This window comes from Anolis carolinensis, chromosome 1 (genome assembly GCF_035594765.1).
Source record: "Anolis carolinensis isolate JA03-04 chromosome 1, rAnoCar3.1.pri, whole genome shotgun sequence".
NCBI classification, from domain to species: Eukaryota; Metazoa; Chordata; class Lepidosauria; order Squamata; family Dactyloidae; genus Anolis; species Anolis carolinensis.
Genome location: NC_085841.1, coordinates 251,954,893 through 252,198,685, shown reverse-complemented (window position 1 = coordinate 252,198,685; position 243,793 = coordinate 251,954,893). Strand labels below are relative to the sequence as shown.

The 243,793-nt window shown below is 39.8% G+C and overlaps 4 protein-coding genes across 12 annotated transcripts in view; all 4 read left to right on the top strand.

Moving 5' to 3' along the window:
- Window positions 1-8,318: 8,318 nt before the first annotated feature.
- znf148 (zinc finger protein 148) lies at window positions 8,319-64,352 on the top strand. 5 transcript variants are annotated; one of them, XM_008109423.3, is made up of 7 exons: window positions 8,319-8,659; window positions 33,084-33,342; window positions 38,370-38,498; window positions 40,365-40,488; window positions 41,058-41,141; window positions 50,205-50,323; window positions 55,254-64,352. In XM_008109423.3, exons 2-7 carry the CDS (start codon window positions 33,100-33,102, stop codon window positions 56,850-56,852), a joined length of 2,298 nt encoding a protein of 765 aa, XP_008107630.1. In that variant the 5' UTR covers window positions 8,319-8,659; window positions 33,084-33,099; the 3' UTR covers window positions 56,853-64,352. The 5 variants fall into 5 exon arrangements, with proteins under 5 accessions (XP_008107630.1, XP_008107620.1, XP_003214916.1 ...); XM_008109413.3 differs by having other exon boundaries at window positions 33,084-33,417; XM_003214868.4 differs by having other exon boundaries at window positions 33,084-33,429; window positions 38,373-38,498.
- Window positions 64,353-76,373: 12,021 nt separating this feature from the next.
- Window positions 76,374-172,506, top strand: slc12a8 (solute carrier family 12 member 8). 2 transcript variants are annotated; one of them, XM_062973208.1, is made up of 14 exons: window positions 76,374-76,510; window positions 88,113-88,347; window positions 89,659-89,805; window positions 93,900-94,091; window positions 96,015-96,246; window positions 126,188-126,301; window positions 145,081-145,168; window positions 149,229-149,316; window positions 161,818-161,964; window positions 164,901-165,573; window positions 166,959-167,056; window positions 168,971-169,088; window positions 170,655-170,715; window positions 171,457-172,506. In XM_062973208.1, exons 2-14 carry the CDS (start codon window positions 88,228-88,230, stop codon window positions 171,611-171,613), a joined length of 2,235 nt encoding a protein of 744 aa, XP_062829278.1. In that variant the 5' UTR covers window positions 76,374-76,510; window positions 88,113-88,227; the 3' UTR covers window positions 171,614-172,506. The 2 variants fall into 2 exon arrangements, with proteins under 2 accessions (XP_062829278.1, XP_062829346.1); XM_062973276.1 differs by lacking the exon at window positions 168,971-169,088 and having other exon boundaries at window positions 171,457-171,586.
- A 10,201-nt stretch (window positions 172,507-182,707) lies between these two features.
- LOC103278702 (uncharacterized) lies at window positions 182,708-222,961 on the top strand. Its single transcript, XM_016993595.2, has 4 exons — window positions 182,708-183,135; window positions 219,606-219,959; window positions 220,999-221,313; window positions 222,927-222,961. Exons 1-4 carry the CDS (start codon window positions 182,961-182,963, stop codon window positions 222,959-222,961), a joined length of 879 nt encoding a protein of 292 aa, XP_016849084.2. The 5' UTR covers window positions 182,708-182,960.
- Window positions 222,962-226,257: 3,296 nt separating this feature from the next.
- heg1 (heart development protein with EGF like domains 1) overlaps window positions 226,258-243,793 on the top strand; it is a 56,028-nt gene continuing 38,492 nt past the window's right edge. For 2 of the 4 annotated variants that reach the window (XM_062973105.1, XM_062973038.1), the window contains exons 1-12: window positions 226,258-226,575; window positions 227,148-227,471; window positions 229,828-230,151; window positions 231,746-232,054; window positions 233,557-233,880; window positions 234,119-234,445; window positions 235,040-235,387; window positions 236,030-236,341; window positions 237,279-238,631; window positions 239,715-239,831; window positions 241,672-241,791; window positions 242,396-242,490. In XM_062973105.1, the coding sequence (XP_062829175.1) occupies window positions 226,263-226,575; window positions 227,148-227,471; window positions 229,828-230,151; window positions 231,746-232,054; window positions 233,557-233,880; window positions 234,119-234,445; window positions 235,040-235,387; window positions 236,030-236,341; window positions 237,279-238,631; window positions 239,715-239,831; window positions 241,672-241,791; window positions 242,396-242,490 (4,266 nt within the window). In that variant the 5' untranslated portion in view covers window positions 226,258-226,262. The remainder of the gene's footprint in view (window positions 226,576-227,147; window positions 227,472-229,827; window positions 230,152-231,745; window positions 232,055-233,556; window positions 233,881-234,118; window positions 234,446-235,039; window positions 235,388-236,029; window positions 236,342-237,278; window positions 238,632-239,714; window positions 239,832-241,671; window positions 241,792-242,395; window positions 242,491-243,793) is intronic. The other 2 variants (XM_016993828.2, XM_008109437.3) reach the window with 2 other exon arrangements.

Below are 243,793 nucleotides of genomic sequence, written 5' to 3'. Positions count from 1 at the left end.
TGCAGTTAACCTACACCCAGAACACACTATGAACCCAAACAATGATGGCTCTGGGCCAAACTTGCCACGCATACCTGATATGCCCAGATTTGAATACTGGTGGGTTTTGAGGGGAATTGGGGAAATTTGAGGGGAGTAGTAGGTACTGGGATTTATAGTTCACCTACAATGAATGAGCACTTTGACCCCCGCCGATGATGGACCAGGACCAAACTTGGCACACAGAGCCCCCATAATGAATAGAACATATTGGACAAGTTTGGGAAAAAGAGTTACAGTTCACCTGCATTCAGAGAAACTGGCCCACACAGACAATGGACCGGGACCAAACTTCGCACAGAGAAGCCGCATGACCAACTGAACATACTGCAGGAGTTTGTTGGAATGAGACTTGATTCTGGGAGTTGTGGTTCACCTGCATCCAAAGAGCACTGAACCCAGCCAACGACGGAACTGGACCCCACTTGGTATACAGACCCAAAATAGCCAACTTTGAATACTGGCAGGTTTGGGGAGGATGGACCCACGATTCTGGGAATTGTAGTTCCCACTCCAAACAGAATACATAACATTCAAAGACAAATCATGCCTTTTTCAAATGACCCAGGCACCGCTGGGTCCCCAAGCTAGTACTAAATATAACCAAGTATATCAACTGGTTTGTTGTTTCGTGGCCCATGTGTGGCTGCTCTGAATGTTGCTTGTATCATAAATTTGATAGGAAGCTACCTTGGGAGTCTGGTTCAGCCCGAAAGACAGCATATCGATAAACTAAACAGATAATCATTACAACACTTTTCCTTTGATCTATACTTTAGAATGTTTGTGGATATTTATGCAGTGTACCACATAAAATTAATTTCCTATTAATCTTTCACATTTTCATGTGAGGAAACAGAAGTGGCTCTTAGCAGCTAGTGACATAAAGTAATTTGTAGCCCACATATTTCTCACATTTCGGTTTTCCACTCATATATTAAAAAATGTGTGATCTGTGACCCCCACCTTGGAAGGTAAGTGTGACCTGTAGACCTGGCTCCAGGCACTTCAACTGGCCCTTACAGCACACGGAGGAAGCTTGTGTGGTTTTTTAGAAAATCCGGAAGTGATAATAATCTCAGCACAGGGGCATTAGCGGAACTGCACAGTTGAAGGGTAGGGAGAGAAAACTGGAAGAATCAAAACAGAAATGTAACAGCTCTGCTGACATTTTTGTCAGGACTTTAACCACAATTTCCCTACAATTTTACTAAGGCTGCCAAACCATATGGGAAAGGATTCCAGACAGTACAGCTCTGGAAAACAGAGTGGCTTTTGTGAAGCTAAAGTAAAGGTAAAGGTTTCCTCTTGACATTAAGTCTAGTTGAGTCCAACTCTGTGGGTGGTGCTCATCTTTATTTCTAATCCTAAGAGTTTGCGTTGTCCATAGACATGTGGTCAGCATGACTGCATGGAGCACTGCTTGTGAAGCTAGGGGATTTTAATTATTTCTTCTTATTTGGGGACCATGATGATGGCAGAACCTTACTATGCTTGCATTCTGGATGGTAAACCTGCACTTGCTTTAGTAACAGTCATTCTACTTGGAATGATGACTTATGCACCCACAATAGATTTTGCAGTAGATATCCCAGGACAGGCAAATAGTAAGATGCCATCTTTGTTTTACAATGAACCACTATTACTGGAGCAAAGAATGGCATACAAAACAGGTGTTTGTACACATGCTCATCCTCCAATTTTAATTTTACTTCTTTATCCCAGCAGTATTGTACAGTATTTTACGTAGGAAAGCAAGCCACAATTTTAAAAAGAAAACAAAGGCACCATAATCTGATATCAATAAAGGTTATAGTTCACCTACAATCAAGAGTATTTGGAACTCCACCAAGGATGGAATTGAACCAAACTTGGCACACAGAACTCCCATGACCAACAGGAAATATTGGAAGGGTTTGGTGGGCATTGACCTTGAGCCTGGGAGTTGTAGTTTACTTACATCCAAAGAGCACTGTGGACTTGAACAATTATGGTTCTGGACCAAACTTGGCACAAATACTCAAAATGCCCAAATGTGAACACTGATGGAGTCTGAAGAATGAAAACTAGATTTATCGTGTGCAATATTTGAACTGAATTGGACCTCCAGCAATGGACCTGACTAGACCTAAAAGGAACTATTACTCAATAGGGTGTATTTTTATCCTATTGAAGGTTTTAGCTGTGCTTTTTGTTTAGATAGTAACTATATTTGATGTGGATTTTTATAATTTTACTAGGAGTATGCTCGTAATGGAACTGTTTATTTTCATTGCACTTACTTAATTAGGCGATCCCTCATCCGAGTATGATGGCCCTCCAAGTGTAGTGTCTTGCCAGTGGATATGGAAACTTATTCTTGATCTGCATGTTCTTCCGCAGTGAGGACATTGCTTTCCAGTCGGAAGGCGGTGCCGGTCAGGATTGGCTCAATGTGCCTTCCTCTTGGCACATTTCTCCCTTTCGCCCTCCATTCGTGCCTCTTCAAATTCCCCACCACTGCTGGTCACAGCTTACATCCAGCTGGAGTGCTCAAGGGCCAGGGCTTCCCAGTTCTTAGTGTCTATGCCACAGTTTTTAAAGTTCGCTTTGAGCCCATTTTTAAATCTCTCTTCCTGACCACCAACATTGTGTTTTCCATTCTTGAGTTGGGAGTACAGTCAGGGCCATAGCCAGAAAAAAAATTCTGGGGGGAAGAGGGGCTGAAACCTTTTTTAGCAAATCATGAAGAGTAGTTCCATAACGCAAAATAATTTAGAAATCAGGCTCCATCGATAAACTTCAGTGGACACTCAAGACAGATAAACTTCAGTGGACACTAATGGGGATTCGATTAAGCAATTAAAATTAATGAGTAAACCAGGTTTTTTTTTAACCTGAAAAATTTGGGGGGAGGAGTTGAACCCCTAACCCCCCCTCCCCTTGGCTACAGCCCTGAGTACAGTAACTACTTTGGGAGACGGTGATTGGGCATTCAGGCAATGTGGCCAGTCCAGTGGAGATGATTGAATAGGATCATCGCTTCAATGCTGGTGGTCTTTGCACGATTTGCAAGGATTTTTTGGAGGCATTGCTGGTGGAATCGTTCCAGGACTTGAGTATGACGTCTGTAGACAGCACACATTTCGCAGGCTTATAACAGGATTGGGAGGGCAATATCTTTGTAAACAAGCACTTTGGTATCTCTACGGATGTCCCAATCCTCAAACGCTCTCTGCTTCATTCAGAAGAATGCTGCACTCGCAGAGCTCAGGTGGTGTTGTATTTCAGCATCAGTGTTGACTTTTGTGGAGAGGTGGCTGCCAAGGTAGCAGAAATGGTCAACATTTTCTAATGTTACACCATTAAGGAGCCCACAGTGGTGCAGTGGGTTAAACCCTTGTGCTGGCAGGACTGCTGACTTGAAGGTTGGGTTTGCTGACCTGAAAGTTGCCAGTTTGAATCCAACCCCGGGGAGAGCGTGGATGAGCTCCCTCTATCAGCTCCAGCTCCATGCGGGGACACAAGAGAAGCCTTCCACAAGGATGGTGTTGTTATTTATTCGTTCCAACTCTTCTTGACCTCATGGACCAGCCCATGCCAGAGCTCCCTGTTAGCTGTCACCACCACTAGCTCTTTCAAGGTCAAGACAGTCACTTCAAGGATACCATCCCTTGGTCGGCCCCTCTTCCTTTTTCCTTCAACTTTCTCCAGCATCATTCTCTTCTTCAAGCTTTCCTGTCTTCTCATTATGTGGCCAAAGTACTTCATCTTTGCCTCTAATATCCTTCCCTCCAGTGAGCAGTCAGGCTTTATTTCCTGGATTATGGACTGATTGGATCTTCTTGATTAAAGATGTAAAAACATTTAAACATCTGGGTGTCCCCTGGGCAATGTCCTTGTAGATGGCCAATTCTCTCACACCAGAAGTGACTTGCAGTTTCTCAAGTCGCTCCTGACACACACAAAAAAGCTGTATTCTTGGCATTGCAGAGGGATTGGCTGGAAGAGCACTTTGGTTTTCTCAATGTTCAACGAGAGGCCGAGCTTCTCGTATGCTTTTGCAAGGGTGTTTAGAGTGGCTTGGAGGTCTTTTTCTGAATGAGCAAAGACTACGGTATCATCAGCACATTGGAGTTCTATAACAGATAATGTGAAATTGGTTTTGGCTTTCAGTCTGCTGAGGTTAAATAGCTTGCCATCTGTCCGATAGATGATTTCTATTCCCACCAGAGTGGATATTCATTTTAGGTGAGTGATGTCTTTGCATTTTTAATGTTGTTTGCCGCTCTGAGTTCCCAATTCGGGAGAAGAGCGGGATAGGAATAAATAAATAACATTAGTCTTATTTATTTATCATGTCAGAAGCGAACCGAGGGTACAAGTTGTAATGTATTTGAAAACACAAAGTTTAAAAAACAACAACTTGGCATCATACTAAATGTCCTTTGACCAGTAGCTTGGAGTGCCTCTGGTGTTGCTGTAAGGTCCTCCGTTGTGCATGTAGCAGGGCTCAGACTGCATTGCAGTAGGTGGTCTGTGGTTTGCTCTTCTCCACACTCGCATGTTGTGGACTCCACATTGTGGCCCCCTTTCTTAAGGTTGGCCCTTCATCTCGTGCTGTCAGAGCAGAATTCAGCGCCTTCCAAGTTGCCCAGTCTTCTGTGTGCACAGGAGGGAGTCTCTCATCTGGCATCAGCCACTGATTGAGGTTTTGGGTTTCAGCCTGCCACTTTTGGGCTCTTGCTTGCTCAGGTGTTCCTGCAAGTATCTCTGTAAATCTTAGAAAAATTATTTATTGATTTAAGATGTTGGTGTGCTAGCTGATGTCCGAACAGGGAATGGGACAGAGATGTCAATGCCTTGGTCCTTTCATTGCTGACTGCTACTTCCCAGCGGATGTCAGATAGTGCAATTCCAGCTAAACAGAATAATTTCTCCAATAGTGTGGGGCATAGATATCCTGTATGTTGGGGATTGTGAATGATAGGTAGAAGCTCTTACGTGTGCCCATGAACCCAGAGTCACTCTGCAGAATGATGCACCACTCAGCTTTGCAGAACAAATAACGCAGGAACTTTTGGTTCCAGAACAATGGTATTTACAATAGTCCCTCTGATTGCTTACAGAAATCAGCAGTCATAAGCAGTCCTTTCTTAGTCCATAAATCTGCTTCAGTGGAAGAATCAGCAGCAAACAAGGCCTCAGAAATAGTCAGGCCTCTCTGAGTACAGAGCCATCTTCTTTTCAGCCAGTACTCAGTAGACTCACACACAGAAAGAAACCTGTTCAAACCAGTTCTCCAGCAGCAAGACAGCAACAGTAGCAAACCGATTCCCAGGTCCTTGCACTCAGCCAATCGGCTTCATGCATTTGATTTTCCAATTAACACACATATTGTATCTTTGCAAATTGTGACGATAGGGCAGGCCTCATTAAGAACCACATCCACTGTTTTAATGTGGTGAGATGCAGGGCAGTAGCCAGAAAAATTGGGGGGGGGGGGTGTTGAAAATTGGCCTGTCAATATTTGCTTGAGATAGTGTTTGTAGTTCTGGAGGGACTCTTAAATTTTTTTGCTTCTCATGGACTTAGCATGGGAAGTTGGTTAACCAGTTAAAATTCATGAGTAAACCATGTTTTTTTAACCTAAAAAATTTCGGTGGGGGGGGGGGGGGTTGAACCCCTAAAACCGCTCCCTGGCTACAGCCCTGGTGAGATGTATTCCACACTGGGCATCCCTATTCAGCAGCAGAGTAGCAAAGCAGAGTACTAGAGGCGACTTGCAACATGCAGCCAAATATTAGTAACTAGCTGTGCCCGGCCACGCGTTGCTGTGGCGAAGTATGGTGGTATGGGAAATAAAGTATTGAGGAACTGGTGGTAGTTAAGGTAAAGGGTAAACGTTTTCCCCTGACATTAAGTCCAGTCATGTCTGACTTTGGGGGTTGGTGCTCATCTCCATTTCTAAGCCGAAGAGCCAGCGTTGTCCATAGACTCCTCCAAGGTTTTTTTTTTTTTTTTTTCGTGTCAGGAGCAACCTGAGTTGCTTCCGGAGTGAGAGAATTGGCCGTCTGCAAGGACGTTGCCCAGGGGACGCCCGGATGTTTTGATGTTTTTACCATCCTTGTGGGAGGCTTCTCTCATGTCCCCGCATGGAGCTGGAGCTGATAGAGGGAGCTCATCCACACTCTCCCCAGGTGGGATTCGAACCTGGCAGCTTTCAGGTCAGCAACCCAACCTTCAAGTCACTTAGTCCACTACGCCATCTGGGGGCTCCTTCCTCCAAGGTCATGTGGAATGACTGAATGGAGTGGCATTACCTTCCCGCCGGAGCAGTACCTATTGATGCACTCACATTTGCATGTTTTTGAACTTCTGGGTTGGCAGAAGCTGGGGCTAACAGTGGGGGCTCTCTCCGCTCCCCCAATTTAAACCTGTGGCCTTTCGGTCCAGAAGTTCAGCAGCTCAGCGCTTTAACACGCTGCGCCATCAAGGGATATTATTTCCTAAAGGTTGTGAATATACAATATTTCTGATTGGGTTTTTTTTCTGTTGGAGGCAAGTATGAATGCTGCAATTAGGAAAAATGATTAGGATGCAATGGCCTTGCAGCTTTAAAGCCTGGCTGCTTCCTCCCTGAGTGAATTTTTTGTTGGGAGGTGTTAGCTGGCCCTGATTCTTTCCTGTCTGGAATTCCCTTGTTTTCAGAGTGGTGTTGTTTGCAATATTTTATGTGCTTCTACTGTCTGTGGCCCTGAGAAAACAGAGGATTTGCCAGACTTTGATGATGGGAATACTTTGTTGGGAGGTGTTAGCTGGCCCTGATTGTTTCCTGTGTGGAATTCCCCTGTTTATTTACTGTCCTGGTTTTAGAGATTATATTGTTCTGCATTATTCTATCCCAGTAATTATTTCATATTAAAGTAGAATCTCACTTATCCAACATTCACTTATATAATGTTCTGGATTATCCAACGCAGTCTGCCTTTTCATAATCAATGTTTTTGTAGTCAGTGTTTTAAATTCATTGTGATATTGTAGTGGTAAATTTGTAAATACAGTACAGTAGAGTCTCACTTATCCAACATAAAAGGGCTGGCAGAATACTGGATAAGCGAATATGTTGGATAATAAGGAGGCATTAAGGAAAAGCCTATTAAACATCAAATTAGATTATGATTTTACAAATGAAGCACCAAAATATGTTAGACAACAAATTTGGCAGAAAAAGTAGTTCAATACACAGTAATGCTATGTAGTAATTACTGTATTTATGAATTTAGCACCAAAATATCACAATATATTGAGACCATTGACTACAAAAATGCATTGGATAATCCAGAACATTGGATAAGCGAGTGTTGGATAAGTGAGACTCTACTGTAATTACTACATAGCATTACTGCACATGGAACTACTTTTTCTGTCAAATTTGTTGTATAACATGATGTTTTGGTGCTTAATTTGTATAATGATTACCTAATTTGATGTTTAATCGGCTTTTCCTGAATCCCTTCTTATTATCCAACATATTCACTTATCCTGCCGGCCTGTTTATGTTGGATAAGTGAGACTCTACTGTATATTGATAATCTTATATTATCTGCTTAAAAGTGGATTATATGAGGCCCCTTCTTCACAGCTGTATAAAATGCACACTGAAGTGGATTATATGGCAGTGTGGAGTCAAGATAATCCAGTGCAAAGCAGATAATGTAAGATTATAAATGGGTTATATAGCTGTGTGGAAGGGCCTTGAATCTACACTGCCATATAATCCAGTGCAAATTAGATAATCTGTGGAAGAAGCCTAAGTGAGGCCTAAATCTGCCTGTCCCCTAACTAAACCCTGGCTGTCCCTTGGCTGGTTGCTAGGCAACCAAGTGGGCAGAGATTAGCCCTCTAAACTGGCAGCAATTGGATAAAAAAAATTATTGCTCTCCCTCTAATTAGGACTTTATTTTTCTTTTCTTTTTGTTGTATCAACCTGGAGGCATGGATGATGGGTTGTGTTGTCAAATTTCGAGGTTGGGGGGCCTGTACTTTTGTTGTTTTGTGAGTCGCCGTGATGCCATCACTCTTTTATATATATAGATAGTAATAATAGTAATAATAATAATAATAATAATAATAATAATAATAATAATAATAATAATAATAATAATAATAATAATAATTGGCCCGGGCGTGATGACAGGCCCTTGACCTGTGGAGAAGAGCCTCGTGCCACCCAGGCCTCGCGCTCGCTTTGGAGACTCTCCTACGCTGCGCGCGCGCCTTGCGTCAGTCAGTCGGGGTAGGTAGGCGCGAGGCAGCGTCCTTCGGGTCCGGACGGAGCCCGAGGGGCGTCTTCCCAAGATGCACCGCGGCGGGCCGTCGCTGTCACCGCCAGCAGGAGGAGGCTGAGACGGAGGAAAGAGGAGGCGGCGGCGGCGGCTGCGCTTTCCTCACCGGCCTGCTTGCTTGGCTTCGTTTCGCCTTGCCTCGCTTTGCCTGCCTGGAGTGCCGCCGCCATCATGGTGCCCGGAGCCGCGGCCTGGGGCCTCTGAGCCCCTCACCGCCTCCTTTCCCCTCAGAAGAAGGAGGAGAAGGGAAAGCGGAGGCGGGCTCCTGCGTCCCCATCGGGCCTGGACCTGAGGTAAAAGGGCCTCCTGGGTTCAGTGTATTATATCGGCGGGCGGGGTGGAGAGGATGGGTTCCTTCTCCTTCCTTCTGCCCTCCCTTCCTGGCTCTCCCTTTCTTCCCTCCCTGGGCCTTGAACTGCTAGCAGCAGCGCCTAGGCCTCAATGGGTCCCCGCTCGAGCCCCGTTTTGTGGGCAAGAGGCGACCATGGGCCACACAAAGGAAATGGGGCTCCTCTCCTCCTCCTCCCTTCAGCAAATGTCGCCTCTTTTGATGAAGGAAAATATTTGGGGGGGGGGATACGCGAGGCTGACTGGCTGGCTGGCAGACAAACAAAGGGACTTGTACCTGAAGAAAATGCGCATTGGTCTGCTCTGCTTGATGTGGGGGAGAAAACGGTCAATATGAGCCAGTCTGCAGGGGCCCCATCTTCCTCTCTTTGACAGGAGAGACCGTCCAGTAAATAAAAAACAACATTCAGAAAAACAGACATGAAACAATCAGGGCCAGCAAACACCTCCCAACAAAGGATTCCCCCAAACAGGAAGCAGTCAAGCTTTGAAACTGAAAGGCTATTCAGTGCTAATCAAGGTTGCAGCATTCACACTTGCCTCCATCGGACAAGAGTTCTTTTTCCTACCCTGGACATTCCACATATATATAAACCCCACTTGCCTAGTTTCCAACAGACCTCACAACCTCTGAGGATGCTTGCCATAGATGTGGGTGAAACATCAGGAGATAATGCTTCTGGTACATAGCCATGCAGCCCAAAAAACTCACAGCAACCCAGAGACCATCCTTCTTTCAGAGACTGGCCTCCTAGGATTGGCCTGTTGAACTCCATGACCCTGGAGGTGACACCCTGACCCAGAAGTGCTTGGCCTCCACTTGTCCTTACAATTATTATTCATCTGGCATATTTATTCATACTTTGCTTTCTTCTCTGAAATGAGACTCTAAGCAGTTCACAACCTTTAAAAGCAATAGTGTTGTTGTTGCTGTTGTTGTTGTTATTATTTGTACCCTGTTTTCCTTTCTGAAATGAGACTCTAGGTAGCTCACAACCTTTAAAAGCAATACTATTATTATTAATATTAATATTTGTACCCTGCTTTCCTTTCTGAAATGAGACTCTAGGTAGCTCACAACTTTTAAAATCAGTACTATTATTATTATGATTATTATGATGATTATTAATATTCATACCCTGCTTTCTTCTCTGAAATGAGACTCTAAGCAGCTCACAACCTTTAAAAGCAATACTATTATTTATAATATTTATATTCGTACCCTGCTTTTCTCTTTGAAATGAGACTTGAAGCAGTTCACAACCTTTAAAAGCAATACTATTATTGTTATTAGTATTCGCACCCTTCTTTCCTTTCTGAAATTAGACTCTAAGCTGCTCACAACCTTTAAAAGCAATACTATTTTTATTCATGTTAATATTCATACCCTCCTTTCTTCTCTGAAATGAGACTCTAATCAGCTCACAACCTTTAAAAGCAATACTGTTGTTATTATTATTATTATTATTATTATTATTATTATTATTATTCACATCCTGCTTTCTTCTGTGGAATGAGACTCTAAGCAGCTCACAACCTTTAAAAGCAATACTATTATTATTAAAAATAATAATATTTGTACCCTCTTCTTGTCTGAAACAAGACTGAAAACAGTTCACAACCACACGAATTATGTGATTCAACAGCTAAAACATATAAATGTTAAATGACAATTGCTGAAAGCAAATACCGTAGTTGAAGCAGAAAGGTTCCCCACAATTTCTGGAGGCAGACATCAGGGACAAAGGGATTTGCAGTGGGGTCTGGAAATGATGTTGGATCTATCCATAAAGAGAAAAGAGTAGACAGTCTTCAGGACTTCTTCCTATTTTCAAAATTACTGCCATTTTAAAAAAAAACCTTGTGTGTGAAGACTTAGGGGGGGGGGGGTGGACAGAGAAATCTGGCTTCTTTTTCCTGTTTATCAAGGAACTCCAGTCAGAAACTGGATTTAGGTACACATACATGAAAGAAAAACCTATATAATTTAAGTAATTATTCATAGGATCAAACTGCAAAAAACTGAAAAGCATTCTCTTCCAGATCCTCCACAATTTAAACCCATTCTTCCCTACTGCTAAAATAAGCCAAATGCATTCCGTCTCCGAATAGAATTATGACCTGAGATTCAAGTTAAATATCTGCTTTTTAAACTTCATGTTAAGATTATATTTTTAAACGTAGAAATAATTATTCAAATGAGTGCCTTGCCAGCAAGAGAGAATGCTTATGCAGATCACAGTATTGTTCAAGCTCAATATGAATTGAAGGAGAGAAGCAGAGGTGTCCTAGATAGAAGTGCCTCAGTGCACTGTCACTCAGAGTTATGGTCCATTGACTAGTGTCTATCTTAGAGACATTGGTTGTCAGTTTCATGCAAGTTTCCAGGAAAGAAACAGTTGTCACCAATGGTCACAAATATGGTACCAGTCTCTGGAAAACCATCAGGAAGAAAATTACTGCTAGCCCCCATCTGATAATTGAAATTGAACCCTTAGGATGGTTACCTATTTTTAGGTTTAGAAATGATGGCATACTGTATGTTTACATTCATCTAACAATTAGGGCCTCATGTAGCATATTTGGAATTACAGTCAAAAGTTTTGATTTTTGCAGATTTCTTATTAATGGATTTGATGAAAAAAAATCATCTTTAGGAATCCCCAGGTCCTCCAGTGTGACTCTTGTGTTCAACTTCCTCCAGTCATGCTGGAGCACCTAGAGCAGTGGTTCTCAGTCTGCGGGTCCCCAGGTATTTTGGCCTACAACTCTCAGAAATCTCAGTCAGTTTACCAGCTGTTAGGATTTCTGGGAGTTGAAGGCCAAAACATCTGAGGACCCACAGGTTGAGTACCACTGACATAGAGCTTTCTAGAGAAGACACTTCTCTATGAATCTCTGGGTCCTCCAGTGTGATTCTTTGATCAGCTTCCATGTGCATTTGACCATAGTGTTGTACTGGAAGACCTAGAAATTCACAGAGAGGTTTTCTCACAAGTAAAACAAACGGCTTTTCTTTATTCGCTTTTATTCATTTTCATAGGGCCTTGTTCTAACTCCTAAGGGGCTGACTGTTTTTCATTGAAGAAACAGAAACTTAAAACTTATATTGGAATTGAGCATCCATATGAATTTTGCCTGCAGTACTTTGTCCATCTATCTGTTCACAGAATATGCCTAAAAATATGTGACTGAACAATTCCCATTTAGCTTATTACCATATATGTGCCCATGTAGAAATAATTTGAAAATCTTCACAAAATGATCTCTGTGGTGATGCTATAAGTTTACAACATCTGCCTTTATTTAGGAATTGTTGTGGATTGGACAGAAACATACAGAACAAATACTGTCATCTTCTACATACTGAATTTAAGATATTTGACTGTTACCAACCACCATTGAATCCATGTCCCAGTTTTAGTCTCGTTGTGCCCCTTATTTACAGCAAGTTGCAGTAAGGGTACTTTTCAGCCAGACATTGTCTAATTTTTGTTCCTTAATATATGTTTTCCAGTAAGAAAAAAGGGCCAAAGAAGTAGTAGGAAACTATAGGAGGAATACTAGTTGGTAGTGATGATGTCTGGATCCTCCATAAAATTCCATGAGTGAGGGAATTGCAGAATAAATACTGATCCGGAAGCATCCTAAATGTGTGTGGATTGTAAGACACAAAAGAGATCAAAGCTTTCCATGAACTAGCTGAGAAGTTTGTAAGAAGTTCCAGTTTTGAATTGGATTTTTCTGAAATGTATTTACTTTCAAGGTTTAGTAACACTTGTATCTGAAATATGTGAATGCAGAAGATAATGTTATTGTGCTCTGTTGTATTTATATTATTGGCATCCATTCTAAAGTGGGATACAAGTTGAGATTTGGCATTCTACTTGCTTTGCACAAATGTTCAAAAAAGAAAACAAGTTAGACACCTTTCAGATTGCCATTTCTATTGGTAGTTTAAGGACATTTTCTTTCTATGCTTTCACAGTCATTTTGGATTATAGTTTTACTGTAATTTGTTTCTTTTGAGATAGATTGATATTGAGGTAACAGCATTGATTTAGTAAACTTGCTTTCTTTTTAGGATGATGTTCCAAAAACATTAAATTTCTTGTAAATAAACTCTGGCTGTGATTATCTACTCAGTAATCCACAAATAGGCCTCTTTAACCTCAGTGGGACTTAGCTTTGTGTGGGGTTATGTTCTTGGTATTTATTTTCAACTTAATTTACTTGTAATTTAACACATTATATTTATTTCATGTAACTTGTTATGAATGGGGAGAAATTAGTGAGTAGGCATAAAAGCAATAGATTAGCTCATAAGATGTCCTTTCACAAATGGAGGGCTTTGTTCAGTATATGCAGGGAATGCTTGGATCCAGCACAGTTTTCCCCCTACCGAAGAATAAGGTGGTTTTGGCTAATAATGTATGGGCCTCCATCTCCAATGTTATCTCCTGGGTTATTCCTATTCCCCCAAAGCAGATTTGAGAGTGGGCACATAGTGGCACAGGCAGAATCAAATTCCCTTGGTTCAGCCATTGGGAATATACCACAGGTGAGTTCTGTTCATGAGTACTGGCAGTCCCCAAGTTACGAATAAGATAGGTTCGGTAGGTTTGTTCTTAAGTTGAATTTGTTTGTAAGTCAGAACAATGTGTGTAGTATGTATGTGTATATTTATGTGTGCATGTGCGTGCACACACGTTTTGGATGGCATACAGAAAGTTTAACACCCATGTGGTGTTATTTTGCTGTCTGTGTCCCTTACTTTCTGTCCCTGTGATAATTAGATTTTGAAAAATTTGGCTTGTTATGGAAACAAGGATTGGTGATAAAGCTTCAGTTGACACACCTTTTCTCCATAACAAGTCTTCTAGGAGTGAATTTCCCTCCCCAGATAGATTTCTCTCACTTCTTGTTGTCTCGCCCACATTCTTAACTAATATTTGTAAGTCAGACGTTTGTATGCAAAAGTAAAATGGGTGTATATGGCAGGTGTTTTGTGTTCTTTTTGGGGGTGAGATAGTATTACAGTGGTATACTTCTGAAATATGAAGTGACTTTATATGTTGAATTCAGAATTGAGCAGAGCAGAATTTTGTGAATTGTGTGATGCTGCGGGTAGAAAGGAGGCAAGTATTTCTGCTCTGCAGCATTGGGGATTTCCAAAAGAGTTAGACATCTTCCAGTGAAAGGAGGAGCTAATAAAAACCGATATCCTTGCTGGATCCCAATTACAGTAGCCAACGGAAAGAACCCTTCTGTTCATGGCGAGAGCAACCAGAACCTACCCCTATATATCCACTGAGAAATCCTAGGCATAATGATAAGTATGCCATAAGATATAAAATGAAAGGTGTTATAAAAGGTAGAAGAAAAACATGTTTAGAGTAGGATGCTTTCAGTTATTTTGGAAGGTACCAAAAACCATTGATATTTGTCAATATGGATACTGTGTGTGTTTTCAGTAAATTCTTAGATAAAATTCATGAATTTTTAGCCACTTCCATTTCATATGTTAAACGGTCTGCACCATTTCCTTTCAAATATGACTTCAGGGGGCCTCAATGTAAAAACATTTGGGGTATCTATTGTAGTGATCAAGGTTTTCATACAAGATTTTCAAAGAAAGTATGACATAATACCCAGGTAAAATAACCAACCCCCTCATTTAAAACAAATTATAACACATTGGATCTTGCTGTAACTATTCATTGCAGTCACTATAGGTATATATACCTACAATTCAATAAGATTTAGTAAGAGCTAGTGGGATTCCCCCCAAAAATCAAATCCTTATTGTAGATGCAACAAATATTAATCTTTGATTAACTTTATTTGAAATGTTCTTTTTCTTATATGTTTTTAAAAACCATTGGGTTGGTTTTACACTTACCCCTTATACGGTGGAGGAAACCAGGATATGGTGCAGATTGCCCACTGATATAATGTGGTTGTATAGTAACTTTGGCAGTTGCTCCATCTCCTTCCAGCACATGTTCCACAGTTTTCAGCTGGGGTTTTCAACGTTTTGTTTTTTTTGAGGTGAAAGAAAGATGCAAGGGGGGAAGAGTAAGTGAAAATCGTTGCCTTATTACTTTCTCCTAGTTCAAACAGGACTCTCTTGACTTCATCTCTGAAGTCATCGTACTATTCCCTTATAAATTACATGTATCATTTCCACAGTTAATCTGTAAAGATTATGGTTGCAATTAATGAAACTTCTAGAAGTGAATGTATTTCCAGGGGAGCTTTGGTAGTGAGTATTTTCACAATAACAGGATTGATGTGAGAAATTTTTTGTCCATCCAGTAATATTACATTAATATATTGCTCTCACTTGGTTTTGTTATACAATTATTATAGAATTTAAGTGCAGTTTTTGATTGGTTTTTCAGTTGTACTGATTGAATTTTGAAGAATTTTATTTAACTGTCCAGTTAGAATGACATATTAAGAATTTTTTTTCTGCCATTAAGCGTTGTATGAAGTTGTTATATCTTTACATTATATCTTTTAATAGATATTGGAAGCAGAAATAATACTGAAAGAATGGGAATAGTTTCCTACATCACAAAAAAAAGAAGAACTCTTAACATGTTTCAGCAAACTTTTTATTGAAATCAAACAACCAGGTCAGGTCAACCTTGCATAAAAAAGTATATTGACCCTTCTAAAGATAATTTAAAGACCTCCAAAATGCATCTAGGTTGATTTTTCCTCTCACCAGTTTCTACTTATGATTTAGATTTGTGGTTTTTTAACATGACCTCTGCTGTTTATTGTAGGCAAGAATACACAGCTCCAAAATGATTAGTAGTCATTCTTCTACGGCTTCAGCTTTATTGCTTTGTTGCACTTTTGTAGTTTGAAGTCTCTATTCTCCATCCCCCTACCCATCCCAAAGCTTCTAAAAAAACCTTGCTGTTAGACAGAAAATGAAGTGGAAAGGTGGGGGGCTCATCATGCATGGTTAACTGAAGTATGTCTGAAGTTTAATCTGGATTTCAGTTTGCTTATCTCTATCAATATCTATGCATCTAAATAGTGATGGAGCTGATTACTGCAGAAAATGAATGGGGTACTTCAGGATAAGATTTATTAAGATGTATAAGATGATTTTTGATCTAGTTGAGCAAATGTCCAAGAAGCATCCTGCCCCTTCTTCACAAAGCAGATACATTTCCGTTTTGGTGATCAGGCTTTGACTTTGGTAACTGCTCTGGTGATTGACTCTGCAGCTTTTTCTTCCACAGTTACTGTTGTTTTGTAGGCAGGACTGTCTCCATATATCACTTTCCAGCCAATCCTTCTCTTCAGCCTGTTCCAAACCGTCCAAGAACTCATTTTTGCACTGCCTTCTTTTTCTATCTGTTGTTGTAGGTATTGTTTATATATTTATTTATTTACATCACTTTTACCCCGCCTTCCTCACCCATAGGGACTCAGGATGGCTTACAACAGTCGGCAATTTACATTGCCTAGAACACATTCATAGAATCATAGAATAGTAGATTTGGAAGAGACCTCATGGGACATCCAGTCCAACCCCCTGCCAAGAAGCAGGAAATCGCATTCAAAGCACCCCCGACAGATGGCCATCCAGCCTCTGTTTAAAAGCCTCCAAAGAAGGAGTCTCCACCACAGTTTGGGGGAGAGAGTTCCACTGCCAAACAGCTCTCACAGTGAGGAAGTTCTTCCTGATGTTCAGGTGGAATCTCCTTTCCTGTAGTTTGAAGCCATTGTTCCGTGTCCTAGTCTGCAGGGCAGCAGAAAACAAGCTTGCTCCCTCCTCCCTATGACTTCCCCTCACATATTTGTACATGGCTATTATGTCTCCTCTCAGCCTTCTCTTCTTTAGGCAAAACATGTCCAGTTTTTTAAGCCGTTCCTCATAGGGCTTGTTCTCCAGACCCTTGATCATTTTAGTTGCCCTCCTCTGGACGCTTTCCAGCTTGTCAACATCTCTTTTCCATTGCGGTGCCCAGAATTGGACACAGTATTCCAGGTGTGGTCTGACCAAGGCAGAATAGAGGGGCAGCATGACTTCCCTGGCTCTAGATGCTTTACCCCTATTTCTGCAGGCCAGAATCCTGTTGGCTTTTTTAGCAGCTGCATCACATTGTTGGCTCATGTTTAACTTGTTGTCCACGAGGACTCCTTTTTCACATGTACTGCTGTTGAGCCAGGCGTCCCCCATTCTGTATCTTTGCATTCCGTTTTTTCTGCCAAAGTGAAGTATCTTGGATTTATCCCTGTTGAACTTCATTTTGTTAGTTTCAGCCCATCTCTCTAGTCTGTTAAGATCGTTTTGAATTCTGCTCCTGTCTTCTGGAGTGTTAGCTATCCCTCCCAGTTTGGTGTCATCTGCAAACTTGATGATCGTGTTTTATTGTTCAATAAAACAATAACAAAATCAATAAACATTACAACAGTACCACATCAATTAAAAACTCTATTAAACTCTATTAAAACATGAGTTATAAAATTTTAAAATGCATATGTAGTTAGATTTGTCCACTGACACCTTTCGCGTACGCCTTGATTCAAGCCATATCACCTCTGATATTGTGGCACTTTTGTTCCAAAGTACCCACAATGATAGACACAACAAGGTGTGGTCTTTGGGCACCAGGAGTCCCTTGGTTTGCTTTTTTGTGGGGTAGAGGAATGAGGCCCTAATTGTGCTCTCTGGTTTTAGGTACCTTTTCCAAAGTGTTTATCAGGCCATGTGTAAAAAGGCCTTATATTAGGATACATGGGTGAAAATAGGAGAAAATGGCCAATTATGCCTTTTAGAGTAATTGGTGAGCCAGTTGAAGTCTTAGGCTTATGCAAAATCTAGTGAATAGTAATTTTAGTAATTTAATTTTAAGGAGTTTGCCAGATATAAAAAGCAACGTGATGGGAAAATCCCTTTCGAGTTGCAAATGAAATTGCTAATGGTGACTTGGATTAGCAAATGACACCAGAAAGTCAAATTAGTCTTTTAGATATGTATATATCTAAATTGTTGGCCAGTCTTTTTAGAAACCACAAATAAAGGGGGTAAACTTCGTTAAGTTGCTGAAATACCAACTACATCGTTGTTGTTGTTATTGTTATTTTTGTTGTTATTATTATTATTATTATTATTATTATTATTATTATTTCTATCCCACATTTCTCCCAGAGCGGGACTCAAAGCGGTGTACAACATAACAAAAGTCAGATTACAAAACATAAAATACAGTAATATTCCCTAGCATATGTGAAATTAGCAATTTGTCACATTTTTAAAAAGTCTACATCCCTGGCCCCCATAAGATAAATAACATAAAAAGCATAATTTAACATTCTAGTTAAAAACCCCATATAAAAATGCAATTCCTTTTTTAAAAATAATTTTTATTGAATTTTAAAATTTTTCACACAATAATTACTTTTATCACATAGCAGATATATAATGTATCATACAATGCTTGCATAAATATTTTATATCTATTGTTGATTTATATCTACTACAATGTTAACATTTGTCCATCTATATTTCTTCACCACTGTGTATCCTCCCTCCCACCCCGAGCCACTTTTTATATATTGTCCAACCAAAATCTCATTTCTTCCTGAGGCGGTAGCCCTCATCCCTTTTTTGAAGTCCTTTCTCAATAAATTTTCCCCATACATCCTCAAAATCATATCCCATATCCCTCTTTTAACTTTTAATTTGCATGTTAGCTTATCATTTATTGCCAATTTCCATACTTCCTTATACCATTCTTCAATCTGAACATTTACCGTGTTTCCCCGAAAATAAGACCGTGTCTTATATTATTTTTTACTCCCAAAGATGCGCTAGGTCATATTTTTAGGGGATGTCTTATTTTTCCATGAAGAAGAATTCACATTTATTGTTGAACAAAAAAAATGAACATTTATTCTATACTGTACAGTAGTTGTCATCACAAACCAACATAACCAAACCAGACAAACTGTGACTTCTGTCAAGAATTTATTGTTACTACCATTATTTCCATATACAACTGGTATGTACATTTACCAATCCTGCATGCTCTGGTGTTTTGTTTGGTGGGCGCCGGACATGCTTCCAAACAAAAACTTTGCTAGGTCTTACTTTCGGGGGAGGCCTTACATTTAGCAATTCAGCAAAACCTCTACTAGGTCTTATTTTCTGGGGATGTCTTATTTTAGGGGAAACAGGGTATTACTTTTCTCCAGTTCCTTGCTATAAGCATTCTTGCTATTGTCAATAAATTTGTTATTGCTTCTTTTTATTTTTTATCCATCTTATTGTTATTATAAATTGATAATAATGCAATACCAGGGCTTCTTTCCAGTTTGATGTTCATTATATCCTCTATCTTTTTAAATATTTTATACCAAAATTTCCTTACATATTTACAATGCCACCACATATGTATATATGTTCCCACTTCCTGACAGCCTCTCCAGCAATTTTTTGGATGGTTTTTATTAATATTTGACATTTTTAATGGTGTTAAATACCATTTCCAAATTATCTTATAATAATTTTCTTTAACTCTTATTGATAAATTTTTCAAGTGCCTTTGTTTCCACAATTGTGACCATTCCATTTCATTTATTTTCACATCTAACTCCTCCTCCCATATTTCCTTAAGAGTGGTATTTTTTCTCTCTCCTTCTTTTATTCCACCCAATATTCTATAGATTCTACCCGTTACACCTTTCAATTTTTTATAATAATCTGTATCCCTTCAATTTTGTATTATTTGTTCAAATTGGTTAGGTTCCTTCTCCTCTTTATTATTTTTTACCCAATTCTTATACCATTGTTCTAGCTGAACTCCATGGAACATGTCAATTTTGTTTCCCCAAATTCCTCCTTTATCTTTTCCTTCTTCATTCCATTCTTAGTCCAGTCCCCTATTTTGTCTAGGTTTTTTCCCTTAATACTTTACCCATTATATTTTTTAAAATTTTAGGGAACTTCCTTTTCATTATAACTGTAATTATTTTTGAACCCTCCGGTATTAACTTTTTCTTATATTTAATCCATATGTCTAATACATTCTTTAACATTGGGTTTCCAATTTCCCTAATTTCCTTTCTTGTGAAATCCTTAAAAAATATATTCCGTATTTCTTCCTCTACTTTTTCAGAATCTGTTTTTAACCATTCTATATTGTCCTTGTTTATCATTCCTTCAATAACCAATCTTAATCTATTAGCTTCATAATATTGTTTTATATTTGGGAGTGCTAATCCTCCTTCCTTTTGTGGTCTATACCATAATTGTTTGTTTATCCTATTTCTCTTATTACCATTACAGTAATTGTTTATCATTTGCTGCCATTTATTCAAATTCTTTTTCCGTAATTTGGAGTGGTAGCATTCTGAATATAAAATTTATCCTTGGAAGTATTTTCATTTTTATTAATGCAGTTTTCCCAAACCATGATAAATTTAAATTTTCATATTCTAATAATTGCTTTTTAACCTTATCCCTTAACGCTATTATATTTTCCTCTTCCATTTCTTTTAAATCCTTGGTTATGATTGTAATTCCTATGAGCCATAAATACACCATTACTGAAGGTCTGCAGTATATGAATTGCACATTGCACATCAAAGGTAGATATTTGCCTACTTACCTTCTTCATGGAAGGCCTTCTTCCGAAAAGAAAGCAGCAAGGGGGCTGTTCTAACCTTTTTAGAAAGGGATTTAAAGAGCCTTGGGGCCAACACTGAAAAGGCCATCTCTTGTTTCCACCAGTTGCACATGTGACAATGGTGGGACCGAGACCAGGGCCTCTCCTGATGAACTCAGAGCTCATGTGGGCTTGTAGGAGAAGATGCAGTCCGGTAAGTAGGCTGGGCCTGAACTGTTTAGGGTTTTATAGGCTAAGGCCAGCACCTTGAATTGTTCCTGGAAACAAACTGGTAGGCAGTGAAGTTGTTTTAGGAGAAAGGTCGTTCTTTTCCTATACCTTTGAGCAATCTGGCAGCTGACTTTTGTACCAGTTGAAGTTTCCAAACGTTCTTCAGGGTCAGCCCTACATAGAGCTCATTATAATAGTCTAATCTGGATGTGACTAAGATGTGTACCACCATGGCCAGATCAGGCTTTTCAAGGCTTGTCATGGAGTAGGCCTTTAAATTTGCTGTATCTTGTGCTCGGCCAGATTGGCTGTGAGTCTGGCACCAACTTTGCTCTGGCCTCTGTCTCACCCTCTTTATTGCAACCAGCTCCTCATTGAACCAAGGTGCTGGTCTAGCTCTGCATAGTGAGTGGGGTGTTTGGGAGCGATTATGTCAACTGCCCTAGTCATTTTTCCATTCCAAAGGTCTGCCAGGGCTTCGACAGAATCACCTATCGCCATGGCAGGACAATCTCCAAGAGCCGTCAGGAACCTGTCGGGTTCCATACACCTCCTGGAGCAAACCATCTTAATTGGTCCCACTCCCCGCAGAGGATTGGGGCAGTGGTAACTCTAAACCTGATCAGGTAGTTATCGATCCATGACAATGGGACTATAGCCAAGTCCCGCACACCGTCACCTTCCCATCCCATAGAAAAAACTAGGTCCAGAGTGACCAGCTGCATGGGTGGTGCCATTTACTAGTTGAGATAGGCCCATAGTTGTCATGAAGTCCTGAGTTGAAGTCCCTCAACACAATGAGCCACTGGGACTCCAACACCAGGTTTGAGATCCCCCGGCAAGCTCAGGTAGGAAGATCTTACAGTGACTAGATGCCATCATCTAAGTAGCTGAACATTCTTTCTACTGACTTTTGTTCCCAAATTCTGTTACTCTAGCCCAGTGGTTCCCAACCTTTTTTAGATCAGGGCCCCCTTTGACCAGGGACCACTTTGACTAGTGACCACTTTGACTAGGGCCCACTCTCCAACATTAGTACCGAAAGGATTATGAATGAGTTTTTGGTCAACTTTAGATTTGGTTTGGTTATTTGGGATGCTGATTCAGAAAACTGCATTGGATAGACCACATCAGCTCTAGTTTCTGATACAGAACATATACCATCAAGTAGTTGTCACCTGCTAGTCCACAGAAAACTATATTTAGTAATCTAGAGATGATGTGGTCTATCCAATGCAATGGTCAACTCTGTGGAAAGGAGCGGTGTAATGAAGTATGAGTTTTGTATTCATGTTTGTTGTGTTTAACTATGTGCTTGTGTTTTGGTTGGGTAGGTGTGAGACGGCGGCAGCCATTTAGTGGCTCTCCTCTGAGGCAGTTGCCATGGAGATGTGGGCGGAGCCATCTGCCGAGGGGAGGAGAAGTGAAGAGGTTTTTAAAAGTGAAGCCTTAGTCTGTGCTCTGCTGAGGCACAGGGAAGATTGATTCCAGGTTGAGGGGATCAAGGAGACTCAATTGTTCATTTTGAGTCAGTTTTAAATAAGTTTGGTGACTTATTTAATGTAGTCTGTGTCCTGGAAAGGCACAGAGAATCTGTGATAGTATATCACAGGGGTGACTGTGGTTTGAAGTCACCGGATAGTCCAAATTTCAGACTTTGGGAACCAATCCCAGCTGGACTCACAGAGATCCATTGAAGTAACAGTTTAAAAGGAGAAGAGGAAGAGGTTTTAACTACTTTAAGTAAAAGAAGTGATACTTTAGAGCAGGCGTCCTCAAACTTTTAAAGCAGAGGGCCGGTCCACAATCCATTAGACTGTTGAGGGGCCGAATTATCATTTGAAAAAAATACGAACAAATTCCTATGCACACTGCATATGTCTTATTTGTAGTGCAAAACAACAACAGCAATGAAATAACAATACAATATTTTAAAATGAAAACAATTTTAACCAACATAAACCTATCAGGATTTCAATGGAAAGTGGGGGCCTGCTACTGGCCAATGAGATAGTCTAGTTAATTAGGATTGTTGTTGTTGTGTGCCTTCAAGTCATTTCAGACTTTGGGCGAGCTTGAGTCTAAAATTATTTATTTATTTATTTACTACATTTATTTACTACATTTATATCCCACGCTTCTCGCCCCGAAGGGGACTCAGAGCAGCTGTACTATGTACATACAATATATTATATTATTACCATAGCACAATATTAGTATTATATATTACTATATTGAACTATACCACTATACTGTGATATTATATGTAATATATAACATATAATTAATATTATCATATGGTATTATTATTAGTATTATATTGTATAACATTATAATATTTTATCAATATTATATGTATATACTATATATTATATTATTAAAACTGATATAAAAGTATTATATTATAAAACTGAAGGTGAGGCCAGGTAAAAGACTTTGGAGGGCCGCATCCGGCCCCCGGGCCTTAGTTTGGGGACCCCTGCTTTAGAGAGTTTGATTCATCTCATTCTAGTATTGTAATAAGAATACCTCTAAGTGAAACATCTTTTGTAACCACCAAGCTTGTGCCTGAATAAACTTGATATTGTTCTTTTTACATCAAAGCCTCTGTCATCTACAGATTCCCTCAGCACAATTGTGCTACCATTTTAACACCAAATAAAGTAAAAGGCTTCCTCTGAGCTATTGGGGGGTTGAGCACTTTTATAATCTAAAGGTGTCTCTCGACACAGTGGTGGCTGCATTTCCACTAATCGGTGGCTGTTATCTTTTATTATTTGAGACATCTATTCGTTATTAATTGGGTCTTCTAGGTTACCCTCCTTCACAAATTGGTGGCAGCGGTGGGATAAAAAGATTCCCCCCTGCCTGAAGGAGCCTTAGTCGTTATAAAATTAATAAAATAAATAAAGAGGAAGGGGGTTTGTGGACCGGAATTTCGTTCTCGGACGCAGCCCACTGCTGGGCTGTGGCCCACAGGTTGAGAACCACTGTTCTAGCCTGTTATATCATTTCCCTGTTTAGAGGTTTATAGTGTTTCTTTCAGGATTCCAAACCAAAATAAAAAATAATGTAAAAAAAGACTTCTAAACCATTTTGAAGACAACTCTCTTTCGAACTATATAAACCGTACTGATTATCATTGTTATCATAGTACCATCACTGTTCAAGAAAAAGAATGAGAAAAATATTTCCCTAGAATCATAGAATCATAGAATAGTAGAGTTGGAAGAGACCTCATGGGCCATCCAGTCCAACCCCCTGCCAAGAAGCAGGAAATCACATTCATAGCACCGTCGACAGATGGCCATCCAGCCTTTGTTTAAAAGCCTCCAAAGAAGGAGCCTCCACCACAGTCCGGGGAAGAGAGTTCCACTGCCGAACAGCCCTCACTGTGAGGAAGTTCTTCCTAATGTTCAGGTGGAATCTCCTTTCCTGTAGTTTGAAGCCATTGTTCCGTGTCCTAGTCTGCAGGGCAGCAGAAAACAAGCTTGCTCCCTCCTCCCTATGACTTCCCCTCACATATTTGTACATGGCTATCATGTCTCCTCTCAGCCTTCTCTTCTGCAGGCTAAACATGCCCAGTTCTTTAAGCCTCTCCTCATAGGGCTTGTTCTCCAGACCTTTGATCATTTTAGTCGCCTTCCTCTGGACGCTTTCCAGCTTGTCAACATCTCCCTTCAACTGTGGTGCCCAGAATTGGACACAGTATTCCAGGTGTGGTCTGACCAAGGCAGAATAGAGGGGGAGCATGACTTCCCTGGATCTAGACGCTATTCCCCTATTGATGCAGGCCAGAATCCCGTTGCCTTTCTTAGCAGCCGCATCACATTGCTGGCTCATGTTGAACTTGTTGTCCACAAGGACTCCAAGATCTTTTTCACATGTACTGCTGTCTAGCCAGGTGTCCCCCATTCTGTATCTTTGCATTCCATTTTTTCTGCCGAAGTGAAGTATCCTGCATTTGTCCCTGTTGAACTTCATTTTGTTAGTTTCGGCCCATCTCTCTAGTCTGTCAAGATCGTTTTGAATTCCGCTCCTTTCTTCTGGAGTGTTGGCTATCCCTCCCAGTTTGGTGTCGTCTGCAAACTTGATGATCGTGCCTTCTAACCCTTCGTCTAAGTCATTAATAAAGATGTTGAACAGAACCGGGCCTAGGACGGAGCCCTGCGGCACTCCACTCGTGACTTCTTTCCAAGATGAGGACGACGCATTTGTTGGGTTATCTAAGCAATCATGCATGCGTTTTTAATGTGGGATGGTTTATGTAGTTAGTTATGTCTGTTGCTTAGTAACCTGACAAGCTGCATTCCAGAGTTGATGACACCATTTAGGGGGTTTTGCATATGAAATGGGAAATGGGTGTATCCTTTTTAGGGACACACAGGAAGTGATGTACAGATGCCTCTTCCTGTCTCTTCCTCTTTGCTCCTGACCATGCCATGCTGATGTTCCTGTCTGTTAAGAGATATGTAGTTTCCTGAACTGTTTTTCTTTGGAACTAAGATGTTTTTGCCTGTATGACCATCATCATACAAGATTGTGAGTAAACATATTTTTGCTATTTTATTTGATGTCTCTGATGCTTATTTTATGCACATGACTTTTTAAAGGGAAAGGGAGGCTGGATATTTTGTCTTATTGTTTAATTTCTTTTTACCTCTGCTCACATAAACCCCTAGTCTTCTGCGTTTTTACTGCTTCACTAATATTTAACCATATTGGAATCATAATCTTAACAGGTTATGAAAATATATTCCTATTAGCATTGGTGAGCACCCTTTGGGTTCGTTCGCTTAGCCAATTACAGATCCACCTAACTGTAGTTTTGTCTAGCCCACATTTTACTAGTCTGTTTGCCAGAAGGTCGTGGGAGACTTTGTCGAAGGCCTTACTGAAATCCAGGTATGCTACATCCACGGCATTCCCTCTCCTGCTTACAGTCTAAACACACCATCCACAAGGAAGGGTATGGCAATGGAGCAAGGGATTTAGTCCAGCAGAAACTGCCTCTTCTCTCCCTCTGAGGCCTGGTCAATGATAACTAATAAAGCAATGCTCTTGGTATTGTTTCTCCCAAATCAAAACCATCCCGTGTCATCACAGAAATGATTTTGTACTATGAAGTGTTACTGCATTTTGGAAGACTTCTTAGGATTGTATGTTGTAGAGATGAAAAACACTCCTTAACATCAGTATAAAACTATTGAAAGAGATGGTAAATAAATTATATGGTCAAAGATATCAATTTATCAACCAGTCTGAATATCAGATAGTTAACTGACAGTGTGTTTTAATAGCAAAGTACTTTATTTGTAGAACTGCTAGTTCCAGATGACTCAGAAAGGAAGCCCAAGAGAGCTTAAAAATGAGACCCTTAGGATTCCAAGCAATATTATTAACATTATTTTTTTATTTCAGCAAGACAACCAGTCCTATAGATTGCTTACCTGTTTTAAAGGTGTTGTGCAGAGCCATTTTATAAAAGACCAAAAATGCAAATAGTAACTGTGTGGGAGAAACCCATTTGTCCTGAAAATAGAATTTGAGTCCACAGGGAAGAATATTATACCCTAGAGATGAACACATTTCTCAAAGCAACTATTCCATCTGTAGTCTTTTGGCTCTTATCCAACTGAGGAAATCTAACAAAATGTATAACTTTGCTGAAACCTTCCCTATATCAGCACCTTTAGCACTAATAGTTATTTGCCTTAATTGTTTCTTCAAATAGAAAAAACAACGGCCCCATCCTATGACAGTGCCATTTTGCAGTCCTGCAGAGAAATAATGAAGAATGAAGTATTTTTACATAAATTTAAAAAAGCAGAATATGAGATGGCGATTTTATTTGGATTTTTCTGACTGATCTAATGAGTTGCTGTGCATTCACAATAGTTTGTATGATGTGTTTCTGTGCAAAAAATATTCAGGTGATTATGTGGCTACATTAGTGTCCTACTTCTGGTATCATTGCACCTTTGCTTCTCTTCACCAAATTGTTTTCTGTTGATCCTCCTTACCCTGTTTCCCCGAAAATAAGACATCCCCAAAAAATAAGACCTATCAGAGGTTTTGCTGAATTGCTAAATATAAGGCCTCCCCTGAAAGTAAGACCTAGCAAAGTTTTTGTTTGGAAGCATGCCCGCTGAACAGAACACCAGAACTTGCAGGATCGGTAAATGTACATACCAGTTTTACATGGAAATAATGGTAATAATATATTAAAATGTTATATCTTCTATATATATAAAAGAGTGATGGCATCACGGTGACCCACAAAACAACAAAACTACAGGCCCCCAACCTCTAAATTTGACAACACAACCCATCATCCACGGCTCTAGGTTGATACGACGAAAAGAAAAGAAAAATAAAGTCCTAATTAGAGAGAGAGGAATAATTGCTTTTATCCAATTGCTGCCAGTTAGAAGGCTAAGCTCCTCCAACTTGGTCTCCTAGCAACCCAATAAAAAATAATAAAAAACACTAAAAAATAATTAAAAACACTAAAAATTAATACAATAAAATACTATAACAGAAAATAACTAAAAATAATGCAAGAAAATAATAAAATATAATAAAAAGATAACTTGCAATAAAATTTATATAAAATACAAATAACGTCAAATAAAAATTACACAATTTTTAACCAATACCACCACCACTTTGCCACAGCAACGTGTGGCTGGGCACAACTAGTTATTTATATTTATACAGTAGTAACAAGACATTCTTGACAGAAGTCATAGTTTGTCTGGTTTGGTTATGTTGGTTTGTGATGACAACGACTGTACAGTATATAATAAATGTTCATTTTTTTTGTTCAACAATAAATGTGAATTCTTCTTCATGGAAAAATAAGACATCCCCTAAAAAATAAGACCTAGCACATCTTTGGGAGCAAAAAATAATATAAGACACTGTCTTATTTTCGGGGAAACACGGTATTTGTGATTTTGATCTTTGTGGATCTGATTATGCATGAATGTAATTAATTTGTTATTTCTATGAATCTCTGGGCCCTCCAGCATGACTTTTTCGTCAGTTTCTGGCAGAAGTTAGCCATAGGATCACTCTAGGGATCTAAAGCAGTGGTTCTCAACCCGTGGGTCCCCAGGTGTTTTGGCCTATAACTTCCAGAAATCCCATCCAGTTTACCAACTGTTAGGACTTCTGGGAGTTGAAGGCTAAAACATCTGGGGACCAACACAGGTTGAGAACCACTGTTCTAAAAGATTAGTAGAGAAGTGTTCTTTCAGGTCAAAACTCCACTTTTTTATTTGCCGTTTTCACAATTTTATGGAGGTCCTTTGCCTCTAACCTTAGCAAATGTGGAAGGCCACTGTACTATGATTGTTATGTGAGGAAGGGAGGGAGATAGCTATGGTATAAAGGCTGTTGGATGAACCTGACTAAGCCTCCTTACAATTCTGATCAAGTGACAACTAATTTGATCATGATCAAATACAGTATACCACGAAACAAATAAAACCGACCTTGTGTGACTAGTAAGCATCCCTTTCTATTGTGATGTAGTGGCACTGGATAGCAAGAGCAGGGGCAAATATTCTAATGCCTCAGTTCTTCATGAGCAAGCCCATCCTTCCATTCTTTCTTACTTTTCCTCCACATTCTTGATATCCTTACTTTCTGCAACTTGCTTGCTTTCTGTATCAATAGGAAACCATAAAAGGGGGAATAAACAGTTTTACAATATCCAGAAGTGTGTTTCGGGGTATATTAGGAAACTTAATGATTCTTTATTCAACCAGCAGTCAGATTTCTATAATGTTGATTTGGATCTTGTTGTTTTAATATTTTTATTACACACATGGCTATAAAAACAATGTTGCACATTGCAACTTTTTCTAATGTGTTTCGGTAAAGTACATTAGAGTAGCACAGCTTGAAATTATGCAAAGACATGGGTCAGCTTGCAGGTAGCTTCTTTAGTACTTTTGCAAAGAGAGGAGGAAATTGCCTCTGCCCAATTTTCAGGGATTCAACTTTTCCACTTAAGCCTTCCTTTCTACATCCTATGCAATCTACAAGGTTGCTCAACCCACAGGAGAGGACTGTCAGGGTTTGAGGGAAAGGGGGAATATAGGTTGTAGAAAAGTATGCTTTTCTGTGGATCTAACTTGCAGATTTTGTAAATGTATTTTGCTGTTCAATATGTCTAATAGAGTAGCTGATAAAACAGAAATATTAAAATAAAAGAGAAAGATGATATGATGTGTCTATAAGATATGTATTCAAACCGATGTAGGATTTCTTGCTATTGTATTTTAATATATTAGTCATGTAAGTGTGTGTAATAAACAGATTCAATTAACATCTGTGTCCTAGAAGTGCTTGTCTGAAGTGCTGTTTAATGGTTCAAAAATCATCTTGCTGTTTGTTGTATGTATTTGTGAGACAGGCAGACACAATGTAAGAAATTTGGAAAAAAGGTATTGAATCAATATTTGTTTACAAAATGAAAGAAATTGTCATTATATGGTAAAGCGGTAGGATTACTCAAGCAAGTGGAATAATAGTTTTTGAAAACTAAGAAAAAAGATCGCTTTTAAAAGTTGGTTTTTTGTCCCAGAGAGCATATTAGCTTAGCAGAGCTAGTACATGGTGTATAATAGCAAGTATTCTGTCAAGGGTCAGCTTGTTTTGGAAATATTTTTCTTTGCAGATGCAGTGCAGTTTCTAGCTGATCTAAGACAGAGTTTTGTAATTGCTGCTGTTTCAGCAAACTATTTCTATAAATAAAACTTTATTCATATTTTGTATATGGCTTTGTTAGAAATTACTTAGATATTCTTTAACTTTCAATTTATATATAAATTTCTGACTCAAGAAGTTAAGGTTTGAATAGCTACCACCTATGAGATGTTGTGGACTACAGCATGGCGAGAAGTTGGGTATTATGGAAATTGTAGTCCAAAATATCTGGAGTGCATCAGATTGCCCATTCTTGCTATAAACAAATTCAGGGTTTTTTTTAAAAAAAATTAAAGGTTGTGATTTTGCCAATATATATATATTTCTAAACTTGAAGTATGCCTGACATTGCAAGAGGTTCATTAAAATACACTTAAACATAGTTACTGTTTCCTTGGCTTCTGCCATGTGATGAGTCATTTATTGTCACTTATTGTCATCTTGGACAGCCTGGTTAGGCATAGACAGTAGCTATACAAACAACTTTTAAATAATCACTTTCTAAACTTGAGCAAGTTTCTGACTAGGCTAATGAGAATTGAGTAATTGAGAGTTTAAATTTGCAGTGCATTTTGTTGATAGTACTCTGTGTGTGTATGCATGCGTGCTTTCAAGTTGTCCGTCAACTAACGTTAACCTGTTCTTTGGGTTTTGTTAGGCACATAATTAGATGCATTTTTGCAAGTTCCTTCCTCTGAAATATAGCCCATAGTACCTGTGACCCTGCTTAGTTTCCAAAATCAGACTGGATCTGGTTTCTGCCTGTGTCAAATTCTCTAACTTTTTAAAAATAGTACAGCTAAGACTTAAAGGGTTTTCTAATATACAATGTCTTCACCTGTGGATAAGCATAGTTCTCTTCTTTTTAAAATTTAAACCACCTGAATTTGTTCATGCTGTTACATTTTCTAGCCTTTGATGTAGGAAATCTTTTGGCAGTTCAGATGCCTCCTTTTTGTGTTAGGAAAAGTGAAACTTTAAGGAAACCTCTTTCCTTGCCCTGATATAATGAAGTAATTCTAGTCTGATTGTGATAGTAAGAATAGAAGTCATGAATGGAAATGCAAGTGAAAAAGAAAACAGAGCAGAGATGGAGAACTGAAGTTGAGGAGTAATGGAGAAAAGTACAAACTAGACTAAGAAAGAATCATTGTACTTTTCCATTATTTATTTATTTCTATCCCGCTTTTCTGTCATGATGGGACTCAAAGCGGCATATAGTATGAAAAATCAAAGCAGTCGCAAACAAAAAATACGAATATGAACCCCGATGAATAAGAAATTAACAATTTCAGACATTAAACATTATGAACTCCCGTTACCCATGACAACTAGTATAAAACTAGCATAGCAACATAAATTAAAAACATATCAGTAGTACCCATGTAGTGTCCTATTCCTTTATGCTGTGAAACAAATCAATTGCCAAAGGTCCGCTATATAGTTCACATATTGTACATCACAATGACTGTCAATCTACTGGCCTGCTTCCAAAGGAAGGTTTTTGCTTGCTTCCGAAATGGCAGCCTCTTTTGGGAGGAAGTTCCAGAACTCTTTCATGTTCCCACCAGCTGAGCTTCAGACGATGGTGGAACAGAAAGTAGGGCCTCTCTTGACAATCTCCCTATGTGGGCTCAGAGGAGGAGATGCAATCAAATAAGTAGGATGGGCCCAAACCATTTAGGGCTTTATAGGCTAAAGCTAGTACCTTGAATTGCACCCAGAAATGAACTGGCAGCCAGTGTAGTTGTTTTAGGAGATGAGTAGTTTTTCCCCTATACCCTTCTGCTGTGAGCAATCTGGCAGCTGACCTTTGCACCAGTTGAAGTTTCCGAACGCTCTTCTGGGACAGCCCCATGTAGAGCGCGTTACAGAAATCTAATCTGGATGTAACTAAGTCGTGTACCACCCTGGCTAGATCAGGCTTTTCAAGGTACGGGCGCAGCTGGCGCACAAGCTTTAGCTGAGCAAAGGCCCTCCTGACCACCGCCGACATCTGAGGCTCCAGGGTCAGCGCCGAGTCCAGGAGGACCCCAAGACTGTGGACCTATGCCTTCAGGGGGAGTTTGACCCCATCTAGCATAGGTTGCAATCCTATTGACCCTGCGACTGACCAGGAATACCTCTGTCTTGTCAGGATTCAGTTTCAGTTTGTTCATCCTCATCCAGGCCATCACAGCTGACCGGTTCAGGGTCATTAAAGCCTTACAGCAAGAGCTTTCTCGAGTTTGGGTCCAGGGCCCTCAAAGATACTCAAGCCCTACTATATACAGTGGCCTAATAACATTTATATATATATAATATAAAATTTCTTTATATGAAATGTCAAAATCAAAGTCTGCTTTTGGATTTTTTAAATATTTTCAAGCTGTGGATGATTGTATTGATGGATACAGTATCTGTGGCTGTGGAGGGTCTACGTATATGAAATGCATCTTCCAGTTCATGTTTCCTTTGTTCTAGAGACTCAGTATAGTACAGTGGTTTAAGCATTGAACTCTGTAGCCCAGGGTTTGAATCCCCACTTGGTTGTGGAAAATTACTGGGTGACCTTAGGCAAATCATACTCTCTCAGCCTAGAAGACAAACACAACCACCCCCTGAAAAAAATCTTGCCAGGAAAATCCTTTGATAGATTTATTTTAGAATGGTCATAAGTTGGAAATTACTTTGAAGGCACACAACAAAATAAGAAGTGCAGGGCATGGACAGTTCTCAGTAGCCTCCCATTCTGTTTGACTTCTTCAGCTGCTGCCTGCAAAACCCCATGTTTATCCTTTTTCTTCCTGTATAAAACACAACACTCCTATTTCTTTGGTTAGTTTTGCCCTTTAGTGAATGTCAGTTATTGAGTTCAAATATACATGTATGGGTATGAATATTAAGAAAAGCAGCTGAGAAACGAAATATTGCACAAATAGTTACTTGTACTTATGATTTCTGCTTCTCAAAGCAATGTTTAATTTTCCAGCTTTTTAAACAACAAAACATTTAGGATTATATTCAGTTTAAGTTAGCTGCAGTCATATTGTGTTGTCATGAGTTAACATTGATTTTAATGAGAACCAAATACAGATAATGGAGACTTTCATTTGTGTGTTCGTGACATCAAGGGGGTTGTTTTTAACTCTTTTCAACAGAAATTTATTTTAAAAGGGTGCAGTTAGAATTTACATCTCACTTAGAAGGATATTCCCTACTTATAAATTTAAGTTACACTGGATACATTCACATCCATGGTACTTTGGCTAGAAGTATCCCAAATCCCAGCCAAGGAGGCGGTATAATTATGATATCTGGGCATTTCCTTCTTGTCTGATTCAATTTATTTTGTGTTGGCGTGTTGGCCTCTGAGAGTCTAAGGTCAACTTCATGCTCACAGTTTGAGTTTTCATGTTCAGTAATATCCCATTTTGAAATATTCCTAGTAATCAGAATGTCTTGAGCAGTATGAGTACAGACTTTAGCTGTGTAGCTTTATCTTACTAGGATTCCCTTTAGTTAGAGACTTTCAAGTGTCTTGAATTGAGATTTCCTTGTTTTTCAAACTCCTAACAGCTGGTAAGCTGGCTGGAATTTCTGGGAACTGAAGTCCTAAACACTTGGAGGAGCAGAGTTTAAGAAACACCGCCTTAGAGAACTGTGTGTTACTTGTGCTTAATTAGGAAATATTCTGTTTGTTTGAATAGCTATATCAATGAGGAAGAAATAGGTTTCTCTGCCTCACAAGTAGTTTTTCGGTACTCTGCATAGCTTGCTAATTCTGGATTTCTTTTTCCCATAGGTTATTGCACTTAAGAATGAACATTGAAGATAAACTGGGCGGATTATTTCTTAAATGTGGTAGCATAGAGCAAATGCAATCATCTAGGGCTATGGTTGGAATGGGTGCTGCATCTGACCAATCATCAGTTTCTATGGAACGACAGGAAGCAGCCCTTCAAGGCCGGGCTATGGCACATCAAGAAATGCTTTCGCCAGATGAAGTACTACGAGCAAGTGAACTTCGACAACAAGAAATGATTTCACATGATGAACTCATGGTACATGAAGAGACGGTAAAAAATGATGATGAGATGGAGGGACATGACAGGCTTCCTCAAGGACTTCAGTATGCAGTTAGTGTTCCTGTAAGCATTTCTTTAGCACACTGTCCACTTACAATTGAGGAAATCTCATCTAATTTTAAAAACATGGCAGGAATAACCAAATGAAAACCAGAGTAACTTCTGTGGGAAATACAATTGGAGCCTTTACAACAAAAGCAAGCAGAGAAACTATACATTCCTTGCCTTGTTTTATTTATATTTCTTACATGGTTAAGGAGTTAATCAGAGACCAAATCAAATTGTAAGTTATGAGCAGTATGTGTGAAAAATTAGCAACTCATAACTACCTTATTTCATTTGTAAAAAAAGTGGGATGAATAAAAAAGAGAAGAAAAGATCAATGAGAAGTATAGTTTGTGGCAAGATTGACGTAGGGATTATTTGAAGACAAGACTTTTATTTGGGATAACAATCTTTGCTATTTTTCTTTACAGCCTCTGGCATTCTTGATGCTGGAAAGTAATAAAAATATGTACTTCTTCAAGAGTATATAGACACTGTTCATTTGATTTTGGATGCATCCACATAAATTATACAAATACTTTACATATTTTAAATATTGTACCTGCCGTATCAGTAGAAATCATTTATTGCTCAGGTTGTTTCTTCTGATTTAACATGTGAATTTAAAAGTAGTAATATTAATAGTTATAGTAATTCTGAGCAAGATAAGAATTCTCACATTGCAGTTGAGCTAAAACCTGTTTTCATCTTTAGAAGCGCAAGAATATTTCATTCTTTTGGGATTTATTCGATACATGGAGACAAGCTGGCTAATTTTAATTAATTAATTAAAAATTAATTAATTTTACCAGTAATTTATTTTAAAGATTTTTAAACCCACTTCTTTTAAAAAATACAAAACGGCAGCTAACTTGCATAAAATGTTTTATTTATTTTTAATAAATTTTTATTTTAAAATTGTAAAATACCCATAATACACATTACAAACATATACATATGCACATACATGGACAACCCGCCTAACAGCGGGTACAATTACCCCTCAGCCCACCCCCGATGCGACCTACCACTTTGGCTCCTGACACTGATCAATGCAGAGTTTATAAATAATTTTATTTAACCCTCTGTACTTATAGATCAATAAATTCCCCTTGTTTTTATTTCTTAAATTCTCCCATCAGATATGCTAAGGCCAGCTTCCAATTTTTTTCAAAAACTTCATTTTATTTGTTTCTTTTATGATTCTTTCCCAATAGACCTGCACAAGACCACCATACATGAAAAAGGTCCCTTTCTTTATTTTACACCTTAACATACAATATGTTAAAAAACCAAATACTTTAGTTACAGAGCATTAAATTAAACGTGGCTTGACAATAAACCAATATTCTGTGATACTGAAAAAATGGAAACATAAATACCCAAATAGCGTCTAAATTTTCGTTTCTTAAATGAGAAATAAGGGGGAAGATTCAAACATTACTCTTCTGCAGGTGGAACCCTTAAATTCAACAGAAGCAAAAGGAGTGACCCCAGTGTGCACCCTCAAAATCATCTCTGGAGGGTTAGAAATCACTCTGGAACAGAGTTCAGGGAATAATCTAAAGGAAAGGAGAAGAGAAAACTTTTATTGCAACTGCTAGTTACTGGATTTAGTTCTCAAAACATGTTTTGTTTTGTAATCAAAACAATACTGAAAGGTTTGCAACCAAAAATAGAAGTTGATCTTTCAGAATGGCGTAGGCAACTGTGCAATGGCCAGAGGCCCATTTCATCCCTGTATCTCTACAGGTTTCTCCAGCATTGCATTATTGAAGTAATGTTATTGGTATCAGTATCGTAAACATTTCTGTGGAAGTACTTCGTAAAATAAGATTCTATTATTTTACAGAAGTAGAATAATAGAATCATAAAGTTGGAAGAGATCTCATGGGTCATCCAGTTCAACCCCCTGCCAAGAAGCAGGAAATCGCATTCAAAGCACCCCCGACAGATGGTCATCCAGCCTCTGCTTAAAAGCCTCCAAAGAAGGAGCCTCCACCACAGAAGTATAATGCTATTGTTGATTTTAGGACCATAGCTAAAACATATCACTTAGTTTTAGACCAAATTGTACAAACATCACAGGACTGTTAACCCTTTACTATGCTATCGAATATATACACACGCACACACTTTCTCTCCATATATATATATATATATATATATACACACACACACACACACACACATACAGGCTGGAGTTACACTTAAAATGTACCTTTCCTGACTTGCATACAAATTCAATTTAAGAACAAACCTACAGAACCTATCTTATCCGTAACCTGGGGACTCTCTGGACTTTTAAAATAGTGACTATAGTATAGGACTGCATTCTTACTATAATTTAATAATTTGAGAATTTCAGAATTGTTTGCATCAATGAAGGGGGTTGGTGCAGTGCTGTATTAGAATTTTGTCATTGAAACTCTAATTTGAAAAATATCAGAGAAAGCAAATGTTACAGCAACTGTATATGTTTAAACATATAACTATTGCATCTGTGTGCAATAGAAACATGAGAGGGGCATGAAAACAGCAAAAGGGATATACCTTAGACTCACTTTCTGAACATTTCTCTGTCTGATAGCTTTTGTGCTAGGCTGAACCACATTGATTTTGGTTGCCAGAAAAGTGCTACAAGTAAAGTGTCCCATTCCTGTACACTTTAGTTTACACATTCCAAGTATTGCATGTATATATTCCATTTCTTGTTTTGCTATATCTAGCTTCCTTTGATTCATATTCCATGTTATTATAATATGTGTTGTGCAACTTCAGACTTTTCTCCCCCCACCCCCCAAGTATGTCAAGGGCTGAAAATCCTTTCAGCTTGAGTCTGTTCACCTCATTAGCCACAGCACTATTCATACCGTGTTTCCCCGAAAATAAGACAGTGTCTTATATTAATTTTTGCTCTCAAAGATGGTCTAGGTCTTATTTTCAGGGGATGTCTTATTTTTCCATGAAGAAGAATTCACATTTATTGTTGAACAAAAAAATGAACATTTATTATATACTGTACAGTAGTTGTCATCACAAACCAGCATAACTAGACAAACTGTGGATCCTATCAAGAATTTCTTGTTACTGCCATTATTTCCATGTACAACTGGTATGTACGTTTACCAATTCTGCATGCTCTGGTGTTCTGTTTGGCAGGCGCTGGGCATGCTTCCAAACAAAAACTCTGCTAGGTCTTACTTTCGGGGGAGGTCTTATATTTAGCAATTCAGCAAAATTTCTACTAGGTCTTATTTTTTGGGGATGTCTTATTTTCGGGGAAACAGGGTAGTTGTGCTCTGCTATACCCTAGTAGCTCTTTGGGTGCCATCTGACTTAGGACACTCATTTTCTGGTGCTGTCTGGCTTTGGATCATTCCATGATAGGGTTTTCATAGTGAAAGACTAACAGGGGGTTTATGGTCCCTCCATCTGTGCAATTCTGTTTTTAGCTATGGTATCACTGCTATTGTTTCTGTAAGATAGTTTGCCAGTGCCACTTTCCCATTATTGTTCCTGCCTAGTAGCTATCTGGCATATTTAACCTGGCCCCCCAGCAAAAGCATGTCTCACAGCAGCACTTTTACTGTCAGCATAGCCTCTTGTCTCATAGAAGTACTCGGTTCCACTGTCAAGAAAAAGATAGTGCCTTTGGTCAGAGGGTTATAGAGATGTAAACATTTCTTTCTATTTATCAGTGGACTCCTTTACTAACAGGAAATTAGCTAGACGACCATTCCAGTCCTTTCAACTATATGATTCACCTGACTTTGGCAATGGAAATTGGATCCCATACTAATTTTTTTACATGATAGTGCTACTTGCAGCCACCTCTAGACATTTTCTTGAAATGCATTTTAATTATTATGGTATTTTTACGGGGGCAGGGAAATTTTGGAATTGAAATACTGTATGTTTAAAATTATTTACTTTGGTGGCAAAGTAATTATATTATCAGTGTAGACTTATATAATGCAGTTTGACTGCATTGAACAGCATTATAGGCATTTACACTGACCATATAATGTAGTTTCAAATTGCATTAAATGGGGCCTCAGTTTCTTGGCATGTCTGTGCAAGCTAGGGCTGATGAAAGCTGTAAGCCAAAAAATACCTGAAGAGTCAGTTGTCCTTCCCTGATTTGGAGCATAAAAACACGGTTCAAGTGCCAGCATAAGTGCCATAAGCTTAATGTAGGTTGGCAGTCATGTGGCTCTGCAGATTTTATTTAATTTTAACTATCACAGAAGCACTAGCCATCATAGTTAATGAGTCTAAATGATGGGAGTTGTACTTTAACAACATCTGGAGGATCACACAATGCCCATCTCTATCTCAGTTGTGTGGAGAAGCAATTCATTTGTAAGCTCAGTTATCTTAGTAATATGGCTATAATAAGCACTGCTTAAAGTAAAGGTAAAAGTTTCCCCTGACGTTAAGTCCAGTCGTGATCGACTCTGCGGGTTGGTGCTCATCTCCATTTCTAAGCCGAAGAGCCGGCGTTGTCCATAGACACCTCCAGGTCATGTGGCCGGCATGACTGCATGGAGCGCTGTTACCTTCCCGCCGGAGCGGTACCTATTAATCTACTCACATTTGCATGTTTTTGAACTGCTAGGTTGGCAGGAGCTGGGGCTAACAGCGGGCGCTCATTCCGCTCCCGGGATTTGAACCTGGCACCTTTTGTTCCGCAAGTTCAGCAGCTCAGCGCTTTAACACACTGTGCTTATTGCCACAGATATGAATCAAAAATTAAAGATGTTTTATTTCGTAAAATACAATATTGATTAAAAATGTTTATTTATATCCAAGCAATAAGGGCATGTACGTTTGAAAGTAGTTGTTCCATTTTAAAAAAGAAAGGGTATACAATAGCTCTTGATGATATTGAGATATCTTAAGAGTTTGCAAAAGGTCTTGTACATTTAAATAACATGTTGTATTTGATATCTTAGCAGATCAGTGTGAAACAAGAAATTACCTTTACTGATGTATCAGAACAGCAGAAAAGGGACAAAAAGCTAATACGAGAGGGCTTAGATATGCAAAAAAAGAAGAAAAGGAAACAGCGTTCACCAGCAAAGGTAAGACTGTTAATTTGAACCTTGAAGGCAGTCTGGTGATTTAGAAAGTGGAAATAATAGTGTTTAGAAATAATAAATTCCGTGGTCTAACTATAATCTCAAAGCAGAGTCAAAAGATATTCATAACATGTTTTTTTAACTTCTTTTCACAGCATGAATATTTAGCATACTTTTACATCTGATCCCCAATCAGCTCTTTCTTCATTTTCTCTTAAATAATCTTAAATAATGTTGGAATTATTTAACTAGCATACTCATTTAAACAACTTTCATTTTAAGCAGACAGGACATTAGTGTTGAAGTGAGGTATTGAGTCCACCTGAAATTAAGTAATTACCTTAGAATATACTCAGGGCTTTACTTGGTGGATGGCATGTTTGTTTGCTGTGCAAGATAGGGGAAAATATGCACCATCTCTTTACCTAGAGTGCATCTGGAGGTTCTTATGTTACAGGGTTTGAATGAGTCTGGCCCAGTTGGACTCTTAGAAGGAAAGGTTCTGAGGTGTGAGCCTAAAAATACAAGTTCCTGTCTGAACCACTCCTGGAAATTAAATGTAAAACCTGAATATGTTGTTGACTACTGCCAATGATATTATTGTTGCATATATTCCAAACACAACAAGGTAGGTTTTATTTTTTAAAAGACTCAACATTCAGGCAGACATCTGCATCATTCTCAGCATGGCCTCCTGATCAATCACTTCCTATACCATAAAGGTTGTAGCAAATTATATCAATAAAAGCTGTGACCAGTTTAATTAAAATCATTTTTGTGTATGGTTACAGGTCCTCGCCTCACCCCAAGCCAACTTGTCTTGTAGGGATAAAAGGCTCATATTAGTAGACATCTAATTTGGAATGAATCATGGATTTGCTTTTTATTAGTGTTATATAGGAAAATGTCTGAACTGGACAAGAGGATGTGTCCTACAGAGACATAGTATAGTTTTTGAAGACTGTAATTCCACCTAGTTGTACTTTTGAAATGTTATACAATCCAGTTTGTGAAGCTTTTTGATATTTAAATATTAGCTATGTTAGAGTAAGAAAAAACTCTACATAGCTGAATTTCAAGTGAGAACAGATTTCTTTGAGTAGCAAATGTAAGTAATTATATAGTTGTGTTTCTACTGTACAAAGTTTATGATGGTACAAGCCACTTGTGGCAATTGCCCAAATGGTCCAGAACTTTTAGTATCTGTGTCAGAACATGTTCTCTGTGTTGCTATGTCTGATTATCCTTAATTAGCAATATGAAATTCAAACATCTTTTTCAGGGACAAACTCAAAAGGGTGTACCAGCACTTAGATCCTTATAAGAACTGGATTCATGTTTCATGAATCCAAGTTTAGGCTTGTATTTGTGAAGGGCAGCTTGTGACATGACAAACCACTTTTAAAACTGAGGAGACAAAAGCAAGCAGTCAGGTATTTCTGCAGTTGCTAAATTGTAAAGTGTATGTGCATTTAAAATAGCTATTTGATTACTGGTCTCAGTTCTAGATGCAGAATCATATAAAACAAAACACAGCATAATACAAAAACAATTTGAACATTGAATAGTAATCAACAGTGTCAGGTTTTATTGTATGTCACATATCATTAAAACTGAAACAGCTTAAGATCATCAAACATTGTACTGCTTGATCTGATCTGGTGTATTGCCTTTTCCTATATGTCTTAAACATTTAAAATATAAGATTCAGTTTTGTCGCCTGAGGAATACTTGAGGCGTATAATTTGTACAATCTCCTGCTGTTTTCCAGAGTGACTTTATATAAATGTTCTCTGTTGTTATTTGGTTGGATCTAATACCATTCTACAGAAATTAATGTGAGATTTAATTTTGCCCCTTTAAAAATAGATCCTTACAATAAATGAGGATGGATCACTTGGTCTGAAAACCACCAAATCTCACATTTGTGAGCATTGCAATGCTGCCTTTAGAACCAACTACCATTTACAAAGGCACGTCTTCATTCATACAGGTACTAGTGCAAATTAAATTGTCTTTTTTTGTTATCTAAAGAACCGCTGAACCCTAAGTAATTCACTGAATAATGGGAAATGATACATACTTTCCATTTTAAAATGAAGGAAATGTGGCATCTAAACTTGGGTATTCCATGCACCAAGGTGTCAAAAAATACCATAAAATGTATGTTCTTCTTTGAAGTGTACTCAGATGTATTTTCTAAACAAAGATAATACTGTATTCATAAATAATCCAAATTTTAGTTTTGTCTTGTTTAGAAAATAGGCTCTTGGTTCTTATTTGGGCAATGAAGGATCTCTGTTTGGATAACTGAAATAGGTGTTTAAATCCAGTTTAGTGTCCTACTTTTGTTGATGAGCTGCACCACTCTGTTAGCATTATAGATTCACAGAATTAATAGCCAATGTTTTTCACCCAGATAGTTCAGGCATATTTTATTTTGGAATTCACTCAGATTCTGAATTCCAACAGTTGAATATTTTAGATCTCAACATAATTTGTTAGACACAAATTATTTGTTTGTAGCTTTTAACTTACAGATGTGGAATTATATTGTTTAAGGTGAAAAACCATTTCAGTGCAGTCAGTGCGAGATGCGTTTCATACAGAAGTACCTGCTACAGAGACATGAGAAGATTCATACTGGTGAGTATAGTGCCTTGAGTATCTTTACTGGTGTGCTTAAAAATGTACTTCAAAGATGACTAAAAACTGGGTGATTATGCAGTCTCTGTTTTAGTAATATAGGTGTGTGATCAAGCTTTGCCGCTTTTCTTTACCTTCCTCCCCAATGCCACATAACTAATAGTGGATGTGAACAAAGCTTCAGAGGAAATGTGTTTATTTTTGTGTAACATAATAAACAAGCATTCTCCCAGAACTATTGCGGCCAAAATGCCTAACCCCTAGAGATTTGTACCTTGTTTTAAAAAAATACAGAAAATTATACAAGAGAGAAAGCGAGAGAGAGAACTTAAGCAAAACCTCAATATAAAAAACAGGTACACAGTTAAAGAAAAATAGTTATTTTCTATGTGTTTATTTTCACTTTTTTCTGTAAAACCACATTCTGTAAACAGGCTTGGCTTTAATGGGTTTTTGGCATTTTGGTGCATGGCCTTTCATTACCTCCATAAATATTTGGAGATACAGTTCTTTTTGACTTCTAGATGCCAATTTTCAGCTTCTTTTTCAGAAAAATTGAGCTCGCAAACCAGCTGAGTGTTGCTTGGTGAGAGGTATCATTTTGATTAAATTACTTCTGTATATGTGTGTCAACCTTTAAAAAAAACTCAGCTTATTGTTTTTGCAGGGGATTTATATGCACAAATGTCCTGTTACTCTTGGAACATTTGCATTAAATATTACTAATATTTGGGTTTGCACTTTGGTTTACATTTCTTCTAGGCCATTCTTTTCTCTCTCACTTCCCCACTTTCTGTAACTCCTGCTGATATTCTTTGGTATAGCTGCTTTCACTTTAATTAAACAATATGGTTTTGGGCATGTTCACAATAGAGCAAGAAATTGATTTTATTATTATTTTTAAAAAACCCAGTCCAGTTGATGTTTATACATTTTGCAATAACTGTACCTGCAGTGGAATGATAGATTATGTTGCACATTTTACTAGAATATATCATTTTAATGATGAAGAGAAGATTGGTATGTGACAGAGATGATGACAATGAAAATTGTGGAACACAAATATCTCAAGACTAATGATGTTTTTTTGTGACAAAACAAACATAATCAGCAGCCTGGAAGGAAAGCTAAGGAAGAGAATTTGGTTTAATAAAAAAGGAAACAGCAGTTCCATAACTGGTACTCAGAATTCCAGGTAAAATGGAGGCTGAAGGGATTGTCTTTTGGCTATAGCTGTATTTTAGGCATAGGTGTTATACCACTGGCAGTTATACCACAAGTGCAAAGCACTGGGGGCTTACCAGTTCATAAGGGCCTGGACACCTCGCATGGAGCAGTATTTTTCCAATGTGCAGAAAACTCAAAATGTTTTTCTTTTAGTGCCCTGTGTGGGCAGCCACCTAATTTTCTCCACTCGAGTGCACTCCTGGGCATGGGATCAAGCAGTCAATGCAAAGCAGGTATGCTAGATGTATAGAAAAAGAAAAGTCTTCTGGATTGGAAGCTTTCTCCCTTAGCTTTTTTGTCCCTTGCTACTAGTACTTTATGCTTTCTCCTGTAATTGGTGTGATGTCATTTGCTGTGACCTGTGAAATCAGGTAAAAAAAGACCTTGCGAATAAGAAGCAAGGAAAAATGAGAATAAACTATTAAAGAGCTGGTTTTAAAAAATGATTAAGAGGAGAAGATAATAATAATAATAATTTTATTTTTATACCCCACCCCATCTCCCCAAAGGGACTTGGGGTGGCTTACATGGGGCCAAGCCCAGGCCAAACAGGCCATACAAAACACAATAAAACAAATCAGTCAACAATAAAATAAATCATAAAACTAATGAGATCACATAAAATAGACATACTTTGATAAAATCCTGGGTTGGCTCCTAAAAGGAACTGGGCCAAAGAGAGTTTCAGCAGTGTCAGTGTGAGAACACAGTTTGGGGCATGTTGCTCCACACTGTTCATTTAAAAAAGGAAATGGCCTTGCTCCAGGAAGCGTAGGATGAACTTCTCAAACCCTTTGGATGAAGGAGTTGTCAGTAAAAAAAACATGCGGTGAGCACTTTTGTTGGTGAGGGAAGAAATGTGCCTGTGTGTCATACTTCATGTGGATAAATGTACCTTTTGTCACTAAACCCACTAATCTAGTAAACTGTACCCCTTCTCCCAGGTATTGAAATATTGAAAGGTTTTTTTTTTAAGTAAGGTTAATTTACCCCTCCTTAAAAAGAAGGAATAGCTCATTTTCTTCAGATGGTAATGGTGAGAACACATGTTTATATCACCACAAAATCCTGTAAGGTAGATTCAGCTGTGATTAGTTCAAGGTGACCACATAAGTTCATGTGGAAGTAGGGACCTGAATCCTCATATCCAATATGCATTGGGCAGCCAAGTGTAGAGTGGATACAGTGACATGTAATGTTTTTGATGGGGTTGGAAAAGGGGATATTGATTTTTTAGCATCTAAAATCTGTGGTTGTGTAATATAATTATAAAGTTAACCAAAAAAAGCAAGAATACCTGTAGTTAAATACTGGTGTATCTTTGAATTAAATTGGAAGTTTGTCTCCATTGTGTTTTGTGCAAGAACCCATAAGAAACATTTACCACTACTGACTTTAACCATAATTTTCTGAGGTGCAACTTATTATTTTTTAAAAACCTTATAATCAAGAATTGTATCAAAATGTCATCAGGTTCTTGATGTACTTCACCTCCAACGAGAAGAGCATTTGAAGAGTTCATCATCATTCTTTTAGCAAAATGCAATTACTCTTCTATTTCAGTGGTTTTAATTGGGAGGGGGCACAGTGAGGAGAAAAGGTCCATGTTGTTTTATTTATACTTCTTAAATTTCAGCTTTCAAATCACATGATAATAAAAGTAGAAAGGAATGGCATTACAAACCAACTAGGAAATTAAATTATTCAATTTTGTTTCTTTTCTTCCTAGTTTCCCCTGAACTTTGTTGGAGTTCTTTAATCATTGAAATGTTTGTGTGCATTTGTGAAAGCCTTGAGTCCCTATATCGGGGGAAAGGCAAGATAAAAAATCAGTAAATAAATGAAAAGTCCCAAAGTTGTCTAAATTAGTGCTTACTGATTCAGAAATCACTTCAGTTGTAGAAACTATATGAAAGTGAGTGTTTAATTGAAGGTGCACAATAGCAACAACTATCTTGAATAGCTCAGAGTTTAACAAGGGTTCTGTAAACATTTCCAGTCAGTTCAGTTCTCTGTTGTGTTCTCTGTGATCCACACACAATAGTTTTGGGTCTGGTGAGCCCTTGATTGGAATATTCTATAATTCAGAGGTCATCTATATTGCCCAAAAGTTTTGGGATTTGTTGAGTTGGGGGTTTTTTTTGGGGGGGGGGGGCGTTGTCTGATGTGAAGTGTAGCATGGGTGAGATTACTTCCCTTTTCTGGATATTTACTGAAGGAACAAAGATCATAGAAAAATCTTTGTAAGAAAGAGCACATCCTCATGCATTGTATCATTATAGGGGCCACTCAAACGCATGAAGAAGAAATTATACAAATAGGAAATACTAATCCCTGTTTGATTCAGAATCTCTCAACACTTCTTACCCTGGATTTAAAAATCAAAGCTGTTCCCGGGAATTAGGTACAATAGGCCAAAATTGGAGGCACATCATTTGTACATTTTTTAAAAACAAGTTCGTACAGGAAGTATGCCTTCAAACTCTTAAGACATTTGGCCTGTCTAGATGAATACTGAATAGAACTTTAAAAGAAGCCTTGCACCCATTAATCCCATTCAATGTCTAAGCATCTCCAGTGTCTCCTTCTTAAGTGTCTTCTCTGGTGTCTTTTTATATGCCAGGTCAATAATATTGGGACATTGTTCTCTTTGGACTGTGTACATCAGTGCACAATTAACTTTTTATTATGTTTGCTTTTTCTTTAATTGTCATCTTTCCTCTTCAGTCTTTGCATTACATTTCATTATCATTCTTTTTGGATTTAACTTTGTTTAGTCTTTGTTCATAGATTGAATTGAATTATTCAGAGTAAATAGAGCCTGTTGTTTGAGTGTGTTTGTATGACCTCTGAGGCTTTGTTCAGTTGACTTCTCAGATGAATACTCTTGAGTGCTTCTTTGTATTGACAAGAATAAGGATTATAGCCTTGTTTTAAAAATAAGCCTTTGGCTGTTAACTGGTGGTGGCAGAAGTGTTTTTAATGTGCTGATTAAAATTAAAATTTAGTATATTTTAAATGTATTCTAAATTGTTTGAAAATAATATTTAAAAAAATTGATTGTTTAATTGTTTTTAAATAGTTATTAGATGTTTAGCTGTATTTTATTGGAAGCCACTTTGCATCATATGTCAGGAGAAAACTAAGATATAAATTAAGTAAATAAATAGTAGAAGTTAAAGAAAATAATTTATTAGACTTCCAATATATATTCAGTTTCTTGGGATTTTCATATGTATTCTGGAGAGCTCAATTGGTACAGCAGCAAAAGTACAAGTACAAGAACTCACGGGCCATCCAGTCCAACCCCCTGCCAAGAAGCAGGAAAATCACATTTAAAGTACCCCTGACAGATGGCCATCCAGCCTCTGATTAAAACCTTCCAAAAAAGAACCCTCCACCACACTCCGGGGCAGAGAGTTCCACTGCCAAACAGCTCTCACAGTGAGGAAGTTCTTCCTAATGTTCAGGTGGAATCTCCTTTTCTGTAGTTTGAAGCCATTGTTCCGCGTCCTAGTCTGCAGGGCAGCAGAAAACAAGCTTGCTCCCTCCTCCCTATGACTTCCCCTTACATATTTATACATGCTATCATGTCTCCTCTCAGCCTTCTCTTCTGCAGGCTAAACATGCCCAGCTCTTTAAGCCGCTCCTCATAGGGCTTGTTCTCCAGACCCTTAATCATTTTAGTTGCCCTCCTCTGGACGCTTTCCAGCTTGTCAACATCTCCCTTCAATTGCGGTGCCTAGAATTGGACACAGTATTCCAGGCGTGGTCTGACCAAAGCAGAATAGAGGGGTAGCATGACTTTCCTGGATCTAGATACTATCCTCTTATTTATGTAGGACAAAATCCCATTGGTTTTTTTGCAGCTGCATCACATTGCTGGCTCATGTTTAACTTGTTGTCCACAAGGACTCCAAGATCTTTTTTACACGTACTGCTGTCAAGCCAAGCATCGTCCCCAATTCTGTATCTTTGCATTTCATTTTTTCTGCCTAAGTGGAGTATCTTTCATTTGTCCCTGATGAACTTCATTTTGTTAGTTTCAGCCCATCTCTCTAATCTGTTAAGATCGTTTTGAATTCTGCTCCTGTCTTCTGGAGTATTGGCTATCCAATGATAGGAGATGATAGAGCAAATCTAAGTGTGAAAACAGTGTGACCCAGCTTGAAACCCTGATGCTTTTTCAGTAGAATCTATAAATATAATGATTATTTAGTCAGTTAAGCTTTAGCTGTATTTGTCTCGTATAACAGGAGCACTTCTGCTGCATACTCAGGGAAGAAGTTTCTGTTCCAGGTTTATAGAATACCATGCATGACATTGACTATGGGAAAGTAGGATTTGCATAAAGCCTAGTTTGTTCTCAAACCAAAATCTGACTGTTTTCTACAATCCTGGCTTGCAAGTGAACTATGAGCAAATATAGGCAAACACCTTTTGCCACCTCTTAAGACTTTTTGTCATTTTAATGCTTGCTCTTTCTGTAGGAGTACGAATGTGGGGTTTATTTTCTGTCACATATTCTAGTCTGTAATAAAGATCGGGGAGCCATCAATTGGTAAAGCTTCCTGTACTTGATGCTGATTTCTTGTTAGTATTACTCATCTGTGTCAGGCAACTTTGAGGGGGAGGAGTATAATGTTCTATGATTAGAATGGCAAGGGATGCCTAATATTTTCCTCCATGGTTTCTGGATCATACAGTCAGATAATTTTCATGTGTTTTGAAATACTTAAATATGTGTGATTATGTTTACTTACCTTTTTGTACTTAGTGATTTTTGTGAGAGAGAAACTACTTAAAATGCTGAAGACATGGTTCATTCTTTTATTTTTTTTGAGTCACCTGAATATTGTATGGCAATATAATTAAATTTTAAAGTACACTTTCTGGAATGAGGTGCTGCAACATATGCAAACATGGCAAATCATACTGGATCAGATGACTAACCTATTGAGGTATTACTTATCCCTGCCTTTATGCCATGTGCTGTTTTGGAATATTTTCTAATAATCCCTTCCTCTCACCATCACTTTTTCATTAAAATTGCATACATTTCTTGAATGCATTAGATATGTCAAATTATGTAATACATGTGTTATATGCATGTTAATTGACTATAATCTGTTTCTTGGTTCACATGATTTCTCTGCCCTAGAAAACAGCCTTGTGTATATTCAACAAAGAGAGAGAGCACTTTCCCTGGGAGAAAACTGCAGTCTCGGGGCTAGTTACTTTTAAATCAGTGAGACCAAATTGCTTTTATTTTAAGGAATTGTAATCTATATCCATAATAAAAGTAAAAAACCATATGTATGTATGTGGCACGGGTGTTCGCTCACTCAGACAGCCTCCAGCCTCCACAAACAGGTTATAGTTCCCAGTGCTGAGGAGTCACCAAGTCACTCTTTTCCACTGAAATTGCAGTTACAGCGAGCTCCATGAACATGTAGCCCAACCCCTGCCAATGTCCTTCCCAAACACTATGAACTACTACCCAAGGAATGCTTTCATTCGGGGACCATTTCATCCTAGATTTTCCATTTTCTTCCACCACAGGCAGGCATCCCAGGGATCTCCATTGGTGTGAAATTTGCATGACCCTGCCTACTGCCCTTCCCTTTCAAATTTGTCTGCATAACAAACAGAGCAGAACTGAGCACCAACTAAATTTCCTGGAGGAGTTTGGGGGATTGACCCCACATGGTGGAAGTTGTTCACCCTGCATGAAGTCAGAGCATTGTGACTCCTACTGGGGAATTTAGAGGAGTTGTAGTTCACCTACACCCAGAACACACTATGAACCCAAAAAATGATGGGACTGGACCAAACTTGCCATGCATACCTGATATGCCCAGATTTGAATACTGGTGGGTTTTGGGGGGGAATTGGCCTGGAGTAGCAGGTACTGGGATTTATAGTTCACCTGTAATTGAACCCAAGCCATGATGGACCAGGGCCAAACTTGGCGCACACAGTCCCCATAACCAATAGAACATATTGGACAAGTTTGGGGGAAAGGGAGTTATAGTTCACCTGCATTCAGAGAAACAGTGACCCCCACCAGCAATGGACTTGGACCAAACTTCGCACAGAGAAGCCTCATGACCAACTGAACATACTGCAGGAGTTTGTGGGAATGGGCTTCGATTTTGGGAGTTGTAGTTCGCCTGTATCCAAAGACCACTGAACCCAGCCAACGACGGATCTGGACCAAACTTGGCACATAGACTCAACATAGCCTACTGTGGATACTGACAGATGTTTCGGGACAATTGCCCTAGGAATCTGGGAATTGTAGTAGTTCACCCTCATCCAGAGAGTACTGCAGCCAGGCGATGATCAGGCAACGACAGATCTGGACCACACTTGGTACACAGATCCAAAATGGCCAACTTTGAATACTGGCAGGGTTTGGGGAGGATTGACCCATGATTCTGGGAATTGTAGTTCACCCACTCCAAACAGAATACATAACATTCAAAGACAATTAATGCCTTTTTCAAATAACCCGGGCACCGCCGGGTCCCTAAGCTATTTATTTATTTATTTATTTATTTGCAGCATTTATATTCCGCCCCTCTCGCCCCGAAGGGGACTCAGGGCGGATCACATCACACATATAAGGCAAACATTCAATGCCCTAACATAGAACAAAGACAGAGACAAACACAGCTCCGAGCTGGCCTCGAACTCATGACCTCTTGGTCAGAGTGACCCATTGCAGCTGACTGCTTTATCAGCCTGCGCCACAGCCTAGTATTACAGTATATAAAATAGACAAGAAAAGGAAAGGAAAATTATTTTTAAAATCAAGGTTATTAAGTGTTACAGTTGAAAGTTAAGATAATTGATACTGACCTTAAAACAAAGCAAAGGGAAAAGATGTGGTACTGAAAAGAGTAAGGGTCACCCTAAGGGTCACCATAAGTCAGAAACGACTTGATGAGGCACAAGACTACATACTGAAAATATTGGTTTGAACCTTTACATAGAACGTGTTGTTGTTGAAATAGTTTGTCCAAAATGTAATCTTCACAATCTAAAGTTTAGTTACCATAGTTATTTTAGACTTAGTGAACAGGTACAAAATGGACCAGTATTACTAAACTTTAATACAAAATAAGTGACAGTGAAAATCATTAAAAAGGTTTATTCATACTTTTAATTCTTTAGTCATTGATATAACTAAATTAAATACAGGAATAGAAATCTTAAATTCTGCAAATTCAACAAGATATCTGATATAAATAAATTAGGCATGGCAACTCATATAAATTCCCTCCCTTGTCCAGATAAGCCCACAATTAGGACCACAATTCAGATTAACATTACTTAAATGAATGAATATATGTATTACATCCTATCAATCACTAACTTAGTAACTTTGAATTTTAGGTACTGTATTTTGCTTTTCACAAATAAGCAAAAAGTGAGATGAAATCATAAAACCAGTTCCTTTGTACCTGAAATTTGTGAGTTTGTGGTTTTTTCTGGAAACTAGAGAAGTTGTCACCACTGTATACAAAATTCATTGCCTTTCTAAACCAAAATTTAATTTGAACATTAAAGTAGGACAAAGTTTTATAGAGCTGAAAAAAATTTCTGCTACCTTTCTCAGTTTGCGGTTTCTGAACTATGTGTTGGCAACAAGACTGAAAATATACATTTATGCAATCTTGGGTTTTCCTAGCCACCTTCATTTGGAATGTTGTGTATGTATTTTTGATCAATGGTAAAGTTACTAAATAGCAACATTGTGGACATCTATGTGTCATTGCTCTTCTTTCTGTTTGATTAAGCTATATATTTTCTTGTCATTTTTGTTCTTAGGTGAAAAACCATTTCGATGTGATGAATGTGGCATGCGATTCATACAGAAATATCACATGGAAAGGCACAAGAGAACCCATAGTGGAGAGAAGCCTTACCAATGTGAATACTGCTTACAGGTAATTTGAAAGAGAAGACAGAACAAAATACTTTAGGAAAAATAGGTAAAATGTGAACAAATGTAATACAAAGTGATACCTTACACAAATGAAAACGTGATAAATCCATTCCACTATTATGATAATGGATGACTTTACATCTTGCAGTAAAGGAGCAATTTAGTTTGCATTGTGAATACCATATTCTTTGTAAATTTAATCAGAATTTTTGAAACATTTTGCGTTATTTGAGAGAGAGAGAGAGATTTTCTTTTGGTTTCTATGACTCACACAAATGGACCACACAACACTTATGCACTGCTTCATCCAGAAACCTCTAGAGCAGTGATACTCAACCTGTAGGTCCCCAGATGTTTCGGCCTTCAACTCCCAGAAACCCTAACAGCTGGTAAACTGGCTGGGATTTCTGGGAGTTGTAGGCCAAAACACCTGGGGACCTACAGGTTGAGAACCACTGCTTTAGAGTGTTTTGGCAGTAGCCTTACCTACTCTCCACATGCCATCCCAATGTGCTTCATGCTTAAACTGTCAGTTCCTCTTTGTCTGCCTCTGTAACAGCATCACAAGAAATCAGTAGAGCTTATAACTCTATTTATGACTTGACTTGAATTTTTCATATTCATCTGTGTTTTTCTACTTCTGTCTTTGTAGTTTCACTCAGACTTGTCTTATGATTTTGGATTACCTATTTGTTGATCCAGCCTCCTTTGGCTGTTCTTCTCCTGATTGCCCGTTTTATAGCCTCTCTTTTGAGAGGTGAACCAACTGTGGAAGAAAGATTCCTAAAATCGAGAGATACTCAAACTATCTCCTTTGTGTGGGAGAAGGTAACAAAGTTTGCTTACTTCTACACTTCCAAGACTTTACAACTGTAGTGCAGACAGAATCATGATTTGCACCTTAAGGCATTGTGGTATAAACATGCCTTGGCAGTTACTCAGGCTCAAGCTGCTCAAAATAGATCACTTTATACTGTGTTGTTGACGTCTTATCAACCTTCCATGCCGCACTTGACTTTAGGTTCTTCTATAAGGATTGCCCTCAAACGGTCCTAGTGGAAACCTCTTCACAGAAAAAAAAAAAGTTCCACCTCCAACTCAGCAATACTGGGTCGCTCTTTAAATCTCGAGACTGCTCTTTCCAGAGTCCAGTCGCCTAGCACAGAATTGGCTCTATCTCAGGACCCTCAAAGGCCTGTTCAAAAGAAGAAGTCTAAAGATATGGAGAAGGAGGTACACAAAGGGATATTTTTAGTGTCACAAAGTGGTTTTTAAGACTCCTAATTATGTTCCCTCTCTGATTTGTCAGGATAAGAACCTATCTCTCCCAATTTTGGTGCCGTCATTCCTAGGACAGGATGCAGGATTGATGGCCCCAATCTCAGAAGCATGTATCATGTTGGTGATTGCTGTTTTCTCAAATTGTGAGATTGTTGAATTTTCTCCCAAAGAAACTATGAGACCATCTTGAGTCCAAGACTGATCTTCCACATGACAAATCATCTTGTGCTGCCCAAACTTTACCACTGATCTTGGGATCCCCAGCACTTTGTTCTTGACATCGTCATAATTCTTTATCCTTCTCCTAGAAGCCATGGTGGCACAATGGGTTAAACCCTTTTGCCAGCTGAACTGCTGACCTGAAGGTTGGCAATTTGAATCCGTGAGACGGGGTGATCTCCCGTCTGTCAGCCCTAGCTTCATTCGGGACATGAGAGAAGCCCCCCACAGGATGGTAACACATCTGGGTGTCCCCTGGGCAATGTCTTTGAAGACGGCTGATTCTCTCATACCAGAAGTGATTTGCCTCAATTCGCTTGTGACATGATAAAAAAAATCCCACTCCTCATTGAATTCCAGTGCTACTTTGTCTCAGTCTCCAATACCTAAATATCTTCAGTCTACTCATGGATGCCGATGTCACCAGTGATATGATGAACTTCTGAAGTATGTTTTAGGTACTGAGTCAACTCACTCCTTTATTATTACTATAAAGACCTTCAGCATGATCACTATACCGATGTTCCTGCATTATAGACAATGTTATGGGAATTTTGCACAGAAACACTACAAACATAGTGAAGACCCTTCCTATTCTTGAGTCCTCTATCTAAACATAACTCCATTTCAGTAGTCTTTCAGTTGTCTGTCTCCACTTTAATAGCTTCCATCTCAACAATCTCCATTATGTTGTCAGTGTCCATCCCAACAGAGCCCAGTGGACATCTCTGCCACATCAGCAGTCTCCATCCTGTCAGCAGTCACTATCTCAATGACAGACACAGACTACCTGATACAGTTGAATTGCTCAGTGGAGGCTTGATCTCCATCTGTTACTGATACAGACTCATTCTCAATGTTTTAGTTGACCAGTTTGAATGAGACCTCATTCTCATCAGCTTTGTGTTCTCCTACCAAAGAATCATTGCCTATTTTGGTGGGCGATCATGCTTTTTCTTCTCAGTTGATGACATACAGCCCTTTACAGCCCAGATGTTGCACATGGCTAAATCACTTGACTTGGTAGTGAATGAAATACCCACAACAGTGGAAGATTTTCCATAGGGTATAGAGTTAAGCCCCCACATTGGCCTTTATTTCTGTTCTATCCTACTTAGTCCAAGTAGCTAGAAGTTCTTGATTGGTGCAGCCATCAGTTCTGTATACATTGAAAATGTTCTTGACTTCGATTCTGAGTGCTTGGTACATTACCCAAAACCTAACTCATTAATTATTGTCATATTCTTTCCTGAAACTCCATTCAGCACCATCAGACAAGGAGGAAAAGAAAGGTGATGGCATGGGCAGGAAATATCATTCCACTCTTTCCCCCCATATTGCCAACTATGCCGTATATAAACAGTTGCTTTGAGAAAAGATGACTCTTTACTTGGATAAACTGTCAGATGAGAACTACAAAATTACCTCTGTCTTGCAAGTGGTTGGACAACGAATCACCACTGCCCAACACAGATGATAATAATAATAATAATAATAATAATAATAATAATAATAATAATAATAACCTGTTTCTCCTTAAGCCTTGAGGAGAGCCACAACATAGGCTCAGCATATACTATCATGCTTGGGCCTTGATCATCTCAAACACATTTGTACCTCCATAGGCAACAGCAATATTGTTCAGAGACACTACCATGGATAGCCTAATTGAAATATCTTTCAGTCAGAGGTCATTTGACTTTTCAGGAGATCAATTTGCTCATCGGTGTGGTCAAGGTGTTGGTGATAGAAAAAAATCTTTGAGGCAAAATGGTTCAGATTGTTACTGACAAGGTCACCTTGAAGTACAACTTGAATAAACAGGGGGGACAAACTTCTGCACTTTACTTAACTTTTAATTTAGAATTTGTTAACTGGGCATTTTTAAATACTATTTAATAAATTTTATCCTGTTTTAATGTTCAGATCTTTGTATATTTTAAATGGCTTTTTATGTTGAGCCACTTTGAGTCCTCTTTGGGGGAGATAGAGCAGATAGTAGTAGTACTTCAGCTCACTCTTTGTCTATGGGACTGGTGTATCATCAAAGGCATCTTCATCTCTGAAATCCATCATCCAGGAGAGGAGTATTTCTTGGTGGATGGTCAGAAATGTATCACAAATAGAATCCTACATCCCAGCATGCTTTAAAAGATCTTTCTTAGTTTTAGCACTTTGGAAGGGGCTCTCTGTTCCATCAGAAAATCCCCTGTGCACGACATACTTTTTCAGGTCTTGGTGGGAGAAAAACAGAACTGTCATATCTGTTTTTTTCCATTCCCTCTCATCTCCAGAATAATCACCAAAATTAGCAAATACAATGCAAAGTGCATTCTGATCAAACCCTGGTGCCCTAAGTAGCCCTTGTTCATCCCACTTCTCCACTTGTCTCTGTGTCAAGCTTCCATACCATCTGTACACCTTGACAATCTACAACGGGAAGGTGAGACATCCAAATCTGAATACTCTGAAGCTGATGGCTTAGAAAATATTAACCTCTCTTTCTGAGTCCATAAAGAACATATTTGGTGTCGCATATAAGTCTTGCACTCAGCACGCAAGCATATAAATGGAAAAAATTCTTGGCCCTTTTGTCATCTCAGCGAGTTCCTCCAAATCAAGCACAAGTTGAACATATGTTGGAGTTACACCTCTCCCTTTTGAATAGAGGCCTCTCTCTTTCTTCCATTAAGTGCTAACTGATAGCAATGTCAGCTAATTTTATATTCATTGAGAGTGCCTCCTGTTTTCAGAACCTATTGCTCAAGAGGTTTCTCAAAGGCTAAAAATGTTGGGGCCACCATCTCAATGAAGACTTAATGAGTGTTGGGCCAACATTTCAATGAAGCTTGAAGTTAGTGTTGTCCCAAGTCTCTAGGAAACCTTTCGAGTCAATGGTATCTATTGATATGAGGTGTGGGTGGATCTGCCACCAAAACACTTATTTAAAAGCTTTAGAAGTTTTCAAATTATGCATTGCACAGGTGACCCATTTGTATGAGTTCAGAGACAACCACTCAGAACTGCAGTTAAAATAAATAATTTTTCTGTATAGTCAGGAACAGGATTTTAATTATCAACAAAATATTAGATTATGAGGACAGAGACTGAGGGAGATGAATGCTAGTACAACGGGACTCTTATTTGCTAATGGTTCCTACAGATGTTGATGTGGTGAGTTGTCAAAGTAGTCCTCATGCATTGCAGGATAGTTAATCAAGAGTTAAGGACCAAATTTCATAATAATGGAAATGGTTTCAATGTGCTTACTTTATGTTTTGACATGGCAGTTTTCACACAGACCATTAGTTCCATGCGGAAATGTTTACCATATCAGCAAATTCACTTACCTGGTGACTTTATAATGTCAAACTATGTGACTTGGTAGGTTGGCTTCTAGTTTTTCTCTAATTCAATACTATCCCCTGTAGTTCTTTTCAAGGACTGACCGTGTATTGAAACACAAACGCATGTGCCATGAGAACCGTGACAAGAAGCCGAACAGAAGTGCCACCAAAATTGGCCTTTTGGGTCCTGATGAAGATCAAGGCTTTCCCATGCCTTTGAAAGACAGCACTTTGCCAAAGAAGAAAAGGCAAAAAACTGAGAAATTGAAGTCTTCTGGGCTAGACAAAGAAAGTGATAAATCTGAACATAAAAAAGATAAGAATGATTTCTTGCCTTTGTATGCTGGTAGTACTAAGATAAAGGATGAATATATGGTGGCTGAATATGCAGTTGAGTTGCCACATCCATCTGTCAGTGGAGGGCACTTACATGAAGCACATTCTGGAGAAATACATCCACCTAAACTGGTGCTCAAAAAAGTTAATAGTAAGAGAAGCCTGAAACACTCTCTGGAACAAAGTCAGACCATTTCATCCTTAGCCTCTTATGAAGACAGTAAGGTTTCAAAGTTTGCCTTTGATCTGGTAGACAACAAAGTCCTGCTGGGCTCTGAAGGCAATGCAGACATTGACCAAGTTGATCCTTTACAGGAAGGTCCCAGTAAACCTGTACACAGCAGCACAAACTATGATGATGCAATGCAGTTTTTAAAGAAAAGACGGTATCTTCAAGCTGCTAATAGTAACAGCAGGGAATATGCCTTGAATGTAGGCACCATTGCCTCTCAGCCTTCAGTTACTCAGGCTGCTGTTGCAAGTGTGATAGATGAAGGTAGCACAGCATCAATATTGGATGCAGCAGGACTGAGTGTAGAGATTAAAGGTAACCATGACAAAAATGTCATTCCAGATGAGGTACTTCAAACTCTTTTAGACCATTATTCCCATAAAGCCAATGGCCAGCATGAAATAGCTTTTAATGTGGCTGATGCAGAAGTGACTTCCAGTATCGCAATCAATTCTTCTGAAGTATCAGAGGTCGCACAAAATGAGAATATTACAGCAGGTTCTCAAGGCTCTTCATCCGATAAAGCCAGTATGTTACAGGAATATTCCAAGTTTCTTCAGCAAGCTTTGGACAGAACTAGCCAAAATGATGCCTATTTGAACAACCCAAGCCTTAATTTTGTGAGTGACAACCAGACTCTTACAGGGCAACCAGCATTCTCTGGTATAGACAAACAGGTCTATGCATCTATCCCTGTCAACAATTTTCGATCAGGAATGAACTCTCCATTAAGAACAACTGCAGACAAATCTCATTTTGGACTTATTGTTGGTGATTCCCAGCATTCTTTTCCCTTTTCAGGTGATGAGCCAAATCATTCTTCCTCATCTTCCACACAGGACTTCTTAGATCAAGTGACTTCTCAGAAGAAAGCAGAGCCCCAGCCGGTCCATCAAGCATATCAAATGAATTCTTTTGAGCAGCCATTCAGGGCTCAGTACCATGGATCAAGAGCTGGAATGTCATCTCAGTTTAACACTGCTAATGGGCAGGTGAACCTGCGGGGGCCAGGGGCAAGTGCTGAATTCCCCGAATTCCCATTGGTGAATGTAAATGATGGGCGAGCTGGGATGAACTCTTCACCTGATGCCACAACAGGCCAGACATTTGGCTAAGAATTTTTTTTAAGTATCATTGGCACTTTAGCACAGGTCTGCTCAGCTGAGCGTGTTCTCTATAGGATGGAGTCGAGTCCTATGCAGATTTAAGACCTTGTGTTATAACAAAAAAGTAAGCTGGTACAGCATATTGGTAACTACTTTTTTTGTTAATTGCCATTCTTTGTGAATTGCCTTACATGTGGGTGTCCACTGACAAGGCAGATAGTTATTTGCTTATTAGAGATCAGGAACTTGCTATGTTGAGATTTAATACAAGATGAAACAAACCAAAAAACCCAGATAGGCTGTCTCTCCTATAATGATTTTGTAGTTTGGCAGTGTTGACTATTTTCAGGACAAGAATAATTATTAGGTTATTTCTATTAGAATTTCCTAATTAGTTAATCTGGCCATTGAACTTCAGCAGGGAGTATAAATAGTGTTAAAACAAAATAAACTCAAAAGTTTAAGTGATAGTCAGGAAATGATGGATAGACAGTATAGTATTTCTTGAGAAAATATTCTCTGGCTGGTGCAGAGGAGCAATCCATTAAACTGTGGGCCAAGAAGTAAAAAAAGAAATAGGTAATACACATAATACACATGTTTATTGATTTCTTTGCATTTTACTATACTTTGGGGAAGTTAATGTTTGTAAGACACACTATACTATTTAAATGCCCAAAGAATGGGAAGAACTTTAAAGCAAAATACACAATATTAATGCATTTCTTTCCTTCCTGAAAGATTGCATATTTCTTTGTATGCATCACTTTTGATGTTTCCCTCTCCAAATGACAGCTGTTGAGATGTTTGGATTCTAGTTAATTGCTTTGTAGACTGCATTCCAGTTTCATAATATTTATACAAATCAATTGTACTTCAGCCTCCAAATCTGCAATAATTAACATTAGAGCACTTAGATTATTTTCCAGATGTTTTCATTCCCCAGAATAAAACAATTTTCAACCCTTAGGGTGAATATGCCTACATCATTTTAAAAAAATTACAGATTTTTTTAAAATATGAAAATTTATGTGATTCCTTAACATCCACATAAACCGTATCTTGCCAACGAATTTAAAATAGGTAGAATAAATTGACCCAGAGAAATTGACCCAATTACATGTCACGGTGGTTTTGTCAACTAGAAATGGTGACTTAGGACAAGCAACAAAAAATTATTAATAAATTTTAACCGTTATTCTTCTCCTATGTAGATATTTTAATAGTAGCTTGTCTTGAGTTATATAGTGTGGTGCAATGATTAGTTCTATATACAATTTTAAAATGGTGTGGTTTGACTTAACATAAATATTGGGATAATTTAACTGTTTTAAAAACAGAAGTTTTATTTTCATTGTATGAGTGAGATGTTTTCTAGAAATCTTTAGCCAGTATTTTATCTAATGTCTGAATGACAAGTACCTAGGTAACTCCCTTCAGTCACTAATATAAATTTTCTAAACAATAAAGACTTATTTTAGAACATCATTGCTTACCATCGATTACAGAAAGTATGTATCCCAAATGATGTGTTGCTCACCAAGAATTTGGTTGAGAAAAACAACAGCAATTTCCAGAGAAATCCTCACTATTAAATTTAGCTTCTAATTCTGGTAGTCCCCCGTTCCATCTGTGCAGTTTCAAGCCCACCTTTGAATACATATGAAACTCATGAACAGTGTGATACCTCTCTCAAATAAGCCTGTGAGTCTTCATAGATCCATAGTCATTCCTGTGAGTCACAAACAGTTGCAATAAGATGTTGTTACATCCTGTTCCTTGCCATAAATTGCCTAAACTATATAGATACATAAAAAAAGTTTTTTAAAAGTCTAAATATATCGAGTCAAAATAGCTTTATTGGTGATGCATTCACACATGTGAAAATATTTTTAAAAATAATCTCCTATTTATCAAGTTTAATTTTTAGTTTGCCACCACACTAAGACAGTTAGCACATACTGTTAATTTTAACCAACCATCTCTATCTCTATCACAGTACCATATTTCACCAAATCTAAGATGCCATAGATTCCAAGATGCACCCCCTTTTTGGAGCTTCTATTTTAGAAAAAAAAAATCTTTAAAGAAACTATAGACTTCCGAATCTTATCTGCATTAGCGATTGAGGGGAAAAACAGCTGAGAAATTGCTGGGAGGAAGCTTGATGGCTCCTGCATATTTAGGATGCCCACAATTCTAAGATGTGTCCCCTTTTAAGCCTGGATTTTTGGGTGAGAGTGTTTATTAGAATCGGTGATATACAGTACTCCTGTTTCTGTATTTAACAGTAGATCATGAGCTTAAGTTTTCTGGAGGAAGTTACTAGGAAAGTTTCAGTGAACAAGTACACTGGGTAAGACAAAGTCAGAATGTAAAGAGCAAAGAATTACAGTCTGTGTAGAGGAAACACATGGATGCTCCTTTGAAAGTATCAAGTGTGAGAAACTGAAGAGAGAGATGATGGAATTCTGATGATCATGCAGTGAGTTTTATATTCCTTTGGCCATGCATTCCCATATATACCATAGCTTTTAGGACATATTCTTCTCAGAGTTTATCTTGCACTTGCAGTAAGAAGCTAATTTGTAGGGACTTATTGGGGATGGGAATCAGTGCCCAGAAATGTTTGTATAGTATTTCAGCCATGAACAAAAACTCAATTTGAGACTTTGATTCTGGCCACTCAAATCATGTTAGAATTTGCTCCTAAACTGCTTCTAAATGGAAAATACGAATCTTAATAATTATATACACATCTAATGATAATATTAATAGAAATATTCAATTTTGTGGGATAATGCTTTATTAAAGCATGTTTAGGATATACTTAGTTAGGGTTCTACAGCCCTACTAAATCCAAATATACCGTTTCAGTTTGAATAACGATAACTTTGAAATCAGGTTTTAATGCCTCTGATTAATCTTTAATAGCTAATATTTGGGAAGTATGTTCAACTTCCCTCTTTCAACATTAACACAATTTGTTGTCCCATTTATTATTCACATAATATAATACGGTATTATTTACATGTACATGATAATGAAGGAATTGGCTTTTGAGTTTATAACTGAAATTGCCACTTTACCTTCTATTTATCGTAATTATTCAGGGTATGCAATTGATCAAGAGTAATTTGAAGAGAAATATGGTGTTATGTACTGCAGTGCACCACACTTCTGAAAATCATAGGTTAGAAGGATTTGTTTTTCATTTCTGTTGGATTACCTCCTGCCTTTCCTGACATTAGTCCAAAAAAGAATTTTCAGAATGGAGATAGTTCAGCGAAAGTCTGGTGAATGGGAATAACAGATAATCCCCACACAAGATGGTTTCTCTTATTTCTCTTCAGTGGTATAAAGTCTTGTAGTTGAGGTCTCACAGATGCTATAACTGTAACTTTAACCAAGCCTATTGCAGAACATTTGTACAAACTTTGAATACTAAGCCACAATTGTACGAATGAATGAAATAACATTGAATTGTCATATGCCTGCTTTTGTTTGCTTATTTATTTTGTGATTTTTAAAATGGGGTTTCAGATCACTAATGTGAATTAATACAGCTATTGGCTTCCATTTCCATCTTAGCTTTCTGGTTTATCATTTGAAAAAAATTCCACCTGGGCATGTACAACGTATTCCATGTTCCTTTTTATGATGTGTGTATTATGTTTCTTAAATATCTGAAGAGGATCCAAAGTGGATTCAGGATCAGCCTGCTTTAATATTTCAGTATTAACTTGCTTTGTACTTGTAAACTTGCAATCTACAATTTTGTTGGTTAAGAGACCGGGCTCTTTTGCAAGTTTCGGGAGAATAGCTATTAGCATCTAGTTCAGAACTTTAGAAGACTGAAATGTGCTTGTGATCTGGGTATTTTGGTTGGTCAAAACTCATGTAATTTTTGCAATTGATATGATTATTAATAAAACAAATTATGTTTATGTTTTCTTAAACAGAAGCCTTGCAACTTTTGGAAATGTTTTCGTTTTATGTTAGTGCATGTTTGCTAGGTATGTAGCACATCTAACATACTCCTTTTGCAAATAATATGTCCTGAGAAAGTATTACATTGATGGGAAAGTATTGTTATGTTTTAAGAAAACTCATTATTTTTAAGCAACTTTGTTTCAGGGAAATTTTCTAGTTGCTTTTGCTATACATATATAAATCATTGTTTCCTCTTTTCAATAATAATTGAGCGAGAGAGAGAGAGAGCAATTGATCTTCTGGTAGTGAACACAGACGGAAGCAAGCCAACCTTTCTCAGAGTTGTTTCTTGCTTTCTTTATCCCAGTAGATGGAAAATAAAAAAGAAGTGTAAATGTTTATTTTATTTTTTTATGCTGTAAATATGAGTTATCAAATAAGGATGTACCTATGATTGAATCTTTGATTCTGCACAGTTAGAGTTTATATATAAAATATAAATGTGTCTTGACAATCAAGGACTTACTGTCAGTCTTCCTTTATGATGTTTTATTAATGTTATGCATTCCATTTGTTAGATTTGAGTACCAATGTGGGAATTTGTATTGTCTGTAAAGTATGTAATGTTTTTACAGCTTGTTTTTAAACAAAAAAAGGAAAAATAATCTTGTATATGAACAGATCACGTGACTGCTTTATATCAGAAGGCATATGATGTACTGTATGTAAGCAATAATGCCTAACTGTGCTAATTTGCAAATAGCATAAGGATAGTTCCAAAAACTGTTTGGAGAAGTTAATAGCTTTGTTTAAATTAATACTTTTAATCAATAAATTCCACTTTTTCGTTTGTAGTTTAACTTTGTTTACAGAGCACAATCTGAGTTACAGGGAGAGCAGTACGTAGATCTGTACTGCGCCTGCATATGCATTCATCGTGAAATGAATGGGTCAAGATAAGGAAGACTGCAGCATTAGCATTCATATCCCAGAAGAAAATATAGGGTGGTTCTTTCATGCTATTGCACCAAATTATTATTCTTGTAGTTTAATTTAATTTGAAATCATTAAATCCTAATAAGGACAAGTTCACTGATACAAGAAATGGTTTGGTTCATAACTCACATTGCAGTTGAGCATTGTCATTGTGTATTTTGACAGAAATACCTTTTGGCCATAGGAATTAATAGCTGTTAAGATGAGCTTTATTCAGTTTTGACAAAATACTCCCCACTCCCACCCCAACTTAGCTAAGTTTGAAGTCTTCTTTCAGGCTGTAAAGAGCGCCACAACCATTTGAGATTCTCATCACTGCTTTAAGTGGGGAAAGATCACCGATTTATAAATGTATGACATATTTTTTAGGACAAAATGTTTTAAAATGCTAGTCATTTATATAATGTGTGCTTTGAAGGATTTGCTAGTTCACCTCTGTCACTTTTACTACACTGGTATCTTTTATATGTAATAATGTATGCTTTTTATTATTGTAACCAAGCATTTCAGTAGAAGTACTTTTGCAACCATGTTTGGGTAAATTTTATTGATGGAAGCTAATTATATTGGATTCTGTCTCTGCAGTTTTGTCTTTATTTCTAATTATGTCAAGCAAAGGACTTTGGCCTTCAAAGAAATCCAACTCTCTACCTTTTAAAAAGGGTATACTATACTTAGTATACTGCACTGTGTGATCTGCAGTTGAATCCAAACATCTGATAACTTCAGAAGGAAGATAAAGGATTAATTGAACAAATTGAATGCTGGGGCAGGATAGAATAATGCTTTTGTACTGCATTTTCTGATTTGCTCTTCTTTTTCCTGGAGTCCATATGCCTTGTTTGTTTTTTAGTTGTCAGCATCCACTACAGTACTGGCAAAGGATAGCTATTTCAGTGGTGATGCAGTATTACTTTAGCTTATGATGACAGATCTGCCTGTTTTACTCTGAGTGATGATTTTTTAAAAGCCAATTAAGTTACCCATTTAAATTTTTAAATGTAAGTAATACAGATCCTTTTGTATAAACCTCAAGAAAGTATGAATTTGTGTGATTATTTTGTATTTGAAATAAATTAGATGATACAGAATTCCTAAGAAGTTAGGAATTTTGTCATGATGAAGTGTATTTGTGTAGTGGTTATGTATGGATTTACATTCAAAATCTGCATGTTTTTTTAGATGTTGAGAAATTGTTGCTGCTAAATCTGGTGCACCAGGTCTAGAGTTTAAATATATATATATATATTGTGTTCCTTTAATGGAAGCGCACAAACCTTCTTTCACTTAGCCAATGTTTCTAAATATCTGGAGGGACCAGAAAGTGCCAATGTCAATCTCGCATCTTTCAATTCATATATTGTGGCCATGGTTGACTCCTTGTTTGAGTTGACTAAAAATTGGATAAAATGCAACTTATTTGCTTCAGACCTGAAAAGAACATTGCAGATCATCATTGTTTTTATCTCTTTTCCATAAATGTGCATGATTCTAGACTTATACACCAAAGGGCAAGGTCTGCTCTCAGCGTCAAAGAAAGCTGTGGAAAGGAAACTGACCTAGACTAAAATAATCAAAAGATCACACAGCAAAATTAGGAGTGCTAAGTTGAAGTGTTGATGTTTAGCACAGCACTGATAATTTCCCATTTTCTCTGAAAATAAAAAGTGAAAATATTTTAAAACTGCACTAGCTAATGAATAAATAGCTTATTTGGAACTGAAGTGAAATAGTGGCCAAGAAGCAGATTGAGAAGGCTATGGCCTCCTCTTTGTGACCAGTAACGTAAAAAGTATCCAGATTCCTTTCCTGTATTGTCAAAAGAGCAGCAATAGTTTCATGGTATGTATTTTTCTAGGCAACTATACTAGTTGTATCCAATATACTGACTTTGTATACAATCAAAATTTTGAGGCTACTTGCGTCCTTTTGCGCTCTTGCACACTCGCTCTTATAACTGTATTCTTGTCACTAGAATAGTCTAAACTGCTTTCTAGTTGATAGAGTGGTTTAAACAAGATGGCACAACAATAAGCAATTGCAGGTTTTCAAATTGCTCAAATTAGTTCTTCCTCATTTTTCGAAGCCTTTTGCCCCTTCTGGACAAGTCTTGCAATGAAAACCTGTCATAGGGTTGCCTTAGATTCTGCATAACTCAGAAACAGCTTAAAGGCACACAACAACTACTACTCTACCAGTTGTAATGCTAGTAAAAATACTGGTACCCTAATTGTAAGTTGTATATATTTGCAGTCGTCAATCCAGTATTCTGATTGGATTCTCTGAAGTCAACAGCTTGGTGATAGATAAACTAAAGTGTGAATTAGCCTATATGTTCCAGGATAAAATGAAAAATGTACAAACCTGTAGAACTATACAATGACATAGACTCTGTTTAAGTGGCATAATGGGTTTCACTGCTCTTTGACATCTTTTCCTGATGATGAATTTGAGTTTACAATACCAATTAAAATGTATGCTCAGGTTTATTTTTTAAAAAACTGTCAAGTGAATGTATATTTGCAATGGTTGAAATTTCAGCGTGCTGGAAAATAAAAGTACAGAACCTGGCTTTATTAATGAAGGCTCACTAGACAGATTTTTCACAGGTGTTTAACATGTCTTCTTTGTATATTAGGTACATTCATGCTTTGGAGTTAAACATTTTAAAGGTTAATAAATGTTTTATTATAAATGTAGCAGTCCTGAACACACTAGAGAGAAAACTCCACACAATCCAGTGGGGCTTAGGGAAATCCCGTAGCTCAATCTATGCCAGCATGAAGAAAGATGGAACCCTGTTTAAAAACCCTGGCAAGTCTAATAGTTTTGCAATGAGTTTGCAGCCATATTTATTCAATAATCTTGTACTTTTTTCCGTAGCTGGGAATGGGGAATGTCCCTAATCACAGAAATCTTTATTGTGAAGAGTACCTCATCCCTCCTGCTTTTGTTGTTTAGATTTCATTGTAGGGTGGCTTTTACTTCACTGAATATTATTTTTTTCTATTAGATTATCCTCTTTAAATTTTGATGTTATATTTTGATGTTAAAATGTTTGCATTTTAACAAAATTTCACATAATATCAGCTTGATATTTAAGCACTGATCATCTTTACGCTTTTGTGGAAGGTCATTTGCAACGAATTTATAAACATGGTGGGGACTTAGATCCATTGGCTCATGCAGCGATTCAGCTTGATGGATATCCTTCCCAGCTCACTCCATTCAGTAAGGCACTTAAGTAGGATTGTTGATGTTGGCTGGGAAGGGCCCCTTCTCTTGAATGTTAATTAGGACTATTAGGAAATCAATGAGAAGGATTTCTACAGACAAAGCCAATATGCCATGTACTTACAAGTTGTATTAGCTAATGCACAGAGAATGTACACAATTTGATATTCACCTTAGAATTGTTCCTGAGGCGCCTACCTTCCCTCATGTCTGGCCTGCCAATGGTAAGGGTGATAGGAGTGAGAAAGTGTCATTTCTTCTATCCAAAGCAGAATGGTGCAGATCTGAGACACAAAAATGGGATTTCTATACTTTTGGCTAACAAGGAGCATACTGAATTTGGTTGGCTTCAAAAAATAAGAAAGGTTGGTGGCTTTGGGATAAAAAGGTTCACTTGGCTTATTCTTCTCTCCCCCCCCCCCCCCCCAGCCTCTCTTGCAACCTTCAAATAATGAATGTGCAGATACTGAACTTTTTTAAAAATGGCAACAAGATATGGATTCCTAGGTAATTCCACCCCAATCTCAATTTGGAGTATAGGTCACACATTGCAAAAAAAATTAAAAAAAACAACTGTTTTTTTCCAAGAAATGATGGCATTAAAAGTTTTTTGAAAAGCATTAAATTTTTTGGCATCTAAAATAAATGATTTCACTCCAAGTCTTAAGGCCCAGGATCTAAGTGCAGTCAAATTATTTTGAAGATGTTATTTTTATTTTTTTTCTCTTTGCTTATTTTTTCTTTTTTCGAGTTTTTTTCTTTATATTATTTAGTGTTTATACTGCTATTTTGCTATCTCTTTATTCTTTTTATTCCTACTGTTCTTAAAACACATATGTTCCCCCACTTTTATTGTAAAAAGAAAAACTTTTATATTCTACCATATCTTTATTCTCAATAAAAACGATTTATATATAAAAAATGTGGACTCAGCGCCACATGGTAGAAGGTTCTTCACACCTGGGGTTTGCAGAGCCCAGATTTTGTGTATTCCTTAAAAGATGCTATACTTTATCAGATCAAAACCACAGTATTATAGCAGCCCTAAGAGGATGGAAATAAATTGCTATCCTTGCCCTGCCTTTCTCCTCAAATATAACTGTTATTTCTATAGGCAACTAGAATTTGGTTGCTAGCGGAGAAAAAAAGTGCAACTAGAATTTGGTTGCTAGAGGAGGAAAAATGGTCCTGTCATTCTAATACAAAAACTAGGAAGACTTGAGTTGATATCATATATTGCTGTCTTAACTGCATAACTGCTCCCAAAGCAGTTACTGAAAAACTGAATGTCGATGTACAGCAAAAGAGACTAAAAGATGGGCTTAAACCTTTAAAAATGTGGTATAAACACTGAGAACTGGAAAACCCTGGGCCTCGAGTGTTGCAATGGAAGGTTAGCTGTTATCAATAGTGCTGTGGATTTTGAGAGGGCACGAATAGAGGCTGAAAGGTTGAATATGCAGAGAGGAAGGCGTATCAAGCAGACCCTTATCATGACTGCCTTCCATGTGGAAATCTATGTCCTCACTGCAAAAGACCCATGTGGATTGGACACAGGGATTTTAAAAAGCTGTTATAGGAAATGCTGACTTAGAACGCAATATATACTCCATTCAAAGTTTGTGTTCACTCATCAATGCTGTGATTCTCTTCATTATCTGTGGATACCTGGAAAAATTCTGCTATGAGCACATGAAACTTACAGAAATAGCTCCAATGGCTTTCAGTGAAGTGGCTCTTTTCCAGGGCTGTACACTTTGATTTTCCAATATTTTGCATGCCACTTCTGCTTTCAGTTTGGTGGGAGAATCTCTCCTTTACCTTCTGCTGAACTCGTATTTTCTGGCTCAGTCTGCTTGACCCTAGAATCCAGGTTGGTGATCTAAGGACTGCTTAGATCACCAACCTGATTCTGTTATCATGGTATATTTCCTACATTATCAAATTCCTGGCGAAACATTGAGAATTCTCAATGACTTCTTCCAAACCTCCCCATTCAAAGTATGTGTGTTGTTCATTATCTCAATGTCCCTTTTTGATTATTCTGATTGATTGTAGAGCTCTCTAAACCACCAAGTATGGTTACAGCATCTTTGGAGACTTGCTCATCAACCCCAAAAGGCCTGCAATTTAAGATCTCAGGTTGGATAATTTGCCCACAGCTCCTTCAAGTTTACAAAAATAAACACCCAAATGAAGTGACTCGATAATCAAGACAGTAGAAAGGATCTGCAAGGACAGAATATCTAGGAATATCAAAGTATGTTTGTCAGCTATTTCAGTATCACCAGGTGACTGAACCAGGTCTGTAGACAATTGTCACATTCCAGATGTTGGATTTCTAGTTTCTGCTAGCACCAGCCAACCTGGTTAATGGCAACAGATGACAGGAGTGATTTCATAACTTCTGGAGGATACAGTACAGGAGGACAAAGCCATAATTAAATAACTTCTCACCATAGTCAAGTCAGAGCAGGAAGCAATTGACAATTTCCAGTTCAAACAAACTTATTCTACATCCAATAGTCATGGTAAGTCATTTCAACAACCAATCTTATGTAGTGTTAAATCAGTCACAAATGTGAAGCTTCACAATTGCATAATAAAACAATATCTCTTCAGCTCTTATAATGTATTTTAGGCTTTAAAACATTTACAGGAATTTAATGTTTTACAGTACAATTAAAAAAACTGACAGATTTTTCTATGCCTCCTACTTAGACTATGTTCTTGTGGAAAGTTGTGAAAGTTTCTACTGTTCTGGCAGAACTTGATTGTTGCTGTGGCAATGTTTAGGCCTACAAATATTACATAGCTGAGCTGCAGAAATTCCTAGCCACAAAATACATTTATTAACATATTGGCACAGTTGAATTCACTAGAATTGTTCTGGAAAATGTCAGGGTTTGGAACAACATAAAATTGAACTGTAAAGTAGCTGAATTGACATTGCAAGTGATTGATAATGCTGTGCTGTATATCTACTGAAAAGCATGCCCTATTGAACTCAAACTAGGAGGAAGGTTGCAATGTTTGAGACTGAATGAGGAAGTCCTCATTTTGAAATCTTACTGCATGAATTAACTAGAATCCAGAGTTTGGAAATATCAACTTCTCAGACTACAACATCTAGAATTGCCATCCAAGCTGATCAAGACCAGTGTCATGAAGCTTTCCAGCCTCAGCTCCCTTTCTGCAAGAAATGGTTAATACTTAACTCCTTTACTGTGTTCCTATTATTTTATTTATTAAATTTATGTCTCACTTTCCACCTTACAGAACGCAAGCTGACAATACATTAAAAGAACAGATAAAATTATACACACACACACACACACGTGTATGTTTATGTGTGTGTGTGTGTGTGTGTGTGTGTATATATATATACTGTATATATATATACACACACCTCTCTCAAATCATTAAAAATAACTCAAATATTAATTTTGAACAGTGAAAATCAAAAGCTTTCACAATATTGTCATAGATAGGATTATTCCAATGTTCCATGTAAAACAAGTGGTGTATAAATGCAATAATTTTTTTAAAAATGGAAATAGAAAATCTAGTGATTATGTTTTAAATGTGCAAGAATGTAAGTATAACTCCCAATTTGAATATACAGTGGGGCCTTGGTAGCAGCCAGGGCCTAATTCCAGGATCTCTAGTTGATAACAAAATCAATGGATGCTCAGGTCCCATTATATAAAATGGTGTCCCTTATATAAAATGACAAAAATAAAGTTAGCTTTTTTGAATTAACAATATATTTTCAAGCTGTGGCTGGCTGAATCCAGAGATGCAGAATACAAGGATAAGGGAGCTTAACTGTAGTGTGGTGGGAATACTTCACTAGTTAATATAAATACTGCATAACATTTGTTAAATATAAGTATTGGAGCTCCTTCTGAAATGCAGCTTAGTGGAGAGAGGTGTATCAACTATATACATTTGAATTGACATTTTCTGGATTCAAACTCCTTTTTCAGAAAGTTCTCATTCTATGGCATCATACATGCACACAGAAAAAAATAATGAGGGGTAAGCAAGCTTTGGCACCCTTACTAATGCCCACAATAAAGCAGATACAGACCCATTGGATTTGTTAGTTTCATCAAGAAGTCTAAACTTTAACCTATTGGCTGCTGCCACCCTGTCAATGTATCAAATGCATCTAACAAACTTATTTTAAAACTGAATCGAAAAGGAGTTATATACAGTATGCTGGTGGGGATGTTGACACATCAGTTCAGAACATCTTCACTTCCATTTTCTATATGACCCTTTTTTTGAAACAGCAACCAGTTCCTCATATCTTTATCCTCAAAAACTTGTTCTTGCTATGTTTTCTAATGCAACATGAGCACTTAACCTTTCCACTCCACAGCTGGGAGGGAGCAGACCAGGAGAAGACAGTAATACAGATCTGCTGATGAGGTTTCGATTCGCTCCATCCCAAAGATATGGAGCTCAGGAAACAAAGGTGCAAGACTCAAGGAGCAAAGTTGCTGAAATCGGGTAATCAAGAGATTGGCTGTCAATAAAAGAGTTAACGAATGCAAATACTCTAAGCCTGTTTTTGCGAGGGAGCAGCAGCATACTCTCAGCCACAGGTGAATTGCAGAAACATCTTGGTCTTATATGGCTGACAAGAAGCCTCCCACAAGGATGGTAATACATCAAAAAACTTCCAGGTGTCCCTGCGCAATATCTTTGCAGATGGCTGATTCTCTCACACCAGAAGCGACTTGCAGTTTCTCAAGTCACTCCTGACAGAAAAAAAATCTGAACAGAGCCACAGAGAGATGAGTTTCTAGGTTACATTTGGATACATTTTTAAGATTTAGTTTATATACATTTCATATAAGAAACACCACAGTGTTCGAAAGATAAAAGTTACACAACAATCTTCAAATTGATACAATTTATTAAAGGGTTAGGCATATAGTTCATGGGGGTACAGCTGCTGCTGGGTTTATTCCCTATCTTCTAAAGCTTTTAACTTGCATAACTCCAAGCAAGGCTTTTTTTTTTAAAGGAAAAATCATACATGTATTTGTTGTCTCTTGGTAAACTATATATTCTTGAGAGGAGGAGGCAGGTACGTGGATTGATAAGAGATGGAAACAGACATAGGAAACTATTCCATCTGGTAATCAAGTTTTTCAAACATTCTGTCATTGGATGTTTAAAATTATGAAACTACCTTCTCGAAGCAGTGGATGGCCCATATCTGTGCCCTCTTTTATCTATCAGCTATTTAGATCAGCAAATGAATGTTCATTTAGCATTTCTTCATATCTTGCTTGTTTACTACTTGAAATCATGGATTTTTATTGCTTGCAGATGGAAATAATTTGCAGGACTCCAACATACACATAACCTGCTCTCCATGCCTTAGGGAAAAAAATCAACAGTGCCTCAGTGCCTAAGCAAAAAACAAACCAAAACATCAAATAACTACAAATTACTTTGAAAAAGAAGAAACTTAACTTGATTTTTGGTCGAAGGATGCATTCCAGAATGCTCTGTTGTATTTATTTTCTTCCCAGTCTTTCTACTGTCTTTAGCAAAAGCCTATTGTCAACTAAGCAAATACTAATACAATGAAGGGGTGGGGTATGTATATTTATATTACGAAGTGGATATACCAAGCAGGCCATCTCATTTAGCTGGAATGTTCTGTATGCCCTTGTGCATAATGTCATTGCAATAACTGGTATGTATTTTTAAGAACAAGTTTTTGGAATCCAGTTAGGTTTGCATTTCAGCTTTGCTTTAGTCTAGATCACTGGTTTTTAAACTGTGAGTCCTGACCGCAAATGGGGGTCCACTTAGCTCAATGTTGGGGTCAAGAAAAAAATAGCAACAGTAAAATGTTTCTGAACCATTTACACAAACCTGTTAGCAACAATGTGCAGTGCTTTTAATGGACTCTGCAGAAAATGCTTCTGCTATTCTCCACAAGAAAAAAAATCAGCCTGTTTAGCGAGCCTTACAAATGCTAGTTTATTATCAGTAAATGTTTGACTTTATATATATATATATATATTATATACCTACCGTATATACCTGGGATCACTTAAAAAATTATTGGGCAGAAAGGAGTTGTGAGTGGAAAAAGTTGAAAAAGTCGTGATCTAGATAGCCTCCTGGAACTTAATCTGGGTCTGTTGCATTGGTTCATACCCATTCAGCATAACACAACTGTGACACAGTAGTTTCATGAAAGTGAGGTTACGTATTCCTTACCCCTCCTTTCTTGTACCTACCGTAGTATTCTTAAAAAAGAGAAGAGAAATATATATATATATATATATATATATATATATATATATATATAATAAGTGAGAGTGAAAAGGTCTACCTCTTTTAACACATAAATACATAGTCGCATTTGGGACTTTTTGACATAGCATGCAGAAGCTCCTCTGGAACCAATTACACTCCCCGATTGTTTCCTTATTTATAGACAATTACAGAGACCATAAGCAAGACATATTTTCTATTGTCAAACATTATAGAAGATAGAGAAAGGACCTGATAACCATGTTTAAATATTGAGAAGGAGCAAACTTGTTTTCTGTTGCTCTAGAGCAGGGGTCCTCAAACCTTTTAAGTGGAGAGCCGGTTCACAGTCCCTCAGACTGTTGGGGGGGCTGGACTATGATGAAACAGTCTAAAATTAGGATTGTTGTTGTTGTGTGCCTTCAAGTTGTTTCAGACTTAGGTCAGCCCTAAGTCTAAAGTTTAAGACAGGGGCCAAGTAAATGACCTTAGAGGGCCACATCCGGCCCATGGGCCTTAGTTTGGGGACTCCTGTTTGAGAGGCTAGGACAAGGAGCAATAGATTCAAATTGCAGGAAAAAAGATTTCAGCTAAACATTGGCAAGAACTTCCTGACGGTAAGAGCTGTTCAGCAGTGGAATATGCTGCCTTGGAGTGTGGTGGAGTCTCCTTCTCTGGAGGTTTTTAAGCAAAGGCTCGATGGCCATCTGTCGGGGTGCTTTGATGGCATTTTCCTACATGACAGAATAGGGTTGGACTGGATGACCCTTGGGGATCTCCTCCAACTCTGATCCGTTTTAAAATCTGCTGATTTAGTCTGAGTCTCTACTACAAAAAGCTTTCAAATTAAATTATTTTGCCCTTTTGGAAAGCACATTTCTGGTCCTCATGGTGGTGTGTATTGAGAATGCATATACAAAGTATCTCCAAAATTGTATATACAGTGGTCCTTTGGTATCCACTGGTGTTTAATTTCAAAATCCACAGATGCCCAAATCCTAATATATACAATGGCATAATAAAATGATGCTTATATAATTTGGCAAAATCAAGGTCTGCCTCTTTGGAGGGAAATGTGGGTATTTTCAAATTGTAGATCAGGGGTCCCCAAACTTTTTAAACAGAGGGCCAGTTCATGATCCTTCAGACCGCTGGAGGGCCGGACTATAGTTGGCCATCGAGCAATAATTATTATTAATAATGATAACAATAATAAAAAAGAGAGTTGGAAGAGACCCTTTGGGATATTGAGTCCAATCCCCTTCTGCCTTTGTGCACCGAAAGCACAAGCAAAGCATCCCTGACATTTCCTGCTTCTTAGCGGGGGGTTGGACTGGATGGCCCATGAGGTCTCTTCCAACTCTACTATTCTATGATTCTATGACAGATGGCTACCCAGCCTCAATGTTAATAATAATAATAATAATAATAATAATAATACAGGGTTTTGGAACACAATATTCCTGACCTCACAATCATGTTAAAAAACAAAGTATGCATTGTCGATACTGCAATATCAGGTGACAGCAGGATTGATGAGAAACAACTGGAAAAGCTGACACAATATGAGGATTTAAAGATCGAATTGCAAAGACTCTGGCACAAGCCAGTCAAGGTGGTCCCAGTGGTGATTGGCAGACTGGGTGCAGTGCCTCATGACCTTGGCCCGCACTGAAACACAATCGGTGCTGACAAAATGACCACCTGCCAGCTGCAGAAGGCCACGTTACTGGGATCTGTGCGCATTATTCACCGATACATCATACAGCCCTAGACACTTAGGAAGTGTCCGACGTGTGATCCAATACAACAGCCAGCAGAGTGTCTGCGGTGGACTCATCTTGTTGTGTTTCAAATAATAATAATAATAATAATAATAATAATAATAATAATAATAATAATAATAATAATAAGGGTTGTAAGAGAAGAAGAGACCCCTTGGGTCATTTAGCCCAACTCCCTTCTGCCCTTGTGCCGTGGGGGCCGGATAAATGGCTTCGATGGGCCACATCCGGCCCCCGGGCCTTAGTTTGGGGACCCCTGTTGTAGATGGTTGAATCTGTGGATACAGAAATAAGAGCATGCATTAAAAAGTATAGCTTTAATATGAATGACGTGAAGTTCACTCTCTTCCTACAAAAGAGACAAAACTTCCATTCCTGAGCATACTAAACATATCAAATATTAAAAGCACGGGGAAAGCCGACTATTGTCACACAAGATTTATAGACATTTCCTCCTCCTTCATACTTTTGCTTCATACTGACTGTACACCCTTTAACAGCTAATAGTTGCTGTCATGATTACTCAAGGACTGAATAAATACATTTATATTGAAGAATAAATGTTAGCATGATTTAATCAGAGTTACAAATTTATTTTAAATTACAGCTTTCTTTAAAGTGTTGAAATTGTTGCCCCCATGCTGAGAGTACAGAGTTTGCAAACCTTAAAGTTAATATGTGACACTTCTTCACTATTGGAATATTTAATCTTGGTAAAGGGAATTTAAGTGGGTGGGTGGGGGACGGGATGAATAAAATCATAACAATATATAACATGATTTTGTTCCTGGATTATAAATGTCATTTTCTAGATGGTTCTATCATAAAAACATGGGAAAGGTTTATTAAGCTGCAAAACCTTTTTGTTCTCGGAGGCTATTATGTCCGGAATCACTGGGTTGCTGTGAGTTTTCCAGGGTGTATGTCCATGTTCCAGAAGCATTCTCTCCTGACATCAGCTTCCTGAGGGAAGCTGATGAAGAAACACAATCTACAAACCATCTACAGACCAGACCTACTAAAAAAATCAAACAAATGCTACTTTCAGCAAAGGACAAGAGGGATGCTCTCACCTCTGCAGGAGTCTACCATATACCATGCAGCTGTGGACAAGTCTACGTAGGGACCACCAAATGCAGTGATGCCCAGACACGAATTAAGGAACATGAAAGGCACTGCAGAGTAATTCAACCAGAGAAGGCAGCCGTAGCAGAGCCCTTGATGAACCAACCTGGACACAGCATATGATTTGAGAACACAGAAATGTTGGACCACTCTAACAACCACCATGTCAGACTACACAGAGAAGCCACTGAAATCCACAAACATGTGGACAATATCAACAGAAAGGAGGAAACCATGGAAATGAACAAAACATGGCTACCAGTATTTAAAAACTCTAAAATTAGGACAATAAATAAAGAACAACACTCTGAAAACAGGGGAATTCCAGACATGAAACAATCAGGGCCAGATGACACTTCCCAAAAAAGGATTCCCCCAGGCAGGAATCAGCCAAGCTTTGAAGCTGCTAGTTTTTCAGTGCTAATTAAGGTAATTAATTGCAACATTGACACCTGCCTCCAACAGACAAGAATTCTTTCTCCCACCCTGGACCTTCCACAGATATATAAACCTCACTGACCTATTTTCCACTATATCTCACAACCTCTGAGGGTGCCTGGCATAGATGTGGGTGAAACATCAGGAGAGAATGCTTCTGGAATATGGCCATACAGCCCAGAAAACTCACCCTCACAGCAACCCTGCAAAAACTTTGTTTTTGTGGGACATCCTGCAGCACATGATATTGTGCAATGTGTTTTCTTGCTCTCTGTGTGATTTGTTTATATGGTTGAATGATTAATATTATTTATCTGTTTTGTTTAATTTATTGTTGTATTTTTGTGGCATTGAATGTTTGCCTTATATGTTGTGAGCCACCCCGATTCCCCACAGGGAGATGGGGCGAGATATAAATAAAGTTTTACTTACTTCCTTACATTTTCTGTAGTTTTCAGTGAATATCTCATCGAGTCTCAACCAATTCAACAGAGTTTGGAGTAGAATAATAATAATAATAATAATAATAATAATAATAATAATAATAACTTTATTTTTATACCCCGTCTCCATCTCCCTGAAGGGACTCGGGGCGGCTTACATGGGGTCAAACCCAGATAAATACAATAAACAAAATAAAACACATCAAAAGAAACAAACAAACAAACAAAAAACAACAAAAAACACAATTGTAACATTTTACACATTAACATAGTAAAGTTAAAATGGTGAGCATAATAAAACATGATTTAAACAACTGCTTTCAAATAAGTACCGCACAATTAAACAGGAAATAACACTTTCAAACCAGGAACAGATTTTTCTTCAAATTTTGTTACATAGTGTAATTCCAGAGCGAGACTATATAGGTATGTCCGTATGTCACTTGTACATACATACATACATAGCTCCCCGGTGGTGTAGCGGGTTAAACTGCTGAGCTGTTGAACTTGCTGACCATTAGGTCAGTGGTTTGAATCTGGTGAGCAGGGTGAGCTCCTGCTGTTAGCCCCAGCTTCTGACAACCTAGCAGTTCAAAAGCATGCAAGTGTGAGTAGATCAAAAGGTACCGTTCTGGCAGGAAAGTAACAGCGCTCCATGCAGTCATGCCGGCCACATGACCTGGGAGGTGTCTATGGACAACGCCAGCTCTTTGGCTTAGAAATGGAGATGAGCACCAACTCACACAGTTGGACATGACTAGACTTAATGTCGGGGGAAAACCTTTACTTTTACCTTAGTGTAATACCAGAATTATAAACTGTTAAGAGAGTGAGAATATATATGTATGTGTGCATGTCGATTGCACAGACATATACTCACAAGGTGACATTCTGCATTTAAAATGTCATATTTGAGGAAGGTGAGACTTTTTCTTACTTGCCCAAAATGGCACATCTGGTTGTTTGGCATGTATCTAGACCAGGCATGGGCCAACTTGGGCCCTCCCTCCAGGTGTTTTGGACTTCAACTCCCACCATTCCTAACAGCCTACCGGCTGTTAGGAATGGTGGGAGTTGAAGTCCAAAACACCTGGAGGGAGGGCCCAAGTTGGCCCATGCCTGGTCTAGACTGTAGAATGAGTGCAGTTTGACACTCCTTTGAAGTTCCATAGCTCAGTGCTTTGAAACCCTGGGAGTTGTAGTTTGACAAAGCCTTTCACTTTCTCCCCAGAGAAGGAGGAAGGGAAAGCAAACATCCTGGGACGTTACCTTCCTGCCTTGCAAAAAAGAAGAAGTCCCGCCCACGTGGCAGTCCGGCCGCCCAGGGTCAGGCAGCCAGGTGAGCGCCCAGGTGAGTGGAGAGAGCGAGGGGACGCCCACGCGCCAGAAGCTGGGAGAGTGCTGGAGGTCTCACCTGGCTGGACAGGTAAGGCAGCGCCTGCCTTTGGGAGGGACGCAGCCAAGGAGAAAGGGAGCGCTAGGACCCAGGTGTGCAGCCCCGGCTTCATGCCTTTGGGGGTACAGTATCCTTGGGCTGGCCAGGAGGGTTGGGTTCCCGGATGCAGGACGTTCCTCCGTGGCAGCCAGAGAAACCCGCCCAAGTCCTTGCTGCCGCCCACGCCTCCTGTGCGCATGCGCAGGGCTGCCCTCCTCTCCTGGATTTGGAGGTGCACTTCCACTGTGACATGAGTCTACTGGCAAGGCTCCATGCTGGGAGTTGTAGTATGGTGAAGCCCCAGCCCTCTTTGGCAAAGAAGGCGAAAGGCCTTGCAAAACGACCAATCCCAGGATTCAATTGCATTTAATATTGGTATCAAACTACCTCAAATACCTCACAACCTCTGAGGATGCCTGCCATAGATGTGGGTGAAACGTCAGGAGAGAATACTTCTGGAACATGGTCATACAGCCCGGAAAACATACAACAACCCTGTGACCCTGGCCATGAAAACCTTCCACAACATACCTCAAGTAACTTCCCTAGACTGATTTAAATGGGACCTCCTTGGGGAGCCCTTTGGCAACACTCTTCAGTGTCATGTCTCAATTCTATAAGCCAGTGGTTCTCAACCTTCCCAATGCCACCACCCCTTAATACAGTCCCTCATGTTGTGGTGACCTCCAACCATATAATTATTTCCGTTGCTACTTCACAACTCTCATTTTGCCACTGTTATGAATCGTAATGTAAATATATGATATGTAGGATATATTTCCATTCACTGGGCCAAATTTGGCACAAATACCCAATACACCCAAATTTGAATACTGGTAGAGTTGGGGAGGGATTGATTTTGTCATTTGGGAATTGTAGTTGCTGGGATTTATAGTTCACCTACAATCAAAGAGCATTCTGAACTCCACCAAGGATGGAATTGAACAAAAATTGGCACACAGAACTCCCATGTCCAACGGAAAATTCTGGAAGGGTTTGGTGGGCATTGACCTTGAGTTTTGGATTCGTAGTTCACCAACATCCAGAGAGCATTGTGAACTCAAACAATGATGGATGTAGACCAAACTTGGCACGAATACTCAATATGGCCAAATGTGAACACTGAGGGCGTTTGGGGAAAATAGACCTTGACATTTGGAAGTTGTAGTTGCTAGGATTTATAGTTCACCTACAGTCAAAGAGTCCCCTGAACCCACATGGCCAACAGAAAATACTGGTCTTTGGTGACCCCTCTGAACCCCCCTTGTGGTCCGCCCCTCAGGCTGAGAAACGCTGCTATAGGAGTTTGGGAGTTGTAGTTTGACATGATCACCAGTTTTCTCTGCATAATAATAATAATAATAATAATAATAATAATAATAATATGTTTGTTTTTAACCCGCTGTATCTCCCCATAGGGACTCAGGCGGCTCCCAGACATAAAACATAAAAACTGGCAAACATTCAATGCCATTTCAACAACGTACTACATTTATGCAAATGAGTTAAAATAAGAGTAAAAACAATGGTTGATAATCATCAGGCATCACTGAACATACAGTTGAGTAGATAAGTTTTATGAAGTATAAAAATATAAAATATATAGTTCTTCAATACATTTCTGTAAAATTGTTACGTAATTGTCAACTTCAGTCATCTTAAAGCATCAGTGATGTTACTCATCCTCCTCTCCACAAGCAAGTGAGCAAAGGTGAGTTTTTAGCTCTTTGTTAAAGGAGAGGAGTGTGGGGGCTGTTCTAATTTCTTTTGGGAGGGAGTTCCAGAGGGAAGGGGCAGCCACAGAGAAGGCTCCTCTCTCGTTCCCACCAGCCATGTTTGAGACGGGTGGGAACGAGAGGAGGGCCCCCTCCGATGATCGCAAAGTCCAAACAGATTTATAGGCAGGGATATGGGATGTCAAATAGCCTGGGCCCGAACTGTTTAGGACTTTATAAGTAATGACCAACACTTTGTATTTAGCCCAGAAGCAGACCAGCAGCCGCAACATGGGAGTTGTCCTCTCACAGTACGGTGCTCCAGTTAGTAACATGACTGCCAATCTCTGAACTAGTTGCAGCTTCTGAACTATCTTCAAAGGCAGCCCCACGTAGAGAGTGTTGCAGTAGTCCAAACAGAATGTGACTAAAGCGTGGACAACCATGGCCAGATCTGTCGTCCCAAGATATGGGCGCAGGTGGCGCACAAGCTTTAATTGTGTGAAGGTGCTCCTGGCCGCTGCCAACACCTGTGGTTCAAGTGTCAAAGCTGAGTCCAGGAGCACCCCCAGACTGCGCACCTGTGTCTTCAGGGGGAGTGTGACCCCATTCAACACAGGCTGTAATCCCACACCCTGGTCCGCCTTACGACTGACCAGGAGTACCTCTGTCTTGTCTGGATTTAATTTACATTTGTTAGTCCTCTTCCAGTCCATTAGAGTGCTATTGTCTCACCAAACTGCAGCTCACCGGATTCCATAGCATTGGGTCACGGAAGTGGTGTCAAACAGCATTAATTCTACACTAGACTAGAGGCAGGCTTGGCGTGACCACCGGAGTCCTCCCCTGGACAGATCTAAGAGACTTCTAGTTCAGTAGTAACTTTTTCCAAGCACTTGGGGACACAAATTAAGATCTACTACAGGCTGCTATGCTGTACATACTTTTCATGATATATGTTTCAAAAGGCAGGAACCGTGTGTGTGCCTCCAAGTCCATTGTTGACTTATGACAACTCCCATTAATTTCATAGGGTTTTCTTGGACAAGGAAGACTCAGGTTGTATCTTCACTGTAGAATTAAAGCAGTTTGACACCCCTTGAACTACTCTGGCTCAATGCTACGAAATCATGGGAGCTGAAGTTTGGCGAGGCACCAGCAATCCTTATCATAGAAGGCTAAAGAAATGGTTTCCCTCATATCACCTGAAGCATCTTCAAAAGTATTGTTACGTAATTGATAGATATTCTCAACTATTTTATTTAGTGTGTTAGAAGCGAATTGAAAATACAGCTATAATGTATAAAAAAACGACAAAGTTAAAAACTTGGCATTATACTAAATCTCCTTTGACCAGAAGCCACTTCGAGTGCCTCTGGTGTTGATATAAGAAGGTCCTCCATTATGTATGTGGCAGGGCTCAGGTTGCATTGTAGTAGGTGGTCTATGGTCTATGACTGCATGGCTTGAGAATATCTACCCAAAAAGCAAACCTTGATTTTATCTGGGTTGCTGTGAGTTTTCCGGGCTGTATGGCTGTGTTGCAGAAGCATTCTCTGGATGTTTCGCCTGCATCTATGGCAGGCATCCTCAGAGGTTGTGAGGTCTGTTGGAAACTAGGCAAGTGGGGTTTCTATATCTGTGGAAGGCCCAGGGTAGGAGAAAGTACACTTGTCTATTGGAGGCAAGTGTGAATGTTGCAATTGACCACCTTGATTAGCATTGAATGGCCTTTCAGCTTCAAGATCTGGCAGATTCCTGCCTGGGGGAATCCTTTGTTGGGAGGTGTTAGCTGGCCCTGATTGTTTCTTGTCTGGAATTCCCCTGTTTTCTGAGTGTTGTTATTTATTTTCTCTCTTGATCTTAATACTGGTTGCCAGATGGTGTTTATTTTCATGGTTTCCTCCTTTTTGTTGAAATTGTCCACATGATTATGGAGTTCAATGGCTTCTCCGTGCAGTCTGACATGATGGTTGTGAGAGTGGTCCAGCATTCCTGTGTTCTCAACTCATATGCTGTGCCCAGGTTGGTTCATCAGGTGCTCTGCTATGGCTGACTTCTCTGAGTTAGTCTGCGGTGCCTTTCATGTTCCTTGATTCGACTCTGGGCAATGCTGCGTTTGGTGGTCCCTATGGAGACTTGTCCACAGCTGCACAGTATATACGGTAGACTCCTGCAGAGGTGATTTTTTCATTTTATTTAGGTGGCACCATTTTACTGTGCCATTTTCTTGAACATCCTTGGATTTTGGTATCACTACATTATCTGGAACCAAATGTGAGTTGGTACCAAAGGTCCACTGTACTCTACAATGAACAAAAAGCTGCCAGAGGTTTCTATGAAATACTTTCTTTAATGTGATCATCTCAGTTCCTATACACCCCCTTGCTTTCCTTGAGAACAGCAGCTTGTAGGACCCCAGGAAAATGAATGTGTTTTATTAAACCTAACTGCTTCCTCCTTAGGCTTTATTTGCTTTAATGCAGTTTCACTTATCTTTAATTTATTTTCCCTTCGGTGCCATAAAGAAAGTCTTTTAAAGGAAACAACTGTGGTGTGGGCTAAGCTTTTATTTAAATGAAGCGGTATGAGATACCCGATCGCATTACATAATACAGCTAATAAGTAACCCACCTTATAGGAAAAGGAGCCCCATCGGAAGCAAAAGAGGCCACACGTGTGTGTATGGTTAGAAATACATTAACCTTTTTGTTTTTAGAAATCAGCCATCTGCTGAAAGTGGCGGTTCTGGCTCAGAGAACTTCCTTCCTTAGTATGTGTTTATTGATAAAATATCCTAAGGTGCAAAAGCAGACACTTTAGTACTGCTTAAGGAATGTAAAAGCAGCGGCAGTTCTGGGAAAGACATTATCTAGATTCAGTATATATCTATATATTGACGTACTAATGCTAGACGTACATAAAGGTAAAGGTTTTCCCCTGACATTAAGTCTAGTCATGTCCGACTCTGGGGGTTGGTGCTCATCTCCATTTCTAAGCCAAAGAGCCTGTGTTGTCCATAGACATCTCCAAGGTCATGTGGCCAGCATGACTGCATGGAGCACTGTTATCTTCCCATCAGAGCGGTACCTATTGATCTACTCACATTTGCATGTTTTTGAACTGCTAGGTTGACAGAAGCTGGGGCTAAAAGCGGGAGCTCCCTCCGCTCCCCAGATGTGAACCACAGACCTTTTGGTAAGCAAGTTCAGCATCTCAGTGGTTTAACCCACTGTGCCATTGGGGGCTCCATAATCTGCACAAAATTAAGAGTACAAAATACTGTAAAGGCACCAAATGCCATCTGAGCTTTGAAGCTGAGCACTGTCAGCCCTAGTTAGAACTTGGATAGCAGACCATCAATGGATAGCAAGTGCTGTAGGTTGTATTTCAGAGGAAGGAACTGAATAAACCACCTCTGAGTATCCCTTGCCTAAGAAAACCTTATAAATCATGGGGTTGCCGTAAGTCGACGATTTACCTGCCTGTTGAACAGTACATTAAGGAAAGTACATATAGAATTGCAGCCTATATTAGAGGACAAAAACAGTGAATTACCGAACCTTTTGTCTTTAAAAAAAACCAGAAGAACGGTCTGCTTTAACAAACCAAAAGTGAGTAGTTCTCAGCCTTGAATCCCCAGATATCTTTGAACTCACGGGAGTCGTGATCAACTCACTGACACTTGGGAACCACTTCTCGTATCCAACAGTCTGTTTCCCAAAGTGGCAGACTAGGAGGAGCCTTCAGGAAATTCTCTGCTTTTGTTTTCCTGGCCTCAGAACTGGCATATTAGAGTGTATCCTCCTTGCAAGCTTGATTTACCTATGGTTTTTTAAATGTATAAATTAATTAAAAGAATAATAAAGTTAGGAGAGACCACAAGTTCCAACCAGTCTAATATTACTATCCTCCATAAGCTATCCAAGTTTCCCTATAAAAACAACTAAACTAGTGGCCGACTCTATGTCTGATGGCAGTGCACTTTGCAAATTAATTACATTTGTGTGTGAAGGAAGTTCTTTTTATGTCCCAGATCTGCCAAGAAGTTGTTTAATTGAATATGACACTTGCCGTGGAAGGAACCTTTCTTGCCTTGTTATAGCTTCCTTGGAAACAGCCATCAAGAACTAGGTTTGTGGTTGCAAGCATGTCTCCCATATGGAAGAGTATTTCAGTTAAAGCCACAGTTGTGAAAGAAATAGTTCTGTACTCAGCCATTTTCCTCAGTATGTAACATGCGATTGAATACATTTGCATGCTCTGAATCAGAAAGTAAACATCAATAATTAATGGTCATTTAGGATAATGTTTCATACCTTTTTATATGTTATATATCTTGTTAATTTCTATATTGCAAATAATATAAACTTTTTTTGTGCCAGGAGCGACTTGAGAAACTGCAAGTTGCTTCTGGTGTAAGAGAATTGGTGTAAGAGAATTGGCTGTCTGCAAGGACGTTGCCCAGCGGATGCCCGGGTGTTTTACCATCCTGTGAGAGGCTTCTCTCGTGTTCCAGAAAATTAGAAAAGCACTGGATGTGGCATAAATAAGGCTTGAAGATTTCTTATGGCAGCCCACAAAGCCATATGAAATCTTCAAGCATTATTTATTCCCATTTTTGAATTTTACCAACAAGCTTGTAATTGTCAACAGCAGACAACAAGCTTGTGATTGACATAACAGTAGTCAACAGCAGTCACTCTTTGGGGAGAGGGGGTGGGATATAAAGATTATTATTGTTATTGTTATTATTAAATGCATGATAGTCCCAACGTTGTTTAAAGCCCCTTGAAAGCCATATCTGAAAACACGTTCTTCACTCACTTGCTTAAGGATCTTGCCGTTTCTCTTGTCAGTTTTTGCATTCACCAGGGAACTAGACTACTTGCTGTAGGTATCCTGGTCCCCATAGTCATAGTCCATATTCAAACCTCTATGCCACTGAAAAATAAGATACTAAAAATGTGATAGAAGCAACAATACTGGCTTTCTTGTTATTTTTCTTCCAGAAATAATTTTTGCCAAATAAGCTTTAATTACTTAGAAGACCAAAAAAATTACTTGAGGTTTTCTGGAAAGCTTTGAAACATTACTCACCAAGAAACCAATTTTAAACACCTGCCTGTGCTATTTTCTCTACTGACTTTTTTTTTTTTTTACAAAAGCTATTTCCATGAAAGCCTTTTTTTTTTTTTTTGGTTTTGTTGCTGTTGCTGAGAGTTCACCATCCCTTGCTGCTTTTTCCCTGTGTGAAGCCTCGGTTGCTCTGGAAAATAGCAACCAGTGGAGATGCTGGCATGAAATCCTTCCTCCCTTCCTTCCTTCTCATAGGGGGGAATGAACACAAGGGAACCAAGGAACCTTAACTTGTTCACTGCTGATTCACAGGCCGTGAGCAGAGGATGAAGGAACTGAGTTGCACTTTCATAATTCCAGAGTTATTGTATTGTCAGACAATCAGCTCAAGGGTGCATCTATTCTGCACTGTAGAATTAATGCACTACCACTTTAGCTGCAATAGGTCAAGGCTATGGAATCATGGGAGCTGTAGCTTTAGAAGGTCTTTAGCCTTCCCTGCCCAAGAATGATGGTGTCTCACCAAACTACAACTCCTATGATTCCATAGCATTGAGCCATGGCAGTTAAAGTGCTGTCAAAGTGTATTAATTCTATAGTGTAGATCAGTGGTTCTCAACCTGTGGGTCCCCAAGTGTTTTGGCCTACAACTCCCAGAAATCCCAGCCGGTTTACCAGCTGTTAGGATTTCAGGGAGTTGAAGGTCAAAACATCTGGGGACCCATAGGTTGAGAACCATTGGTGTAGATGCACTCCTAGCCAAGCAGGGCTGGGCTTCCTTTGTGAGATCAGGTTTGGAGGGTAAACCATCACAAAGAAAGGGAGGCAGGGTCCCTGGGATGGATTCTGGTTCTCATGGTGCAGATAGAGTAGTCAGAATTATTCTCTTAGTCATTAAAAATATTAATTATATCTGTCCTTAGCTCAGGGCTCTCTTCCTACCCATATAGATAGCTTCTTCCTTCCCGTGATGTCTCTATAAAAATGCTGTGATATAAGTCACTGCTTCTGAAACTATGGGTCTCAAAATGAGGTCCCCTTAGTCCAAGGTTAGGGTCACAAAAATTAGGCAACAGTAAGAGATTTCTGGATGCCATTCATTTATATAAAAACTGTTAGCAGCAATGTGGAGTGTTTAGAGTGGATACCACAAAAGGAATATCAGCCTGTTTAATAAGTCTTGCAAATGATGATTTACTGTCAGTAAATGTTTGATTCTATACTCATTTTATATACCTACTAGCTGTGCCCGGCCACGCGTTGCTGTGGCTTAGTCTGGTGGTGTTGGTCAGTCTACATTAGGTTGTATTTATGCTGTGACCTCCACCCTTCTTTATACTCACATTAGTAGTAGTATTTGAAGTCTGTTACCTTCTTCAATTTTTGTGTTGATTGATAATTGCTTGAGATCCCTGTTGTCTTTGGTTTGTTGTTAATTGTAATGTCTGATTCTGCTGAGTGCGGTTTATATTTTTATTATGGTACAATAGTCCTTTTTTTGTTTTGCCTGTGTAGGTGTTTATTATTATTGTTGTTGTAGTGATTATGAAGGTTGGATAAGTTAGATGCTACTGTATTGTTTTTTGGAGGCTCAGTGTAGCACTGACTGGCCTCTCAGCCTCAGTGCCTGGCTGTTTCTTGCCTGTGATGGTGTTGATTCTTATTGTTGTTGTTGTTGTCATTGTTATTATTGTAATTGTTTTTTTGGAGGCCAAGTGTGAATGTAGGGATTGGGGAGGTGGATGAGTTGTGTTGTCAAATGTTGTATTTGTTATAGTCACAATGCGTTGTTGTGAGTTTTGTGGGTCTGGATTGTGGTTTTGTGGTGTGGTTGTGTTGTTACAACTGAGAGGCAAGGCTTTTGTGTTGTGTTGCGAAGTTTTGTATTTCTGGGTCGTTTAGTTGTGTGCCAAGTTTTGTATTTCTGGGGCGTTTAGTTGTGTTGTTATAGTCACGATGCATTGTTGTGAGTTTTGTGGGTCCGGATTGTGGTTTTGTGGTGTGGTTGTGTTGTTACAATCGGGAGGGAATGCTTTTGTGTTGTGTTGCCAAGTTTCGTATTTCTGGGGCGTTTAGTTGTGTTGTTATAGTCATGATGCGTTGTTGTGAGTTTTGTGGGTCCGGATTGTGGTTTTGTGTTGTGGTTGTGTTCTTACAACTGGGAGGCAAGGCTTTTGCGTTGTGTTGTCAAATTTTGTATTTCTGGGGTGTTTTGTTGTGTTATAGTCACAATGCGTTGTTGTGAGTTTTGTGGGTCCGGATTGTGGTTTTGTGGTGTAGTTGTGTTGTTACAACCGGGAGAAAAGGCTTTTGTGTTGTGTTGTCAAGTTTTGTATTTCTGGGGTGTTTAGTTGTGTGCCAAGTTTCGTATTTCTGGGGCGTTTAGTTGTGTTGTTATAGTCACAATGCATTGTTGTGAGTTTTGTGGGTCCAGATTGTGGTTTTGTGGTGTGGTTGTGTTGTTACAACCGGGAGGCAAGGTTTTTGCGTTGTGTTGTCAAGTTTTATATTTCTGGGGCGTTTAGTTGTGTGCCAAGTTTTGTATTTCTGGGCGTTTAGTTGTGTTGATATAGTCACGATGCGTTGTTGTGAGTTTTATGGGTCCGGATTGTGGTTTTGTGGTGTGGTTGTGTTGTTACAACCTGGAGGGAAGGCTTTTGCCTTGTGCTGCCAAGTTTCGTATTTACGGGGCGTTTAGTTGTGTTGTTATAGTCACGATGCGTTGTTGTGAGTTTTGTGGGTCCTGTGTGGTTTTGTGGTGTGGTTGTGTCGTTACAACTGGGAGGCAAGGCTTTTGCATTGTGTTGCCAAGTTTTGTATTTCTGGGGCGTTTAGTTGTGTTGTTATCGCATGATGCGTTGTTGTGAGTTTTGTGGGTCTGGATTGTGGTTTTGTGGTGTGGTTGTGTTGTTGTAACCTGGAGGCAAGCCTTTTGTATTGTGTTGCCAAATTTCGTATTTCTGGGATGTTTAGTTTTGTTGTTATAGTCACTGCGCAAACAACTTTATCATTTTATATATATAGATATGTCTAAGGTCATGTAAACATTATTTGGGTGGAGAGGGTCACAACTGGAAAAACATTGAGAAGCCCTGAGATAAGTCATGAAGAGCTTGGAATAAGTAGTTATTGGCTACATTGGCTGAGACCATTCTGAAAACTATAGCACCAAACCATTCACTGGGGAGAAGGGTTCAACCTTTGGGTCCCCAGGTGTTTTGGCCTATAACTCCCAGAAATCCCAGCCAGTTTACCAGCTGTTAGGATTTCTGGGAGCTGAAGGCCAAAACATCTGGGGACCCACAAGTTGAGAACCACTGATCTATACAATAGAATTAATGGAGTTTGACATCACTTTAATTGCCATAACATAATGCTATGAAATTATAGAAGTTGCAATTTTACAAGATCTTTAACCTTCCCTGCTCAAGAGTGTTGGTGCCTCACCCAACTCCAACTCCCAGGACTCCAAAGCTTTTATTTGTTTATTTATTTATCATGTCAGAAGCAAATTGAGAATACAGCTATAATGTATAAAAAGCCACAAAGTTAAAAACTTGGCATTATGCTAAATTTGCTTTGACCAGAAGCTGGCCACTTCAAGTGTCTCTGGTGTTTCTATGAGAAGGTCCTCCATTGTGCACGTGGCAGGGCACAGATTGCATTGTAGTAAGTGGTCTGTGGTTTCCTCTTCTCCACACTCACATGTCATGGACTCCACTTTGTAGCCCCATTTCTTAAGATTGGCTCTGCATCTTATGGTGTCAGAGCACAGTCTGTTTAGTGCCTTCCAAGTCCATAGCACTGAGCCAAGGCAACAAAGATGGTGTCAAACTGCATTCATTCTGCAGCAGATCCACCTTAGAATTTGGATCTTCCACCACTACAATACATCACAGTACACTGGCTCTTTGCCAGATGTGTTCTGGCTGCCACTTTTCCATAAGAATATCTTGATGATTGCATTTTAATTGCCCTGGATGTGTTCTTTGGATGGATCCCCGAGATTGCAGTTTAGTCAGAGGCTCTAGAGCAATGTTTCTCAACCTGTGGGTCCCCAGGTGGTTTGGCTTACAACTCCCAGAAATCCCAGCCAGTTTACCAGCTGTTATGATTTCAGGGAGCCGAAGGCCAAAACACTTGGGGACCCACAAGTTGAGAACCACTGCCCTAGAGCATGCTTCTAGGTGTGAATGCTATACAGCACACTGAAGCTAACCATTAAAGTAGAGTTGAAACACTATAACTGTGTGGTATGAAAGGACCCCAGATAGCTTAAGGTCTTTTTTTGTGATCACATTTATGTATTTATTTACATACTGTATTTTTACCCCGCTCTACCTCAACCCCGACGGGGACTCAAGAGTGGCTTCCGAATTGACAATACTTCAATGCCACGTTAACATAAGACAAACAAAATACAATATACATTGTGCATTAAATTGTGAAAATAATAAAACACTAGCATATAAATACATAAATAAATTGTTAAAATATTACACCAATTAGACCAAAAATCATAATCCAGAAGCTGTTCCAATCACATTGCCATTCACTTTGCCACTGCATATAGCCCTCTGCTTCTCTCCAAACACTTGGTTCCATAGCCAGGTTTTAACTTGTTTTCTAAAAGGTAGGAGGGAGGGGATCTAATTTCACTGGGAAGGGAGTTCCATTACATTACATTATAAGTGTCATTACATTTTGATGGTGTTGTTCCATTACTCACCAGCCATACTGCTCTTAATATTGTTACACCTACAGTCCCTGAATGTGATGGTTGTTTTTCCCTGCACCAGGTCAAGGAAAGCCATGAAACCTCTGACATGCTCACCTGGATCCAACTTGAACTCACCTAAGTGTAGCAGCTGATATTGAGCTCTGTGTTCCCTTGAGCTTGTTCTGATTGTTGCAATGGCAACACCCTCCAGCTACAGCTTCAATGTGAAAGATAGACCATTCTTGCCAAGGGACAATGCCAGTGTGAGGAGTGAGGGACAAGTACAAGAATTGTTTCATGAAGAAGCACAACAGGTATGTTATGTTCAAATGATCTTGAGTTTTTTTTTCAGCTGAGTCCTGGCTTCTGAAATGTTTGCAAAGGGGTGGAAGGAGTAGTTCAGTACAGGTCACTTCCAACAGAGGCTTCGGAAGATATTGTGCAATAATATACAGGCAATATACAGTAGAGTCTCACTTATCCAACACTCGCTTATCCAACGTTCTGGATTATCCAACGCATTTTTGTAGTCAATGTTTTCAATACATCATGATATTTTGGTGCTAAATTCATAAATACAGTAATTACTACATAGAATTACTGTGTATTGAACTACCTTTTCTGTCAAATTTGTTGTATAACATGATGTTTTGGTGCTTAATTTGTAAAATAATAACCTAATTTGATGTTTAATAGGCTTTTTCTTAATCTCTCCTTATTATCCAACATATTCACTTATGCAACGTTCTGCCGGCCCGTTTACGTTGGATAAGCGAGACTCTACTGTATCTGACTTCCAAATGACTCATTGTTAAGAATAGAGGTGAGACAACAGTAAGTGAGAGGAATCAACCCCTTGGAAGAGAAATTGGCTCCTGAAAGAGTTTTCATGGGGAAAATGTGTCTCCACAGAAACCTTTATCACCAATCCTTGTTTTTCAAAATCCAATGATCACAGGGACAGAAAACGAGGAGAAATCTTCTGAACAGAGGCACAGACAGCAAAGGAAACACCACAGGGGTGCTAACCCTTCCCTATGCTATCCAAAGCTTAGATAGATAGATAGATAGATAGATAGATAGATAGATAGATAGATAGATAGATAGATAGATAGATAGATAGATCTGGAGTTACACTTAAAAATGTACCTGTTCCAGCTTATATATAAATTCAGCTTAAGAATAAACCTACAGAAAATGATCTTGTTCGTAACTTGGGAACTGCCTGTATACAGTATATATATTTATCAACTTGATAAGGAGACCAAATTTATCACTTTCTGTTTATAACTCTTTGGTGTTTCTCCACCATTTCTACTTTTCTTTCCAATATAACAGGTCGCGTTTTTAATTTAATTTTAGTTGTTAAGTCATAATTTGTTTTTATATATTGGGTTGTCAATGTTCATTGTTATGGGTGTATTGTTGTTGTGTTCGGGCATTGAATGTTTGCTTTTTATGTTTGGAATCCACCCTGAGTCCCTCCAGGGAGATAGGGCGGAATATAAATAAAGGATTATTATTATTATTATTATTTTATTTTATCAAGAAGCAAAATGAATTGAGCCAGCCTTCCCTGCAAGATTAAAAAGCACAAATAACTTGAGATATTGGCTTTCTTTTAGGGTTCTCAACAGCACTACAGACCTTGGTGGAAGATACATCTTTTTGTTTGGGAACCTGTACTCTTTGGAACATGGGATGGAGTCTTCACCTCTTGCATGATCAATATCTTTGGAGTAGTTCTCTTTCTGAGGACTGGGTGGCTAGTAGTAAGTATAAGGAATCAAATTGCCTGTTCATTCCCTATTAATCTAAGAGCAATTTTGGGCTGCTTCTCTCACGTGATTTGAGGCATTATGACCCTACTGATTCATATTAAATAGGCTTGCTGTGACTCTTTGTGACTCTTCAGCTTTCTGACACCTCAACTAAATATTTGCATTTTTGTGATTCCCTCTATTATAATGATTGAATATATTTGCAATGCTATAGCTTTTCCCACATGTTCTAAGCAACTTGAAGATGAAAGAAAGAAAAACTGCCAGTAAATAAGTGGACAATATTACTAAAAAACTGGTACACAGTCTACTTTTTTCAAATTGCAATAGGAGTTAATAATTGTAAACCAAAATGCTTGAGCATTGGCATTTTGTGCTGCATTTTACTGACAGGTTTTAATAATTTAAAATCAGTATTTACATTTTGCCCTGGAGGTTGTAACAGCTAGTGACCCCAAAGGCAGTGAGACAAGTGAATTTTCCCCAGATTTTAGTCCGATTTTTAAACAAGCCATCTATCTTGCTGAACCTATTTGAAGGCGAGGGTTTAATAGGTTTGATGTCTTCTTTAAAATGTGTACTAAAACTCAGCATATAGCCTCGTCATCACTAAAATTGAAGCCATCAGACACTGACTTTTCTATGTCCTCTGATCTGGATCATGTGTAGCCACTTGTGTTGTGTGTTTGTCTGATATGGCAGATTGCTTTGGTGGCCAAAATGCATCAGGAAGACATGCTTAAGGGGATTTCCATGTGGGTGGTTGCTAGAGCTTCCAGTTAAAAGGTATATTGCAGCTTTTCAATCCCCCCCCCCCTTTTTTATGGATCAGTTAAGAGGAAGCAATAGGAAAACATAGGAAAGGTGTGAATGGAAGATATAGTTAAACCCTCACTCTGCTCAAGAGTATAATGTCATGTGAAGTTGGATGGCAACAATTTCCAGTCCCTATTATTTCCAGTACAATCCTTGGAGATGAGATTGTAAATGTCCTTTTTCTCAGCAAAGAGATCCTGGAATTGATTTGCTTAAAATAGACGTTGGATTCTGTGGCTTTGTTAACTTTTTCTTTGTTCTTTTATTCTGCTTTCCAAATGGTAAAATAAAATGAAATAATAGCTTGGTTTACTTTGAATATAACTGTTAAGGTGAAACACGTTGCTATAGTTTCACATCATCCTCTTGTTCCTCCACTGAAATGTGTGTGCATGTCTTCAAGTCACCAGCATCACCCAGAATCCATAGCCCCGGTGGCGAAGTGTGTTAAAGCACTGAGCTGCTGAACTTGCAGACCAAAAGGTCCCAGGTTGAAACCCTGGGAGCAGTGTGAGCGGCTGCTGTTAGCTCCAGCTTCTGCCAACCTAGCAGTTCGAAAACATGCCAATGTGAGTAGATCAAAAGGTACCGCTCCGGCGGGAAGGTAACGGCGCTCCATGCAGTCATGCCGGCCACATGACATTGGAGGTGTCTACGGACGACGCCGGCTCTTCGGCTTAGAAATGGAGATGAGCACCAACCCCCAGAGTCAGACATGACTGGACTTTATGTCAGGGGAAAGCTTTACTTTTACTATGGGCAATTAGGGAACAGATTAAGGAGGGTTTGGCTGAGCCATTCTCCTGTTGATACAGAATTAAGTGTACCAGGTGATAGTGGCTTTAGCAGTCGTGGTAATAATTAAAAAGCTCTCCCAATTTATTTTATCAGCTGTGTTCATAGGAATCCAGCTATTTCCACCATTAACTGCCTTTTTCTCTCCCTTCCTGGGTGCATCTGAACTTTAGAATTAATGGAGATTGACACAACTTTAACTAGCATGGCTCAATGTTAGGGAATTGTGTGTGTGTGTGTGTGTGTGTGTGTTGCAGTTTGGTAGGGCACCAGCATTCTTTGGCAGACAAGACTAGAAACATTTGAGCATTGAGTCATGGCAGTCAAAGTGATGTCCCGTTGCCTTAATTCTAAGTGTCAATGCACCCCCTATCCCCATACACACACATACACGCTGTCACAAAATTTAGTGACCATTCAATGAGCCCCTACTACTTTTTTATCCATACGAGAAAGCTGCATTTTATCTCATTTCGTTTCTCTCCCTCCTACATAACTGATACGTATCCAGAATACTGTTGCCTCCATGAGACAGTGTTTTGGGTCAATATCCTGCTGGTTTAGATGACAGTTGCATCGGGTCAAAGGGAACTGGAGCCAGAACTCAGCATGCACACATCTGCTCATATGCAACTCTTTCACGCTCCCACCCCAAAGAGCTGTTTTTAGAAGGAAGGCATTGTTCTAACTCTCCAGCTGTGGATTTTAAAAAGTAAATTGAAAAACAAAACAAAAGCATGTAGTACTTGTAGATGCTGAATACCCTGATGTTTTCATATTTGCTAAGGACTATTTGCAGAGATTTGGAAAGTGTATACTGTATAACATCTTGAGCACAGAGAGAGCAATAGTGAGTAAGCGAAGGACCAAAGAGCCAACTGCCCCTCCTTGAGAGTCATCACAGGAAGGAACTCCACTCCTGTGGAATGAGAGCAGCATAGAGAGTGCTTTGAAGATGGGCTGAAGGAAGTCAATGCCGGAGTCTTGTTCACAATGGGGAATATCTAAAACACAGAGGAAATGATTAAGAGATCCAATTTAGCATCTGTGAGCTGATAACATTAGAAGGGCCTTCTGATTGAGCTCATATATGAAAGAAGCTATGGAAACCTAGGAACAAAAATGTCTTTCCTATCTCACTATCCAAAGATACTATACTGCAAAGTCCCCATTACAAAACCACTCAAGTTACCATTTTTAGAATATCTGCAAACAATGTGAATACTTCAGAGTTTTGTTGTCCTCGATTGTTCCTGAGAAAAATAAAGTAAAGATAAAGGTTTCCCCTGACATTAAGTCCAGTTTTGTCTGACTCTGGGGGTTGGTGCTCATCTCCATTTCTAAGCTGAAGAGCTGGCGTTGTCCGTAGACACCTCCAAGGGCATGTGGCCAGCATGACTGAATGGAGCGCTGTTACTTTCCTGCAGAAATGGTACTTATTACTCTACTTTGCATGTTTTCAAACTGCTAAGTTGGCAGAAGCTGGGGCTAATAGCGGGAGCTTATTCCGCTCCCCAGATTTGAGCCGCCAACCTTTCAGTCAGCAAGTTCAGCTGCTCAGTGCACTGCCAGGCATGTTTGATTATCTTGGATATGGGAGCAATTTGGGGAAGAATTCAAAATAGTAAACATTGTATACTAAGAAACTACATCCCTACATTTTCTTCTGCATCCTTACATTTCTAGCAGCCTGACAGTGGCCAGTAAGGCACCCTGGCTTTCAACAAGGACACAAACATTGCCTTCTTTTATTGCATGCATGCAGGAAAAACAAAAAAAGCTCATTAATCAGAGTGTGGTGTATATTTGAAGTGTAGCTCCCGTATTATACATGTCTAAATGCTCTCATTAATATGTGGTTGTACAAGAGCGAATATCTCAAGCATTATTTTTTTCTGAATTTCCAGATCTAAGGTGAAATCCCATTGGAAACCAAGATATTAATACTATTGAAACTGATCTGAGGTGGGCCTCTTAGAAGAGCATTCCACATCATAACTGATACTTGGGTGCAGTGGACTTGATTCACTTTCCTTCTTCATAGTCTTCTTCTGTACTTCCCCTACCAAGCAAGGCAGTGTCCTCAGGTCTACCATTCCCTTTCGGCAGTGGTTCTCAACCTGGGGGTCCACAGATGTTTTTGGCCTTCAATTCCCAGAAATCGTAACAGCTGGTAAACTGGATGGGATTTCTGGGAGTTGTAGGCCAAAAACATCTGGGGACCCCAGGTTGAGAACCACTGCCTTAAGTGATTTGCCTATCCGAGGAGTACGCAAATACAGCAAAATTTGAGAGGCATTTAATAAAATCCAGAAGAGAAAAAAGATATAAAAAGAGGACATTTTGTTACCTGAAAAGCCCAGCTATTAAGAGACCATCAGCAAATAGAACGCCATCTGATAGTTATCAAATTCATGTACAGCATCACGTTTCCCCTTTCAAGCACCAATATTTACTTTTTCCTCTTGTTTCAGGGTAACACTGGCATCCTCATGGGCATGTTTTTGGTGTCGTTTGTCATCTTGGTTGCTTTTGTAACTGTTTTGTCTGGCATTGGGGTCTGCGAGCGGTGCAGTATCGGAAGTGGAGGTGTTTACTCAATGATTTCTACTGTCCTTGGAGGCCAAGTAGGAGGAACCATTGGCCTCCTTTATATTTTTGGTCAGGTAAGAACTCTAGATTCTGGAGAAAGTGCTTTCATTTATAAAGAAAATGTTTTAGTTACCTTGCCTACTCCTCATTTCTTTTCTCTTTTTTTTGTTCAAGGCAATAACATAAGAGTGTTAAAGCTTCTGTTATTACAGCAAAGAAGATCTGAAAAAGATTCATTGTATAGTTGTCAAGCTATGAAAATTATGGCTTATTGGATTGCTGCTGAAACATGTAATTGCCTCGCAGTGCATATACAACTTTGCCTTGTAATGCTTGGATGCCAAACAAACCAAATGTTAGGTTCCCATAAAAAACACGTTCTTTGACAGTTTGGAATATAAAATAAGGTTCCACATATGGTTTATCAAAGGGAATGTTTCTAACCCATGATTGCTCCAATACACCATTAAGCAATGCTTCACATTTTGGAGAAAGGGGAGTCAGTAGGTTTAACATCTCTGTTTTTCCATTACTGTTACTCAGAGGATAATGACACCAAATTATCTGTCGCATATTATAATCCTTTGGAGAGAAATTCAAGTAAGGAGCTCTTAAGGAACACATTTTAATAGAATTCAAGGTATGAATACCTGATACTCAAGACGGCTAAAAACCAGCATGACGAGATAAGAAACCAAGATCTGGTTTTCAGTTGGCTCAGTATGCCCTGTCCAGTTGTCAAAAGCAAAACATTTATTCAAGCATGGATAAATATCTGTAACTAAAATTTTGGATTATTCTACTTGTTTTATTTAGAAAGTGACATTGCCTTTCCCGTGGTTATGGTTTCCTTGAGGAAAGATGGGATTGGCTTGCTGAAATTTAAATTGTTGCCTGTGATTTGTTCCTTTTGGACCAGTCAAAGATCCCTGGGCAAGGAGCCTGATGTAAATCGTGACCTATATTTCACTCATGCATATTGCATGTTGAACATATTTCAGAAAAGATTCCTGAATGTGGGGCAGTGTGTCTGTAGTTTGGTTCTTTGGGCAGAAAAGATCCATTCTAGTTATATTCATCAGGTTGATTTACTGCATAACATTACATGACAGCATTCACTGCATGGGCTTCAGCAAATCATTCTATCAGATCCCTTCATCCCAGAAATATTTCACAGCAGTGTAACAAGAAATCTATCACTGGGTTCCTTTCCAACTAGAAAAACAAAGGATACTGGACAATATCATTCCAGAATTGTGCCTTTTTAAACACCAATATTCATTTCATTTCTCTGATCTCCATAGATTGAAGTGGTGTGTCTTAGAAGCATATTAGCAAGATATAGTACAGTTTGAATGAAATTGTACCGTTTTTATCATATCAGAAGCATCTTGAGAACATACTGCAAGTCACTTCTGATGTGAGAGAATTGGCTGTCTACAGAGACGCTGCCCAGGGGACACCTGAATGTGTTACTTAGAGGCTTCTCTCATGCCCCCGCAAGCTAGAGCTGACAGACAGAAGCTCACCCTGTCTCATGGATTCGAACCGACAACCTTCAGGTCAGCAACCCAACCTTCAGGTCAGCAGTCCACAGGGGCTTAACCCATTGCGCCACCGCAGCTCCTTAATTGTACCATAATATATAACCAGAGGAGTTATCATTTATTGTTGAAATAGATAGACCAAAATCCTGTTCAGCAGCCATGTGGCATAAGTGTATGTGGACACAGTTGGGTTTGGTTGTACTGCTGGAGTGAATACTTACACAACAGGAACCACAAATCAAGAGTTCCTCCCTGTGCAACTGCTTACAATTAAAGGCATGTCATAGTTCAGGTTAAAGCTGCTTCTTTCATAAGCCAGCCTCATGAAGGGCTCCAGCACATGTAATGAAGTTTAAAAGCTAAAGATAAGCAAAATCTTCAGTATCTTCTAGGTCAGGCAGCTTTGGAACATATTTTCTAAGAGAATTACACAAAAAACCTGTCCTTTAGTGTGTTGCAGGTGCTATGTACATTACTGGATTTGCTGAATCTATCTCTGATCTCCTGAGCTTCAGTAACATTTGGGCAATAAGGGGCATCTCTCTTGTGGTCCTGCTGGGCTTGCTTGGGATTAACCTTGCCGGAGTGAAATGGATCATCCGCCTCCAGCTGCTGCTTCTCTTTCTGCTGGCTGTTTCCACTCTGGATTTTGTCATCGGATCTTTCACCCATCTAGATCCAGGTAAACATTTTGTCAACCAGTTTAGATTTCAAATTTGTTATGTCTGCAACCAGATAAACAACTTGAATCAATAAATTCTATGGGTTTTAATTCAAGCATATATTGATTACATTTGTGTATGGCAATATATAGAGTGATACGTTGACTTGTGAGCTTAATTCATTCTGTGACTGAGCTTTTTTAACGCAAATTGGTCTAATGTCAAATCAGAATTCCCCATTGAAATACTATTAACCCCCCCCCCCCTCGATTGAAGGCTGGATGTTCATGGGTGTATATATTATACACATACATACATACCAGTATATATATGGCAGATTGAGCATTTTTCTTAAATACTTAAAGATGGTCCACACAGGTGACTGAGGTAGTGATATATTTGCCTTCTGGTGGTTCAATAGATACAAACTTTGTTTTTACACAATATTATGAAAAGTGCAGAAAAGTACTAAAAGAAAATTACCTTTTCATATCTATATCTATATCTGTCTGTCTGTCTCTCTATATCAGTGGTTCTCAACCTGGGGTCCCCAGATGTTTTTGGCCTTCAACTCCCAGAAATCCTAACAGCTAGTAAACTGGCTGAGATTTCTGGGAGTTGTAGGCTAAACACATCTGGGAACCCCAGGTTGAGAACCACTGTTCTATACACACACACGCGCGCGTACAGAGAGAGACACATACATACAAACATGAAAAGGTACTTTTCTGCACTATAATTGTCATATGCAGTATATACTCTGTGTGTATACAGTTTCCTCACTTATCATGGGGGTTACGTTCCAGGACCACTCGCAATAAGTAAAAATCTGTGAAGTAGGGACACTATATTTATTCTATATGTGGAGAGCAAACCACAGACCACTTATTACAATGCAGTCTGTACTTTATTTTATCAGTTACAATATACAGTACACCGGCAGAGAAGAAGAATGGAAGCTAAATAACCCTTTTTAATTTCCAACCCTTCCCTACCCTTTCCCCCTCTCCCTTTATTTCTCCCTTTTCCTCCTTCCAAAACCCTTTGAAAACCGCAAAAACTCACGAAACAGGGGAAATACCGCAATAAATGTGTACACTAATATTAATTGAAAATCCGCGAAACAGCGAGGGAGCGAAAAGTGAACTGCAAAGTAGCGAGGGAACATTGTATACTGTATATGAAACATGAATGAATTTTCTATGTAGACTTGGATCTCATCTCCAAAATATCTTATTATGTGCATATATGCCAATACAGATGTTCCAAAATTCCCCCACCCAAATCCAGAACACTTGTGTTCCTAAGCATTCTAGATAAGAGTTACTCAATCTGCGTTGTTATTCCAGAAGTTTGACTTCGTTTACTCTATTTAGATCAAGGCTGAGTGGTATTGTAGGGAGTGGTGAAAGACAGTGGTGAGTTCTGGGGCAACAATATCTGAGAGGCTATGCCTTCCACAGTCCTGTTATGTTTTAGTTATGCAGGTATCATAATTGCCACAGAAAAGGTTTTCTTCTTGTATGCTATATATGGGGTGCTTACCATTTCTAATTAAGACTCATATTAATAGCCCCCCCTTTTAAAAAAAAATCTGCTGACACAGTAGCAGTGTTTTACTCATTTAAAAGTTGCTTGCAAGGCGGTGCAGTACGTATCTATTTAGGTGTCATCCCATAAGATTTTTTCCTATCCATTAGGACTGCAGTCTTGCTTGACTAATCTCCATTATCCATGAAGTACTTCAACTCTGGTACTTATTGCTGAGCTTATTATGACTAAAACAATCTGCTGGGTGTTGGAGGAATTTCAAAACAAAGGAAAGGAACCATATTATATTGGTTTTTTATGTACACCACCTTTTCCCCAAAGGTGGGACTTAGAAATAAACCAAATAAACCTTGTAATATTACTTAACATTGCATATATTTAGCTCTAGCTGTACTGACCTAATTCAAATGTGGTTGTCGAACTGTGTAATTTTTTATATACCTGGGTTATAACAATTGAAATGTTTGGGCTGTGTACCATGACTATCTTTTCAAGCCTACATGGAGTTCAGGAGAGGCTGGCTCTCTTAAACAAAAGCCTTATAAACATTTCTTTGTTTCTGCTTTTGAGAAGCAATGGAAGTGTTTAACAAAGCAAATGTTTAGATTAATTAATCTGGTTTAAGAGATGACTTCATCAAGGCAACCATTCCCTTGTCGAGCTTTTTGTCTCCAGTGATGGTCAATGGAATCAAATCCACTTTTACTTGATTCCAAATTGCCAAAATTAGTTTATATTCCCCTTTCTTGTCATTTCAGTTTAACAAGTTATCGATAAGCAGGTATGAGAAGGGAGCTTGAAGAGGGATCATTGGTGCTTCCATGGAGCAAGCAGGCCAGAGGGGATGTAATGATCATGGTTAGTTTGGACCTTAATGCTTTCCAATTGTCTGAATTTTAGTATGCCGTTTTTGAAAAGCGTGACCTTTTAGAGATCCTAACCTTTTAGAAAATGGTATTCATAACCTTTTAGAGAAGTGCCAAAAACCCGTTTGAGTAGAATCTTCTCAAGTGATATACAACCACAATTATGCAAGGCAATTAGCTTGAGTTATTAGACTGAACAACTTGTTGTCTCTCATCTGTAAAGAAAACAGAGAATATGCCAGTGCATAAAAAACAGCAGTTCTTCAGAAGTGTTTTTCAGTGCCAAAATATATATCTACTCTCCTATAAAACAACTTGTTTTATATCATGCACTCAAGAGACAAAATAAGGTAGACTTTGTTAAAAAAATAACATATTTGGTTTACTCACAACCTTCATGTGTTCAGCATACACAGGTACACAATGTATCAGTCAGTTACAGATATGTTTGAGACAGTTTCTGTGTCATCCGGTCAGAACATCTCTTTTAAAATCAACAGCAGGCAAGTGTTTGCAACTCTGCGATCTGAGCTCTGTGCTCGTCTCAGAGTGGATCATGTGGTCTGCAGCCCCTCCCACAACTTCTCAGGAAAAAAACATAGAGCAAGGAAAGAAAGCTGCATACAAGAACATACATACAGTAAGTAAGCAATTGGATTATAGATAAACAAATTACTAAATGAGGCTTAAAGAAGGTTGTAATTTCCAACAAGGCCAGAGGGGATGTAATCATCATAGTTAGTTTGGATGTTAATGCCTTCCAATTGTCTGAATTTTATTATGCCATTTACAAATAATTTTAGCAAGAATAAGCAAAAGCAGGTTGGTGAGGTTGGAACAGGGACATTTCCAGTCGCTGCAGCAGAGCAATTGGATCAAGAAGGAAGGGCCGGAATCACAGTTTTAATTGGACTTTTTATCTCTGTGGGATCTCGGACAATAGTGAGGGGACATCAGATATTACAGTTCCAAGGGTACACATCCACACTGTAGAATGAATGCATTTTGTCACCACCTTAACCACCATGGCTCAATGTCATGGACTTGTAGTATTTTGGAAAGGTAAGACTTTTTAGAGATCATAACCTTTTAGAAAACCAGAATCTCCATAACCTTTTTGGAGAATAATGGCATTCATGACCATTTGAAAATCATAACCTTTTGTAAAAGTATGATTTTCAAAAGAAGAGCCAAAAACCTGTTTGAGTAAAATCTTCTCTTCAGTGGTATATAGCCACATGTACTTATGCAAGGTAATTTGGTTTTCAATTTTTAGATTGTCTCTGATCTGTTAGGAAGAGAGATTATGCCAATGCATGAAAACAGCAAAGTTTCAGAAGTGTTCCTTTCAGTGCCCCAAAAAAATCTACACTCCCCAAAAATATCTTGTTTCTATATCATGCTTTCAAGAGACAAAATTGAAGTAGACGTCATTAAAAGTAACATATTTGGTTTACTCACAACCTTCATATATTCAGCATACAGGTACATAATTTGTCAATTCAGTTAGATAGATTTGAAGTAGTTTCTCTGTGCAGATAACACAGGGCATCTTTCTTATATTCAACAGCGACATGACTTTGCTCTTAACAGTCCATAGTCTAATAGTATCTCTCTGTCCTCTAAAATGGAGTCTCAGCTCTCAGCAGTCCTAGATCTGATCGTGTGGTTTGCAGCCCTTCCCACAACCTCAAGAAACATAGAGTAAAGGGGAAGCTGCATACATACAAAAACATACATATACAATACTGTAAGCAAACAGAATCATACAAAACAAATTACAGGTTTGAAGAAGGTTATTATTTCCAATATAGTCTTTCAAGGTCTTTTGCCTTGTCTGCCAAAAAGTGCAGGTGTCTTGACAAACTATAGATCCCAGGATTCCATAGCACCGAGCCATGACAATTAAAGTGATGTCAAACTGCATTCATTCTACAGTGTAGATATACCTGTAAGAAAGTATAACTAATGGCTTTGTATCTAATAAATCCACAAATGGGCTACAGTGTAGTCCTGTATAGGTCTACTCAGGACTTATACTTATTGATAAATGTGTATGGCATTGCAGCCTGGAAGCAATGTGTTAATTTGCCTTTAATACCGCACATTGAGCACTAACAAAACTGAAACAGCTCTACATGTTTCTTGTGTTTTTCTATTTGGAAGGAAGAGAAATCAATCCCATTTGTGCATCTGGTGTTCTATTTTTAAAATAACATCTTGAAATTTGTTATGTTGAGCAAAGTGTGGGGTGAGATGATGCTTATCATCATGGAAGTATTTGTTGTGCGACACTGTTAAATTTAAATACATAAAAGTAAATGTAGTTACAGAACTTAACAGAAGGTGTCACCTTATATTCAGTTTTGTTGTGTCACAATCCTTGGACTGGAAAATACTTTTTCTCTCTCACTTTTTTTTTTTACAGACATTGTATGTAAAGTGTATGCTGAATTAAAAATGTAAGAGTCAGGACAGGAAGATAGCTCACCTTTCAAACATTGGAATATACTTTTGCAAAGATATTTAATGTGATTTGAATAGCAATGGTAACTGATAAAGCATCAGAGAGAAGAGTTTTACAATTGCCTAGTGGCATGTTTGCAGTGAGTAAGACGGTTGGCATTACTACTTATTGAGGTTACCATCTGGAGTGTGCTTACTGGAAATTAAATCCTACTGAGCTGAGGAAGAGAGATTTTTTGATGAGATAGGCATGATTTTGGGATGCTTGCATAGAATAATTGAATCTTACTGTTGGACAAGGACCACAAAGACCATCTAGTCCAACCTCTTGCTCTTTACATAATGGCTTAATCCTAATGCTAAAGGAAGGGCACTCTGAGCATTAATATGCTTAGTTAATACTGATTTGTTACCATTAATAACAATTTTGCAGAGTTTAATCTGAACTGAGACTCACACCTACAGCCTTTTCCCCCAATGGCTCATCATTGAATTTGCAAACTGAGAATGAAGGAACCTAAAATGGTCTCTGAATATTTCCAGAGCAACAGCTTGTAAGGATACGTTGATTTTTTTATGTGTTTATGTATTTACATAGTCATTTTCAACAGAACTCTGCACTTGCAAAGGTTGAAAAATTATAACTCTTTGTTATGCTAAAGTGACCCCAGTATAAAGCAAAATGTTCATTTTAATTAGCAATTGGACATAATCTGAGATCCATATACTGGTGTTCTAATAAGCTTTTTTCTAGCACTTTGATATGTAAGGACATATTGGAGCTTGCATTGCTCTTATTTTCAGTGTGCTAGTATATTCGATATTACCCTGTAGAACAACGGGCATGCACCAGTTTCTGCTTTACCATTTCAACAAGAAAAGTAGGTACTAATGAATAACTCCGTATATGAAAGAATTACATGGCTCAATTGAAATGTCAGTCTATGCTTTAGAGGGGCATGCTAGAATGTTATATGCTGGCCGAAGAGGGCATGTTTGTTTATCACAATGGGCCACTTTAAAACCTGACATTTGAATTAACCTTTGCTGCAAAGCCATGGTTTGTTCACCAGTCTTAAATCACAGCATGAACTCATGGTTGTTCAATGACTTAGAAACAAAATTAATAATAACAACAACAACAACAACAACAACTTACAAACTCTGGTTTTTAAAGCTATGGCTTGTTGTTACATCTGAACCTGCAACCCTGGCTTGTCTCCAACTGATTTCCTCAAAGAGCTGCCCACTTATCAAATAGGAGCTGACAAAAGATGTGGAAGGAGAGGTAAAACTCCAAACTGGGAAGACAAGCCATTTTGTCTGATTAATAGCCATGCCAATCTAGGCTTAAGTAACAAAACAAGGTTAACACAAACCATATCTTATATATGTGATAAGATCCATACCATTATTTAACATGTGTTTTTAGAAATGTAGATTTTTGCTTGAAGTAACCTTTTCATGAGATAATATGTTTTCTAGATTATGCACAAATCAGGTCTAAATACCCTAAAGCAGTGGTTCCCAATCCTGTGGGTCTCCAGATGTTTTGACCTTTAACTCCCAGAAATCTTAAAACCTGGTAAACTGGTTGTGATTTCTGAGAGTTGTAGGCCAAAACACCTGGGGACCCACAGGTTGAGAATATTGCTCTAAAGGCACCTAATTCCATCTAATCTTGAAAACTAAAATGGCTCTGTCCTGGTTAGTACTTTGATGGGAGACCACCAGCAAATACCAAGTGTTGTTTCAGAGGGAGGGAACTAGCAAAATCACCCATTTCCTAAGAAAACACAAGTTAAATGCATGGGATTGCCATTTATCAACAGATAACTTGAAATCATATACTCACATTCATAAACAGCTTATGTTAGAAATCTTGCATTATCACAGTTGTCCCGGAGAGGTATTTGAACCTTGGTTATTAACAAAAGAAGTGCTCTGCATGGGTGCATTTGAAAAGGTGCAGTATTTTTAAGCAGCTGGATTTGTGTGGATACATATTTTTAAAGAAAGTCAAACTTTTCTGAAAATACAAATGGTCAATAAATGCTAAAATAGGAGAAGAAACTGCAGCTGTGAAAAAGAGGATTTTGTGTCTGGCTTCCAAATTGAAATTATTTCTGTCCAGCCTCAGTATCGGTTGTTTGTTGCTTCCCCACTTTAGGTTTTCTTGGCTATAATCCACATTCAGTAGCTGCTGTCATTCTCCAGACAAATATTTCCTAGTATGGAAAGGTTTCCAAGGAGCTTTGAAAGAGTTGAATGTTCAGTCACATAACTGGGAAAATTTAAATTAATACAGCTAAGAAGCTTTTAAAGAAATCTAATGGGGGGAATAATCGATGTAAACACATAAAACAATTAAATTGGATGGAGACACTTTTCAAATGAGTCTGGTTTCACTATGCAATCTTTGATGACTTGATATCTAGCAATAATTTATCTTGATACATCTTTATTTTACACTTATAACAGGAGTATATTTTCTCCATAAGCAATGCTGATTAATACAACTATATTCATCTTTGGATATAATAAAACCATTTATAATTATGTTACTGAGATATAAACATATTTTCGTAATCTCTTTTGTGCTGGAGTACAATTCTTCGTACAATAGTCCTCTCATATTACAAGGCTTTTCTTTTTCATTGAATTGAATGCGCACACAAACTTGTGTACATCCTCCTTGTCGCTCTCAAATGAGATCTGCTACGTGAGTCTGCTTGGGTGGAGTTTCCTTGCTATATCATTCCCATTTCCCCAAACACACACACACACACACACCAATATTATCCCAGTGTTCAGTCACTTCCTTCCTCTTGTTGATTTTATTTTTAGAATTTTAAGGCAGGAACACATTTTACATTTTAAAAAGTTTCCCCCATCATGAGCTTCCTATCTTCCTGAATAAATTGTGCTGTAAAAGAATCATATGTTTATAATAAATCTATACTGCCGGTACAGAAAAAGGATTTTGCTATTACCTCAAGCAAGTTGGAATGGCTGCATATCTCCATAGAATCCAAATTTCCATTGTCTTGGACCTTTGGACCCATCCCCTAGGAATTGTAGCTGGGATGAGGTCAGGAATGAGTCTCAAATTGATTAGTTTCTTACCCCACTTTTCTGTACATGAGAAAAAAGAATAATCCAATCAATGGATCCTCTATTCCAGTGAAATTGAACCTTCTAGACTTTGGCAAGCTTTAGATGTAATAGCTATCAATTCAGCAATCTACTTGCATTGGGGCCAGGAATGGGGAAGCAACACATGCACTTGAAGTGGTTATTTATTTATTGTGTCAGAAGCGAACCGAGGGTACAAGTTGTAATGTATTTGAGAACACAAGCAAAGTTTTAAAACTTGGCATTATACAAAATGTCCTTTGCCCAGTAGCTGGCCACTTGGAGTGTGTCTGGTGTTGCTACAAGAAGGTCCTCCATTGTGCATGTGGCAGGGCTCAGGCTGCATTGTCATAGGTGGTCTGTGCTTTGCTCTTCTCCACAGTCGCATGTCGTGGATTCCACTTTTTGGCTCAATTTCTTAAAGGTTGGCTCTGCACCTCGTGGTGCCAGAGCGTAGTCTGTTTAGCCCCTTCCTAGTCACCCAGTCTTCTGTGTGCCCAAGGGGGAGTCTCTCATCTGGCGTCAGCCACTGATTGATATTCCAGGTTTTAACCTGCTACTTTTGGACTTTCACTTGCTGAAGTGTTCTTGGGAGTATCTCTGTAGATAGTTTTATTTCTTGATTTAAGGCGTTGGTGTGCTGGCTGATATCCGAATAGAGAATGGGTTGGATATGTCACTGCCTTGGTCCTTTCATTGCTGGCTGCTACTTCCTGATGGATGTCAGGTGGTGCAATGCTGGCTAAATAGTATAATTTCTCCAGTGGTGTAGAACGTAGACATCCTGTGATAATATGGCATGTCTCATTAAGAGCTACATCCACTGTTTTAACGTGGTGAGATGAATTCCACACTGGACATGCGTATTCAGCAGCAGAGTAGCAAAGCGCAAGGGCAGATGTCTTCACTGTATCTGGTTGTGATCCCCAGGTTGTGCCAGTTAGCTTTTGTATGATATTATTTCTAGTGCCCACTTCTTGCTTGATAGTCAAGCAGTGCTTCTTATAAGTCAGGGTACGGTCCAGGGTAACTCCTAAGTATTTTGGTGTCCAGTGGGATTGGTTGTAATGCTGAAATAGGGGGGCGGGGTCATTAGTACAGAACAACCAGATAGATTTGAGGCCATAGTGAGATTATAGTCATTCACTAATTCAATTAAAATGTATTTTTGTTTCTTGTGATAAAGTGATAAAGCCCTAAACGGTTCCGGTCCAACTTACCTGTCCAAACGCATCTCCTCCTATCAGCCCACGAGAACCTTAAGATCATCCGGGGAGGCCTTGCTCTCGATCCCACCTGCCTCACAAGCGCGGCTGGTGGGGACGAGAGACAGGGCCTTCTCGGTGGTGGCTCCTCGGCTGTGGCACTCCCTCCCTAGTGACATCCGGCAGGCTCCATCCCTTCTGGGGTTTAGAAAGAAGCTGAAGACCTGGCTATGTGCGGAAGCGTTTAATGAATGAATTCATTTAGCGTTGACATGGATTGGATTAAGGCTCTTGCACAAGGTCTGATGGATGACTGGCATATATATTCGGCGTTGCACTGTGTTAAATCTTTTATATATTGTATTTTAATATGTTATTTAACTATTTTAACTGTTTTATTATTTTATTGTATTATGATATACTGGTAGTGATCCTGCCAGTTGTGTAAGCCGCCCTGAGTCCCCTCAGGGAGAAGGGCGGGGTAGAAATATCATAAATAAATAAATAAATAAATAAATAAAGTGCATACAATTCCCTTTGTCTGTTGGTTCTTTATAAAGAAAAAGATTTGTCTGCCATGAATTTATGAATGTGGACAGTATGTTACTTTTACAGAGAAATATATGGCTAAGTTAAATGAAATCAATGCTTTCACTTGGTATTTTAGTAGAACACAAACCTACCATGTTTCCCCGAACATAAGACAGTGTCTTATATTATTTTTTGCTCCCAAGGATGTGCTAGGTCTTATTTTCAGGGGATGTCTTATTTTTCCATGAAGAAGAATTCACATTTATTGTTGAACAAAAAACCGAACATTTATTATATACTGTACAATAGTTGTCATCACAAATCAGGATAACCAGACAAACTGTGAATCCTACCAAGAATTTCTTGTTACTACCATTATTTCCATGTACAACTGGTATGTACATTTACTGATCCTGCATGCTCTGGTGTTCTGCTTGGCAGGCGCTGTGCATGCTTCCAAACAAAAACTTTACTAGGTCTTACTTTCAGGGGAGGCCTTATATTTAGCAATTCAGCAAAACTTCTACTAGGTCTTATTTTTCGGGGATGTCTTATTTTTGGGGAAACAGGGTATTAAACCTTCCTGAGTGTCAACCCCCGGTGGTGCCATGGGTTAAACCCTTGTGCTGGCAGGACTGCTAACCTGAATGTTGGGTTGCTTACCTGAAGGTTGCTGGTTCGAATCCAGAGAGAGTGCGGATGAGCTCCCTCTGTGAGCTTCAGCTCCCCATGTGGGGACATGAGAGGAGCCTCCCACGAGGATGGTAAAACATCAAAACGTCCAGGTGTCCCCTGGGCAACGTCCTTGCAGACGGCCAATTCTCTCACACCAGAAGCGACTTGCATGAATTGTGACTTTCTCTTTTTGTTATTTTGAAAACCTAGCAAGACTAGCTATGATTCTATAGTTCTCTGCTCTCTCTCTCTCTCTCTGAATCAATTAGTTAACAAATTAATGTGTGACCCACAAAAAAGGAATAATTCTGTGCCTGGAAGCATCTAGGAACAAGCATTTTGCTTTTTAACTAGTTGTCCCCAATCCCTCTCCCAAGAAACACATAAGAAAAACCATGGAAGTGGGTTTTCAGTAATTTATAGGATTGTGTCAATATTTTATTTTCAGACCTCTTATGGCACATGGGGTATAGGATTGCCTTCCAGGCTCTCTGAATGTGACCATGCTTGCTCTAGGACAATATTCATAAACCGGAAATAGTACTGGGCAATTTAAATACTTTATAGTACAAGGTTCTGTGGACTTTTGTCTTCAGACACAAAGCTCTTGGTGACTTTTCCAGCCGCACACAACAGCACAACTCTACTCTGCCCCCCCCCCCCCAACATTCTCTGTATTTGTGTGAGGAGAGTACTCAGGGCTTTCTCATTGACTATTGGACATCTTAGCTGCCTTCAAAAATATTCTAGTTTTTCAGAACTGATGGCATCAGGGAGTTGGACAATGGATGATTCCACAAGGGATTAATTTGGAAGCCTTCTGTGAACATCCTGTGTGTAAAGATGAAACAGACAAAACCATTGCTTTGTTCCATTCAGCAGAATGGTGGCCTATGGATCTGTAGTAGTGTACAAGTTATTTATTGCCAGCCCATGATGAGTTTCTAGGATGGAAAGAAACAGCTGTCACTAATGGGCGCAAAAGCTATTGCTGTCCCTGTCACAGTTTGCGGGGAGTGAGGGACACTGCCACTTCTCCGCCTCAAATAGCGTAAGAAGTATACTTTCACAGGACAATTTATTTTTTACAAGAACTGCTAATTTAAGTCAAAACCAAGACAATTTCCAAACATAGACTAAATGCCATTCTTGGCTATATCAGTGTGACTGCCTGGAGGACACCCACCGCACTGTGCTCAGATCCATCTGTTGGAGGCTGTGCTTGAAAAGGAAGTCGGGCAAAAGGGCAGAAAACTTCAGAGGAGAGCAGATCTTGCCTAATTTGAGCCAGCATCCTTAAAATTACAGACAGATGTGAAGGAGTGAGGGTTGGTTGTTGTTGTTGGTGGGTTTTTTTTTTTGCAAGGTTGACAAATTGGAGGTGATGAAGTCAAGTAGATGAAGAAAGACCGGAGGTAAAGGAAGTTACTTCTCAGCTAGAGTAGACTCACTGAACCAGCAGAACATGTGTTATTAAAACCCTGTACCCTGTGTGTTTAATATACCCTATCCTATGGCCCATGGGTAATGTCCCTACTGTGTTTAATGATATGCAAAACATATCATACAGAAAGTATGATTAGACTTGGAGAAAGGAGGCATGAAAATGTGGGGAAGGAATATCAAGATGTGCAGATGACACCACATTGCTAGCAGAAAATAGCAAAGACTTGGAACAACTACTGAGAAAAGTTAAAGGATAAAGTACAAAAGCAGAACTGCAGTTGAATCTTAAGAAAACAAAAATAATAACCACAGATTATTTATGTAACTTTAGAGTGGGCGATGGAGACATTAAAAACGGTTACAGGATTTTTATAACATGACCCAGTCATTAATTAGAATGAAGGCTGTAATCAAGAAATCAGAAGATGAGTTGGGAAAGGCAGTTCCAAAGGAACTACATAATATCTGCAAATGACAAGATATACCCTTAAATTCCCAAGTCAGAATCATGCATGCTATTATTTCAGATTTCTATGCACAGCTGTGAAAACTGGATAATAAAGAAAGTTGGCAGGAAGAAAATCAATATACAGTAGAGTCTCACTTATCCAAGCTAAATAGGCCGGCAGAAGCTTGGATAACCAATTATCTTGGATAATAAAGAGGGATTAAGGAAAAACGTATTAAACATCAAATTAGGTTATGATTTTACAAATTAAGCACAAAAACATCATGTTATACAACAAATTTGACAGAAAAAGTAGTTCAATATGCAGTAATGTTATGTTGTAATTACTGTATTTACGAATTTAGCCCAAAATATCATGATATATTGAAAACATTGACTACAAAAATGACTTGGATAATCCAGTGGCTTGGATAAGCGAGGCTTGGATAAGTGAGACTCTACTGTACTGCAAATGTGGTATCGTAATAGAGTCAAAATGGCCACTGAATGGATTCTGGAGAAAGGCGAGTCACAAAATGGCAGAATTGAGGCTATTGTATTTTTGGAGACCTGGGCTTACTAAAAAAGATGATAATGCTTGGCAAAGTAGAAGAGGGAGACTGCATTTCAGATGGACCAATTCAATAAAGGAATGATTGAACCTTGAGTTTGCAGAGCTGAGCAGGGCTGTTGATGACGAGAAGATTTTCGTTTTTAAGGTTGTAATAAGTCTTATTTACTTGATATAAGTAACAACAAAATAAGTAACCTGTCGGCCTTGGCTCAGCAGTGGGCCACGAGAACGAAAATTGAGTCCGCAAACCTCCTTCCTCTTTATTTATTTATTTTATTTCCGCTCCTTTCTGCAGAGCTGAGCATTGCATTGGATAGACCACATCAGCTCTAGATTATTAAATATGGTTTTCTGTGGGAGAGCAGATGGCGATTGTTGGCTGGCATATGTTCTGTATCGGAAATTAGAGCTGATGTGGTCTGTCCAATTTTCTGAATCAGCATCCCAAATAACCAAACCAAATCTAAAGCTGACCAAAAATTGATTTGTAACCCTTTTGGTACTAATGTTGGAAAGTGGTCCCTGGCCAAATGGGCCCTGGTCAAAGTGGACCCTGGTCAGAGTGGGCACTGGTCAGATTGGCCCTGGTCAAAAAAGGTTGGGAACCACTGGTCTACTGAATACCATCCCCAGAAAATCCTGTAAATAGGCTTCCATTGAGTTTTCAAAGCCCTTAGCTTTTTGTAGAAGAGAGCACAATAAAGCATCCTGGAAGAGAGTATGGTGTAGTGATTTGAGTGCTGGACCATGAGTATTATCACACCATGCTGTTATATAGTCATAGTAATGATTACTCCCTCTTCTACCACAGCCTTATTACATCAGAGCCATTGTTGCCCTCTGAGCATTGTTATGTTCCAGGTCATTCAAAGTGTATGTGTTTTCTCACTGGAAACAATCTATTTCCTGCAACATTTCAGTAAATTAATAAATAATAAATAACTTTATATTCTGCCCTATCGCCCAGAGGGGGCTTAGGGACTCAGTAACCAGTTTGCATGCAAATATCTGATATCCCTTCATTCTATGAATAATCCATTACTGGGTATGGTATATAGTTGTGGTCCGATTGTCCCTCCCTTAAGGATGCCAAAGGAAACTTCTGGTGGAGAAGTCCCAGACTACCTCCTGCTGCTTAAGTAGGGAAGATTATTTTCCTAGTATGTTTAAACTCCTTTTAAAACCCTCTTCTTTTTATAGTCTGCTATTTATTTATCATGTCAGAAGCAAATGGAGGATACCGTTAGAATGTATTTAAAACACAAACAAAATTTAAAACTTGGCATTATCCTAGATTTCCTTTGACCAGAAGCTGGCCACTTGGAGTGCCTCTGGTGTCACTATAGTTGGCTGGTTTTTTTTTTTTTTGTTCTGTTATAACGTTACAGCACATCCTATCATCTTATCGCTTTTGCCATCAGAGTGCTAATACAGTTAAAAAAAAAACAGGAGACAAACCAATCATGAAACAAGGGAATACAGGTAACAACCCCATTAATGCATGCAAGGTGTGACAAAGGTGTGATAGAAAGCATCAGCAATCAGCTACCCTCATGAGAATGGCTAGAATGGATTTCAAACAGGATAATGTGGCATAAAAGAGAGGTGTGATAAGGCCCTAATCCCCAATCAGTCATTGAAACCCACAGATTTTCAGCCTCAGAGGAGGGAAAGACAAATTCCCTCTGAGCATGTTTTGCCAAGATGACCCTGTGATTGGTCGTAGGGTTGCCATAAGTCAGAAATAACTTGAAAGGCACACAACCACATAGTAGAGAAAAGCATTCGAATTTATTTTAATGTTGTAGAGCTTTGGATTTTCAATTTCTCAGATATTTTTCTGTCTTATAATTCTTCCTAAATATTTATGACACCTATTTCCCTCTTCTGGAGTTATTTAAAGGAGTCATTTTGAAACTGAATATAGAGGATGCAAGTAAGCAATTAGGTGATATTTTTCAGTCTTATCAGGTACAATCTATTACTAATTTCCCATATTTTGTTGTTGTTGGATTATGTTTTGTTTTACAAGAAAGATTTGAGAAGAAACGGCTGTTGCAAATGCTTTCCCCCTCGAGCAAAATGTTTTTTTCTGTGTCTTTCATGTTAGGCCTTTTAAACGGATATTTACATATCTAATAAAGTTAGGAAAGAAACATCTGGCTTGTTTTATGTTTCATGATTATAGCAAACTGGTAACCATTGGCCATAGATGGTAACACTGAGAATACTATTTTTAATCCTCCTATTCTCTCTCTTTTTCAAAGAAATAAATAAAACCTGCATGCCGGAATGACTTTAAGTATAGAGTGAAGGCTTATCAAACTAATTTTAAAATGCTTTCTGGGGGGGGGGGGGGGAGAAAGAGGGGGGGAGAAAATGTTACCCATAACATTGAAATAAATCAGATGTCGGCAGTCAAAGCCTAGAGACATGGAAGCTCGTGGAGCAGGTGTCCCTTGACCATTTTGGGATGAGGCACCCTTCTCCTTGATCCACAGATTGCCACTGCTAGGAAATTATTCTTCCTGAATTTTGTATGGCAAACATCCCCCTACAAGAGCCAGCATGATTTAGTGGTTTGAGCATTGGACTATGACTCTGGAGATGAGGATTCAAGTCCCTGCTTAGCCATGAAACCCACTGGGTGACCTTGGGCCTCAGAGGAAAGCCACCTTCTGAATATATTCTGCCAAGAAAACTCTGTTATAGCATCACCTATTTCAGTAGAATTGGGGACAACTTGGAGATGACAGCCAGTACATGCCCTCTAGTATTTTACACCAATATCAGAATGTGGTTGAGATGGAAAGAGTTATTAGTGAGGAAGAACATACACTTTGTACTTAATTTGCAGCAATTGAATTAAGCTGAGGACTAAGGGAGAAAGTTGAAAGCATAGCTTAAAACTGGGATGCTTTCAAAGCACTGAAAAATGGGAGAACAGGGGATTGGGAATGGAATCCTTCCTGCCAATGACAGGTCTTAACATGCAAGTCTTAGCAGACCAGTGTGTTGCTCATTGTCAGGAAGTCCAGCATACATCAGCAGGAACATGTGTGTGTAATGACTTGTTTAAGTAAGTAAGTAAGTAAGTAACTTAATTTTTCTACCCCGCCACCATCTCCCCGCAGGCACTCGAGGCAGCTAACACGGGACAATGGCCCGAAAACAGTAAACAAGTACAACAATTAAAACATATTACAATGAATAAAACACTGTAAAATCACATTATGCAAACAATACATTACATTAAGCATAAAAGCCCATTAAAACATAAAGTAGGTAAAAGTAAAATAAAATACAATGAACCACCAGGATGGTGGAGGGGGCAGTATGGAGTGGCCAAATTGAACTAAAGTGCCATAGTAAAGTTATAAAGTGCTTCGGGGCAGAGGACAAAGTGCAACTATTTCTTGTTTACAATATGATACTAATAATATGATTCTAATAAATATGATACTAATAAATAGGTGATATGTATGAAATCTAATTGTGATTGTTTCTGAACTGTGTGGCAAGCACTTAATAATAGTGCAAGTGCAATAAGCATTTTAAAATTGTAATTCATTTTGTTGACAAAAATAGTGTTGAATATTCATAAATTAATAGCCCACCAGGTTAGTCTTTCCCATTTGGGATTGTTTTAATGTTATTTATAATTTTTATTTTATTAATTTATATAATTTAATTTTATTTTATTTTTATCTTAATTTTTTGTGTGCCATGTGAATGTTACTATGGCTAATTTCAATGCATAACTGTATGATTTCAAGCTTCAGGGTGTCTCGTTTACAACATCTTTCTTTACCATGTGTAAGTATAGAAATATAGATATATAAATTTTGTCACTGCAGCTTTCTGTTTTTTCGCTTAAAGAAGGTAGGCTTCCGGGGGGTGCTGAGTAATTTTTTTTTCTGAAAAAGAAGTAGTAAGTCAAATAAATATGGGAGCAGAGTGCAGGCTATGTGTGCAACTCTTATCCCCAGTTTAAATATCTGCACATGAAGGTTGAAGAATACACTATAGGAAACAGAAAGACTGTTAGTCTGTCCCTTAGTGCCATTTATGGTGAAATTCTATGTGTTTCTACTGAATTTGGCACAGAAGGGTAGCAAAAGACATCATCCTTGGCCTGAATCCAAATAGTAACATCACATAGAGTAGATGCATTGACTCAGTAGGATTTGCACAGACTCTTCATCACTCACATTGGCTTAATCTGTTTGGGGATATCAGTAGGATCCAGACTTTAGGGTAATGTAATGTAGAAGGAGCAGCCCTGGGTGGCGCAGTGGGTTAAACCGCTGAGCTGCTGAATTTGCTGACTGAAAGGTCAGCAGTTTGAATCCGGGTAGTGGAGTGAGCTCCCATTGTCAGCTCCAGCTTCTGCCAACCTAGTAGTTCGAAAACATGTCAATGTGAGTAGCTCAATAGATACCGCCCCGGCGGGAAGGTAACGGCACTCCATGCAGTCATGCCAGCCACATGACCTTGGAGGTGTCTACAACAATGCTGGCTCTTCGGCTTAGAAATGGAAATGAGCATCAACCCCCAGAGTCAGACACAACTGGACTTAACGTCAGGGGGAAACCTTTACTTTACCTTAATGTAGAAGGAAGAAAATGTTGCGTTAACTTTTAAACTGAGGTTATTTTTCTTACATGTTTTTCTTTGTGAAATTCTGAAATGCAAAGTTTGCGTGGAAACTAGTAGTGAAGTAGATGATCTCCTGCTCCATGCTTTCAAATCCCTTTTGAGTAATTTCAGCTAAAAAAGGGTGTGCCATATTTTTTATAGAGTGAGCGTAGGAATAGTGTGTAAGTAAGTGTGCGTGCTGATGAAAGAGTGGTAATGATGTTCAACTAATCCTCCTGCCATGTTTCCCTTCCCAACCACCCATAGCAGACTTGTAGCTTGAAAGAAACACTTCTGGAAATTGGCATGACATTTCTTAGCTGAAAGTACTAACCAAAACAGCAGCACAAATCCCACTCTGCTACTGAACAAGGTAGACACCACGGGTGAACAAAGCAGGAGGCTGCTAATGCGATCTTTTATTTATAAAAAACCCACCCTGCTTGTTTCCACCCACATTTTTCCAATTATAGCACATTGAATTGATGTGACATCACTCTTGATCACTGGCCAGTCTATTCAACAGTCTGGCGAAAAAATTTATTAACTGGTTACCTGCCAATTGTCTGGAGTCTGGATTGCAATGCAGACGTATTTCTTTTTTAATGATAACATTGTTAGTGGGCCATACATTGACCGGCCTACAGAGGCCTGCTGAATATCTGAAGTTAATATTTCAAGCACAGATCATGGTTGAATTAGAAGATTATGTTTGAGGTAGAATAAATGGAATAAAACAAGTCACTCAGTTTATTGATGCCATGGTACACCACTATCTCATGGGTAACTATAATACTACGTAGTAATTAGCTGTTCAAGCTCACTAATCCAGTTAAATGTTCATCGATCACGCTTTTTGTTTTGGTATTGTTATTTATGATCTAAGCATAAAAGGATTTAAAGTTTTAGTAAAGTTCTAAAAGCAGCTGGGATTGGCAACTGTGTAAAAAATATATATTTTGCAAAAATTGAGTTGCTGAATCAAACTAGACCTTCCCGCAACAGGTCTTCATGAGCTTAGTTGAGATATATAAGATTAATCTTGCACTTGGTTGACCATAGGTTAATTAAGATTAGGGTTGAAATTCTAAGTAAATAGACAGAAGTTGTGAGTAAGCCTTTTGAATACACTGTGAATTACTTCCAACTCAACACATAGATCAAGTGTGGTATGGAATTGTGCTGCTTTGTTGACAACCCATCTATCTCCTAAAGGTGGAATTCAAGGCAACTCACAAGATAAAAATGTAAATACATTAAAATGTTTATACTAGGCATGAGCAAACGTGGGCCCTCCAGGTGTTTTGGCCTTCAATTCCCACAATTCCTAACAGCCCGTAGACTCTTAGGAATTCTGGGAGTTGAATTCCAAAATACCCAAGGGGAGGACCCAAGCTTGCCCATGCCTGGTCTATACAATTAAAACTAGAGATAACATCTGGAAGTTAATCAGAGTCATGCTGAAGAACCAAGAGATTGCTAAGGGACATTCTTTCTGATTAAAAATCATGATTTTTTTTTCTTTGTGGATGGTTGACAATAGTGTGGAAGTGATCTAAAAGCCCTTTTCTTGTAAGACAGTTTTGAAACCCAGTTGGAAAAAGTTCTTAGCAGTTGACAGAAGGATCTTAAAGAGGGAGCCAGTCTGGTGTTCCTTGGAAGAGAGGTCCAGAGGATGGGAATAGCCACCAAGTAGACCAAACATATAGATACAATTTTTAACGTACTGTGGGGTAGATGACGAGGCAGGTTATTCTGCTTTCCTCTGCATACATTGTGCACAGTGAACAATTCTGCTGGCAACTGCAGTAAGATTATATAGAGTCTAACCCCACTCTTTCCCAGTTCAAACATTATTAAATGACAGGCTGCTGTAAATCAGCACCAAAATCTGGGTTTCTCCAGCCCTCCCTCACCATCTTCCCAAACCTTATGTGTACACAACGTATACAGAAAGCAGCTTGATTTCAGCTTGGACACAGAGCTGTGGATTCAAACTACAGTAGAGTCTCACTTATCCAACGGACCGGCAGAACACTGGATAAGCGAAAATGTTGGATAATAAGGAGGGATTAAGGAAAAGCCTATTAAACATCAAATTATGTTATAATTTTACAAATTAAGCACCAAAACATTATACTTTACAATAAATGGATGGAAAAAGCAGTTCAGTACATGATAACATTGTGTAATAATTACTGTGTTTATGAATTTAGCACCAAATTTTGCAATTTATTGAAAAATTGACTACAAAAACATTGATTACTAAAAGGCAAATTGCATTGGATAATACAGAACCTTGGATAAGTGGAGCTTGGGTAAGTGAGACTCTACTGTACAAGAAAAGAGATTCCACCTAAACATTAGGATTTTTTTTGCTGTTCCATGTTGAAATTGATTACCTTGGAAGATAGTGGACGCTCCACTATTGGTGGCTTTTAAACAGAGGATGGATGGTCATCTTTCAGGAGTGCTTTAGTTGTGTATTCCTGCAAGGAGATTGGACTAGATTGCTCTTTTTGTCACTTCTGGCTCTAAGATTTTATGTTTTTGCTGCTGAAACCATTTCTGAATGCATTTTATCTTGAAACCCAATGATGAAGTGTAGATCTTAATCGTCTGAACAAGGTAGCAGCAGTAATTATGACTTGAGGTTGGCTTGTTTGACAGCTTCTTAGTCCAGGGAATACAACAAACTGTAGTTAAACAAACATTGAAATGAACACTTCCAAACAGTTTCTCCAAATCATTTGGTAGAGGAGAGTGTAAGTGGGAGTGTGTGAGCCCATGTTTTTCTGTAGTTCTACACATCATACTGACCTATGCATATAAAGCAGGCATGGGCAAACTTCGGCCCTCCAGCTGTTTTGGACTTCAACTTCCATAATTCCTAGTAGCCTACTGTTTGTCCATGCCTCAATAAAGTCACACATTACAGTTTACATATAGCATATTACTCCCTGTCTAAACAAGTGTTTTGTTTGATGATTTTACAATGTGTTTGGAGGCTTTTTTTCAAATCTGAGGATGCCTTTAGCCTTCCAGTTCAGGCCCTTTATTAATTCAGTGAATGTTGGCAACAACAAACCTAAATAGCAATAAACTTAAAACAAATAGTATTAATATTTAAAGCCTTTCATCTGCTGACTTGTCTCTTTGTAATTAAGTATATTCCATATTGTTTATTCTAAAGTGTTTTTAGGCAGAAATACAGGATCAAAAAGTTTTCAATAGTTCTCAAAAAAATTGGACAGTATATTGATGCATTGCACCCATCAGGAGCTGTTATATAGTTCTTCCTTCAACCCTTATCCCATATTTTATCTTCAGTTTGTAGATAAATATGTTCAGTAGCATATGTTGGGTAATAATCATGCAAAACATCTCTTTTCCACATACGCAATGGGACTTGAAAGTCTGTACGCAACAACTTGGGAGGTGCTGAGGATGTGGAATGAGATAGCAATGATCGTTAGGGAAAAAGAGAAGCTTTTAAGTTGAGGAAAACAACAGGAATCTACTTTGATAGGTTTGTTAGTCTTTCTCTTTGACTTTGGTCATAGGATGGGAGTTGGTCCATAAATTGGGCAGGGCGGACCGTATCTTAAAGTTGCACTCACTGTTCTTGAGCCTTTTTTATCATGATTATCAAATGGCATTCTTCTGTACCAACATTAAGCCTTGTTCACTTTTGTTTCATTTAATCATTTATTTTTCTTTGTGCCCAAGACATTTTTCCATCTGGACTATGCTGTAATTAGTTTTGCCAAAGTTTTATCGGCATCAACAATGTTCTGCTTTCTATACACTTTAAATTTAATCTTTTGCATTTCCCATGTTGCCTTTCTATTTTTCAAATTCAATATTGCACAACCCATATACTTTCAAATGAGACAACTTGCTCCTCTTTTTATCCCCTTTTCTTTTTTCCAGATTCACAAATAGTGAAATAATCTTCCTTTACCTACCTTCCTAGTTAGGTGCATATCTAGCGGATGCACCCCAAATTAATAAAAGAGGATTGAATTGTATGACCCTGTTAATGTTGTTCAATTGCATCTCCCAGTAGTCCTCGATAGCCTTACAAGTGAAGAGGAATGCTGAGAGTATTTGTTAGAAACATCTGAAAAGAAGTGTTATTTCCACCTCTGATAATAATATATCCCCCCAAAGCATGTGTCTCTTTATCTGTGTCCAGATATTGCCATATTTTTCATGGCAAATTATTTTTTGTTTGAATTTTTTTAAAAATAATTGCATTAAAATATATGCAGTTGTTTAAAACAGTTTCCCATGTTTGAAAAATAGTTTTTTCATGCCTGAACCCATTAGTCTCCAGATAGCCACATGTGTGTGTGCACTGTACCAATTTTGCACCACAAACTATTTGACTTTTTGGAAATATTGGAAAAACAATGATTTTTACGCAAAGCTGTCATTTGCGTAAAGCCCATATGTGTTTCTGATTTCCTGAAAATACTTCAGAATTTGTGACTACTGGAGTGGAAAATACAAAATTTCCCCCATTGCATTATTGTTCCCAAGTGTCAGGAATCACTTTTTTTAAACTGGGAAATGAATAGCAACACATATTCTTTCCATCCCTGCTAGATGTTAGGTGGGAGATAGAAGGAGGCTAGCCGCATACGTTACTTTGGTGCTAAGGTGTCCAAAAAGAATGGATGAATCATTGAAATAAATACAAAAATGATCTCTGTGTATTTTACATTGCACCATCGAAATGCTGAATTCTGTAACCTATATACATAGTGTTAGATCGGACCAGTATAGGCTTTACTTTGCATAATTTTCCTGCAGTATTATGCTGTACTAAACAAAATATACAGATATTGTGGGATTGCAACTCTACGTATTTCTCACCATTATTATTATTATTATTATTATTATTATTGTTATTATTATTATTATTATTCATAATAATAACTTTATTTGTATACCATTCTATCTCCCCAAAGGGACTCAGGGTGGTTTCCAACTTACTGTAGATAAAACATTCAATTACCAACATAAAACCATACAACACAACCGTAATAAAATATAACATAATTACTATTAAAACAAACATACTCATTTAGAATTAAAAACCAGTTTCAGTACTATTCCATTGGGTGAAATTCAACTACCAATGGTCAGTATTCCAGGGTGGGCCTAGACAACTATGAGAAGCTGGGCCAGGGCTAGTGCAACAAAGTAACATAGGGACGAGAGGTGGGTAAAGTGCAAGTTGATGGCCAGGAAAGGGCCTGCTTTACTTGATCTCATGGCCTACTGAGCAGCTATAAGAGGGTTAGACTAGTGCAATGCGGTTTCGTGGGCTGGGGAAGTGGGTAAAGTGCAAGCAGGGTACTAACTGGTGGCCGGAATAGGGTTTGGGCTAATCATTTTCAAAGGCCTGCTGGAACCACCAGGTTTTCAGTTCCCTATGGAAAGAGGATCGTGACGGGGCTTGCCTTATCTCTTTGGGAAGGGTGTTCCAAGGCAGGGGGACCACCACCGAGAAGGCCCTCTCCCTCGTACCCACCAACCACGTTTGGGACAATGGTGGGAGCGAGAGGAGGGCCTCCCTGGAAGATCTAAAAGTCAGCACTGGTAAATACGGGTAGATGCGATCGCAGAGATAGGCGGGGCCCGAACCTACTATTGGCTAGATTGTGTAGGGCTGACGAGATTTGCAGTTCAGTAACAAATGAAGGGCCACAAGATGCTCACTTGTACTTTCTGCCCTAGTGTGGCTTTGCTGTTGTTCTTGTGATATGTGTCTACTCAAAAGTAAACTCCACTGACTTTTATGACGCTACAATGAGTTTAGTAGAAGCTATCTCCGTGTAGGTGGATAAAGGACTGCAGTCTGAGACTTCGCAGCTGTATGCCTGATACTGATTTTTCTTTTTTTAGTTGTGTGGCCCAATCACAGAAACAGAAGCATTCACACATGCAGCTGTCTATACTGAAAATATACAGATGGGCACTTTTGTGTTTTTAAATCTTCTTTTCTCCTTAGTGCTGTCTTTGTGTGTGGAGATGGCCTTCCTTGGAATTCTTGGCATTGAGAGACTTGTGTGCTTAGCTGGAAACCAGGCCTTCCAGCGAGAGGGGTGGATTTCACAATAACTCAACTACATGTTTGTTTGAAGGAGTCCCTTTTGCTTCTTTGCATATGAATAATGCAGCATGACCTAAATAGCAAAGCTTCCCACTTTGCTGACATCGACAATGGCAGTTTGGAGAACAGGTGGAATCCATTCTCCTAACTTTCTTCCGAGGACAGGGTTAACGTCAGGGATCTTTGTCTGAGCTGCCAGTCACTGGTAGGAATTTGCATTGTCTGGTGCCTTGAAAGCAGAGATCAGCCTAGAATCAGCACATAGTGACTTGGAAGGAACAAACAGTCAGTGCTGCAGAAGGGTGGTGATTTCCTTTTGGGAAAGGCGTCATTAATCTGTGGGAGCACATTCTTTTCCATCAAAAGATAAGGAGGCCAAATTGGCCCTTTCTCAAGGCTGGGCCCTGTCAAGATTGTTCCACAGATGTGTGGAATCTCTCCTTTTTTGGTAGGTTCCCTTCGCTTGCCATGAATTTAGAACCGACAGTGACTGAATGGCAGACAAGTGTGTTGCCAGCACCCAGCCAGGATACCTCTGACCCAAAGCAAAATGTCCAGTATCCAAACCCCAAACAGTTCATTCTAGCTAGCATCTGAAGCTGAAAATACCACAAACCTTTATTCTCCTGCCCTACAGTAAAATTAAAATGACAATAAAGTAAGCAACTAAGAATGTTCTGCCCTTTCATAAAATCTGCCACCTGAGGCTACACCCTATTAAGCGCAAGTCTCCACTGCCATATGATGCTGTTGTCTGGGGGATTTAGACTGTTTCCTCCTTTCCAGTTCTTTCTGGAGCAAAGAACAGCTTTTACCACCTCACCACACTTACAGTCCAATCCCCCTTTGGGCAGCCACCGTAAATTTACTGGGTGTCACGGCTGCCATCAGACGACTTCTGGTCATTGCTCCTGATCCCCCAGAACTACAGAGCAATTGTGAAACTGGGAAAATCTGTAATCATGGGGAGGAATCCTGAATTTTGCCACAATTGGCACAGCGGATTAAATTGCTGAGCTTCTGAACTTGCTGGTCGAAGGTTCAGCGGTTCAAATCCGGGGAGTGAGATGAGCTCCCGCCGTTAGCCCCAGCTTCTGCCAACCTAGCAGTTCGACAAGATGCAAATATGAGTAGATCAATACGTACCGTTTTGACAGGAAGGTAGCAGCACTCCATGTAGTCATGCCAGCCACATGACCTTGGAGGTGTCTATGGACAGCAACGGCTCTTTGGCTTAGAAATGGAGATGAGCATCACCCCCCAGAGTCGGACACGATTAAACTTAACGTCAGGAAAATACCTTTATCTTTAGCACTAAGGTCCCATTATTTTGGCTCAAAACAACATGTGATGGGGTCTCCATTGTGTTTTGGAGCTTTCTATGGTGAAAAGGGGCATTCCGATGGGCGGTCTTTAGCAGCGAGCTGTCATCCCTCTTTACAGAAGTGTATAAGAACTCCTTCCCTTCGCAAATTTCTTTTTTAAACATTATTAATAACAGATATAGCATCATAGAGGCACTGTCAAACAGAGAACAGGCAGTTTTCCTTTACTGGTTTGTTCCAATTACAATACTGTACTTAGCAGAGAGCTGTCGTCCCTGTTTATAGAAATGCATGATGACTCCTTCCTATTGAAAGAAGTGGTTTAGAGCAGCATCTCTGTTTCAAGGATCCAATGGGTTTAGATGCAGAACTATTTGATCCCATGAAAAGCAATGGCTTAAAACCGCATCCCTGTCTCAAGGGTCCAGTGGGTTTTAATGCAGAACAATTGAATCCCATGAAAAGCAATGGTTGAAAACATCATCCCTTTCTCAAGGATGCTATGTGTTTAGATGCAGTACAATTAGATCCCATGGAAAGAAATGGTTTAAAACAGCATCCCTGACTCAAGGATGCAATGGGCTTAGATGCAGAACAATTGGATCCCATTGAAAGCAATGATTTAAAATAGCACCCTTCTCTCAAGGGTCCAATGGTTTTAGATGCAGAACTATTGCATCCCATAGAAATGGATTCTGGCAGATTTGCATGAATTAAAAAAGCAGGGGGGGGGACTATTGCTTATGTGTGGTAGGCATTGAATTTTTGCCTATTTATTCTAAGCCGCTTTGAGTCCCCTTGGGGAGAAAGGCGGAGTAAAAGTGATGTAAATAAATAAATAAATAAGATACCGGGCACTTACAGGAAAGCACTAAAAGGCTGATGAGAAGAGAATGAATGAAAATGAGCAAGGGAGGACTGGAGGGTACAATCAGCTCCTAATTCCTCTCTTTACTAAAGGATGCCTCTCAATACTGCCATCTGATATGGTGCATAGTCAGTGACAGGCTAGATACTAGGGTTGTTTCAGGCATAGTCAATCTGCTCATGTGCACTTGGGGAAGAAGAGTCAGCTTGTGGGCTGAGAGGACAGAACTGCACCTTGCAAGCACACCAGGTTCTCTTGCACATCCAGGGAGAAGGAAGGTTTATTGCGCAGAGAGGTATTGGATACCTCCTTACGCAGAGTCCAAAAGTATGTTGACAAAACCAGGGGTAAGAGATGCATATTCTGCTAATAGCTAGTAGCTATCTCACTTTGCCAATTGACTGTGGTTACTGTTGATATAAAAAGAGAAAGAAAAAGTAGACTTCTGGCTCACAACCCATGCCATGATGGGAATGGGAAGAATTAAATTTTTTATCAGTCTTCCAAAATCTGAGGCAATGCTGTCATCAGTTTAGTCACTGTCAATTCTGTACCTTGTACAGTCAGACAAAGTAAATTATCCTCATTGCTTGATTTATCGCAAAGCTTGTGGCTGTTCTTGTTCTGGATACATACACCATGATTGATGTGACACATCATGTCCTTTTTGTGTGTTAGTGTGAGAGATTGGATGAGACTTGAATTACATATCAAAAAGCCTTGCATTTTTGTCCTGGCGTTCTTTGAAAAAACTTTAATTTGAATCGAACTGTATGGAAGCTAGTCAGTCAATCACACCCTATAAACTCAAGTAATTTTGGTCCCAAAACCTATCCTTGACTTCTAAAGGAAGTTGACGTGTACATGAGTATATATGGTATTTTATAATGGAGGGCATTTTCTAGTACATATCTTTCACATTGGAGGTGCTAAAAATTGCTAACCATTTGCTCCAAAATATATATCTTGCAAATCTTTGTTGGGAATTGTTAAAGAAGAGGCTACTTGATCAACAAACACAGTGTCATATTTTTTAATCTTAAAAATTACATTTCACTAAATAGATTACAATCCTATACAAATACATAGGATTATTGTGTTGTCGAAGGCTTTCATGGCCAGAGTTACTGGGTTGCTGTGAGTTTTCTGGGCTGTATGGCCATATTCCAGAAGCATTGTCTCCCGGCGTTTCGCCCACATCTGAGGATGCCTGCCATAGATGTGTGCAAAACATCAGGAGAAAATGCTTTTGGAACATGATCATACAGCCCAGAAAATTCACAGCCACAACCCATAGGATTATTTCTCATTAAATTCAATGGGATTTACATCTGAATATAGATTTATTGGAATATACTATAATTTCTTGATGTGTGTACTACTGGTCATAATCGTCCCATAGTGGAAGACATTCTGGATTAAGAAAAACATGGTCCTTTTAATCCAATACTTGAAAAAACATTTCAACACCAAAGATGGGAGTTAAAGTCCAATAGCATAGGGAGGGGGTTGCACCAATCTTACTTGTTACATGTTCCAGAACTGAATCCTACAATGATAACCTGGCGCTGAGCTGGAATTGTAGTTTTTGAGTGAGTCTCTCAAATGAACAAAAAGCAAGACATTATTGTTAATGTTCTATTCCTGACTTAATTTAAGTCTCTGTCATTTCAGCATCTGACAACATTTAAGTCATCATCAATCTATTTCTTCTTCTGTTTCCATAAGTATTCTAAAAACCCGTATTTTTAAAAAATATCTGCTGTCGTTCCAGACTCAGACTCCTACCTCTCCACCCTCTGAACTTGGAAGCACATTATAGTTTTCAGTGATCATCCTCCTGGAATGTTTTCAAGATTGCATTGTTTAACTTTTGCTCTGCAGCCTTGCTGCTCTATGCCAGAGAGTCTGCTGCTCTTTAACTCTCTGAAATGACTATATCTTGAATCTGACCCAGAACGTGAATAAGCTGTAATGAAGCCCAGGTTCATAGAACTTGGCATGGTGGATATCCTTTCGGCAGTTGCATAATGGTTCACCCCACGTAACCACTTTCCTACTGGCAAAGGCTTCACTTCTTGGATCCTCTTCCAAGTTCTTGACCCATTAAGCAGAAACCTTGTTTTTTCTCCAAAACTCTAAGGTGTGTCATTCACTCCAAAGTACTCAATGTTTGTAAAAGTCTCAAAAAAAGGACTTTTGTAACCCCCTCCCCCTTTCATTCCTTCTCAGCCAACCTGGGGAGAGTGCAGATGAGCTCCTTCTATCAGCTCCAGCTCCATGCAGGGACATGAGAAAAAAGCCTCCCACAAGGATGGTAAAAACATCAAAACATCCACGCGTCCCCTGGGTAACGTCCTTGCAGACAGCCAATTCTCTCACACCAGAAGCAACTTGCAGTTTCTCAAGTTGCTTCTGACACGAAAAAAACCACTCCCATTTTGCAGAGACATGTATAACTAAATAGAATCGAAATCTTCCAACTTTATTGTGCTCTTTTGATTTTGAGGATTTACACTGTGGATAAAAGGATCCCTTCATTTGCTGGGGGAAGTTAGTAGCAGAAGAAACTATTTTTGCCCCTTCTTCTTCTTCTTCTTCTTCTTCTTCTTCCTCCTCCTCCTCCTCTTCTTCTTCTTCTTCTTCTTCTTCTTCTTCTTCTTCTTCTTCTTCTTCTTCTTCTTCTTCTTCTTCGCAATGGCACGCCATATATTCTGGTAGGAATTTGAGAACTGCCTCTGTGCTCAGTCTTGTTGTTTAGCAGTCTCCTCTGGGATCTCTTTTTGTCTGTTGTGCGTGACTCTGTCTTACCAACTCCTCCTAGGGAGCTTTAAATAAAGTTTCATATCAAGTCCTGTCTCTAGGCTTCGTGAATAATAAATGCTAAGTTCCAGGTTTCACAGATCACTGACCATTGGTTTAAGGCAACAAGGCAGCTTAGGGTTGTTGTGTGTTTTCCAGGCAGTATGGCCATGTTCCAGAAGTATTCTCTCCTGACGTTTCGCCCACATCTATGGCAGGCATCCTCAGAGGTTGTGAGGTATATGGAGAAACTAAGCAAGGAAGGTTTATATATCTGTGGAATATCCTGGGTGGGGGAAAGAACTCTTGTCTGTTGGAGGCCAGTGTGAATGTTGCAATTAATCACCTTGATTAGCATTAAATGGCCTTCCCAGCTTAGTCTTTTTATTTTTTCTCTCTCATGGTAATAACAAAGAGGGTGGCAGAAATTACTTTTGCGACTCATCTGATACTGAAGGTCTGATGTCAATGGGGCCAGCATCAGCTAGCCTTCAAATAAACTTGAACTTTCTTGAAGTTGACTGCAGTTTTCATGAGCTCTGTTTAAACTATGAAGCCTGAAATCCCCTTGGATTCAGCCATTGTAATCACAAGGGAGTTGTAACACAATAACTGTGTAACACCATGTTTCTCAACCTGAGGTCCCCAGATATTTTTGGCCTTCAACTCCCAGAATTCCTAACAGCTGGTAAACTGGCTGGGATTTCTGGGAGTTGTAGGCCAAAACACCTGGGGACATTTAAAGTGGAATCATAGTGCTGTAATGGAGTAATGTGAATCTCAATCCAGAATATAATTTGAATATTCTGTTTGTTGACGTTTAGCATTTTTGATCATAACAAGCTTGTTAAATATTTCTAATTTTCATACAATCTATTTCTTCTACATTATTTTAACTTTATATCAGTGGTTCTCAACCTTTGAGTCCCCAGGTGTTTCGGCCTACAACTCCCAGAAATCCCAGCCACTTTACCAGATGTTAGGATTTCTGGGAGTTGAAGGTCAAAACATCTGGGGACCCACGGGTTGAGAACCACTACTCTAGAGCATCACATCCCAGAAACATAATAAATACTCCATATTTCAGACACCATACTATACCAAATTGCTCCTAAACATTTCTTTGATTTCCCTGTGATTCACTTGAATTTTAATAGGATTTTTAATAGGATAACAGGATGTCTCTGAAGAAATGGAAACAAAAGTGAATGTGATGGAGAGAATGGAAATAAAGAGTAAAGATAAAGACTGCAGCAGGCTAAGCTATTAAACACATGCTGTTGTTATTTTTACTTTGAAATATGCAGAACATGGTTTTGTGGGCTATTCTGAGGCGCTTATGGTGAACAACACATTTCCAGACTACAGCCCAGGGGAGTCCTTCTTCACTGTATTTGGAGTCTTCTTCCCAGCTGCAACAGGTACTGTAAAATTTTATAGGTTATATATTTTTAAAAACTTTTAAAAATACAAGTACTTTTATGCAAAAATTTTATTGAAACAGATACATTGAAAAAGACACATCGAAGTTAGCCATATAAATCAACAGAAACTCTTGGAGACAGAAGCAAGAAATAGGAAAGGGAAGAAGAAACAAAAGAGAGTCCCCTCCCATCTATCCCTGTTTGGTCAAAAATGGGAGAGATACACATATTCCCAATCTTTGCACATACATGGTAATAAGTTTCTTTTTCTCTTTGTTTATTCACCTAAAAAGTCTCCCATTGTAATTCCCTACCACTAGGCATACAATCAAAATAAGATATAGCATGGCCATCTGTTGGGGGTGCTTTGAATGCGATTTTCCTGCTTCTTGGCAGCGGGTTGGACTGGAAGGCCCACGAGGTCTCTTCCAACTCTAGGATTCTATGATCCATATAAGTAGAAAAAGGAATATTAGCAGGGATGAAGTCCAGCAGATGCTGGCTACCCATCTTTCCATCTGCGGCCACAGCAATTGCAATTGGACATGGAAGAACTCCCAACTGATGGAGTTCATCCATACAAATCTATGCATGCTGATAAAAAAAAACATACTAACGGTAGAGATGTTGTAACTGGTAGTAGCATAACATATAATGGACCTCTAAATCCCCAAGGCTCTAAAACTTCAGCTTTTTTAAAAAAAAAATCATGTACCTTATATATTCGAGTATAAGCTGACCTGAATATAAGCCATATAAACTGGGAAAACGTATTGACTCGAGTATAAGACAGGGTGGGAAATGCAGCAGCTCCTGGTAAATTTCAAAAATAAAAATAGATACCAACAAAATTACAGTAACTGAGGCATCAGTAGGTTAAATGTTTTAGAATATTTACATAAAACTGTAATTTAAGATAGTAATAATAATAATAATAATAATAATAATAACAATAATAATAAGATTTTAATAAAATAAGACTGTCCAACTCTGATTACCTATATACTCAAGTATAAGCTGACTTGAATATAAGCCAGCCAGGACATTCACTCGAGTATAAGCCAAGAGAGGCTTTTTCAGCCCTAAAAAGGGCTGAAAAACTCGGCTTATACTCGAGTATATAGCGTATTTATTTATCTAATTAAAACTACTGAAGTAATTTGTTATTGTAGACTTTATATTTAAAAAATCCCAACAACCTTGTAACTTAATTGCACTGATTAGTTCCTCCTCTCCACTGTTTCTTTTTGTGGCGTGGGGAGACGCACAATTTAGGACTGAAAAGAGAATGCCATAAAACATGAAAAGTTACTTTCAATGTTTCTAAGTGGCTTTAAATTGTTTATATTTAGATCAGTCTGTATTAATAAATACATAAATATAATACAACCCCTTTATACCCTTTAAAAAAGAATATGGAAGCATTGCTTCTCTCAATCTTTCTCTCTTTCATGAACACATATGTTATTCCCACATGTTACATAATGATTGAAATGGTATGCTTTTGTTACCAAGAAAAGGGGTGGGGGAAGGAAAGGAAATGCTTTACAAGGAACAATGTTAATTGTTAATGGGAGACTTACAGGCTCTGGTTGTAAAATTGAGGGCTGGAAAACTTCTAGTATGCTCAGTAGGGCTTAACATCCAGGTATGCGTGTACCACTGCTGTCCCAAACTTATTTTTCTTTGTTTCTTGTAATATATTAGGTTGATATTTGTTTTGACCTGTTTATCTAAACATGCTATATTTGGTGACTCTGTGATGAAGCATATGGACTTGTGTGACATGACAGAGAGACAAACACATTTTAAATTAGTATAGATCTGTAATGAATGCAGGTGATTTATATAACGTTAATGTAGATGATAAAGACAATGAAATAGTTCATGATTTTCCATACCTTTGCACAGTCATTAATCAAAGTATAGACTTGTCACGACCCAGGCTACAGAGCACCAATAACCATACGCAGAGGCCAGATTCTATCTAATATCTTTATTAAGGAAATATATAAAGTTAGTAAAAGCAAATGTAAAAGTTAGTCCAGAAGCAGACCTTTCAGGAAAGGTCAAAATTAGTCCAAAGAAACAATGTCCAATATGAAATATTAAGGTCCAAAGTTGTAATCCAATAACCGAAACACTCACTTTGCCAGGCAAAGTGAGGGGAGATGACAAGGTCCTTTAGTCCATGAACTTGAGCAAGGCTAGGAAATAACTTGATACTTGAAACAAGGCTTGAAACGTGGAACAAGGTAACGAGGAACAAGAACAAGGTCCGTGGAATAACTTGGTAAAATCCGTGAAACAAGGCAAGGGTTAGTCCTGGGAAACAAGGCAAGATCCGTAGGTAAACAAAGGCTGGGAAACAGGAGCGGAGGCTGGAAACAAGGCAAGGCTTGAGCAGGAACGAGGCTTGAATCGGAGCGCGCTGTCCAGACACAACTCGCTCCGGAGGCTGACGAATTGACTCCGCGAAGTTACTACGCGGGTAAAACACCTATATAGAGTCTAACTTTCCCGCCGAAGCAGTTCTCTGGGAACCAGAAACGAAAGCTAAACTCTGAGACCAGATGTCTGACTCCTTAAAGATTCTCACGAAAAGCAGACTTAATTGGGTACATTCTTAGCTGCTATCCTCGCACTCCTGCGCGAAGCTGCTTCCAAACCCCTCTGTTGTTTACAAAACTCATGGCGAGAGAACACGGGAGATGTAGGCTCAGGGTTTGTTTGACATACTTCTGGGACACAACTTTCTTGCAGGTGCAAGGTTCCCAGATCTGCCTGGGAAAGATCTGGCTGAGAAGATTCCAGTTCTGACTGGGAAGGTAAAAAACCCAAGTTTTCTTCTTCATCAGGCATTACAATGTCATGAGCAGGACTACAAGGCCCATGAGTCATCACACTATCCCCCTCCTCAAGGCCCCTCCCAAACTGGGACTCTCTCCCCGAGGCGCGAGGTCGTGGCTTGGCGGGATAGGTCTGATGAAAGCGACGGGTTAGATCAGGAGCATGGACTGTGGAGGCGTCTTCCCAAGAGCGTTCCTCAGGGCCAAAACCCACCCAGTCAATGAGATATTGCAGGCGGCGGCGGTGAAAGCGAGAATCTAAAATGTCCTGAACCTCGAACTCGTCCTCCCCATCCACCAAAATAGGGACGGGGGCCGGCCGGTCTACATCTGGCCGGACACCATCCGCCGGAAGGAGCAGGGAGCGGTGAAACACTGGGTGAATGCGCATTGAACGTGGAAGTTGGAGTTTGAAAGTCACGGGGTTTAATTGCGCCACCACTGGATAGGGGCCAATGAAACGGGCATCTAACTTCCGGCAAGGGCGGTGGGAGGGCAAAAAGCGAGTGGACAGAAAAACCCGATCTCCTACCTTGATTTCGGGGCCCGGCTGGCGATGTTTGTCCGCGTGACGTTTATAGTCCTCCTTGGCTTGTTCCAGTTGCTGGAGCAAAAGTTGTTGCACCGCTGTGAGTTCCTGCAGCCAATCTTCTGCTGCGGGAACTTCTGAAGTTTCAATGACAGGGGGAAAGAAACGTGGATGGAAGCCGTAGTTTGCAAAGAACGGCGTTTCTTTTGTAGAAGCCTGGACTCCATTGTTGTAGGCAAATTCCGACAGTGGTAACAGAGAAGCCCAATTGTCCTGTTGGTAGTTTACATAACAGCGAAGGTACTGTTCCAAAGTGGCATTGGTGCGCTCCGTTTGCCCATCCGTTTGGGGGTGATGAGCTGAAGATAAACGAGAGTCTATGCCCAATAGTTTTTGTAGTGCCTTCCAGAAACGAGAGGTGAATTGGGATCCACGGTCTGTGACCAAACTCTTGGGCAATCCATGTAGTCTGAAAACATGTTGGAGGAATAAATCTGCAGTCTCTTGGGCCGTGGGAAGACCTTCACAGGGAATGAAATGGGCTAACTTGGTGAAAAGGTCCACCACCACTAGGATCGTGGTGAATCCACAGGAAGGTGGTAAGTCAGTGATAAAATCCGCAGAAATTATTTCCCATGGGCGAGATGGGTTAGGAAGGGGGTGTAGAAGCCCTGAGGGCTTCTCCCTTCTTATCTTGGAGCGCTGGCATACTGGGCAGGTGTTAACATATTTTTCCACATCCTTGCGGATCTTGGGCCACCAGAAATCTCTTAGGATCAAATGCATGGTTTTAAATAGTCCGAAATGCCCTGCTGGTTTGCAGTCATGACACAGACGAAGTACTTTTTCCCTGCCCGGTCCGGGTGGGATATAAACATGATTTCTATAGCAAAGCAGTCCATCTTTAAGCGAAAAGGGAAAGTGCAGACCTTGACGAAGTTGGTCCTGCGCCCAGGCATCTGCTTGTTGACTAGCCCTGATTTCTTGAGCACAGATGGGCCCTGGATTAGGGGGAGTTGAATCAATGGGAGTGGATTTGGTGTTCCCCACCGTGAGCGTGGCAAAGTTCTCGGGTTGTAGTAGTTGGGATTCAAAGGTCTCCTTGCGTCCTGCAGCGTATTCCGGTTTACGTGACAGGGCGTCTGCTTGCTTGGTTTGGGCTGGGGTCACATAATGAATCTGGAAGTTGAAACGTTCAAAGAATAAAGCCCAACGTTGCTGCCTTTGATTTAGCTTGCGGGCAGTTCTTAGATGTTCTAGGTTCCGATGATCAGTGTGGACTTCAATGGGAAATTTGGCCCCTTCTAGCCAATGTCTCCAAGTTTCAAAAGCTGCCTTTATGGCTAATAGTTCTTTTTCCCAAATGGTATAGTTCCTCTCTGGTGCGGTTAGTTGACGAGAATAATAAGCACAAGGATGAAGGTGATCTCCCACCGGTTGTAGGAGCACAGCCCCAATTGCCACATCAGAGGCGTCCGCTTGCACCACAAAAAGGGTTTCAGGATCTGGATGCTGAAGGATTGGCTGGGATGTGAATAATTTCTTTAGTTGCTGGAACCCTTTCTCTGCTTGATCAGTCCAGCGGAAGGGCCGTTTTCCACGGATGCAGCTAGTGATTGGGTCAGACCAGCGGGCAAAATCTGGAATGAACTTGCGGTAGTAGTTCGCGAACCCCAAGAATCGCTGCACCTCCTTCTTGTTAGTTGGCGCCCGCCATTCCAATACTGCGGAAACCTTGGCTGGATCCATGGAGAGCCCTAGAGGCGAGATACGGTATCCAAGGAAATCTACCTCTTGTAGATCAAAAGCGCATTTTTCCAGCTTGGCATAAAGTCCATGATCCCGCAATCGTTGTAACACCATTTTGACGTGGTTCTCATGTTCTGATTGTGATCTAGAAAACACCAAAAAATCGTCCAGGTAGATTATCAAGAACCTATCTAGATAGTCCTGGAAAATGTCATTGACAAAATGCTGGAACGTTGCGGGAGCTCCGCATAATCCATAATTCATAACTCGGGACTCGAATAATCCGAATTTAGTCTGGAAGGCGGTCTTCCACTCGTCCCCTTCTCTGATGCGAACTAAGTTGTAAGCTCCCCGAAGATCCAGCTTGGTGTAAACCTTGGCTCCTCGAAGTCGGTCTAGTAGATCCGAGATTAAGGGCAGGGGGTAGCTGTTCCGCTTGGTGATATTATTCAATGCTCTGTAGTCCACCACCAAGCGTAATTCCCCTGACTTCTTCTTCACAAACATCACTGGGGAGGCGGCTGGGGATTGAGAGGGTCTGATGAATCCCTTGCGAAGGTTTGTCTCTATGAATTCCCTGAGAGCTTCTTGCTCTGGTTCAGTCAGGGAGTAGAGATGCCCTCGCGGGATCGGGGCCCCCTCCACCAAGTCAATGGCACAGTCATAAGGTCTATGTGGGGGTAACCTTTCGGCTTCTTTTTCATTGAATACATCCCAATACTCGGAGTACTTCTTTGGCAAGGTGATAATGGGCTCGGTGTCTGTGGCATGGCAGACCTTGGCTACGAGGCAATGATTTTGGCAGTACTTTGAAGCAAACTGCAGTTCTCTGTTGGACCAGGAGATGCTTGGGTCGTGAAGTGTCAGCCATGGAATCCCCAAAATCACAGGGAAATGGGGAACCTCAGTAACAAAGAAGGAAATCTCTTCCATATGTTCCCTTATCCACATCCTGGTGGGTTCCGACCACTGGCTTACGGGGCCCGTCTTGAGAGGGCGACCATCAATGGCTTGCACCACACGGGCATTCTTGAAGTCATGATATTGTAATCCCAGAGAGTCGGCATACTCTCTATCAATGAAATTGTTGGTAGCTCCTGAGTCTATCATGGCGTGGATCATGACGGGTCCCCTTTTTGCTGACCATAAGGTGACCACTAGAAGGAACAGGACCCCGGTTGGCGGCTCTTGAACGGGTTTCTTGACCGGGTTGGCGAGCCTCTCTACGCCCGGTCGTTGGCTTCCCCCGCCGGCTGTGTGCCAGCCGCCTCAGACGCCTTCGTCTCCGTGGAGGACGCCGCCGCAAGACGGGCGGCGGGCTTCCCTTTGGCTGGGCACTCTCTGGCGAAGTGGCCCCCATTCCCGCAATACCAGCAGAGATTTAGGCGTTGGCGGCGGGCCTTCTCGGCGGCATCTAATCTGGGACGCACATTGCCCAACTGCATCGGCACCTCCTCGCTCCCTCTGGGGTATGGGGATGGTGGTGGGGGTCTCCACACTGGACGCGGCTGAACTCTGGCGGGAGCGGAGGGTTTTGCCCCAGCTCTACCGCTCTGGCCTCGGACCCACTGTTTTCTGTTGGCAATCATGACTTCAGCCCGTAAACATTGATCGATGAGTGCTTCCAGCGTTTGGGGAGGATCCACCTTGGAGATTTCCTCCAGCATTTCAATGTTGAGACCCTCCCGAAATTGTCCTCTGAGGGCAACATCGTTCCAGCCGGTGTTGTGGGCCAGCACTCGGAACTCGGCTATGTACTGAGACATGGGTCTGTCTCCTTGGAAGAGGCGGCGGAGTTTGTGCCCGGCGGCCTCCAAATTGTCCTCGATTCCCCAGGTCGCCTTAAGGTGGTCCAAGAAATGTTGCGCTGACCTTAGATGTGGGGAGGCTTGGTCGAACAGAGCCGTCGCCCAGTTAGCCGCTGGCCCGTCTAGGAGACTGTAAATCCACGCCACCTTGATGTCTTCCTGGGGAAACTCGGCATCACGGGCCTCTAGATAAGCTTGGCATTGGCGACGGAAAACATGAACCTTAGAAGCTTCTCCAGTAAACTTGGTTGGCAACGCCATGGCCGGAAGACGGATTCCGCGTTCCTTCAAACCCTTTATTTCCCCATCCTGTGCATTGAGCTTATCACGGATTCGGTCCACCTCATCCTTGTCGATGGTGTAGGTAATCGGCTGGCCGCTCGGCCCAGGTACGGTTCCGGTAGACATTCTGGCCGAGGTTAATTGGTGCTTAGGGTGGTGGAGTCAAACTGTCACGACCCAGGCTACAGAGCACCAATAACCATACGCAGAGGCCAGATTCTATCTAATATCTTTATTAAGGAAATATATAAAGTTAGTAAAAGCAAATGTAAAAGTTAGTCCAGAAGCAGACCTTTCAGGAAAGGTCAAAATTAGTCCAAAGAAACAATGTCCAATATGAAATATTAAGGTCCAAAGTTGTAATCCAATAACCGAAACACTCACTTTGCCAGGCAAAGTGAGGGGAGATGACAAGGTCCTTTAGTCCATGAACTTGAGCAAGGCTAGGAAATAACTTGATACTTGAAACAAGGCTTGAAACGTGGAACAAGGTAACGAGGAACAAGAACAAGGTCCGTGGAATAACTTGGTAAAATCCGTGAAACAAGGCAAGGGTTAGTCCTGGGAAACAAGGCAAGATCCGTAGGTAAACAAAGGCTGGGAAACAGGAGCGGAGGCTGGAAACAAGGCAAGGCTTGAGCAGGAACGAGGCTTGAATCGGAGCGCGCTGTCCAGACACAACTCGCTCTGGAGGCTGACGAATTGACTCCGCGAAGTTACTACGCGGGTAAAACACCTATATAGAGTCTAACTTTCCCGCCGAAGCAGTTCTCTGGGAACCAGAAACGAAAGCTAAACTCTGAGACCAGATGTCTGACTCCTTAAAGATTCTCACGAAAAGCAGACTTAATTGGGTACATTCTTAGCTGCTATCCTCGCACTCCTGCGCGAAGCTGCTTCCAAACCCCTCTGTTGTTTACAAAACTCATGGCGAGAGAACACGGGAGATGTAGGCTCAGGGTTTGTTTGACATACTTCTGGGACACAACTTTCTTGCAGGTGCAAGGTTCCCAGATCTGCCTGGGAAAGATCTGGCTGAGAAGATTCCAGTTCTGACTGGGAAGGTAAAAAACCCAAGTTTTCTTCTTCATCAGGCATTACAATGTCATGAGCAGGACTACAAGGCCCATGAGTCATCACAAGACTACAGCCAAGAAATTAGAAGAAGGTTAGGACGTGGAAAGGCAGCTATGAGAAAACTAGATAACATTTTTGAGTGTAAAAATGTATCACAGAATACTTACAATTTTCCATGCCATCATATTTCCAATTTCTATGTATGCTTATGAAAGCTGGACAGTGAATCCAAGGAAGAAAATCAACTCATTTGAAATGTGGTCCTGAAGAAGAGTTTTGCAGATGGATTGCTAAAAAGAAAAATAAATAGGTTCTAGAGCAAACCAAGCCTGTAATCTTCCTGATGCCAAAATGTGTAGTTTTCTAAGTCCCAGGGGATGCCTGGCAAGTTGCTAACTATGGATGGCGAATCAGGCGTCAGGAACCAAGAACCTCACCAGGTTGAAGGCAAACGATAGAGGCTTTATTCAATTTGCGCGAAAGGGACACTTGTATGGCACAGATGCTTGAAGGATACTAGTGTAAAATGTATTTGTAAGCAGACATCTTTATACACATAAGTTTCCAATCACTGACATTGTTCTGTTTTGAAAATTCCATCCATCTTCCCTGATTGGCCAGTCCAGTGATGCTGATCGGCACCTTCCTCGGCCTCTGATTGGCTGGGAGGTGGGTCTAAGCTGGCTCCTGCTCTGATTGGCACTGGTGACGTAGCAGGGGATCTCCTTCCAGCTGGAGTTTGGATCCACTATAAATCCATTTTAAATCCACTTTAGGGAGGGGCCTTTAAACAGCTCAGCCAGACAGGTCCTGGGCCTCATCAAACTACAAATTCCAGAATCCTGCAGGAGGCAGAAACCAGATTGAAATTGGATTTATGCTCTGGTGTGATGGAGCAGTAGGACAGTGTTTCTCAACTTGGAGGTTGGGACCCCTGGAGAGGGGGGGGGTCACGAAAGGAGTTCAGAGGGGTCGGCAAAGACCAGTATTTTCTGTTGGTCATGGGAGTTTTTGTAGGTGATTTATAAATCCCAGCTACTACAACTCCCAATGCCAAGGTCTATTTTCCCCAAACTCCACCAGTGTTCAAATTTGAGCATATTGAATATTTGTGCCAAGTTTGATCCAGATCCATCACTGTTTGGAGTCCACAGTGCTCTCTGGATGTAGGTGAGCTAAGACTCCCTAACCCAAGGTCAATGCCCACCAAACCCTTCCAGTATTTCCTGTTGGTTATGGGAGTTCTGTGTGCCCAGTTTGGTTCAATTCCATCGTTAGTGGACTTCCAAATGCTCTTTAGTTGTAGGTGAACTATAAATTCCAACAACTACAACTCCCAAATGACAAAATCATCCCCGCCCCCCCCCCCCCCCCAATCCCACCAGTATTCAAATTTGGGCGTATCTGGTATTTTTGTGCCAAATTTGGTCCAGTGAATGAAAACACATCCTTCATATCAGATATTTACATCACAATTCATAAAAGTAGCAAAATGACTGTTATGCAGTAGCAACGAAAATAATTTTATGATTGGGGTCAGCACAACATGAGGAACTGTATTAAGGGGTCATGGCATTAGGATGGTTGAGAACCACTGATTTAGGATAAGAAAAATAACAGCACAGTGCTTTATCAAATACCTCATTATAGATTAGATCAGAGGTAGCAGGAATTGTGCTTTGTTCTGATATATTCACTATTGACACACCCTTTCCTTGTTGCGGTTTCTCAGGGTGAGCCAGCCCAGGATATTTGGCTTTCTGAAGCTAAGAATGAGATCCCCTCCCTTCTTCTCTTCCTACCTCATTACTTTTGTCCAGCTAAGTTTGACTAATGGCAACCATATAAATCAGATCTCTTCAAGAGCTTTGTTTATCAGCTGACCAGCTGAGATCTTGCAAAGTCAAGGCCATGGCTTCCTTGATTGAATCAATCTACCTGTAATGTGGCTTCCATATTTTCCTATTACCTTCCACTTTATCATCTTTTCCACTAAATCATATCATATTATGATGTATCCAAAATATACTAATCTCAGTTTACTTATCTTTCCTTCTACTGAGAGTTCAGCCTTGATTTTATGTAGAACTCATTTTTTTGTATTTTTGGCAGACCACAATATATATATAGGAACTCTCTTTCTGTACATTTCAACTGAATATATTTGTCCTTATCAGCTTCTTTCACCATTCAGTTTTCACAACTATGCATAGAAATTGGAAATACAGTACAATTCCCTTGTTCGTGGACTCTGTGATGCATGGTTTCACTTACTTATGCTCCAAAAAATATTCCCTCCATAAGTATGTGTAAGTCTCAATAGGTCCTCCGGTGGTATTCTATAATATGCTTCTGGCCTGTGTATAATCAAATATAGAGTTCACAATTATTTATGATTTCAGGTATCCACAGTCTTGGAGTGTTCCCCCAGCAGATATAGAGGTTGTACTGTATTGTAGCTTAGACAATTCTGATTTCAGTATTCAATGCTATTCTTTATACTTGGAGATTTTATCTAAGTCCTTCCTTGACTGCCTTTCCAAGTCTTAAGATCCATCTACACTGTAGCATTAATGCAAACTGACACAACTTTAACTGCCATGGCTCAGTGCTATGGAATCCTGGGAGTTGTAGTTTTATAAAGCCTTTAGTTTTGTGCTTCATCAAAATGCAGGCCCCACGGTTCCATAGCATTGAGTTAAAGTGGTGTCAAACTGAATTACCGTAATTCTACTGTGTAGATGCACCCTAAATCTTTTATGACCAAATTTTATTTGAGTGCTGGAAATGTGAGTGTCCTTTGTTTTCTTTGAGAGCAAGGTTAGCTTAGTGTACCCAGGGCAGACGGTACATGATAATAATATCGCATATTTCTTCTAAGCGAGCTGAATAACCAAGGAATTAAGGAGTAATGGCCTCTTTCCTTTCCTTTCCTTTCCTTTCCTTTCCCCTTTATGCCAAAATGAAAATCAAGACAACTCACAACTTAGATTAAAACTATCTGAGAAGCTTGTCTCCTTTTGCCTAATGGTGAGACCAGCCTAATTATTTCAGTTGAATGTTGATGTGGAACCAACACATTAAAAGTTCTGTCTGAGTAACACCAAATACATAATTCCTGATCTTAATTATGCAGAGAGAGTTTCATGCATATGTGTAGGCAGTGTGCAGATGTTCCCCTTAATATTATTTTAAAAAACGCACTTTTGTACACTCTGCATCCATCCTATATACATAGTTTGAGCGTCTACAGACGCATATTATCTAATTGTCCCAATTTGGCAGGGACATCCCCAGTTAATAGCTGCCTTTAAAATGCCATTTCCCTTCTCCATTTCCCTCTTTGTCCTCAGTTTCTTTCAGTTAGTTTGCTCAAAGTACAAAGTAGTTTGCACTCAACTCAGCAGGAATGAAAGGGGAGAAGGATGGAATCTCGTCTTTGAACTCAAGACATAAATGCTACAATTTCTTTGCTTAAAATAGTAGTTTGGTGTGTTCTCATTAAGACAGGTTTGCTGTCTTGTTGCCTGTCCCACCCTTTAGAGCACACTCTGATGTGGCTTGGACACATGTCCTGGTTTTCATCTGCGAAGTGTTGGGGATATGTAGAGGGTTTTATTACTTACACATTGAGATTCTCTTTGAAATGCCATCACGGGAAGCATGAAGACGCTGGACTGCAAGTGTTTTTCCAGCACCAGAAGCTCCAGGGATGTTCATTCTAATTTAACTCCCAAAACATGTCTGGAGCAATGGTTTCATATAAGAGCTCATCCCATCCACAAGTTTACTGTTGAATCCAGATGTTGCAACCAGAAGTATCTTTCAATTGCAATATTTGGGCAATGTATGGTAGAAAATTACAGGTTGTGGAAAGCTCTTGGTGTACAGAGGCAAAATTGGCCGCCATGGAGATTATCATCTTTCATATGCAAAGGTACTCTAATGAGACATCATGAACCAACAACATGAAACACATTATATTTATCCTGCAGTGCTAACTATGCCAGTATCTAGAGAGAAAGAAATAAGCATCAAGTCAAGATGGATCACTTTTATTTGATGAATTATAAACATTGATGAAGAGATTCTGAACCTAATGAGATCGCTGCCTCCCTGACAACTTAATCTGATTTTGGGTTGCTGTGAGCTTTCCGGGCTGTATGGCCATGTTCCAGAATCATTCTCCCCTGACATTTCACCCACGTCTATGGCAGGCATTCTCAGAAGTTGTGAGGTTTGTTGGAAACTAGGCAAGCAGGGTTTATACAGGGTGTTTGAAAAAGAACTCCCTATTCACCATTTAATTTAAACACCCTATATATCTGTGGAAAGTCCAGGCTGGAAGAAAGAACTCTTGTCTGTTTGAGGCAAGTGTGAATGTTTCAATAAAATGTTAGCATTTCATGGCCTTGCAGATCCAAAGCCTGGCTGCGTCCTTCCTGAGTGAATCCTTTGTTTGGAGGTGTTAGATGGCCCTGATTGTTTCTTGTCTGGAATTACCCTGTTTTCTGAATGCTTTTCTTTATTTACTGTTCTGATTTTAGAGTTTTTTTTAAATACGGGTAGCCAATTGTTGTTCATTTTCATGGTTTCCTCCTTTCTGTTGAAATTGTCCACATGCTTGTGGATTTGAGTGGCTTCTCTGTGTAGTCTGACATGGTGGTTGTGAGAGTGGTCCAGCATTTCTGTGTTCTCAAATAATATGCTGTGTCCAGGGTTGTTCATCACTGCTCGGCTCTGGTTGAGTTAGTCTGCAGTGCCTTTCATGTTCCTTGACTCGTGTTTGGTGGTCCTTATGGAGACTTGTCCACAGCTGCATGGAATAAGGTAGATTCCTGCAGAGGTGAGAGGATCGCTCTTGTCCTTCGCTGAATGTAGCATTTGTTGGATTTTCTTAGTGGGTCTGCAGATAGTTTGTAGGTTGTGTTTCTTCATCAACTTCCCTATGCGGTCAGCGGTTCTCTGATTTTAGTACTTTGTGTGTGTGTGTGTGTGTGTGTGTGAGAGAGAGAGAGAGAGAGAGGAGGAGCAAAAGAATGTGAAAGAGATGTTTAGAAATATGCTTGAATTAAGCTGGAGTAGTTTTGCTTTACTCTCTATGGCCTTTTGCCAGGTAATGTGGAGCCAAACATTGTTGTACTTTGGGTGTACAAAATCTTTGTACATTTTGGGTTTACAAAATCTGAATAGGTGAACACCTACAAACCATAATAACACACTCTGTAACTTTTTTCTTTTGAGAGCAATGTTCTCAGATAACCCTCTGCCATCCCACTTTTGCAGCTGCTTTTAAAATGTCCCAGTTTCTCTCTCCCCTCCTGTACTCTCTCTGTTTACTTCATTGGTTGATAACTGAGTTCAGATTAACTCAGCAATATGCTCAGGTAAATTCAGGGCCCTTCCACACAACCCCATGTCCCAGAAGATCAAGGCAGAAAATCCCACAATCTCTGCTTTGAACTTGTTTATCTGAGTCCACACTCAGATAATGTGGGTTTTTCTGCCTTGATATTCTGGGATATAGGGCTGTGTGGAAGGACCTTTCATTTGTATATTCTTCCTCATTAGTAACATTTACCATCTTGACCATATTCTGATGCTGCTTGGCCATACATGTTTTCATCTGTGAAATGTTAGAGGTATGTAATCGTGCATCAGTGGAAGAAATCTTATCAAAGTTACATAGGTCTACCACTGGCCAGTATCTTGATACCCTGTTTCCCCTAAAATAAGACATCCCCAGAAAATAAGACCTAGTAGAGGTTTTGCTAAATTGCTAAATATAAGGCCTCCCCTGAAAGTAAGACCTAGCAAAGTTTTTGTTTGGAAGCATGCCCAACGAACAGAACACCAGAGCATGCAGGATTGGTAAATGTACGTACCATAAAGTTTTGTACATGGAAATATGGTAGTAACAAGAAATTCTTGATAGGATTCACAGTTTGTCTGGTTATGCTGGTTTATGATGACAACTACTGTACAGTATATAATAAATGTTCATTTTTTTGTTCAACAATAAATGTGAATTCTTCTTCATGGAAAAATAAGACATCCCCTGAAAATAAGACCTAGAGCATCTTTGGGAGCAAAAATTAATATAAGACACTGTCTTATTTTCGGGGAAACACGGTAGGAAACTGTGTTACAGAGCCTGAAAGTGTTACTTTTTGGAATATATCTCTCCAAATTTCCCAGCCCACAGAGCCATGGTTCAGGTATTTGTAATCCCAAACAGGTAATATTTCCAGGAAAACGTGGCTTGCGTGTGATTTTTTTGTGGAGAAAAGGGCAAAATGTCAATATAAAATGAAAATGAAATGTGAAGAGACCCAGGGAGAGATCCAAGCTGACATATCTAATGCCTGAGCACAGCTGCGCTTTATCCTAAATAGACCAGAAGGAAGAATATTTATGGGCACTGCCATAAAAATTATCCTTAATGTTGTTAAACGGTTATTCACGTCTGTTAATTTTTGACAACTAGGAAAGAAGCCAAAACTAACAGATATAATTTATTTAAAAGGGCCATTGATTTATTACTTTGCTAGGATTAATAAAACCAACAGTGATTCTAAATGCTATTTCAGAATACACTTTTTTGTGTATGTTAAGTGTGTCATTAATTTGCAGATGACAGAATAGTTTTCTCTTTGCTTTCTATGTATTTATAATATTTAGGCTTAACTGCTCACCCCCACAATGTGGCAGTAGCATGAGGAAATTTGTGCCACTTTCATCTTATTATTTATGTTCAAATCGCACAAGTACTCATGAGTGTAAATTACTTTTTAGTCCGTATAATACAATGCCAATGGCTACATCCACATGGATGTGAAAAGCAGTAGTGCTAAGCAGCTTCTGATGCCATGATCCTGATTATGGCACAAGTGATCCACATATCAGCTTTGTACAGCGTGCTTGAATTAAGCTGGGGTAGTTTTGCTTTGTGGCACAGCGGGTTAAACCGCTGAGCTACTGAACTTGCTGACTGAAAGGTTGGCGATTCAAATCCGGGGAGCGGGGTGAGCTCCCGCTGTTAGCCCCAGCTTCTGCCATACCTGGCAATTCAAAAACATGAGTAGATCATTAGATACCGTTCCGGCAGGAAGGTAACGATGCTCCATGCAGTCATGCTGGCCACATGACCTTGGAGGTATCTACGGACAACGCCGGCTCTTTGGCTTAGAAATGGAGATGAGCACTAACCCGCAGAGTTGGACATGACAAGACTAATGTCAAGGGAAAACCTTTACCTTTAGTTTTGCTTTACATGCTGTGGCCTTTACATGCTGTGTCGCCAGTTATTTTTGGGCTGCATGTCCCATCAACCCTGCCAGAACAGTGCTGCCACAAACTTCCAGACCAGCAATTTATGGAATGCCATACATTCCTCATCACACTCTGTGGAGCCCTACAAGGTTCTGGCCTGAGCCCTGTGCTTTTAAATATTTACATGAAGCTATTGAAGGAAATCACCTGGAAGTGTGGACTTAAAGAGTCTTTGATGTGTGATGACCTACATTTCTAACAGCTGCTTCCAGCAGTTAATCCCAGGAAGGCTTTGGAACTCCCAAACATACATCTACAATCTGTTTTATCATGGATGCAAGCAAATACATTAAAACTTAATGCCAACTAGAAGGAAGTAGTGTGAGTAGAAATTAGATTGGGATGAGTGTGTTGTAGATGAGATAGCACTCTCTCTAAAATATCAAATGTGCATGGAGAAGGGGATCCTGGATCAAGGACTCTCTATGAAAACATATAATACACTTTATTTATATTCTGTGTTATCTCCCCGGAGGGATTCAGAGCGGATTACAGTTTTATATATATAAGGCAAACATTCAATGCCCTTTTACACAATGAACAAAGGACGTGCAATACACAGACAGAGGTAAAGGCCTTCCCCTTTCCATCTCCGGTGTCTGGAGGCGATGCTCAGCTCTGGCCATGGGTAGGTGCTCTTGTTCCATTTTTCCATGCTGAGGAGCCTGTTATCCATAGATTTTCTCTGATTGTTACCGGCATGTCTTAATGGGGTGCCCTTTTACCCACCCACACTCCCCGCTGAGGTGGTACCTATTGATCTACTAGCATTACATGCTTTTGAACTGTTAGGTAGGCAGAAGCTAGACTGACAGCGGGGGTTCACCCCAACTCGCAACTTCAAATTGCTAACCCTCTGGTCAGCAGATTTTCTGCAGCTAGCAGTTTTAACTGCTGCACTACCATAGCCCATATCTTTTGTGAGCTGAGCCTGATGCCACCTCTGAGGCAAGGTCCACCACTTTCCAGTTTTCATAAATGTCTGTATGCATGAGTGATGTGGGCACTTGTATTCTTTTACTGTCATTATGCAAGGGGCAATCTTTATGGGGCCCCTTCTTCCCATCCAACAAGCCAGGCACAAAGGGCAACCATGCTCTCTCCTCCTACCATTAAATAGGCAGAAGTTTCAGAGGCCTCTTGCAGTTGTGGTGTGTTTTCTGAACTCAGATAGCGTTTTTATTCCTAAATTAATTCAGTGTACAGATGTGTGTGCTCACTGATGTGTGGGACAATTGCAAAAGGGAGAGTGAGGAACAATACATATCTGAGTTTCCCCTAAATCTGATGATGTGAAAGAAGAAATCTATTAACTACCTCCTGCCGAGTTCTGTAACAAGGGCTTTGGCTGAATGTGATAATTGGTAAATTGACAAAATAACAGTTTCTACGCAGTATCTGAAAAGAGAAAAAGAATGATAATATATTGAAAGTTAAGGTTTTCCCCTTGGTTTACAAAGATACTATATCTGTGTTAACTGGAAAATCAAATGCATGAAGCCGATTGGCTGAGTTTGCAAGGACCTGTGAATCGATTTTTCAACTGTTTCTGTCCTGCTGCTGGAGAACCGGTTTGAACAGGTTTTTCTCTGTGTGTGTGAGAGAGTCTACTGAGTACTTGTTGGAAAGAAGATAGCTCTGTACTCGGAGAGGCTTGTCTATTTCTGAGGCCTTGTTTGCTGCTGATCTTCACTGAAGCAGATTTATGAACTAAAAAAGGACGGCCATGGAAATACAGTGGGTGACTGACCCAGGGCACATTACATTTTCTCAGCCTCAAAGGAAGGAAATGGGGAACCCTGGGTGAACAGATATTGTCAAGAAAACTCTATGAGGAGCTTGCTATATGTCAGAGTCAGTTTTTAAGGCACATAACTACAGTAAAGGCCCACTGAACTCCATGGTAAGTGTATTTAGGATCATAGCTTTACATATGAATCAATGACTTCAGCATATGAAATAAATGAATAACTGATACAAGAATGGTGTTGAATAGTTGCTGTGATTGAGATGGGACATCGGAAAGCTATTACAGAATGTAACAACTTAAAAAGTATATAGTGTGTCCAATCCTTTTTGCTTTCGGAGAAAAGCGCAATGTAACAATAGATTTGGAATATGTGCAATGACTATGGAACAGCCTTGGATCACGATTTCTGGATTATGTGATTTTAATACTGAATGTAATGTTTTAAAATGTTTAATATGCATTTTTAATTCTATTTATTTTAAGCTTAACGCTTGTATGTGTTTATGGCATTGAATAATTGCCATATGTAAGCTGCCTTGAGCCCCCTTCGGGGTAGAGAAAGGCAGGGTATAAATAGGGTAAATAAATAAATTAAATAAATCCTTATGAATTCAATATCATTTCTTAGATTGGTTCCAGACATGCTCAAATCAAGACAGAGTCTTGGTGAAAGATAGGGGAAGATTCATAGTGAGAAGCTGGATTTTAGTCTGTCATAAATAACATTGGAAACTGCTGTTTTGTCTTAGAGCATGCTGCGGCTCATGAATAATCTCTTTTCTTTACCAATTAAATGTACAGCTGGTTGCTGAGAAAATCTCAGTCTGGCCGTTCTTTCTTTCTTTCTCTTTCTTTTTTCGTTCTTTTCTCTTTTTTCCTTGGGAGCCCGCTCTGCCCAAAATGTCAGAGAGCGGGTAAGAATAATCAAAGATAAAGAGGGAAACTCTTTGTCCCAAAGGCTCGTATTCCACAAAAATTTGTAAGAAGAGTTTCCTTGTGAACATGTCTGGATCTACGATACATAAGGGGTTAAGTACTCCTCTGAGATGGATAGTGTGTTTGAATGATGTGCCAACTTAAATGTCAGGGGACATTTGGAGAGGGACTGCTTTCAAGCGATAGTTTAGCGATAAACTTCTTTTTGTTGTTGTTTTTAAATCTGTGCCTTCCTTCTAGCACCATTGTCCGGTTTGGAACAAAGAACTTCTTTGTGGGCATGATAGTTCATAGTCTGTTGCCACTGGATACCTGACTGCTTAATCACAACGCTTGTATACATGGACTGATATCAGGACATGCACCCGTGATGTGTGTGCGTGTGCGTGTACACTTTAGAGGCTACTGTCTTACAGCAATCTAACATAACGTCATGTTTATTTTTGTGTGTGCCCAAAATGCAGGTGTGATGGCTGGGTTCAATATGAGTGGCGATCTCAGGAAACCTGCAGAGAATATCCCTCTAGGATCCCTGGCTGCCATAGGCATTTCGTAAGTCTCTTGAAAATATGGATTTGGGCAGATTCCAGCATTCACAAACACAAAGGCAAACATTCAATGCCTAGAAACAACTGAACACAGATAACGGTAAAGGCTTCCCATTCCGGCTCTGAGGGGTGGTGCTTATCTCCATTTCTAAGCCGAAGAGCCCGCGTTGTCCGTAGGCACCTCCTAGGTCATGTGGCTGGCATTACTGCATGGAGCACCATTTACCGTCCTGTTTTCGAACTGCTAGGTTAGCAGAAGCTGGGTAAACATAACTAAATTCCATGTTTAGACTTGGGTCCCATTTGCAGAGTATCTCATTATGTATATGTGAATTGTAAATACTGTATTAAAAAATTAAAAATCAAAATCCAGAGTATTTGAAATCCCAGTCACTTCAGATAAGGGATATTAAACTTGTCAATCCTTAGTGTGATTAATTCATTTTGTATTCTAATTGTCCTTTTTAAATCTAGCAGCCTTTGGCAGCTGTTACCAAGTTCTACTAGATCTGGAAAAAAAAATTGAACTACAACTCCCAGAATCTTCCAGCAAGCTGAAGATATTCAGAGGAGTGTAGTGCAATAAAATAATTTCCCCGTGCTCTGCCTTCTGCACTTGGTCACTTTGGAAAGTTGATTTGTGAATTAGTTTCTTCCTTTTCCAGTCTTCTAAATTTCCCTCTAGTTCAGAAAATATGTTGGGATTCCAGAGCAACCAGCCTACCTCAGGGCTGATATAAATTATTTTTAGAAACACCTTCCCACTCCTCAATTTTTTAGTGGGAAGAAAACTCTCAAGGCAGAGACTTTTGCTTGCATCCATTGGAGATCCCAAGAAAAATTACATAGCAAAATAATTTTTATTCAACATTCTTGAATAAAATTTCACTGGGTACACAATCATAAGGCATGGTCTACACTGAGGTTTGTATGATGCTTTTCACTTCTTTTCCCACAAGGATGGTAAAACATCAGAACATCCGGGCGTCCACTGGGAACGTTCCTGCAGACAGCCAATTCTCTCACACCAGAAATGACTTGCAGTTTCTCAAGTTGCTCCTGACATGAAAAAAACAACAACAACAACAACTTCAGTTTACTGATGAATTATTTGATTAGTAGCCAGAGATTATGACACATTAGATAAGTGCCACTGTTGTGTCTTTCTGGAGAGCTACCTTCCAGCCCAATAACAGTTAACTAGGTGTCCCTAGAGGTTTTTGGTTGGCTTTAGAGAAGTCAGAAACAATAATTATGTGGCATACAGTTCACAAAAGTGCAAATAAAGCTGTGTCTTTTCTTTACATTTGATTTATTAGCACAAAAATTAGTTTCAGATGAATTTAGGCTTTAACTGGATCAAATTATGGAGAGAAAAGAAAAGGAGAAGGCAAGACTGGAGGAATGCCCTTCCTAAATTATGCCATTTGTATCTTTCCTTCTTCTAACCTACGTTTTACATTAAGTATTTGGCTCAAGATTCTTACTTTTCATTCTCAATTACTACAGTATTTACAAAGCAAGACTAGGTCCAGCTGATATATAAAGCACTAGCTGTGCCCAGCCACGCATTGCTGTGGCAAAGTATGGTGGTATGGGAAATAAAGTATTGAGGAATTGGTGGTAGTTAAGGTCAAGGGTAAAGGTTTTCCCCAGACATTAAGTCCAGTCGTGTCTTACTCTGGGGGTTGGTGCTCATCTCCATTTCTAAGCCGAAGAGCCGGCGTTGTCCGTAGACTCCTCCAAGGTCATGTGGGATGACTACATGGAGCGGCGTTACCTTCCCGCCGGAGCAGTACCTATTGATGCACTCACATTTGCATGTTTTCGAACTTCTGGGTTGGCAGAAGCTGGAGCTAACAGTGGGGGCTCTCTCCGCTCCCCCAATTCAAACCTGTGGCCTTTCAGTCCAGAAGTTCAGCAGCTCAGCGCTTTAACACGCTGCGCCATCAGGGGATATTATTTCCTAAAGGTTGTGAATATACAATATTTCTGATTGGTTTTTTTTTTGTTTGTTGGAGGCAAGTATGAATGCTGCAATTAGGAAAAATGATTAGGATGTAATGGCTTTGCAGCTTTAAAGCCTGGCTGTTTTCTCCCTGAGTGAATTTTTTGTTGGGAGGTATTAGCTGGCCCTGATTGTTTCCTGTCTGGAATTCCCTTGTTTTCAGAGTGGTGTTGTTTGCGATATTTTATGTGCTTCTACTGTCTGTGGCCCTGAGAAAACAGGATTTGCCAGACTTTGATGATGGGAATACTTTGTTGGGAGGTGTTAGCTGGCCCTGATTGTTTCCTGTGTGGAATTCCCCTGTTTATTTACTGTCCTGGTTTTAGAGATTATATTGTTCTGCATTATTCTATCCCAGTAATTATTTCATATTAAAGAAAAATCTCACTTATCCAACATTCGCTTATACAATGTTCTGGATTATCCAACGCAGTCTGCCTTTTCATAATCAATGCTTTTGTAGTCAGTGTTTTAAATTCATTGTGATATTTTAGTGGTAAATTTGTAAATACAGTACAGTAGAGTCTCACTTATCCAACATAAACGGGCCGGCAGAACGTTGGATAAGCGAATATGTTGGATAATGAGGAATTAAGGATAACCCTATTAAACATCAAATTAAGTTATGATTTTACAAATTAAGCACCAAAACATCATGTTAGACAACAAATTTGTCAGAAAAAGTAGTTCAGTACACAGTAATGCTATATAGTAATTACTGTATTTATGAATTTAGCACCAAAATATCACGATATATTGAAAGCATTGACTACAAAAATGCGTTGGATAATCCAGAACGTTGGATAAGCGAGTGTTGGATAAGTGAGACTCTACTGTAAATACTACATAGCATTACTGCGCATGGAACTACTTTTTCTGTCAAATTTGTTGTATAATATGATGTTTTGGTGCTTAATTTGTATAACGATTACCTAATTTGATGTTTAATTGGCTTTTCCTGAATCCCTTCCTATTATCCAACATATTCACTTATCCTGCCGGCCTGTTTACGTTGGATAAGTGAGACTCTACTGTATATTGATAATCTTAAATTATCTGCTTAGAACTGGATTATATGAGGCCCCTTCTTCACAGCTGTATAAAATGCACACTGAAGTGGATTATATGGTAGTGTGGAGTCAAGATAATCCAGTGCAAAGCAGATAATATAAGATTATAAATGGGTTATATAGTGTGGAAGGGCCTTGAGTCTACACTGCCATATAATCCAGTGCAAATTAGATAATCTGTGGAAGAAGCCTAAGTGAGGCCTAAATCTGCCTGTCCCCTAACTGAAACCTGGCTGTCCCTTGGTTGCTAGGCAACCAAGTGGGCAGAGATTAGCTCTCTAAACTGGCAGCAATTGGATAAAAAAAATTATTGCTCTCCCTCTAATTAGGACTTTATTTTTCTTTTCTTTTTGTTGTATCAACCTTGAGGCGTGGATGATGGGTTGTGTTGTCAAATTTTGAGGTTGGGGGGCCTGTACTTTTGTTGTTTTGTGAATTGCCGTGATGCCATCACTCTTTTATATATATAGATAAACACAAGTGGTTGACCTTCCTTTTGAGGTCTTTATATGGCCATCCAAACTTTGTGCTGTAATTGTCCATTCCTCTTTGGGAAGGGGTTGGACTAGATGGCTCTAGTGGTCCCTTCCAACCCTAAGATCCTATGTTTTCATTTTTGTTTGCATGCATTTATGTAACTGGATTGCTTGTGAGCAAGAGCTACAATGGTGGCGACCCAAAGCTTTATTGCTTATAGGTATATTGTGGTTTACATAGATTGAAGAGTATTCTCTCCTAAAAGCATGAAAACATGTTCTTGTTTTGCCAAGCCAGCAAATGCAAAGTTCCAGGAGATACTAAAATGCCCCTAGGGCTACACAGGACAGGTACATCTTATGTTCCCAGCCTCAGAGAAGAACAGGCACAACTATAATTAATTTTTGCTGAAGTGGATAATGTTATATCTTGAGGCAGTATGTGTTTGAATATTTACCAAAAAATGGATGATTGTCATCTCCTTGACATGAATGTTTTTTTATTTGCAGGTGGTTTCTGTACATAGTCTTCGTTTTTTTACTAGGAGCTATTTGTACGCGAGAAGCTCTCCGCTATGATTTTATGATAGCAGAAAAGGTAATTAACTAATTTATCCAAATGCATAAAATGGATTCACTCAATACTGAGAAGGACTTGTTCAACATAGAAATATATTTTCAAAGCAGTGGGTTTCTGTACCGGTCTGTTTCGGTATAGCAGTCTGAATAGTTGTGGCAGTATTTGAATGAATACTGGGTTTTGTACTTCCCTTCCCTTCTTGTGACTGGAGTTCCCATTTCACTTTTAGTTTTGTGATAGTGGCCTGTGTTGGATTGTGTAAGTAATATAAAAACTTGGCTAACTGTGGTTTGAACAAGCCATGATTTGTTTTGCTGACATGTTGTGTCAAACTATGATTTAGTGCCGTGGTTCTCAACCTGGGTATTTCCAGGTGTTTTGGCCTATAACTCCTAGAAATCCCAGCCAGTTTACCAGCTTTTAGGATTTCTGGGAGTTGAAGGCCAAAACATCTGGGGACCCACAGGTTGAGAGCCACCGATTTAGTTCTAAATTCAAAAGAAAGTAATATGTGAAGTAAAAATGAATAGCAGTTATCAAACGACTTAAATTATTCAATGAAGAGGGTTAAGTGCTACACTATCAATTCAATATTTGGAGCAAAATGTGTCCCAAACATAATGCTGATAAATGTAACTATGGCTCCTTTGTTTAATTTGCTTTCCGTAAGGATGTGTTGCAAGGAGGCAGCTGATGATCTTACAGAGATGTTTATCACCATCCATGTATTTATTAGTGTAGGAAAAATAAAGTAATATATCTTAGATTTTAAAACTAGAACTTGCCTTCCAGAAAACCTGCATTCCAGAGGCAAAATCAGAAGTGGAAAGTGCCTAGCTACCACTACAAATAACCATCCCATTTTCTCTCTCTCTGTGACATGCAGTAGTATACAAAAATATATTCCTGTTTCACTGAAAGAGGCTGCTCACAGCATTTTGTGTTGTCAATTGTTATCTGGGAGAACAAACTATGAACCTTTTAATTTTCTGTAATGTATAACTTTGTCTTAAGTTATTGAGATAGGGTGGATGAAACATAGATATGGAGCACTCTGTAATTTCAAACTGAACCTCTATCTTTGATCAAGAGAAGGTTGGAGATAACAGGTTGCAAATTCTCTCCATCATGTGCAACATTCATGCTTTTTCAAAAGCCTCAACTGATGCTAGTGGAGCCTTTTTAGAAGCCCAATTCCAGTTTAATTGTTCTGAGAGGAGGCCTGCTATGGAAAGGGCTAACCTTCCCACTCAATGATATGATATCTCTTCAAAGTTTTCTTCTCTTTGACTACAATTGAGCTTTATAATTAGGTATGTGGATAGGAGGTTCTGGGCTATTTGTCTGTGAGCAATGCAGAATGGAGTAGCTCTGCCTGCTGATGTCATGCAACCTGACACGCTTACTTAAAATCAATATAATCTTGAGACCTGCACATTTTTCTCACTCCCAAGATAGATGCTCAGTTTTTGGTAGTGTCCAGGGGTGTGTTTATACAGCTAAAACTAGTGGGACACTTCCATGTGTTCTTGGAGATGTCAGATCTGGCTATGCCTTGATATTATTGAACACTGAGTGTTAAAGCTGCTTCAGCAAACTGTAACTTTCCAGTAGATGAATTTGGTCATGTAACATGACTAAGTATTTCATTTGTCTACAAAGCCTCTATGGCAGTTAGCAGCTATATATATATATATATATATATATATATATATATATATATATTAATAACCACATAAAATGATCACAGAAATCTATAAGCAATTGTAAACTATCTGTCAGCAACAACCATAACTGTAGCCAGGAGTTGGGAAAGGGTAGTGCCAGGACGTTTCACCATAAGGAAAAACAAAGGGGATTAAGCTGGTGAACTCGGGGAACAAGCATAGTCAGTTGAGAAAAACCATCATTGTCCAGGCAAGGTCCCAATTTAAACAAGAAGGCCTTTGCCGCCCTTCCTGTAAAAGGGAAGCAATGTCTGCCAACTTGGGTGGGCAGAACCAGTGTTTCAGGAGCTTTTACTTCCCAGAGAGATGTTCCCAGTTGTAGGCTTAGTGGCTTACCACAGGAAAAAGCAATACATAGTACCACAGATTCCCAGCTTTAAGTTCAAACCAGACTTGACATGGGCATGAGACAATGAACCAGTCGGAGCTGCTAAAGTTTTAAATGTTGCACAGAAAAACTGAGAGTGGACATTAGAATTTTAATGTATGTATAATGTCCATGCAACTCAAGAATCTCCCTTTGTATAGTATTGTTCCAATGTAACAAAAGCAACAAAGAAAAAGCACAGAGGAAAAATAACCAGATTTGTCATAACTTTTTGCAAACGTTGACCAATTCATTGTTGAAGGCTTTCATGACCAGGATCACAGGGTTGTTGTATGTTTTCCGGGCTGTGTGGCCATGTTCCAGAAGTATTCTCTCCTGACGTTTCGCTCACATCTATGGCAGGCATCCTCAGAGGTTGTGAGGTATTGACCAATTCTCCAGATTAAAATCTATCTGTAAATTTCTTTCAAATGCTGAAACGCATTGTTAAATCTATCCGTTTAAGATACTTTGTCTTTCCAGTTTATTTATTTATTGGTCAGAAGTGAATTGAGAATACAGTTATAATGTATAGAAAAATGTGCCGTCCGCCGGACAATAAAAAACTATAAAACTGAAACGTGCTGTCCTTTATCCGGGCGAACTGCAAATCCCTATAAGCTGTCCTATAGATATTGAACGACTGAGTCTGGATAACTTCAAAAAAGGATGTTTATTCATACAAGGTTGTAAACCTGGCACAGATCTTAAAGTTGCAGAAAATGAAACAAATTTCTATAGGTTTTAGTCACAGAATTATCCCTGGTTCCAGAAGGCAAAAGTGATTATAAAACCACTATACCCTAATCACGCTGCCTATATTAGAAGGAGAAACTCTTTCCTTCCCTATCTTTACAGCAAAGATTAGTTCTAGAAGCGACAGAATAGTCCTGCTCCTCTAACTAGATTTCCTATTCCAGATCAATATAATTCAATACTTATCTAATTTGGATAGGCTTAGATTGGCCTGGTTTTGAGGATGATTTGTCCCAGTTAGCCTTGCACAGCTCCAGCACGTTGGAAGACTATAGCCAGAATGAAGCTCCAAAATGGAGACTAGACCCTGGTAAAAAGGGCGGTCCTAAGATGTTGCATTCTTTGACCAATCACTGCAAAGAAAACTGCAGCCAGCTCTTGCAGATTCCAAGCCATTTTTCCTAGGCTTTTGCAGCCAGAGGCTCAAACAAAATGTAAAGGAGGGAAAACAAACAAACGACCAATAGGTAAGGCAAACCATCGTCCTGGGGGACGGAACACTCCCCGCTAAATTCCCAGGATGTGGGAATTTACCAATCAAAAACATACAAACACCTTTGTATACACAACAATACAAACACTAGAACTTTAAACATCTCCAATAAGCAACACGAGGTCACTAATTGGTCTGTCCAAAATGGACACTTTGCCTCTGTTGCAAGTCTTTAATTGAACTTTCCTGACCTTACCGTCCGGGCAAGGAAAGGTCTTTAATACAATGCCCATGGGCCACGCATGGCGGGGCAAGTCTTTGTCCTTTAACAACACAACGTTGTTAACCTCAATGTTGTCCTGTGGGCTTTGCCAGATTCTTCTAGCTTGAAGCTGGCTTAAGTACTCGGCTTTCCACCTTTTCCAAAAGTGGTTGGCCAAGGACTGCACCTGTTTCCACAGGGCACGGTGAGTTCCGTCCGGAACTGGCAACATGACGTCCTTCCATCCTGGCACCTTTTGTGTCAAAATAAGTGCAGGAGTCAGTGGTTGTAAGTTCTCAGGGTCACTGGTAAGGGGAACCAGCGGCCGGTTGTTGATAATTGCGGTAACTTCCGCCATAAGTGTCACCAAAACATCATGCGTCAATGACCTATGACTCAAAAACATGGCATTAAGGATTTTGCGACTAATACCAATCATCCTCTCCCAAACACCACCCATATGGGAGGCGTGAGGAACATTGAAAGTCCACATAATTTGTTCAGTATTCGTAAAGTTCTGAACCTTTGGGTCTCTCCCAAACCTAGACACACAATTGAGTTCTTTGGTCGCACCTACAAAATTGGTGCCACAGTCCGACCGAATTGACTTAATTGGCCCTCTGAGGGCTATGAACCTTTTTAATGCGTTTAAAAATGATGAAGTGTCCATCCCTTCTATGACTTCTATATGGACAGCTCGTATTACTAAACAAGTAAACAAAACTGCCCACCTCTTGTTATTTACAACACCACCCCTGGTTTTCCTAGTGACAACCTCCCAAGGACCAAACACATCGATTCCCACATGGGAAAAGGGTGGGTCTGTCAAAGTCCTATCCTGAGGTAGTTCTGCCATCAACTGACTTTGACAGTTTCGCCTAAGGCGCCTGCATTTAACACATTTGAAAATACAACTGTTGACCAACCTTTTGGCATTAACTACCCACAGACCTTCATTTCTAAGGGCTGCCTCAGTTAGAGTTCTACCCTGATGATGGATCCTTTCATGGTGATGCCGAACGAGCAGCAATGCAGTGTGACTATTAGGGGGTATGATGATGGGGTTTTTTATGCACGCCTTGAGTTTAGCTTTGGCTAACCTTCCTCCAACTCTCAAAATACCCTCCTTGTCTAGAAATGGGTTTAACTCATTTAGAAGACTTTGATTAGGGATGTTGAGCCCTTGCTCTAGCCTAGCTATTTCCTGCTTGAAAGCAGATCTCTGTACTGACTTGAATATGACGCTCTTAGCCTTTATCATATCCTGGACCTGTAAAGGCTCACTATCTTTGCAAGCTAAACGATGTATAAGCCTAGCAACTGCTCTAAGAAGACTGTGCCACTCCGAAAAACATTCAAAACGGTGTGGTTCCAGGCAAGATCTTTGGCCCATCTTGATTTCTGTGGTTGATTTGCAGGCTTTCACCTCTGCACTTCGTGAGACTTGAGCATTCATAATGTCCGAAAACCTTTGCTCATCTTTCGAGAGCGCTGTGGCTTCGTCTCTCTCAGAGACTTTGAAAATGGAGGAATACTCTGGAGTTATTGCTTGGCAGTAGACTGAGATGTGACTTAGGCAACTGCGCACAAGTGTAGGACGTCCACCTTTAAGCACCTGTGCTTGATTGGAGTCCAACGACGATGGTGGGTGCATCTTGTTTATGCACACTGGGCCTGTAACTGTCCAGCCTAGTGGTAGCAGCTGAGCAATGGGCGCCCCTGGAGGTCCCTTAACTTGGTCGTTCACATAGAACAAGTTCGGACAGTCCGCACCAAGCAGAAGGGCAATGTCCACATCTGGACGGAAAGCAGGTATGGCATTCTTTAATCGTCGCAAATGTGGATGAGCCTCCACAACTTCTCTAGTTACAATTTGTTTTTTGTTCCGAGGGATGGAGGAACACTCAATCAGGTCTGGCAACTTGAACTGCCTCTTCTGGTCGCAAGAGGAGACAACAAAGCCAGATGCTATGCGACCCTGCAACTTCTTTTTTCCTGCACACGTAGTCATAGTGTAGTCAACCATCTTGGTTTTAAGGTCAAACATGCGGAAGAACTCTGGAGTAGCCAGGGAGGCGTCGCTCTGTGAATCCAGGGCCACATAGAGTCTCTTTCTAAGCCAAGGGCTCTTGGCTGGATATACATCTGCTAGGCAGATGGGATGGCAAACTCTGTACTGGTGCGAGTCAGAACACAGCTCTGTACAGGCGACTGCTGAAACCTCCACCTGCATCTCTGGTACGACTGGCTTGTCGGTGTCTTCGACTGCTGACTTTTCTTTTGGTGAAACGTTCCCTTTGGGGTGGGAGATGACACTGGAGTTGTGCATTGCGGTGCAATGCTTGAGGCTGTTGCATTTCTCACACTTGACGTTTTCTTTGCAGTTGGACGCAAAGTGTGGAGTTGCTCCACAGCATCTAAAGCAGATTCCCTGCTTTTGAACTAGCTGTTGCCTTTCTTTGTATGACTTTCTACTAAACTCCCTGCAGTTGGCCAAGCTGTGAGGCTTTTGGTGGATAGGGCAAAGCAACTCTTTTACCTCCGACCTGGGTTCATCAGTCTTGTGTTGAGTTTCGACTGCCTTTACGCTGACAGGTCTATTGGCCTCTCTAGGTGGTTTCTTGTCCACTTCAGATGCCTTCCCTGGATGGGTCCCTTGGTATAAGGTGGGGAGGCCCGTCTGCGGATCATTCCTTTCTCTGGCCGCCCTGGTGATGAACTGGACCAAATGAGAAAATGGAGGGTATGCCTGGGAGTGGGCCTCCTTGTAGTTGAAGACCTCCTGTCCCCAGCTTTCTTGCAAAGTGAAGGGCAGCTTGGTCAAGATCTGCCTCTGGGACAGGTGCTGATCGAGGCACTTCAAACCGGGCAGTTCTGGATTCTCCTTGGCCGACTCTAATTCCGTAAGGAGATCGCTGAGGTCCCACAAGAGTTTGAAGTCTTTGAGTTTTAAAGCTGGGAACCTTTGGAGCTTGTCCATAAGAGATGCTTCAATCTCTGTGCTGGCCCCATACCTCTGCTGCAACCTGGCCCAGGCCTTTTCCAGGGCTTTGTCGGGATCGGCTACGTGGGCTGCGTAGATCTTCTTAACTTGTGAGGATGAGGCTGGGCCCAACCATGCAGCCAGAAGAGTCAGTTCTTCCTCAGGCAATAACTTTAAGTCTCTGATTGCTCTCTGGAAGGTGGCCTTCCAGAGAAGAAATTCCTCAGGCATGTCCGAAAACTTTTCGACACCCTTGTCCTTAAGATCTCTTCTGGGGCTTCTGATGATGGAGACAAGCTGGGACTCTGGCGTCGAAGGGAACAATTGAGGAGTTTGCTGTTGTGGAGTGGACTCCCACCGTGTACCTTGCGTCAACCTTTGGCCTCTTGGAGGGATGACATCGACCACTGACGAATCGATGGTTCCCTGTGCAGCTGTCTGTAGGGGCCAACTAGCGCTCGGCCTTGAGGCCCTGATTGACTGACCTAGGGATTTAGCAGGAGGCACAGGTAGCTCGGGCAAGGGTGAGCTCCCCGCTATGACGCTCTGCTCTGCAGGAAACTCAAAAGTGACTTTGGGGCCCTGCTCTGGGTAAGGAGAGAAGTCTTCCTGTTCCTCATCCGAAAACTGGCTGTTCATGCTGCCAAGGTGCGCAAACACTTTGGCAGAAGGATCCTGTATTGGTAACTGGCTTACATTTTCTTCTGTGAGTGGCTCAATTAGGGCCTTGGCCAAAGTCTCAGCCCTTACCTTTTTGGCAGTAGCATCCATCCTTATTCTAAGCATTTCTATTTCACCTTGCCTTTGGGCCTGTTCCATTTGCATTTCGCTTTGTCTACGGGCCTGTTCTATTTGCATTTCGCTTTGTCTACGGGCCTGTTCTATTTGCAGTCGTTGCTCTTCTTCTTTAAAGGGAAGGGTGAGATCAGCTGCCTTAGCATCAGCCTCCGCCCCCGCTACCTTGCTCTTTAGCTTCAGACGTGCAGCCTCCTTAATGTGCAAGGCAGCTAGGGAAGAGATGGCACTCCCAGCAGCAGAAGACTTGCTAGAGTGGCTATGTTTAGATGATGCACACTCCCTTAGCTTAGATACCTGGCTAGAGCGGTTGGACTTAAGACTAAGTGCCACAGCAGGTGATTTTAAAAGATTGGTCTCATGGCTGCATAAGGAAGACTGATTTCCTTTTGGCTCAGACCTTAGATTAACAGGTGGAGAACTAAATTCCAAGGCATCTAGAATTGCCCTCACCTTATTTTCTTTCTCATTAGTGTCAGCTAAGACACTCACTATTTCTAACTCTGAATCCTTGGCGTTAATGCGCTCGAGGACCTGGACTATCTTAGACACCAAACCCCTCCAAATACCGAAGGTCTCTTCAAGGTCGGTCTGTAATATGGATGGCACCCTTGTAATACCCAAGCTCTCAATTCTGTCCATCAATGTTACAATTCGCTCCCATGCCGAACCTAACCTCACATGGAGGAGCTCCTTTTCACCTATTAGATGGGCTAGCATCTTGGCTGAAGGGTGCTTTATCCTTTGGGGCCTTTCATTCCTACTTTCAGCCTCAGAAGGAGGTATACCATCTGTATCATCTTGAAATTGCATAGACATTATGTATTCTTAATAGCAAGTAAATTTACAACAAAAGCAAATACAATATACCTGCAAGTAAATTTACAATAAAAGCAAATTCAATATATAATACAATGCACAACACTTAACCATAGCAATATATATCACTAAGTAACTATACTTTACAAAGATTGTGACCTTTGGCGCCAGATTTTAGTGGGCAAGCTGCAAAATGCCAACTGACAGCAACTTGCCACTTGATACCTCCCTTGCCCGAGTGACGTAAACTGCCAAAATGGCGACTTCGCCAAATTTTCAAGCACCTCGTGCTCTGCGGCTCGAGGCCTGCCGCCGAAGGAGCACCGAGGCTGGCTTTGGAAAGGAGGAGAGAAAAGACGCCTCCTCCCCGCTGTGAAGGGAGGTCACCACCGCAGGACGATGAAGCAGGTCACCACCGCAGGACGATGAGGCAGGTCACCACCGCAGGACGATGAGGCAGGTCACCACCGCCAGGCGATGAGGCAGGTCACCACCGCAGGACGATGAGGCAGGTCACCACCGCAGGACGATGAGGCAGGTCGAAGCCGGCCGAGTGCTCCGGCCGAACTCGCAGCAGCGTTGCCAGGCCTGTCCAGGTTCTAGCCTGGTTCTGGTGGGCTTCACGCCTCAGAGCCAGCCAAAGAACTGTCGCTGGTGCTCCGCGGCTCGAGGTCTACCGCCGAGGGAGCCCTGGACGTTGCTGGGAACTGCACAGCCTGTGCAAACCCAGAAAGCCACTGGGCCACGTGCGCACACGCGAGCCAAATAGCAAGGAAATAGAGCCCCACTATTTGACTCCTTCAGGTCTGAGAGCGGGCTCCACTGCCTCAGACGCTGGTAGAGTCTTTAGGTATGCAGACTGAGCTCAGGCGGAAAAGCCGCGGCCTAAACTAAACTTCCTAAACTATAAAAAACTATAAGCCGTGCAAGCTAGCTCAAGCGGAAAAACCGCTGATCTACCTCAAAACTGTGCCGTCCGCCGGACAATAAAAAACTATAAAACTGAAACGTGCTGTCCTTTATCCGGGCGAACTGCAAATCCCTATAAGCTGTCCTATAGATATTGAACGACTGAGTCTGGATAACTTCAAAAAAGGATGTTTATTCATACAAGGTTGTAAACCTGGCACAGATCTTAAAGTTGCAGAAAATGAAACAAATTTCTATAGGTTTTAGTCACAGAATTATCCCTGGTTCCAGAAGGCAAAAGTGATTATAAAACCACTATACCCTAATCACGCTGCCTATATTAGAAGGAGAAACTCTTTCCTTCCCTATCTTTACAGCAAAGATTAGTTCTAGAAGCGACAGAATAGTCCTGCTCCTCTAACTAGATTTCCTATTCCAGATCAATATAATTCAATACTTATCTAATTTGGATAGGCTTAGATTGGCCTGGTTTTGAGGATGATTTGTCCCAGTTAGCCTTGCACAGCTCCAGCACGTTGGAAGACTATAGCCAGAATGAAGCTCCAAAATGGAGACTAGACCCTGGTAAAAAGGGCGGTCCTAAGATGTTGCATTCTTTGACCAATCACTGCAAAGAAAACTGCAGCCAGCTCTTGCAGATTCCAAGCCATTTTTCCTAGGCTTTTGCAGCCAGAGGCTCAAACAAAATGTAAAGGAGGGAAAACAAACAAACGACCAATAGGTAAGGCAAACCATCGTCCTGGGGGACGGAACAAAAAACCACAAACAAAGGTAAGAACTTGGCTTTAGTCTTTCCAGTATAGTATCAGGTTTTGATCAGTCAAGAGGTTGTGAAAAGCTTTTGGATAAGAACACAGTGCAATAATAGATGTCTAATTTGTGCAATGACCATGGAACTGCTTTAGACTATGATTTTTGGATGGCGAGATTTTAATTGATTGTCAGGTTTTTAATGTTATTGTATGAATTTTAATTTTGTTTATATTTTAAATGTATATCTGATAATGTGGTTTTGTAGGCACTGAACAAGTGCCTGTGTAAGCCTCCTTGGGTCCCCTTTGGGGTGGAGAAAGGCGGGATACAAATGGGGTAAATAATAAATAAATAATAAATAAATAGCTTCAATTGGCCATTAATTAATTTCCAAGAAAAAGGTACACAAAACAGAACACGCACGCCCATGAATATCAAGGAACTTTCCAAAACCAAATGTACTTTTGGGTGATTACTTTTTCTCAAAGCGAAGCTACTATGATGGCCTCCTACCCAACATTCACATCAATGTGTGTAACTCCAGGAAGACAAGGGAGGAAATGGGGAGATCTGTTGCATCAGGCAAATCCGGAGCTTGGACAAAGTCAGACTCCCCTGGCCAGCATGGCCACTGGAAAAAACATTGCCAGCCAAATAGTAACTTTTTCAAACTGAGAGGAAGACATGCATTGGACCATTTCTTACTTGCACAAAATGTCTGTGGAATGTAGAAAATATTTTATCTTTATTCGCTAAGCATTAGAAAATATTTCTGCACTTTTGCAGAACCATTATTTGCCAAATATCTCTTTTTAGCTAGAAAAAAACATGGGCATTATCCAAAATCATTCTTATATCACTAGCCAAGATGGAGCCCCTTGACTTTCTGTTAGAGATGCCTTCTCATATACTAGAGAATAGTAATTTAGACAGCTGACATTCTTCAACAGATTTCAGTCTTAACAGCATCTTAGTATAATCCCTCCATTAATAGCCTCAGGAAATGAAGCAGGCACATATTCCTAAACAATAAGTGTTCTATTTTGTTCACCATATCCCATTTCTTAGAAACCAAATTAAAATCACAAACAAATCACGTTGACTCTTTCAGAATATGCAGACCTTGCATTTACATTTTTATCCCAGTGTGACTGCAATAAAAATAAGAGGATTATTAAATGCTATACATTCCATTGGTGACAGATATATATGTGAAGCCTATTTGAGGCAATGGCGTCTTACAAACAAAAGGTTTTCTTTGGTTCCCTTGCTAGCTTATTGTGACTAGAATTTCACAGAGTTTTCTCAGAGGTGATTTTGTCAGTTCCTTCCTCTGAAGTATAGTTCACACTACAGCACCCAGTATTCATTGATGGTCTCCCATATAAGTACTAACCAGGGCAAATTCTATTTAGCTTCCAAGTTCGGACAAGGTCTGGTATCTTTGGAGTACTTAGGCCAGTGGTTCTCAACCTTCTGCATGCCGTGACCCCTTAATACACTTCTTCATGTTGTGGTGACCCCCAACCGTAAAATTATTTTTGTTGCTACTTCATAACTGTCATTTTGCTACTGTTATGAATCATAATATAACTATCTGATATGCAGGATGTATTTTCATTCACTAGACCAAATTTGGCACAAATAACCGATATGCCCAAATTTGACTACTGGTGGGGTTAGGGCGATTGATTTTGCCATTTGGAAGTTGTAGTTGCTGGGATTTATAGTTCACCTACAATCAAAGAGCATTCTGAACTCCACCAACAATGGAATTGAACCAGACTTGGCACATAGAACTCCCATGACCAACAGAAAATACTGGAAGAGTTTGGTGGTTATTGACATTGTTTTTTGGAGTTGTAGTTTACCTACATCCAGCCTTCTCTGCCAAAACTCAATCCTGATGGTATTCCTCATCTTGGAAGTATGGACCTCTCACAATATATATGTACAATTATGTAGAGCTCTCCAGATGTTGTCAGGCTGCTATTCCCATTGTCTTAGACTGTTAGGAATATTGCTTAGTGCTTGTTGACGTTTCATTTCAATAATATATGAAAGGTGAAAGAATCTACATCTCTGATCTATAAGATATGCATGGTTAGTCTAAAGAAAACTAAGTTTATAAATAAAAAATGTTCATCTTCCATGCTCTTGGTTTATTCTAAAGTTTAAATGATGACATAAGTATGTAGATGTGAAAAGAGAAGCACCTGTCAAATTAATGACTGCAGAGGGCTCAGCACTAGACTACTTAACTGGCACCGTTAAGTTTATTATGTCAAGTCTACAGGAAAAAAACCCACTCATTCCAATCTATATCTATACACATAAAAAAGTGAAAAATGTCTATGTGTGTATGTGGCACCTCTGCAACCCTTATCCAGAGACCTAACCTTATCCAGAGAGCCCTAACTATGGTTTTGGACTACATTTGGCACACAGACCCAACATGGCCAACTGCGAATACTGGCAGGGTTTGGGGGTGATTGCCCTGGGAATCTGGAAGTTGTAGTTTACCCTTATCCAGAGAGCACTGAACCCAGCCAATGACAGATTTGCACCAAACTTCAGTGATATTACCTAAGATTCTCATATCCTGAGAAGGGCAGGATATGAATGTTGTAAATAAATAAATAAAATAAATAATCAAGAAATGCACCCATTATTTTGCTCTGTTTTCATCTTTAGGTGTCCCTGGTGGGCTTCCTATTCTTGCTGGGTTTGTACATTTCCTCCTTAGCATCCTGTATGGGTGGTCTGTATGGAGCACCCAGAATTCTTCAGTGCATCGCCCAAGAGAAAGTGATACCAAGTCTTGCATTTCTTGGACAAGGGGTGAGTAAACAATGAAAGCAGACTTAGCGATCTGTGCAATACTGAAAAGTTCAGAGTGCTTCCTTCTGATTTATATGGCATGTTGTCCCCAGCTATGAACTGCATGTGGTAATTGAGATTCCAGAAGCAGAAGTATATTGGGAACTCTAATTGTTTTAAATAAGAAATATTACTACAAGTTCTGCATAAATAAATAAAGTGCACAAACCATGAACTTTATTGGGAATTGGCTTTTATTCCACAGTACTGTATTGTACTTTCATTGAGCATCAGTGGTGCTAAATAATGGGAGTTGGGATCCAATAAAATTTGAAAAGCACAGGATTCTCATCACCAATCTAGTATATCACCATTAAAATTTTATTTTGTTTTACTGCATTATTCTATCTTGCTTGCTTGGACAAACACTACTCAGGAGTTTCTTCCGTTTTGAAGAGTAAAGGCCTAGAAACTTAATCTTCTTTCCTAAAACCTGGATATCTTTGGACACTATATAAGGCATGGGATACCATTCAGTTTCTAAATTTGATGCATAGTAATGTTGCTTTTTAAACAAACCTATATGCAGTAGAGTATAGCTTGAATCCTGTTTCATCTGTTTCTTTTGTAGTTTTGTACCATTCCATCCACTTGGATTGCATGGAACAGCACAACCCCATAGGAACAAAAGAAACAGTGAAATGAATTTTTAAAAAGAATGGTAGCTGTTTGGTCGGCTGATTTTCGGCGCTTGGCTGTAGGCCCTGGCTGGCAGGGCCTACAGTTGAGTGCTAGGCCTACAAGCCATCAAGTGCTCAATTGTAGGCCCGGCAGGCAGGGTCTACGAGCATCAAAAGCTTGATGCTCATAGGCCCAGCTCGCAGGGCCTGGTGCTTTGCCACCCAAGGTCTGAAAAATCTTTGTTTTTTGGACCTTGGACGGAAAAGCCCATTTGTATAGACGCCCATTTCTGTAAGTGGCAGACAGAAACGGAAACGGGACTATACGAATGGTACAAATAGAAATGGTAAGTAATTCCATACAAATAGATAAGACTATTCAGTCCTTTCTTATGTATATGCTCCCTTTAATTTAGGCACAAGAAAACTGCATGAATTAAAAGAAAAAATCATGGACAACCTCACACTGGCATGCTTCTTCCCTTTCCTCTCAGTTCTTCCTGTGCGCATAAATGAAAGAAATTGAAAACATAGAAGCTTTGTAACTCTCCAGCACTTCTCAGATAAAAAACCATGTGCGACCAAAATGGTCAGGGCAGCAAAAGTTATTAATAAAAAGGTAGAAGCAGTGCAGCAGTTTCCTTTTTTCTGATTGTACCAGGAAACGCAGGAGTCTCTCCATTCTTTTCCTTTCTCAGCTGTTGAGTTACCATATTTTCTGGCGTATAAGATGATTGGCCGTATAAGACGACCCCCCCCCCAACTTTTCCAGTTAAAATATAGACTTTGGGATATACTTGCCGAATAAGACTACCCCTCTTCCAATGCACACCAAATAAAAAGACTATCAGAGTGGTAGTGCAAACATTCCTCTTTCACCCTTCTGACCTACCCTTGTATCCTATTACTGTACCGCCTCCTCTGCCTCTCAGATCTCGCACATGCGCACCTGTTCTGCTTCACTGCAGTCCTCAGGAGCAAGATCTGAGAGGCAGAGAAGGAGGTACAGTAATAGGACACAAGGGTGGGCCAGACAGGTGAAAGAGGTGTGTTTTTCTGGGCATAGCGCCGCTCTGTCTCTTTTTTCCATTCCCCGGGCATCCCGGACGTCTTCATCTTGCTCTGCTCTTCACTTACACCTTCCCAGTGAGGCGCCTGCTCACCTCATCATCAGGACAGCATTAAGTCACTTATTTCCACAAATCCTGGTGAGTGGATTTTCTTCTACCGTACTTGTACAGCACCGCCTTTGCTGCTTTCATATGGTTGCCGCATATGGTGGGGATACGGCTGCAGCCATTTTTGAACTTCCCCACCATATGCAGTGACCACAGATTCTCCAGTCATGCTCGGAAGTTTCAGCACCCGCCCTATAAGACGACGCCAGGGGAAAAGATGACCTCTGACTTTTGAAAAGATTTTCCTGGGTTAAAAATTAGTTTAATACGCCAGAAAATACAGTAATTGAATGCAATCTACTTTTGTACTTTGAATTCCATTTACAGCAATTGAAGTAAGCTGGGGGAAAAGTGGAAAGAGGACAGGGAAATAGAAACATTTGAAAAGCTCTTAAAAAAGTACTGTAGGATAATAGACAATGAATGAGGACTGTCCCTACCAAATCAAGATAACTGGATGGTATGATAAAGCTTCTAAAAGTGTCCCACCCAACCAACTTTTAAAATTAAGTGACAAAAGCCTTATCCACACTGATCATTTGATGGAGTTTCAAACTGGTATTGAAGAAAGTGGCATTGCTGTGCTTATGATTACACAGGAAATCCTGGAACCAGTTTGAGGCCTGGATGGTGACCACACAAACCACAGAGTATTGATATGCATTAATGTTTTTCTCTTACATGCTTTTATGGGAGTTTGTTGTCTAGCTGCTGCTGTTTGAAGCTAGCTGTGAACTGCATTAAATGGTCAGTGTAGATGGGACCAAAGTACTAGACTAGTGATTCCCAAACTTTGGTCCTCTTAAGTGTTTTGCAGTTCCTTGCTCAGTGGTTCTCAACCCGTGGGTCCCCAAGTGAAACTCGCAGAAATCCCAGCCAGTTTACCAGTGGTTAGGATTTCTGGGAGTTGAAGGCCAAAATATCAGGGGACCCATAGGCTGAGAACCATTTGGCCGACGGGGGATCCTGGGAGGTGAAGTCTAAAAACATCTGGAGCTAGATTTAAATGGAGTCGGAGAAAACGTTATCTGGCAAGTTCAGGTGTCTCATTATTGCAGTACCACCCATATTTTACCCATTTTCTTTGCTCTCAATCTAGAAAGGACCAAATCGAACCCCAGTGGCTGCCATCTGTTTAACAAGCCTGATCACCATGGCTTTCATCTTCATTGGTCAAGTGAATACTCTTGCTCCGATAGTTACCATCATCTTCATGCTGACATATATTGCGGTGGATTACGCCTACTTTGCGGTCTCCATGAGCTACAGTCTTCAGCAGAAGTCCAGGCGGATGCGGAGGGAGGACTCCAGGGCTGCGCTGAGCTGTTCTCGGCCTTTGATACTCGACAAACCATCCTGCTATGGGTCAGATGGCATAGCTCAAGGCAGGTCGGATGGCACCTTGCTAGAATTCACAAAAGACATGGACCATCTTTTTAAGCCTCTTGATAAAGACCCAGGAACCACTCTTGAAACCAAAGGGAAGGACTTTGGCCAGGTAGTCAAGCAGAGAAAGCAAAAGAAGGCAGCTAAACAAACATTACAAGACAGCTTTCTCTTGGATCTAGATACCGATGTTGCTTCTACTCAGGATACTGACAATGATGTGCCAGAATCCAGTAGCAAAAATATGCTGAGCTTTTCAGAGCCAAATTGCCAGAATGAAGAACGGTCATTGCCATATGAAACTGTAGAATCAAAGAAGAAGCACATCCAAGATGAGGGCCATAATTCTGATGAGATGCAGAAAACTTCCCATCAGAAAACGGAAGGTAATAAAATTAGAAGTATATTTATTCTGTTTATGTATCTATGAAGAAAGTTTTTGGTGCCTTTTTATAGGCAAGGCTATGGGTTATTTTTATGTGGTCTCTATGTTACCCCAGGTATCAGATTTTTTGGTTAAGAAACAAATAAACACATAATTGATTTTAATTAGTTACAGGAATAGTGATCTAATTTGCCTATAAAAAAGGAGCCAATATTTAATTCAGTGCAGAAGATTTACTGTTTATATCATTGCATCTGCTGACCTGCATATATATGCAACTTTCACAAATACAGCAGTGTGAGATCAACATTTTTATTTTTTATCGTGACATAGGAGAGAATAGCTTCCTGAACATCAAATAAAAGTCGGCCCACAAACACACATGTTGTATTCTTCCTTAGATAGTTCTGACAGTTGTTTAGAAATTGATTTGGTTTTGATGAATGCCTGGAAGCATTGTTTAATTCTTTCAAAAAGTTTGCCTTCTCTAAAATGGTAGTGTGAAAGTGACCTGAGTCATGCAAAAATCATTAGCTATACCAAATAAAACATCATCTCATCTAGAAGCCGCGGTTGCGCAATGGGTTAAACCCTTGTGCTGGCTCAACTGCTGACCTGAAGGTTGGGTTGCTTACCTGAAGGTTGCCGGTTTGAATCTGTGAGATGGGGTGAGCTCTTGTCAGCTCAAGCTTGTGGGTATATGAGAGAAGCCTCCCAGCACGATGGTAGCACATCTGGGAGTCACCTGGGCAACGTCTCTGTAGATGGGCAATTTTCTTACACCAGAAGTGACTTGCAGTATGTTCTCAAGTCGCTTCTGACACGATTAAAAAATGTCACTTTATCTGAAAACTTCTAACAGAGTAACATTTACTGGGCAACTAGTATGAAAATATATAGATTACAAATTATGTAATCAACCATAAGAATAACAAGATATTTTTCATTTTAGTGGGATACATTTTCTTTGCAAAATCTCTATTTTCAGCCAATCTGGATCTTTACCATCTTTCTTCAAAGAATTTGGCAAAAAAGAGGTTTAGGAAACAGCGAGAGCCTTCAGATGGCTAGACATGTTACTTAGGGAAATGTGTCAGTAAATTCAGCACCACATTTCTGTACTCTAGGAACACTGGAGTTTGGCAAAGTAAAGTTGCGAGGAGTTGCAGTTGCGAGGAAACTTCAGAATGCAATGCCAAATATCTGACAGTGTGAACTTCTGAGAAGGCAAGGGAAGGAGACAGAAGCACCTGTAAGATGGCCTATTTTTGTTGATAGAAGCAAGGCATATCCACAGTTAAAGCTTAACTCTTATAAGAATACAAAAAGACCTGGAGTTATGTTTTCAGAATCAACTTTTATTGTGTTTTATTCTCTTTTTTTTAGATTTAAATGCAAAACGACAAAAGCAAGAATTAGAAATCCAGAAAATGCCAGTATCCTTCTACTCCAGACTTTGTGATCATTGGGTTTCCCTTGTTGGTGTGAGTCTCTAATATTTCAAGCATTTCTGTAGGAGGACAGGCAAATGATGATGCAAATATTATTACAGATCTAAAACCTTATGGAAAAGGCTGAGTTATACAAATTGGCAAGATTTTTAAGTACAAGGGATATAATCTGTGCAAAGCTGGCTTCTTTATCCTGAGCTTCTCTGAATGTGTTTGACTATAACACTCATTACCCCCTGTGACACAATGGGTTCAACTCTTGTGCTGGCAGGACTGCTGACATGAAGGTTGGGTTGCTGACCTGAAAGTTGTCAGTTCGAATCTGGGAAGAGTGCGGATGAGCTCCCTCTGTCAGCTCCAGTTCCTCGTGTAGGGACATGAGAGAAGCCTCCCACGAGGAAGGTAAAACATCAAAACATCTGGATGTCTCCCAGGCAACGTCCTTGCAGACGGCCAATTCTCTCACACCAGAAGCAACTTACAATTTTTCAAGTCGCTCCTGACATAAAAAAAAAGTCTCAGTCACATGGCACCTTTAGTTACTAGGTGTGAAAGAGGGGGGGAATGAAACAACCATAGGTGATGCAGGCTGAGGACATACTAAAATGCTATATGACAATTCAGTTTAGGCACAGTGACTGTTTCAAGTCAGCTCCTGTGATCTGCTTCCCCATAGCCAAGGCAGTCAAGCCATGCTGTGTGACGCCAAAGGCCGATTGATCTGCCTGTGAAAAGTCCCACAAACAAGACATTAGTGCAATGGCATCTTCCTTCAGGCATACTGACTCTGATATTGATGAAATCATTCTGATTTCTTTTCAAATGTTTCAATTTGACAACCATACCAATGCCTTGTGTACATTAATTCCAGTAGCATTGTACCGGAATTTTATTTTATCACCACTCAGCTTCGGTTAGAAAACCCTTGTAGGCCCTTGCATTTTAGCATTATGATGAAGAAAAGCTTCTGATTATCCACTTTCTCAAAACCCTGTGTAATTCTATACAATAAGGTAAAGATAAAGGTTTTTCCCTGACATGTCTGACTCTGTGGGGTGGTGCTCATCTCCATTTCTAAGCCGAAGAGCTGGCATTGTCCTTAGACAACTCCAAAGTCATGTGGCTGGCATGACTCCTGGTAGTGTGGTGAGCTCTCGCTATTAGCCCCAACTTCTGCCAACCTAGCAGTTCAAAAACATGCAAATGTGAGTAGATCAAAAGGTACCGTTCTGGCGAGAAGTAATGGCGCTCCATACAGTCGTGACGGCCACATGACCTTGGAAGTGTCTATGGATGACGCCGGCTCTTCGGCTTAGAAATGGAGATGCGCACCAACCTCCAGAGTTGGACACAACTAGACTTAATATTAGGGGAAAACCTTTACCTATAACCCCTGTATCAGAAGAGGATATGCTCCTGGATATGTGAAACTTCAGGCAATAGCAAATCCTATTGAAATTAATGACTTCTGATTAGGTCCAGGCAGGTGTGGTGAGAAGTGGAAGATTCTAAGCTTTCTGCCTTTGAATATTACAAGGTGTTTGATTTTTCAACAGAAATAATACAATAATAATAATAATAATAATTTTTATCCACCTCTCCTCATGGCTTAAGGCAGCTTACAACATAGCTAAAACACATAATCAAAACACATAGTCATTTGAAAACACTCCGTAGAATACACATATTAAAATATATTTCCATAAGATATTTATTAAAATACACAAAACAAAAGTTAGACATCAAGTGGAAGTTTAAAATTATCATTAAACTTATCTGGGTTGGCCTGCCGGAAAAGATAGGTCTCCACTTGTGTCATAAATTCCGACAGCTCTACCGGCATAAATAATAAAATAATACTCCACTTCTCCTTACAGCTCAAGGCGTGATAGATAATTGGTGGCACAAGTGGATGCACCTATCCTAAATAATGTATTTTTCCAACAGGTAATAGGATCACTTGCCATAATGTTTGTCATTCAGTGGATATATACCCTTGTTAACTTGGGAATAGCCATTATTTTGTATTTCTACATTGGCCAAGTAAGTCCAGGGCTACCACCTGGTAAGTAACTTCATTTTGTGGCATTGACACTTTTTTGGGGTTTATTTTTTTGGGGTTGTTGTGTGTTTTCCCGGCTGTATGGCGATGTTCCAGAAGCATTCTCTCCTAACGTTTTGCCAACATCTATGGCAGGCATACTCAGAGGTTGTGAGGTATTTTGTATTTGAATTGAAAATGCTTCATCGTACAGTTAACTGTTGTTGTTGGATACCTTCAAGTCCATTTCTAACTTATGGCTTCCCCAAGGCGGACCTTTCATGGAGTTTTATTGCCAAGGTGTGTCCAAAGGAGGATTGCCTTTGCCTTCTTCTGAGAGCTAGTGAACAAAGTCATCCAGTGGGTTTCAATGGCTGAACAAGAATTCTTATCCAGCTCTCCAGACATTCAAATTGCTAGGCCATACTAAATAACTGCAAATTAACTGTAATCCTGTTTGTTTTAGATTTATATTGATTGCTTTATATGTACTTCAATGATTGATTGATTGATTGATTTTCCCCACCTTTCTCCTTGTGCAAAAGATAATGATAAATTAAAATGCATATAGATACTTTCCAGTCATGGAAGACCAGTTGTACATCACATATTAGAAATGCCCTCAAATGAATTGTGCCCTAGAATTCTCTAGGAATACAATTTTCCATTTTAAGACTGTTTTGGTGGGTGGACATCTTGAGTCATTGGCCAGATGTGATGGAAATGACTGCACTGCAACTATTTCAACAAGTCAGCAAGATGAGACTGGGCACTCAGTTCTTCGAAGTCTATCTCCATAGTTCAAAAATTACCCATATGTACCTATATTATCAAACCAAACCCAGTTAGTTTTGGCTGCCACAGATCCTTTATAATTAATACAGTATATTAATCACATAATTAATAGATGATACATGTGTGCAGTTTAATTGCATAATCGAAAACCATCACTAAAGTGTCGTGGGATTGGTACATGTTATGAAAACTTGGGCAGTCCTTACTTTTCTCTCTCTCTCTCTCTCTTTACATTAGAAACACAATAGTATGAAAATGTATGTTGGTAAGGGCTTTGTAATTGATTCACACATGCTTGGAAACAGTATTTGACAACAAGCAATATCAACTCATTTAATCAAAATACATGGGAATATGTAGTCTAAACTTTGGACAGCTATATGTGAGGCAGTGTAAAATTTAGTAAGAGCATCTTCCTTTCCAAGTTTTGAATTTAGAATATATGCTCTGCCTTTTCGAAGTTTGTCTTTGATGTTGAAACATGTTTTCACACCACAGAGATAAAGTAAGAAAATATTCATGTAATACCTGTATTAATCACTTCAGCAGTCATTCCAAAGCCTCAGTTAAGGAGGAATCTGAATATCTGTATCTATATTATTATTATTATTATTATTATTATTATTATTATTATTATTATTATGCTTTTAAATTTGTGTCAAACTGTATTAAACATTCGTGCAAGGATATCTTTTATAACAATATTATTATATATATTATTTTATTATAAATATTTCAGTTACGCTAGTTATTAGAAAAGATAATCAGTCTGACTTATTTCATTTTTTTCTATAGGTGCAGCAGCTAACTTCAGTTTTTTTAAATGGATGAAGCTACTTTTATTTAATGCCTGCAGGTTGGTATCAGTGACTAGGAAAAAGCATACACTCGATTTGCTTAATTAATAGTGGAGGCTTTTAAGCAGAAGCTGGATGGCCATCTGTCGGGGGTGCTTTGAATGCCATTTCCTGCTTCTCGGCAGGGGGTTGGACTGGATGGCCCATGAGTTCTCTTCCAACTCCATGATTCTATGATTCTAATTTTGATATTAAAAGCTTAATGCTTTGCATATGTGATCAGAAGTAAGACCGATGGAGACCAATATGAAATCTGCTTAGTGGTCTTTCCTGTGCTGTTGGAAAGCATGGGAAGTCTCCACAAGGCTTTTCTCTTTTTGGTTTTCTCCTTTTCTCAGGATTTCTGCTTGCTAATTTGAAAAAGTTTAGAAGGAGATAGCAGTGATAATTTTAAATGGTTTCGTCTTTAGCCATAACGGTGCAGGCGAAACCTGTATCCTAACTGTACGCGACTGAAGTGATGGAAGCAATCTGTACATAACGGAGAAGAAGCAGATGCATGTGTTAAGGAGGAAAACCTTTTATGTTTTTAAAGTATTTCTTGCAAAAGGGTCTCTAATTAATTTGGGGCAAACCCTCCAGCTACGGGGAAGAGCTTGCATTCCTCCTTGTAGTGGCATGTCTTTGTGCATGGCGGAGTAGATTCCTTTACTCTTTTGTTTACACAGTTCAGAGTGCAGCTGCAGTTGCATTGGGAAACAATGAGGCATCTGAAGGTTTTGCGTTCCTTTGTTTTGCAGGGGAAGGCCATCCCTGGAGGAACGATTTGTTGTGACACCATCCTTTGCAACAGTTGGCATGGAGACCACTCAGCTCACTCAAGAGAATACAGATTTTGCCTCCCGGGACCGCTACCACCATTCCTTCGTTATCACCAGAGAAGAGTTTATTAAATAGCTCCAATGAGGGAGCAGCATGCCATTGACTCTACCGGCCAATTAAAAACTCCAACCACTGAAACACCGCCTGATTAAAAGGCTTGCCCTTTTATGTCTGATTTTAATGAATACCAAAGCCTCCAATTAAAGTGGGGGCTCAGCAAAGGAGAGGGGAATAAACAACAAACCTCAGTGCCATGGATCCAAAACTCTGTTCTTTTAAAAAAAAATACAAGGAGTTTTATGTCCTTTGCAGAACATGGTATGTAAGTGTATGTGTGTCCTATTTTGCTCCCCCCCTCTCTCTATATATGTATACATACATACACACACACACAATATTTTCTGCTTTTGTTGCAGATGATTCATACAACATTCCAAATCTAATTAAATTATCCATAGAAAGAAGATGCAGGACAAATAAGCATGCAAGCAGGATGAGAGAAAGGGCAGCATTCAGGTATAGAAAGAACAGAAAAATAATTGAGAATTGAGATTTGGTTGCACAGCTTTAGTTGAGCCTTTAAACAATTGTTTTACTATGTAAGGGACATTTCCTTATTCGTGTCATGTGAAATGACACAGAACAGATACATTTCATGTAATATTGTTCAAGGCTCAAATTAACCATGTGTTGTATTCAAGCACAGTGAATTTTTGGTGATCTCTACCCCTGAGGTCAATCCACATTCCCCACTTCTTTTTTAAGATAAATCCAGATTTTCATTAGGAATCTCCAGATTTCTGTACAGAAAGCCATTAATAAACTTTAAATCGCTAACCAAATTGTGAAACTTCAGTTTTGTGTAGCAAACTTAACTCTGCTAAACAAAGCTTCAACAGACAGCATAATTCAGGCAACTGAGTGTGTCTGTGCATGTATATCAATAAACATTTAAGACTGCAACCTGATCTTGCTTGTGTGGAATCATCCAATCTTCCTTTTGAAAAATAGGATTGCATGATCAACCTTTATACAAATTTCTTCACTTGGAATAACATTCCTGAACAAGCAATTGCTATTTTTATCTGTATACCATGGTAATAGTTTCTGAAGTTTTTTTTCAGAGCTCGGAAGAATCATTGTGTTGGCAGACAGCTTCCAGGAATGCTGGAAAGTTACAGTTCAAAAAAGGTAACTTCTCCAAGCTCTGGATCTCTTTCTTGTGTGAAATGAAAACAAGCTGCCCAGATAAATAACAGGTGCAGAAGACTGTCCATGAGACTAGATTCATGCTGTTGTGCAAGGAACCACAAGAGGAGAAGGAACTGTGCTAGAAAGGTGATGTGGAGAAATGTTACAAGAGATACAATGTTGTCGTCTAGACCAGATACCCAAAAACACTTCAAAAGTTGCTCTGTAGTACATATCCTCAAAATTCAAACATTAAGTTGTATCATCTATGGAGTTTAAAAGGAACAGAGTGCTTATAAGGTAAAGGTAAAGGTTTTCCCCTGACATTAAGTCCAGTCGTGTCCTACTCTGAGGGTTGGTGTTCATCTTCATTTCTAAGCCAAAGAGCCGGCGTTGTCCGTAGGCACCTCCAAGGCCATGTAGCTGGCATGACTGCATGGAGTGCTGTTATCTTTCTGCCGGAGTGGTACCTATTGATCTACTCACATTTGCATGTTTTCGAATTGCTAGGTTGGCAGAAGCTGGGGCTAACAGTGGGAGCTCACTCTGTTCCCCAGATTCAAACCTGTGACTTTTCGGTCTGCAAGTTCAGCAGCTCAGTGCTTTAACATGCTGCGCCACCGGGTGCTTATATTCAGTCATATTTGCAAGCAGGGCCGTAGCCAGAAAAGAAATTTCGGGAGGGGTTTTGAAAATTTCGGGGGGAGGGGGTTGAACCCCTAGCACATACCCCTCCTTGCTACAAACCTGTCAATATCTGCTTGAGATAGTGCCTGGAGGGACTCTTAATGTTTTGCATCTCATAGACTTAGCATGGGGATTTGGTTAACCAGTTAAAATTCATGAGTAAACGAGATTTTTTTTATAACTTGAAAAATTTCGGCGGGGGGGGGGGGTTGAACCCCTAACCCCCCCCCCCTCGCTACAGGCCTGTTTGCAAGTTAATTTTTTACCTCCTGCTATACTGGGTTTGGGTGGGGCAGAAGAGTTACTAAGCAGAATAATTTCAATATTATTCTTTTCAAGTTGTTGGCTGGGGTTGTGTAATTTCATAATGGTTGAAACCACTGAGCATCTACAATCCTTAGGTACCCTTTACAGGAAACCAATGCTTATTGTTTCAGTGCAATGTGCTCTCATACATTGTGTGAAAATCAGTGTACATTGCTTACATGCTTAAAGTTCTTTTGAATGCAAACCCATATAGAAATACAGCCTGAAATTACCATGATTTGTAGGTCTGCATTACTTACTGTAACCCTCTGGCACCATTCATTATACTATTTGAAGCTGTCCCTTCAAAATAAGGGATGTTCCAATCAAAGCTTTCAACTCACCTTGTCTGTATATCTGCTTTCCTTGCCATGGAAGAAAAAACAGCTTAGGATCAAGTAAAGGAAATGTTCCACAAGTTCCCATCAACCTGTTTCATTGAGTTTTTACTTGCTGAAGTGATCTTTCTCACATGCAAGAGTAAAAGGTATTATAAAATAAATTTAGCCATCATAGAACTCCAAATTTAGATTGTTGACTGATAAATTATCATATTAGTAGCATTATATATGTGCTAACTACAGACAGATGCATATCTGCATATATATAAATTTAGATTTCAATGTAATCTGCAAATTGCCAAAAAGGTACTGTAAAAGGACATTGCTTATTTCCTCTAATTTTTGGAACAATACATTCCTCCTTTTTTAGAAAACATCAAGCACAGAAGAAAATGTAATGGTGTAAGGGAGGAGCAGACAGAATATTTTACATTCTATAGCGCTCAGTAAGTTTGGCTGAATTAATGCTATTACTCCCAAATGCAACATGAGTGGTAAAATACCATTACCTCAACTCCTACTTCATGGTGTTTTTTTTTAATTGCTTCATTGGCCACTTTCTATTCCACTAGTATGTAAGCCGATCTTAAAGGCATGGAATATAATTTTGTTGGATGCTGATGAATGCAAACAACCTGGAGCTTAACCCAGACAAAACAGAGGTTGGGGTGAAAGGGATGGCACCATATAAAATAATGCATAAATTGGAGGAAGTACACTAGAAGTTTTTCTCCTACATAATGCTACAATGTGGAAATAATGAAGCTGAACAGTGGAAGATTCAGGAGAACTGATGGAAGGAAATATATAGTACAAAGTAAAGCACAAAGAGAGTGAGTGTGGTATAGTGGTTTGGATGTTGGGCTCTGATTCTGGACACCAGGGTTTGATTCCCCATTTGACCATGAAATAAATACATTGAATGACCTTGGGTGTGTTACATACTCTGACTCCACAAAACCCCATGACAGAAACAACTTAAAGACATACAACAACAAAAAATTGGCATTTGTTTGCCAAAAGGTGCAATAGTAATTGCCAACTTAGATAATTTTAATGCGAACTGAGACAGGTCCTGCAGAATAATGCAGTTATTATAGTCATGGTGACTATTATCTTCCATGTCAGAAGAAGTATAGCTCCAGAATCTGTTGGAGAGCACAATCTGGAGGAGGCTGTTGTGCTTGTATACTGCTTATGGGCTTCTCATAAATATCCTTTTGGAAACAATGAGTAAAATACTAGATTTTTAACGTTATCTAGCACTGCTCTTTCTATTGTCTATGTTCGCAAGGTTGTTATGGGGATAAAAACTTGAGAGAATTACACCTTGGAGAAAATCATAAAGATAAACCAACAGATGGCAGTTGTATTATCAAAAAATTCATCCCCTCCTAATAACTATAAATTTTGTAACATATTTTTAGAGCTTGGTTGGGTCTCAGTCAAACGCAGCCCCAGCCCAGCTCCAACCATTCCTGGGAGGGACTTTTGAAGGCTTTCACGGGCAGAATCACTGGAGTATTGTGTGGTTACCAAAGTGTATAGTTGCTTTCTAGCAGCATTTTCTCCTGTATCACCTGCATCTGTGGCTGGCATGTCAGATCCTCTGAAGATGCCAGCCACAGATGCAGGCAAAATGTCAGGAGAAAATGCCTCTAGAACATGGCCATACAGCCCGGAAACCACACAACACTCAATTCCTGGGAGGATTAATCATTTACTAAGCCTAAAACTGGTTTGGCAGTTAACCCTTTAGGCCAAAGACAATGCCCATCCAAAGGAGACAATGGCCCCATAGCCCTTATAGAGGTTTGAATTGACAAAACATTTTAGAACTCCTGTGTCTAGATTCAGGTTTATGCTTTATTAATAAACAGAGAGGGGAGAAGACTCATATATGTACAGAAAGACTGGAGTGCAACCCTAGACATATTATTTGACACCCAAAGAAACTTGCTATACGTAATATATGAACTTGGAAACTGTTGCGGGGTTGAACACCTAGGAAGCCCTAACACCTTAATCTGATCAACTCTGCTTTTGTGATTCTGAGGAAACCCCTATAGTCAAGATTAAGCTGTGACTCCCAACACTTTGGGATTGACCTTTCCCTCACCTTCAGAATCCCACCCTCTCAGCTTCAAAATAAATAAAAATACAAAGACAAAATTCTCTTAATCCTGTCACTCCAAGAAACATATACAGATATAGATATACAGTATGAAATCATACATTTCTTTAATTAACAAAACAGACCTGGCTCTTTCTCTCTGCCGGGTCTGCTGGGTGTCGCTTTCCTTTTTTCCTAACTTATTCACTGTTGCAAAACTTTGCATAATCGAACTGCCAGCTCCAATATGTTAACATTCTGTTTCTACAACTGAGCCCCTGCTGTACAGTGGACCAGTACAAGATCCATTAAACTCGAGCTTAACAAATTTCATACCTTATATTATGTAGTGGTATGACTTTGGACTACGTGGCTGTTTTGGGTAACAACACAGATTCTTCCAATGGGCTCCCTGCTGAGAAACTGATTGCCAGCAACACACAAGTCCCAGGACTCATCAAGGACTTTGTTTACCCACTTGATTGACTTTCCAGTTTCCTGAGTCTCACTCTTTGTGTAGAGATTATTCCAAGCTTTCATTAGTGCTCAATGCCTATTCTTTCCAATCTGGACAATGGAGCCCTTACCCCTCAGGGGCAGGCACAGCAACAGACATTTAAGTTTGAACCCTACCAATCCCAGATGTTCTCTCTTCCTCTCCACCTCAGTCTGTGACATAAAAAAGAAGTCCTCGGCCAATGAGAAGACAGATCCTTGGAGGCAACATTCCTGAGCCAATCGGGGGAGGTAGCAGGTCTTTTGAATACCTGTTAAAGTGATACAATGATTTGCACTGTATTATATGTTATGTCAGTTCTTTTGGCGATTACGCTGTTCAGCCATCCATCTGGCCAGGTGAATAAAATTTCTGTTATTGCCTTCAAACCCAGTCACATTTTCACTAGTTTTCAAAGTAGTATGGTATGCTGAGTAATGGACCTACCCTACTCCCTGGTGGCAAATAGCCGATTTTGGTAACAGGTGCACATAGAGTATGGTTGGCTGCCACTGTTCTTGCTAGTGTTTTTAAAATTGTATTTTCTAACTTGAAGGGAAAAGGGCACGGGAAATACCTTGATGCTGTTCTTATTGTTCATTTTTATTGGGATGCCAAAACGCAAGATAAAAATAAAAAAGAGATAAAAATACAGTTGAGCTCTATTGCTAAGCTCTGAAATTGTACAATTCTGACATGTTTGTACAATTGTGAAAAATCAATGCAGCAAATTTAAATATTTATGTAAAGACTGACAAGCTTTCAAAAAAAGGATCAATCTAAGTACGCATAAACTGTACATTACTTTGGTGAAGGTAAAGGAGGCAGGAGAAAAGATAGAAAACAATAGAAGTGGTAAGCGCCCCATATAATGAAATATCTTCACATACTCTCAGTCATTAGGACTACAATGGAATATACAATAGCTGAAAATATTTTATAATATTAGAATTATTGCTTTTCTTCCATTTTATTCTTTCTCTCTGTACTTTTAGGTGAACTTTTTTTGATATAGGAACACATGGTTCTCCTAAAATCATTGTTTTCATTGGCCATGTGCTTGGTATTAGTAAGGCATGAGCTGTGCCAATAATCCCAATCACACCTACTCTCTCCTGAAATCTGCTCATGCAGTTCTGCCAGTTCATCTCTGTATTTATGCCTTGGCTGTATTTACTTTTACTGTTGTATTCGGTTCCTCTTGTTTACCTACAACAGACAGAGTCAAAAGTAGTTGCCTCAAGAATCCTATACTGATCATGCATGAACAGTAAAACAGAGCAAAGAGGAAGGTAACGAAAAAAAATCCCAATCCATCTAAAAATTTGGCCACTAAAATGAAATCATAAAGAATGCTGGTAAAATAGAAGAAGATAATCCATGGATGCATTTTGGAAGAGGATTTTGAGTGGATTTTCTAAAAGGTTTTAAATGTTTACCATACCAAGTTGTTTCATTTCATAAGTGCATATTATTAGTATTGGATAACAGTTGGCAGAAATGTGTTGAAATGTTCTTCTCTGTGGCGCAGGAACCTATGCCTGTGTTTTTCCATATGATTTCTGCCTTTGCTATCAAAATGTATGTTGAAGCAATGCACAGAAACATATCTACTTGATTAACTGAGGAATACCTGTACAAGTCCCTTAACATATACTCCTCTTTATATTTTAAGTCTTGCTCCTGATCTCAAAAATTCCAGAAACCCGTCGAAACTCAAGCAACAGAGGGCAAGGTGATTAGCAGTTCCTATACAAAACTATATGTTTTTCACCCAGAAAAAAAGATGAGAAAATGTTCTAATTACTTCCTAGCCATTGTAATATAATTTTGTAGAGTAGCACAAAATGGGAAAATAAACCATGTTGTAGCAACTTGACTTAAGTTATTAGGCCTTAGCCTATTTATGTTTGTAAGGATCACTGAAATATCTGCAAATCACTGTAAGCAAATAGAGAAAAATAATTCACAGGAAAGAGCTAGAAAAAGTCGATTTTGTCCTGTAGCTCCCAGAATTTTATAACTAGCATGGCACTGACCATGCTGTCTTGGGGATTTTGGTAGGTTTTTAAAAATATGATTTTTTTCCCAAAGGTCTGCAAATTAGAAGAGGCTATAGCTTTGCATTCAAATATCCCCCGTCCCCAGGTTGAAGATAATGTTGAGAAATACTGCTGTCTGAAACTCTAGAGCAGTGGTTCTCAAACTGTGCTCCACGGAGCCCTTAGGGCTCCTTGAAGCACAGTCAGGGACTTCACGAGGGCCCTGTGCCCCCTTGCTTCCCCCTGTCTGGAAGCATGTGGCTTGTGGAGTCTCACCACCACGGCCTAAGGGGCCTCCCCGTTACCTCCACCATTTTGGTCTGAAAGACCTTACTGTCCCTTTGAGCTTTTCCTGCAAGGTGGAAGCAGGTTGGACTGGGTGGCCCTGGGTTTCTCCTATTATTATTATTATTATTATTATTATTATTATTATTATTATTATTATTATTATTATTATTATTATTATTACAAAGACTGGATGTACTTTTCCTTCAGTGCAGAAGGGGGTTGGACTGGATGGCCCCTGGGTTGCTCGTATTATTATTATTATTGTTGTCATCATCATCATAATCATTTCAAAGTCTAGATGGCCATCTTTTGGGGATGCTTTGACTGTGCTTTTCTCCAACTATCACATTATATATTTATATACACATACAAATATTCCAAAATCCAAAATCAAACAATGCCCAAACACTTCTAGTTACAAGCATTTTAGATAGATGATACTCCGCCTGTACTGCTATATCAGTCCAGTGGACCCAAAGCTGGGGTGGTCAAAGCACAGCCTCCAGATGTTAGATTGCAGCTTTGTTCTAGGATGAATGGTTCTTTCCAAATTTTAAGCACTTAATTTTCTGGGAAATTCAGAGTCCATCCTTTACAAGACCGGTGGCTCACATAACAGTCATTTTGATCTTGGATGCTAAGCAGGATCAGACCTGAGTAATACTTGAAAGTAAGACGATGAAGGAAAACCATGTACTGTAGGTTAAAATATCTTGCAGACACCAGATTCCCCACTCTTAGCAGTTAAGAAGGGTCATCCGCCAATCAATATCAGATGCTATATTTCAGAGGAAGTAACCAGCAAAATCAACTATTGAGTATGCCTTGCCTAAGATAACTACAATTTTTTAAAATAGACAACCTGAAGGCAAACGTATGTCATCTCATGTTTGTTTATCTGGAGTAGTTCTTTTTTATTATATTTATTTTGAATTATTGAACATTTTGTCAGCTTGTGTACAGGTACATTTAAAAAACACAATTATTCACCACACTGAAACCCAAAGCAGTACTTTCCTTGTCCCCCAGGTAGTGATCACAAGCTAATAAAATGTTCAATATTTAAGCATATAATGTGTAAGCATTTGTATACTTAACACAAGCAGTCCACCAGATAATAAAGTGGGGGAACAAAGGGAAAGATTAACAGTAAACATTGGGCTATGGCAGGTATCTTCAAACTGCGGCCCTCCAGCTCTTTGGGTCTTCAACTCATACTTACCGTATTCAAATTATACTGTGTAGCCAGTACTGCACCACCTGACAACCGCTGGGAAGTATCAGCCAACAATGAAAGGACCAAGGCAGAGACATCTCTGGCCCATTCCCTGTTCGGATATCAGCCAGCACACCAACACCTTAAATCAAGAAATAGTTTTCTAAGATCTACAGAGATACTTGCAGGAACATCTCAGCAAGAAAGAGTTCAAAATTGGCAGGCTAAAACCCAGAACCTCAATCCATGGCTGATCTATGGATCAAGGATTATGCGCAAGGGTTTCTTGGATGAATGGATTTATGCACTGAGTATGTTTTAAGTTTTGTATATTTATTGTCTCATGTGTTTTAATGCCTAATGTATATTGTTTTTTAACTGCTTGATGTTTTATTGTATTGTATTGTTGTTTTATTGGCATTGAATTTTTGCCAGATCTGTAAGCCGCCTTGATTCCCCTCGGGTGAGAAAGGCAAGATAGAAATGATGTAAAATAAAAATAAATAAATACCGAATGTGAGACTCCCTCCTGGGCACACAGAAGACTGGGCAATTTGGAAGGCGCTGAACAAACTGTGCTCTAGCACCACAAGATGCAAAGCCAACCTTAAGAAATGGGGCTACAAATTGGAGTGTGTGGAGAATGTCATGGTTTGCAAAGGCACTGTGCTGTGTGTGTTAACTGGAAAATGAAATGCATGAAGCCGATTGGTTGAGCCTGCAAAAACCTGGGGATTGATTAGATACTGTTTCTGCTCTGCTGCTCCAGTATGAGCAAGTTTTTTTTGGTGCTGGCTGAGTACTGCTAGAGAGCAGTGTGTACTCAGAGAGGCCTTGCTATTTTGAGGCCTGTTTGCTGCTGAGAAAAGAGGGAGAAGAACTAGGACTGTATTCTTCTCTGAAGCAGATTTGTGGATTGAGAAAGGACTATTTATGGCTGTGGACTTCTGTAAGTGATCAGAGGGACTATTGTAACTACAGTAGAGTCTCACTTATCCAACACTCGCTTATCCAATGTTCTGGATTATCCAACACATTTTTGTAGTCAATGTTTTCAATACATCATGATATTTTAGTGCTAAATTCATAAATACAGTAATTACTACATAGCATTACAGCGTATTGAACTACTTTTTCTGCCAAATTTGTTGTCTAACATGATGTTTTGGTGCTTAATTTGTAAAATCATAACCTAAGTTGATGTTTAATAGGCTTTTCCTTAATCCCTCCATATTATCCAACATATTCGCTTATCCAACGTTCTGCCGGCCCGTTTATGTTGGATAAGTGAGACTCTACCGTACTACTGTTTTTCTTTTGATCTCTTGGAATCAGTAAAGTTCCTGTATTTTTGTTCTGCAAACCTGAGTGGCATGTTATTGTTCTGCGGGTGACTCTGGATCACGGGCACACGTACGAGCTTCCTTTTATCATCATCAATCCGTAACAGAGAAGAGCAAACCACAGACCACTTACTACAATGCAGCCTGAGCCCTGCCACAGGCACAATGGAGGACCTTCTTATAGCAACAGCAGAGGCACTCCAAGTGGCTAGCTAATGGCCAAAGGACATTTAGCATCATGCCAAGTGGAGCCCCCGGTGGAGTAGTGGGTCAAAGCCTTGTGACTTGAAGGTTGGGTTGCTGACCTGAAGGCTGCCAGGTTCGAATCCCACCCGGGGAGAGCGCGGATGAGCTCCCTCTATCAGCTCCAGCTCCATGCGGGGAAATGAGAGAAGCCTCCCACAAGGATGGTAAAACATCAAAATATCCGGGCGTCCCCTGGGTAACGTCCTTGCAGATGGCCAATTCTCTTACTCCAGAAGCGTCAGAAGCTCCTGACACGGAAAAGAAATCATGCCAAGTTTTTAAACTTTGTGTTTTCAAATACAGTAGTCTCACTTATCCAACGTTCTGGATTATCCAACGCGTTTTTGTAGTTAGTGTTTGTTTTCAATACATCATGATATTTTGGTGCAAAATTCGTAAATACAGTAATTAATTACTACATAGCATTACTGTGTATTGAACTACTTTTTCTGTCAAATTTGTTGTATAACACGATGTTTTGGTGCTTAATTTGTAAAATCATAACCTAATTTGATGTTTAATAGGCTTTTCCTTAATCTCTCCTTATTATCCAACATATTCACTTATCCAACGTTCTGCCGGCCCGTTTACGTTGGATAAGGGAGACTCTACTGTACATTACAAGTGTACCTTCGGTTCGCTTCTGACACGATCAATAAATAAGTCCAGCACCATCCACGAGGCATACATTTCCTAATAAGTCTCCGAATAAGTTTTACTTCCTAATAAGACTCCAAAAGAAGGGGTCTCCTCAAAAGAGCCCTTCCCTCGGGGCGTGTGCCTTTTGGGTGCCGGTGCGTCCTGGCCAGGGACTGAGGGAGGCTGCCTCTCCCTTTCCCTCTCTCTCTCGGAGGGGAGGCGAAGGGGCCGGGCCTGGCTCGGTCCGGGGCTGATGTCAGCCTCTCCGGGCGGAGCCTGCCTCGGTGGGCGCTGCTTTGACTTTCGCCGCAGGCTCCGGCCAAGTCGCACTGCTGCTCCCACGCCGCTCCGGACGATGCCGTCCTCCTCGCTGGAGGCAGCCGCTTCGCCATGGAGGAGCGGGACCTGGCGAGCGCCTTGAGCGCCGTTGCTTCCCTCCGGGATTCCTATCCTTGTCCCCTCACGCGTTTCCCAATTAGCGCCACCCCCAGCAGCATGTGAAGCCCCGAGCACCATGCCAGCAACGGGCGCGGGTCTGCTCCATCACTCCCTCCTCCTCTTCCTCCTGCTCCCGGCGCCGCTCTCCGCGGGCTCTCTCCCCTCCAGCGCACCGGGGGATCCTGGGCTGCTTCCCACCGGCGAGGAGGACGAGACCCCGGCCACCGAGGGACGCCGCACCGGACACCCGGGTGAGTCAGGGCCCGGGACACGGAGGGCAGGAAGGGCCGCGGGCTGTCTGACCGACTTTGGGTTTGAGCTCCTCATGTTCCAGCCACTTTAAACAACACTTTGGGGGGGGGGGGGGGGTGTTTCAGCAGAAACTGCATGTCCATCTGCCGGTAATGCTTTGGTTGTGTCCTCTTTCAATTTAAGGATTTCTGTCCGGTTTTTCCAGATTGTGTTGTCGAATGCTTTCATGGCCGGGATCACTGGGTTGTTGTATGTATTCCGGGCTGTATGGCCATGTTCCAGAAGTATTCTCTCCTGACGTTTCGCCCACATCTATGGCAGGCATCCTCAGAGGTTGTGATGGATGCAGAACACGTCCAGTTTGACACCACTTGAATGGTTCCATGCTGTGGAGTTTGCCTAGGAGTTTGGCAGGGAAGTGTTTATTTATTTATTTATTTACAGTATTTATATTCCGCCCTTCTCACCCTGGAGGGGACTCAGAGCGGATCACATTACACATATAGGCAATCATTCAATGCCTTTTAACATAGAATAAAGACAAGACAAACATAGGCTCCGAGCAGACCTCGAACTCATGACCTCCTGGTCAGAGTGATTCATTGCAGCTGTTGCAGATGGCTTGCTCTCCAGCCTGCGCCACAGCCCGGGCCCAGTGTGGCCGAAGGCTTCCATGGCCAGGATCACAGGGTTGTTGTGTGTTTTCCAGGCTGCATGGCCATGTTCCAGACGTTTCGCCCACATCTGTGGTAGGCATCCTCACAACCTCTGAGGATGCCTGCCATAGATGTGGGTGAAATGTCAGGAGAGAATACTTCTGGAACATGGCCATACAGCCCAGAAAACATACAACCACCTTGGCAGGGAAGGCTAACTATGCCAAACTAGAACTCCCAGGATTTCCTAGCCCTGAGTTATGGCAGGGGTGTCAAACTGCCGTCGTCCTACAACATGGTTTGGTCAGTTCCTTCCTTGGATGATGATGATAATAATAATTATAATAATACAGTAGAGTATCACTTATCCAACACTCGCTTATCCAACGTTCTGGATTATCCAACACATTTTTGTAGACAATGTTTTCAATACATCATATTTTGGTACTAAATTTGTAAATACAGTAATTACTGCATAGCATTACCATGTATTGAACTACTTTTTCTGTCAAATTTGTTGTATAACGTGATATTTTGGTGCTTAATTTGTAAAATCATAACCTAATTTGATGTTTAATAGGCTTTTCCTTAATCCCTCCTTATTATCCAACATATTCGCTTATCCAACATTCTGCCGGCCCGTTTATGTTGGATAAGTGAGACTCTACTGTAATATTTATTGATGTCACCATACCAGGTGACAGTCAAATTACCGAAAAACAACAGGAAAAACTCAGCTGTCATCACGGCCTCAAAATCGGACTGCAAAGGCTCGCTCGGCATAAACCAAAGCAGGTGGTCCCGGTGGTAATTGGCACACTGGGTGCCGTGCCGAAAGATCTCAGCCTGCATTTGGAAACAATAAACATCGACAAAATTACGATCTGTTAACTGCAAAAGGCTACCGTACTGGGATCTGTGAGCATCATCCTAAAATATATCACACAGTCCCAAACACTTGGGAAGTGTTCAACTTGTGATTCTCGAAATCCAGTATATATATCTCGTTTGCTGTGTCATGCTCTGTATTTGTGTCAATAATAATATATTTTTTCATATCAGGAGCGACTTGAGAAACTGCAAGTCGTTTCTGTTGTGAGAGAATTGGCTGTCTGCAAGGACGTTGCCCAGGGGACGCCCTGATGTTTTGATGTTTTTACCATCCTTGTGGGAGGCTTCTCTCATGTCCCCAGCTGGAGCTGGAGCTGACAGAGGGAGCTCATCCACACTCTCCCCGGATTGGATTTGAACCAGCAACTTTAGATCATCACCCAATCTTCAAGTCATCAGTCCTGGGGCACAAGGGTTTTACCCACTGAGCCATTGGAGGCTCCTAATAATAATAATAATAATGATAATAATAATGTATTTCTATTCTGCCCTTTCTCCTCGGAGGGACTCAGGGCAGATTTTAGATATAATACACCCAATAATAACTAAAATTGACAACCCAACATATAAAAACAAATTACAGTGTTCCCTCACTTATTGCTGAGGTTAGGTTCCAGGACCAACCGCAATAAGTGAAAATCTGCAAAGTAGGGACACTATATTTATTTTAATATTTATACAATATTTTAGTAGTTATACACTATTTTAAGTCTTTATCAACCAATTGTGTGTTGATAAATCGCCTCCTTCTCCTCCCATTGCCGCTTGGGCTTCTTTTCTCTCCCTTTGGCTTCTCCTTCCTCAGGCTGTAAATTGTAATTTTTAATGATTTATAATAATCTTTTAGAGTTTATTGGAAAACTGCAAAACAGCAAATCCGCGAAAAGCGAACCGCGAAGTAGTGAGGGAACACTATATATACATTACATTAAAATGCAACTTGTTATATCAGACATGAAATAAAACATTAAAGAGCTAACAGAAGTGTCAATTTCCCAGTTCCTTGGGGGCAAATACAGTAGAGTCTCACTTATCCAACATAAACGGGCCGGCAGAATGTTGGATAAGTGAATATGTTGGATAATAAGGAGAGATTAAGAAAAAGCCTATTAAACATCAAAATAGGTTATGATTTTACAAATTAAGCACCAAAACATCACGTTATACAACAAATCTGACAGAAAAAGTAGTTCATTACACATTAATGCTATGTAGTAATTACTGTATTTACGAATTTAGCACCAAAATATCATGATATATTGAAAACATTGACTACAAAAATTCGTTGGATAATCCAGAACGTTGGATAAGTGAGACTCTACTGTAGATTAATCATTGCTCACAATGTCTATTGAGCTGGTGGGGCAAACAAGGCATGGATACAAACGGTAGCTATTAATCAGAGGTATAAGGTCAGTATTACCATCTACTCCTCCTCGTAAGCCAGTGAGCAGAGGTACGTGAAGGTGGGGAGGGAGCGGGCCATCTTTAACTCCTTAGGAGGGGAGTTCCAGAGGTGCGGGGCGGCCACGAAGAAGTCCTTTTCTCTCATTCCCACCAGCCACTCTTGGGATGGGGATGGGACCGAGAGCAGGGCCTCTCCGATGACAACAGTGTCCGAGTTGGTCTGTAGTGGGAGATGTGGTTCGTCAAATAGTCTGGACCAAAGCTGTTTAGGGTTTTAAAGGTAAGAACCAACACTTTGTATTTAGCCCTGAAGCAGACCAGCAGCCAGTGGGGCTGCCGCAGCATGGGAGTGGTTCTCTCCCTGAACGTCCAGTTAGTAACCTGGAAAGCCAGCCCTCCGCAGATGGCTGTCATCCCCTCCACCAGCAACAGCACCCAGACTTTCCTGCTCAAGGGTTCACCCCGCTTAGCTTCCCAGATCAGACAGGATCTGGCTCCTTTAAGGCCTTTAGGATTAGGGGGCCATAAAGGGCAGGCCCACCTGGCTGGAGAGTTCTGTCACCCCCAGGAAATCCAACTCTTACCCACTTTCCAAGGAGGCGGCATCATTGCTCATCCCATCTTGACTCCCAGCAAGGCGCTGTTGACAGTGAGTCCAGCACCAACCCACCAAGGGGGCATCTACATTGTGGAATTAATGCAGTTGATGCTATAGCTCAGTGCTATGGGGTCATGGGGTTTGTAGTTTGGGAGACTTTCTTTGGCAGAGAAGACTAAAGAGTTCCTAAAACTACAACTCCTATGACCCCATAGCACTGAGGCATAGCTTCTATGGTGTAGATCAGGCATGGGCAAACTTCGGCTGTCCAGGTGTTTTGGACTTCAACTCCCACAATTCCTAACAGCCTACTGGCTGTTAGGAATTGTGGGAGTTGAAGTCCAAAGCACCTGGAGGGCTGAAGTTTGCCCTTAGTCTTGAAACAATCTCTCCCCCCCCCCCAACCCTCTTTTCTTCCCTCCCTTTTCTAAGGAGGGGATTCCCATGGGGTCTGGATTTAAGGGGGGGAGTTCAAGCTAGTCCTCTGTGGGTGGTGGGCCGTGTGTTCAAGAGACAGATCTTTCTCTCCCTTTTATCCCCCCACCCCACCACACACACACCATTTGCCTGCTGATGGACAAGTGCTAGGAAAGAGACAGCTGCTCTTTTTCGTGCTAAGTCAGGCTAATGGAATTATGTAGTTGGCAGAAGCGTTTTGGAGAGTTTGCTTTGGAGGCAGGCAAAGTCCACTACAGGAGGAACAAAAGTGAGAAGTTCATAGAATCAGAGTTGGAAGGGAGCACAAAGGCCACCCAGGCCAAGCCCCTGCCATACAGGAACACACAGTCAAAGCACACCCGACAGATGGCCACCCACCCTCTGTTTACAAATCTCCAGAGACGTTCAATTGAATAGGTCCTTTGAACAATCTGTTCACAATGTGTTGTCGAAGGCTTTCATGGCCGGAATCACTGGGCTGCTGTGAGTTTTATGGGCTGTATGGCCTTGTTCCAGAAGCATTCTCTCCTGAGGTTTCACCCACATCTATGACAGGCATCCTCAGAGGTTGAGGCGTTTGTTGGAAACTAAGCAAGTGAGGTTTATATATCTGTGGAATGTCCAGGGTGGGAGAAAGAACTCTTGTCTGTTGAAGGCAATTGTGAATGTTTCAATTAGCATTTAAGGGCCTTGCAGCTTCAAAGCCTGGCTGCCTGCTGCCTGGGGGAATCTGCTTGTTGGGAGCCTCAAGCAGATAAGAGTTCTCTCTCTCCCACCCTGGACATTTCACAGATATATAAACCTTACTTACTTAGTTTCAAACAGATCCCTCAACCTCTGAGATGCCTGCCATAGATGTGGGCAAAATGTCAGCAGAGAGTGCTTCTGGAACATGGCCATACAGCCTGGAAAACTCACAACAATCTATGTACAATTAGTTTGGTTCCATTACCTTCATCACTATTATTTTGCAATGTTAAAAGTCATTGTTACCGATTATTATTATTATCATTATCATTATGCACGTAATACTTGAATGCATTTCTCCCCCAATAAGTAAAGATAAATGCCATGGCTTCCCAAAACATGAAATTTTGCAAACTTTTGAAGTTGAAAGAGAAATAGAATGAATGCATTTGGGACTGAAGGCACCCATTGTATAGAAATGGCTGATCATTTCTTAGGAATAGCACACCTCTGTCTAGCTAAAGTAAGTAGCTGGAGATTTGAAGAATTAAATTTAACTCCCAGAGCAGCTTACATGGCTAAATGTATTTTATCTTGCTGAACTAGTTTTTATCATTGAGACTGATGTTGCTGCCATTGCGCAAATTGAAAAGTTGTGTAGGGGAGAGAATGAAAACAGGTTTAATACATCTTTTCTGTCTAAATTATATTGAATGGGTTATTTACAGTTTTCCAAAGTTTTTTCAAGAGTCTTTTCAATAAGATTTTACACAAATACAAGTCAGAGAAAATAGATAAATGTGTGGTTGGCTGGGCAAATGTCAGATATAATTTATATGAGATTTCTTTCAGGAAATGTATATAGAATTGCAACCTTAATATGTGGATTCTAGATGAAATTCTATATTCATTAACTGCTGAGAAAGTTAAATTGAGATTAATGTCTCTTACATTAGTGGACCTGTTTACAAATGTACAGTCTCACACCCTAAAGTCTGATGAGAAGTATCTATGTAAGCATTATGTGATATCAATTCTTTTTGCCATTCTTAAATTACTCAGGATTATCACTTTAAAAAAAACTAAGAATACAAGTAGGGGTTGGATAATCCATATTAAATTATATGTAATTCAGTACTTGATTTATTTTTGAGGGGAACAGCACGGAGGGCTTGCTTAGCTAGCCCCATTCTTCTTTCGGAATTTGGACTAAAGTGGCACAGCATGTTAAAGCGCTGAGCTGCTGAACCTGTGGACCGAATGGTCATAGGTTCGAATCCAGGGAGAGAAGTGAGCGCCCGCTGTTAGCCCCAGCTTCTTCCAACCTAGCAGTTCGAAAACATGCAAATGTGAGTAGATCAATAGGTACCACTCTAGCGGGAAGGTAATGGCAGTCCATACAGTCATGCCGGCTTAGAAATGGTTTTCCCCGACGTTAAGTCTAGTTGTATCCGATCCTGGGGGTTGGTGCTCATTTCCATTTCTAAGTCGAAGAGCCGGCATTGTCTGTAGATAACTCCAAGGTCATGTGGCTGGCATGACTGCATGGAGCATTAGTACCTTCCCACTGGAGCAGTACCTATAGATCTACTCACATTTGCATGTTTTTGAACTGCTAGGTTGGCAGAAGCTGGGGCTAAGAGCAGGAGCTCACCCCAGTTTCCAGATTTGAACCGCTGACCTTTTGGTCAGCAAGTTTAGAACTCAGCGGTTTAATCCGCTGCACTACCGGGGCTCCTACAGCGCATACATACGTATACAGTAAAGTCTCATTTATCCAACATAAGCGGGCCGGCAGAACATTGGATAAGCAAAAAAGTTGGATAATAAGGAGGGATTAAGGAAAAGCCTATTAAATGTCAAATTACGTTATGATTTTACAAATTAAGCACCAAAACATTGTGTTTTACAACAAATCTACAGAAAAACTTCAGTACACAGTAACATTATGTAGTAATTACTGTATTTACGAATTTAACACCAAAACATCTCAATTTATTGAAAACATTGACTACAAAAATATTGGCTGCTAACAAATTGACTACAAATAAAGATAAAATTGCATAAAATGAATGTACAGTAACAACATTGTCGGAAATTAAATCCGTAAAAAGTCCAGTACTTGCTGCCTAGAGAAAGAGCTGTGGATCCGAGTGGGAGGTAGACTGCGTTGGATAATCCAGAACGTAGGATAAGTGAGACTCTACTGTATATATATGCACATACACACACACACACACACACACACAGAATTGGAGTTACACTTAAAATGTACCTATTCTAACTTACATACAAATTCAGCTTAAGAACAAACGTACAAAGCCTATCTTGTCCACAACTTGGGGACTGCCTGTATATAGGAAAAAAATAACAAGGACGTGGAAGAACTTACAAGGTTTATGCTTTGTCCCTGATTAGTCAGAACATTGACTCTCACATTGTAAGATAAATTGCAACTCAAACTTTGCTTTGTTGGAGGCAAAATAGTTGAAGGCTTCTGAAATTATATGACATCAATTCATAACATATATATCATATGCAATTTGTAGCCACTGTCCACCGTTCAATCATATGATGTTTTGGAAACTCTCATGATAAATGTTTTTTGGATATTGATTATAGTCTGTTGTTTTTTGAGTTTGACAACAAATCTGCACTTTGAATTATGAAATGTTGCATATGGTGACAAAGGGCAGGGGGGATAACTTACTATTCCACTGTGTAAGTTGCTAATAAAAAGTATTTTAGGAAGAAGTGTCTTTTAAAATCAAATCAAAGTGTAGCAGAAACATTCCCAACTTACAACACAAGGAACCCTGAAAGTGGCAGTGAGGCTCTGTGAAGCTCATCCTCTGTCTGAAAGAGCAGCAGAATTCTGAGATATTTGAGACTCAATGTGAAGCTTTATCTACTACAAATGCACATAATTATAACACTTTTGTAGTGACATCCTTAACATCACAGATGGGCAATCGCTGTAGGTCTGTTGGCCACTTTAATGTTCTAGGACACTTCAGGGGCGACATGGACTAAAAAAAAGAAAAACAACAATGTAGTCTACTTCTGGCCCCCCAAATTTGGCATTTTTATGTTATGCAGTACAAGATGTCCTTAGAATCGATTTTAATGGCAAGCTATTGTACCTGGGGACTTCTAGGAGCAACAAACGACTCTCTTTTGTGATCAGAAACAAGTTGACATTGAGGATCACAAAAACATTATTTTAGGACGCATTCTGGTAAATTTTAATCTACATTTTATCTTTGTGTATTTATTACATGTATTTCATAGTGTTTTGTTTCACTTTGCTGTTTTAACCATGTTGTATCCCACCTCGAATCACAAAGAGAGGCAAAAAATAAATAGTTGTTGTTATTGTTATTATTACACAGCCCTGGAGCTGCACTTGGCCAACCTCTGCTGTATATATTCATTCAGCAGTAAATCCCTTGATTCCACTGAAACTTGCTAACCCCTCAAGACTGCAGAGCTCAAAACAGTTGTTGGGTATCACTCCCCATCGAACTCAGCAAAACTTATTTCTGAGTTAATATGCATACCAATGCCTTGTATTTGAGGGCTCCACCAAGTGGTGTATCTTACCTAATGAGGTCCAGAACTAGGTGATTGAGGTATGGCGTTGGCTTTGGGAATTCTGGAAGTTCCTTATCCTTTCCAAAGCATTACATATGCTACTCTGCACTGTGTGGAAGGTGGAAAGGAAGATCCTTGAGGTAACCCTCAACTCAGTTTGGGATTTAAAATACTAGAGAAATCTAAGGAAGAGAAAGGAAGTTTTGATGGTGTGTTCTATCCATTAAACATATTGTTAGGCACCTTGAGCTCATATGAGGACATAAGGGATACCAAAACTCACAAATTAGCCTTTATTCAAGCTGTTCTTATCCTTTGTTCATTTTTTCAACTTCACAAAGTCTGGGAGTCTGTAAATGTACAAATCCCTGATGTGGGATCAGGGAACAGAAATGTGGAGGATGCAGTATTTATTGGAGAGCTTAAGATAATTTTCTGCAATTATACTCCATTGTTTGTAGATCATCAGGTTAGTTAATACTGGACTATCATTACTGTACATTTATGTTTGCAAGAGACCTTTGAATTAAATATGGATTTGTGCTGTAGACGGATTAAAAAGACAGTATAGTCAATTGAGTGGTCCTGTATTCAAAGTATTATTGTGTTAGCTTTTAATGAATGGTGGAAGAGCGCTAATTCTAAAACCTTTTTTTAAAAAACAATTAATTTAAATCTACATAGTGCTGTTGGAGCCCGCGGTAGCGCAGCGGGTAAAATCGCTGAGCAACTGAACTCGGCGGTTTGAATCTGGGGAACAGGATGAGCTCCCGCTGTTAGCCCCAGCTTCTGCCAGCCTAGCAATTTGAAAACATACAAATGTGAGTAGATCAATAGGTGGGAAGGTAATGGCACTCCATGCAGTCATGCTGGCCACATGACCCTGGAGGTGTCTATGGACAATGCCGGCTCTTCAGCTTAGAAATGGAGATGAACCACCCTCTAGAGTCAGATATGACTAGACTAAATGTCAGGGAAAAACCTTTACCTTACCTTAGTGCTACTAAATCGTTTTTTTATAGATTATCATGCACATCCACATGTGAATGAAATTAAACAGACCAAGGAGATCTTGATATTTATAACACAACCGCAGGGAAAGATCAAATTGTTACAACTCATATGCATATTATGAATATTTTAGTTGATTATTAAGCATCTACTTTCCAGGAGAAAATAATATTCAGATTCATTTAAATCATTGCAGTTAACTGTGGCTATGGATTGGCAACTTTGAAAAAAAATGTTAAAGATGGTTATGTTTAAGTTTTGGGGTAGAGATTCCTGCTCTTAAAGGAAATGTGTGGACACCTTCTCTTGTGTGGTTCATTGAACTTTTACTCTTGTCAGTGTCATGAATGGAAATTTATATAATGTAATAATGAGAGAAAAGATAGACTATCATGTATGAAAGTGTAGTATTTGGGTCTGTGGAATATTTGACAATATTTGACCATGATCAAATTGTTGTCTGTCAGCTAACTGGCACCCCAGTTTTGATATGTCACTTTGTTGATGCAAAGTTTATATTCTTATGGCGTATATGGTTTACCATAGTTAGGTAAAGATGTGAAGCTGAAATGAAATGCACATTTCCCATAGTCCTCTGATACTATGAATACAGTGTTAGGTTCCAGGATCACCCACAATAAGTGAAAATCCCCAAAGTAGGGACACTATATTTATTTTAATATTTATACATTATTTTAGTAGTTATACACTATTTTAAGTCTTTATCAACCAATCGTGTGTTGATAAATTGCCTCCTTCTCCTCCCGTTGCTGCTTGGGCTCTTTTTCTCTCCCTTTGGCTTCTCCTTCCTCTCTTCCTTAGGTTGTAAATTGTATTTTTTATGATTTATAATAGTCTTTTAGAGTTTATTGAAAAACTGTGAAATAGCAAATCCGCAAAAAGTGAACCGCAAAGTAGTGAGGGAACACTGTAGTTTGTCTCTGATGTGTTGAGTGCATATTTTTGAATGAGAGATAGTCAGGGGATGTTAACTAATGTAGCAGAATTGGAAAACCCAGAGTTTGAATAAAACATGTTACAAGTCATGTACTCTAAAGGCTCACCAGATTTTTTGGGTAAAAAGGAGGTTAAAATGTGTACAGAATTTAACAAGTGGGTGCAATTACTCTGCTGGTGCAATGCGTAACATTTTCTTGTTACAGTACATTTTAGTGGCATCTTGAGAAAGCTTTTTAGTGATAAATGTTATTATTTTATCAGTCCTAGGATACAGCCTGGAGTAGTAGCTTGAGAGTTGGACGATACCGGGCATGGGCAAACTTCAGCCCTCCGGGTGTTTTGGATTTCAGCTCCCATAATTCCTAACAGCCTACCGGCTGTTAGAAATTGTGGGAATTGAAGTCCAAAACACCCGGAGGGCCAAAGTTTGGCCATGCCTGGACTATACCTTGGCTGTTTGGGTCCCCACTGAGATATGGAAATTCACTGTGTGACCGTAGATAACTCACATTCTCTCACTCTCAGAGGGAAGGTAAAGACAAACCCCCTATGAAAAGATCTTGCTGAAAATATCCTGTAATAGATTCGCCTTAGCATAGCCATAAGCAGGAAATATCTTGAAAGCACAGTCCAAGTGAGAAGGCTGTAGTTTTCTATGTGAAGTTCATCACTACTCATGATTAGAGACAAGATCCCGGGCTAGATAGTCTCCCTTTCCTTGTGCCAGTTGAACATTTGTTAAAAGTAAGGAATGACTGCCTAATGATAAGGGGACTGGGCAGAGATTCAGAAGCCTTCAGTTCCGTCTTTCTTTGTAATGGAGGAAACTCAACAAATTTGCTCAGTATCGCAGTTCGTATTTGGCTATGATGAATGATTGAGAATTTCCTATCTTGTTTGGGGTATTGTGAGGACAGATCATGAAAACAGTTGAGGAATGTATCTTCCTCCAGACGGTTATGAAACCTAACATTTGGCTGGGACCATTTATCATAATCTTACTCACTTTAAGATTCAAACATGAATGAATTAATGCACTTTACTTATTTATATGATAGTTATATTTGTATCCTGTCTTTATTTTCATGCAGGCACAGGAGGCAGGGCATCTGTAAGGATATTTGTGATGTTTTTAAAGACAATTTAAAAAGTAATGACATTTGAAACTTACAGTATAGGAAGCAACTTTGCCATTGTTTCCTGAAGTTTCACAATATAGTATTGGGATTTATAGCTTGCCCCCCCCCCCCCTTTGGCCTGTGTATAAGCTATCATGGGCCTTACATTTCTAGATTTAGAAACCTCTCAAGCAAAAAAGTAGTGTGAGAAAAACTAGGAATGGGTATGATAAAGCAAATAGGATAGTGTCAAACTCTCAGAATAGAACCACTGGCAGATTTGTTTGCACAATCACACTGGATTTCTGCTCATAAATTTGAAATCAAGTATTTTGCAATCAGTTCAAGTTTTTGTCTGTTGAACTCTAGCTTTTTATTGATTGCTAATCCCTTAAACACTCATATGGCAAACTCTGGTGAAGATTTCTAATAGCAACAGTATTACACAAAAATGTCTTGATTTATAAACTGATAATTTTCTTTAAAACTTGGAGGAATTTGCCTAGGAAATGACCTTATGCCCTATTAGTTTCTGTGATGGATCCTATCACAATATGGTAGTGTGTGGTGAGAAAGTACACAGCCTTTGTGTGCAAAAGATATTGTATTAAATCCTTGCTATCTTAAAAGAATCAGCATCAGGTAGCAAGTGATTTGTCTGAAGAAGAGATAATATGAGCTGGATAGACTAATCCATTTAAGATTTTTAGTTAATCTTGTAGAATGAGGAATGCTCTGGAAAGGAGGACGGGATATTTTAGCCATATGTGTACATAGATGCAGAGACCACGGAACTGTCCATTGTTCATAAGGAGCCCCTGGTGGCGCAGTGGATTAAACCCTTGTGCCAGCAGGACTGATGACTTGCAGGTTGGGTTGCTGACCTGAAAGTTGCCAGTTCGAATCCAACTCGAGGAAAGTGCGGATGAGCTCCCTCTATCAGCTCCAGCTCCATTCGGAGAAATGAGAGAAGCATTCCACAAAGATGGTTAAAAACATCAAAATATCCTCTGGGCAACGTCCTTGCAGACGGCCAATCCTCTCACACCACTTGCAGTTTCTCAAGTCGCTTCTGACACAATCCCCCCCCTCCACACACACACACACTATTTAACAAAGGCTCCTAAAGTTGGTTTTTGACAGGTAATTTGACTTCAACTCCCAGAATGTTGGCCAAGCTGAGGGAGGCTTCTGGGAGTTAAAGTCCAAATTGTCTGGATAGCCAAACTTTGAGAACCAGTCATTTAGAGTTCTAAAACAATGAAGAATGGGCATTCCATATATTGGAGACCTTTGGGCAGCATGCCCTCATTGGGGTCACACCTGAAACACTTGTCTCGCAGGTGGCTTTGACAGAATGTCTGGCAAAAACTGGCTCACTGAAGTACAGTGAACCCTTGCTATCTGCTGGGGTTTGGTTCCAGTACTAAACATAGATATCAAAATCTGTGGATGTTCAGGACCCATTATATACAATGACAGGGTAAAATGGTGTTCCTTATATCACATGGCAAAATCAAAGTGATTGTTGTTTTTATTATTACACCAATTTCCCACCCTCCGGATTGAAACTTATGCAACAAAGCTCTTTCAGTTGACTAACTCAGGTTTGGTGGTTTTGAACTAATACTTTTTCAGTTCAATGATTACAATCTTCTTTACAGTTAGGGTGACTGGCTGAGCTGACTAACTGAAAGGTGTTCAAGATATTGTAGTACAAGTAAAGGTTTCCCCTGACGTTAAGTCCAGTCATGTCTGACTCTGGGGGTTGGTGCTCATCTTCATTTCTAAGCCGAAGAGCCGGCGTTGTCCGTAGACACCTCCAAGGTCATGTGGCTGGCATGACTGCATGGAGCGCCGTTACCTTCTCGCCGGAGTGGTACCTATTGATCTACTCACATTTACATGTTTTCGAACTGCTAGGTTGGCAGAAGGTGGAGCTAACAGCAGCCACTCATGCCACTCCCGGGGTTTGAACCTGGGACCTTTCGGTCTGCAAGTTCAGCAGCTCAGTGCTTTAACACACTTCGCCACCGGAGCTCCAAGATATTTTGAGACACCTTTGAAAACGGATAGATTAACATAGTCATGTCTTTGAATTTGATCAATTTTGAATGTTGAATTTTAGAGCAATCTTCTCATTACATGGTGGATGATGGGAGTTGTAGTATAGGACATTTTGGTGGTACCAGTTTAAGAAAACTTGCAAAGAATCAATACCATGTCCCATAAATTTTGCTCTGCACACCAGTGGATGTAAATACTGGAGGCGCAAGCACCTGTGTGGTAGTAAGTGAGAATGGTGTGGGTGCCAGGGGAGGAGGACAACAGTAATTTTTCAACAGTACTTTTGTAAGCAGCAAAGAATCATAGAATAGTAGAGTTGGAAGAGACCTCATGGGCCATCCAGTCCAACCCCCTGCCAAGAAGCAGGAAATCGCATTCAAAGCACCCCAACAGATGGCCATCCAGCCTCTGCTTAAAAGCCTCCAAAGAAGGAGCCTCCACCACAGATAATCAGTTGTAATTCAAGAGAGATACCTTACATAACACCTAGGGATCAGTCATAGTGATCTTCTCCCAAACTAGATGCACAGATACATGTGCAAAAGAGTGGCTTTTATAGGAATAGACACAAAGAGGTCCAGGCGTGTATGCTCTGTTTTAGTCTCATGCAGTTTCACACAAGGCATTGGCTCATGAGCCTGGACTGCTTTGTTGGTCTTCTCAGAATATTCACATCCTCCCTTTTGGACTGCAATCATAATTAGAGTCCCTGTTCAAGGAGGAAAAACTTTCCCACCCAAAAGGGAAATGAGATGGCTGCACTGCCGAGGCAGCTAGCCCAAGTAATAATATAATCTTAGAAGAATGCAGCTCCCTTGAGTAAAGGAAATTCTAAAACTTCAACATTTGGCGCTATTAAAATAGCTCTTGCTTGCAAGTTTGGCTGCAACATTTGTATTTGGACCTAGGTTTCTGAAGGGCCATAGTGTTTGCTGGGGGGAAAGATGGAGGGACATTCAGATTAAAAATGAGGAAAAGAGTATTGTTGTTTAGCTGAAACATTTGTCTACAAACCTAGGCTTTTGAAGGGCCATAGTATTTGCTGGCAGGCATTAAACCCAAGAATGGGGGAAAGCTGGGAATCTTTCATATCCCAATGGTCGGTCTCTTTTAGAATTTGTGGTGTTAATAAATATTTCTCAAGACCCCAACATCTGCTTTTTCTTGTATGTCAGCTAAGAGGCCTTGATGGACACAAGAGGATGGAAAAGCAGAAACTAGAACAGGGAGGACCTTGAAGAGATGAGGAAAGATAGTGAAGCAGGAAGTCATGTGGTTAGTTACAAAAAGAGTGTAACTATTGTACTGAAAATGTACTATTTCTAAACAAGCAAACCTGAATCAGTGTGGCCCATCAGGGCTAACATAAATGATTAGAGGGTTGCTATTTTCTCTATGTGTAATTACACATAGTATTAAATATTCCTCTGCAGAAGGGCTATTTAGCTCAAAATATAATCAGGATGTGGATAATCTATTGTTTTTGAGCAATGAGACAGGAAGTCCTGCAAGGCGACAAGCATAAGGAGATAAGAGGGGCTTAAACTTAATGACATTTCAGGGCAGAAGGGGAGGCATTTGGCAGGCAGGGAGAGGCAACAGAAATGGTGAGGCTTAAAACATGGGAGAAAGGAAGTACTACAGATATGAAACAAGAAGAACTAAGAAAGACTGAACATGTCTGCTCCGAAAAGACAAAGAAAACATAGGACATTCAGGCGTGATAAACAACTGTCTCCCAATCAGAATACGGAAAGGTTATTTTGGGGTTTTAACTCCAGAATCTGGAGCTCCCAGTGGTGCAGTGAATTAAACCCTTGTGCTAGCAGGACTGATGACTTGAAGGTTGGGTTGCTGACCTGAAGGTTGCCAATTTGAATCCAATGAGGGGAGAGCGTGGATGAGCTCCCTCTGTCAGCTCCAGCTCCATGCGGGGACATGAGAGATGCCTCCCACAAGGATGGTAAAAACATCAAAACATCTGGGCGTCCCCTGGGCAATGTCCTTGCAGATGGCCACTTCTCTCCTACCAGAAGCAACTTGCAGTTTCTCAAGTTGCTTCTGACACACACACACACACAAAAACTCTAGAATCGCCTAGCCATGACTTGAGACTGGGTCATTCTGAGAGTTGTACTCCCAAATTAGCCTACTGAAGCCCTGCACTTTCTTTAATGTTTATGTTACAGAACATCTATAAGAGCCATCTGAATTGGCACCACTGCTACCTCAGTGCTTTCCCCCAGCTTCATATCAATAGATCTAAATGTGGAAGACGATATGGGGGTATTTACTACTGGTATTTCCCAAAGTAGTTAACCACTCTAGGCATGTAGTGAAAGAAATGTACAGACAATTTATATCTTGATATATAAACTCTTAACTCATAGCATGTGAAGTGGGTTTAATTTTTGGAATACTGTTACTGAAGTGGTATGTCTAAGGGAGGAATTTTAGTTTTAGAGGCACTGAACTATTTTTGATGGTGGAGGCTCTCTGGTGAGATCTCAAAAAAAATTAGAAGAAACCAGAGAAGCTAAGAGTGCCTTGCGAGCAATTCAAAGTGCCTAGTCCATCATGATGGGATGACTGCTCCTTCATTTTGTCACTATTTATTGAGGAAACTAGGCATAATTGCATCTGTGTCTAGAACAGTGATTCTCAACCTGGGGTTGCCAGATGTTTTTGGCCTTCAACTCCCAGAAATCCCAGCCAGTTTACAGTTGTTAGGATTTCTGGGAGTTGAAGGCCAAAAACATCTGGGGACCCACAGGTTGAGAACCACTGGTCTAGAAGATGCTATGCTTACCACTTACAAAGTCATTTTGCCCTGCATGTATGTTCTAAAAGTCTATATGAAAAATTAGTCTTGAGTAGATCTAAGCATTTTAACATTCATCATTACCTGGTGCTGTATAAAATTTCCAGGCTAGATGCTAAATCTCAGTTCTCTTTGATATTATCATTTCTTTTATCCACCGTGGGATGCGATACGGTGCTGGTCTGGAAGAACAGAGCAAATAAAGACTCTTTTCAAGCACCAGGTCATAACAAGGTAAAATGATCTCAGCTTGGAATAATCATGAAGGAAAATGGGCAAACTTAAAGGTGAATAGAGTTGGTCAGAGGCCTTTCTTTTTAATGACACATTTCCTGCCAGAGAGTTGAAAGGGATTCCCTTTCATGCTTACGGTATTTAGATTGTATTTAGATAAGTTTCAAAGCTGGTGTTCATGAAATCCGACCAGAAAAAAAGATAATCAGAATTGACATCTGTGGATTAGTAACATGGCTACATCTTTTCAATAAAACCTAGGAATTTACCACTTGGCTTTGTTTGTAGCAATGGGTGGAGGAGCAGAATGGGACTTACAACAAAATATTGTAATGTATCTGCATTTCCCGTTCATGGTTGCTGTACCACGTTCCAGCCACCCATATCCCCGTCGGGATACTCTTTTCTCCTGCTTTCATTTTCTCTTTGTCTTCATTCTGCTTGCATCCAATTGTGATATATTAGTGGCAAACCCATTTTTCTGGACATATGCGTAGAAGCAAAGTTGTTTCAACTGGTTTGAAGGAAGATTCCCAAGCGTGCTCTATATACAGAAAATGATTTGATATATACAAGCTGTTGATGAGGGTAGGGGGTCACAATTCATTCAGCTGTTGCACTTTTTATAAATGAGTGCTTCAAGTACTAGCAGCTCTTAGAATAGGTGTCTTTTATTATTAGCAAGATAGCTTTGTTGTGTTGCAGGGTTTTTTTTAGTGTTTTCATGTTGTTGTATCTTTTTGTATGATCAATGCAGTTATCCCTGAATATTTTTCCTCTGTTTGAAGATACCAAGTTTTGCAACAACTGGGGAAACATTAACAAAAGGGAAAAAATATGGATGAGGAAAGTGGGTCCACATGCTGGCCTTTGAGGTCTATTGTGGGATCCACTAAATCTTCCAACTCCCCAATTTTTGCAGTGTTTCAGAAAGCTTTCAAGCCCCAAACCACCTGAAAATGCCATAGATTCATTTGTTGTAACCTCCATGTTTCCCTCAGAATCCTCAAAACAATTGCTGAAAATGAGCCTGAAAAAAAAATGATATCACTTCTGCTGCAATGTGCTCAAGCCTGTGAAGAAAGGGAAAACAAGAACATTTAAAAATTAAGTGCGAAGAATAAAGAATGAGGAGGGAAGGAGGGAGGAAAAAATGTCCCGTTCTTCCACACTATTACTTCTGATCTAGATCCTCACAAAAATTTTAATGGTAACTTTTGGTACGTTTTTAACAATATTATATTTGTTGCAATTTTAAGCTTCCCTGATTCCTAGTTTTGAGGAAAAGGTGGCTTTTGCAGTAAGATGATGATGATTTTATGTGCTATAGTACCTAAAGGGATACCTTTTTACATACCAAGCTTTTACCAGCTGAAGTTTTCAACCGAGACTTTTCAACATTATTTGGAGACAGTAGCAGGGTTGACTCAAAATATTCAAAGTTTACTTTTAATATCTGCTCGGGTTTTGTGCCCTTATGGATACCAAACTCAGCAGATGTTCAAGTCCCGTTATATACTATGGTGTAGGAAAATGGTGTCCCTTATATAAAATAGCAAAATTAGGCTTTGCTTTTTGAACTTTAGGTAGGATGGGGAATATTTTAAAGGTGTAGATCAGTGGTTCTCAACCTGTGGGTCCCCAGGTGTTTTGGCCTCCAACTCCCAGCAATCCCAGCCAGTTTACCAGCTGTTAGGATTTCTGGGAGTTGAAGGCCAAAACATCTGGGGACCCACAGGTTGAGAACCACTGATGTAGATGGTCGAATCTGTGGATACAGAATCTGTGTATACGGAGGTCTGACTATATCTGCCTGAGAATAGAATAAGATGGCACACCCACCCACCACGATTCCAATTGGGCTGATAGTTGCATATTTCACTACCACTGAAAATGAATGGAACATGAATCCTCTGGGACACTTGGAAGTAACAGGCCAACCTAAGGATACAGAAAAGGTGGCATGGTTCGTTGCTCCATCCTGCAATATTTTAACTGCTTCCTCCTGCCACCTGTTTCACGCTGCCTAATGAAACCACTGGTCCTGGATGCTAGGCAAGTGGTCTCTTCTGTAGTACTAAACCACAACCGTCCCACTCATTGAGGTATTTCCTAGATCTTTTTATATATAAAGCTATAGGGTTCATATTTATTTTGGTTTTGCCAGTCCTGTTCATTGTTACTTGTCATAAATCATAGCTCTATATCTGTTTTGTTGGCTACTTTATTGACATGCACAACAAAAGGTTTGGATTCTTTGCCTGTGTAGCTCAATGAACAAAGGGGAAAAGGCAACACTACTTTGCTCAAAAAATGAGCAGGCATTTGGAAGGACAAGGGGCTGGATGCATGGCATACAGGGTTGGCCAGAGGATTTCTGGCAGAACCAAGCAGGGTTTGGAAGTCAGCACAAAGCAGTGTGTTGAGGAAGGAGCTTTGGCAGGGCTCAAGGTTCCTCTAGTGCCATAATCTCTTGGTGTAAGTGATCCTTGTGCTCTGGCCAAAATGACTTGTGGCTTTTGTGGAGCTGAATGCAGGTCATGTTAGGTCATGTTCAGTCCCCTTGCTATTGAGAACAACCTCCTCCCCTTGTGGCGTTGAGCTCGGGATTGAAACATCAGTGGCTGGACTTTGATTACTAAAATAAAAAAGCCTGTACAAAGTTTTGAGTGCTCCCCGTCTTTCTGTTTTAGGCCAAATGGCAAGATGACTTGCAGCAAATACAGCTCAGACTGGAGCTACTACACCCTTCTGAAATGATGGTGGGAAAGATAGGAATGGGAGTTCTGGTTTCTCCAAGCAGTGGGGAATGGTCTACAGTTTCAAGGAAGGAGGGAAAATTATTATTATTAAAATTATTATTCATTATTCAATAAAAAGTACTAGTGGGCTTTGAAGTACAGAAATCCCCCCCTGTTTGCCTTATTTTTAAAAATATCTACATTGCCAGCCAACGAGTCCCAATCAACTGTGTTCAGAACCAAGCACAAGAGGACAGCGGAGGGTTGCTATGGAGACCGCTATCATCTGGGTGTGGTCAGTACCTGAGGGACAGAGAAAGTACTGCTTTGGGTTTCAGCTTGGTGAATAATTGTGCATCTTTTATCTAGTGAGGACTGTGTAATGCCTTAAAAACCCCACTTCCTCTGGGACAACCCCCTCCAAAACCAAGGAAAAGTAAATTACTGCATAAATTATAATGTAAAAAGTGAAGTGTACTTTAAAAAAAACCTAATGAATGACCAATGTAATGTAAAAAAAAATCTGGATATTTTTCTTCATCTCTCTGAATGAACCATCCCTACAATCATAAAGCTAAAAATAGCATTAGAAAATGCACAACCTGGGTATATAAAATAGGTATTCAAATCAAACATTACTGATCATAAATTATAAAGAAATGTTACCATGTATTAAAGATTAAAGTAAATTTGCATACTAATGTGATGGGTGTGCTTGTTTATTTTTGCATAAAGAGTTACATCTTGGCTGAATATTTGGTAGTGCAGGATGTGGAGCACCGTCAACATTTTTCATGCCGTGCTTGGTTTGCAACCTCAAGTGGCGGAATATACTCTGTTGGCTCTCCTTTTATTCTCCTGGAGACATATAAATGTCTAAAACAGCCACTAGTTACACACATTTTTCACAACCTCCAAATTTAGTTAGGGCAGTCGTTTTCAACCTGGGGTCCCCAGATGTTTTTGGCCTTCAACTCCCAGAAATCCTAACAGCTGGTAAACTGGCTGGGATTTCTGGGAGTAGTAGGCCAAAAACATCTGGGGACTCACAAGTTGAGAATCACTGAGTTAGGGCATTGCTTCTTAAACTGTGGGTCCCGATCCCAAACATGGCCCCTTTATTTCAATGTTGGGGTCCCAAAAATTGGCAACAGTAAAAGTAAACATTTACATGAATTTGTTGTGCAGTGTTTACAGTGGACTTTGCAGAAAATGCTTCAGCTGTACACCATAAAAAGGAAAATCAATTTGTTTAGAAAGCCTCGCAAATGCTGAATTATTGTCATAAAAGGGTTGATTTTATATCTACCATATTTTATATACCTTAAAAATTTCTTGGGCTGTTGTTCTCTTATCTGTGAAAAAACAGGGGCATATCAGGAGGAAAGAACCCGGTAAGGAAAGGGTTAATCCTACCTTCCCCATATATTGCTACATATCACCTTATAATATCCTGAAGTCATAATTGTAAGGAGAAAGCAGCTACTGCATTAGTATTACTAGGGGCTCCTCTGTAAGTTTTAACTTGGCGTTAGCATGTAATACCTTTGAATGTGCTTCCCTTTTGTATACAGTGTTCAACTCAGCTTTTCCCTACCAGGTGCTCTTAAGAGATGTGTTGACTATGAACTGCATGACTTCTCCCAACCAGAAGGGGATGATGAGAACTACAGTTGAACACATTTGGCGGTGTTGGCCAAGAGAGTAGGGTTGACACAGAGAAGGAGTGGGGACATCCTACCTTTTGCTCAAGGGTAACGGTCCTGTACTCCAAAGTCATTGGGCTTACCAAGCACATATTAAGAAAAAGAAATCAGGTATTAGTAGGGTTTAAAGTGCAGGTCTGGAATATGAAAGCTTTTATTAGCTTTGCTTCCAACTTCTTGGCTGAAATCTTGGCCTTGCTAAAGTCACTGGCAGTCCAAATAATCTTGATTGTCATAAGACCGAAATCCACATCCCACATTGGGATAATGGGAGGTCACACAGAAACTTCAGGTTGTGTCAGTGTGAAGGTGATGGTGGACAAATGTGAGGAATAATATTTTTTATTTTTATAACAGTTTCCTAGGTGAAGGTAGCCACGTTGGAAAAACAACAAAAAATATCTTGGGGGTTTTTTGTGTCAGGAGTAACTTGAGAAACTGCAAGTTGCTTCTGGTGTGAGAGAATTAGTCGTCTGCAAGAACATTGCCCAGGGGATGCCTGGATGTTTTGATGTATTTACTATTCTTGTGGGAGGCATCTCTTATGTCCCCGCATGGGGAGCTAGAGCTGATAGAGGGAGCTCATCCATGCTCTCCCCAGGTTGGATTTAAATCGGCAACCTTCAGGTCAGCAGTCCTGCTGGCAGAAGGGTTTAACCCACTGAGTTTGGTAACTTAAAGACATAGGCTGAGACTCTTGATCAACAACCACTTAGCTGTGCAACTACCTTAGTTATGTATCAAAGTCACCTCTCTTAGCATGGCCCCCACTCAGTCCTGGTTAACTGGGAAGTCTGTTCTCCTGTTGATTGGTGCACAACTGAATGACATTTCCCCCCTGCACGCAATTTCCAGTGCACTAGTCAGAAACAGGAGCTCTGCCATAATTCCCGCTCATGTTGGAGAATATTAGCAGGAGCTGCATGGAGATGTCAGTTGTGTCCCAATGAACAGACTCCTGTTGCTTGCAATGGCTGCTGCTTGGTAAATCTAGATTGAGAGACTTTAATGATCCCTACACATTCTCTACACTATTGGATATGTTGGGATTGTGAATGTGAACCAGTCACAAATGTGTAACCCTATGTTATGCATTCATAACTGCAATTATGAATTTCAGATCTATCTGTTTATGATGGCACATACTTTAATGGACTGCAGTGGACAGACACAATGGACTGTAATCCATGAAAATTTATGCCAAAATACATTTTGTTAGTTGTTAAGGTATCATATGACTTTTCTTTGTATTATCACTATAATCTGTGGCTTTAGATCTTGTTTCAGTAGTTTGATACAGAGGATATAGAGATTTGGGCTTGGCTTCTGATCATATGTTGCTGCTTCCATACCTTCAGCCAAGTCCTCTGTGCACATTTAGAAACTTGCAAGATAAAAAGTAAAGGGGATCTACTCAATTACTCAGCTTCAGAGCAGGCAGAAGCACATGCTGGTCCACAAGCTTAGGATCATAGTCTGGAAAAGCCAGTTATTTAAATTGCATCTTCCAGAAACACTGTAGTCAGCATGACTACTGGCCATGTTGGCTGAAGGATTTTGGGAATTGTTCCCCAAATAAATAACTTTTCCAGGCACAAGCTAACATTATCAACACTCTCCCTTAGCATGGAGAAGTGAAATTGGGTTTACTCCAAGTTTTGGAATTCTTTGGGCAGCTCCAAAACTCACAATTGGTTGTGCAGTTGGGTGGAAACATTTCTCAGTCTGGATAGAGTGTGGATAATAGCCTTAAGTGTAAACACAGCAAATGCATCAGATCCTGTCTGATCTTGAAAGCTAAGCAGGGTCAGGGCTATAGGCTATATTCAGAGAAAGGCAATGACAAATCTCCACTGAATAAGTCTTGCCAAGAAGATTCTATTATTATTAGTTGCTGTATGTCTTCAAGTCATTTATGAGTTACAGTGGTCCTAAAGTGAAGCTATCATGTGGGTTTCTTGGCAGTTTGCTCAGAGGGGTTTGCCATGCTCAGCATCTGCAGAGCTCTAGCAAATTACAGAGACCCATGTGGTTATAAAGTATTCCTCTGGAGCATCCAGAGTAGCATCAGCATAAGTCAACATCTACTTTAAGGTACATAACAAATACAATGGTCTTCAATTTCTGTATTACTCATATTGCTTCAACATGTGACAAGTTGGCTCAGCAGCAATTTGGGGCCCTCTTGCTTGTTCTGCTAAATGGACACCTCATCTTTTGTCCCCTGACCCATACATTTATTCAAAAACAGGGAGGCTTTTCTGTTGTTGTCCATTGAAATGTTGAGGCATATTGTTTTGGAGGATCAATGACTCATATTCTTTATGTGTTCTTTTCTCCCAAATTGTCCCAGGAGTGCTTACGTGGATAAGCAATCGTGTTTCCAATAAAACAGTTTTTATTTGCCAAGTATAATGAACAAAATGGCCTGTCCTCTGGAAAGTCATTTTGTACGTATTGGCCCTGAAATAGAGATAGTGGTACATAATAAGAGGTTAGGTTGGGAGAGGTTTGTGCATGATAACTTGATATACCACTTGATGACACATACCAATATCTGTAGGAAAAGAAAGCGGGGGAAATGCACCTTTGTTTTCTTTCTCTCCAGCATTGCAGGTGAGCATTGATACCAGAGGCAACCAGTGAAAACAAACCAGGAATGTGAGAAGACCCTTTGCATCTAGAGGGTTTGTTGGATCAGGAGTGTGGAATATGTGGCCCTCTAAATCATGTTGGATTGCAATTCCTATTAGGCCTAGACAGAATAATGTAATTGGTGGAGGTTCTTGGGAGGTGCAGTCTGGCAGTACCTGGAGGCGTCACCTATTCCTCCCCTCTCTGAAAGATCAAGATGATACTCCTATAAAGCAGTGGTTCTCAACCTGTGGGTCCCCAGATGTTTTTGGCCTACAACTCCCAGAAATCCCAGCCAGTTTACCAGCTGTTGGGATTTCTGGGAATTGAAGGCCAAAATATCTGGGGACCCACAGGTTGAGAACCACTGCTATAGAGAAACACCCTATTTGTGGTCCACCATTGTGGTCCATTGTAGCAACGAAGATCTGCATAGTTAAAGCAATGGCATTCCCCATAGTAACCTATGGTTGTGGGAGCTGGACTATAAGAAAGGCTGAGTGAAGGAAGATAGATGCCTTTGAATTGTGGTGTTGGAGGAAAATTCTGAGAGTGCCTTGGACCTCGAGAAGATCCAACCAGTTCATACTCCAAGAAATAATGCCCGGCTGCTCACTGGAGGGAAGGATATTAGAGGCAAAGATGAAGTACTTTGGCCACATCATGAGAAGGCAGGAAAGCTTGGAGAAGAGAATGATGCTGGAGAAAATTGAAGGAAAGAGGAAAAGGGGTCGACCAAGGGCAAGATGGATGGATGGTATCCTTGGAGTGACTCGCTTGACCTTGAAGGAGCTGGGGGTGGCCATGGCTGACAGGGAGCTTTGGCATGGGCTGGTCCATGAGTTCATGAAGAGTCAGAAGCGACTGAACAAATAAACAACAAACCCTATTTGTGAATTCAATCCACTGGTATCAACCTGGCGTCATAAGCAATTAATTTTTATTTTTTATTTTCATGGCTTTAAAACATTTTAAAACATATGTTGCTTATGTTTTACTGATATTCTATCTTCTTAATTCATGTTTTGGCCATGCAGCAACACAGAACAAAATCCAAAACACATCAGGGTGATACATTTATTACAACAAACTAAAGGAACTTGGCTTCTTACAGCAGGGCAAAATCATACAGTAGAATAAAGGTGACAGTGTTGAAATCACAGTGGGCCTACATCTTGTTTGAACTCGAACTGTGAGTTTAAATTGATTTAAGGACAGTTTTGAGAAGAATTCATACATATCTTCTTGGCCATGAGGGAGCTGACAACAAAGGCAGTAAAAGCCAGGTGTTCATGAGCAGCAACACAGTAATTTCCTTTGAGATTTCAGCCGTCTCTATCTTGTGGGAGGCTGAAAGCTACTTTATAGACAGTATACAGTGAGTCTCTTGAAAAGACTTTGTATTGTTACATCTGGAGGTAATTTTAAGGGCTATAATAAACAAAGCAGTTTTGCCTACACTTATCTCAAGTGTTTTTCTAATCTACTTTGGAATACAGTAGAGTCTCACTTATCCAACATTCGCTTATCCAACGTTCTGGATTATCCAACGCATTTTTGTAGTCAATGTTTTCAATATATCGTGATTTTTGGGTGCTAAATTCGTAAATACAGTAATTACAACATAACATTACTGCATATTGAACTACTTTTTCTGTCAAATTTGTTGTATAACATGATGTTTTGGGGCTTAATTTGTAAAATCATAACCTAATTTGATGTTTAATAGGCATTTCCTTAATTTCTCCTTATTATCCAACATATTTGCTTATCCAACGTTCTGCCGGCCCGTTTATGTTGGATAAGTGAGAGAAGGATGGTAGAGAAATATTTGCACTAAATATTCAAAGATCCATAACCTTGGAGGTGTCTATGGACAACGTTGGCTCTTTGGCTTAGAAATGGAGATGAGCACCAACCCCCAGAGTCGGACACGACTGGACTTAATGACAGGGGAAAACCTTTACCTTTACTAGCCCTGTTAGTGTGTCTCAACATAAAATATATAAAAGCACACTTGAGTCTGAGATTTCTAGAATAAGCTTTCATGGACTCCAGTCCAGTTTACAAAATCTTCATCAGACTGAAGTCCATGAAAGAGCATTTACATTGCACTGACTTGATTGCTGTCCCCCCCTGTATATCATTAATGTTTCAGTTCTAAAATACTCCTGAGCCTGATATCGAAATTACAAAGTTCTTGTCACTCCAGATATGAACTCTATAATGTCTAGACCTTGGAACAGCCTTGGCATGAACTGTGGCTGATTGTGAAACCACTCACAAAAATGTGTTCCATGTTGTTACTCAGTTCTGTTACAGTTTACTCTCATCTTTCCTGTGGATCATAGGTTATAAAGAAACACTGATGTTTCCTGATGACAGCCTAGCAGAATCCTAGCTCTGGTTCAACACAACATGTTTGGCATTCCAGTGACAATGAAAAAAATCAAAAATTGAAAAAAAACAACCTTCGTTTCCATGTTCTGGCTAAAGGGATATTCTGATGGCCAAGGGCATATCAGATGAATATGTTTTTCCTTACAGTTTTTCAGATTTGATGTGCTATACATTTACCTTGCAAAGTCACTGCCAGGCAATGTTCTGATCACTCAGGCCTAAAACTATATTTCATTGCAGTCAACCTGTTCTCCACACATCCGTGGAGCTGCAGTGTTTTTTTTTTAATTGTATCTCCCCGCCCCCATCTAGCCACCCACTCACCCATCCTTTTATATTCTGGGCTGGCCTCTTTTCAGCCAGGATGTTTTTTTCCTTGCCTTTTTTATTGTTCCAGTGACCTAGCAACCCTGCACTGGTGGAGTCTTGCCAGTCAGCTTCCTTTCCAAGCCGTCTGACAGTCTCCAACTATGCTGCCATCAGAAGGGATCAGAAGTTTAAACGGTGACAAACTCCTCTCTCTCTCTCTCTCTCTCTCTCTCTCTCTCACTCTCTCTCTCTCTCTCTCTCTCTCTCTCTCTCTCTCTCTCTTCTATGTGTGTTTCTCTTTCTACACATTCATACTTCTACACTTTTCGGTCAGCAAGTTCAGCAGTTCAGCTGTTTAACCTGCTGCACCATCAGGGCTCAATAGGGCAGGTAATATTAAACAAACAAGATAATTCACCATATATATGTACGGTACATGAGTTTTTAAGTCTTGGAGAATATCCATGCTGCTGAATTATAGCAGTTTGACACCATTTGAACTACCATAGCTCCATCATTTGGAATCCTGAGATTTGTAGTTTGTTTGGCACCAAAGCTCTCTTGATCGAGAAGAGTAAATATCTTGCAAAATTACAAATCCCAGATGTCCATAACACTGAGCCATGGCAGTTAGATTGATATCAAAGTGATAACATTCTGCAGTGTGAATACAGTCTTGACTGTTGAAAATGTTTACTACCACAAGGTGGAATAAAGTGGGTACCTCTTATTTTGTGTATCACAATGTTATTCTTTTTGCACTATTGCTGCCTGGAGAAGGAAAGATGCTTCTCTGTTTTTTTCCATCTCAAGTATGAAAATAACCTTTTTGACCTTGAATGCTGTATATCTTGAACTCACACTTACTGCCTTGGTCAATTCAACATCTACCCGGTGCAATTACCATATTTGTGTAGTTGATGCCACGGCATGTAGGCGGATTATTCAAATTACATCTTTGTTAGCATGATGGGCTAGTTAATGGGTGTGACTCGATAAGGAATCCCAGATGCGTGGATATGATCATGATACATTCCTTTCCACTGCCAACTATTTGTTCTTCTTAAAAATAAGCTGTGCATGTGCTAGAGTTTTTAAATAATGTGATCTTTCATTTGAGATTGATGCAAAATAAAAGGAAGAGTTAGAGAAGGTGGGCTGATATTCATGTCTGAAAGAGAGTTGCAAGAAAATACTCTAATATTTTACAGAATCTTTTACGAAAAATCTCTAAAGCCGCAGGGCGAGGCGGGTAAGAAATGTTGGAAATAGCAACCTCCCAAGCCTCTCACTATTTATTTGTTAATATATATATTTGCTAACCTGTGTTCTATGTGTATGTTTATTTGCCAGTTTGTACTTCTTTGGTGTGGAAGGGCTTATAGACATGTGATTGTACTGAGCATATTCAGATTTAAGACTCCATTTTGTACTCAGTCTTGCATTAGACCTCAGTGGAGGTGGATGCATGTATGTTTGATTTTCAAAGGGTGGTCTCCACGTATTCATGGAGATTCACATTTGCCAAAAGGATATGTGCCCAGAGTGGGTGCAGCTATTTTCCAATAGGTTATGCAATAAGAAATAAAATTATTATTGTTAATATTATTATTGCCCAGTGGGGATTGACTATGCTTGGTGGCCACAGGATGCTGTATATCAGATGTGAGGAATATGAGGAAGAAATTGAGTATTCTGGTGTCATCCGTTGCTTTCTTTTCATGTTGAAGCAGAACAAAAGAAAAGAATTAAAAGGATGGGATTGTACAGGATGATCACTTTATCCATGGCTTTGATATCCATGGTTTCACTTACCCACACTCCAAACACACACAAAATATATAGTTTATAATTCCATGGTCCCTTCAGCCTTCCTGTGGCTATTAAGCAGCTGGGTAGCATAGCAACCTTAATCCTGAGCCCAGCCAAAGAGATGAATTGAAGACCACTGCACAGATGGAGATAAAGGAGTATCATATGGAGACTTAATAGCAGGGAAGTTCTATGCACGGAATCCTTCATGTTCACTGAGCTTCAGGAGACAATTGTTGCAAACAATTAATGTCTTTTGACATTGTAGTGACAGATGGAGCGTATGTCCAGAAAAGATGACACGGTGTATGTTGGTCTCATGCTGAATGTTTTTGTTTTGAATAGCTTATTTGTTCTCACATTTTAGTTTACTTGGAAATAAGTATTAGTGGATCTTTTGGTTTCTACCAATCCAAGAACAAAAGTAGTAGCAGCAACATATCCTTAATAATTTAGGACATCCCAAGTTGCACCTTGGAAGTCACACCACGTAATAATGTTAGCAATAATGTATTACTTTTTGGGATAGTAAAAACTGGTATGAACAGTAGCTAGTTTGAATGTGTCTTGTATTGGGATTCCCCAGTTTTGCTTCTGTCTTTATTGTCTAAATGACATTCTGAACAGAATATATGAGTCTACACTGACCATATAATGCAATTCAATCTGCATTATAATGGCAGTGTAGATGGGGCCCCAGTGGGTTTCCATGACTGAGAAGAGGTCCAGCATTAAAACTACTATACCACACCGCTCACATTCCTACCTGTCCATGTTGTTTCTTTGGTATCCTTTCATATTGAAAAGGTTGCTCTCTCAACAAAGAAAAGAATTTCATTTCACTTGTTATTCCACAGCACAGCGAGCCCTTTCTACACAATAGGGTTTGCATGCTTTTATAACTCCATTGAACTGGTTTTCTACTTTAAGGGTTTTTCTCAGCACTGCTCTTTTCAGGAAAAGAGTAAGGAAGGAAACCGAAGCAGTCCAGATTTAGGAACGAAGCTTTTGTTCGCATAAACTCCCTTGGCTCCAAAACAGCCTCCACCCATAATCATTACATCCGCAGCAGGGCTTAAAAACACAGTCCAGAGACGTTTTCCTAGTAGCTGATAAAGGAGGAGGCTAAAGTATATGCCCACCCTGTGAGGCAGGATAGGCAGACTCTGTTCTTTATTATTCTATTCAGTTTAAATCTTGCTGCTCAAGGTTTCCTGGATAGAGGAAAGAATGAGGGAATTTGGATTTTCTTTTGTGACTTTTGTCTCAAGTGCTAGGACTTAACTGTGGATTTGCCAGATTGCAAACATAGCTTTTATAGCTCCAGTTTCTTTTCACGTGCAGCCCATGGCTAAGTTTGAGCATTGCTTTTTATTCTGTGTGGTTCAATTAAAATAAAACATTTTCTGGGTTCACTATTAAGGATTCCCATAACCTTATGGCTACCAGATGTCCCCCTTCATTTGAAAGGTACTTATTTTTTGTCTAGGAAAGCCACCACATTTCAAAGCTTTCTAGCAACTGCATTTAATGTAATGTATTGCCTCTCATTTTAGAGAGCATTGTGACAGTGTGCCAACAGAAGAGACACCAGGCAGGGTTTGGATCCCAAGACAAAAAGCAATGGTGGAAAATAATCTTCCCATCCTTTCTCTTTTCTCCCTATTTGAAAACCCTCTCTAGTCTACTAGGGAATCCGGCTGGGCTTTCTGGTTGCATTCTTGATGATTTTGTGGTTAAAGCTTTGTAGAAATGAATGTGATTACTTTTTCTATATCAAGCAAACATAATAGGAATTAATTATAAATCCAAATTAATTAATTATACATTCAAATATCCTTGGCTCAGCATTACAGAAATTCTTATTTTGTTTTACAATTTAAGTTTACACAATTGATAAAATGTGTCATAGGTTAACTTTTATGTATCATGTTAGAAATACAAATGTGTGTAAAAGGACAATTTTCTTAGCAGCTTAGCAACTATTTTTTTAAATGATGAGCTCATTGGATACATCCCTTAACATATTCTGAAACATTCTTGAGAGAGGAGCCTCGTGGCCTAACTGTAGCAAGGACCATGGATAAGAGGATCCATGTCTGGCAAACATATGCTAAAACCAGAATGGCCAGGACAGAGAAACAACTCACCAGCTTGAAGACAAACCACAGCGATTTATTACGATTCAGCCAAAAAGGATGCAAGTACAAGCAATTTGCCTCAAAATGTACAAGCGTAAACATACGGAGAAATGCAAGGCATCTTTAACCCTTCTGACAGTCAGTCAAACCTCTTGCTCACTCCTCTGATTGGCCAGAAAACAGCTGGCTAGTACCTGCACCAGTATCGGCTGAAGGCTTGACTGACAGTACACAGTTGAAATATATAAGTTACACAAAATCATAACGTTGATATCATTTATTGAAGGGTTAGCTACAATAGAGTTTAAGCGTTTACAGGTGCTGCTGGTTCGGTCACGATCTTCCGATGCTTCGAACTTGCGCAAGTCCAGAAAATGTCCCTTTTTTAAATAAGGGAAAAATCATATATTTATTTCTGAGCTCTTGGTGAACTATAAATCTTCCAGGGGGTGTTGCCATGGCTCGATAACAACAGCATGTCTACCAATCAAATCCCAGCTGGTAGACCGTTTAGCAAAAGAGTTAATTGATCCTAGACAGGCACTAATGTGAGCAAAAACTGTGCTTCCACATAAGAGGGGATACCAACTGTGCCAGGATTTATGCATCTAGATCAGTGATTCCCAAAGTGGGTGCTACCGCCCCCTGGTGGGTGCTGCAGCGATCCAGGGGGGCGGAGATGGCCACAGGTGAAACAGGTAGAAACATTAATACATATATCTTTCTGTTTAACTGCTATTAAAAATTTTAAAAAAAATAATTTCCAGAGGGCGCTGAATAATATTTTTTCTGGAAAGGGCGCGGTAGGCCAAATAAGTTTGGGAACCACTGATCTAGATCATAACTGTCCATACCTTAGGTTAGTGCGCACATAATACCATTAGGCATGCCAGACTGAATCACTTATCCTTCTTATTCCCCCCAAAACGAGTCTCAAAGCAGACTCAAATTTGACACATCTTGGAGATTTTCTATATAGCCTTATGATCTTGTATTTTTATTTGCAATGTTTCTGAAACAACTTCAAAATGTTAATATGCTACCTGAACTTTAGGGATGGGATGTGCTAGAATCGTAAATAACATTCCATGACCTAATTCAGTAACCTTGCTATGCAAATTATTTGTGTATCCCTCATGTACAAATAATACATATATGTGGGATTCCCCCTCCCCATTTATTGCATATGTTGGCCAAAGTAGATTCTACAGATCTAATATGTATGTATGTGTTTGTATGTATGTATACATATGCTTGTTATTACAAAAGAACAATTAGCATGGATTACTTTTCTAAGTCTTGCAATGTGATATTCTGATTTATTTTATTTACAGGTTTTAAAAATCAATTCTAGAAGTAGAAGATAAAGCTAGATAAAGTTCTAGGGTACTATTCCATTATCTGCGCAGAGGCCACAAGGGGATGCTAGAGAGAAAAGGATAGCCCATTTTACGTGGGTGGAGAGTGGGTTGAAGGAGGAAAACCATTTGCTCCTGTTTTCCTCTTATTCCCCCCACCCATGTCATCAGTATGGAAACAACCCTCATTTAAGAGATGAGAAATGGGGAGGGGAATAACCAGCAAAAATGGGGGAAATAGATTTCTTCCTTTAGTTCCCCCCCCCCCCCCCCCGTAAAATAGAATAATATTTTCTCTCTAATGCCATCATTCGGATAATAAAACAGCACCAGTTTTAGTAGCACAATATATTTTGTTAAATATTGGAAAATATGCAAGAAAATGAAAAAGATTACTGTATGCACAAAAACAAGAACAATAGTTGGGTTGATTAACAAATGTTACCCAACAAGAAGTTCACCCAATAGACTTGTCAGGCTTGTACAATCAAAGAGCTTTAGATAATTAATTCTTTTTTCCTTTTAAAAATAAATTTCTAAATTTACATATTCATAAAAAATAAAACAAATATATATACATGTATATATACATGGACCAGTGCAACATCTAACATCTAACATCTATACCATATTTGTATTTGACTATGCCCTTCCCTCCTCCCACCCCTCCCATTGTGGTGATATAGTGGTTCTTTGAGTTCGAGACATGGCTTTTTTCTACTTGCTCCATTTTTCTTTTCATTTCCATTTTGATGGTCAGACTCATAGAACTATGTTTTTAACAAACTGATAGTAGTGGATGAAGCATGCTTATCTGCTATTACCTTTTCTCTCTGATTTACTGCTTATATGTGCTCAATAAAGTATTTTGGAGGGACTTGCTGTTTACCTTGCCTGTTGGATGCAGATACATACTGCTGCAGTATGATTGGCGAGAGGAGAATCCCACTCTTTCCCAGATCAATCTTTATTTATTGCATTGTTTACTGAGGACATGCTGCTACAACCTGACATCAAATACGTTTGTGTTTCTTTAATCCTCTTTAACCATTTCCCTTAGTGTGAATACTGCAGTACTTTAAAAGTATTTTTCTAGGCAGAGGATAAAGAGAAAAAAGGAGAGTATAACAAGACGATTAAAAGGAGCTTATTTGTCAGAGGCGTTATTAACTGAAATATGCCTGTAGTTACCAGCTGTTGAGTGCATATTTCCTCAACTATTTGTGATGTTTGTGGTTAATAGCTGCTGCATTCCTTTGCTTCTTTTCAGTAATCCCCCTTTAGGAGTGTTGCCTATAGAAGTTAATTTGAGCTTTGCCATCCAATTGACCAGGAACAGGATTTAAGTTGTGATCTTGTCAGGCTATATGAGTGAAGTAGAGCCAGGCTTGGAAGGGTGTTAGTGGGTGACCTTTGTGGAAGGAGCCAGTGTCTGGATGATTTTGATCCCTGGAAAATATTGAACTACACATCATGGTATTTGTAGCTGGTCTTCTGTTTCTGGTGAGAGGTGTGTTGAGACACAAAGATAAAGCTTGTAATCCATTTGAGAGTAAGAAATGCCATTTTAGGAAGATGTTCTAATTTTAACAGATAACATGCCAGCAAAACCAGGATGATATAAATAGTTTACCAATGTGTGCCTCTCTAAGTGCTTTTCTAGACATGCCACTAATGATGCAAACCGGAGTGGTCTCAAACCATTTAGGCAAATATCTACATGATTTGCGTTGGTAGCTCTTTAATATTCTCCTTCTTATTTTCACTCTGGTTGCCAATTTTGCAACTTCAAATACTTTCAGTGTTGCTTTCTCCCACACAAACCTGTCCTTGCAGACGTGACATCAGTTCTGCCATTCCACCTAGTACCCTTAGCAAACAGTTAGATAATATGTGGCCTTCTAGGTGCTATCGAACTGCAACTTCTACCAGGTGTAGTCAATACAACAGACAATTAGGACTAATGGGAGTTGTGTTTAAGAAAATCTGGATGGGGCTACCCATCCAACATTCGATAGTTTAAAATTGAGTCTTATTTATTTATTATCCTGCTTTCCTTCTATATGAGGACCCAAAGTGGCTCACACTGGGCATTAAAACAATACAATTGAAACAGTCTGACATGCAGAAATCTAAAAAGCATCAAACATGATTCTATGACTCTATAAGCCATTTTTGAAATAGAGACTTATTGTAAAAGCCTGTAGGTCCTTATTAAAAATAGCCACCACAATCTCCGTGCAGAGAAGCTCGTGCAGAAAGCCCTTATTAAAAATGGCCACCATCTCTATGCTCCACCTCAAGTGTCCCAAATGGCCCTATTGTGTTGCTGATGATATTTGCTCAGGCCAAAAAAGAAGGCGCAGAGAGAGGGAAGGAAAGAGGAGTGTCTCTCTTTTTCTGGGTTGGACAATGAGAGCTAATGGGATGGGAGCATATTTCACCTCTGCCTTCTCTTATTGTCTTTGTGCTGGATCCCTAATTGTTCCAAATTGTTTATGGGAGTTTATTGTACACCACACTGAGATCTGTTGATATAAGGCAGGATATTGATATATATTAATTTTATTGGGGGAGGGGTTTTTTTCGTCTCAGGAACGATGTGAGAATCTGCAAGTTGCTTCTGGTGTGAAAGAATTGACCGTCTGCAAGGACATTACCCAGGGGTTCCCGGATGTTTTACTATCCTGTAGGAGGCTTCTTTTATGTCCCCACATAGGGAACTGGAGCTGAAAGACGGGAGCCCACCCCGCTCCCAGGATTTGAACTGCTGATCTTTCGGTAAACAATTCTGCCAGCACAAGGGTTTAACCCATTGTGCCATGAAGGGCTCAGGGAAGGAGGGGAGGTGAAGAAAAAAGATTGGCTCAAAATTAATAATCACAATACAGATTGGAAGGAGCATTCTGGAGCTTCTATGCCAAGAAAGAGCAGATCTACTGACATGGTAGGGATAAGGCATACATTGTTCCACGTATGCCGGTTTCCAGTTCTTAGATAAGATTGCTTTTTTTAGATGCCTACTCCCAGAATACCAATCAGCAGTGGTCAGAAAAAATCATATTCTCCTATAAACTGGATTTATTCCTGAATAAGATAGCAATTGGTAGTGTTTGGATATGCATATGCCCACAGCCATACCCATCTTTCTGGTTGAGAGCTGCTATAGAGAGATGGACCGGGCTGTGGCACAGCTGCAATAAATCACTACTGACTGCGAGGTCATGAGTTTGATGCCTGGGTCGGATTGAGTGCCCGACCATTAAATAGTCTAGCTCGTTGTTTGCCTAAATAACCCGAAATACAATCTGTCAAGTAGGAAAATTTAGGGACCGCTTATGTGGGGAGGCTAATTTAACTAATTTACGTCACCATAAAAGTGCATGCGGAAGATGAGGAAGTACTCCATCAAAGACTCGGTGTCACAGTGGATGATGAAGCAGCAGCTCCCCCTATGGCCGGAATCAAGCATACCCTCATGAAGCCAGAATCTGGAAAATGTTAAATAGCCTCTGTGTCTTTGTCGTATGTCTAATGACATTGAATGTTTGCCATGTATATGTACATTGTGATCTGCCCTGATTCCCCTTCGGGGTGAGAAGGGTGGAATATAAATACTGTAAATAAATAAATACATACATAATGGTGGTTTTCATTGCATACACTACGCTTCTTCTTGTTGTATACTATCAAGTTGTTCCCGACTTATGCTGACCTAAAGGGGCGGAAAGTGTGGGACCTGCCCACATGTGTGGGACCCTTCTCAATGGGTTTCCATGGCCAAGTGGGATTTGAAGTCCAAACACTCAAATCGCTAATACACCATGCTGGCACTGCAAATTCATGTACTCTGCCTCTTGCTGGCCTTTAGAACGTCAATTAAACCAAATTGGCCACAATAAGCAGCTTGTTAAATGGGGGCATGCTTGGGTTGGTTGTTGTGTGCCATTGTCAGATATAAGCGCTCTGGACACTTGCGTGTTTGCTCTTTGGAATGCAGATAACAGAGATGGAATGTGTAGACTTTCAGCAGAAGAAGCTAACCCATGTCAGAGCCTATTGTTGCGGGGTAAAAAGAGTTACCTTTGTTTTATACAATCCAAGAAGATGTTTGGGTTGAAGGAATATATTATCTGAAATTGCATCTCCCTGCCTCTGGGCTTAAGTCAAGACTTTAAATTATTATATATGGATAACGTACAAGACTTGCTGAAGCATAATCATCAAATGCTCACAACCATCACAGGTCCCCTGGAAGGATGTTAAAAATAATTAGGAGGATAAATTAGGTCACCAGGGTATAATTGCAAAGCTGGGATGCATTTCAACGCACAGTAATTCATGGATTGTTGGGCTGCTGAGTAGATTAGGGGATGTAAAAGCAAAATAAGACAGTGGCTTTGTAAAGAGTCTTACTAAGGAGGTCTGAATTTGGAATGATATGAAAATGATATGTCCAGAATTAGGCTATGTTTCTGTAAACCTATATAAAATATGCAATATTTCACATACAATATAACCCTCTACCACTGGCATGGACAAACTTTGGCCCTCCAGGTGTTTTTGACTCCAACTCCCACAATTCCTAACAGCTGGTAAGTTGGAGTTGAAGTCCAAAACACCTGGAAGGCCAACATTTGCCCATGCCTCCTCTACCCTGTGGCATCTGTACTTTCTCTGTTAAGACATGGGTGTTCATGCTTATATTTCTCATACACGCTGAAATGCACAATAGGTGATGCATGCAAAACTTGTGGTGCATATTAGGTTATCATTTTTCAAAAACACACAACTATCTTTCAAGTCTGAAATTGTGTGCAATAATTCAGAGAAGCTCCATTTATGTTATTGTTTTAATATTCTGTGTCTCTCCCATTCTCTTTCAGCTATGATGGAGAGGCAAAAGATAGTGGAGATACCAGACACTGAAACAAGGGCTTCCAGTTCTCATACACATAATGCAGATACCTTTCTTACCCTTGGCAGTGCCAAAGGAAGGACATTGAGGACAATAGGCAACAGTGCTCCTGCTTCTATAGCTGTAACAGGAAGCTCCACATCTCATACTGAAATGATTAGATCTGGTTATTTAACCCACCATTCATCTCCAGTGATGCGGATCAGGAGAACCGAGGAGGCCTCACAGAGTACTGTGGATACTGCTAAGTTTGAAACTGTGACTTTGAACATAACTTCTCCCGAGACACCAATTGTTTCATTTTCAGAAGTTAATCATCCAGGTGAGTTTCACTATCAAAAGTAACTGAATAAAAAGCTGGGAAAATAGCTGAAATGGTAAAGCTTACTGAATAGAATAAAGAGAAGTTTGGTAAGATACAGAAAACATCGATTCAGCTTTCTTTCTTTCTTTCTTTCTTTCTTTCTTTCTTTCTTTCTTTCTTTCTTTCTTTCTTTCATGCCTTTCAACTCAGCAGGGCCCCTGAAGTGATGTATAATTGATAAAAACATTAAAAGCCATTAAACAAATATCTTAAAAACAATTTCCTCCTTAGAAATAGTTCTAAAATTAGACAGTTTGTCTAAAGTCAAACAATAATACAAATAATACATATACATTTCTTTTTTTTTCTTTAGGAATGCTTACATTATATCGTTTTTTTATAAAATGAGTTCGGTTTTTTAAAGGATCAGGAAATCGAATAAGTAAAAGTGTTAAGACCAACTAAAGAAAAGTGTGCAAAAGTAAATACTTTCTCAAAACAAACACTGTTCATTTTTTTAAAAATTGCTTAATGTATCTTATTCACGTAGAAGAAGTAAACAGTTATAATATACAGTAGAGTCTCGCTTATCCAACCTTCGCTTATCTAACGTTCTATATTATCCAACACAGTCTGCCTCCCTCCCGGATCCACAGCTGTTTTTCTAGGCAGCAACATGCAGCAGGCCAACATGCCCAACAACAACACAAGTGCAGCCACACTCCCTAACAAGTGTCAGACTTGTTGTATAACATGATGTTTTGGTGCTTAATTGGTAAAATCATAACGTAATTTTATGTTTAATAGGCTTTTCCTTAATGCTTCCTTATTATCCAACATTTTTGCTTATCCAACCTTCTGCCGGCCCATTTATGTTGGATAAGTGAGACTCTACTGTACTTCTGATTGCACGGTATAGTTATGGAACAAAATAAAATTGATTATGTACAAAGACCACAACACTGATGGTAGGCGTAGTTCAATAAAACCTGTGGGACACTGAAAGATTGGCACGTTAGATTCTGATAGCATTTAATTTTCTTGCTTCATATTTCAGCCACTGACAGCAGCCGCCACCATACAGACAGGCACTGGGATGCAGACAGCAGCACATCTGGTTTGCAGAATAAAAGCAGAAACGGTTCATCCACAATGGACCGAGATGCAGAAAGACCGTCCCTGTTTCTTCCAGAGAGTGTCACAGCAGTGGATCCAGTTTCTCAGACAGAAATCACTGACTTTCCTGTTCAGACCCAGTTCCCATCTCATGCAACACATTCAAGAGAAAGAAATACCACAAGGGATATCATGCAGCTTGCTGAGACGTCAGAGGGAACAGCACTTAACCATCCTCACATTCCCCTAAATACAAGTATGTTTTTATCCCACCCTGCTCTGGGGTTCATGGATTTATTTCTTCATTTAATTACATATAGAGACGTAATAGTAGAGTACTTACAGTACCTACTTTAGGTAATTGATAATGGCATATAAGCTGTGAGCTGGGAAGAGCTCCTATATCAAGCATAGGCAAACTTGGGCCCTCCAGGTGTTTTGGTCTTCAACTCCCACAATTCCTAACAGCTTGCTGTTAGGAATTGTGGGAGTTGAAGTCCAAAACACGTGGAGGGCCCAAGTTTGTCCATGCCTCTCCTATATGGACGCACTTGATGGCTGAAGGACCTATCTGCCTTGCACTTTTCTTATAGGGATTTCTGCGATTACATATCTGAAATTGCTGAATCTCCGTAGCAGAATTGTGAGTGTTATGTCACTCCAAATGTTGTGGTACTTTATGTCTCAGCATCATCAATATAACTATTGGTGAAATGGTGGGACATGCAGTTCATCAATATCTGGAGGACTCCATGATCCCCACTCCTGCAGTAAACCTGGAAAGCAAAAATAAATAAATCTGGTTAACTTTTTTTGAAGTGGGTGTCTTCCAAAAGAATGACCCACAATTAAGGTTTGAGGACTAGATACTTGACAAATTCCTTAGCTCAACCATGATAAAGAAACTGTGTAACTTTGATGCGGCTCCAAAAAATTCTAAATCAAGTTTAAATTTGAGATCAGTGTTGCCTACTGATGGTATCTACAAAAATGCATGGATAATATACAATTAGTAAAGTTAGATACTGCTATCTGAGGTATTGTAGACAGTAACCACTGAAAAGACTCAGCTTCTATTTGGGGAGGATGTGAGGAAAGAGAGGCACAATTGTAGAGAAGGAATTTGAAATGTTGCATTTCTTCCAACTTTACTTAAGTCATTCAGCCTTTCTTAAAACATGTTGTATAAGCCCATAAGAAGTGTGCTCAATGAAAGTGCTCAATTTGGGCCGTTGATTTTCCACAAAGAACCTCTAAACTCAAGAGACCCTCCAGTACACTGTTTTTAAAAAGCTTACTTTTTGTATGTAAAAGGCAATGGAAATTATGGCATAGGAATGCAAGGAAGGTGCTCTCTCTCTCTCTGTTTGCATATCTACCCAACATGCATTAAAATAATTGCATTATTTCAACTTGAAAGCTGCTTTATTCAAAGTACCGCAGCTTTGAGTGTAACATTCTTCATATCTGATCTACTTGTTGACTGTGTGTGTGTGCCTTCATGTCACCTGTAGACTTACAATGGCCCCCATAAGTTTTAATAGGATCTTCTTTAGTAAGAAATACTCAGAGGTGGTTTTGTCAATTCCTTCCTCTGAAATAAAGCACCTCCTAGTTTTTCATGGTCTTCCACCCAATACTAACCAGGTTGATCCTGCTTAGCTTCCAAGATCAGCTAGTCAGTGGTTCTCAATCTGGAGTCCCTAGATGTTTTTGGCTTACAACTCCCAGAAATCCCAGCCAGTTTACCAGCTGTTAGGATTTCTGGAAGTTGAAGGACAAAAACATCTGCGGATCCCAGGTTGAGAACCACTGAGCTAGGATCTCATGCCTTTAAAGTGTTTAAGCACCTATCTGTTGTTTATGCAGAAATATGTGTAATACTTGAGGAACTCTTGAATTAGTCTTTAAAGGAAATGTGATTCAGAAACCAGAAGATCTAGCTGGACTAATGCTTACAGGCTAATGCTTATAGAGAAGAGCCCTCAGTGACGCAGTGGATTAACCCTTGTGCGAGCAGGACTGCTGGTTGGGTTACTGACCTGAAGGTTGCCAGTTCAAATCCCACCCGGGGAGAGCCCGGATGAGCTCCCTCTATCAGCTCCAGCTCCATGTGGGGACATGAGAGAAGCCTCCCACAAGGATCAAAACATTTGGGCATCCCCTGGGCAACGTCCTTGCAGACAGCCAATTTCTTCACACCAGAAGTGACTTGCAGTTTCTCAAGTTGCTCCTGACACACAAAAAAAGCTTACAGATTGCAGGAGATTTTTAAGTACCCATAGGGCAAAGTAAATGCATATTTTACTGTTGTTTACCAGAAGAGATTGTACAGCATTTTACAATAAAAGCAGACTTTAATCAGCAGGAACCTCTATGAAAATGGAGAGCAGATAAAAAGCTTGAATAATTACTTTGAAGAAGTGGTTAATTATGTAACATTAGAGTTGCTGTCTAACTGTTCACAGTGAAAGAAAAAAATGATAGTATTACTTATTTTCATAACTTTCTATCAAAATTATCCAAAATGGCCCAAAATCTGGCTCAGGAAAGCTATTTTTTAGTGCCACAAAAGTTAAAAACTGCCTCCTGGGCAGCACTTATATTGAATGGATCGAAACAAAGAAAAATAATAACTGAGCATACTTTTCACATAATAGCATTACTCCTTCTTGTCTTATTTTGTGAAAGGGGTTTTTTAAGTGCTCACATACCCTCATCACATCCCACCGTTGCATTTCTTATGCCTTATTTCCAAGCTGTGAAGAGATGGATTATTCCCTTTGTTCCACAGTAATTGTTCCAATAAACAAAAAAACAAACAAACCTCTAGGAACAGTAGAAGGAGTTTGTTTTTCCTGAAAAGACCTTCAATAAACATGGAAAAGTACTTTCTCTGCTTGCATTGAAATCTCTCAATATTCAGTTCCAATGGTTCTGTAGCACAGAGCAATGGCAGTTTTAGTGATGTCAAATGAACTAATTCTGCAGTGTAGATGATGATGATGATGATGATGATTATTATTATTATTATTTATATACTGCTCCATCTCCTCGAGAGGCCTCAGGGCTGTTTCCAACATGTGTGATACTTACATACTCATTTGATGTTTTGGAATTGGCCCAATTAAGATATTTCTGATTGTGATTTTTCTGCATAGCCAACATGGCTACCTCAGAATATATTACTGTCTACAGACAGGACAATAGAAATGGTGAAACCTTGACTGCTTTCTGCTTATAAAAGGCATTTGATGTGGGATTTGTGGGTATATATCAAATTGTAATAATCGATGTGTTTGTAATATATTGATTTTAACTGCATTTGTCTGTTTACTTTGCTTTCTTCCTATCAGCTGTGTTTGTCCATGGGGTGAAATCTAAATTTAACAAATCAAATGGAAGGAGTTCAAAGGGCAAATACAGATTGAGTGTTCATTATCTGAAATGGTTGGGCCCAGAAATGTTTTGGATTTCTTTCTTTTTTTTCCCCTTCTTTTTTTTTTTTGGCTATTGGAATACTTGCATGTATATCATAAGATATTTGGGACCCAAGTCAAAATTCATATATGTTTCATATATTTTATTTCTACCCTGTCACCATCTTCCCAAGGGGACTCGGGGCGGCTAACAAAATACAGCGAAGTGCCGCATATAGACAATACATATATCTAAAACGATAAAACCATAAAGTTGCAGTCACGCACATGCATAATTACAACGTAAAACATTAAAATTCATAAAATGCAGTCATAGCTGCAGATAAAAACAAGTTGTTTCCAATTGAAACAGCCTAGTGCTGACGTGACACCAACAGCAAGTCCTCAGACTAACTGCAGTCTCCGAGTTGTCTTCAAAGGCAACTTCGTGTAGAGGACATATATACCTCACACATATAGCCTGACAGTAATTTTGTACGCAATACTTTTTATAATTTTTTGGATGAAACAAAGCTTCTGTGCACAGAGCTATCCGAAAGCAAAAGTGTCACTATCTCAGCCAGCCATGTGGACAATTTTAGATTTTGGAGCATTTTGGATTTCCAGATGAGGAATACTCAACCTGTATATGATACAGCTGAACATGCAAAATAAGTGTGAGCTTCTAACACTTTATCTCTTTCTGATGAATAGCAGAGGAACTGGGAGTGTGGAAAGAAGTAAGCAGTTTGATTTGCTCAAGTAAAGAGTCCCAAGGATTGTTAATATGCATCTCAGTTCCCCCTTCTGAATTCGCCTGCCTCCTTCTTGGCTTCATTTCCCATCTCTGCTTTGTCCCTGCTTTTTCCTCTATCAATGGGATTCCAGTTTAACTAGAGAAGAGTTGCCAGGCCACAACCTGGGAAGTATGCATATATTTTAAATTTTTCAGTGGCTTCCACAATGGCCCTTTTTCCTTTGGATTGCCACCCATTGTTCATTCAGTGCTGTTTATGGAGCATCTGTGCCAAGGCTATCTCCAGGTTTGAGGAGGCCTTCCCTTAGTAAAACGTCCTCAGATGGATTCCCACCCTTATGTCAAATGAGTCCGACAATGATCGGAGTGATGCTGTGTTGATGGTATCGTCCTCCAACAGATACAAAAGTCAAGTAGACTAGCAATTGACATATAATTCAGGTCTGATTTTGGAACAGGATTCCTCCACAATGCTCCCTAAAAACACCTTTTTTTGTGTAAGGAGCAACTTGAGAAACTGCAAGATCGCTTCTGGTATAAGAGAATTGGCTATCTTCAAGGACGTTGCCCAGGGGACACCTGGATGTTTGATGTTTTACCAACTGAACATCTTAATGAGTGGAGGACAGAGCTATGTATGTGCCACAGCCCTGTTCACTAAAAGATGGGAAAGAGTAGGAGCACCAAAGGACTGTTGCTTTTGCCCTGCCACTTGGTTCCTGAAGTAATTGTCTGTTTTCTAAAGGTGGGGCTGGACCTGATGGCCACCCACAACTGCCATATCAAACTTATAAATAGTGATCATGGGCTCCATCGGGGTTTGGCAATCTTGGTAGTTTTCACATCTGCTTTATGTGACACTGCTGTTCTCCTTGAGGCACTTGAGGGTGGGGTGCAGACAACATCGTTGGTGTCTTTATATAATACAAAGAAAACAGAATTTTGCATTGTACAATACAATACCACAATTAAAAAGGATGGAATTAATTTAAATTAAGCAGAATAAAATGTGTGAAATCCTCCTGATACATGCAGATTACACATTCACCTTCTTTGTGTATTTCAGGTGATAGTGATGATGGACCTCTAAAGAGCAGCTCAGTTACAGAGAGGGATGTTTCCATATCTGACAATGATAGCAGGGATGGTTCAGTTCTTTCTGAAAGAGACGGAGAGAGAACATTACGAACTCCAAGAGATGTCAGCAGTTCTCAGAATGCAACAGAGATAGCCACAACTATTAACAACCTGGTACAGGCCAGTAAGATGGAGTTATCAACAGGAGAAACTGATTTTACTGAAGTTCTTGTTGCAAATAGCCAGGCTCCTTTAGAAACAACAGGTAAAATATAATGATTTCTCTTGTTCCTGATGTCAGAACAGAGTTTCACATGTCTATTATGAAGATGAAACTTAAAATGTAAATAACGTAAGAAAGGAGAGAAAGTCATCAGATGGATTAGGGATGGGCTGCTGTCAGGACTTGGCCGGGGATGGGGAGCACCCCCATTTGAACCTGTTCTATTAGTTTATTCATTTGTGTTTTTCTTTTTCCTAATAATACAACTCAATATTAAAAACTATACATAAACGAATGTAAATTTATTTGCAATCCTGCTGCAACACTTGTGGTCACCTGTTCCAAAGGCAGAAGTGGGTTGATAGTGGGCTTTCCTGCCTCCAGGCAGCAGAGCAGCTGTCCTTCTTGCCCTTGGAATGAGTGGAGAGAATGGAAGGATGTTTCTCTTCATTCCTTCCAAAGGAAGAAGCTGATAGTTGGCAATCTTCCCTGCTTCTGGGCCATAAGGCTGCTTTTCCTTTGCTTGGGCTCATTTATTACGAAGGCAGTAATACAAACACAAGCGAAACCCATGAAAGTTGAGGTTTAACTGTATTTTTTCCGTTGTGTTTCAGCTCCTGAAGACCATGTTCCTATAAGAAGCATTTCATACACAGCTGGAAGCCTTTCCAGTTCTCACATGGACAATCTATCTGCTCCCAGTCTGTCCGAGAGAAGCAGAGAGACTATGTTACGAACTCTGATTGATATTAGTAGTTCTCATAATACAACAGAAATATCTATAGCCACTAGAAATGAAATCTCCAGTTCTTCAGACCTCCCAAATTCTTCTTATGCTTTGACTCCAGTACAGAGCAGAGGAACAGACTTATCATTTGGAGATACTGATTTCACTGAGGAAGCTGCAACATTTTCTCAGGATACTTCTGAAACAACAGGTGATGGATGAAGATCTCCTTGGGATTCAGAATACTGATATGCTTATCTGGGGGAAAGGTTTTGGGAAAATTATTATGCTTGTCTAGGGTAAAAAGAAATAAAAAATGTTCAGATTCAAAAAAAGAGAAAGACCAAATAAGGTTATGCCTAGATTAGAAAGAGAAGCTACTAAGGCTTTGTGTGGGGTGAAGCTAACACAAAATGTAGAAGATTTAGATTACAGATAAAATGGTTGCTAAAGAAGGATAATTTTTAGAACAGTTTGGAAAGTTAAAGCTATCTGTAGACTTTCATTTGGATTTTGAAGTTTATCAATAAGAAAGATGCCATTGATATAAAAGCACAATTTCTGATTTCTGAGTTTTTAAAATATCAGATATAAAAGACAGAGATAGTTAAGAAAAAAATGAAGACCAAGATGCTGCTTCAGGCAACATGTTTCTGTTACATCAGCATCTCTTTCTAGACATGTCTCCTGATGCTGCTTTAAAAATCCACTTTTTAAACAGCACACTTATTACTACTATTGCTTTTTGTGTTGTTGGAGGGAAGGGGGATGAAATGAGCATGTCCACTTATTTTCCTATAGTAGATAATGTTCATCTACCTACTCTCCAACAACATGGAAATGGCTGTGTTGGTTGGAGGGCAGAAGGTAGATTTTGGAAGGGTTTTGATTATTGTATGGTCAGTGCAGAACCATACTGCAGTGACCCAAAAAGTACATTAAACTGATGTTAAATTTGATTTATGCCATTTTGTTTCACAAATGGGAAGCTAGTCTACATATGTTAGAGAAAACTATTTTGATCGTGTTCAGATGAGATATCAACACATTTTGAATAAACGAAAGAACATTTTAAAAATACTGTCACAACACAATCAGATTCAAGGGTTTAACATAGGAAGGAAAAACTATATTTCAGAACTAAAGAGTTGGTCTAATAATAATAAAGTTGTTTATGACAGGTGTTCTGAACAAGTAAAATTGCTGGCTCTTAGGAAAGTGACATCATGAATTCAGCAAACAGGCTTTGATGTCCAAACAAAATATTATGTTTAAGAAAGAAAATATTTGAACTTTCATTTCTCCAGGAAACATATTCAGGGATTGTTATGTTGGCCACGAGGTAAAATAAAACAAAATCCCCAAGAATTATATCTTTATTGGCAACCAAACTGCAGATAGCACTTTGTACAAGATTTCAAAGGTCTGTTAGCTTCTTCATCAGGCAAAAATATTTTTAAAATCATACAGAAGAAAGGAAAAGTGGCAAGGTTGGAGTTAAAGACCTACATTTTGTATTATATATCTATGTTATTGTTCAGTTGGTCTGGGGGGATTTCAGTGGAAACAGAGGCCTCCCCTTCTTAGGGTGCTTCCAGGCAGTGTGAAAATTCAGATAAAATAGGTGGGTTTAAGAATCGTGGGACCTGACAGCAAGTCCAGTCACAGATCTATCAGTCCCGGGAAATGGTCCCTTACCATCCTGACACCTTTCTTCATAACGACTTTTAGAAATCCACAAGATAGACGAAGGACATCCAGAGCACTTTTTTAAAAATCTCTGTGTGCTCATGTTATCTCAATGTACACACAAGCAAATTTCTTATTCTCTCTCCTCACTCAGATATAAATTCCAGCTTTGTTTAATTTAATAAAGATCAGAACAAAGAAATTGTTTCAGAGAGTTCTAACTGTAATTGCTTTCCAATTGTGCTTCCATTTAACCACCTGTGTGTACATGGCTCCATTTTTTGACAGTACTGACCATCTATTTCGGGCTTTTAAAATGTGCACATACCCTGGAGCAGGGTATAGGAAGGAAGTCACATGTTTTCCATGACTGCACATTTTTGGACAGAATCAGGATTTAAGCGCACCTTTTAAATACATGCTTTTCAGCGGTTAACCCGATTCAGCACACACTTTTGTGGAACATCATTTAGCCACCCCCATCCCCTTTTTATCCTGGTTTCTTCTGGGTTTTAGTGCATGTATAAAAGGGATTTGGCATGTGCAAATGAGGACAAAGGATAGTAAATTTAAACTCTATCAGCAGCATGCAAGTCCCCACATGGCCAGCAGTGGACTGGTCTCTGGACCCAAGCTGTATAGAGTTTTGTAGGTCATGATCAGCACTTTGAATTGTGCCCAGAAATGAACTTGTATACTATGTCAAATGTACAACAATCTCAGTTTAGTCATCTTGGTTTTTAAGTGGAGTTCAGGCTTGATTTGCTCTGGAACCAATTGTCTTTTGAGCAGTCCACACTATTCATAGAATTCCGTTCCAGCACACTTTTTTTGGTATATTGAGATGACATATCTAATTTCTCACTGTTATGTTTCAGCTGATGAAGATAATGGCCAACAAAACAGCAGCTTAAATATAAATGGAAGTGTTTACACTTCTCACACTGAGAGAAAATCTGTTCCAGGTTTGTTTGACAGAGATGGAAAGAGGACATTAAAAACTCCAGGAGACACCAGCAGTTCTCACAGCGCAACACAAATATCCACAAAGCTGAGCAATGAAATCTCCACTTCTTCAGGCTTGCCCAATTTTTCTTCTATACTAAATCCAGTTCAGACCAGCCAAATGGATTTGTCACCAGGAGGCACTGATTTTACTGAAGCAATACTTAAAGAAACTCAGACTTCTTCAGAAACAACAGGTAAAAATTATTACAACAACATTTATTATGGTCCATAGACCCATCAGAAAAAATATTATCTTATTTGTTCCTGGTGTCAAGTTAAAGTATCACTTATTTGGTGTAAAACCAAAATATTGGATATGAACATTAAAAAGGAAGAGAAACAGAGCAGATAACTAGAAAAGTCCTGACCCATTTTAGGGTTAAATCTCACTAAAACCATAATGTTTTGTAATACAACCATGATTAGTCTGTGTTTCATTACTATTGTTCCATATGCTATATATCCAATAGTATCAGCTGGGTAGCATTCAGATTTTTTTTTGGCTCTGAAGCAAATTATTTGTGCTTGCTTGTTAATATTATAATAAATAAAATATCATAAATGTCCTGGAGAAATGTTGTTGTGACATTAAAAATAATTATTATCCTAACATTTCTAAATTTGAATATTTTCTAAATTGGATTTATTTATACTTTTTGGTGAGAGAATAAATAATAATAATAACTTTATTTTTATATGCTGCCACCATCTCCCCACGGGTACTCGGAGCAGCTCACACGGGGACAAGCCCGATCAATCACATTACATCATAAGATCAACAGTTAAAAACAACAAACATCATATTAAAACAAGTTCAACAAAACATAATATAAAATAATATAATTATAAAAGCACAAAATATTAACAATAATCCACAAGCCTTTAAAAGGTCCAATATAAGACATGAATGGGCAACTATAAATCAAAGTAGAACATACATGAAATAGGCAACACAGGTAGGGAAGAATAAACATATCACTCTAGTTGTTCTGTTCCTTCAAGTCATTTCTGATTCTAATGTGAATCTATCACAGAGGGCCCATCCAGACAGACCCTAAAACGTATGCCCTCCCACATATTTACCTGGGGCGTCCAGACAACACCTCAAGTAAATGTAACTGCATTCGGCACAAAGCAGGAAAACCCTGCTTTTTGCTGAGATAATTTGTCTACTGGAATGACTCGGATCTTTCAGAAGACCCATGTCTTTCCAGGTGCGGGGACTGTGTACATGGGACCACGACTTCTGGTGCCCATCTGCACATCTGTCTTTGGTTTCTTGGGCTGTTGGAGTCCAAGAAACCCAAGACAACCCCACACCCTCCCTAAACCCCTTAAAAAGCCTTTAAAAAGGAAAATAACTCATCAAGAGAAGGCCCCCCTTCTCTTGGTGCATCATTGGTAGGAGCCAGAAAAGCTCCAGAGAAGGGGAAATGACTGCCAGGTGAGTTATTTTCCTTTCTAAAGGCTTTAAAAGGGTTTTCTTTTGTCTCCCGATGCCCTGCTAGAAAGCCCAGCGAGGCACCTGGACCCCCCCCCCCCCAAAAGAAAGGCACATGCCCAGGGTTTCAGCATATAAAGTTTCTATCTGAAATTTTGATTGTTAAAATTGTTTTAAAATATTTAAATTGTTGTAACTTTTATGTTTTTAACATTTTAAAATGATTTATAAAATGTAATTGTTTAAAATTAATGTTAAAATGCTTTTAAAATTTGCAGTCAAAATATACTGTTGAAATTACAAATATTGTTAAAATTACAACCCACGGTATTATTGTTGCATTTCAGCTGAAGAATATGGCAGCTCAAACACAGAGAGAGGCATTTCCAGTTCTCACACAGAGAGTGCATCTCTTTCAGATCTGTTTGAAAAAGGAGGGCAGAGGACATTACGAACATTAAGAGATGTCAGCAGTTCTCACCATGCGACACAAATGTTCACAACTGCTAGTGATAAAATTTCCAGCTCTTCAAGCCTCCCTGATTCTTCATATGCTTTGACTTTGGTGCAGACGAGACAAATTGATTTGTCACCAAGAGACAAAGATTTCACTGAGAAAGCAGTTACTCTTTATCAGGATGTCTCAGAAACAACAGGTAAATGATGATGGTTTCCAACACTATAGCTTTCCATCTCTCATAGAGTGACATACTGATAATGCCCCACTTTTGAAAGGTATACATGGAGTCACTTATTCCGTAGTCCATAACAAAGAACTATTATTGTTATATTTATTGGCTCATTTCTTATATGGAGATGAGTGATTAAAAAAGGCCTCCGAGATGTTACCTTACTTCACAAAGCAAAATTCACAATACCCTCTAGATGAGGGATGAGCAACTGTCAGGGGTTAGGCAGTTTGCATTGGCCTTATAAGGACACATATACACTGGAAATTATCCAGTTTGATACGCCTTTAACTGGCCTGGATCAATGGTATGGAATCATGGGAGTTATAGTTTAACAAGGTCTTTAACGTTCTCTGCCAAAGAAGGCTGGTGCCTCACCAAACTGCAAATCTAGAAGGATGCAGTCCCATAGACAGATTTAAACACCAACCTCTGGGAGTTACTGTGGACCCCCCCCCCCCCAAATACAACAACATAAGAACTATAAGATTTCCTTCTTAAGTCAATTCAGTTTTGAAGAAAAACTTGTATAAGTTGAAAGGTCACCTCTACAAGCCTTTTAAAAAATGTGGGAAGGCACAAAATGTGGTGAAATTGTGGAGACTGGCATTAAGGTAAAGGTAAAGGTTTTCCCCTGACATTAAGTCCAGTCATGACCGACTCTGGGGGTTGGTGCTCATCTCCATTTCTAAGCCGAAGAGCCGCTATTGTCCATAGACACCTCCAAGATCATGTGGCTGGCATGACTGCATGGCATTATGCAGCACATAAAAATGGCTCCCTCCCAGTTTTGGTGGGGTGGGTGAAAGGACTCATGTAGCCCATATACGTAAATTGTATTAATCTTCCTGTGACTCAGAATTTCTCAGTCTCTCATCCACAGTAAAGTGCTATGTATGCAATAAAGCAGTGGTTCTCAACCTGTGGGTCCCCAGATGTTTTGGCCTTCAACTCCCAGAAATCCTAACAGCTGGTAAAGTGGCTGGGATTTCTGGGAGTTGTAGGCTAAAACACCTGGGGACCCACAGGTTGAGGACCTCGGCAATAAGGGAACACACATTAAGTCAATTTTTAAACACAGAGAATCAATACCTTTCAAGAGGCATCTTAACACAGAAGCAATGAAACTTTTATTTGGCCAATACACAAAATATGTCCTTGTTATAAGAATTTTAATCCTTGATATCCTTTCCATGTTTAATAGTTTCAGTAGAAACAGAACCAAGGAACTTGTGACTTAGTTGTCGATGGATGATAACCCCCATAATTCCTAACCATTCTCCACCCTGACTGATACTGAAGAGAACTGGTGTCAACAACATCTTGAAAACCATAGATTCTATTACCCTAGTATTGGAAAGAATGGCCAAATATTCTTTTAGGAATGAAATAAGCAATTGCAAGGAAATATGTGATTCATTTTCAATACATGGAGATGGCACATCTAGCTTCTTATTGTTGTATTTCAGCTACTGAAGACACTAGTCTGCTGAACAGCAGCTCAAACAGAGACAGAGATGTTTTGATTTCTCACATGGACAACACATCTGCCCTGGGTCTATCTGGCAGTGGTGAAGAGAGGACATTGCAAACAGTAACAGATATCAGCAGTTCCCATAAATTGTCACAAATGTCCACAACCTCTGGCAGGGAAATCTCCCGCTCCTCAGGGCATACTGATTTTTCAACAGTGTTGACTTGGGTAGAGACCAAAGGAATGGATTTGTCACCTGAGAACTTGAATTTCACTGAAGCCACGGTTCCACATTCTCCATCTCCCTCAGAAGTAACAGGTGAAGTATTAAGATATAATGTGTTATATATTTCAGAGCACAGCTTAATATCAGTGGTACACCAGGCTTTCTGTGGAAATGTGAGGATTGGTCCGTGGTGAGAGAAGTATGGACTTTGAGCTGAATGCAGTCCCCCAGTCTCATTTCTGTGCCCCCATAAAACATGATGAATCTACCTTGCACTAGTCTGTATGTATTATTTTGCACTGTATGTATTATTATGTTTATTCTCATCTAGATGCCAGGGACCACCAGCATCCCTCTGAAAAGGTGGCTACTCTGACCGCGAGTGTGTCTTCTGCTGCCCGTCTTGCCAGAAGTGGAGATGGGACAGAAGAAATGCTCACCAAATGGACCAAATCTACAGATTCAACTGATCTCTCAGCTTCTCATTTGGAAGGTGCCAGTTCACCAGTTTTAACCCAAGCCTCATCTGCTACAGTGCAAAATGGAAAGGAAAGCTCCCTGTTTACAGGGAGAGATTTCACTGAATCTTTAAGAGAATCTTTATTTACACATTCTTCCAACACCTCCTCATATTTATTTTCTACAACAGATCTTTCAAGTAAGTTTTTAAATATATGTAGTTGCCTCAGTTAAATGTCTGATAGAAATCCAACTGCTTTTATTGTACGCCACCCTGAGATCTTTAGAAAGAGAGTGGGATATAAATATGGCTTCTTAAGTGATTACACACGCACGCACACAGAGCAAGCCTGTAGTTTCAAATTATGAAATTATTATTTAAAGTGAAGGAGTGATGGCATTTCTGATTTTACAGAACTAATGTAAAACATTCAAAACTGACCTTTTTTCATTAAAAATAACTTGTGCTGCTCTGCAAGGAACTTCAGTTTTATGAGAATGCTGTAATTATTATATAAATCTTTTTGGAACCAGAACGCTTCAGGATATAAATTGGACAAAGGCATGCTGAAGTTCATCTGGGTTCCAGTTGCTAACCTTAGCATGTATCACCCTGAAACAGGCATGCTTTATGTTTCTTTGAAATCAAGATAATTTAAGCATGTCTCAAAAAGATGTATGGATTAAGTGGTGAAGGCTGACATATGGTTAAGACTTTAAACGTATTATAAGAAGTGGTGGTTATGGAGTGTGTGTTTTCTCTCCCTCTTCTCCACATTTAATCTCATTTTAGGCACTAGAAACAATATTCAGACCGATCAAGGATCAACTGCAGAAAAAAGGCTTCCCAGTGCTTCTACAGCTAGTGGATACCTTTCTCCTACATCAACACATAGTGGAGAAAGGACTGTGAGATCTCTGCCAGATAACAGCACTTCTCCAGATGATGTAGATATGAGCACGGATGATACCGAAACTTTTAATTCTTCACATCCATCCTTGACATTAGCATCTGTGGCAAAGACTGAAAAATATAATGTGTCATTAAGTGAAGAAGAAACGTCTGCAGCTTCTACAGAGAACTCACTTGAACATTCCTCCTTAATTCCAATATATTCATCTCCATCACAGGATTCCTCAAGTGAGTTTTCTTAGGACAGAGACAAAAAGAGGAACTGGCTGTACTTAATGTTATTTGCATTGTGTAGGGAGTTGTGTTGTTGTTGTGTGCCTTCAGGTCATTTCCAACTTATGATAACCCAAAGGCAAACCTATTACGATGTTTTCTCAACAGAATATGCTCAGAGGTATTTTCCCTTTGCATTACTCTGAGGATAAGAAAATGTGGCTTGCCCAAGGTCACCCAATGGGCTTCCATAGTTGAATTGTGATTCTAATTCTGGTCCCCAAGGTCATTTTCCAAGGCACAAACCACTATGCCATGCTGTGTTGGACCATACAAACTAAATATTTAGGTTTAAGTGTATATTATGTACATATAAGTATGTGTTCCTATTGGTTCATCTGTGTACACATTCTGTGTAGCTATGGGGTGGGAGAGGATTGTAATAATTAAAATATTTATTTGAGCATTAATAAATAGGCCCCCGATGGTGCAGCAGGTTAAACCTCTGAGCTACTGGACTTGCTGACAGGTATGTAAGTACCTGTTCTGACTTACATATAAATTCATCTTAAGAACAAACCTAACTTGGGGACTACTTGCACAAATTCTGATCATGCGAGCATAATTTACATTTTAATTTCTCAATTCCCATTTCAGCTATTGGAAGTGTTCAGCATTCAGTGAGTGACTCAGGCATTTCCCATTCTTATACTGAAAGCACCTACACTTCAGCAGAAGAGGAAACTATGCAAACCAGCATTAACACTACGTTTTCTGAAGTGACTGAAAGCATCTCATATACTGAAAAGCCAAACTGCTCAGAACTGAACCCTTCTTCACCAGATATTGGATCTATAAGAACTGACTTATCAGCAGATTTTGGTACCTCTGGGCCTTCAACTGAGACTTCTCAAAGTATCCACTCATCAAGGATACCAACGTCTTCTTCCTTCCAAAGTGAATCTTCAGGTTAGTTTTACGTTGTGCCTTTTTTCAGCAGTCATTGTATAACAGTCAACCATATATTTTCTACAAAACAACATGTTTTGTTGGGCCACATATTTTTGGTGAAATTGAATCAAAACAAGCCAGTAAAAATGCTACTTTTGTGCTCTTTATATTTTTGTTCTGTAGTTTGAAGCTCTAGATCACTGGCTCCCAAACTTATTTGGCCCACCACCCCCTTTCTGGAAAAAATATTACTCAATGCCCCCTGAAAATTAAATTTTTAAAATTAAACAGAAAGATATATGTATTAATGTTTCTACCTTTTTCATAAAATATAGTAAAGAAAGGTGTAAATTAGAGACATTGAAGTTTGAAATTATGAAACTATTTTTTGAACTCAGAATAGAAAGGTAATACAGTTATTCGTCACCCCCAAATACACCTGTGTCCATTACCGCCCCCCCGGATCGCTGCAGCGCCCACCAGGGGGCGGTAGCGCCCACTTTGGGAATCACTGCTCTAGATGTTCTCAGCAGAGCTTTGAATTAACTTGCTAACTAAGTTACAGAGTTTATTTCTATAAATATCACCTCACTTATTAATTGAATTATTTAATTGAAATTAAAATGTGCCTATGAGAATTTGAGGAAGTGCATCACATAAATCTGCTGTTAAACATTCTAATCTGAGCGATGTCTTTTAAGAAGATGTTAGGAAAAAGGAAGGGAGTCTTGCTCATACAGGGTTATGCATTTGGATAATTAAATGAAAAGCAAATGCACCTGCACATCTTGGTTTACAAATCTTTGTGCTAGATCAGTGTTTCTCAACCTGTGGGTGCCCAGATGTTTTGGCCTTCAACTCCCAGAAATCCTAAAAGCTGTTACTGTGTTTGATTTTTACGTATCAATGCAAACTTCATATTATTAACTAATGATCACATTCATTTGTATTTCAGACACTGGAACAGGCTACGGGCCAATTAGTAGTACTGACACTGGCAAACGAATTTCTGTTTCTCATACTGATAGCACATACATCTCAACCACCTTCACCAGGGGTGGAGAAAGGACGTTGCTCTCTATTTCACACAACAGCACATCATCAGCTGACTCATTAAATCATTCCACTTTTTACACAGAAACTTCCAGTTCTTCAGAATCTGTTCAGTCCTCATTTCCTGTGAACCAGAGCAGAGGAAGTAGCATGTCCTCTGGTGACGTGGATTTCCCTGAACCATCAACAGAGCCTTTGGCTGCACATGCCCCACATACACCAGGGTACCCTTCTACAGTGAGTGAGCCACACACAAACCAGTTGTATTCAACACCTGACCCTTCATTTGCTAGCAGCATGTCATTTACCACTTCCTCACCAACATCATTAAAAGAGGATTCACTTCCTCCTACTCAGCCGCCAATACTGTTGGTCTCATCAGAGCCTTCTCACCCATCACCTTCCTCCACTTTCCCATTGCCATTTTCAGCAACTCCTGAAACACCTTTGATAACATTTTCACATAGGCTGTCATCAACTGCATTGACCCCATTGCCATCCCAACTGCCTTCAGTTTCTTCGTCACCTTCATTGCCACAGTCTAGTGAAGGTCTTGAAACAAGTGTCCCTATGGTTACATCTGAAGAAACAACTGAAATAGACTCCCATACATCTGGAAGTTACCTCACTGAGTATCACAATCAAACTGGGACAGATCCTTCAAAGGATAGTAAAGTATTACAGTCAACAGAACTTTCTCCTCTTCTGACAGAAACTACTGAATATTCTTCGCCAGTGACAGTCTCCCTAGAGGAAACTGAGGGCAGCAAAGGACAAAACACTTCTATCTCTGGAACCAGTGTTGGAAAATCACTTCCCATATTAACTACCTCTCCTACATATTTGCCAGAAAGCACCACAGGTTACAAAGCTGAAAAAGCAACAGCTCCTTCCTTACCAAGAGCAACTACTCAAAAGGTGGAGATAACAACAGGGAAGAAACTTATAAAATATACAACATTAAGATTGCCTACTTCGGCATCAAGTACAGATGCTTTGACCACTGCAGACCCTCACAAAGTTCTGCCATTTTCTACAACCAAGGTATCTCACACCTCTGAAATGTCAACAAAAGGGACAGAACAAGGCAGTGTAACTACTACTAAAGAGCACACGATTGCCACTACTCAGCTGCCCATCCTGACTTCTAGCAAAACCACTGCAGAGACTTTTGCTCTTTCTTCAGTTTCCACCAAAGCAACTACAGTTGCTTGGTCAAGAAGCCCAAAGACATTCCCAACTTCTCATGGAAAAGGTAACCCTTCTTTGAAAATTATGGAAACACACCAACATGAATTCAACTAGCTTTGGAAAATTGTATAGTTGTGAGATTTTTTTTTTCAAAATGTGTGAAAAATGACTGTGAATTTCATAAAAGGGTTTTATAAGCTAACTGAACTAATCCAAAAAGGAAAAAATGAAAATGACTCATATCACATATAGTACATGTAAAATAACTAACTCCCAAGATAGTTTTTTTCTTAAAAACAAAGTATCATATATACCAATAGCAGATTCAGGTGTTGGGTTATTTAGGGCCATGCAGGAAAAAAAAAGCCTACTGAAAAACAAAGGGCAGTTATCAGAATACTCAGGGGGATGCCATATTTGCAAAAATAGAGGGGGAAGCAAAAATGTTGGACATGAAAAAAGCCACATTCCAAATGAACACGCTGAGTAGCCATAAAATACTCAGTATCTGTTGGAGATAGGGCAGAAAACCTGAAGCTTTGGAGTTGGGGCACAGGTTGGAAAACCTCTGTAACCATGTTGGCTGGGGGATTCTGGGAGCTTTTCCAATATGACTTTTCCAATGGTTGTGTAGAGGAGATGAAATCGAGCATTGTAGAAAAGGACATGGTTGAGCCTGAACTTCAACCGCTTCAACATCACAAGATTTTATTGCAAGGTCCACTTCTATAATAGCATAGTTTTGTTTTCTGGCATAGCATTATCTGTGCAGATAGGAAGTTTTATCGTTACTCAATACATTTGCTAAAACTGTAATTTGGCAGAAATAGTCTCTAGGTGTGGTTCCCAACCTATAGGCCAATTTGTGAAAGGTATATTCGTTGTTGAGAGCCAGCATGCTGGTGCAGTTTGAGTGCTGGGCTATGACTCTGGGGACCAGGATATGAAGTCCTGCGTCATACTCTCTCAGCTTCAAGAGAGGGCAAGGCACACCCTTTGCTGAACGAATCCTGCCCAGAAAACCCTGAGATAGATTCATCTTAGGGTTGGCATGAGTTAGAAATGATATTCATGTTGCCAAAGTAACCAAATTTGTGGAATGCAGAGAGTTTGATTATTTTAATACTCTAAATGTTTTGTTTCACAGCCAATGTGTGTACTGTTGGTACGTGTCTAAATAATGGAATGTGTGCATTGGACAGTTTGACAGGCAAATTCCAATGCCGGTGTTTACCTGGTTGGCAAGGAGAAGACTGCAGTATAGGTAAGCAGTATATAATGGCAGGTAGTAATAATAATAATAAACTTTATTTTTATATCCCGCCCCATCTCCCCGAAGGGACTCGGGGCAGCTCACAACAGGGACAAGCCCAACAACGACACAACATATTTGACAAAAACTTAAAACATTTCAACAATAAACAAAATAATATAATGAACAATACATTAAAATCCAAGCAGATAAAATCAGAGTCATTAAAGCAAACCAGCGGGGACAGGTTTCATAAAGTGCTATATCATGGACATAAGTAACAGTGATAAAATGCCGTACAATTTTATAAACATAGAGAATTATTCTGATGACAACTCTACTGGGCCTATTGATTCAAACGCGCTCCGGAACAGCCATGTTTTCAATTCCCGGTGGAAAATAGGCAGGGAAGGAGCTAACCTGATCTCCCTGGGGAGAGAGTTCCAGAGCTGGGGGGGGGGCACTGCCAAGAAGGCCCTCACCCTCGTCCCCACCAGTTGCATTTAAGACAAAGGCGGGAGCGAGAGGAGCGCCTCCCCGGATGATCTTAGGGTTCGCATCGGTATGCCATCCTCTTAAAGAGAAAATGGTTTTATTGGCCATTAAATCTAATCCCAGTTTAATGCAGCATCTCCAGTTAAAGCAGTAGTTCTCAACCTGTGGGTCCCCGGATGTTTTGACCTTCAACTCTCAGAAATCCTAACAGCTGGTAATCTGGCTGTAGGCAAAACACCTGGGGACCCACAGGTTGAGAACCACTGAACTAAAGCATCTCTGGCAGGTGTGAAGACATCCAGAGAAGGAGACCCCACCATCAATCTAGGACAGAACTTTCCAAACTTTGTGTTGAGGCACACTAGTGTGTTGCCTGCAGTCCACAGGTGAGTCACATGAAAATTGCCCCCCCCCCACAAACAAATGATGCCTGGCAGGAAGACACAGTCAAAGGCCCATTGACAGATGGCCATCCAACCTCAGCTCAAAAGCCTCTAGAGAAGGAGACTTCACTGGACTTCCAAGCAGTCTATACTTCACTAGAGCTGGAAGGGAGCCCCAAAGGGCATGTGGCCCAACCTCCATCAACTAGGGATGCATAGTCAAAGCCCTCCTGATAGATGGCCATCCAGACTCCATTTAAAAACATTCTGAGAAGTTTAGTTCTGGTGCTGTTCAAGTGTAGGTACTGTTACAACTTTTATAATTTGCACAATTTGTTGATTGAGTTGCAGTAATTACCACTAAAATGGACACACTTCTAATTAAGAAACGAAAATCTCTTGACAATGATGTTTGTGATGGAACAGCAATTGAGGAAACTACATAAGAATCAACTCTAGCACATAAATGTAAAGTGAAAATTTCCAAGCTTTGTTTGAAAATTTCCAGTGTTTCTCAACCTGTGGGTCCCCAGGTATTTTGGCCTACAACTCCCAGAAATCCCAGCCAGTTTACCAGCTGTTAAGATATCTAGGTGTCGATGGCGAAAACATCTGAGGACCCACAGGTCTATGCAGTAATATATATTGTATATGTATGTATATATATATCAATAATATATATTGTCTGAAATTCTTTTGAGGGTTTGGTTTGGTTTAACCTCTGGTTTCCTAGTAAAACTGAATGACCATGTTGCGAAAGGATGTATATCTAAAAAGCGTGTCACCAACGTGGAAAGTTTGGAAAGCTTTGATCTAGGCATTTGATTTGTAGTTTATCAGAGGCACTAGAGGAGCTCTCTGGCTGAGACTTGTAAATTCTAAACAAGCAAATCCCAGTCATAGCAGTTAAAGTGGAATAGTTGTAGTGTGGAAGGTCTCCTGCTACAGATGGTATTTTTTCTCTTCTTTTTCAGATGTAGATGAGTGTCTGTCTAACCTGTGCCCAGCATCAGCCACATGTGTTAACACACAAGGTTCATTCAAATGCACTTGTTTCCTGGGATACCAAATGGAAAAAGAAAAGTGCAATTTAGGTAAGAGAACCAAAGAAGAAAGAAAATAAAGAAAATAAGCTTCTTAGTAAGATAGAAATCTACAGAAATATTACATCTTTTAATTTTAAAAGGATTGTTCATTTTAGCCAGGAATATCTTTAGACATTATTTTCTTGATTTTTGGCTGTTATTTTGATGGCTGCTGCTTTATGTCAACATGAAATTTATATAGTTATGCTCATCAAAAACTTCTCGGTTTTATCATGTAACCATCAGTATTATACAGCGGACTCCCTTTTATCTAGACACCTCATAGAACTTAGGCTTAATTGTTTAATTGCCTTTCGGCTTGAAGTCCAAACCACACAGTGTGACGCCACACAGTGATTTCATGCCAGGAAATACTCTGATAACTGGTTTTAATTGCCATGATAAAACACAGAACTTGGAAAAGTTGTAGTTGGGGAACTGTAATCCTACCTGGAAGTTCAATCAGTTTCTGAAATTCATTATACAGGCTCCTATGAGAGCAACCGTACACAAACAAATCAGATCTCTGTGTTGTTGACTCCCATTAAATGCCGCAGTGACTCCCTTAAATGTCATGGTCATTATTAGATAACAAGCATCTTCTTGTCTTTAGTGAGAACATTTGTTGGCCAGTCTCCATTGACGTTTAACACAACTGGAGGGAAGTATTCAGACCTTCATCAAATTGAAGAAGATATCATAAACATGGTGAGTGTCAAAGGATGATCTAGAATATCATTGACAATGGTGACATGTGATCAGGTGTAGCTATGAGGAGGGGGAAATGAGGGTATTGCATCATTGCCCCATAAGAATTCCCTCCCACAAATAAAAATTTACTTCTGTCTTCAAATTTCCTATTGGAGAGACCAAGGCCCTGAAATGTTGTTCACACATTTACATTTGCATCTCTTTGGTACCTTTATAGAAGTAAGGGTTTCTCAAAATAATCAAGGACATTGTAAATACTAAGAGACTTGGTACAAATTTATCAGTTAAGCCAGTGTGGTCCAACCTTTAGTTACCCAAGGGCCAATGAATATTTAGTATAGGAATGTGAGGTCTGTAGATATTCCAGAAAGAAAATGTTTCTTAAAAATGTAAAGCAGTAAACAGTTTTTTTCCAAATGTTAAATTAAAATACTTTTCCAGTAAGAAGGGCAAGGGCAACAAAAATGAATTGGTGGTCCGCATGTGGTCCGCGACCCACGTGTTGGACCACACTGAGTTAAGCAAACAAAAAACATTATTTATGTGTCTAAAGCGTTGGGAACAGTTTTCTTTTCATATATTTCAGGAGCTGCTTGGAAAGTGGATTTTTGGTAATGATCTGGATGTAGATTGTCAAAATGGCCAATTCTGTAATGTGATGGCATTTGTTGCTCGCAGATTTAAAATGAACGTTTCCCCAATTTGTGGGTGGGAAAATTGTGGGAGGAGCCAACAGCAACATACCCTTGTTAGGGAAAGTTCTGCCATTAGCTTTTGCTCACCAAGCTTTCCAGGGCCCTGTTTTCCCTTCCCTTCCTTCCATGATATATCTGTGCATGGGAAATCTGAGAGAGAGGAAAAGAAGGACAGCTGCATCGCCGCTTTTGCTGGCTGGCTTGCTCCCTCCCCCCTTCCTTGCTTCCTTCCCCTGTGGGTCATCCGAGGGGGGGGGTAGACTGAAAGATCTTGAAGAAACATAACAGGTGAAATTTCAAAGAGAGGAGGATTTTTTTTTCAACAAAGAACACAGGGGAGGAATGATGAGCAGTGCTTAGAGATTACAGTGTGATGACAAATCACCTGAAGAATCCTGAGTACAACTGTGTCACACGGATAGATTTAACAGTGTGAAGAAGGTGGGAAAATCATCCATTTCATTTCTAAACGGAGTATGACTGAGCACCAATATAAACATATTTACCAAAGACTTCCCTGATTCAATGTGTTGAAGTCCATACTCAGTTATAATGGTTGTCATGTTAGTTGTTTAAATAGTCAGGAAACATCAACTTAATATACT

What these genes read in the sequence shown, in the direction of transcription:
- znf148 (XM_008109398.3), top strand. Translation starts at nt 33,100, where the DNA reads ATGAACATTGAAGATAAACTGGGCGGATTATTTCTTAAATGTGGTAGC. An exon ending in AACAGCGTTCACCAGCAAAG is followed by an intron (nt 38,499 to 40,364) that starts GTAAGACTGTTA and finishes CTTTAAAAATAG; the next exon opens with ATCCTTACAATAAATGAGGA. An exon ending in ACATGAGAAGATTCATACTG is followed by an intron (nt 41,142 to 50,204) that starts GTGAGTATAGTG and finishes TTTTGTTCTTAG; the next exon opens with GTGAAAAACCATTTCGATGT.
- slc12a8 (XM_062973208.1), top strand. Translation starts at nt 88,228, where the DNA reads ATGGCAACACCCTCCAGCTACAGCTTCAATGTGAAAGATAGACCATTC. An exon ending in ATTTTATGATAGCAGAAAAG is followed by an intron (nt 149,317 to 161,817) that starts GTAATTAACTAA and finishes TTTCATCTTTAG; the next exon opens with GTGTCCCTGGTGGGCTTCCT. An exon ending in TTCCCATCAGAAAACGGAAG is followed by an intron (nt 165,574 to 166,958) that starts GTAATAAAATTA and finishes TCTTTTTTTTAG; the next exon opens with ATTTAAATGCAAAACGACAA.
- LOC103278702 (XM_016993595.2), top strand. Translation starts at nt 182,961, where the DNA reads ATGCCAGCAACGGGCGCGGGTCTGCTCCATCACTCCCTCCTCCTCTTC. An exon ending in TTCAGAAGTTAATCATCCAG is followed by an intron (nt 219,960 to 220,998) that starts GTGAGTTTCACT and finishes TTCATATTTCAG; the next exon opens with CCACTGACAGCAGCCGCCAC. An exon ending in TCACATTCCCCTAAATACAA is followed by an intron (nt 221,314 to 222,926) that starts GTATGTTTTTAT and finishes TTGTTTATGCAG; the next exon opens with AAATATGTGTAATACTTGAG.